General features: G+C 43.8%; 5 protein-coding genes and 1 pseudogene across 5 annotated transcripts; 5 read left to right on the forward strand and 1 right to left on the reverse strand.

Moving 5' to 3' along the window:
* Window positions 1–7,650: 7,650 nt before the first annotated feature.
* Window positions 7,651–151,104, forward strand: PTPRJ (protein tyrosine phosphatase receptor type J). The gene is made up of 18 exons (XM_059142478.1): window positions 7,651–8,121; window positions 113,728–113,746; window positions 116,162–116,398; window positions 118,702–118,950; window positions 120,026–120,250; window positions 123,084–123,350; window positions 125,771–126,028; window positions 130,469–130,726; window positions 131,651–131,929; window positions 133,934–134,224; window positions 138,351–138,482; window positions 139,959–140,169; window positions 140,282–140,406; window positions 142,692–142,779; window positions 146,315–146,898; window positions 147,003–147,090; window positions 149,045–149,135; window positions 151,030–151,104. The coding sequence occupies exons 1-15, from the start codon at window positions 7,675–7,677 to the stop codon at window positions 146,358–146,360; spliced, it is 3,132 nt and encodes a 1,043-aa protein (XP_058998461.1). The 5' UTR covers window positions 7,651–7,674; the 3' UTR covers window positions 146,361–146,898; window positions 147,003–147,090; window positions 149,045–149,135; window positions 151,030–151,104.
* Window positions 151,105–186,770: 35,666 nt separating this feature from the next.
* Window positions 186,771–187,749, reverse strand: LOC131839721 (olfactory receptor 4S2-like; annotated as a pseudogene).
* Window positions 187,750–223,379: 35,630 nt separating this feature from the next.
* LOC131822179 (olfactory receptor 4B1-like) lies at window positions 223,380–224,309 on the forward strand. The gene has a single exon (XM_059158607.1). It carries the CDS (start codon window positions 223,380–223,382, stop codon window positions 224,307–224,309), a length of 930 nt encoding a protein of 309 aa, XP_059014590.1.
* Window positions 224,310–243,056: 18,747 nt separating this feature from the next.
* Window positions 243,057–244,615, forward strand: LOC131822184 (olfactory receptor 4B1-like). Its single transcript, XM_059158622.1, has one exon. The coding sequence runs from the start codon at window positions 243,057–243,059 to the stop codon at window positions 243,966–243,968; it is 912 nt and encodes a 303-aa protein (XP_059014605.1). The 3' UTR covers window positions 243,969–244,615.
* Window positions 244,616–252,315: 7,700 nt separating this feature from the next.
* LOC131822191 (olfactory receptor 4X2-like) lies at window positions 252,316–253,245 on the forward strand. The gene has a single exon (XM_059158634.1). It carries the CDS (start codon window positions 252,316–252,318, stop codon window positions 253,243–253,245), a length of 930 nt encoding a protein of 309 aa, XP_059014617.1.
* A 12,380-nt stretch (window positions 253,246–265,625) lies between these two features.
* Window positions 265,626–266,555, forward strand: LOC131822195 (olfactory receptor 4X1-like). The gene has a single exon (XM_059158644.1). It carries the CDS (start codon window positions 265,626–265,628, stop codon window positions 266,553–266,555), a length of 930 nt encoding a protein of 309 aa, XP_059014627.1.
* The last annotated feature ends 21,803 nt before the right edge of the window (window positions 266,556–288,358 follow it).

A 288,358-nucleotide genomic window follows, 5' to 3' on the forward strand; every position in this document is an offset into this window, starting at 1 on the left:
CCTGGCATAGGGTGTTGGTAAGGATTGAAGAAGATCAAGGGTCTCAAGTAGCTTGCACAAGAGCCTCGTACATAGTTCACAGCCGATAATAGCAGTAGATATTATTACTGAAGTTTTTACCCTCTCTCTGTCTCGGCTTACAGTTTTCCAAGTAAGTGAAAGAAGACTCTGAAGGTATTCTGCTTATCGGTGATAGTCTAGGCCTTTTAAAATTCATTTTGCTTTATAGAGAAAAGAAAATCCCATCGACTCAGACCAAACTGGAGAGCAATTTCTCAAGCGTAGTAGGAGGCAGCTCACTGCCCTCAGATCACCTGTGTGCTTCCTCGTGCAGACTCCTGAGTATCCATCCTAATTAGAAGCAGAAATCTGATTCTGGGTCTCTGAGGGGGCCCAGAAAGAAACACGTCAGCCAAACCCACAGATAAAGGCTGAGAGTCAGGGAGGCGTCCTGTCCTGCCAGCCAACAGACTAGGCCAGTGCTTCTCAAACTTGAATGTCTATAGGAATCCACTGGGAATCTTGTTAAAATGCAGATTCTGTTTCAATAGGTGTATTAGGGTTCTTTAGAGAGACAGAACAGATAGGAAATATATACATTAATAATATATAGTACAAAGATATATATAGTACATGTAAGTAATATATAATATAACAATAATATTAATATTATCATATTAATATATACTATATAATAGTATATATAATATAAATATATAATAGTAATATATATTAGTATATATAATATATAATTGTAATGTATGTTAGTATATATATTAGTATATATAGTAATATATAGTATATATATTAGTAATATACAATACATATGATATGTAGTATCTATTATATATATATAAATATATACATTGAATAAAGATGACGTTTTGGTTCATGCTATTATGGAGACTGAGAAGCCCCAGATCTGCCATCTGCCATTTGGAAACCCAGGAAAGCTGGTTGTGTAGTTCAAAGTCCTGAGAGCCAGAGAGCCAGAGCTGAGGGTGTGAATTTCAGTTTGAGTCTGAAGGCTGGAGAACCAGGAGCTCCAAAGTCAGGAGAAGATTGAGGTTCCAGTTCAAACAGTCAGGCAGAGGAAGAATTCAACCATCCTCCACCTTTCTGTTCTAGTCAGGCCCTTAACAGATAAAGTCCACCCATATCGGGGAGAGCAATCTGCTTTACACCCCTCCCCACCCCCATTCACATGTGAATCTCTTCCGGAAGCACCCTCACAGATAAACCTAGAAATAATGTTTAACCAGACAGCTGGGCATCCTGTGGCTATTCAAGTTGACACACAAAATTAACCATTAACATAGAATTTCTGGGGTTGGATCAGAAACTCTGCATTTCTTTTTTTTTTTTTTTTTAAGATTTTATTTATTTATTTGTCAGAGAGAGAGCGCGAGCGAAAGTGAGCACAGGCAGACAGAGTGGAAGGCAGAGTCAGAGGGAGAAGCAGGCCCGATGTGGGACTCGATCCCAGGACGCTGGGATCATGACCTGAGCCGAAGGCAGCTGCCTAACCAACTGAGCCACCCAGGCGTCCCGAAACTCTGCATTTCTAACAAGCTCCCAGGGGTCATTCATCCTGTTGGTCAGTGGACTGCACTTTTTTTTTTTTTTTAAAGATTTCATTTATTTATCTGACAGAAACCACAAGTAGTCGAAGAGGCAGGCAGAGAGACAGAGGGAAGCAGGCTCCCCGCCAAGCAGAGAGCCCGATGTGGGACTCGATCCCAGGACCCTGAGATCATGACCTGAGCCGAAGGCAGTGGCTTAACCCACTGAGCCACCCAGGCGCCCCTGGACTGCACTTTTAATAGCAAGATTTTAGAGGCTCTGTAATTGTGCTGGTCATGAGGGCTCTTCATCAGACATTTCTAGCTCTGCTTTCTGGGCACGTGGTAGGATTCTACTTCCTGCTGCCCCTCCCCCCACCTCCCCTCCCCCCACCGTAGCTGGGTGGGACTGGATGACTAGTTCTGGCTAATGGGAGTAAAAGGTGAGTGTCACTCCCAGGGACTGCATATGTCCCTTCAGGACTCTCCAGAACTCTTTTCCCTTTGTCACAGCAGTGGGCAATGTTTTAGATGGTGTCTGCTCCAGCAGATGACTCCTTGGGTAAGGATGACGTGGAGTCCAGCCCTCAGCCAACCTGTGAGGACCTGTGGTGAGAACAAGACATAGGTGTTTGTTGTTTTCAGTCATTGACATTTAGGAAGGTGTTTGTTACTGCCACATAACTGCACCTATCCTGACTGATAACATGAATCTAATCCCCATTTTACAAAAGAAGAAACTACGTCCAAGAGGAATGACTTGTCTGTATTCTGACACTGGTTAATGAAGTCTTAGGTCTCTGACCTGACTCCCAATCTCTTTCCTCTTTCCATACTTCTAATGCCTCTACCACTTGGGTCTCCCAGACTCTCTGCCAGGCACTTCTCCCATGTCATTTCATTTCATCTGCACAACAATGATTTAAGGTCAGTGAATTATCATCCTATTCTTTGTGTGAGCAAATGGAGGCCAGGGATCCAATCTGATCCAAAGGACATATTCTTCCCATTACACCGCCCTGCTTCAGATCTGCCAAAAAGGGTATTTTAATAATGGTAAACACTTTACCCAGGCAGTGTTATCAATGTTTTAACTACGTTCATATTTTTAACCAACCAATGAGGCCAATATTATCATCAAGAACATCCTCATTTATAGATAAGGATACCGAGGCACAGATAACTTAATTTGTCCAAAGTCACACAGCTAATAAACAGCAGGATGATGATTTGAATCCAGGTAGCTGACTCCAGAGTCCCTCCTCATACACTACACTTTATTGCTGTGAGCAAAGTTCATGCATCTATCTATCTAATATGATATGTATGTACACATGTTTATCATTCATATACATACTATACCTGTATTGTCATACATGATTTTTATTTGCTTATTTAGATTGCAGAGTATTTTCTTCCCTATTAGCAAGATGGCTACACAACTGTTCCAAGTTGATTTCTTTTTTAAAAAAAGATCTATTTATTTGAGGGAGAGAGAGGGAGAGTGTACAAGTGCAGGGAGGGGCAGAGAGAGAATCCTTAAGCAGACTCTCCGCTGAGCATGGAGCCCGATGCAGGGGCTCAATCCCAGGACTCCGAGGTCATGACCTGAGCTGAAATCAAGAGCCAGCCGTTTATCCACCTGAACCACCTAGGCACCCCCCCCAAGTTGATTTCTTGTCCTAACTGCAGGGACCTGGGCATTCTATACATCTAGTGCAATGTGATTAAAAATTTTTTTCAACCTGGAAAAAAAAGGACATTTCTTTTCGGTCCTGAAAAAGAATTAATTTATTGTTAACAAGCCCGGAAGGACCCCGCTGCCAGGAAGGCCTGGGATTCTGGGCCTCCTGCTCGCTCTTCTCTTCTTGCCTTTATATCTCTCAACCCTTTCTTTGTTTGAGGGGATGTTCCTGTTTCAGGCTTGACTGGCTCCTGCCCCCTGCCTGCCACTTCTGGTATTCACGCAGGAGTCATTGTCAAGCCCTGGACAAAAGCTCCTTGTCCCCTGGGCTCCCAGTCTCCTTGGCACACACTCCTTGTGTTTCCAGGTACCTAAGACTCTGGGTCCTGGGTCTGTCCTGCCAGAATGTAAAGGTGCTGGGCTCGGTGGGACCTTGACTCAGGACCTAACAAGCTGGGAGAACAGAAGCCAGTGGGCTGATCCCTTTGGGTACCTAAACTTGGGGAAAGGATGGGGGTACTCAGGAGAAATGGCTCTGTTTCTGCATTCCCAGACCCTGAGGACCTACCATAGGCTTTCTTTCCGGCCCTGAAAATCTGTCACATGCAACTGTTTCTTTGTAAGTCAAACTTTGTTTCCTATCTCAACACCACACACACACACACACACACACAGGAGAAAAGAATTAGGAAAATGCTTAATGTTGTAAGTGCTTGAAGTCAGAAACAAGGAAGGCATTTGCCAAGGCACTTCCTGGCTTGGTGCATGCGCAGGTGATTAGGGCACTGTTTAGGGAGGAACTGAGGTCTGGTGGACAAACATGGAGTTCTAACCACAGCCCAGTTATTAGTCCACAGGAAACATCCTGTTACTATTATAAAGATGAAGTGCTACTTTTTTTTTTTTTTTTTTTTTTTTTAAGAACTTTCGAAAAGTCTTCCTTTTCATTCTGATTCAGTTCAAGTCTGCGAGACAGGAAGGTCTCAGGGCAGCCATGCCTGCAACATTAGCTAATCAGACTCCCAAGAAACATTCCATTCTGCTTAGGAGGGCTTTGGAGAATGGTTTGCTCATGGTGGCTTTTAAAATAAATCGAGGGTTGCCAGCTGAATGGGCTCCCTGAGGGGCTAGTGACCTGGTTCCAGGCTGGTGGCCAGAAGGCTTGCCTCCTGGTGGGATGGTGGCTCTGCCTGTTCCCCATCCTCTGTGGATAAAATAGGAAGTCTTGTAGCCTCTGTCCCTTCCCATTTAAAACTGGGGAAACTGAGGGCCCAGGAAAGTAATAACAAAAGTTAGTAGTAACAACCAACACCTAGAGCACTTTATATTAGCTTATCTGTAAGCGTCAAGTGGTGGGGCATGGTGGCCTAGTGGCAAGAAAGATTTGGTTTCAGATCCTGGCTTTGCCACTCTGAAGCTGTATGACCTTGTGTAAATAGCTAAACCTCTCTGAGATTCCGTTTCCTGGTTTGTAATACACTGATAATGGTACCTGTTCTGCAGGGTTATTATAAGGAGTAGAAATAATGGATGTAACCTAGAGCAGTGCCTGGAACCTAGGGGGTAACTGATCAGAGGTCTTCCTTTTTATTAGGGGTACAATGCAGGCCAGCCATATGATAAATTGTGTTTTCCAGCCCTGCTTGACAGCAAGAATGGCCCAAGGAACTGGGCCTCATCCCCTGCAGTCTCTGGAGAGGCATGGGAATCTAGAGTGTAACAAGTCACGAGGTGATTCCTATCAGATGGTTTTGGAACACGTCCAGGAACCCTCTTGGCTCCTGGAACCTTCAACCTCTTGGCTGGGGTCTTTTGTTCTCTATGCACCTGGCCCCATATTCAGTAAAGCTTTAGCTTTTGCTTGAAGGTGGGCATGATTAAAAGGTCAACTATCATTATACATTCTCAAAGAGAATGTGTCTTGAACTTTGCACAGTAGATTTATGCCTGAAAAGCTGTTTGCAAATGGAATTTGGGGTGTGTATGTGTGTGTGTGTTGGGGGGTGGGTGGGAGGGAGGGAGAGAACACGCATATCTCTAATACCTTAGTTTACTATTCAAAGGAATGCATTCAATTCAACTAAATGCATATTATTTGAGTGACCATTATATGCTGGGGAGACAATGATAAAGAACATGGAGGCTCCATCTTCACGGGCTTACTTAGGGTCCATGGGGGAAGATGGTCACATAAACAGGCCCTTACAACACTGTGGTTACATAGGGTTAGCACAGGGAGCTTGGAGAGCATGGAAGGGGAAGTGTGCCCAACTTGGGGCTGGGGCACCTGGGAAGTTCTAGGGGAAGTGACAGCTGAAGGCGAGGCCTGTACACTGGAATCTAGTCTCAAAGCCCTTTGCAAAGTGAATGATCCTTACTTAATTTATCCACGTGGAAAAATGAACTTTCCCATCACGGTCACCTGGATATATTTGTACAACGGTGCAGCGGCACAGATTCTGAGTTTCTGCTAAGGACAAGGCGCAGAATTAAGCATCAAAGGGCACCGAGGGTGACAACGGCCCACTCCAGCTGTCGGGGAGTTTATGCCACACCTCCTCAGGACTGATTTCAATTCTCATAGAGGTCATTCATCCAGTGTGATCCGTTTGTGACTGAACAGGTAGTTTATTATTTAGGTCTTAACTCCCTTTGCCGAAAAGACTGTTTATTTTCTTTCTTCATCATGTAGTAGGGAAATCCAGTTCTGCCCCACACTTAAACTTGGACATACGTTTTACCCAAGAGAAAAATCAAAGTGCACACTGAGTTCAGGGTACTGTTTGCAGATCCAAGACATGAAGCCGGGGAGGCCTGGATGGCTCTGTAGGGTCTGTAGGGTCTGTACCTGTGGCAGCTTGCAGACCTGGCAGTGCCCGTGCTAAGTCAAGCGTTCTTTCCCTCTGGGCTTCAAGGACACTAGTGCCTTTCAAACCACCTGTCTCAGCCCCAAGAAGGGAAAGAGGCAAGGGAAAAACAATTTCTTGTGAATTATAATTAGACCATGTTTGAACAAAAGATGGCAAGGTATTTAAGCCAGCAGGTGAAGTCCCCACACTGACTGAGCTTGTCTGGGTGTATGGTCTGGTAGGAGCTGCTTAGACCTTTTGAGTGAACCTATGTTCCCATCTTGCAGATGGGGAACCTGAGGCACCAGAGATGTCTGGAAGCGGTGTTGAACACCTCGTGGGGTTTCCACCCTGCTAAACTCATCTTTCAAAATCTCCCCTGGATACTACCCATCACCCTCCCTCCCCTGCTTTTCAAAAGAAAAAGTCCAAAGCATCTGCCTCCTGTTTTTTGCCAAGTTGCTCCCACTTCCTGAGACCCCGCCCCCCTCTATCTGCCCGGTGAAATTCAACCCATCCTTCAAAGCCCGGCTCAGGTGTCACCTCTCATCCTGGTTGGAATTCATCTCTCCCTCCCCGGCACTCCTTGGCTTGGCCCTTTCTCTCATTACTTCTCTTAGGGCAACGGGCTTCGCCTCCCAGATCCTCAGTTTTCTCTTTTGTGCGCTGGCATAGTAGTAACACCTACAGTCGTCTTGAAACCCTTGCAGCTCGCGGTCTTCTTCGATGACGCGATGAAAGCTGCGGGCAGAGCGAATGCTTACTGAGGCCCATTATGTGTCATGCCCCGGGTTTAAGACTTTTCTGCCGTTATTTCATGTAATTGTCAGTCGGGTCTCCCTAAAAGAGTACTAGTATTAATTTCATTCCGCAGATAAGTGGAGAGGTCCAGAGAGGTGAAATGCCGCTTCCGGAGGTCACACAGCTCGTTACTAGCAGAGAGCTAGGTTTGCCATACGCCAGAGCCGGGGTCCCAATCACCCGACCGGGTCCCATGCCCGCTCTCCGCCTCTCAGCCGGGGAGGATGGGGGCGGGGAGAGCACAGCACACAGCACGTCTCCTACAATTTAGGGGTTCATTCATCCCCACGCCCACCCCCCGGGCAGGTCTAGCAGGCCTTCGCGGGATCGTTGTCTAAACGCAGGCCTGGCTGTGCCCTCGGCAGGGATCCCGGTCAACAGCTGGTGACCCAAACCCCGGGGCACGGAGCGGAGGCTGGGACGCCTGTACCGTGGGGTACCGGCTAGCGCGGCTCGAGAGCCACCGAGCGGGTCCCGGGTCCCGAGCCCCAGGAATGTGGGAGGGCTGCGCGGAGAGGGCGGGCACGGCGGGGGCGCTTCCTCTGCCCGCCGGAGGGGAGCCGCCAGGGCGCGCGCGGGGCGCGCTACCGCCCCCTCCCCGCCGCCCGCCGCCCGGCCGGTTGGGCGGGGGCGGGGGCTGTAGCGGGAGGGCGGCGAGGGGCCGCGGTGCTCTGCAGCCGCCTGGCCTGCCGGGCGGGAGGAAGCGATGAATATTCAGAGGGGGAGGGGGAAGGGAGGGGGCTGAGCGCTTGCCGCGGCTCCCTGCAGCCGGAGCCGCATGACGCGCGGAGGAGGCAGCGGGAGCCGCCGGAGCCGCAGGAGCCGGGATCAGGGCGCCGCGCGCGGGGGGTGGGCGCCGCTTGCTCCGCCCCGCGAAGCCCCTGCGCGCCCAGGGACGCGTCCCTCCCGCGGCAGCCGCGCCAGGCTCCGCCGTGTGGCCGCCGCCGCCGCCGCCGCCGCTGCCATGTCCCCGGGGAAGCCCGGGGCGGGCGGAGCGGGGACTAGGCGGACGGGCTGGAGGAGGAGGAGGAGGAGGCGGCGGCTGGAGGCGGCGACGAGGGCGCCCGGGTTCGGGCGCACGGCGGGGCCCGACTCGCGCGTCCCGGGCACGTTTCAGGGCGCGCAGGGCATGAAGCGGGCGGCGCGGGAGGCGCGGCCGCCTCCGCGCTCGCCGGGGCTGCGCTGGGTGCTGCCGCCGCTGCTGCTGCTGTTGCGCCTGGGCCAGGTGAGCGGCCGGGTGGGCCCGGGAGCGGGGGTGGGGGGGGGCGGGCACGAAGAGTGGGGGCGGGACTGGCATCCCCTGCACCTGCCCGGGTGTGCCCTGTTGGCGGGGTTCGCGGGAGGTGGCGAGGAGCCCGAGGGCTCCGAGCACCCCTTCTTGGAGGGGGCTCGCAGGAACCCAGCCGCCTCGCGCGCCGGCGACCGAGCCCCTGCCCCGGCTGCCCAGTCCAGCGCGGCGGGATCCGGGGTCCCGGGGTGCCCGTGGCCTCCCAGGGGAAGCCCCCGCGCTGGCTCCAGGCAGTCTCTGGCCCGGCCCTTCCCGGAGCTGGTCACATCTGGCCGGCGCGGGCCCGGCTAGCCCGCCCGCGGCGGCCGGAGGGGGCGTGTTTGCGAAGGGCTCTCGTCGCGGAGCGGGGCCGGCCTGGCCGAGCGCGGCCGACCTCCGACCCGGCCTGCAGGGGCCCGAGGGGCCGGGCCGACCGGCAGCGGCGGCGGCCGGGGGAGCCGGGGCAGGGCCGGGTGCGGGCCCTCCGGGCCGAGGGGACCGCTTCTGTGGGGGGGAGTCCCCAGCTCGGTCAAAGGTGGCCCCTCGCAAGCTTTCGTCAAGGCGACGGTCCCCTTCCCGGAGAAACTGCTTGCTTCCCTGGGCGTTTATTTCGTGCTTTGTGGGCGCAGGCTCTCCCCGCACCGCCCTGTTTTCTAGCTTCGCTTTTCAGATACTGCTGTGCCTGGCATTTTGGCGACCGACCTTTCTGAAAGCGCCGTTTCCCCTTCGTAGTATTCCCATTGGGGCTGAGGCTGGGCAGCTGGGAGACGTTCCCATGTCACAGATAGGGAACTTGAGAGGGAGAAGTGAAAGAGCAGAATCACCCAGCCCTGGTCGCGGGAGCTGAGCAAGCGGGTTTGTCTTCACAGCCTTCTAGGAGCCTGCTAGGGTGCTGCACCCGCGAACGAAAGTGGCCTGGTGACACCCCTATTGTGCATTTTGTTAATGAAAATCTCGCTTGTTTTATACAAACAACAGCTCTAAGGAGACAATGTTGGAAGCCCGGGAAATGAGTTATTGGCTAAGGATGGAACCTGGTTTCAGGGAAAACTTTTCAAGCACAGATACAGGATTGTCTGAGAACAGAAACACCATCCTTGGGGCGGCAAAGAAGCCTAGCAAGGCAGGATAAGGGAACTGGGGCCTGGGGCCTGTAGGAACTCTTCACACCCAAAGAGTTGCTCTGGGTGCACACCTCCCCTCCCAGTTTTCTTCAGCAGACCTTGGAAGGCAGTATGACCTCCTCCTGCAGAAAACACTCAATTAGCTCTAGGGCCGGGCTTCAGTTTCCCACACCTTCTTTAATAGCGTTTGTAGGGTGGGCTAACACCACCTGCCCCCAAGAATTGTTTGAGGAGCGTCCACTGGCTAATGTCTGAAAGAGCTTTGTAAACATTAAAAGGTGTCCAGATGGGGTTTCGTTAAGACAGTGTGTATGGACCGCCTTCTCCCTGTCCCTGTAAGGAAATTCACATAGAGCAGTCTACGAGATTAAAAAGAAAATTGCCTCGTAATTGAAGATCTCTTGGACCAAAGTTTATACTAAAGAAGTATTTGTTCTTCATTTATTTTTAGTTTAATTTGACACACATATATTTTTTATTATATTATGTTTTTACTTTGTCCATGGGGGGTTGCTAGCTATGCTTTGAATCAGTGAAAAAATGTCTGGGGTAAATCAATTACTTGCCCAATTCTTCCTTGTATTTCAGTCTGCTTGTCCCCTATTCAGATATTTCCTTCCTCTCTAATGTGTTCTGTGGAAACTCAAGGCAACTATTTCTCATTTTGGGATACATTATAAAATAGGAAATCTAAAAGGCTCTCTGAAAAAGTGTTTTCAAAATCCACAGTTGACAGTTCATTTTGAGAGTGGCTACTTCAGGGAATTTTCGACCAGACTTTCAAGATAGCCCAAACCCTTTATTTTTTAGGTGAGAATATTGAGGCCTAGAGAAGACGGCGATCAGGCTGAGGTCACCTGGCAAGACAGTGGAGGAGCTGGGACTGAAACTTGTGTTATGTGCCTCTGCTAGTCTTTTCTTGATACTTTCTCTCTCTCTTTTTTTTTTTTCTTTCTTCTGCCATGTTTTACTTTGCTCTTACTTTTTTTTTTTTTAAGATTTTATTATTATTATTATTTTTTAAGATTTTATTTATTTATTTGACAGACAGAGATCACAAGTAGGCAGAGAGGCAGGCAGAGTGAGAGTAAGGGAAGCAGGCTCCCCACTGAGCAGAGAGCCTGATTCGGGGCTTGGTCCTAGGACCCTGGGATCATGGCTCGAGCAGAAGGCAGAGGCTTTAACCCATTGAACCACCCAGGCGCCTCCCTATTTATTTTTTTGACAGAAATAACAAGTAAGCAGAGAAGCAGGCAGAGAGAAGGAGAAGCAGGCTCCCCACTGAGCAGAGAGCCTGATGTGGGGCTCGATCCCAGGACCCTGAGTGGAAGGCAGAGGCTTAACCTCTGAGCCACCCAGATGTCCCTTTGCTGTTACTTTTAACTATAGGCATAGCCCTACCTCACTGGGTAAGCCTTATACTGTGGGTATAAATTGAATTTTTCAAAAGGAAACATGTTTGAGATTGGAAGTCATACTTGAGATTTCTGAAGTTTGTACCTTTAGGAGATGTGGGTGAAGATATCAGGCTGCCTCCCTAACATTTGATTGGTTTTCTGAAGCTTGGATGGGCTGTGTGTGTGTGTGTGTGTTACATGGAAGCAAAAAAATGGACAAGGCGTGGAAAAGACACAGCTCTGTGAGGGAATTAATAGGGATGGGTTTGGAGGCTGAAGAGAGGAGATGCTGGAAGTTCCAGTGCTTAGTACGGGACGGAAAAGCCATTTTTGACCCTGGCATCTCATTCCTCTTCTTCAAGACAGGAAGGACTGTCAGAGATGATTCCAACATGAGGACAGTGCTAGTTGAAGTGTCTGACTCCACCCATTCTTGTAGCATTTTTGCACACTAATTTTGGTTTATGTGAATGTTTTAGGCACTGTGACCGAATGGTCCTGTCCCCTGGCGCCCTCCCCTCCTTTTCTTGGGAAATAGTCCTGACAGATTCTTTAAGAAAGAGCTTGAAAGCGGGCTGCTTTAAAATGGGGGGGGGGGGGAGGGGGAAGAAAGGAAGAAAAAAAGGAAGAAAGAAAGAAAGAAGCTGGCGACTGATAGCTGTTTTGTTGGTCTTGTTTTGTTGGATTTGTTTTTTCTTTGCTTTCTTGTTTCCTGGTGAATAATAAGTGTTTGCATCTGTGATCTATAATAGCTAATTCTTAAGCCTGCTTACCTACCTGCTTCATCCGGACTACAAAAAATATGTTGACTCCTCTTAAAGTTGCTTGTTAAAATCTCATATGGGTGACTTCAAATATTTTGTTTTGCTTCAGAACAACAATGGAGAAACCAAACGATTATGTTTTGTTTGCAGACAGTTTAAGAAAACAGAGCAGGCTGGTTTATGGTTAGACTGTGACTTTGAGCTGATTTCAAGTTGAGCCCCACCATGAAGACAACCACGGATCCCCAAGCTTTCCTGAGCAGGGAGAATCCTGGCTCCTGAGTGAACAATTTTGGTCAGCAAAGAGGTTATTTAGCTCCCAAAAGTAATTTTTTGCTTGGGGTTGAGGCCGAGGTAGAGTTGCTGGATGACTTGTAGGCCTGGGTTTAGCCCACACATGGCCTGCAATTACTTCTTAGTCCATTCACTGCTTGGCCAAGGGAATTATTTTGAGTGCAGAGTAAGAGGCAATTTTCTGTATATTTCCTCTTTAACCTCACACTGCTGGTAATATTATAATTAATAGGTAACATTATACATGGCAGATACTGTGGTCAGGGTTTGAATGCATTATCTCATTTGACCATTTCAGAAATACTAAAAGGTAGGTGCTGTTCATGTTCCCATTTTATCTGAGAGAAAACTGGGATTCTGTGCTTACCCAGGATTTATAACTGGGATTCGTTAGAGCCAGGCCTATTGCCTTCACTGCTCCCGTTTACGGTCTCGTGCTGTACAAAGTCATATATTTTAGAGAAGTTCTTCAGTGTGCAAGTGAGACATGAGGACAGACTTGTGGTGAAGAACGGGCTTGTGGGTTCTGAACCCTGATGGGGCAGGGAGTCCTTTTGGCTTCTCTGCATCTTGTACTCTATAGGGTCTGCTCTGTTTGTGATACGGACAACCCAGGTACCTCCTTCCTGCTCGTCTTGCTTTGAGAGCCTGAGTCTTCGTGGATCCAGGCTCTGGAGTGGAAAGACCTGGGTTCGGGTCCTCGCTCTGCCACTTAGTTGCTGCATAAACTTGGGCAAGTCCCTTAACCTCGGTGACTCCTCATTTCCTTATCTGGAAAATGGGACTAACACTTCCTGCTTCCCGGGGCCGCTGAAGAGGAGCAAATATGATAGAAGAGGAACTGCCATATGAAATCTAAGGCATGATTCTAAGGTTGTGGCTACGGCTGTTGTTTGGGGAGAAAAAGTGGGGCTTCACAACATTAGTTCATATAACAAATCCTTATCAGGCGCTTCTCACAGAGTGACGCCTGTGGGCATGCACGGTAAACTTAGCTCAGTCACAGAACTTTTTTTTTTTTTTTTTTAAATGTTAGGAATTATTTATTTTAGGGGGTATTAATAAAAAAATAGTAAGTTGCATAACATGCCCATGATTTTATAGGTAGAGTGAGGCTAAATGTAGTATCTTGGCGTATAAATTATTTATGTTTAATAAAAAGCTGATCTGAAGAAAAATACTGGGTACCTGTTTATGAAATGATGATATGGTTATGGCAAACTTGTAAAGGTGAAAAACTGCTTCAGTTTCGGAAGTACTGGGCACACAGCAGGCAGCCTGCATTCGTGACTTACAGGCCTTGGGAGTGAGAGGTTACTCTGATCGCCCCCAGCCAGCCGCTCACAAGTGTGATACAGGCTGTGTGTGTGTGTGATGTCCTCGCTGTCCTCCACCTCCCGCACCCCTGACAGGGATGAGTGGGGGCAGAGGGTCTCTAAGTCGAGATCCCTGGAAACGGCAGTTTTCTCAGGCGAGAGAAGTCCACTGTAGTTTGTCACTGCCTTGTGTGGCTTTCCTGGTGACCCTGCAGAGGACGGGAGCTGTAGGAAATTTGTTATTACTTCCTTATTAGTGATAGCTGTAGTCATCCCATTGTCTCAGAATTTTCATGACATGTAAATGCCTGGGTGGAGGGGCTGGTGGGACTGAAACGGTGGATTAGGGGGCCTTTTGAAAGCGACGTAGTGTCAGCTCCCACAGAAGGTCTAATTTTAAACATGCAAATAATTTTCAGTTCCACTTTTCCTTCTTCCTGTTAGAGGAAAGCTGTACCCTGTTGCCATTTCTGAGTCTTGAGCAGACAATGTTGTCATTATGCTCCAAACTATCTCCTTCTCCAGGGCAGGAATGGGTGGTGGTTTTCTGGGTGCCTGAGCCGGGCCCTAGCCCAGTGTTATTTCATGGCTTCTGGGTAAATAAGTGAGTGAATATTAAAACTTAGCACCAGTGTGGAGTCCATAACACGGTGGTTCTTAATCTTTCTGGGGGGTGAGGTGGGGGTATGAGACCCTTACAGAGTATGTAAAAGAGAAGTATCTTCTCCCTGAAAGGAATGCACATATTTACAACTTTGTATCCAATTTCAAGCGTTTCGTAGGCTTTTTGAAACAGCCTAGGATTCTCAGGTTAAAAATCCTCCAATCTAAAGCTGTATAGCGTTAGAAAAATATCAGTTTTCTTCGGAGGTAATCACTGTGGGTATCCTTGGTTTCCTTCCAGGAGGAAAAATGTTTCTTTGTAATGTATACATGTATCTGCATTAATCTTTTAAAATAATTACATTGAAAACTTTATGTATATATTGGAGTCTACTTAGCCTTTTAATTTACTTTGTTATTTTAGAGATTATTTAATACCTTTACTGACAGCTTTAACTCATTCTTTTAAATGACTGCTTGGGATTCTGATGTGTGAAGTTACCATGATTTATTTGACCATGCCCTTATCAGGGGACACTTTAACTGTTTTTAGTGCCCCTTCCCCAAGCCTTTTACAAATCATGCTTTAGAGAATGTCTTTCATGCCAATTTCTTGTCACTTTCACAAGGGTATCCATAGGATAAATTTCTAATTTTAGGATTGTTGCATTAGAGGGTACATGCATTTAAAGTTTGGTAGCTGTTGTTGTTTCCTCCAGAAACATTGCTCCAGTTTGCCTGCACCCACCCATAGGTTTGAGAACTGAGGATTATTAAATTTTATTTTTTTAATCTTTTAAAGTTTTTTTTTTTTTCTTTAAGTAATCTCTGCACCCAACGTGGGGCTTGAACTTACAACCCTGAGATCAAGAGTTGCATGCTTTACTGCCTGAGCCAGCCAGGCGCCCCGAGGATTGTTAAATTTTTAAATGTGTGCCAGTCTGAGAGGTGAAAAATTGTATCTTGCTACTTTTATTTATATCTCTGAATTAGTGGAATATTTTTTCCTATGTTTTGGACATCTGCATTCCTTCCTTCCTTCCTTCTTTACTTTCTAGCTAACTCCCTGTTCGTTAAAAAGAAAGAAAAAAGATTGCCATTTTGTTATTGATTTGTACAGGGTCTTGGGAAATTAAAGAAGTTTGTCCTATGGCTCTCATTTGTGTTGGAAATATGTGTATTTTCCAACTATTTTCGATGTGGCCCTTGTTCTTCAGGGACTCAGAAATAAATAAGATCCCTGGATGGTGAAGAGACTATAGAGCTTGGAACCGGATTGCTTGGTTAGAACCCTGCCTCTCCCATCTAACTAGCTGTGATCTTGGGCAGGTGCCTGAACCTTTCTGATCCTTAGAGTTCACATTTCTAAAATGCTAATAATACTAATAGTACTTCTCACACAGGGTAGTTGGATAAGTTGAGATCTCATTATGTCAAAGTTCTTTATAAATGGGCACAGAAATAGAACAATATTTAATAGAATATTCCATTTTCTCAGAATTTAGATTTTCAAGTTAGGGCACACGGCCATAATTATGACTTGTCAAAATTGTGCCACAGAATCTTTTAAATTGGATTTAAGAGATTAAGTCCACAATAGAATGTTTACACACACACATATGCATATATATGTATTCAAATGTATAATGTGGAGCCATGTACGCTTCCCTGATAGCATAATTTAAATTAACGTATCTCAGGACACCTGGCTGGCTCAGTCAGTTAAGTGTCTGACTCTTTGTTTTGGCTCAGGTCATGATCTCAGGGTTGTGAGATCAAAACCTGTATCAGGCTCCGCACTCAGCAGGAGTCTGCTTGAGATTCTCTCTCTCTCTCCCTTGCCCTCTGTCCCTCCCCTGCTCTGTCTCTCTCTCAAATAAAGAAATAAATCTTAAAAAAGTAACAAATTATATTTCTCTTTTGACAGTGAATATAATTAATATAGGTTAAATGACCACAAGATATGAGTGAAGAGTGGCCAGGGTGGTCCTAGCCACTGAGAAGCATAGGACTACTGACTGTGGTCTTTAAAAAATAGGGTTCTGCTTGCATTAACTTGAGCATTTCTCTTTGTTTTGCGACCTGGCCAGCTCTGGCTGTGGCTGCCTCTCTGCTCTGGGTACCTTTCCTGCAGGGCCAAGAGGAGTTATTTAATACCACCAATCCAAAGTAAAGATATAAACCTTGGTTCTAATTGCAGGAGGTGGGAGAGCAGGGGAGTCTGTCCTGACTGTACCACTGGTTTCTATAGCTGCAAGGCGGTCCTGCAGCTCCTGCTCCTGGCCCAAGGACTGCCTTCTTCTCATGTCCTTGTGTCATAGGTGCTCTTCCTTACCCACTGGAAGTGGACCTTGCTGGCAGTCCTTTTCCTGAGCCCGGAGACAGAGAGCTGCAGAGAGCTCGGTGTGGGTAGAGTTTAGCATACCATCTTGGGAGTCGGACAGACCTGACACCTTCAAGAACTCTTATGCTCAGAGCTGTACTTGTTCTCATCTGGAAAATGGGGACAACAAAAATATGGATTAAATGGATCCACATAACATGTTCTTAGTGTGAAATAAACCCTCAAAAAAAGATGTTGGCTGTTGTTTTATCATCTTATTTTGCTGGGGGTACTGGCATACATTAGCTCTTAGAAAGATTTAAAAAATTATGTTTACCTTATAGGTTACAAAGCCCTTCAGCATATATGAGCTTACAGCATTCCTGTGAGTCATTCCCACTATTTATTTATTTATTTAAAAAGATTTTATAGTCTGCCTTCTGCTCAGATTATGAGCCCAGAGTCCTGGGGTTGAGTCCCACATCAGGCTCCTTGCTCAGCAGGGAGCCTGCTTCTCCCTCTACCTACTTCTCTCTCTGCCTGCCACTCCCTCTGCTTGTGCTCTCTCTCTCTGTGTCAAATAAATCTCGCACAGAGAGCGAGATTGACAGAGAGGGAGAGAGAGAAGGAGCGAGCACGAGTAGGATGAGCAGCAGCAAGCAGTGGGCAAAGCAGGCTCTCCAATGTGGGGCTCGATCCCAGGACCTTGGGATCATGACCTGAGCTGAAGGCAGACCTTTAACTGAGCCACCCAGGTGCCCCTGTCCTTCCCACTTAAGGTGTGGCTCAATCTGTCTCTAAGTGATTTGTCCAATTCAGGTGTCATCTGTCTTTTGCACATAGTGTAGCCTAGTTGTAAAGCTTAATTAAATTTAGAATCCGTGTACAAGAGGCACATACTTTTAGGTTGAACCATATGAAATATTATTTTTGGTCCTTTGACTATTGGCCCTCAAACATGGTTCCACCTAATATGATCCAGAACGTGGGCGAAGTTTGGAAAACCAAAACCTAGATCTCTCTGCGGGAAAGCAGTCTGTTTAAAACCATGGGCCGTAAAACCAATTTAGTAAGTTATGAGCAGCATTAAAGAATGATGGACTAGAGAGTTTCAGGGTTTACTGCATGTCGAAAAGGTAAGTGTTGTGTCATGAAATTTGTTTCCGTTACATATACTCTGTGCGTATGTGTGCTGAAGTGCACAGAGTATGAATTTCTTATTGTGGCTTTCGGCATTGTTCAAGAAACTGGAAACTGCTAGGATAGGCCTTCGAGTGGCAGAAGATGTGGGGGTGGGGTGGAGGTGGCTTTGGTTTCCAGAGATGGTGGGAAACCAGTATATAAAGTCCCCAGTTATGCACTGTAAATGCCCCCAAATGTAGCTGAACAGGGTCTTGCAGTGGCTGGTACAAGAGGGACCAGCTTTCAGGGTGGTCCCTAGGAAGGGAGCGGGTCCACTGGACACCGAGGGGGCCTACTCTTAAGTAGCTGCCCTTCTGGAAACTGCAGGGGGACCGCCTCTGAAGAACACCTCTGTAGCACAAGCTATTGGCTATAACTTTGTGTTTTTTGGTTAATGGGTTAGGTAGAAAGCAAACCTTTCCTGCCTACTGTGTCATGTACTCTGAGAACTTAGGAGCAGATCTTGGGGGCTCCGAAGTTCTGAGGGACCATTAGCCATCTGGTGATTAGTGGGGACTCCCACTTGGCGTTGCCTGGCCTCACAGCCCAGAATTTTAACCTCCAGGTTGTGCTGCCCTCACTGCACCTGTGCTGATCTGCACAGGACCTCATGCTGATGCTCTGGAGGCCCTTAGCCCCCACTTGACTGGAGAGGGTCCTCATCCAGAGGGGGTTGATTTAATTCCCAGGTGAGTCAGTTTAGGTTGTCATTTTTTTATATTAAAAAAATTGGAGGGGCGCCTGGGTGGCTCAGTGGGTTAAGCCGCTGCCTTCGGCTCAGGTCATGATCTCAGGGTCCTGGGATCGAGTCCCGCATCGGGCTCTCTGCTCAGCGGGGAGCCTGCTTCCCTATCTCTCTCTCTCTCTGGCTGCCTCTCCATCTACTTGTGATTTCTCTCTGTCAAATTAATAAATAAAATCTTAAAAAAAATTGGAAACGTAGATAAATAAAAGAAGAAAGCAAAATTATCTGTAATCTCCACTCCCCTAAACTATTTTGAATGGTAATTTTTTCTTTATGTTTTTATTTTCCTCCTCCCTCCCTCCCTCCCTACCCGTCCATCCATCCATCCATAAATAGGATTACCTGCAAGACATGTTTCGTAACTTATATTTGTGTGTGTGTATTACAGTGAGGGGGGCAAATGCATCCCTAGGGGGGTATCCCAGAAAGCTACAGCATAAACATGAGGCTTTTTCCTGGAGCATCACTCTTACGTAGTGGGAAATATTTTCTAATATTCTTTGGAAACAAACAAATATGGACATATTGTAGATTAGATGTGAAATTTGCATCCAGAATCTTTTCAGCAACCATAAAGAAATCTTCAGTTTCTGGGGATGTGAGTTCACTCTCCTGTCTGTACTTGGGGCAGTTTGCAAAGTAGTGACAATATATTGCAAACATTTTCCTTTGCCAGGAGATGTTCTTTTCTCTTGGTAACTTTTAGCGGTTGTATCCTATACAGAGGTTCCTTATCTCATTTCTCCTGTGATTAATCTTCCAGTTTGTTTTTGACTTTTTTTTTTTCTTTGCCGTGATCAATCCTATTCAGATGACTTTGGGATTCAATCTCTGAACACATCTCTGATGATTGTCTTTGGATAAATTGAGGTTATAGAAATAACAGTAGCAGGTGCCACAGGCTGAATATTAATTATGAATTATCATCAGCACTTTTTACGTATGAACTCATGTAATCCTATGATGTAGGTATGGAGATGGAAACTGAGGTCCCAAGAGTTATGACCTGGTCCGTGGCCATGTACCTCAGCCAGCTGGGTGTGGGCTTCTTTGGGGGCACAAGAGGGAGCCAAACAGGACTGCTTACATGCACGGACAGCTGGGTGTGAGGGCAGGTCTCAAATGTAGGAGGGCCGTCTTCTGTGGGATGGGTGGGTGCTGCCCAGAGTCATGACGTGGCAGAAGTAAATTACTTCCCAAAGCCACAAAAGATAAGATAGTCTTTGCCATGGATTTTGGATTCTGGAACCATCTGTGATAAAGACTTCCTGAAACTTTGTGGCCTTGGCCCTAATCAAATAAATGACATAATGCCATCTTGTTGGAGTCTTGGTCTTACTGTTGGGAGTGAGTCTGGGTTTCATAGAGCTTGAACTTGGGCACATATGACTTAAGAGGGTCCTGTAAGAAGAGGAGTATGGGCCTTTGGTATTAGCAGAAGGATGGGTCCAAATCCACACTCTTCTATCTGCCCAGGTGCTTAAGCTACTTGGAACCTGTTGTGTCATCTGGAAAGTGATAACGATTGCCAGTTATTAGGGTTAAGTGAGGGAAGGTGTGTAAGGCACCAAGTCCAGTTTGTGATGTTTGGCAGCTCCTTAACTTTTCACTTCCAATTACCCCTCTTCATTAACACAATATCTCCTGACTTCGGGGCTGCGGTTGTCATGTTCCCAAGGTTTGAGATCTTCTCTGAAGGTGTTCAACTTTTGTGAGCCTTGATGCCCGCGAGTATTATCTAAAATGGGCACCAAATCCCACTGCGTGAAGAGAAATTGTAGGGGATGTAAGCATGAGAGCTTTTCCTTAAGACATGTTGGCCTGTCTGAAGATGCTCTTCTAGCCTCTGAATCACAACTGTCTCTAGAAGGGAATGATTTCAGTTAAATTAGAGCAGAAGAGCATGAGAGAAGAGAGAGATCCCATACAACCAACCAAAGCTAGCCTTTCCTGGAACAGAATAATGGTCCTGGTGGCCATTTCTCCTTGCTGGTGAGACCATCCCCGCTCATTAAATTCTTCCTCCAGGAATTATTTGCTGAGCACTAGCACATCTTTGAACTCTACCACTCTCCAGCCTAGCTCATGTCTCTTCCATTGCTCTACTACCTGCTCCATACAGCTTGGTCTCATCATCAAATGCTCATCTTCTGATTTCATGCCTCAGCCTGTTTCTCAGGCTCATCTTATCCTGCAAACCATTCTCCCCCAAAACAATCTCTTTCCTTGTTCTCTGATCCTGCATTCTCATTAGAGTTTAGACTTGATACTGAAATTGTTTTCATAGCTCAGACCTGGGCTTCTGTAACATCAATGATAACCTCCAATTTGGCTTCCTGGCACCTGGCTGCTGGGAGTCTGTTCCTATGCTGGTGGACATCAGGCAGGATGATGTTACCTTTGTTGATAGTCTCACTCTGGGCTCGTTCATGGGACCAAGCCACTATAATGCAATGGTTAAAACCCAGGGCTTTAGAAACAGATGCCTGGGTGGGAATTCCTTGTTTTACTTTGACCATGTTAGTACCTCTCTGTGCCTCAATTTTCTTAACTATAAAATAGTGATAATAATAGGACTCAGCTCTCAGGTTGTTATAGGAGGTCCATAAAATAAAGTACATATTACAGAGAATTGTTCAGCACACTTGATAAATAATAAAGAGAGGATAAATGTACTGGGGTGGGACTTAGACCCTCAGCCTCTTTCTGACCACTGAGTTTGCCACCAGTCTTTTGATTTCTTTTGGAAGATATGTGTGTAGCACTGAGCCTTTGCTCTCCCCTGAAATCTGGCATTTCAGCTTTGCCCTTGAGAGTGTGGTTGGGGTGAGTGAGGCCTTCTTTTCCTTTAAACCAGGGTTTTCAACCACAGCACTATGGATGCTTGGGCCCCATTAATTTGTTGTTTTGGGGACGGTCCTGTGCGTGGTAGGATGGTTAGTGACATCCCTGCCTGCTAGATGCCGGAAGCACCCCTTCCCCCACCAACACACACTCACACTTGTAATAATGAAAAATGTCTTCAGATAGTGCCAAATGTCCCCTGAGGGGGACCGTGTCCTGGTTGAGAACCATGGCTTTGGGCAGTGCCTGTGTTGAAGCAAAGGTTTAGGTTGCTGGTACCTGGCACTCTCAGTAGTGGGGGCTGGCTGTCCCTCTATCTCCATGAGATCCTGTTGGTAACTGATCCGCCTTCCCAGTGAGATAGTAGGTACCCACGAACCAGAGTTTTATAGATGGGACAGACAGCCAGGTTGCTAGGTCTCAGAAGAGGGCTCATATTTGATTCTCTTCTTGCTCAGGGAGAATTTTTAGGGATACTGTGGGAGAGGAAGCACTGTGCAAGGAGTCTTGGCACCTGGGGGTTCATTCCTATGCATCATCACTCCGTTTGTTCTCGGCCTCAATTTCCTGCTCTGCAAGATGGGGATAACTTACATTATTCCCCTCCTCTCTCTCCAGGGTGGGGGAGAAGCCAGTGTTAATGCTGTAGGTGTGCAGCTGGGGATGTGAGGTTGAGGGAGAGGCTCAAATGTGCCAAGTTCCACACCCATGATAGACCCAGTCAAAGGGAGATCCTATTACAAAGAGAGGCACTGCCAAGTTCCCCCTCCCAGCAGCTCCCTGTAGCAATTTTCAGCTTTTAGGCCCCAGGGCATAAACCTAGAGATAATTCTGTCCGAGCTGGAGAGGAGACACCAGCAGGAATGAGGCAGGAGGAGAAACTTGGGAAACCCACTGAAACTTCCTGGTGATGCCGGCTGGCCAGTGGCAAAGACAATTGGCTTTCGGAAAACTCAGTGTGCATGCAGCTTTTCAGGAAAACAGCACTCTGTGAAGCCGCTCCAGTGCTCCCGAAGTCCGTGTGCGTCAGACCTGGTCTGGACATCCTGCTGTCTGGGGCTCCATTTTCTTTTACCCGGATCCTAGCCCGTTATTCCGCAATGTCCACTGTACTGTCTACACTGTGTATGGGGCCCTCCTTTTACCCTCGTGCTGATCGGTGGTCACGTCTGTTGTAGAGAGGAGGCAACAGAGATGAAGGGACTTGCCCAGAGCCAGGGATGTGGCTATTCCAGGATCTTCTCTGGCTTTGTGACCAATAGCAACACAATGCTTTCAAAGCCCTGAATTTTCTCATGTGCCAAATGGGGATGTAAACACCTCAGAGGCTGGGGATCTCGATTCCACAAGAAAATGCATGGGGAGGCTCCCAGTATGGTGTCTGGTGCGTGCGCGCGCGCGCGCGCGCGCGCACACACACACACACACACACACACACACACACACAGTGTCCCATTTGGGGCGACTCAGTGATATCAGCTCCCATGAGTTTTTCCAGGAATAGCCCTGGCTTGCCCTGATCTTATCTACGGTCTGTCTCAGGCCCTGTCCGGTAAATGTTTGGGGGTGCAGCTGTCTGGCTCGGGATGTCACCTGGGGAGGATAGAGAGTATGAGAGTCAGGAATGGAATGCGTGATTTCACAGTCTGGCCTCAAACCAGCTAAGCACCTTGCCTGGCAACTTGGTAGGTAATCATTCCTGGTAAGAAGATAAAAAGGTTCATTGAGAGTGAGAAAGGACTCTGAGACATTAGGCCAGGGAAGACAAATGGGTTCCAGTTTGTGTCCATCTGCAAGTGATTGATAATGGCTATGTGGGGTCCTGCATAGAAGGGAGTGTCCGATCAGTGGGGTTGGCCTGCTCAGCAGGAGATGGTGCTGGGATCAACTGGCGATGTCTGCTGTGGCCACAAGAAAGGCAAGGAGCGGTGTACTTGCTGTTTATTTGCTCTCTGGGGCTTAGGATTTGCTCACTGGTGTCACCTAGCAAGTCATAAAATCTCAAAATCTTTTTTGGAAAAAAAATTTTTTTTTGAAAGATTTTATTTATGTATTAGAGAGAGAGCATGAGCAGGGGCAGAGAAAGAGAGACAGGGAGAGAGGGAGAAGCAGACTCTTTGCTGAGCAGGGAGCCCAGCTCAGGGCTCCATCCCAGGACTTTGGAATCACAACCTGAGCAAAGGCAGACCCTTAACTGAGCCACCCAGATGCCCCCCTCTGAAGAGACCTTTGAAGGGTGTCTGATTCTTGAGTTTTATCTCTGAGAACGTGAGTTTTGCTTGCGTGTCCTCGGTGAGGAGGAACTCACGCTCCCAAAGGCAGCACGTTGTGTCTTTGGGCGCTCCTCCTGGGTAGTGCTTACGCCCCTGAGGGGGAAGAAGGCCTTAGAAGCCCCTCTAAGTGGGTCCTTCTCAACAGGCCCCCATCTGTGGAGCTTCTAGGAAATACGGATCGGTGCCCGCACTCCTGAGTCGTGGGATTTGAGTATCTGGGTGGGTGGGCACCCCATCCCCAGCCTTGCTCATTAGTGTTTTTCTTTGAACTCTTCACATGGTGTTAATGTGCAGCCTGGGCTGAGAACTACTGACCCCCCCCCCCCCCCCCCCGCTTTTTCCCCCAAAACAGAGGCCAGAATGTGCACAACTGTCCAGGGTTACAGAGGGTTAGTGGCACGAGAACAGGGAAACCTGTGGAGAAGGACCCTTTATGAAGTGCCAGCCCTATGTGAGGCTCTTTTACTCTCACGCTGAGACTCTTCCTGTCCCACAAACTCTCGTCATTCCACTGCTTGAAACGCCCTGTGGTTTCGTGTCACACTTAGTATCAGCCCAGGCAGGTGGTGGCCTGCGAGGCCCTGAAGCTCAGGTCTGGGCGCGGGCAGACCCCTCCCTCCCCTCTGACTGCGTCTCATCCACCCACCCCCTTTTAGCCTCCTCATTTCCCACTCCAGCTGCCGCCATGCTGTGGGCCCGGGAACCTGCCTGCTGTCTCTCTCAGGGGCCCTCACGGCCCCCACGTCTTCCTGGCTGCTTCTTAGGCCTTTGGCCAGAGTCCCCATCCCGCTGTCCTGCCTCACGTCCTCTGTCCTTCTCACCCCCTGAAACTGTTAGTAGTTCCTTATTCTGTTTGCCCACGCCCTGGAACCTGAGCTTCTGGAGGTAAGGTCCTTCTCTGTGTGGTGCCTGGCTCCGTCCTCACGCCTGGAGCAGAGCCTGTCACCCAAAGACGTTTGTTGAAGGGATGAGTGGAAAGAACAGCCCTGACACAAAGCTTGTATTTCCCCCAATTACAGTTGACTAGAATTTGGGTTTACTGCCTTCTGGTACTATCTTATTTCCAGTTATGATCTTTTTACCTTTTGTCATGACAGCCCTAAATGTTTTTGTGTGTGTGTGTGTGTGTGTGTGTGTGTTTGGGGAAATCATAGTAATCCTCAGGTGTGGGGTTTAGCTTGCTCTAGTGAAAAAATACAGATGTACAGATTTTTTAAAAAAGATTTTATTTATTTATTTGATAGAGAGAGAGAGATCACAAGTAGGCAGAGGCAGGCAGAGGAGCGGGGGGTGGGGGGAAGCAGCCTCCCTGCTGAGCAGGGAGCCCGATGTCGGGCTCGATCCCAGGACCCTGAGCACATGACCTGAGCCGAAGTTAGAGGCTCAACCCACTGAGCCACCCAGGCACCCTATATCTATCTATATCTATATCTATATCTATATCTATATCTATAGATAGATATAGACACTTCTTGTCTGCAAAATGGAATCACAGCACTAGTGATTAGCTGCTGCTGAATGCTTTCCACGCACCAGGCAACGTGCTAAGTGCTTTCTGTGTTTCCACTGAGTGTGTCCTCAGAACCACTTAATGATATGGTTCCTTTCTTGGCTTCGTTTTATAGGAGAGAAAAATGAGGAATGGAGAGGCTAAGCACCCAGGCTGAGGTCACACAGCTTACCAATGAAAGAACCAGGTTCAAGCTTTGGCAAGTTGGTTCTAGAATCAGGGTGTTTGGAATTTATGAAATCGTGCTCAAATGGCCTCAGAACAGAGAGAGTGCAGAGATGCTCTGTAAACACGAGTTCCCCCTCCCCCTGTGGCCTTTGCTCCCACAGTGACATTTAACTTTTCTTATCATTTTATTCTCAGGTTGGTGACAAAAGTACCCATTTCCTGTCTGCTGGAGGTGCTCACTTCCAGACACAGTTTCTGTTGACAGGCCCTAGTGTGCACACTTGGCAGGCCCCGAGGGGTGTGCATGGTGCGTTGGGCCCGGGACACTCACAGAGTGTGGGTGGACAAGTGCGTTTTCCCACGTGAAACATTTCTGCCTCAAATCCCTGTCGAGGACCTCCCTTGTGTCAAGCATCGTGACCATGATCAATAAAACAATTAAAACAGTAATTCCCAATCCCATTGCCTCAGCTTGTCAACCCTTCATTTTCTATACCAGTTTACGGGAGCCCTTTGCTAGGCTGTGACCCTTTTAATTGGAGATGTAGCTCTGTGACTGGGACAGGCCTGCGCCAGGTGTCACCTTGCTGAGACATTTTCTTCCGGCAGGATTTGCCCAGTTTGGATAAACAGAAGAGTGAATGGGCAGCCCTGCATTTCCAGTGGCTGCTTCATTCAGGCCTCGGTAGTGATGTGAGATCAAGCAGTTTCAAAATGCATTTGTTTTTATTTATTTTTGTATTTTTCCTTAATTATATAAGGGTGGCATAACAAGATGAAAAGGAAGTTAGGAGCTTGAGAAAGGGAGAAAAAAAAAAAAAAGCCATATATTCCTCCCTCATCACAGAACTGTAATTTTAAAGTAGTTACAGCTGTGATTTATGTCAGGTGGCTTGTTATCGAAATTAATTGTGATCACAGAGCAGGGACAGTTTCAGATCCTTTAACGCCAAACAGCTAAACGAAGAGAAGCGCCACCCCCCTCCATGGTGATACAAGGGTGATATGGACATAATTCTGAGTAGCCCCAGGATGCTGCCGGGTGCGGATGTGCTGTAATCCACTTATCCTTTCTTCTATTTAGATATTCAAGCAGAAACCAATTTTTCACTGTTTCGAGTCCTGCAGGGATGCATATTTTCACGCATGCAGCTTTCTTGGCGAAACGGAAATTACTTCTTTAGCTTAATAATCCTTGACACCCCTCGCCAAATGACTTTCCAAAAGGAGTGCGTTGCTTGCCTCGCCGGTAGAACGTATGAGCCTGCCTGTTTCGTTGTGCCCACACGGGCACTGGGTGTTACCAGTTTTTAAAAACAGATTTTAAAATTTAATATTTGCATTTGCAGACATGCCAACCGAGCTGTGTGGGGACTGCCTCACATTGCTTTTTGACTTTGTGTGATTCACGCAGAACCTGTTTTACGTGATCTTTGAAGAAAAATTCATTAATTTTTTTTTTTTTTTAACGCTGAGGGAAAATGTCAAGTCACTGTGCTCTGTACTGCAGTCCGCACTTGTGTACCTAGAAAAATTCTGAGTGCAGCCAGCCACCTGTATTGTGTATTCTTAGTTACTTTACTGCAAAATCAGTCAGGCGTATTTCTTTCTTTTTTTTAATTTTCTTTTTTTTTAAGTGGACTCTCTGCCCAGCATGGATTCCAGTTTGTGGGTTGAACTGAAAACACTGAGATCAAGACCTGGGCTGAGGTCAAGAGTCAGGCACTTAACTGACGGAGCCACCTAGGCACCCCTCTTTATTTCATTTTTAGAGCTCATTTTAGGGGTGCTTGCTCTCCAGTATGCAGCTTTAAACTCAAATTATGGGATGGTTGGATTGACATTTGCAGAAAGAAACACTGTAGAACACCTACTATGTATCTAGCTGCTTCCCAATTATGTCTCAAATGGGTGGGAAGACCTTTCTTCAAATCCCAGCTTTGTTTTTTTTTAAAGATTTTATTTATTTATTTGACACAGAGAGAGAGAGATTGAGAGAGACAGTGAGGGAGAGAACACAAGCAGGGGGAGTGGGAGAGGAAGAAGCAGGCTTCCCGCTGAGCAGGGAGCCCGATGCTGGGTTCAATCCCAGCTCCCCGGGATCATGACCTGAGCCAAAGGCAGCCGCTTAATGACTGAGCCACCCAGGTGCCCCAAATCCCAGCTTTTCCCCTTGCACCAAGACCTTGATGAACTTCCCTCCCTACCTCTCCTGCATTACCTGCCGCCCGTCTCCCCACCTGCCCGTCAGTCTGAGAGTGCCGGTCAAGGAGAGTGGAGGCCAGCGTCGGATCGCTCCGTTAAGGAGGGTTTAGCACACAGGCAGTCCTGAGGATTCTGCCGTTGGTATCGACACAACAGTGGCCCGAGGGCTGGGGCTCAGGGACTAGAGTACGAGGGAAACAGGTGGTCCAGAGCCTTTCCTTGAAGAGGTCCTGGTTTTGTGGGACAGATAAGGTGGGCTGGCTGGAGACTGCTGTAAGTCGCACACATTGCTGGCCTCAGGGTAACAGCCAGGACTGACACAGGAGTAGGGCCACTTGGGGCTGAATGTTGGGGGCTCAGGCCTGCAGTGTCATCCTGGGTATACTGAGGGGGGTGTGTGTGTCATGAGTGACAGATTCAGGGTTTGTGCCCTGGTGGGCTGGGGCTGGACTGGGAGATCTCGCATGACCGCGTGATTTAGACTGTCTTATAGAGAATGGGGTACCTGGGGAGGATTTTCTTTTCGGATTTTAAATAGTCATCATTTTATTGTTTTGTTATTTTTTAATGGCAATTTTAAACATAACAGCTTTATTGGGATATAATTCCCATACCATAAAATTCACTCTTCTTAAAATGTACATTTGAGTTGTTTTTCATCTATTCAGAGGCATGCAAACATCACCACTGTCTAGTTCCAGAAGATTTTCATCACCCCAAAAAGAAACCCCACACCCAGTAGGAGTCACTCTGGACACCCTCTGCCCCGCCCCCACCCCTCCAACTCCTGGCAACCACTGATTTGCTTTCTCTAAGAATTTGCCTCTTCTACATTTTTCTTCTCATTTCTTTCTTTCTTTTTTTTTTTTTTTTTGATATTTTATGTATGTATTTGACAGAGAGAGATCACAAGTAGGCAGAGAGGCAGGCGGAGAGAGAGAGAGTGGGAAGCAGGCTCCTTGATGAGCAAAAAGCCTGATGTGGGACTTGATCCCAGGACCCTGAGATCATGACCTGAGCTGAAGGCAGAGGCTTAACCCACTGAGCCACCCAGGCACCCTCTTCTACATTTTTCCTATAAGTGGACTCATACAGTATTTGTCCTCTTGTTTGTGGCTTATTTCACACAGCACAGTGTTTTCAAGGTCCATCCTTATTAGAACGTCTATCAACACTTTATATTTTTTTTTTATGGCTGAATAATACTCCACCAGAGGGATAGATCATGTTTTACTCCTCCTTTCCTGAGTGGATGGACATCTGAGTTAATTCCACTTTTTGGCTATTATAAATACGGCTTCCGTGAACATCGGTGTACAGGTTTTGTGTGGGCACAGGTTTTCAACCTGGGAGGTTGTTGAATTGGGGCGTGGTATTTGGGGCCTGCGAGCAGACAGGGCTGTGGGGAAGCCGGGATGTGTATCTGCTCTTACTAGGCCAGGCCAGGGCAAGCCTTCTGTGCTTCATGTCTTTCAAATAACCCGATGAGGCAGGGTCTATTATTATCCACCCCCACCCTTTTCTTTTTTACAGGCGAGGATACTCAGGTTCAATGAAATTAAGTAAGTTGCACAGCCAGGAAATGGGAGGTCCCAGCTCTGTCCAGCTCTTAGCAGGTCAGCATGCCACCTGCTCCCGGGAGTCCAGGTGATTGCCGTGGCCTTGCCGGGAGGGGAGGCTGGGAGGTGGCGGAGAACTGGCGTCGGTAAGCTGGACAGAAGTAAGTGTGTGTGTGTGTGTGTGTGTGTGTGCATGTACCAGTGTGAATGTGGTATGGGCATGAGGGGAGACGTTTCAGAGGCAGCATTGGTGGGCCCTGGTATGTAGATGTGGCAGGAGAAAGAACACCAACTTGGAGTGACCGGAGTGGGTTGGATTCTTGGCACCGTCTTTGTGACCTTGGGGTGATCTCATCTCTTTGGAGCATCACCTCCTTCACCTGGAACCTGGGGCTCTGTTCCCAGCCTTCTGCCTTCCTCAAGGCTGATATAAACTAGGTGGGGGAGGGAGGAGGAGAGAGAGAGGAAGTGGAGGACCAGAACCTGCTAGAAATGCAGAGCTGATGATCTGGGAGGCAGGAAGGGGTGTGTGGCAGAAGCAGGCAGGTCCAGGAGGAGGCAGCCAGCTGGTCTGGACATTCCTGTCCATGTGGGGATTCAGAACCCAGCGAAAGCACCTACCCAGAGGCTAATGAGCTGAGGCTAAGAGTGCAGAAACCGTTGATTTTTTCCTGGTATTTGAACTTGAGCCTTTGTTGCCAGGGAGGGTGTGGTGTCGGCCCACCTGTAGCATCAGCAGCCTCCCCAGCACATCCCTCCCTCCTCCTGGCTGGGCATCACCTTCAAACCAGTGAGGCTTTCCTGGGTCCTAGGGGTCACTTGGGTGGCCTCTCCTATCTGGGCCTGTCTTTGCTCAAGTGGCTGTCCCCTTTATCAGTGACTTGCAGCTTGCCAGAGTTTTGTGAAAAGCTTGTCATTGTCAGTTAGAAAACGAAGACAGAAACCTCCCCTCTAGATTCACGTTGCAATGACTTGCTCTTATTCCAACTCTGGTATTTTGCTGGGTTGTTATGAATCAGTCACTTTTTTTTTTTTTTTTTTTAAGTTTGACAAGCATATTAGTCTTACTATGAGAAGCTAGGCTTATGGGATGAAAGTCAGGTGACTTAGGCTAAGTCAGAATCCTGTCCCTTCCCCTCATCAGAGAGCAGTCTGATGCATTTTTCTTTATCCCAACTGATAAGGACATGAGGGGACGTAGTTGTGAGGTCCTTCCTCTGTGGGTTGTGTCTTGTCTCCAGCCAGCAGCCATTGCTTGGGGCTCTACTTAGCAGCTGGCATCGTGAAGGCCAGTCACTGTTCATTTATAAAGTTAGGCAGGTCCAAGGGCCTCATTCAGAGCAGATGGGACCTTAAGGATCATTTAATCTAAGCCTTTCACTTTGCAGATGTTGAACCTGAGGCCCAGAGAAGGAAAGACTCTTGCTCAAGACCACAGAGTTAGTCACAGAACGAGTCCAGCTTCCTGGCTTCCCCACCCTGATCTTCTGGACATTAAAGTTTCAATAGTGAGCGCTTAGGGGATTCAGGGAATCTATCTATCTTTGACCTGTTTTTCTTTTCTTTTCTTTTTTTTTTTTAAAGATTTTATTTATTTATTTGACAGAGAGAAATCACAAGTAGATGGAGAGGCAGGCAGAGAGAGAGGGAAGCAGGCTCTCCGCTGAGCAGAGAGCCCGATGCGGGACTCGATCCCAGGACTCCGAGATCATGACCCGAGCCGAAGGCAGCGGCCTAACCCACTGAGCCACCCAGGCGCCCGACCTGTTTTTATTTTCTTCCACAAATGATATATTTTTTCATTTTTAAAAAATTTAAATTCAATTAGCCAACATATAGTATATCATTAGTATCAGATGTAGTGTTCAGTAATTTACAGTTCAGTGTAACACCCAGGGCTCATCACATTACATAGCCTCCTTGATGCCCATCACCCAATTATCCCACCCCCCACCCACCTCCCCTCCAGCAGTTTTCAGTTTGTTTCCTGTAGTTAAGAGTCTGTGAGTCATGGTTTGTCTCCCTGATAACTTCCCATTCAGTTTTCCCTCCCTTCCCTTACCATCTCTGTGCTGTTTCTTATATTCTACACATGAATGAAACCATATGATAATTGTCTTTCTCTGGTTGACGTATTTCACTCAGCACAGTACCCTCCAGTTCCATCTGTTGATGTAAATCGTAAATGTTCATCCTTTTTGATGGCCGAGTAATACTCCATTGTAGATATATACCACATCTTCTTCATCCACTCATCTTTGACCTGTTTTAATGAAGGTGGAGTTGGTTTTCTGGCGTAGAATCCTGATGTGTGTCTGCTGGATGCTGGCCTCTCTGCTGTCTTTGGCCATCTGCGGGGAGGGCGAGCATGTTTGCCTCACCCAGAGGTGTTGGTTGTAGATGGTCCCCACCTGCCACTCCCATTTGTTGCATTTACATCAAATAGAGAAACCAACCCAGTAACCAAATGAATTTATGGTTGGCAATGCTGGAAGGCTGAGTTTGGGAGGTAGGTTGGAGAACAAGTGTAGGGTTCCTTCTGTAATAAAACTTGCTGATACAATGTTGAGAGTCATTGTCTTACTCATTCTTGTCTGAGATAAGTCACACAATGTGTGGTATCTGAGGTGCAGAGTTTCCCCCCTAGAGAACACAGAGAGATGAACTTGCCATGGGCTGGTCGTTAAAACAAGAAGCCATTGGTTGGAAACACCCAATGTGAAGCTGTGGAAGTTCGCTGAAACCATGGACTACCATACAGCCATTAAGACTTGACCATGCTTCGTGATGGGAGAAAATCTTAATCATATCAGACATTTAAGAGGTGGGCTACACAAAACAGAAAGTGTAAGCCTGATTGAATAAAACAATGAACCAGACTTCAGACTCAGAAATGTGTTTCGGATGGGTATGTGAGTACACTATTACAGTGTGGTGTTTAAAAAGCAAAGTAGGGGGCTCCTGGGTGGCTCAGTTAGTCAAGCAACTGCCTTCAGCTCAGGTCATGATCCTGGAGTCCTGAGATCAAGTCCTGCATTGGGCTCCCAGCTTCATGGGGAGTCTGCTTCTCCCTCTGACCTCCCCTCCCATGCTCTCTCTCTTTCTCTCTTAAATAAATAAAATCTTAAAAAAAAAAATAAAAAGCAAAGTAGGCAGCCTTGGGGCCAAAGCTGTATTCTGCCACATCATTGCTGTGTGCTCTTGGCCAACTCACTGGACTTTGCCAATTCAGTCTTCCTATCTGTGATATGGGAATAGTACCTTCCCCCTGTCTTTGTGGGAGTTAAAAGAGAGCAAGGGACGCTTGGGGTGGCTCAATTGGTTAAGTGTCTGCCTTCAGTTCAGGTCATGATCTCCTGGTCCTGGAATTGAGCCCCACACAGGGAACCTGCTTCTCCCTCTCCCGCTCCCCGTCCCCCTGCTTGTGGGCTCTCTTTGTCAAAAAAATAATATCTTAAATATATAAAAGATCTCAAGGACAGGGCTTGGACCACCCCAGTGGACTCATGACACTGTGGCTGAGTGATCAGACCAGATCACATTATCTGCTGCTTCAAGCACATCAAAGCTCCAGTGCCTTCTGGATTCTGGATGCACATCCCATATGTGCTTGCCACAGCTGCACTTCTTGTGGTTCCTTCAGTGGGCTGTGCCCTTTTTTGCCAGCAGGCCCTTACCCAGGATGAAGTAACTCTTGTGGTTTTCTTCCCCCCTAAATAGACTAGGTTCCCCCTAAGACACCATGTCCCAGGGCCTGGTACCCAGTGAGTGCTTCAGTAATCATGTGTTGAATGAATCGGAGAGGTGGGCTTTGACTTGGGCCTTTCAGTACAAAGTGGGGCTTGATGAGCAGGGTGGGAACCCCATTCTAGGATGTGGGCAGGGCAGACTACTGACTAGTGGTTACTACTGTGGCCAGATCTGCTGGGCATAGTGGAGACCTACATAGATAACCCCTAACTTCCTGTGTCCATTGTCCCATGGGCATCGCTGCAGTGTAAGACATTTAATCTGTGAGGCTTGGCAGGTCCTGCTAGCTTTTGTAGTTTGGGGCTGTGTGTGTGCCTCTTTCTAAGAGGGACCCCTCATGGCCACATCTGTGTGTGATAATATATGCACGTAAGGCTGCCCCCACTGTATTGACGTGAGACAAGAGCTGGACTTGGAGGCGGAAGGCAGGCTGGGTTGTTTGTGGCCTTACCAGTTTCTAGATTGGAGATCTTAAGCGGAGTGACATGAGGGAGGAAAGCAGTGCTTACCAGAGTGTTCCAAGTGCTTTTAGTTCTTAGAGCAGGCCACACCTGTGGGATTGGTGGTAACGAGGCAGTAGGGAGCAGTGGGGCTTGGGGCAGACGAAGAGAACGTGTCTTTTTGGAAGGGGCGTGCCTCCTCCCCCAGCCTTTTTAAATATGGACATTCCTTTTAAGTGTGTTAGGTGCTGCTTGCTTTTGGCTCAATAGTAGTAATACCTACATAACCTGAGATTTAGCATTTTAACCATCTCCAAGTGTACAGTTCAGTGGCATTGTGTCCCTTCTCTGTGTTGCACACCATTGTCCCTTTAGGTACTTTGTGCTTTGCAAATACCCACCCCTGAGTCCTCATCCCGGCCTGATGCGTTGTCTGCAAATGTTAGCCCTTATTTAAGAGTTGAGTTGTGTGAGGGCATCTGGCTGGCTCAGTAGGTAGAGCAGGAGACTCCTGAGCTCTGGGTTGTGAGTTTGAGTCCCACAGTGGGTGGAGAAATTCCTAAAAAATAAAATCTTTTTTTTTTTTTTAAAAAGGAGGGGAGGTATCTGACATGCAGAGGGATTAAGTAACTTGCCCAAAGTCGATACAACTAGTGTTAGATCTGGGCATCTTACCTCTGGGAACCCAGAGTTGCTGGTTATTCTGATTCTTTTCAAGAAGAGCTGGAAAGAGTTTTTAGTGTTAAATTTCCTGCTTTAAAAAATATTGACTCTAATTAACCAAACAAAACACTGTTGGGGCCAGATAACACCCATCTCTATTGTTTTCTGGGTGTAGTTCTCCCAGCACTCACCACCGACACCCACCCCGCCTGTCTCCAGGAGGGCTGGGAGGATCCAAGGAGATAACGCATGGAAAGTCTCCTGTAACCGTGAAGAGCAGCGTAACTGTCAGATACGGGGTTAACACTAGTGTCGGCTGGGGATGTTGGGTGCTTCCTCCACGCCGGCCCCATTCTGAGCCCTTTAGAGCCCTCTGCGGTGGGGGTACTGTTCCTCCCTTTTGCACGTGAGGGAACTGAGGCACGGAGGTCAGACGCCTCCTCGGAGGCCATGCAGCTGGGAATGGTGGAGTTGGGATTAGAACCCCGGCAGTCTGGCTGCAGGGTTGGACTCTGTCCACCATGCTTATTGCTTCTTTGGGCCCAGCTCCGAAGAACCACAGAGCCAAGGGGAGGGTGTTGAGCCCCAACTGGTGCCAGACCCCGTGTGGGGCTCTGGCGCACTTTCTTTCCCTCGGCCTCGGAGGTGAGGTGGCGGCAGGGTTTCCTGTGGTACAGATGTGGAAACTGAGACTCACAGAGGTCTGGAGACTTGCCAAGATCACACCGGGAGGGAGCGGCAAAGCTGGGATTTGAACTTGGATCAGAGAGGCTGCAAAGCCCACCCACCGTATTCCTTCCTTCACATGGAAAAGTAGTCATGAACTGACTTCTGGTTTTGTTTTGTTTTTGAATTACCTGTGGAAGGGAGGAGCACTGAAAAGTGCAGCAGAGAAGACAGGTCAGGTCTGTTGAATGGACAGACTACGTTGCATTTCCTGTCCTGTGCATTTAGGTGGCTTCTTGGGGGTGGGGTCCCAGGCGTCTAGGTCTAAAGCAGCTCAGGGGCACGGGGTGGGTATCCCGGGGTGAGTGCTCTGGTCTTCTCCTTTCTTCTTTGGGCCATGCTTGGCTAGTCACAGCCTTACAGCTCCACTTGTGTGGATCCATGCCTTCTCTCTAAGGAGGGCTAATTGAATTAAACTGCGGCCCCAATCCTGTGTGTTCAAGGTTGGCATCCAGGAGGCGTTGTCAGGAGGCCTAGCCAACCAAAATGTTGACTGTCTCCCCTGCTCATTCAGCAGATTCCTCTTACTGCCTGCTCTGTGCCAAGCCCTGTGCTGAGTACCAGCAGAGTAGCAGTGCAGGGTAATTTCCCTGCACCCAGGACCCTCTGGGCTATCTGGGGAAGGGATAGGAGGGGCCACTTCTCTGCCTGTTGTGATAGCACATACAACCCTTGGGGAGGGTGTTCGTGGCAACAAGAACAACACAGGCAGACAGGGGCAGCTGGGAAGGCAGAGACACCTCCAGAGGGGGGCCCTGGGAGAAGAGGGCTCTCGGGTCTCATCCATCTTCCTGGCCCCCAGCACCTAACTCGGAGCCTGCAGACAGCAGCTGCTGAGAACGCATGTTAGGGTTGTATTCAAGATATCAAGTCCCCCATGGGGCAGAAGGTGAATGACAAGGGATTTTTTAAACTCTTTTTGGGCTTGTGTTCATCTGCAGGCCACTTTCATACCTTTTGGACACATGGCATAGGCATCTAGAACTAGGAGGACCAAGAATCTGGTGTAGGCCCACTTTAGGTGTGGACAGCAGACCTGGAGTCCCTAGTGTGCAGGGGTCTGAGGTCAAGGTCAGGGTTTGAGTTAGAGGCCTGAGCCAGTACTTGGCCCTTGTCGGCTTGACAGCTGCTTCACAGATGAGTGATGTGTATGGGAGACCTGTGGGGTGAGGGGACCTGGGACCAGGAGCAGCTCTCTGCTGCCTGGAAGTGCTCAGTAAACACTTGTTAATCATTTCCTGCCTGGCAAGGCCTGTGGTGTGCCCAGGGGAGCCCTGGTTCACGTGGGGGAGGGGATGCTAGTCACTCAGATTGCCTGACCTCTCGCCCTTCTGGCTCTCTGGGAGCTGGGGTGGTGGCACCAGCCCGAGGAGGCGGGCAGCAAGGGTGTCAGCGAGGGGACCTTCCTGTTGCCAGGCGGCCTCTCGGCTTAGTGAGCTAAACAGAAGCATGTGACGTGCCCTGCAGGTGACAGACCAGGGGCCTAACTGGGACACATACCCAGGTCCCTTCTACCCAACTACCTTAAGAGGAAGTGCCGTCCTTCCTGTGGTTGGCGGTTGAGGACCCTTCCTGGTCTAGTCTCTGGGATCTCTGCTTTGACTTTTGGGTGTTTCTCTGCATACAGGTGGCCCTGAGCCAGGAGGCTCGGAGGTAGTCTTGCTGTGAAGTCCAGCTGACAAATGGGTTCTGGAATGTGTACGGGCAGCCAGAGTGTCCATGTGTCCAGACAAAGGGGGCTATTTAGGTCTGAGGGGTCCATTTGATTAAAAAAACAACCAACCAACCAAAAGTGATGTGTTCCAAAGTTAATGGCGTGGGTGGGGGGTTTGCTGTGAAGAGTGGGGATGTTCTTTGTTTCTCAGCTGTTATGGGATTTCTCTGATCTCTGGAATGGCCCCTTTTCTGTCTTAGGATCAGTTAGAGTCCGCTAGGGTTGTGAGAACACATACAGGTCTATCTTCTATTCTGTGGGGGAGAAAAAAGGGATTTGTGGTCAAGCAAATTTGGAGAACTCTGGGCTAACCCAAATCAAACGTATCTTTCTTGCAGGACTTCTAAGAAACTTTAATATACTTATGACCCTTGAAGAAGGAGAGTATATAAAAGCCTTATTTACTCCAGATTTTTAAAAAAGATTATTTATTTATTCATTTGACAGATAGAGATTGCAAGTAAGCAGAGAGGCAGGCAGAGAGAGAGAGAGAGAGAGGAGGAAGCAGGCTCCCTGCCGAGCAGAGAGCCTGGTGTGGGCTCTATCCCAGGACCCTGAGATCATGACCTGAGCAGAAGGCAGAGGCTTTAACCCACTGATGCTCTCAGGTGCCCCTTTACTCCAGATTTTTATCTTCCCTCTTGTTTCTCTTTCTCTTTGGAAGTATCTCGTGAGACTAGTATTTTCGAGAACCTGCCATAGGAAGTTCATTTGTTTGCTCAACCAATATATATTGAGTACTTACTATGTGCCAGGGACCCTTCTAGGTCCTTGGGATACATTGTGACCAATTCAGACCACGAGCCCTACCCTGGAGGAACTTATATTCTTACAGAAGCAATGAACTGATCTTTGTGGATCAGACACACACCCACTGTGTGTCAGGCACATGGGTTCTCACACATTTTCCTGTTGAACCCTCACAACAGCCTGATCAGATAGACAGACCATTTTACAGATTAGGTAATCAGCTCTAAGGAGTCCGTGACTTGCCAACTTTGGCTGAATCGCCCTTTTTAGATTGTGCCTTTGCCCTGCAGGAGGGCAGGGGCTGGTCGGTGAGGAGCTGGAAGAGATGTTCGGGTCTGTGGTTGTCACAGGCTGTGTTGCTGTGTTGCTGTTCCCTTGTGTCCCTTTACGAAGGTCCAATGGAGAGAGTCCCCTGAGGATCGGAAGTGGGCAGAGAAAGAAGAGTGGCTCCAGAACAGCTGGTTAGTTTGCCTGTTCTGCCCACTGAGACGCTCGTGGCCGATCATGTTTCCCTTTGGTTTTGGTTACTAAGCACCTGAGAGCCTGGTGTGTGGGCCATCTCGGCACTTCCGCAGAAAGAGACAAAGTAGTATGTATTTCTATGTGCTGATCTTACCGCTGGCTTCATTATTTTCCCTCCACTTATTTTCTCTTGGCCTGATTCCCTTGACTGTTTATTTTATTTGTTTGTGGTGTTTGCACTATTCTAAGCCACCGTAAATGCTTGGTGAATGGAGCTGGGTATAAAGCAGTTTTAAAAATAATGGTGAGATGACTGGTGTCAGATCCCCTAGCTAGCTTGTGGGGAGGCAGGCTCTCCCCTTGTCCCCACACTATATGCCTTTCTAGACTGGGATCTACCAGCACACGGGTCTGTTTGCTTTTGCAGCCACCGTTTTGTGGGTTCCTAAGGAAGCCGGACTGGCTGCATTGGAGGTTTTGAGTGGCTTGAATTGACCTGAACGTTACACATGTGGTTTGAGCAAAGCTGTGGGCTGTGGATTCCTTCTCTGTGTGGACTGCTCAGCTTCTTCCTGCGCATGGTGCCGAGGTTTCCCAGCCGGGATGGACAGGAGGAGTGCTGTATACCCTTTGCAGCCACTTGCCATTGATTATGCTCAAGGCAGCTCTGGGGAGAGAAGAGGATGGGGAGCAGGTGGGACCGATGAGGACCGTGAGGTCTGGGAAGGTTGAATGACTGAGGTCTCCACCAGGTGATCCTGAAGCCTGCAGCCCAGCTTCAGACCGGGCAGCCCAGCGAGTGTGAGCTCACTGCACCCACTGTGGGGTAGAAGGCAGCCTGGGGCGAGCTCAGGATTTGGGATTTGGACTATAGGAAGCTTGAGTCCTGACCACAATGGTGTGCATGTGGGTAAATCACTCCTCCGAGCCTCAGTAGTGTCATCTTTAAAATGGGCACCCTAGTTCCTGCCCTGCTGGCCTGAGAAAATGAAGGAGAAGATGGGCAGGGAAGCGCTTGTGCGGTGTTAAGCACCATGCCCGTGTGCTGTGCCCTGTCTGCATTGTGCCAGCGATGACCATGATGGTGATGATGATGATGGTGAACATTACAGGTAGTGGACTTCCGTACCAGTCACTGGGTCAGCTTTACAGACATCACCTTAATGAGTACACAGGAGAAGCAGATGAGTAGGGACTATTATAGCCTCCTTTTACAGATGGAAAAAATTAACTAATTTGCTTGAAAAAGGTGCAGTAGTTCGCTCAAAGTGGTAGAGTATGGATTTGAACCCAGGCAGCCCACCCTACGGCTGAACCCGTCACCCCATCACAAAGGAAAGGGCAGAATTCTGGGACCTTTCTGGGTAACAGCACTCCTTGTGCATCAGTGTGGAAGGGCACTCTGGGTCCTCTGGGACAGGGATTTGGCAAGGGTGGTCCCTGGAGGGGCTGTAGAATCGGGGACTTAGTGGGATAGCAGCCCTGGGTGACAGCATTCATTTCTGAGCTTCAGAATTCTCCCCTGTACGGTGGGCTTGATAATATGCCGCAGGAGGGTAAATGAACCAGGGATGCACTTGTACATTGCTACACAAGTGTCTGATACGTACATGGCATTCTGCAGACAGGGAGAAGAGATGTGAAGTTGTTGGAGTGGCCACCGCTGGGCTTTAGAATCCTATTCCTTGCAAGATGGCTTGACCGCTGCCATTGCTCTTCCAATAGGCAGCATTGTGTCACCTCCCGGGGTGGGTGGGGAGCAGCAGCCGTGTGCTAGCCACTCCTGGCAAGCCCCTGACCTTGCTGGTTCTCATCTGCGAGGGGAAGGCTACCTGCAATCCCATCCGTGTGCACCATGTCTGTGGATACGCTCTGCTGGCCCCGGAAAGCATCTTGCAGAGCCCTGCCATGCCTGGCGCAGAGTGCCTGGTCGGGGGAAATGGACGAGGGACAAGGGAGGGGACGGGTCAGCATGTCATAGTTTCTTGGAGAGCTCTGGGCAGAGGTGCCGGGAAGCAGAAAGTCCTAGGATCATCGTTGACTCCTGGGAACTTTTGTGGTTTTAAAAGTACTTTATAAAGTGTAAAGCACTTTGGAAATGTTAGTGGAAATGTTAGTTCCTGTACAACAATGGAACAAAAACAAAATATACAAGAACTGGTGGCTCTACCAGCCTGGGCTGGGGAGATGCATGTGTTTTACTTCTGATTTTAAAAAATACTTTATGTGGAACTTGGAAAATAAAGAAAAGCACAGCATTGGAAATAAACATCATCTATCATCCTACTAAGTAGCTCTATCATATAATATTTTAATCTATATCCTTCTAGTGTTTTTTTTTTTCTTTTTGTATATGTAAGGGGTTTTGTAACCCTTCACATTCTGGAACCTGTCAATGCTAACTTCTCATGTTTGTTCAGCCCATTCAGTGAGAATCCATTTTGCAAAGTCCTAGTGTTGTGCCAGGTGCAAGTTGCACACCCGGGGAGTGTTGCTGGGGTGGAGGGCTGGGGAGGGGGACCGTGAGTGGCAGGAACCCAGGGTCTGCCTTCTCGAGATGTGGGAGAGATCTTCAAAGTGATGTTCCTGGGACCGAAGGAAGGAGTGGGGTCCCAGGGCTCTGAGGTGGGAGGGAGACTTACTCCTCTTTTCATTGTTTAGACCTTTTTGTCTTACCGCCCTGTACAAGTAACGATAGTACTTTAAAAATTACGTAAAAAGCAGCTGGTTAAAAATATAAATACGGTTTCCTTGGAAACCAGAACCAGGCAGAGGAGAAACAGGTTAAGTGAGAGCAGGATCCTTGGCAAGTGCCAGGAAGGGGGGAGGGTGGCTCACAAATCCCTCACTCTGAAGGTGGGGACAGGAGCTCCCTAAAGGGAAGCTTGAGGAGGTTTAAGATTTGAATAAGTGACAGTCCTTTTACTTCCTGCTTTGTTCTCTCCCAGGTACAAACTGCCCACAGTATTCATTCATGCAAATGACAGCTGTCTGAGGGAGAGGGAGGGAGAATAGAGCAGAGATCTTCCTTTCCTCCAGCCTCTCTGGAGTCCAGTTACTCCTCTCACCAAGCTTCTTTGCTGTGTGTGTGTGTGTGTGTGTGTGTGTGTGTTGGGGTGGGAAGGCCCCCTCACTGGGGCCTGCGGGAATGCTGGGCTACGTTCTGCCCTTCCAGGCTGCTGGGAATGTACATGGCCGCCTCCCAATCTCTCTGTTCTTTTCCTGCCTATGGGACAACCTCTGTTTAGGGACCGGGCAAGGCGGGTACTTGGCCTTTACGGGAATGAGACAGAGGACTGACTCTTAGTGGAAAGGACACGTCCTGCCTGGTTCACCCTTGTCCACCTGACCCCACGGGACCTATGCGCAGGGACAAGCCTGTCCTGACTGGAGACATCTTGCTTCACTGGTCTGGAGACGCTCTCTCTCCCCCTACCAAATCCCAAAACCCACCTCCTTTCTCTGAATCTGAGAGGAGTTAATTGTGTTGTGGGGATGGAGGAGCCCTCAGGAAGAGGCCCTACTCCTCGAGTTGACTATTCAGCAAACACATTTGCCTGAGTCTTAAAGCAAAATATGTCGGTCCGGGTTAAGGTGTGACAGAATGGGGGGCACCTGGGTGGCTCAGTCGGTGAAGCGTCTGCCTTTGACTCAGGTCATGATCCCAGGGTCCTTGGCATCATGTCAGGCTTCATGCTCCACGGGGAGCCTGCTTCTCCCTCTCCCTCTGCCTGCTGCTCCCCCTGCTCATGCTCTATCTTTCTCTGTCAAAAAAAAATACTGTCTTTTAAAAAAAAGAGGGAGGGGGTGACAGAATGGTGTGCTGGACATTTTGGCAGGGTGCCAGGGGTATGTTACCTATTCTAAGGCATTATTGCCCTGAGACCTAGGATTAGGGTCTTTTTTCTCTCTTGGAAGTGTGGAATGCTGTCACCTTTCCCTTCCTAATTATTTAACCTCACACATTTTTTGAGAAGAGTTGATTTGCTTTTAAAGTGAGCATCAAGCCCTGTCGCCCTGCCCACAGTGTTGAGGTGGACGCCGTCTGTGTTGCGCACATGGCGGTTAGACTCGGGTGCTGGTCATGTGTGTGCCTGGTACCAGAGGAGGAACCATAAATTTTGCAGGAAAGAATGTGTTTTGGTGCCCTGTTCTATTTACTTTGCATCACATATTGTTTAAAAGAGGGATTTTTTTTTTTTTTTTTTTTTTTTGTTAAAGGAAAAGGAACTGTGGATTTGAGATAAGAAGTAGAATAAAGTGAAATAAATAGTTGAGTTTTGTCAAGTGGGTATCAAAATGGTCCGGTTTCTGAGATCCAGCCTGTTTCTGTGCTGTTCTACTATTGACCTGAAAATCAGGAAATGCAAAGTATGGACGGGTCCTGAGATCCCCGGTGAGACCATGGTTTATAACGGCATTCTTTTTTGTTTGTTTCACAGAGCTGAGTTTGGTGAGATTTCAGGAGTTTTCAGCCAGTGGTGATCCAAAGACAATAAATATTGCTTTGTGGGAAGGTCTCCGCCCTGTGTCTTATTTGGTGACCGTTAAATGGTAGCCACATGTCAGAACCCATTATGCAAATGTAGATGTGGCCGGATTTGAGTCAGTTAGCTTGGCTCGCAGCATGAGACACCCTCGTTTTTGGTGCTGGCGTGAAGGGTGTTGGCACGGAAAGTGGGGACGCTCGTTATTCCTTGCTGCTGTGGGAATGTCTCTTGTCTCCCCCAGCCCCTTGTTTGGTTTGGCCCCTTTCATCTGAGGCCATTAGGAATCGTCTGAGTCGTGAGGACCTTGTGCGTGTCTTTTGCCCATTAAGCTCACATTTGGGGGTCGGTAACTGATCTGACTCTGTGCAGGTGCAGAGGGAACGCAGCCGGCAGAGCTCAGGTGCCGAGACTAGTGAGCAGAGGTTTCAAAACCCTCTAAAAATCAAGCTCTGTGTCGGTTCCACTCTTGCCAGCCATTAGCTTGGCGCTTCTGGAAGAATCCTTCACTAAGTTGGGTCTCTGTGCCAGACGCCTCTACTCTTGCTCCTGCCCTTTTCTGGTGCGGACATGCCAGCGACCTATGGACAGGCTGCGGGCAAGTGAATGACACACTAAAGAAACAAGAGACTTTATTTGGAGAGGCATGTGCCAGACTTGGGTGAGGAAAGATTCCCCAGATAGAGGAAGATCCCCAAAGGACAGGCTAGCCACTGATAATTTTTTTTTTTAAATTAAAGAAAAAGCCATTTCTAGTCATGGTTGTAGAAATACCAGGGTTTAAGGCATCGGAGGTGGGAACGAAGCCAAAACAGGCCTGTGTGAAGGGCAGATAGATGCATTAAGAATAGGTAAAAAATGTGGGCCCCTGGGCGGACTGCCGTGTGATTGCCCTGCTCCCAGTCCCTCAGGCTGAGAGAGAAAGCCAGTGGACCCTTAGTGTGGGTTTTGGCACACTTGGGCTCTCTGTGCATACTCCACATTGACAACACTGGAATTTTTTTTCATTTTTGGGGCACGCCTGGGTGGCTCAGTCGATTAAGCATCTTGATTTCGGCCCAGGTCAAATGATCTCAGGGTTGAGATCCAGCCCTGCGTTGTGCTCTGCACCCAGCGAGGAACCTGCTTAAGATTCTCCCTCCCTCTGCTCCCCACTTCCTCTCTAAAATATATAATAAAAATTCCTCATTTTTACATGTCTTTTCTTTTTAAGGGAAAATCTAGGTGTATTTCATTTGTCAAGTGCTATATAACATAGCTTTCCCTTTTCTGCCTAAAGGTAGCCAGTGATTTCCTTTTGGCAAACGATGTGAGAATCATGGCTATGGAGCCGGCCTGCCTGGGTTCACCACCCCTGCCCTGCCGCTTACCAGCTCTGTGACTTTGGCCAGGTTCCTTCATCTCTTTGCCTCCATTTCCTGCTCTGTAAAATGGGGAGAATCAAGGAAGCTACATCATTAAATTGTGGGGATTACACATGTCGTCTGCGTGGGGGGTTTAGTGAAATGCTGGGCACAGGGTAAGTTTTGTGTGGGTGCGGGTTATGTAAGAGGATGGAGGTGCAGCGTGGGTTGGGGGTAGGAGCGCTGGTCTCCCGAGTTTAGAGACCTGGTTTCCGGCCTGATTCTAACAGACCGTGTGCCCTTGGGCTGGGCACTTTCTCTCTGGGGTTCTGATTTCACATCTGTTACATGAAGAAATTTGACTTGAATAGTGCTGTTTTGGGATGCGGTGGTGAGGGGGCAGAGGTTGGGGCAGCCCCAGGACGTGGTGATGGAGGCTTGTAGACGTCCATCTTTGTTTCAGCCAGAACAGCTTAGCTTCTTTCATTTATGGATTTTGGTTTAGGGGGAAGAAAGAGTTATTTAGTGTGTGTGTGTGTGTGTGTGTGTGTGTGAGAGAGAGAGAGAGAGAGAGAGAGAAAAGGACAGAGGGAGATAATGAGGTGTAGAGGGGGCCAAACCTAAGGACACTTCCTGAGGAAGATTTTGGGGGGCGGGCGGGTGACCCCTGGGGAAGTCAGTGGGGCTGGGGCTGGCAGGTGTGACGGGCCTGGGGAGGGTGATTTGAAGGCCTGAGGCCACATGGGGCAAGACAGGAGTAACGGCAGCGTGGAGCAGAGCGGTGGGGAAGTGCTGTTATCCATTTTGTCCAGGTGTATGGGCTGATACGCTCATTGGGGAGGTGCAGATGGCTGCGTGATACAAGGTGATCGGGCTTTTGAGGAGACATGAAGGGTAAGAAAACCAAGCAAAATGACTGTGAAGATCATAGGAATCCAGCTTTGTTTTAGCTTACTAGTTCTTGCTGGAGGTCCCTCCAGCTTGAACAAAACCGCTGTCGCCTTTGCCAGAATTTAAACCAGAGGGTGTCTGCCGGTGGCTCATACTCTGGCCTCCTCCTGCCTCTTTCCTTTCCTTTCCATTCTAATAATCACTAGGAATTTCCCTGATAGGAAGGCCCATTCATTCCTTTGTACTATCACTTAGGATGAGGAGCTGTGTGGCCAAGCGGAAAACCCATTCACAGGAGAAATCTGTGTCTTCTTGAGCCAGTTTTCCCTGGGATTTTGAACTTCCGCTAACGTTCCCTATCATTTTTTTCAATTGTACTTTTAGTAGATCCACAATTTTTTCCCCCTGGGGGAGGGCCTTGATGGTTGGTCAAAACCAGGAATTTGATGATTTGTGTCCTCCTAGACCCTCTCTTCGGTCAGAAAGTCCTTCAGCTGTAGCCCACCTCATCCAGCAGACCTCCCCCCTCCCCGACCCCTCCCGTAGGCATATTCCTTGCACACATGTATGAGTGACGTCATGCACCTCTGGGGTGTGGTGTTTTGATCCCAAGCTAGACTGTTTGCACCCTAAAGACAGGAACCGTACCTACCGTTCTTTTCTGTTTTTCTGCCACGACCGGCCTTCTTTCTCTCTCTCGCTCTGTCTCTAAGATCGAGGCAGTGGAGTGCATTTCCTTGCATGTGTGACACACAGCTGATGCTGGTGGGAGTAAGTGTGGGGGACTGTGCGTCCACCCTGTTCGGAAACCCTCTGCTGCCGGCCTGTTTACTCGCCAGCAAGTGCTGAGCGTTTGGTTGTAGAGCAAACGTTCGCGCATTGCTAGGTTTCACGCGCGAGCTGCGGCTTTATTCCATTCATTCGGAGTGGTGTCTGTGCCAGGGCTCCTTGGGGTTTTTCCAGGTCCACCAGACCTGGCAAAGGCAGAGATCCCATGTTCTTCAGCTGGATTTCTTGCGCCCCGCTTGGAAGGCCTGACACCCAGGACAGGTGGGGGCAAGGGTGGGGCTGGGGTCATTGGGAAGAGCTGAGTCAGTAATAGAAGGACAAGGAGAGGTGTATTGAATTTCTTCTAAGCTCATTGTCCGTTTCTCTTGAGGGGTTCTTCTGGGTTTTTTCAGCAGTGCCATCTGCCAGGGCCTGGGAGGGCTGGTAGAAGTGAGGTTGCTGGGTCTCATGGGTAGGCTGTGGGGTCTTGGTGTGGGATGAGTATTCGGGACCAGGAGGGGCAGGAGTCTAGCGGGCCCACGAATGGAGGCTGGATGTGGTGCGTGTCACAGACCCAGAGGCCTTTGGGGGTGTGGTAGCTGGCCTCGTAAAAGATAAGGGGCGCAATGGATTTTTTTTAAGTCTTTTTTTTTTTTTTTTAAGATTTTATTTATTTGTCAGAAAAAGATAGAGAGAGAGAACATGGGCGTGCACAAGCAGAAGGAGCAGCAGGCAGAGGGAGAAGCAGTCTCCCCTCTGAGCAAGCAGCCTGATGTGGGACTCAATCCCAGGATGCTGGGATCATGATCCGAGCTGAAGGTAGATGCTTAACCGACTGAACCACCCAGACACCCCATGGGCAGTGGGTGTTTATTGTCAATCTTGATGATTAACAAGAAGTGGTATCAATCTTGATGATTAACAAGAAGTGGCAGGATGGGAAACTGGAGGTGGTGTGCTCTGCCCAAGGGGACTGCTGCCAGCCCGCGTTTTTGTGGCCACGTGAAAGGGTCGTCCTAGAAAATTCCAGATTTTTGAATGGAGTGTCTCCTAATTTTTTAGCCTTGGCAACCGATTCAAGTAGAAATCATGCCAGCTGGTCTCTGCGCGGGAGGCGAGGCGGGTGAATGCTAGAGGCCACCGGGGGACACACACATGCCACGGGGTCTGATTAGGTGGGTGTTAGTCACCGTCCAGATGGTTGAACACCGGGACTGCCACGGAAGGCGGCGTGACATGCAGAGTGGGTGGAGCAGATGCCACAAGCTGGCGTCAAGGAGGCGTTGGTGACAAAGGCCAAGTTCTTTGCCCACCCAGAAAGCCTTCTGTTCCTTGTCTCCACTCCTCCCCATCCCTTCGGGGGTTGGTCCAAATTGCGTTAGTCCGAATTTTCCAGTCTGCATTCGAGGGCTTTCATTGGATGGGCTGTGATGGTGCCCTCGCTGCGGTGTGTGACCTCAGTTTAGCCCTCCCCTCCGCCCGGCCAGACTTCCCTGGCTAGCGCTGCCGGAGCCTGCCGGGGCTTCAGAGACATGCCCTCCGTTTCCTCCCTCCTGCCTCTACTCATCCGGTCCCCTCTTTCTACAAGGCTTCCCCCCCGTTTACAGGAATCCAGTTCTCCATCTTTCAAAAGGCGCAGTCTCCCTGAAGTCTGCTGCCCTGCCCGCTCTGTAAATTTGGAAGAAATCACACCCTTCTCTTAAGTGTCCACAGCAGTCTCCCTCTATGTCCACCACGGGGCTTGGGTCACACTAGTTCAGAAGCTATCTTCCGTGGTCGATGATGGGGTCCTTGTGGGACAGCTCCAGTCATAGTCATCACCGTGTCCCCTCAGCGTGTGGCTCAGGATAACAGTCAACAGGGATTATTGAATTAGGCTCTGAGACTCAGCAGAGAGCTGCTTAAGGTTCGTGGTGAGCCTGGAAGAGGGGCAGGTGGCTGGAGCACGGGGCGGGGGTGGGAGCAGGTAAGGCTGCATCTAAGTCCTCCTCGGGCTGAGGCAATCCCCTGGCAGGACCTCAGACTTAGGCGGCTGCGTCCTGAGTGTCTTCCTCACGTGGCGGTGAGATCTGCATGGGCCTGACTTGAATCCTGGGATTTTTGGTCTGTCCTTGACACCTGCAAGAAGCTAAAGGCAGGGCAGAACCGCCCAGATCCCAGTTGTCCATTCCCTGGTTTGTCATTCCTCATCTCTCTGCCCTCCAGGGGACACCGTAACTTGTCAAGTTTTGTTTTCTCTCTCTCTTTTTAATTATTTTATTTATTTATTTGAGAGAGAGAGAGAGAGAGAATACAAGCAGGGGGAGCAGCAGGCAGAGGGAGAGGGAGAAGCAGACTCCCCATTGGGCAGGGAGCCTGATGTGGGGCTCGATCCTAGGACCCTGGGATCATGACCTGAGCTGAAGGCAGACACTTAACTGACTGAGCCACCCAGGTGCCCTGCATTGTCAAGATTGTCACTTTTTCCTCCCCAAATGCTCTTCTTCAGAGTGTGCTCCAGGCCCAAGGTCACATACATCCAGGGTCCAGGCAGTAGGTGGGCACGAGAGGGGCTCCCCAAATGAAAGAAAAAGCACCCCAAGTTGATAATATTCACTGTCCCACTTGCATATTATAAAGCTAACTCTGAGTTATAGACTCTCCCACCTTTCTTGAAACTTAAGATCTTCTCAGTTTATCTTTCCATTTTGTGCTTTTGGTTGAGCCATGGCAGGAAACGCTTCTCTTGCAGTGAAGAAGTGGGTGTGAGGTTGGGCGGTGCCCTCAACAGCAGAGGTACTGGGCGCCCCGGTTCCTGTGCCACCACCTTCCCAGGGGGTCAGCCTGAGCATGCGGCCCTGCTGTTACCGTGTTACCGTAGCTTCATGGCATGCTAGAAATCAGGGCTTTTAATGGGAAATGTACTAATTGTTCAAGTTGGCTTTGGTCTGTCTCAGAACGTCATGTGGTGCCACCAGACTTTTTCAGTTCTGTCGCCCATCTGCTGGCAGAGAGGGAAGAAGTGAAAACTACAAGTTAGGACCCCTGCAGCAGGAAGCTAGTTTGAAGTGAACCTAAAGCAACAAAGAACATTTTATTTATGTATTTTTTTAAAAATATATTTTTAATTTTTTTTAAGTAATCTCTACACCCAACATGGGGGTCAGGCTCATAACTCTGAGGTCAAGAGTCACACGCTGTCCCGACAGAGCCCTCCAGGTGCCCCGAGAAAGAACATTTTAAACTGTGAGTGTGTGATTTCATACCACACTCCTCCAGGGCTGCGTGGCACAGGCTTGTCTCTGTTGTATGGTGGCTGTGGGCTCAGTGTTGGCAGGCGGGTGCTGTGTGAGGGCCCTCATCTGAGAGCTGGGGTGCTGCAGGGAACTCAGGGGACAGGGCCTGCCTCATTCCGTGTCGCTAACCACGGCTTGCCGGTGTGGGCTTGTCTTCCTGGATCAGGTGAGCCTTACAACTGGGTGCCTTTTTAGACCTTGAAGCCTCATGCATATTGGTCCAAGTACTCCTCCCTTTACAAAGTCATTAAAAATAACTATTATTTTTATAAAAGGAAAAAATATGAACTATTGCATGTACATAGTTGTATAGAATTCACATTACGTAGGAGGATATGAAGAGGAGAAGTTACTCTTTGCTCTTTCTTTCTTCACCTCCCAATTATTTGTATAAGAAGAATGTCTAACTAGTTGCATGGCTTCAGACAAGCCCTCTAACTGCTCCAAACACAAACCTAGCTCATGTGATGATTATTTCTTTGGTGTGGATTAAGTGAGGCGATACCAAGATCCCCCAGATCCTACGCACATATAGGAGGGGCTCATAGAACTCCCGCCCCTTTATGTAGTCAGGATTTCTTTGGCAACTTCTTTTGTAATTATTGCATAATTTGTGTTTGATGAACATACATGTTTAGCTGCCTAGAGAAAATAATAAAAACATTAAAGGTATACATACTGTTTTCCAACCTGAAGTCCTCTTCCGCCCTTCTTCCCTCCCTGGGGGAGCCTGACTTTGCTTTCTACACCCTCTCATCCCCTGGACCCAGGAAGACCTCTGATGAGGGCCTCACAGTGAGACTGGGGGAAATTTCTCTCTTAATTGGAAAGGAAATAGAATCTGGATTGTATGTTCTTTAGAGCCAGTGATAGGGATGATAGTATAAGAAATTCTGGACATTCAGATGTAAAACAGATTAACTTGTAGGAATGTTGGATTTTTATCTGGACAGATGTTTTGCTTTTTATGGTGCTGGTGGGGAGTAAAGATGGGACCAGGGTTTGGTTGGTATCTTACTTTTGCTTTGGGCTTCTGTTAGGATTAGCTTTGGGCTTATGTTAAGATTAGCTTTTGCTGTATACAACAACAACAACAACAGGAAACCTCAGAGGGACAGCAGTTTGACAGAGGCTTAAGTGACATCAAGAATTACTTCTCTCTCACATAAAAGTAAGTTGGAGGTAGCCGTCCAGGGCTGTGAGAGCCCCAGGGTGTCCCCTGGGACCCAGGCTCCTATGCAGGCATCTCTCTGCTGCAGTGTGGTGCAGGGTGGCTCCTGGAACTCCCATTTTTCATGTCTGCTACATGCTGGCCAGAAGGACGAAAGGCACGGACCAAAAAGGAGGCCTTTCTCTGCAGAGCTCTGCCTAAGCTCTTCCCTAGAAGTTCCACGGAACTGGTCCACTTAGGTCTCACTGCTGCTAACTTAGTCTCACGCATACCCCTAGGTGCAAGAGAGGCTGCGAAATACAGCCTTCTAGTCCCTGGTGCATTATAGAAAATTGAAACTCAGAGTCTTTGATGAAGGAGGAAGGGGAGACTGGATGTCGTGGATGTGGGTAGTATGCAGTGTTTTAAAGGATTTTAACAGATTGTAGACATTTGCAAACCTTCCTTTCTCAGTGGAAAGGCCTTCCTTTCTACTCCACTGCTTGCCTTGAGCCAAAAGAGCCTTCTGACCACTCGGCACAGTGACCATGGCCTGTTGGTTTCTCGGCGTGCAGACTTAGCCACTGTCTCTTTTTATAAATGGTAGAATGAGGATGCAGGGAGCCTGGAAAAGGGAAGGGGCTGATGCAAACGATTGCAGGAACAGATGTAGAATGAGCTCCGATCCTGGTATCGGAGACCTGGTCAGCTACAGTCCTTCTCTGGGACCCTGTCGGCTCCTAAGTCTCTGAGCTTTGCACAGCAGTGAGACAGGAGTATCCCAGGGCTGTTGACCTGGAGCTGGGGGAGTCTCTAGTGGACCCTAAAACACGATGCAGATGATTAGTACTCCACATGACTGACATGCTTCCAACAGGCATGTGGGCAGCCCCTAGAGTATGGAAGGAAGACAGAAAAGATGGCAGTCTTTTCCCATGGGGCTGGGATTATATCTCTGCGTGCTGTCCTTCGATAGATAGGCCTGTGAAGACTGGCCCGAGTCTGGCTCAAGAAGTTAGTGGGGTGGGGTCAGATTCTGGCTCTGCTTCTTCTAGCTCTGGGACAGAATGCAGGATTGGAAACACACATCTGATCTTTCTTGTTGATGTCCTGATGCCTCTTGTACGGTGCTTCTCCTGCTACGGTGAGTTCGGGTCCAGGTTCCAGTATTAAAAGACACATAACTTTAGCCCAGTGCTCCTGAAGACAAGCCTCTAGCCTGTCGCTTCACCTGTTCCCGTGCGGGAGCGCAGGGGGTTGGTATGGCCTTCGCTACGTTGGCGCACTTCAAGGGTTGTTACGCTTGTGCCTGATCTGACCTCTCCCCACTGATGTTGGAACCTTGCCCCACGTTAGAGGCAGCGCCTCTGCGACTATGTCATCGGGTAGTCATGAGGCTGAGTGCCCGGCTCAGGTTCCTGGTGCCGGATCAGGGCTCAGGGCGTGACGGCTGCCGTTACTGGGTCCGGCTGGCCAGATCAGGCCGGGCGGCAGAGAGTGACTCAGTCCACAGCATCTTCCTGCTCTGTGTTCCCCCAGGCCTGGTTCCCCCTTTTGCGTGTGTGTGTGTGTGTGTGTGTGTGTGAAATTCTCAGCCCTCGGTTCTGGACTTCCACGTGCCATCACTTTCAAAACTGAGAAGAAAGAAGCCAAGAAGCCCAACTTGTTCTACTGTTAAAACTGCTCTAGGGACACCTTGGCTTGGCGTCAAATGCTTTTCAAAACTTCCTTTTAAGTTAGGCCCCGGACGTGATTTGTTTCTGACCATCTTTTTGACTGCCTTGGTCTCTGATTAATTAACCAATTAACTGATCATTCAATACCTACTCTTTACCAAACAAAACACTGTTTTTATGTGGGGGATGTTGATGTCACCGAAACAGACCAAGTCCCCCTCTCGTGGAGCTCTCATGTGATGAGAAGATCGGGAGATCTCAGGGCTATGATAAGGGGGTAAGGGATACAACGTGATGGGGAAGGTGCTATTTTTACATATGGTGGTCAGGGACTGGGCGAGGTCACCGTCATTTTGGGTCCTTAACACTGGCCAGATGGTGGATGTCTCCAGTCCTGGCAGACATGCAAGGATCGCCTGACTACCTCGTTGGCCTTGGATTTGCTTCTGGGCAGAGTGACCAAGGACCAGCCATTGAGCTGTTCCAAACCCTCTGTGGAAATCTCTCAGAATGCCAAATGGTGGTTGAGAAGAAGATGGTCCCTGGCGAGTCTGTCCGTGAGATCTGCCCTTGATAGCTGTGTGGTGGGTGGTCCTACGGATGCTGGCCCAGCTGTGCCTGTTCAGCAGATGCAGAGCACTCGACTTATACTAGCCAGCTAGTAGTCAATACATGCTTTGCTTACTAAAAGGCTTGTCTCCAAGCTCAGTTGGGGCCCTCGTGAAGCAGGGACTTGGGACAGTTTCTCAGTCTGAGCTCCAAGGTTCTGACACTGTTGACAGTGGCTGAGAGGAGCCCTTCTCACTTGGTCAGAAAGCAACCCATAAACTTGGCCCAAGTCCTACTTTTTCTTTCCTTCAGCCCATCATGTCTGGTGCTAGGCATAGGCTTGGACCTACGCGTTGGCCTTCCCCTCAAGATGGCACGTGAGAAGGATGTGCTCAGTTGGGAAGAACTTGGCTGTACAGGCGAAGACTTGAGCTAGGAAAAGAACAAATGGTCATTCATTTGGTGCTTCCCATTAACCAACCTCCCCCCCCCCCCTTTTTCTACTTTCTTAAAGGAAATTCTAAGAAAGGAAGATTCTCAGGCCGTCGTTAGAATTTAGACCTCAACTTCACATTAGGATATTTTTTCTTGGGTTTCAGTTAAGGGCTTAAATAACGTAGTGGATATGGAAGTGTAATATAGATTTTAGTAAGTGTTGCATTAATAGAAACAACCTCTGTTCTTCAGATCCCTATTGATTCATTTTTTTTTTTTTAAAGATTTATTTATTTATTAGAGAGAGAGAGTGTGCACAAGTGGGAGGGGCAAAGGGAGAGAGAACCTCAAGCCGACTCTGCTGAGCATGGATTCCAATGCAGGGCTCGATCTCACGACTCTGAGATCATGACCTAGGCTGAAAACAAGAGTTGGACATTAACCGACTGAACCACCCAGGTGCCCCTCATCTTATTTTTATATAACAGATTGGCATATGTGCATAGTCCCTCATTTAATCCTCACAGCGGCCCTAGGACATAGGTACTACTATTTTGCTCATTTTTACAGATAAGAAAATAAGCATAGAGGTTAAACAGGGTCACCCCAGCAGCAAGTGGTGAAGCCAGAATTTGGACCGGGGGAGCCTGGCCCCAAGGTCTAGGCTCTTACATGTCGTACCCCAAGTTCTATTGGTTTTTGCACAAACCTTGACTGACGAATCACGGTGCTAATGGTCGTGCCCACAACTGTTGCTCTTTTTATGCTGTGCACCATGTCTTGTATTTCAGATGCAGAGTAAAAATCTCCATCCCTGCACAGTTTTCAAAGCCCGCTTTCCAGAGGAGGAAGGGAAGGCCCCGAGCATTTGCGTAACTGCTCACAATCTAAGGCTCGGAGCCCGGAGGCCAACTCTGGTCTGTCTGGCTTCCGAGTTCCGTTTTCTTGGCACAGCAGCTGTCCTGCAAAGGCCGTAACACTCCCCTTCCCCAGCGACTCATGGTGCCTGGTTACCTTCTCTCACACTCACATCGTGGCTTGTGGCACCAGCTGGGCCACAGAAGGCGACGGTGGCCCTTGTTTCTCCAGGCCCGAGTCCAAGGCCACGTGAGCCACTCCAGCGAGGCCAGCCACCCGAGCTCGGATGGGAAAACTGTGAATCCAGCTGGGCCCCTCTGCGTCCCTCGCTCCATTTTACGAAGCCTGGGGTTTCCCCAGAGCACCCCGATCTGCTTTTCCTGTGTGAGGAAATGAGGAGAGTGTACACACGTGGTCATGAACAAGTGTCCAGCCTCTGGTCAGCATCAGGATGAGCAGTTTCGAGTGAAGTGCCTGGGCCTGGCAAACCCTCGGGAAGGGTGGGGACCATCTGTGCTGTCCTGTCAAGGAAATTGTGGTTTCTTTCTTTCCTTTTTTCTTTCTTTCTTTTTTTTTTTCTTTTTTGGTTTATGGGAAAGGGAGACTTGTATCTCAATCGAGTCTTTGTGGCGTTGTATTACAGAGAGTCACAGAAAATGTTCTATGTAAATGACTGTGTGCCCTGATTAGAGCCTCAATAGGTACCATTGTGTCATATTGCTATTATTGGCGATGGCAAGATACTAAATGATATTCTCATCAGGCTGAAAAAGCTCAGTGTTAGCAGCGAAACTCGGGGTTAATTATACTGCTCTGAATTAGAGCATAGAATTAAGTTGTAGGCTCTTGCTTTCTCCCCCTCTGTCTTTTTCAGGGTTTGTCGCTGGGGGTTTGATCAGAGTACCTTTTAACCCATGTTCTAAATTTGTACTTACTGGCATTTGGCTCTGCCTGGGTTACTACCCCTTTTGGCGTTAGGAAACACAGGACCAATTTATAGGACAGTTGGAGAGGGGAGAAATGGTCTACTTAATAGTGCATTCTTTTTAGTCAGTAGCTGGGTAAAAATAGCGTGAAGAGTTAAGTCTTTGGGGAGTGCCAGAATCTCTGGAGGGGCCTCTTTAATTTAGCTCTTCTTGTCTCTTCTGCCTTTGAATTATCGGTCGCTGTGATCCTGACTCACCTCTTTGAAGAAATGACACACTGACCTACATCTCAGCTGAAACCGGTAGAAGAGCCTATCTCTGGTCTGCCCCTTCTTGGCATTCCTAACACAGCCTCGGCGGGAGTGTGTCTGAGGGCTGAGACAAGCCCTCTCCGGTTTCAGGCCATTGACGGCTCTCCTTGTTCTAATCACAGAGCTTTGCTCCTTTGGAGACATCCCCTATCATCGTAAACTTCCTGCGTTCCTTTCGCTCTTCTTCTGCTGGTAAATTTCACGTCCCTCACATGGGGGTCTAAAGCCACGTCTTCCCCCGTTTTAACGTTATCTGGGCTGTGACTATAATGATTATCAAAAGAAATCTCCAAGAAGTGATTTTTAGCAGTGGCCTTGTAGTTTATCACACCTACGTATCATTCCTTATTTAAACACTGCACCACTTTTGGACGTTTAGGTTGATTCCTTTTTTTTTTTTTTTTTTCCTTTTGTGATTGTAAGTCACATTATGTTGGCAGTTAGCCTAGGACAGATTCCTAGAAATGAGTTTGCTGAGAACATGATCTCAGAAGTAGAGACAGGATTTAGACCCAGATCTGTGTGCCCTCAAATTCAGAACTGCTGCTCCTGTGATGACCTGTCCTGTCTTCCACCCCGTCAGAACCGCAGAGTGCTCTGTGAGAAACCAGGCACGCACTGCCCTCCATCAGCAAACTGCTTCTCACCTGGTGGACCAGGGTAATCTAGTGCCTTCTTTTTCTCCTCCATCTTCTTTCCTTGATTTGTCAGTGGCAAACTGTTCGCTTGGCACAGCCCCGGGTGGCAGAGTCCTCTCCTTTACCTGGAGTGAGCACAGCACACGCACATAGCACATGGGAAAATGTAGCGCATGGTTAAAAAAACCTGCATTTCAAATTGCATTTAATAAGTTTGGTGACCAGAGTAAATGTAGTTGAATCCTCCTAACTCAAGCTTCTTGCAGAATGCCTCATCATTCCTGTTTGGAAACATCAGTTACCAGTCTCAGTCCAGATAGTAACATTTTTTCTATATTTGTAACATATAAAAGAGACTTTCCTAAGTGGCGCCCTGATCAACACAACTGTCTTTTCTACACTGTGCATTCTCTCCCAACCAGGACAGACTGGGGGGTCGGGGGAAGGGGAGGAGGCCCTTTGGTTCAGCAGGCTGGGAGAAGCCCCAAACTCCATTCTAAGGAGATTTCCCTAGCCCTTCGAGCTCTTGAGGGCTGGGATCCAGGCTGTGGTCAGGAAGCCTGTTTGATTCCGTGGAAGCCGGTGTGCCCTACAGCACACCTGTTGCTGTCCTGCGGAAGAAGCATGTGGAACAATGCTGAGCCTTATCCGATGGCCCCCGTACCTGCCATCCCTTTTCATTTCCCATTCTCTCTGGCCTCTCTGAGGCCTCATAAATCATCATCTCTGCCTGGAGTGCTCTTCCCTGATCTCCACGTGGCTGCACTTGACCCCTTTTGCAGACATCTTCTCTCTGTGCTTAATCATTGTGCATTCTCCGTGTAATTGGCCCTTGGCCTCCCGTATTCTTACAGCTGCTCCCTGTACCTGCCCCATGGCACGATTTCCTGTATGGCCTGACCGATATTTGTATACATGTCTTGTTGATGGATTCATCTCCTTGAAAGCAAGACCAGTCTTCCTGGCATTGCTGCAGTATTTGGGCTGCCACATGGGCTTCTGCATGGTCAGCGCCTGCAAATGCTTGCGGAATGGGTGTTCATGGTGTCAGTAAATTCTTTGGTGGGGGGAGGGCCTGGCAACAGCATCGACAGTGGCCACGTTCCCACGGCAATTTCTACACTGACCTCGAGCAGGTCACGGCATGAGACACGGACTCTGCTTCATGCTCTGTTCGGCATCTCTGGGGAGGGCAGCTTTGCTTCTGAGTTTTTCAGAGGCGTTTTCTCAAGGTTTCATCTATAAGACTGCTGGCGATGGTCTTTACTTTTTTGAGCACTTAGCACACCGTAACTGCTCTATGCACGTTTTCCCTCTAATCCTTATCTACCCGGTGAGTTAGGTTTTGCTGTTCAGGCAGTGTCAAAAACTGGGGGCCAAAGAGGTTAAAAGACTGGCTCAAGCAAGGTCATGTGGTAAATGTCACTGCTGGGAATTATACTCAGGTCTGACTCTGGAGTCATTATGTCACATCAGTGCACGGCCTCCTGCCATGGTGCGTATGCAAGGGGGTGGGGGGGCACGTGTGTCCACGTTCCTGTGTGTGGCATTTATCGATTTATTGAAACGATCCCTCCTGCTTCCCCATTCTGTTTCTCTTTCCAGATAACATCACTGGATACCATTTCCCTTTCTGTCCTGGACATGGTATTTGTGGATTTCAACGTGGCTAACTAATTTGCTCAGTTTTACAAGCTTTCTGAATCCTGCTGTTTTCCCCCACCCCTCTTATTTTTGAAGCTTTACAGAGAAGTTGGCTGATGGGAGGCTAACGGGCTCCCAGGGTCAAGTTTGACATTCAAGGCTAAGTGCCTCCCGTTGTCTGCCTTTTGCCCTGTCTTGGCATAACCGATGCATCCTGTCCCTGAGACTTTCCAAGTCTCAGATTTGTTTGGTTTGGAGACACAAAGCAGTAGGTGTTGCTTCTTACTGCGCTTCCTGGATAGCACAGGCTTTGCTGAACAACACAGCACCGGGAACTCCATCCCTGGACCCCCGAGATGCTGGGTGCGTGCGTGCGCACGCCTAGTGAGATGTAAACATTTACAGGGAATAAAAGAAACTCCTTCCCCAGAGCCAAAATTTGGATAGTCTCCTTATGTACACAGCTTTGACAGTGATTCCATATGTTTCATTCATCTTTGGTTTTTTTGCAGCTTCTAGAAGTTTATTTCCTGTACTGCTACCACTGACAGAATGCATGTCATTTCATGGCTGAAAATCCTGCTTTGGCCCTTGGAACCCTCAGGGTGATTGGCCCGTTGGCCGCTTTCCCCTCTAGCTTCTTGTTTTATGTTCTTCACCCGTCTTTGCTCCAGCCGTAGTGACCTCCACGTTGTTCCTGCACGTGTGTGGCTTTCTCTGTCTCCTCTAGGCCTTCCAGGCTGGCGGCACCCTCTGTCTGTGTCACCTTTCTCCACCACCTGGCTAATTCCCGTTGGCCGCTTCTGGAAATCTGCGTTTAATCAAATCTGTCCTGGGTCTGCCCTTCTGTTGCATCTTTTGGCTCACCGTGCTCTGTTTTGTTTCTCTGTTTCTTCCTCAACTCGACCACTCACATCTTGCCTTCTTTGTCTGTGTACCTCCCAACTCAGTGCCTGGCATACAGTAGGAGCTCAGTCACTATTGAATGAAGGATTAGTCACATGTGCTCATTTCCTGTGAAAATGCAGGGCGGTGGAAAATCTGAGCTTTTCTCGTTCCTTGTGCGTAATAACAGCAGGTTTGCATAATAACGATAATACCATTTATCCAGTGCTTTCTATAGTTCAGTGCTATCCCTGTGCTCACATGTACCTGGTGTTATCACTAATACCATATGAGGAGGAAGAAACTGGCATTCTCTTTCTCTTTGTTTCTTAGTTATGATGCCTGATGCCTTTACTCCGGAGCAGACAAGGGCTTCTGAGCATTTCTAGGTATTTACTGGATTTAAAGCTGAAAGGCATCGCCACTGAGACTCAGGGAACTGTTGTGATGGTATTTCAAGCAGAATTTTAGGTGCTTAGGCCTTGAGAAGTTGTCAGTTGCCGAACTCTTGAGTGAAAGGAGGTTTGGAGAGGTTTTCTTTCTCAAATCATTTACATTTAAGTGAAGGTCAAGTTGGACTTGGTTAGTGATCCCATAAAGATACTATGCTGTGTCCTTGAATAATTCAGAACCCAATATCCCTCTTAGAGTGAGTTCACCTTTCTGAGGGACCCTGGCTGTGGAGGCACGGGGAGGTGTGGAGCTGGGGAGTTCATAGGGGGTGCTTCAGTGTCTTCTTGGCCATATGAATTTTATTCGCCTAGTAGAACATCACTGAGGCTCTGAATAGTCAAAGAAAACATCTCTCTTATGTTTTCCTCATGAATAGAACATTCTGTGTCCTGAATTGTTGCTCTGCTGGGTCTGGCACGTGGTGTATTTTCCTGCCATTTGAACCAATAGGCTTTTTTGTTTTGGAGCAATCCAGGTAAAGATTTTCTGGTGCTCCTGGGTGGCAAGGAAGGCCTGCCTTTTCGTCTCTCTTTTTCTCCCTTTCATTTCTGTCTCTGAGTTTGAAAAAAGCATACTTTGAGTTACATGACTAATTTTAGCATATTTACTAGAAATTAATGTCCTGCCCATGATTGGAAATTCTTTCCTCTCCTTTCTCCGAAATCAAAACAGCTCTGTGGATTGGGACTAGGGTATTCAGAACCAGAGGACAACAGCTCAGCACACTTGTGGACATTTGCAAGAATAAATCTATAGCCCTGGGTGCTGACTCTCTTTTGTCTACCGGATGTGTTTGTGTGTGTGTGTGTGTGTGACACAGAGACAGACAAACACACACACACACACACACACACACACACAGACTGATTGGAGGAGGCTTTTGCAAAGAGAAGAATAGGGATTTCTGAAACAGGGGACCCAAAGAGACATCATAGATAATCATGTTTCCAGCCCTTGAATTAGGCTTGAAGTCTGATAAAAGGTTTTCTTATGATTTGTGAATCTGTTAATATGAGAAGTCTTTTAAAGCTATAAAAACGTGGCTGCTAGACTGCCTTATGAAAAAAAAAATCATGCCCTACAGAGTGGGCATTGACCTGTGAGATCTGGAAACTGGTACGTGTGCAGACAACGGTTTCCTCAGTCTTTATCAGCTCTGTTTTGGGTGGAACCTTCTCTTAGAGCCTGATACTCCTAAATGGGATCACAGTGAGTCTGAGCAGAACCACACCCACTAGACCAGAGACACCTTGGCTGAGCCCTGGGGAGACCAGCCCCGGGGGGGTTGGAGGATCGTGGGAGCTGAGGATTAGTCAAGTCCAGGAAAGCAGCCGTTTCTCGACTAGAAGCAGCTCAGTGTTCACTTGACTAGAACAAGTGCCACCTGTATGACACGGTGGAAGGTCAAAGCAGAACAGGGAAAGAAAAGGTTGAACAATTCTTTTTTTTTTCCCCCTTGCATTTTTTTCCTCCCCCTGCCCTCAACCCCCACCAAGAGGGATATTTCAGAACAGTGAAGTGGCTTTTGGGGTCCGAGGGGGTATTGGAGGGGCTCAGTCGGTTGACTGCTGGCTGCTCTTGCCCCAGCACGGCCCTAGGTCAGTGCCATGCTTAAGCCTCATAACAGCCCGCGGGCTGAGGAAGTGAAGGCTGAGAGAGGGCGAGTCCCGGGTCTGTCAGAGCTAGTCGGTGCCTTTCAGATCCACGCGGGTGGGCAGGTGACGTCTTCAGAAGGGCCATCAGGCAGCCCCTCTCCTCACCCTGTGAAGGGAAGCTGTATCCTTCCGTGTTGCTCTGCTGCCCTGGGAAGTTCCCGAGCCAGGAGATCAGGTTGCCCAGAGGGCTCCTGGCACTGGGCTCATTTCCTCCTGGGGGGTGGGGGGAGGGTGGTGGAGAGGGGAAGACTGGCCCTGTGGGAGGATTGGAGGAATCTGCTGGCCCTGGCCCACACAGCCTTCTCTGGGGTGGGGAGGTCCACACTTGGGTTTCTCACTTGTGGTTATTTTGAGGCATATCTGCTTCTTGCTTGAGTGGGGTTGAACTGATTCCTTGCCCAGCTGAATGTAGGCCTGGCTTCCTTAGGGGTCCCACCTGGGGGGTAGGAGGTGTGATCTCGAGTGAGGGCCCCAGCATGGTTGGAAGGGTTCACAGCTGTTCTGAGGTCAGGCCTGATGGCTGGTGAGGGCCTGAAGGAGTTGGATCACCCAGGAGCCAGGCAGGGGCCCAGGATGGTTGCGTGTGATTATGGCACCCCTTTGTAAGGGAGCTCCAAAACTGGTTGGCTTGCTAGTGAGGCTGGACAAAGGAATGACCAATTTGCGTATTTCCTTAATAGGCATGAACTAGACTTTGGTTCTCAGAAGACATGGGTGATGTAAATAAGTCTATCTTATTTCACATATGAGAAAAAGAAGACCTGTTTAAGATCAAACATGAAGTAGGTGGATCTCAGCTCCTTTCCCAAGTCTGTTACTCTTTCCACTACCCTGTCGAAACCCATGGTAGGCCATCTGTGGCCAAAGCTTTAGGGGAGGGAAGGGCCAACTCGACTGAGCAGTGACCAAAGACCAAGCAGATGCATGCCCTCAAGTATGGGGTATGTCTTGTTCACAGCTCTGTCTCCAGGCCCTGACAGGGCCTGGCCATAGTAGGTTCTCAATAAATGTTTGCTGAGAACATGCAAGAATTTCTTAGGTGTGGGGGATATCATGCTTACTTGCTCAACACCTTCCAGAATTTCCCCTTCTCTTTACAATGCCCTCTTCTTCCCTGGGCATTTCTTCTTACCCTGGGAGTGGGATGGTCTCTGAGACATGCATCTGGCTCTTCCTTGGCCCTACAAGAGCATTTGGGATTGCTCTGTGGGAGAAATAGGGAGCTCTTAGGTTCAGTGCGTTAACACGAGGTATGCTTTGTGTGCTTGCTTCTCATGCGGATGGGCTACTTTTGATCTGGAAGGTCTTGTGACCTCTTTATTTTTCCAGCCGAGAGAGTGGGTTCCAAAGAGGCTTGGGGAGCTGCCTGGGGCCTCCAGTGAGCAGTGACAGAGCTGGACCTAAACTGCCCCTTCCCCCTAGCGCTTTCTGTGCAGTGCTCACCACCACTCCAGATCCCAATGGGTGACCTGGCGCCTCTTTTGAGATTTCAGTCCCTCTGGTTTCTGCCACCAGGAGTGGAACAGGAGACCTTCTCTTTAGTGCCTAGTGATGGCACGGGGGCTCTGTCCAAGTGAGAACTGGGGGCTCTTTGCTCACACTCTTACAGCTCTCAAGTTAGGATCTCGCAGGGGTTTTTCCTTTGAGTTTGGCTCTCTCCCCTTCCCTCTGCCTCTCTTGTCTCTCTACCCACCTTGTATTTCGAGTCTTTCATGGCTGCCCAGATCATGGCTGCCCAGACAGAGACGAGTGGAGGGGAACTGGTAGAGTATTTGAGTGTGGAGCCGGCTTCTCAGACCCCCTTTGGGTCCGTGCAGGGGCAGAGGGTGGTGGTGGTGGGGGGGTTGTGGGCCAGGTTGCTTGGCCCTGTGGTCTGAGTTCTGCAGGCCACACCCTGCCCTGCCTCTCCCCAGGGGCAAGGGGCTGGCCACCTGGCATTTATATGCGCAGCTCTGCATCTGTTCTGTGAAGGAAGGAGAAAATACGAATGCCACCTGATGGTGTGCATAGCATTTGCCACCGTTTCAAAGCTTAGTTTTGTTTCAGAGCTTGGTTTTGTTTGTGGTCTCCTTTGAGCCAAAGAAAGGTTGGATTGGTACTGAGCAGGCATTTACAAGAAGGTCTCCGCGGGGCGCAGTCCCATGCAGCAACTCATGGAACCTTCAAGATCCTGCTAGGGGATAATCTTTGTCTCACAGATAGGACTTAGAGCCCTTTGCTCAGGGTTGCTTTATCTGTTCATTCGATAGGTAGTTACTGAGCCTGTGTTGTGTGCTGGGTCCCACCCTCAACTTAGCCTTCATGGGTGAAATTAATGAGGTCCTTGTTCTCAGAGTGCTGGGACTCTTTGGTGGTGGTGTGAGTCGGGCTGCATTGTGGGAGCCAGGATTAGGGGTGGGAGGAGAGAGTTAGGATTTTAGTCCATTTTACTTAAATGCTTTATATTGTACTGTGTTACAACCCTTGTCCTTGTGTGTCTTCCTCCTCCCCTCGATGGGGATTATTTGCCGTTTACATGTGGTTAACTGTGGGCTCTGAGAGGCTGACTGATTTGTCTAAGGTAGCATAGTAGACAATTTGAGATAAAGTCCAGGTCTCCTGTGTCTACCTGTGAAAAATGTGGTTTTTATGTTCTTCTTACTGCAGTTTTAAAAAATGGACGTATAATTGACATAGAGCATCGTATTATTTTTAGGTCTACAACAGTAATGGGTTTCTTAAAAAATAAAAAAAATCAGTTTGCCGAAGAATCATCTGTCTGTTGGCATTTTGACAAACTCTCAAACACATTAGAAAAATTCAAAGTTGCTAATACGTGAAGGGGAAGCTCTGTGTCTCATCTCGTAGCCTGGACTGCGGAGCGAGGAGCGTGGCGTCTGTGGTCTAAGGCCAGGGGCCATGTCTGTCTGGAACCCGGGGCTGGCCCTGTCATGGTTGTGTTAGGGTTTGGGGGAAGAGCTCTTAAAGCCGTTACATTTGTTGCCAGCATTAATCTGTATTAATATTTGAAGCTGCTCAAACTTTTAGAAAGCAGAAGTCTGGAAATTCCAAGTTGAACCACCAGTGGCCTCCTGCGACGCGTGAACATGAACGTGACATGGGCCTGGGGAGGGTGAGGTGGCCCTGGGGCAGATGCCTTGGTAGTTCCCTTTAAAAAGAGAAGTTCCCAGTACACACAGTCCTCCCGTTTCATGGGGCTTGTGTGGGGAGCTCTGAGCCTCCCTAGTTATTTGGTTCCAGTCATTAATGGCCTTCTTAGGGGATGACTTACAGTGACTGGGCCTTTGGGGGGGACCCTTGGGGCCCTGAATTCTGCATTCCCAGTTATTGTTGTCACATGATTTAAATGACACAGTGGAGGGGGCTGTGGTTTAGTCTTCTGCTCCTTCCTTTGGGGTCTAGAAGAACCCTGACTGATCATCTTCTTTGATAGTATTTTTTTCTCTGCCACCAAGTGCCCACCCAGGAGTGGTCTGGCACCTGGGCCCCTCCTCTCACTGCCTTTGCTTGGTAAGCCATCGCCCTCACCCAGAACATCTTTTTTTTTTTTTTTTTTTTAAAGATTTAATTAATTTATTTGACAGAGAGAGATCACAAGCAGGCAGAGAGGCAGGCAGAGAGAGAGAGAAAAGGAAGCAGGCTCCCGGCTGAGCAGAGAGCCCGATGTGGGGCTCAATCCCAGGACCTTGGGATCAGAACCTGAGCCAAAGGCAGCAGCTTAACCCACTGAGCCACCCAGGCCCCCCCACCCAGAACATCTTTGAGGGGGCACAGATGACCCCAAGAAACTCTGCTCCGTTGGTGTCTCTTCTTGAAGAACCCTGAGCTGTCCCCGACCTCAGCCTACCAAGTGGCTCTGCTCTGCTTCCAGAAGCTGCGTCTGTTTGCCCGATGCTCCCTCAGGCCGGGGGCTCCTCCGTTCATGGCAGCAACGGCTGTCACGGTCCAGAAGTTGTTTCAGTTTTGCTGATTAGTCTCTTGTGTACTTCGTGTTTGTGAAGTGCAGGCCACTGGGACTCTGGGAACCTTTTATGTTTGCAGCGTCACTGTTTTCACCAAAATCTGGGGAGGCAGGTATTTCCGTGTGCCCCTTTGAAAACTGAACCAAACAGGCTTGAAGAGAGCCCATCACCGTCTCCGCTCACACGGCTGCCTGGCAGGGCAGAGCCCTCCCCAAAGGAGCACAGTTCCGCTTTGGAATAAAGCTTCACTTCCAGTCCCGAGGCAGGAGTTTTACTCTCAGCTTCCCCTTGACTTGTGGAAGGGCCTGGGGCCAGAGAAGCCTTGGTTGTGGGAGCTGACTTGTGGCTTCTAGGATGTGGAGGGGGACCTCGGGCTTGTGCCCACTAGACCCCCCTCCCTTGCCCCATACCCTGCCTCAGCTGCCCAGGGCTGGCCACCAAAACTCTCTGGACTTTGCCAGGTACCCCCCCAGGGGACGAAGCTGCACCCGGATGAGAACCACTCAGCTCTGGTCACCATTTCAAGCTCTAAGCCCAGACAGTGTGTGGAGACAGAGAAACGTAGAATGTTTGAAATCAGGCCTGTCTTAGAAAACCCAAATCTGGTGCTTTTAGCTCCAGCCCTCTGTGTGTGGGGACAGACTGACAATGGGCTTTATGTGGGGATAATCTTTCCCAGTGGAATTTAAATCACCACTGCATGCCTTTTGGAAGTCTCATTATGGAGCCCCTTCTTCAACTATCTTGTCTTTATGCACTGGAGACTTGAGCGGGTGGGGGGGGGGGGGGAAGCAGTGTCTTATGTTTATTGAAGTTTTGTGGTGAAGACCCTTTTTGTGGAGAAGAACCAGGTGGAAATGAGACGGGCCTCTTCCGAGCCCCTTCTGAGGCGGGGGTGTGTGTATACAATGGGTGGAACATTCCTGTGCCTTCTGGAAGGCCCCGGATGAACGGGCTTTTCAGGTTTCAGAGCCATTCCCCGTCAGTCAGAGGATTTGAGACGTGTGCATTCTGTGGTGTATGTACACAAGCTTGAATAAGGTTGTCTTCACACACATGGCTGGTAAACCTGTCATGTTTTGTCAAATTCGGTTTCTTTTCCTCAATGTACAGTTTCTGTTCTTTCTCAACGTTTTCCGCTCAAGGTGCTTAGGTGCCTACGATGTGCCAGGCCGTATCTGAGGCCCCTGAGCATTTATTTGGAGAGTTAATTGAACATTAGAGCCCGTAATTTGCTGAGATGTCTTGTACTAAGAGAATCCAGCTGTAAAAATTTCAGGAGCAGCAAAATTAGGGAACTTTTAAAAAAATCTTCTGACGATAAGAGGTTATAAATCTATTTCTTGGATTCTGTGAACAGAGCTCCCTCCTGAAATGTCATAAATAGAGTTCAGTTTGCAATATCCCTTCATATGTGCTCATATATGTGCTCTTTTCCAGCAACATCTATTTGAGGCGAGGTGGAATGTGCCCCTTTCTATAGGTGGCCTTTGGGGCACATGTTTGGTACCTCCCATGAGAGTGGTTAGTTTTCAGGAGATGGTTCACTTGTCAGTCTTAGTAGCTCTAACAGATAATTTTTGCAAGAGCACCTGGTGACCATTTCTGTCTTCTTGTATCACTAGCATCACTCCTTCAGGGGTGACAGGTTATTATTATTATTTTAAAAGATTTTATTTATTTATTTAAAAGATTTTATTTATTTATTTGACAGAGATCACAAGTAGGCAGAGACGCAGGCAGAGAGAGAGAGAGAGGAGGAAGCAGGCTCCTCACTGAGCAGAAAGCCTGATGTGGGGCTCCATCCCAGGACCCTGAGACCATGACTTGAGCTGAAGGCCGAGGCTTTAAGCTACTGAACCACCCAGGTGCTCTGTTTGTTTATTTATTTGACAGACGGAGATCACAAGTGGGCAGAGAGGCAGGCAGAGAGAGAGGGGGATGCAGGCTCCCTACTGAGCAGAGAGCCCAATGCGGGGGCTCCATCCCAGAACCCTGAGACCATGACTTGAGCCGAAGGCAGAGGCTTAACCCACTGAGCCACCGAGGCACCCCAGGTGACAGATAATTAACTGATGGCCTCTTTTTATCCCATTGCACCTGTGATTTTATTTCCAGGGCTTTACTCCCTCCTCCAGTAATAAAAGTAATAATAGCTACAATTCGCAGTCGCTGGTATTATTAGCAGTGTTAGTAACTAGGAGCACTTAAATACCAGGCACAGGGTCACGTGGCATTCCAGCCTGCACTTACCCACAAGGCTTTCCTGCCTCTGAAGGTCACTGTAGGTGCAGAAGTGAAGAGAGGAAGGAAGGTATAAAGAAGAAATAGAACTCCTTTAATCTGCTATCCAGAGATCCACACTGTTAGCATTTTATTGTATCCCCTTATGGCTTTATCCCAAACGGATTGTACTGAGCATGTAGTTTTTTATATCTTGTCTGCCTCACTTGATGTCTTTTGGTGAGCATATTTCCATGGGATAATTGTTCTTTTAGAACATTGTTAACTGTGTAATATTCCAGCATCTGTTCTAACATTTTGTTCCATTCTCCTACTGCTGGGCATTTAGTTGTTTCTGGTATTTCAGTATTATAAAGTGTGTCACTGCAGTGTTGCTCTGCTAGTGACATGTGTGTGTGTGTGTGTTTATGTGTGTGCGTGCTTGTGTGCATGTGTGTGCAAAGTCACTTGCAGTATCAGGACTCTGTGATGGGCCACTGGGGCCCAGGCTTGAGCTGGAAGATTCTACTACTTGACTTGTGGACTAAGATGTTAATAGTTCTCTCCCTCCCTCCTTCTCTTCCTACCTTATTTTTTTTTTTTTAAACATCTTATTTATTTATTTATTTGACAGAGAGAGACCCAGTGAGAAGGGAACACAAGCAGGAGGAATGGGAGAGGGAGAAGCAGGCTTCCCACTGAACAGAGAGCCTGACGCAGGGTTCAATCCCAGGACCCTGGAATCATGATCTGAGCCAAAGGCAGATGCTTAATGACTGAGCCACCCAGGAGCCCAGCTTCCTTCCTTTTTCTTTCCTTCTTTCTCCTTCTCCTCCCTTCCCTTCTTTCCCCACCCCATCTCTTTCTTTTCTTTTCTTTTTTTAAAGATGTTATTTATTTATTTGACAGGCAGAGATCACAAGTAGGCAGAGAGAGAGGAGGAAGCAGGCTCCCCGCTGAGCAGAGAGCCCAATGTGGGGCTCGAACCCAGGATCCTGGGATCATGACCTGAGCCGGAGGCAGAGGCTTTAACCCACTGAGCCACCCAGGCACCCCTCCCTCCCTCCCTCCCTTCCTTCCTTCCTTCCTTCCTTCTTTCTTTCTTTCTTTCTTTCTTTCTTTCTTTCTTTCTTTCTTTTAAAAATTGATTTGGAGTAATTCACTTGATCATATTCCCCCCTCTCATGGTGCTTCTGATGAGGTGTTTATCTGTAAATATGGAAGAACCTGCTTCTGGTGTTCAGAGAGGGATTCCAGGTCGCTGCGAGGTGGGTCTGAGCGGGACATTCTACCGACAGTAACTCCAGTGGTTGAGTGCTGAACAGGCCTGCCACCGACCTAACTGCTTTGCATAACTGGTTTCATTGACTCTTTACATCAGCCCTGAGGAGCAAAGGAAGCAGATTCCTATCTCACACGGAAGGAGACGGAGGCACGTGCCAGAAGCAGGGCTGGGATTTGAAGCCAGGCTTAAAGCCGGGGCTCCCGCACCAGTTTGTGGCTCCTCTGCCCCACAGTCCTGGGCCCCGCCCTTGGGATTCCGTGTGGTTCACAGCTGGGGCTGATTTGCCACCCGTGGGACATTTGGCAATATCAGGAGACATTTAGGGTGTTCTGACTGGGGGGCAGAGCATCCTAAGGGTGCTGTTGGCCTCTAATGGGTAGAGGCCAGGAATGCTGGTAAGAGCCCCACAGTGCCCAGGACAACTTCCCACACGCCCAGATGCTGGCAGTAAGGAGGTTGAGAGGCGCTGTTAGGGCAGACAAGGAAGCAAACAAAGAAAATGCAGGATCCTCGGGAGGCAGCCAGGAAGGAGTGGAAGAAAGCAGCTTTGGGAGTGAGACCTCTCCTTAGTTTTATCATCTTGCATGATAAAAGCATGGCACTTTTGATACAATAGTGCTTCTCAGAGTCCAGGAGGCCCCAGATTCTCTCACCAGATCTCTGGGGTTAACATATACTCAACTTCTTGCTTTTCTTTCTTGGTCTCTTTGGCCAGTCCTCCCGCCCCTCCCTCTAGTGTGACAGTTATGTTTTCTCTAGAATGCTTCTGATGAATTCTGACCTTGGGAGACTCGAGGGATGGTCTTGTGATCAACATGTGAAGAACAGTCGTCCGCCCTCCACCCGCCCCCAATTCTCAATAGAGCCCCTAGGCTCCATACTTCAAGGCAGATTAGCTTCCAAGGCATGCTGACAGATGCTCCTTCTGCTGTTGTACACCCAGGCCTTGGGGGGATGACGCTTCCATTCCACTGTAGGGTCAGGGTCAGGTGACAAAGATAGGTCCCTGAAGTCAAGTCTAGAAGAGGCCACTGGGGCCAGCTTGTCTCTGGTCTGTGATGCTCATCTCAGAATCCAGCAGGATGCTGCTAGCTAGCTTGGCTCTCAGCTTCTCAGTGTTGAAGACGCAATGTACTTCAAGCCAAGGCACTCTATCCCTTTCCAGGCATTGGGGGAATGTTTTTCCAGCTCGGTTACTTGCTGGCATGCATAGGTCAACATACAAGGTGTTCTTGGAGAAACTGGAGCTGGATGTTGACTTTTGCTCCCCGGAATGTGTCCTGGGAGGAAGTGGGTTTTTAGGTTGCAGTGGGTATAGGATGTGGTCTGGGGTGATTAGTATCACACACTGTGGATGAAGTTAACAAGAAATGTGGAGCTTTTTTTTTTTTTTTTCCTTTTGTACTTTTGGGCTAAGGCTCCTTAAAAGGAGCTTGTGTATCAGGGAGGTGCTCTTGATTCTGCATGTGTTTTAAACATTTGTGTAAAACTTAGAAGCACACGATTGCCTTATTTCATGCAGTAAATATGTTTCTGGCAAGTAACTTGCTCAGTAAGACCTGAGCTCAGTTTCTGATTTTGATACTTAGTAGTTGTGTGAGTTCTGGATCATACACTTAACCTTGCTCTCCGAAGCCCAGATTTCTGAGTGTGAAATGGAGACAAACCCATGGATTGTTTTAAGGGTTCTGTGAATTAGTGCATGTAAAGCACGTTGTGTCCAGTTCTTGCGCAAAGTAAGTATTTAGTGATGGTAGTTATTACCCTAGTTACTTGAGAGGCAGCTTGGTAATCATAATAGTAATGGCAGTGATGACAGTTATCCGAGGCTTACTATTTGTCAGTTACTCTTCCAGGTACTTTCTATCAGTGAACTCATTTCGTCCTCACAATTACCCAGCAAGGTAGGTGCTTTCATCATCTCTGTTTTGTAGTTGATAAAACAGAGAGGTTAAGTGACTTAGCCGAAGTCACCCAGCTTATACATATGAAAAGAGCATGGACTGAGTGGCATGCCTGCTTGTCACCTCCTGATGGTGTGTCTGTTGGTAAATTCTTAACTCTATGAGCTGCCTTCCCCACTGTGAAAGGGTGCTGGTGACCGAGACCTCCCTCCCTCCCCCACCCTGCATTGCCCAGCGTGGTGCTTGATTGTAGGTGCTTAGGATTCAGTTGCAGACTCACTGATGATGTCAGGGGCTTATGATGAGGTCCAAATGAGCTGTAAATCTCTGGACAAAAGGTACTTGCTGTTTTGAGTGCCCTGAGGTGCTTATTGTTGGTGTTTTAACACCTTGCCTGTTTTTCAGATTTCCAACCACTTAAGAGAGAGGGACAGGCTAAGAAGACAAAGATCAAAACATCACCTTAGTGAATGATGAAGGCTTGGGGGAGGATGTGGCTTAGGTGTGGGATAGCATGGGCTTCCTGATAGGGGCTGCATGAGACAGAGGTACCCACCCACTCTAGGGCAGCTTGAGCACCCAGGGGCCTCCTTCCATGGGACTGGGAGCTGGCGGCGGCAGCCCACATGAAGCTGCTGGTGGAGGAGCAGTCCACCAGAGCAAGAGAAATCATTTCGAGGGGAAGAACTGGGTGGAGAGGCTGATGGAGACAAGGAGTTTTGAAGGAAAAAGTCCTTTTTGGAGACCAGAAATAGGGAAGAAGCATACGAGCCACAATTACTATTTAAAGAAATATTATCCCCACAATCCCCCAAAAAACCCAACGACCAAAAAAAACCACCGCTACCTTATGGCGCTACCCAGTTTCTCCCAGCACAGTTCATGGCTGTTTCATACTTCCACTTAGCTCACACCCCAAACCTTTGAGTCATCTTTGATTCTCTTCCCTCAGATCCTGTATCCGTCCATCTGCCATTCTGTGGGCTCAACCCTCAAAGCAGATCCAGAATCTTCTTAGACCTCCCGACGATGGCGCTGAGCCAAAACACCATTGCTCTTGCCTGGTTTACCGTGGGGTGGGGGATGGGGTTCTCTCTTAACTGTTACCTTGGTCTTTTCTCAATCTGTTCTCAGTGAGGCAGCCATACGGATCCTTTTTAAAAGCGAGGTGCTTTAAAAACGGAAAGACATGTTCTTCCTCTGCTCCGAACATAGCATGGGTTCTCTGTTTCGCCCAGAGGAAAAGGTGAGGTCCTCCCAAAGGACTGTCCATCCGACCCCGTGGCCCTCTGACCCCCTACCTTCTCCCTCTACCGTCCGCTCTGCTCCCACTGCACAGCCACACACTTCTGCCTCCGGGCTCTGCACTAATGTTCTTCTTCTTGGAACACCCACCCCAAGTCCTGCCCAGTATTCTCCTTCACTTCCTCTTGCTTCCAGAGTGGCCTGCCCTGACATCCCCATCTACAGCAGCACCCCAGCACTCCCGATCTTTCCTTGTCTGCTCTACCTTTTGCCCATAGCACACACTGCCTCCAGGACACTCTATGGTCTTCCCTGAGTTAGACCGTTGGCTCCCTCAGGTCTGACGAGTTTTCTTGACAGCTGCATCTTCAGCCTTTGGGGCAGCGCCTCTAGAGCAAAGAAGGTTCAGAATGTGGCCTTGGAACAAATTTTGGAGATTGTGCTGTGTGGGATCGAGCAGGAGCAAGATACACTTGCTGGCCCACGGTCATGGGGCTGAGCTCTCCTGGGTGAAATGATGGCGGACCCTGTCCATAGCACTCACTGTGTGCCAGGCACGGCGCCAAGAGCTTCCTCACAACCACCCGACAAGGCACCTCCTGTCATCATCTTCATTTCCAGATGAGAAAACAGACAAAGAAAGGATGAGTAATTGAACCAAGGGGACACATCTGGCTTTAGCAGTAGGGGTCTGCTCTAGAAGCCTGCTCTAGAAGCTCCTAACCATTGCACCTTCCTTCTAACCCCCACTTGCACAAGCCCAAATCACAGTGGGGACCATCAGTCCTGATTTTGGTGGAGCTTTGCACCTGGTTAATGGGAGCACTCTCTGGCCAAGGGGTTCTGGGAAGCCTTCTCTGTGGAAGGGGGGTTTTGTCAAGTGAAGATACCTGATAAATGGATGATTGCCCCCAAATTAGCTTGCTTTCTTGGGTTAACTAGAATACATCAGGCTTTCGAAAGTAGAGGGGTGTGTGTTTTCCTCTGTAGATCTAAGAAGTAGATTTTTGATACTAGTAAAATTCAAAATGACTGGGCGCTAAGCTTATTGAGAATTCAGGAGGTGGGTTAGTGAGACAACATTTGAGTGCAATTTTATCTTTTGAAAAACATTTTTGCGAAGTCGTGTTTCTAACCAGGAAGCTTGCTGGTTCATGAAAACTCTCTTTTCCATGAAAGTATGTATAGTGTACTGAGAACAAAGATTGAGTTCCTATGGGCTGCTTTTTCTTAACGTATAGAAGCTATTTTTTTTTTTTTTATTTTAAAAAGGATCCAAGCTCATGTTTCTACACAAACAACAAAATAAACCAGTACATTCCAAGAACAAACATTTGCTTTACCCACCCACAAACTTGGAAAGATACAGGGATGAAGGGAGAAGTCGGAAGCCAGGGAGGTAATGCGAGATTCGTTTAGCGGCTCCTATTAATTTCCATAAATCTGGAAGGAGCCCTGAAGCCTTTTCATGTTTTGATTAGAACTACCACCTCAACCAATTTGTTAGAAAAGTATATTGTAGAGATTCACTGGTCCCTTGGGCACCTGGGAGCTGCCAGCCCCTTAACAGGGAAGAGAGCTGCATCTTTTCCTCGTCTCCATGTTGGCAGAATAATGTATGGCAAGGGGGCTCTCGTGTCCTGTGTACCTAGCGGCTTCTTAGGGAGCCTCAGAAGGGGTAGGGGCTGCTCACTGCTGTCCCTGCCCCCAAGGTGCCTTCCTTGGGGGAGGTGTGTGCTGCCGCATGCCTGGGGTCCGTCCTGGCTCCACCTTTGTGTGGACACTGCTGGTTTCCTTCTCGGTTCCCTGTCTCTTGTCTTCATCCTGGTTGAAGCCTGCTTCTCCCAGTGTGACTCTGTTGTGGTAAATGGTTGCACGGCGTCATCACTGGGTGAAGGGCCATGGAAAGTCCTGTGTGGGGGGATTGACTGTTTGCTCGTAGGCTGTGCCCATCTGACCCGAGTGTGGATGCTGTGCTTTGAGGGGCACCAGGACTCCTGCCAATAATCCCAGTAGGGACTACTGTGATCCTGTATCTGTGTGTCCAGGACTTCTCTACACCCCCTGATTACCATGTTTGAGATAGATAGGAAAACAGTCTCCATTGGATGGAAGAGGAAACCAAGGCAGAGGAGGGAGAGTGGACCCTCCCAGGGCCCCAGAGAACAAGCAACAGAGCCAAGACCCGGGCACCCGAATTTGTAACCCTCACCTTTCTTTCTGTTATGCCACCTTTCCCGAAAGTCCAAGTCCTGTCCTGAAAAATGGGAGCAGGAAGGAGCCTCAAGCAGCTCTGAAGTGTCCTGGGCTGCCCACTTCTGGAGTACTTGTTATTTAAGAAAAATAAGCCCCTGGGGCACCTGGGTGGCTCAGTGGGTTAAAGCCTCTGCCTTCGGTTCAGGTCATGATCCCAGGGTTCTGGGATTGAGCCACGCATCGGGCTCTCTGCTTGGCAGGGAGTCTGCCTCCCGCTTTCTCTGTGCCTGCCTCTCTGCCTACTTGTGATCTCTGTCTGTCAAATAAATAAATAAAATCTTCAAAAAAAAAAAAAAAAAAAGAAAAGAAAAGGAAAATAAGCCTCTTACTTGTTACCAGTTTTGCTTTACAAAAGTGATGGAAATGCTCCAGGCTGTGTGACTTTGGCCATGTTCTCTTCCTTTGTTTTGGTCTTCTCACCCGACAAATGGGGATACAAATGGGCACCGACTTATAGGTTGTTTAGAAAGTACTGGCATATACTTATGCTCTGAATATCATCCTGATCAGGCACTTTGGCTGTGAATTCATCTACTGATCTCCTACTGTATACCAAGCCCAATCAATATGGAGACAGAAATAGCCGGCAAGGGATGGACAGGTATGGGAGGAACATCGAGAAGGGGATGAGTATTGAGTAGTAAGACCGCTTTGTTTTTGGACAGCTTTGTTTCTGAAGCACTTTCTCAGATATAGGCTCCCATGTGGCCCCTCCTCCCGCCAGCTTTGCCTCCAGGGATATCCCTTGGTGGAGCTGTTCCTGACCAGCTCGGGGCTGAGCTTTGTGCCTGGGCTGGTGGTCCACGTGCGCACCTGGATAGACGCAGGGGCAGGGGACTGGTTTGGGTCCTAGGGTAGGCAGAAACAGGGGGCAGGTGAGAGCAGATGCATAGACATGAGTGAGGGTGTGAGATAATGTCTTAGATGTCATTTCCTTTGTGAAAACCAGAGAACTGATGCCTTTATTTAAAACAAAAACAACAACAACAAAAAAAACCAGCTTTGGAGACATTAGCCCCAAAGGACAGAGGTTTTTGTCTGTTTTGCCCACTGCTCTAAAATTGTGACTGGCCCATAGTAGGTGCTCAGTAAATATTTGTTGATGGAATAATGAAAGGGAATCGGCCTTCCTTGCTCAGTTCTCATGGACAGCTCTGGTTGTCACATGAAGGGCGGTGTCCAGCACAGGCTGCCAGAGGGTGGCTGCTCTCCATCCCCTTACCAGTCTTTCCTGACAGAGGGAAGTACACATTTTTTAGCTACTTTTGTTCTGACTGATACACTTGGCTGCCTAACAAAAAGCCAGAGGAGAACTGAGACTTTTTAGCATCATTCAAAATGCTTGCCATTCCTCTTGCTTTGCGAAATCATGAGCTAGTTATTCGGAGTTCACGTAAAGGTCAGAGCTCGATCTGCAGGAAGGAGGTTCCCCTTGGTTTATGCTAGGGGAACTTTTTCCCCCTTCTGTTTATTTTACCCAAAGGCTTCTGTTTTTCTCCCAAGCTAAAATCTGGCATTTGTTGTAGAAAATTCTCAGCTTATGTGTGTGTGTGTGTGTCTGTTTTTTTTTTTTTTTTTTTTTAAAAAAAGAGCTCATGTTTGGCTTTGGTTGAGATTCTCAGTGATTTTTCTGCTGCCTAAGAGTGGGTGTTCTGCTCCGTGAAAGGCCAGCTCTGAAGTGGGGCCTGAAGTTCACTGTCCGTTTTGGAGGGGACTTCAAAACCATTTTCCTGGGCCTTCCAAGGGCCACCGCAGCTTGTGTTCCCTTGTTTTTGGTGGATACGTGGAGCAGGGTCTCTCAAACTACATGGGACCTTTCTCCCTGCCCCTCCTCACCCCTGTTCTGTTTTTGAGGATGTGAGATGAGGCCTCTTTCTCGTTCATGATTCTTTTGGGGGGAGGGAGAGAGGGCCCTTGGCCCCGGGGCCTTCCTGCCGTCCCTCCCCTGGGGAACTGGGGTCTCCTTCCCAAAGGGCTGGGTTCGTTTAGAAAGCGGGAAGGGTTGGGACTTAGGGAGTGGATACTGAATGCGAGGCCAAGACTGGGCTGCGGCTCAGCGCAGTGTTTCCCTACAGGATCAGCCCACCATGGATGGCCCAGACAGCTCCCCGGCTCCTTTCTGCTCCTCTGAGATGCCCAGAATGTTTTCCTGCGGAGCAAGGGGTGGGGCGGAAACCCCATCAGTGAGCCAGTGTAAGGGAGGAGCGGGGGGGGGGGGGGGCAGGGGCTATCCCCAGCCACATCTGGGTTCTTTAGCCTTTGCAGGCCTCCTAGCCCCCTCCGTGTGTGTGTCCCTCAGGGAGGAGATGTCGCTCCCAGGACCCGGTGCCCTCCTCTGCGTGCTTCTAGTCTTCATATGCCCTCCCCGTGGTACCCATCTGCTTTTCTCCATTGCAGAGATTTGCATTTGGAGTTCTGCTACATCTGCAAGTCTTTTTCCTGTTTGTAAATCATGTATCTTCTGCTCGAGTTTGAAACTTTCCAAAGCAAGCGTCTGGGATGCAGTGACCTGTTTGTAGCGTGCGTTACAGCTTACCGAGCGCTTTCATGCCTGATGTTACTTAGAAGCAGTCACAATGGCAGACAGTCCTGTAGGCTTAACTAGGACACAGCTCTGTCCCCAGAACCATAGGAGGCTAACTTAGCCTCACCCCACCCCCCTGTGCTGTTAGCACCTCTGTTACAAGGAAGGCAGAGCTGGGGCAGAGATAGCGCAGTGACACCCCTAAGGCCACGCATTTGCCTGATGGAGAGCTGGGATTTGAACCCCGGGCAGGTGAGCTCCAGAATCCTGGCGCTGAACCACTGTACCATACCGACCTTTGAGCAGAGCAGGAATAGGACTTATCGCTCTTATATCTCAAAAACAAAAGAACCCTTGTCTTAAAACAATTCAAAAGTGAATACTGCAGTGGGGGGGGGGGGAGCTTCAGTCATGCACCCCATTCCTCCCACCTCGCTCCGGGCCGTCACCCCCAGTGCTCAGAGACAGACCCAGCTGTTAACACGGGATGTCCTTGCAGACCATCCATTCAGAACCCTTATATATTTGCTACGTTAAGTATGGGAACATAGGTAATTACACTAATGGGCCCCCCCCATCGTCCTGTAGGTGGTGGGTCAGAAGTGAAGGGGTGAAGTGTACTGCTGGGTGCTCAGGGTTGCAGAGGAAGAGTATGACCTTGAACCCGGATCTCCTCTCTCACTGTGACCAGCCTCATGGGGGAACTAGTCCGGGGCTGGTGTCCCAAGGACCAGCCTGCTGTATTGTGGCCAGATGGTCTTCGTCGACACAGCCGGGGAGTGGGGGTGGGGGGGGGGGGCGGGCAGGCACCTTCCAGGGTCATCATTATAAAGGGGATGGGCTTCAGGCAAAGGCTGAATAATGCAAATCTTCAGTTTCGGTTTAGAGAATCCGAAACTTGCGGCGAGGATATAGAAAATAAGGAAGTAGTCGGACAGCGTTTTCCTCTCCCTTCTTTCCTCTTTCCAGTGAGAGAAGGCATTGGGAGGCCTGCTGGAAAAGAGTCCGGGAGAGTCCTTTCCTGTGATAAAGCCAGCCCCTTCCCCTCCCCCAGGGCAGTTAGGGAGCCTCAGGGTCTGGACCGACCTCACCAGCCTGGAGGAGACAGCATTCTGCAGACAATGGGGGGAAAGGAAAGGAAGACAATGCGTTTGCCGATGGTGCCGATGACTTCCTCAAATGCAAGGCCTGGGCTGGACTCAGAAAACCCCCGCTTGGAGGTCCCCAGGTCCGACTGGAGCATTTGCTTTCACTCTCCACATCCTATTGTCCAGGACGGAAAAGTTCAGACTGTGTGGATGGGCCCTCTGACTGTGAATTCATGTGGCAATTTGAAAGCAGAGGAAGGCTTCTAGGGAGCCTTTTTCTTTTTCTGGGTTCCACTGCTCAGGAAACAGTAATTATCCAAACCACAGGAAAAAGAAATCTGAATAAGCCGAGAAAATAGAGGCCCCCTGAAGCATGTGCATCAGTGTTTGTTTTTTTTTTTTTTTCCTCAGAGGAGAGTCTTCTTATTCACGTTTTTAAAGACCCGTCCAGTTAAGTGTGGCTCTACCGGCTTCCTCTCCTGCAGCAGAGAAGCAGTAAGAATAGACAGCTACGGGTAGAGACAAGAGAAGCTGGAGAAAGAAGCCTGTAGTCAGACACCTCTGTGGCCCCAGGGAGCCTCAGGAGCTTGTAGTCTAATGAGAATGTAGAAGGGCCCTAGCTCAGCAGGCCTGGGAAGTGCTAATTTAGCCCAGTATGTACAGCTGTTAATAATACGACCAGGCGTCCTTGAAACATTCAGGAAAGATGAGGGTAATATTATTAGATTCAGAGTACAGTTGACCTCCAAAACAAGACAGGTGCTAGGGGGCACCTACCCCCCCCCCCCCTTTAGTTGTAAATATGCCAAAACACTGAGTTACTCATCGCCTACTGTTGAGTGAAAACCTTACGGATAGCATAAAGAGTCAGTGAAGATGTATTTTGTATGTTACCTACATGTTACATACAGTATTCTTACAGCACAGTAAGCTGGAGAGAAGAAAACATTGCTAAGAACGTCACAGGGGAGAGAAGCTACATTTGCAGTGCCTTATGGTATTTGTTGAAAAACAAAACAAAACACCTGCAACCTATGTGTAAGTCGACCCGGGCAGTCCAAACCCACATGGTTCAAGGGTCAGCTGGACTCAGTTTGTGAACAGGATGGTGTGGTACACATGGGTCTCCATCACTTATTTCTCATTCAGAGAGGCAGCACTAGATTGATTGATTATTGATTGAGTAAGCGGCCTGTTACAGGCAGCAAGAACACTGAATCTACATTGATTGGTCAGCTGGTCCAGGTGGAGAAGTGTTCCGGTCCCTGAGAACAGGGTGGTACAGACCTTGTCCTCAGGGAGCTTGTACTTGGGCGGCAGTGAGCATGGTGTCATCGGTGTTGAGCTCGTGGCAGGAGCAAGGGCAGGAGAGCCCAGAGCCAGGACGAGCAATGCCTTGAAGCTGATCCTGCTGCTTGCCTTAGCAAGGGGTACTGGCTGGGTCCCTGTCTTCCCTACTCTGTACCTTGCTTATGTGGGAAACGGTGACCTTGAAAGTTCTACCCAAGAGAGGTCTCCCAGGAAGACTAAGTGAGAAGGGGCATGGAAACGGCCTTCGCACACAGCCTGGCATAGCCTGGTGGTGGCAGCTCTTCTTTTTATTCTCCTTGGCATTCCAAGTCTGCTCTGGGGAGAATTCCAGGACAGTTTCAGAGAGGAAGTGATCTTGGAACCCAGTCGTGAAGTCACCCAAGTCACTGAGGTCACCTAGTAGGTACAAAGGAGAGGCCACCAGGTGAGAAAAATTCTAAATGGCTGTGATAAATAATGTGTTGACAGTTAATTTGTTTTTATGGAATGCTCTATGGGCTAATGATGATGGTGGGAAAATGCAACTTGGCATTATACTTTGATCTGGGACCAAGATCACCCTTGATGATGCCAGGGGGAACTGCATCTCAGTTGGAGCATAGATTGGAAGAAATGCTGTTTAGTTGAAATCATGAGTGGAAATTGGTCCTGGAGTCACCCACAGATACAGTGTCCAAAAGTGGTGTTTACCTATCACGTTGGGGAATACCTCCATTTCTCAGCAAGCCTCCATCAGCTCTTGCATGGCTGAGAAGGTTGCCTTCCATGGCTGAGGATCAGATCCAATAGTATATCTAGGGGCTCCATAGAATGGAAAGTCTATATCCTGGAATGTGCTATCACTATGAGGCTGGTGAGAAATGGTGCTTGGGACTTGGAACTCACGAACCAGCAGATTCAGGTCTCCCAGCTCAGGCTCTCCCTCCCTCCCAGGTGGAATGGCAGTACTGTTCAAATTCTTTCTCTTTTCCTTCTTCCCTCCCTTTAGCAGGTAGAGTTTCATTCACTCAAGTAGTGTGCTTATATGGTGAGACCTCCACGGACTTTGTTTTTTGCTACTGCTGGTGATCTGATTTCAAATGGGAATACGTCATTGCTAAGAGTTTTGTTTTTCTGGACTATTCTCTGTGGAAAATTTCTTAATGTTTACTTCATTATTTCCCCTCCTCCTCCCGGTAATGTATCAATAGCAGCAAATCTCACTCATTATTATTGTTTGGAGGCACAAACTATTTTTATAGTTTTCAGTGAAAAGTGGCTCTGCCATTCTCAACAGCAGAGGGAAATTTGATGAGCTGGTGTCCTGTGATAGCTGGTCTGAATGTCACATGATTTTGCTAATTGCCACAGAGATACATTATAACCTGTTTTCTGAGAGGTAGGGGGACTTGGTTTCCCTGAGGTTGCATAATTATTAGTTCAGTAGGACTACAGACACATTAAAAGAAGAGTTAGAGAATATGCCTTTCACCTTCCTTCCAGTGCAGGGAACCTTCTACAAGGTTCTGAACAGGTGTACTTGGTCACAGTAATAAGGACTAGAGCTTAATTAAGCTCTTTCTACAAAACAGTGTGGAAAATACCAGTGGAGTAAATGTGCTTAGCATTGGGGTGTCTATTTCTTTCTTTCTTTAGATTTTATTTATTTATTTGCTAGAGAGAGAGAGAGAGAAAGAGAGAATGAGCCCAAGCAGGGAGAGCAGCAGGCAGAAGGAGAAGCAGACTCCCTGCTGAGTAAGTAGCCCATCCCAGGACTTACTTAGTCCCAGAACCCCAAGATCACAATCTGAGCTGAAGGCAGAAGCTTCACCAACTGAGCCACCTAGGCATCCCTGGGGTGTCTTTTAAAAAACAATCCTAAAACCAACCTAACAGAGAAAACACTAGACCATACCCATTTGCTGGCGAAGAAATGCACAGAGAGGGTTGGGAGTTCTAACCCAGAGTTGTCTAATTCAGCATCCAGTGGTCTCCTGTTTGCTTGACTTTTTCTGCTCTGGTGTTCTAAACGTGGAGTCATACGACTGCTGGTGTGCGAGATGATGACAGACGCAAGCTGGATGAGTATTTATTTTAACCATCATCTATTTTCATATATATGAGGAAAAAACCCACAGAGTGACAGGCCACCTGGTTTCTTGGAACGTATCACATAGGGTGAAGCTAAATTCATTTCAGTAAAATGTGTAAGGAAAATATTCAATAGATAAAAATGTAGAAGGTCTGTGACTATGGCCAACCTGATGGTGGTGTGCCCAAATGAAGTAATCTCAGTGATGCCTCTGTTCGCACACACCAGGCTTTTGTTAATGTGGTGCTGATCAAGGGGTTCTTTAAGAAAAAGGTGGTGCAGGAGATGTCTCCTTGCCTGGCCCTCTTGGCCAGAGTTTTGTTGGATCCTCCTGCAGTCACACCCTGAGGACCCTCCTGCATCTTGCTCATTGCCTTTTGTCTTTTCTTCGCTAGGTTAAATGCCCCAAGCCATCTCCCCCATTCCCTGTGTCCCTTGCTCCTGTCCTGCACTAGTCACTCCTTGCTGACAGTGTTTCTTCTAAGGTGAGCGTCCCACACGAGGTCAGATTTCCTCCTGGGAGCTCTGGCAGGGCTGCTTTAGCAGGTGCTCTAAGTTCTTACGACCTCCTGTCCATTGCCCCCATCTCTCAATGTTTTTCTCCTGAACCGCTCACTTTGGTTTTCCCATCGGTAAGATGGAGAGAGAACACGCAGATAAAGTAGACAACAGTGTTTCCTATGCACACATCATTGTTGCTACTGTCAAGTCCTTCTTTGCTGCTCATGGGTCATATTCTCTTAATTGTGTCTTCTTCAATATGAATGAGTCAACTGTGACTTGAAAATTTACAGATTTAGGACTTCTGGCCTCATAGCGAAAGGACCCCTTCCCAATTCCCTTTATCAGTTTTTCCTTTCAAAAAAAAAAACAAAAAAAAGGGATCTTTTATGTTTTCTCACTTTCAAGTTCAGTTTCTCTCTTCTCCTTTTTTATTTTTATATTTTTTGGGTGATGGTTAAAGTTATTATTTAAAAGCAATTATGTACATGTAATATAGAATAAGCCCATGTAGCTGAAAGTGTCCCACAGGATTTCTTTGCATTTTTAGTTGACCCGTTCACTTTAGAAATCTTTAGGATATTATAGTTAACACAGCTCGCAACATTTTATATATATTTTGCACAGCAGAATGATACTTAACAGCATATTAAATTCTTTTTAAACTATAGAGCAAACATTTCCTAAATTTTAAAAACTCAGAAGAAAGGTGCTTAAAGCACTTTGAATTTGTGAACTTTTAATTTAATTTTGTTTTATTTTATTTTATTTGACAGAGAGACACAGCAAGAGAGGGAACACAAGCAGGAGAGTGAGAGAGGGAGAAGCAGCTTTCCCAAGGAGCAGGCAACCCGATATGGGGCTCCATCTCAGGACTTTGGGATCAGGACCTGAGCTGAAGGCAGACGCTTAATGACTGAGCTACCCAGGCGCCCCTAAATTTGAGAACTTTAAGTATCTTCGTGTGTTCTGTGTTCTCAGTTTATTTTATTTTATTTTAAAGATTTTATTTATTTATTTGACAGACAGAGATCACAAGCAGGCTGAGAGGCAGGTAGAGAGAGAGGAGGAAACAGGCTCCCTGCTTGAGTAGAGAGCCCGATGTGGGGCTCAGTCCCAGGACCCTGGGATTATGACCTGAGCAGAAGGCAGAGGCTTTAACCCACTGAGCCACCCAGGCACCCCCTCAGTTTATTTTTGTAGCAGTAACGATTTCAGCTGTCTTTAGTATTAGCATGTTGGGACAGTGGACTAATTTGTGCAATATATTTATAACCTTTTATTTACTAAGAATCACGTATGTCATGCCTGGATTTGTAATTACCCAGCATGGGCCCAAATGAATATACAGTATTTAGATTCTAGGCAACAAGGCATTGTATAAATTGGCATCCTTTAGGTGGTGTTAGAGTCTCTGAATTTGGGCAAAGTATGTAACTTTTCTGAGCCATAATCTCCTTGTTTATCAACTGGAGTAGACCCTTTCTCTACCAACACACAAGGGTGTTAGTAAAGGTAACGTGGAAAGAATCGATCCTTGTACCAGTGCAATTTGGGTGAAACCATCTTCAGTGTGAATATCACCTGTCAGCCTGGAGACTTTGAACCTTAATCCTTAAATCAGTCCTTCAAAATTTTTTTGACCCTCTCATTGGGTGTTCTCTAAAGTGCAGCATGGTATAGTTCTTAGGTATTTTTGAGAATGCTGACGCACTTGCTGAAATAATTGAGAATGTGGCATTTCACCAAATTAGGCCTACCAGCCAGTGCTCTCAACACAGGAGAATCTCACATTCTCTATATTTTGTGCAGGGTTTTGCACTTTAAACAAAAAGTAAAAGTGCAGTGAGGGGAACAGCGATTGTTATGAGACCAGATTTTTCTTTGCCAGTAGGGGACCTCGTGAGAGTGTATCAGATGAGCTTACGGAGGAGAACAAAAAGAATCCTGGAGACTTCTTGACTCTCCAAGATTCTCTGGTTTTTGTTTACAACTGGCAATTCTGTTTTAGCCATTTATACCTTTTCTGGAATACTTGACTATTTTGATGTTTGATGGTGTCCCTTACCTGCTCTGAAGCCCTTGGGGGCTGCTCCTTTCTGTACATTTTACCTTGGGATCCCAACCCTGGACCGTGGCTCCTTTTCCAGCCACGCTCCCTAACACCTAGGCCAAGTTCTACTTACTCTTTCCTCTATGAGAGCCAGGTGTTGGGGCCTTCTGCATGGAATGTTCTTTCTTCCCAGAGATGTCTACTAAAGCCCTGGTCCTCTGGTTTACTCATGAAACCTCTCATGGTCTTTCCTCCATCTCAAACAGGTATGTTTTTCTTCTTCTTGGGACTACTCTTTGGGAAGAACCTGGTGGCTTGACCTGGATTCAAATTCCCATCCATGTGTTTACCTGAGGAATGATCTCAGGTGGGGCATTTGATGTCCTTAGGGCCTTAAAACACCTGACTTTCATGAGACGGATAGCTGGAGCACTTCACCTAGGGCCTGGCCTTGGAGCCTTACCCTCTTCTTTCCGTGATGGTTTTTACATTTACTCTTGTGTTAGAGTATTGTTTTTGTCATATCTTGCTTGAATAAATTATAGCCTTACGGAAGAAGATCATGTCTTGTCTTTGTTTCTGCAATAGTGCCTAGCATAGTGCATTTATAAAAGTGGATGTTTTGCTGATCTCCGTAGATTCAAGTTGGTCTGGAGTTATTCTGGTTAGGGGATGGTATTGGTGTTCAAAGGGCCTACTTACCCTTTTCATCCTTGTATTTCTGTCTTCTCTTCATCTTTTCGCTTCCATTTTTACTTCCTTTATACCAAGAAAGCACCAAGCTCACTTCAAAGAGCTGACTTCAAAGCCCCCTTAGCCGAGAATTGCTCGCCACTGAAGCCTATAGGAGTTAGCGTCAATGGAAGACCTTGTGTCGGTTGCATTTAAGAGTTTTTCGGGACTTCTATTTTTATAATCTTTTAAAGGGGAAAGGGGGGAGGGTTCCAGAAACATCTGCTTCTTAAAAGAAAAAAAAAATCAAACATAAGCCAGTGTGATTCCAAAAAAAAGTTAAGATATCTTAAAAAAATGAAAGTGATTTTTTAATTGGTGGAAATGAGTTAAGTCTTTTTTCTTAAACTGCCTTTTCTATTTTGTCCTAGTTACAAGGGCCTAGGACGGAAATATAGTCTTAACTTCTGTGCAACATTTTCCAAGATGGCTAGTGGGGTTGCAGGTTATGCAGCAGAAAACAGGGTTGGGCCTCATGAGACCTCACACTCAGCTCTCCTTTGAGCTGTGCATGTGGGTGGAAGGAGCCAGTGTTGTCCCACCATGGATACTTTGATGCTCTTGTTTGTTGACTTTTTGAGGCTTGGAGTGACTGTCTCTTTCAGGAATGAGAAGTGGAACCCTTAGTTTCTATGGTAGTCCCCAGATATATTTACTGAAGGTCCTACTGTGTGTTTCAGCACCTTGCCAGGTCTCTCTCTGGAGCCAGGCCAACAGCCTTACTGAGCATGCTCCTGAGCCAAGCTCTTCATGATCTGAATTTTGCCACCTGTCCAGTCACACCCCACCCTGCTCCAGCCCATGGCCTTTGGGCAAATCTTTCCAGCCTGCTCCCAAACCCTATGTCTTTCCGCCTTGATGAATCCTTAACTCTCCTGGCTTAGGGGTTAATCCTTTACAGAGCCTTCCCCCAATTTTCCCTCTGCTGGTTGCTTTGTTCTCCGGTATGACCTCACGAACATCAATTAGAACATTTATTTTATTCTTCCGTAAGTATCTATTTACACGTCTCTCCTTGCAAATTGCAAGCCCTCTGAGGGCTCTGTGAATGGCTTAAACAGGTGCTGTAGGAATTGAGACTTGGTGGAGGTTAGGTTAGATCTGACTCAAATCTGTAAAGATGGATCCAGTGTATTTGCAAAACGGAAGAAGATGGGCTTAGTTCAGGCTATGAGGAGACAAGTGTGGAAAAATACCTTGTAGCCCAACTAAGGCCTCAAACGGCAGCTAAGACGTTTGGCCATTTTTATAAGGGGGAAAGAGAGGATTGAAGTAGAATTTGTAGGAAGATCTGCCAGGGTTGTTGTGAACGGGGTGGATTTCAGGGTGAATAGGAGTGGCCAGGCAGGCCAGGGAGGAGAACGTGGCTCAGGTGTGGGAACAAGGGGACCAGGGTGTAGATTTGGGGTCACTGAACTATGTTGTGCCACCTGTTTCTGTACCGCCAGAGAGCCAAGACACTATGCTGTGACAGGCGGAACTTATAGGAGTTTCAAATGTCAGTGTCCATGGATAAGGTTTTGCTGGAACACAGCCATGCTTATTCATTTACATCGTGTCTGGGCTGGTCTCACACAGTCCTGTCCCCCACGAGGGATTGCAGCGGGGACCAGGTGACGGGCCAAGGTGAGAGAATTTACTACCTGGCCCTTTATAGAATACATTTGCCGACCCCAGTGGGGACTGGCCAGGATGAGAGAATGTGAACGGGGAGGAAGGTTCAGGCAGGGTCAAGGGACAGTTTAGAGGAAGAGGCAATGCAGGCGTGTTTTCCCAAGTCATTGCTCTTCCCTGTAACTCTGTGTCTTAAACATGGCGCTCTGGATGTGGCCATCCTTAGGCAGGGGACCGTGGAAGGGCAAAGGGTTTTGCTTTCGTGATGGAGGTGCCTGGGCTAGTCTCCCCCCCCCGCCCCTTAAGTATTTATTTAGGGAGGGAGAGCACAAGAGCGTGGGGGTAAGGGCAGAGGGAGAGGGAGAGAATATCAAGGAGACTTCCTGTTCAGTGTGGAGCCCGATGCCAGGCTTGATCCCATGATCTATGAGCTCATGACCTGAGCCAAAATCACGAGTTGGGCGCTTAACTGACTAAGCCACACAGGCACCCCCAAGCCTGGTCTGGTCTTAGGGTAAAGCTGGACCAGCTGGGTGGCTCCGAGTCCACCTCGTGGCCTGACCAAGGCCAGCTTCCTGTCTGCAGAGGGGCCGGACATGACGGGAGTGAGGCCAAGAGGCCCCCGCCTGACTGGGGGCTTTTGGGAGCAATTGTGTTGGGCAGAGAGGGCAGGAGTACTGGGGAGGCTGTCTGGGAGGCTACCCTCTACCCTCTGCAGCTTCCCACATATGTGTTTGTGTGTGACCTGGGCAGCTGCAGCTCTTTGTTTGTGGCTGGTGTTGACCCTTCTTTTCCCTGCCTTTGGGGATGAGAGAGGAAGCTGATGACTCCCTTTAGCCCCAGTGAGGAGGAGGCTGGGAGCCCAACTTCCCTGCTGTCCTGTGCCTGCTTGGGGGCAAGGGTCACTCACAGAGCTCTTTGAATAGGAGCACATACAAAGAAGGAGAATGGGCTGGAAAGGGAGGTTCAATGGAAAACAAAATAGCTTGAGGCATGGCCCCAGTCAGGGAAAAGGCACAACTTTCACCCAGCCATAGAAATGCCAGCTGGGGGGCGCCTGGGTGGCTCAGTGGGTTAAGCCTCTGCCTTCGGCTCAGGTCGTGATCTCGGGGTTCTGGGATCGGACCCCACATCGGGCTCTCTGCTCAGCAGGAGCCTGCTTCCCCCCATCTCTCTCTCTGCCTGCCTCTCTGCCTACTTGTGATCTCTCTCTGTGTCAAATAAATAAATAAAATCTTAACAAAAAAGAAAAAGAAAAAGAAATGCCAGCTGGGATCTCAAGCACCGTGAGCCAGAGAGAACACACCTGTTCAGGACAGATCCTGGGGACTGGACAGTCTCTCAGAAAAACGTTTGTTGCCGGAGGAGACTTCAGGGAGGGTCTGGTCTGAGCGTCTTGTTTTGCACGAGAGAACCCCGAGGCCCCGGATGGATAGATTTACCAAAGCTGGTTGGTGGCGGAACTAGGATTTCATCTCAGGCCTTTTAGGATTATTGCTAAGCAATTCCTAGCTTTTTAAAATGCATGCCGTGTAGTAGGCTCTGTGCGAGAGGCTTTTTAGGCAGGTTTAGCCTTCCTGACAACCTTGGAAAGTAGCTGTTGTCCCTGCTTTATAGATGGGGAAGGTGAAGCCTGGAAAGGCTGATCTGCCCGTGACCCAGAAATGGGAAATGGCAGTCAGACCCTCGTCAGCCCCACTCGAGGGCCTGTGGTCTTAAGCAGTAGGTGCACAGATAGTGATTCTGAGTGCCTTCCTAGCTCCGGTTCCCACAGCGTCCGGTCCGTTGTCTGTTTCTGTTCATTCCCTGAATGTGTACTGAGTACTTGCGAGCTGTCAGGAGGACACCGGGTGAGGTGAGGACAGAAGGGACACCATCTTGGTTTTGGCCAAGCCAAAGGGAATGTCAGAGCCAGCCGGGACAGGGAATGATTCTTCCAGCCTTTTGGTCTCAGGTCCAGGATCCCCTTGTCCGTGAAGCTGCCCCGGTCCCCCCAGGCAGGTTAAATGCTCCCAGGTTTGGGCTCCCATGGCGTCCCATGCTCTTTCAGCATTCACAGTGTATTGCGTCTTCCTCGGACTCTCAGGAAGGCAATTTATCTTTGTATGCCACTCACTCCATGAGCGCAGTGCTGGGCCCTGGGCAGATGTTGAGGGAATGAGTGAATGGATGAATGCATACTGGATTGCCTATGGTTCTCCAACTTTATTTTGCAAAAGACTCACTCGAGGCACTTGTTGAAGAGTCACACTCCTAGTTCTATGCCTGGTGATTGCTCCCAGGTGTGTGATAGGGCCCTAGACTCAGGATTTCCCTGCAGCAGCTGGGTGTTTCTGATGCCGGTGGTCTACAGGCCACACTTGGAGCAACTCTGGCACAGGTGCCAGGCTTTCTGGAATAAAGACAGGAACCAAACATTAAAAATAGCCCTCCATTCATCTGCTTGTGCTGGGACAGCCAAGTGCCCCCTCCTACTGGTGACAGGTCCGGATGTGGGCCAGTTCTCAGCCCAGGGAAAATGAACAGTGTCTTCTCCGTGGTGTCCAGAATGGTCTGAGTCAGTGGAATGTGCCGGCCAGCCAGCAGAAGGGAACTTCTCCTTCTTTTTTAAACCTTGGTGGGAACTGTGTTGGCAAGGCAAACGGTGGGGGGTGGGGAGAGGAAGCTTGAGGGGAGGTGGGGTTGGCTGACACCGAAGGGCTGGTTGTACTTTGGGTGGCCGCCGAGGGCCATTGCTATATATGCCCCTTTCCTCTTGAAATAGTCGTTTCCCCGGCTGGGATGTGTGTTGTTTGGCCACCACAAATGCATGGCTGTTGTTCAAGGAGGCCTCTTGGGATGTTAAAAAGAGAGAACTGGGCCGGCCAGGGCTTCTCAGGAAGACAAGGGAGCTGGCTTTGCCCCCATCACACCTCTGACTCATTGTAAGACTCAGAGGGAGTGGCTTTGGAGACTTGGTCTGGCTTTTCCATCTGTAGAATGAGGTGGGGGGTGGGGAGTGAAGGGGCAGAGTAATAAAGCTCATTTCTTTTCCTGAAAGGGTGTTCCGAGGCCAGGATTGAACACAGGGCTCTGTTGTTGGTCTGATGCTATTGATGAAGGCTTAGGAAGCTTGGGTTTTGGTGTTAACTCTTTTAGGGTCCATGAGGCAGATATTGCCAAGTGTCTCCGTTTTGTGCTGATGGCAGCCCTCTAAGAATATCAGCTCCAGGAGGCAGGGACAGGGTCATTTTTCTTCATCTCTGGGTCCCCATTGCTGAGAACTGGGCCTGGCACAGCGGTAAACCTTCACCATTTATAGAGCTTGTAGCTGCAAACACTTGGTGCTTACTAAGCATCAGCTCCCATCTGTCTTTTGTGTTCTTCACAGATTGGCTGTTTCAGGAGGGGGATATGATGAGCAGGACATTTTTTTTTTTTTTAAAGATTTTATTTATTTGAGAGAAAGAGACAGAGACAGAGATAGCAAGAGAGAGCTCAAGTGGGGAGGAGGGGGGGAAGTAGGCTCCCCGCTGAGCAGGGAGCCCGATGCGGGACTTGATCCCAGGACCCTGAAATCATGACCTGAGCTGAAGGCAGAGGCTTAACCAACTGTACCACCCAGGCATCCCTGAGCAGGACATTTTTTTTTTTTTTAAAGATTTTATTTATTTAACAGAGAGAGATAACACGTAGGCAGAGAGGCAGGCAGAGAGAGAGGAAGGGAAGCAGGCTCCCTGTTGAGCAGAGAGCCCGATGCGGGACTCGATCCCAGGACCCTGAGATCATGACCTGAGCCGAAGGCAGCGGCTTAACCCACTGAGCCACCCAGGCGCCCTGAGCAGGACATTTTTAAAGGAAGAAGCTAAACTAACACTTTTGGTTTCAACGTTTTGCCTATTCTCTCTTCCTTACGTGAAGGAATATCAGAGTGGCAGGACGTGGTAAAAATCTTCGTGGAATGAACGGTGCTGAGGAGTCAGGACACTGGGGTTTGAGTTCTGAGGTGTCGTCCCTTGGCGTGTTGCTTATGAACCGCTCCCGGGCTCAGTTTCCCCCTCTCAGAGATTCATGGGTGGCTCACACAGGACAGTGTATTGGAACGTCCTGGACATGGAAGAGGTTGGCGAAGGGATCGTGCCAAACAAGCAGGGAGGGCGGGAGCATGTGAGTGAGGTGACTTCTGAGGTTTACCCTCTCGGGGAGCAATCAGAAAGGAATCTAGCCTCAGTGGGGAGTTCTCAACTCTTCTGGGGCGGGGCACCCCCCACCCCCGCCTGTGTCCGCAAGTATTTTGGTATTAAAAAAAAAAAAGACACTCCATATTTTATTGTGCAACCCTTACATTAGTGAATCTCAGGCTGGCTGAATTAGGCTTCCCGGGGAAACCACAGGCTCGTGTGCAAATGTTGGGCACAGGGCTTCATCCAGCGTTTCGCCCGGCCTGACATGATCATGTACAAGGACCGTTTATTCCTGTGCAGTCTGCCTGCCCCAGGAGAACGGGAGCTGCACGAGGGCAGGACTTTGTTTTGTCCGTTGCGGAATTCCCAGCCCCTAGGATGGCTGCTGGCACGGAGTGGGTGCCCAGTATTTGCGGAATGAGTGACGGGAACTTTGACTTGAGTCTCAGCCAGTGTTTCTCAAAGTGTGTTCCTAGGACCTCGGGGGGTTCCTGAGACCCTTTCCACGGGTCTGCATGGTCAAAACTATTGTCATATCAATATGAGAACTTTCTTTGTCTTTTCGTGTTTATTTTCTCATGAGTGCAAATCTCAGCGAACCAGTATTGTCCAGCTAAGCAACGCACGATGGCACAAAGCCATGCAGGCTAGAAAGAGCCATCCAAGGTACGATGGATGATGAGGCCCATGGATTTTCATGTAACAGGACAGGAAAAAAAGTCTTCACCTCTGGGTTCCCCATTGCTTAGAACCGACATAGTTTGAGATTCTACAATGTGGCCCGCTTAAAAAACAACAATAACAAAATGACGTACCATTTTTCAAGTTTTGGTGTAGTATAAAAAAAAATACACAATTACTGAGAAGTCTATGAAAATACTCCCTTCTCCAGCTACATGTTCGTGTGTGGCCGAGATGTCTTCCTATACCTCAGGCTCCCCAAGCCCCCTTACCGCAGAACGAATGCAGAAGTACCTATGAGAATTGAACTCCTAATCAGCCGGACGTTAAAGAGATCGGCAAACATCTAAAATGAATGCCACTCCTCTCACTGATTCTTTTCCATATTGGCAGATAGTTCCCGGGAAGCATCCTTTTGTTAACGAATGATGGATGCATTATGAACAAAAGCTCTTTGGGGTCCTCAGTAATGTTTAAGACCATAAAGGGCCTTGAGACCAAATGGTTCAGGAGGCAGGGGTGTCGGCAGAGCCCCGCAGGCTGTGGCAGGGACTGTGTGGACCCCGATCCCGTAGCTCACACCAGGATTCCTTTCCAGGCAGGCGATTGGTGTTTGCGGAGCATCCCCTCAGTCAGGAGGTGCCTGTCTGAACAGCATGTTTGCCTTCCAGCTGCATGACTTTGGGCACATTGCTGTCTCTTCTGGGCCTTGCTCTTCTCATTTCTTAAAAATTGTGCCTGGGGACCGGGGCTAAAGAGGTAAGAGAGTGTGTGGGGTCTCTTCCCACTCTGATGTTCTTGTGTTTCATTCTTGAAACCTTCCATGTATTAGCTCTGTGCCCCGCTCTGAAAGAGATGGGTGGAAAGTGAGAGGTGACACAGTGACAGGTTCCAGGGACGTGGCGAGGCTGGAAGTGGGACAAGGGCAGCGGGTGAGGCGGTGGTGGGGACAGCTGCATCCTACAGGTGGCATTCTGAGGCTCTCTGAGGCCTGAGGCGTGTCGCCTTGCTGGAGGTTGTGACCGTGATTCTGGGTCCCAGGGTGTCTCCAGCCTCCAGCCTGGAGCTGCTTCTCCTCACTTAGTCGTCTGTGCTGACGGCACTGACTTCTCCTGGTGCCTTGCCTGGGGCTTATTGAGCAACTAAGGTCAGTGGCCTGGGGCCACCTGTCCTTCCTGACTGGCCAGGGACTCGGCAGGAAGACAGTGCGTGTGTGTTATTTTAATTGCTCCTGTATCACTTCCTGCTGCTCGTCTCAGTGCAAAAGGGCTTTAAAAAAAAAAAAAAAAAAAAAAAAGGCCCGTGTGTCCCCATGTTGAGCCATGAACCACATCGAAATCTGTTTTGTTCCAATCTGAAAACATTTCCATGTCATTGTGCCCCTGAAGAACTGGGCATTTTGATAGAAAATGAGCAGAAGGTGGCTATGGACAATTAAATGAACCAGTGTGCCCATGAAGCACTGAGCACCTCGTCTCCATGGCAACAACGGGACTACAGTTAAAGCGATAAGTTATTATTGTGATCAGTGCTGTTTCTCTTCAGCAATTTTGATAATTGATTTGTTCATCACATTGTACTGGTTAATTCTGCAACGACATTGGCTTGCATTCTTCCAGCATGCCAGGCAAAGTGATGGATTTTATGTCCTATGATGAATGTGGTTAGACATGCCTATGACACGAGTTTCCCGACGCTCTGCAGACCGATGCAGACCTTGGGAAGTTTCTAGTCATCCGTCTTAAAAAAAGAAAAATAAGACTGACCCTCTGAGATTCTCATGACGTTAACTCAGTCCAAAAGATCATCCTTTCATTAGAATATGTCCTTCCTATATTTTGATGGGGAAAGTATTTCCTTTTGTGAAGAATGACAGTAGGTGGTAAGTAGCTTTTATCTGGTAAAATAAAAAGTTGCATCTCTTGGGTCGCCCTTTAATGTTTTGTGTGTGTAATGTTTGAAACTGCATTGATCTGGGAAGTCCAAAATCCTGGTAGATAAAACCATAGGGGCGCCTGGGTGGCTCAGTGGGTTAAAGCCTCTGTCTTCAGCTTGGGTCATGATCCCAGGGTCCTGGGATCGAGCCCCACATTGGGCTCTCTGCTCGGCAGGGAGCCTGCTTCCTCCTCTCCCTCTCTGCCTGCGTCTCTGCCTACTTGTGATCTCTGTGTGTCAAATAAATAAATAAATAAAATAAAATAAAAAAACCCATAAAAATGTTAGAGCTAGAGGGACCCGAGCAATCAGTCAAGATATGTTCCCCTCATTTTACAGGTGAGGACCGGAGACTCAGAGGAAGCACGTGACTTGCCCGGTGTCACACAGCAAATCTGAGACGAGGCAGGGCTAAAACCCAGAGGATGGCGATGGGTTCCAGTTTTGAGTCAAGCATGCCTGTATTCCAATTCTGCCTCTGCCACTTATGAGCTGACCCCTTAGCTATGAAATTGGGGTACCCACTCAAGGAGTCGACAGGAGGATTTAATGAGGTGGTTTGGTTTGGGAGAGATTTTGGCTCCAGGGTAAAGGAAACTTTCTTCTCCTCGCCTCCCCCCTTATGATAGGTCAGTGAGTGACATCAGTCAGAAGGGTTGTATTTTTAGCAAGGTCCCTGCATTTCCTACTTGTGATTCTAAGTGACACCAGCTGTCCCTTGACTTCTCAGTCCTTTCTTGGTGATCCTTCTCTTCAACTGTTGAATGATTTCATAGATCCGTTTTGAGCTTCTTTGCTTCTAGTCCCAGGCACTGGTCCTAGGAGGATGCGATGGAAAGGGTTTGCCAGGGTCCAATGCTATGCACAGAGTTTGGGCACGTCCCTTTCTTGGGGTCGGGGCCGGGGGAGAACCTGCCTCCCTCTTGGAATCCAAGATGATTGAAAAGCATTTTCTTTCTCATCTAGGGGCTTGGAGGGGCAGCCCTTTAACAGACAGAGTAGCAAGCATGCAGAAATTCTCATGATATGTCAGATTTAAAGACCGAAGAACATCCCATACTTCCTCTCCAAGCCTTGTAATAACGGACATAAATTTTCTGTGGGAATGGAATGGCCCTGACCTGGGCCGAGCTGTACCATGCTCTCCTAGTGACAGTTTAGTGACTCCATATGTTCACAGATGAAGGAAGCATGGCAACTTGGCAAGTGGCCCCAGATGTCGCTGGCTGGCTGCCATCAGCTTATCCTTAGAGACTTGGGCAGAGTGATCTATGAAAAATGCCCACCTTTGTTCTTGGCCCCCAGTAGGTGCTCTGCAAGTGGCGGTCATCACCTCTGGAATTCCTCATGTTCCCAGTCTCAAAGTCTTCTCTCTCTGCATGTTGTCCGAGTGTCGTCTGAAGTCTCTTGTGTCCTGCGGAATGGATGGGTTAGAAGCGCGCCATGGGCCCATCTGTGCACAAGGGCAGGAATCACATGAGGCTTCTGTACTCATGCTGGTTGTGCGTGGCTTGGGGCGATCTCCACAAAGGCAGTTCCCACCCTGGCGTGTCGTATTAAGAAAATTTCTGTTGTATTGACTTCAGCCAAGTCAGCTGACATGCTTTGCTTTAGGAACTCTGTGTAAGGTTGTTATTTATTATTTATTCAAGTAACACACTGTATCTCTTCATGTGAGAGATGGACTGTTTGTCAGCCCTGGTCAGCGTGTTGGGCAGCCACGCTCTGCTGTGTTTGAGAACCGCTTTGAACATTTTTATTTTTTTTTTAATTTTAATTTTAATTTTTTTAAAAGATTTTTATTTATTTATTTGACAGAGAGAAATCACAAGTAGGCAGAGAGGCAGGCAGAGAGAGAGAGAGGAGGAAGCAGGCTCTCCGCTGAGCAGAGAGCCCGATGCGGGACTCGATCCCAGGACCCTGAGATCATGACCTGAGACGAAGGCAGCAGCTTAACCCACTGAGCCACCCAGGTGCCCCACTTTGAACATTTTAACGGTGGCTGCTACTCATACCCAAATGTCCTAGGAGACATTTTGTAATTGTAAAAGGAAGCCATGCGCTGCGTGGAAATTATGGCAAGTACAGGAATATATTAAAAAAAAATTATTATTATTATTTTTTTGCTTATAGTGGTACCCGAGGAGACCATTGTTAAAATTCAATGTTTTATCAGTATGGCTTTAAATGCATGAAGAAGATTTAGTTGATGTCATACTGTGTGTGACTTTCTAAATGGAGATGATGCATTGAATTCAAAGGGCTGTCGTGGGGGTTTAATGAGGAAACGAATGTGAAATGCTTTGTTTCGCACATGCTGGCACCTGGGGATGGTCAGTGAATGAAAGGAATTCTTATGGAAGGTATAGGGCAGAGGGAACTCTAGGCCTGGCCCTCTCACAGCCTAGCTCTAGGGCCCTGTACTACTGTACTAGCCATTGAAGTGTAGTGCCTTTGTTTCCCCATCTGTAAAATGGGGCCGGTTATATCCCCAGATATATCTGTATCTGTGTCTCTCTATCTGTCTATGTATCTCTGTATCTGTATCTCCGTCTCTATCTCATCTATATTTATGGGATCTTTGGAGTCATATGCTTTATAGCGGGCTCATGATAAATATTGGCTGTCATTATTCCAGAGAAACAAAGGAAAACATACCCTTAAAGCAGGTGTTCAATCTCTCCTCCCCCACCCCCCTGCCCCCAGTCTTAGCGGGTCAAGGAAACTCTTGTTATTTTGTGGCTTGTTGAGTGGCCCAGTTAATTTACAGCCTCTTGAATGGCCCCATGTCAGGTGGGAGCTGCTCTCGAGGGCTGCCCCAGCAGACACTGTCTTTGTGGCAGTGGGGGTGTGTGTGTGCACTTGCCGCCTGGTTTGTCTTCAGCTCATGAACACATGCCCAGACTACTTGGATCTTCCCCTTCCTCCTCACACACGTTTTTCTCTCCTACCTCCACTTGGTACTCAAGCTTCATGGGGAAAGGAAGGTGGTCTTCCTTCCTGGCCACTAGGCCAACGCTAGCTTCCTTTCTTGAATCTCCTAGCGCCTGATCAGATACTGGTGGCCTGGCTTTCATTTCTGCCTTGTCCTCTCAAGTCACTCATAAGGAAGAGGCTTTGGTATCCTGTCCCTGACCAGAGCCAAGCACAGCCGCCTTCCTTAGAGACAGGTCCATGCCCCAGGGCGGCCTCGTGGGCCAGCGTGGTCCTCATAGACCATGGCGTGGGTGTACCCTGACACCCAGACCCACACCCAGACTTTCCATCTGGTTTCCTCCATTGCCCCCCACCCCACCCCCACCCCCACCCCCCCCGCCGAGGGGCTGCACCCCTGCCTGCCTTGGCTGTGCCTCCTTGTGGGCATGTGGCCAGTGCTTTGTACTTCTGAATTGCTCGGGCCAGGTCTTCATCCTGCTGGTGTGTTCTCCTCAGGACTTCCAGCCTTATCGGAAACATGCCCAGCCCACCCCACTCTGGAGGATGAGTGTCGCAGGTGGTGGTGAAGTGTTCGGACCCCAAAGGCTGCTCATCAGACCACGGTCCAAAGACCGGCCCTGTGTGTCCACAGGGGGCATTTACCTGTGGCCTGGGAGGGTTTCTTCAGTCTGCAATGAAGCAATGTCCTCTCTGGTAAAAGAAGAGAAGGTACAGGCTTTGGGTAGACCAGACAGGTGGGACTGGAGAGAAGTAGCTGGGTGTCCAGACTAGCTGTCTGGTCCTGGGCAATTCGCTTCCTATGTTTGGACATCCACTTCCCCATTGTAGAGTGGAGGTAAGAGTGTCTCTTATCTCCCTGGAGAATTATTAGGATGACTTGTGTGATGGAAATGTTTCCTGGTTTATTACGAGCTCAGTAAAAGGGCTGCTGTTACCATATCATTCTTGTTATTATAAATTTGCACTTTTTATTGCTTCCTCTTAAGGAGATAAGTGTATATGAGTTTAGAAGTTTCCAGAATAGAACTGTGTACAGTCTTTAGGGCAGGATGGCTCTTATCTATTGACGTGTGGTGACTGAGCAGTACTTTACAGACCAGGCATTCTCGCCACTTCTGTCTTCTTAAAGGCAGGTCTTCACTGGTCTCCCCTAAGTGGAAAACACGTAGGTGTTTCTGTGACTCCCTTTTCCCTTTCTGCTTCAGATTTGACCTTTTGTTCCTTAGGTGATTGGAAAAATTTCTCAAAGATACCTGCTTTCTTAGGATTGCTCTCAAGGCAAGCCCAAGAGACATGGCCAAATCTAAGGAAGCTGGCTCCGAGAGCTCCTGCTCTTTGCTTGGGGCAGGAGGTTATGTCGATCAGAGGATGGTGTGCCCTCCCCGTACTGCAACAAGGATCGGAGCTTGTTTTCTGGGGCTCCGGGTGGGCAGAGCCTGCTGAGGATCCCAGTGGGGCCTGGAGCCTTTCTGCTTCATGGGGTAGCATCGAGTCTCCCCTGTGCAGCTTTTAGGTTGTAGGCTTTGGCGGTATACATTGTTATTTCTGGACTCCTCTGGGTGCTGTTCAGAAAGGCAGGTGCTTCAGGCCGCTGCGGTGGGATAGAGAGGTAGCTGCCAGACTGAGGAAGGGTGGCCACTTACTTCCGAAAAGCTGCTTCAGTGCGTGTTTTTGCAGACGGGAAAATGTTGTTAGCATAGTATTTGAAGAGTGGCAAAGAGCTGGCATGTGCCATCTTGGTGGATCTTTGGACAAGTCTGTGAAGGTAGAAGGCAGGAGTGACAAATCTCCTATCATGGACAGAAGCCTAGAGGCCCAAACAAAGTGAGGCGAGCCCAGGGATGGAACAGGTACTTGAATCCAGGACGGGGACGCAGACCCATGGAAAAGAGTCTCACTTTCCTCCTAGATCAGTTCTGGAGGCAGGCATGGCCACCGCCAGGATCTGAGACCAACAGCCCCCTGCACATCAAGCAACCTCCTCATCTAACCAACCAGCAGATGAAGCCAGCTCCTGATTTCCTAATACGCTCCCTTCCTCTCTTGTTCTCTCTCCCCACTTTCCTCTCTACCGCTCCTCTCCCTTCCTCTCTCTCTTTCTAGAATTATGATTCTCAGTACCTCCCTGCCTCTACCCTGCACTTAGACCCATGGCCCTTGCCTGGCTGTGGATCTGTCCCCTGCTTCCCCTCGTGAAGAAGACCTGTTGACTTGTGCAAGGAATGACTCCTCGGTGAGAACTTTGAAATTGCTCCACTTAGAGAAGAAGTCAACTAGCCACAGGCTTATTAGTTCCAAATTAAGGGCACTGTTTCTCACAACAAGTGGCGGTAACCTACCTTTCTGTTGCCGTCTTGTCAACTGAGAACTATTTTTCTAGAAGCTAATGATTAGCTGTGAATTGAATAAAGCATGTGGTCCTAATGTGTCTGTGAAGGGGCTCCCATGTGGCTCAGTCGGTTAAGCATCCAACTGTTGATTCTGCTCAGGTCATGATCTCAGGGCCCAGAGATGGAACCCCATGTTGGGCTCCCTGCTCAGTGGGGAGTCTGCTTCTGCCTTTCCCCCTGCTCCCTCTTTCTCTTAAATAAATAAATAAATCTTTTAAAATTTAGTTTTTTTTTTTTTGTTTTTTTTTTTTTAATGAAGTGTCCATGGAGGTACAGGAGGTCTGGGTTTGTCTTCTGGCTCTGTCCCCCCTCTTGGGGGTGCCAACTTGGGCTTCCTGAGTTTTTTCCATAACAGAAGCAGTGCCTGGCATCTCGTGATCACCTTACTGATAAGTGTTAGGCGTTGTCATGGTCATTGACGATGGTGATAGTGAATTGTGTCCGTGGCTTAAACATGTTGATCATGTATTTGATAATCAAAAGAATATAATCGAACTACATTTGCAAGAGGAAAATGTACACCTGTGAAGCTGCCACCGGTCATTTCCTCCCTCACTTGTGTTCTTTTTGAGCCCATCACTTGCCTAACCCCCAGCCAGATCACCACTCTCTTGAATTATATTTATCCTTTATCAGCATTAACAAAATCATAACCTCTCTGTGCATCTATACCTAGAGAGCCTGTTGTTGAATTTTGCTTCTAACAGAGACACTCTGACGAGAATGTCTCTCTGGGTTTTCTAGGACTTGCTTTCTCCATCTTGTTTCCTAATACTCCTCGGTTGTGTGTGTTGCTGCAGTGAATTCAGTTGTACAGGTGTGAGCGATTAATTGGTGTGTCATTCCTGCAGCGTAGCGATCCATTCTTCTGGATGATTGACATTTGGCGTGTCCCACTCTGTTTTGGTCATTGCATATGGTGCCGTGAACATTCCTGCTCGTGTCTCCTGGTTCACACCCAGGGACAGTTTCTCTCTGGCTCATTCCCAAGAGTGGGATTGCGTGATGAAGTTCAACTTCACAAGATTGTCAAACCGTTTTCCAGAGTGATTGTGCCCGATTTCCTGTCCCGTCACTACGTGTAAGACTTCCTGTCCATCTGTGGATTCTCTATCACTGGATACTGTCAGAGATCTTAAGGCTTTCATCTGAGCAGTTACTTTAATCTTCGATGGTCCCTTGTATTTCTTTGCTGAAATATTGTTTGGGTCCTTCTGTCATGTTTTTCTGTTGGATTATTTGCTTTTTCTTAATGATTTATTCAGGCTCTTTCTATTCCGAAGTTAATTCTCTGTTGGGTGTATGCATTGGATCTCCTCACAGTGTGTGGTTTGACTTCTCTTTCTTTTAAGATTTCTTCTGAGGAACTGGGGTTTTTAGTTTTGAAGGGGGCCAAATACATCAGTCTTTTTTTTTTTTTAAATGATTATGCTTTAGTGTTCAAACTATTTTCTTACCCTGAAGTTATAAAGATGCTCCCTGCTATTCTGCTTTTAAAGTTCCAGGGTACTGCCTTTCATATTTAGGGCTTTTACTTGTTTAGGATTGATTTTGGTTTATGGTTTGATGGTAGAGATCTAGTTTCACAGTTTCCCTGTGGATACATTTTCCGACACCATTTGATGAATTCTTCCTTCTTCTGCCGATGGTTGTCAGGTCCACATGAGCTCAGAGTGACATCTCTCTGGGTTCTTGATTCTGTTTCCTTGGACCCCTTTGTCTGTCCCTGCACCAGCACCACACTGTGTTAATTACAATTAGCATTATAATAAGTCTTAATTGGTGGTAGAGGAAATGACTCTACCTAATTCTTCAGGAGGAGGTCCTGGCACTTCCTTGCTTTTTGCCATTTAAATTTTAGGATCAACTTTTTGAAGAAAACTCATCTCATTTGGATTTTGGTTAGGATTGCGTTGAATCGACAACTTTTTTCCCTCCTTCTTTTCTTCCTTCTTTCCTTCCTTCCTTCTTTTCAATTTTATTTGTCAGAGAGAGAAAGAGAAAGAGCCCAAGCAGAGAGGAAGAAGCAGGCTTCTTGCTGAGCAGGGAGCCTGATGCAGGACTTGATCCCAGGACCCTGGGATCATGACCTGAGCTGAAGGCAGACACTTCTCTGACTGAGCCACCTGGGCATCTCAAACAGACATCTTTCAATATTGAGTCTTCTAGTCTAGGGACATGGTCTATTTCTTCTAAGTCTTTTAAATAAAGTCTGACAATTATCTCCATACAGAGCTTAATAGATGCATTCCTAGGTTCCTTAGGTTTTTGTTGTTATCATAAATGATAACTTAAAAAAAAACCCTCTTCTGTTAATAGCTGGTATGCAGAAATGCATTTGATTTAATAAGTGTGCCAAATGAAATTCTCTGATTATTTCTAATAAGGTGTCTGTGCACTGAAAATTTTTTCTATACAGCCAATTTTATTATCTCATTTTCTGTAAGTAGATAGAGTTTTATTTCCTTCTTTTTAATTCCTATCTATTTATTTCCTTTTCTTGTCTGCTATAAAAAGAAGTGGTGACTGAGCATCCTTCTCTTGGTCTCAGTACCCCCCGCCCCCGCTCAGTTTTATTAAGGTTTAGTTGATAAATAATGTCTTGGTTTTGATTTTATGTATTTATTTATTTATTAAAAAAAGAATTTATTTATTTTATAGAGAGAGACACAGCAAGAGAGAGAACACAAGCAGGGGGAGTGGGAGAGGGAAGAGCAGGCTTTCTGCTGAGCAGGGAGCCTGGATTTTATCCCAGGACCCTGGGATCATAACCTGAGCTGAAGGCAGATGCTTAACAACTAAGCCACCCAGGCACCCCTTGGTTTTGATTTTAAAGGGAATCCTTGCCAGTGTCACCCGGGCTCAGAAAGCTGCCTGTTCTGTTTGATAGATTGCCATTATTGGGTTAAGGAAGTTCCTTTCTAGACTGAATTTTTCATGTATGATGTTGAATATTACCACATCCTTTTTCTGCATTGAGACGACCCTGTTTTTTCTCCTTTAATCTGATACTGTAATAAATGACATACATTTTCCAACTTGAAGCCATTCTTGCATTCCCTGGGCAAATCAACTTGGTCGTGATACTGTTTTTACCTTGACTTCATCTTCACTAATATTTTATTTGGGATTTTTGCATCTTTGGTCATGTAGAGTGTTGGCCTATAACTTTTTTTGCTTATTTGTCCTTCTCTTAGGACCAAGATTATATTGGCTTCATAGAATAAAGGAATGCCCAGGGGCACTTGGGTGGCTCAGTCCATTAAGTGTCTGCCTTTGGCTCAGGTCATGATCTCAAAATCCTGGAATTGAGCCCCACATTGGACTCCTCACTCAGTGGGGAGTCTGCTTCTTCCTTTGACTCTGTTCCTCTCCTCATGTGCGCGTGCGCTCTCTCTCTCTCCCAAATAAATAAAATCTTAAAAAAAAAAAAAGAGAATAAGAGAATGTCTCTCCTCTCCTTGTTTTAATCCTTTAGTAGAATTTGTATAAAATTAGTATATAGACGAGTAGTTTAAAAGTCTCCCAAGGAAATATTATGTGAAATATTTCATGAGTTCTGTAAAGCGATTGTTTCATATTGCTAAGAGAGTAGATCTCAAATGTTCTCCTCCCCGACAAAAGTAACTGTGTGAAATCATGGGTGGTGACCATCTTGTACGTAATTCATACGTGTATCAAATCACCATGCATACACCTTAAACCCTCAATTATATTTCCATAAAGCTGGGAAAAAATAAAAAAGAAACACCTTTAACACTGGAAGCTATCCCTTTGTTCCTGTGTACTGCCAGCTTAACTTTTTAAAAAAATGATGCCCTGAGGAATAAAACCTCAGCTTTCTGTTTAATTGTGATGAATTGTTAAACTTCGACCATTTATAGCTGCACATCTTTGTGATTCAGAGTTTTATTGATTTTGTGCAACCGAATGAAACACAGAAATGGATGGGATGTAACACGTGATTTCAGATTTTCATTTGCCCAAGTCACTGTTTAAAAAAGAAAATGGATGCTCCATAATAAGTAAATATTATAAATTTGAACTTTTAAAATGATGGCTTACTAATAATTTATTATCCATTGTATCAGGCTTTATTTGGGATTCACGTAAGCAAGAGGATTTTGCTCTTCTAAAATAATACAAAGGGAAGCTGCCCAATTCTAATGGCTCCCGCAGCTCTCACGATCCTTGATGAAGTGTTCTTTGATTATGTGTCAAGATGAATGGTGCAGACCTTTGACAGACACACAACTGTGGCTGGAGAGAGCCCAGCATTCACGGCTGACCTTGCCATCCCAAGTGAGCAGGTGTTGAATGAGCCGAGTCCCCCTTAGTCCTCCTTTTTCCCTGGTGGGTCATTGGTTCCTGAGTAAGATGGATGCATGCGATAGAGGTACTGTTAATAGCATTTACTCTGTCTTAATCCTTCTTAATCCCATTCATATTTCAGTGTCTGGAACTTGGCAGGATGTCAGAAGCTACAGTACAAGCAGGGAAATTTTTCTTTGAACCGTGAGGAAGGAGTAAAATTGTTTTCCTGGGATTTAATTGATTAAAACATTTAAGAGTGGACTGTTCCCTCCGAGAGACCAAATAGAGTGCCACCAAAAGATCTGGCCAAAAGGACCTTCCTGGAGCTTCTCATTATCTTGGTTTTTTAAAAAAATGGCAATAAAGTCATTTTGTCAAGCTTACCGAGTACCCTAATAAGACATTCCTGCCATTTTAAGTTTACTGAATGGTGAAGTAACTTTGACAGAGGTTGTTGGCTGAAATCAAGTGATGTCTATCAGACGTCAAACCTGTTGGGAATTTGGACCATTCGCTGTTTATTGATATGACTTCAGCCTCTACCTGGGCTTGTTTGTTCTACCTTTTGATTAACAGGACCTGCCTATTTCTTTGCAGAGCTGATAAAAGGAATTTGGAGGATCCCAGTAAAATGCTGGGAAGACTGAGACCCTGATCTCTCTTGAGAGCTGTTAAATCTGAGATTGAGTGGTCCGATTGGTGGCATCTATAGTGATGGATGTATGGATTTGAAGTCCATACATGGCTGTTAAGGATGTTTTGGGGATGTAGAAGTTCTTGGTGGCACAGTGGCTCCCCAAATGCTAGAATATGGATCAGACTTGGGGTCAACTTCGGGGTAACAAGAGGACAGATGCCTGAGAACATGTTGTCTTCGACTTCCTGGCCTTCCTCTTTTGAGTGCCGGCCTTTATTGGGTGGAGATGGGTCTTGTCTGGAGGGGGAGTCCTTTCTGCCATTTGGGTTCTTGCCCAGCCCTGGGGTGAGGGCTGGCTGAGGGGGGTCCATACCATTGTGGAAGAGAAGCCTGGGAGCTCCTTGAGGAACATTTGGGGTTTGAATCAGTTGTGTCTTTGAAAAAATTTACCCATTTTGGACTTGTCTGTGGAAGCAATTAGGGAGATCACAGGACCGTTTCTGATTCCTGATTCTGTACAGTGTCTATTCAGAAAAATAGAAAACAGTCAACTGGAACAGGGGATTATTTGAGCACACACAGAGTCCTGTTGTCTCAGAGGCAGGCCCTCAGACAATTTGCCTTTTAGTGAAGTTTAAGCCCATGAAAGGAAATAAAAAGTGTTTTATTAGATGGCAAAGAAAGATGGACTGGACTTATGAGACTTTGAGAATTTTAGCTTTTTTCTTTGTTAATGCAAACTTAGGAAGAGAGTCACTCTTTATATAATGCAATTTATTCGTACAATGTGGTAATTATCATTAATAGTTAATAATAATCTTCAACTGGGTAAAATACCGGTATGTGTGTGTGTTGTGTGTCTTTTGTGCAAAGCCAGATATTGCTACTTCTGAAGATGAGTGTACCTTTGGGATATAGGATGTTAACATTCATTAAGCAACCACTTTGTATAAGACCTGAGGGAAACACTTGGGAGGTCAGGCAGCATTGTTTTCCCAAAGAAAATGTGAACTGGTGACTCACCTGGTATCAGACACCTACTAGGTGGTGGGGTGGAGATTCGAACCCCTGTCTGGCTTCCATGTTCATTCTGCCTCTTCTGCAGAGTGCTGATTCATTCACTGTAGGTCTCGCTGGAATCCAGCCCAGGTCACTGCAGTGTACAGAAGATGTTGACATCCATCATGTCTTCTAAGTATTGAATTTTGTTTCCTGAAAGCACATAAGTAAAAGCCAGGGATCCATGGATGTGGCAAATAATGTGTTGTGTGAACAGATGGTGCCAGTCAACGGGCAGGAAAAGGAGTTGCTACATGCTGAGTGACAGTGTTAGTCTTCCTGACCCTGGTGTGAAAACATTTCAAGTTGTTGGTGAGTGAGGAAGATCACTCTTAGTGGGAATTCCCACGTAGCTATGGGATTACTTTCTAGGATTTGTTGGATTGCTGGATTTGTTGAAGGGAGAACTGGAAGAAGCTGCCAGAAATTTGCAATACTTCTGAGGGAAACCCTCTCCCTTTGGCCCATCTTTTCCAAGTCTAGTCTGGTTTTAGATTAGCTAGAACCCACTGGGAAAATTCCACCTGGATTCTAGAAGACCAGGCCCCTCCCTCATTTAAAGACCAACAGAGATTGTCTTCAGTTTATTCTGGGTTGAGTTTTCCTCAAACCAAATCAACTCCCAACTCATTCCCCTGGAGTTGTTGAGTGCCCTCCTGGGAGCTTATAGGTTGTGGCTACTCAGACCAGAGGGGACTCTCATCTTTTCTTACTGTCCCTTTAAAATACCTTCATCCACTGGTTCTCAACACTTTGGAGGGGACTTGAGTCACTTAGAGAGCTGGCTGAAGTAGAACAAAGCTGGGCTTTTGTATTTTTACCAAGTTCCAAGATGGTTCTGAGACCTACCAAAGTATGAGAACCACTTCTGTGAGCTCGCTTGCCATTTTATTTGTTTCTTGGCTTGCCTGTTCTCTTCCACTCTTTCCTGCTATCCATAGGAAGTCCAGTTCTCATGCCTAGACCTTGTCTCCTCTCTTATCCTTTCTGCATATCATGCTGCTTACCGCCCAGCTGTCTAGTGCCCAGCCAGCTCAGGCACTGTGCTGGGCATGAGTTAGAGTCCCCTACTCCCAAGGAACTCCCAGCCAGTCCAGGACACACATACAGTCATGAGGTGCAGGAGACCAAGCTGGGGTCAGAGCACACCGACAGAGGAAGGCTCCTGCCGCACTGGGAGGTGGAGTTAGGCAAAGCTGTCCTGGTCCAATGAGCAGCAACCAACTGGGAAAGGGAGGGAGCGAGGCAGCTCTCGCTTTCTAAGAAGGTAGTAGGGACGCATGAGTCAAAGTAGGGGATGGCAGCCCAGACTATTCAGAGAATGGGAGGTATGTCAGTATGTGGAAAAATGTACATGAAACGTGAGTTCTGCCTTTATGACTCACACTTTCCTTTACTGGAGGCATTGATTACATCTGTTGTTTGAAAAAAAAAAAAAAAAGGTGTGTGTGTTGAAGAGCTCAGGAAAAGACAGAGAGAGGTAGAATGTAAGAACTCAATATCCTCACTAAATTAAGTGCTTCCACCTAAAGGAGCAACAAAAAAACCCCCTTGTTGTTTATTGCTTCATCTTCCTTGCTCGTCTTCAAGCACCGTAAGACTAGGGAACTTCTATCTCTGTGCTCTAGAAAGATCGTGGAGCCTGGCATAGAGAATCCAAGCCAGCCAACATGGGGTGAATGGATGAGCTTCAGCCCAGCTGCTTTGACAAATCACTTTACCTCACCCGGCCTCTGTTTCCTCAACTTGAAACAGAGGCAGATTGGTACAGATAATCTCTAAGATTTTATCTTACCGTATGACGGGCCACCTATATTTCAATTGCTGGCTCCCAAGGCCATGAAGTTCACCCATGTCTGCTCGGCCTTAGCCACTCACGGCCAGGCCAGCTCTGTGTCAGGCCCCAGAGGGCCAGTTACAACCCACCAGTCAGCCAGTGCTGAACGAGCCTGTATCAGGGACGGCATTGTGCTAGGCACGGATGGGTGTGAGGTGTGGGACTTCCCTGACCTGAGGAGAGAGTTTATCATCTAGCTAGAGCAATAAGGTAAATGTACGGTAAATAAATTGCCTGACGCTGAGAGAGTGAATGCAAACTTATAGGGTACAAGAGGAGCTATTCTGAGAAGCAGTCTGGGGCCAATGTGTGTTTTTTTTTTTTTTTTTAATATTTAAGATCTTTTTATTTTTATGTAATCTCTACACCCAACCTGGGGCTTGAACCCACAACCCTGAGATCAAGAGTCACATGTTCCCCTGACTGAGGCAGCCAGGCACCCCGGTGGCCAATGTGTTTTGACCTTCAGGCACCATTCTCTGCCACCAGGGGGCCCATATTGCAAGTTATATTCTCTTTTGAATACCCTGTATTCATTCGGAGAAATTTTATTCCTTCCCATGTTGTATCAGCCAAAGACTCCCAATTGGAAATTCACACTAGTGTCAGGAGATCCTGTGTTCTTAACACTGAGCTGATTGAAGTCTACCAAGAGCAAGGAAACAATGGCATTGGCATAGAGTTATCCTCTCTTGAGCATGTGCCTTGTGCCAGGCATCATTCCAGTGAATTCTCTTAAGCATTTGAGGAGGGGACTGTTGTAATCCTTATTTCCAGATGAGAAGATTAAACTTCAATTTAGTGCTCAAGGTAGTAATTTTTGGAACCCAGGACACAGAACCAGACCCAGACCACAGGTACATGTTCTGACCTGCTGTTAGCTGGTGCCTGTGGCTCTGTCAAGGGTAAATATGTCATTTAGGGCCAGTGGTCGGCAAACTACGGTCCTGTGGGCCAAACCCAGCTACGACTTAATTTCTGGGTGGCCTGTGAGCTAAGAGTGCTTTTTACATTTTTAAATGGTTGAAAGAAAATTCAAGGCAAAAATAATATTTTATGACAGGTGAAAAATTATATGAAGTGCAAATTTAATGTCGATAAATAAAGTTTTATTGGAACACAGCCATGGTCATTAGGTAACACATTGCCTGTGGCTGATGGTTACAACAGTTGTAGCCTAAAATATATATTGTCTGGCCTTTTACAGACATATTTTGCTGATCTCTGATTTAGGGCATTCATTAGGCTTTATGAGATGTTGAAAATTACCTGTCATTCCCCATCTCTGTCTTCATAATTCATGGATGGGGCTCCGTTGGGCCAGCTCTCCCATAATCCAGGATTTTAGGGCTCAGAGTTCTCTTTTCATTGCTTGGATGTCAGATTAAAGTGTCTGCTTTGTGGCATCGCTGGCCTGATAGTAGCTGCCCCGGTGGGTTGCCAAAGTGCCGTTTTATCAAAGATTAGTTTCTCACGGAGGATGATGGTATGGCTTTGCCTTGCAACTTTTTTGGGGGGAGGGGTGATGGTGAGTCTATTTAGCTGATGGGAGAACAAAACAGTTGAAATTTCCTGTGTTGTCTGGATGGGTTAGCGATGTACTTTTGAATTAGAAGGGCATACTGTAGGCCCAAAGATCTTTTATGAGGACTGATCTGTTACGATCATCTGTGAATTTTGAGGCCATCCTGAGATGGTGCTGGTGCATGGGGAGGAGTGGGCCTGAGTCCTGGGCTCTCCGCTAAACTGGGTAGACTCCATCCGTTATATGGGCAGAGGGCTCGACCATGGGTTTGCAGCGTGACTCTCCATGGCCTCTGTACAGCTCAGTCTGGGGTGGGCGGGAGGAGCCAGGGAAACAGCTTGTCTCAGAACTTTTGCTCAAGTTCCTCTCATCACACACCAAAACCCAAGATGCCGGCTTGCCCTTCCCTTCTGTTCTTGCTTCTGTGTTGGCAGAAATATGTGCTGGTTCTGCTTTTTCTCTGCAAGACAGCATGCCCCTTCCTGTGCCTCACCTCTCAGATCCTCTGGTCCCAGTTTCTGGGAATGATAATCACTGTACCGGTCAGTTACACTGACCGCACACTCACTGTGGGTGATCACGTCACTTCAGACTTGTCAGGGCAGTGCTGTAAACAGCAAATACTGTTTCTAGCATTTACTTTTTTATTTATGAAATGATCAAACGTACACAAATAAACTCCAATATACCCAGCCCTTGAGTTCAGTGCTTGTCAGTATTGTACCCACCCTTGCTTCAGGTGGGTGTGGTCGTCATTGTTGCTGGAAGGGGATGAGTAACTCACTCAGGTTCACGTCGTTGGAAGGGCTGGACTCCAGACCATGTTCTCTTCATTCCTGTGCTGTCCCACCTCTGAAGGACTGATGTTTGCTGCTGTGTATAGAGGACCTAGTGTGTGCCCTTTAACCCCCACATCAAGCCTACGGGGGAGATGGTAACTTACGGGTGAAAAGAACTCAAGGAGGGTGGCCTTCAGACTCCTTGCTAAGACGTGGTGATGCCAGGATTCACATCCAAACCTGACCCCAAGTCCTGCTGATTTTTGACCCCACCCTATTCTCTGTCCTCAATGCCACAATGCAGTGGTCATCAGAGGGGTGGTGATTTGGGTTGTGGGAACCTCTGTTTGCAAAGCCTCGGAAGAATACGGGGTTACTTCAGGATGGTTCTAAGAGGGTGTGAAAGGCATCTGAGTTTGTGGAAATCACCACTGGCCCTTTGGCCTCTGAGATAGGATCCACCCTTGGGTTTCTTGTCAAAGTGAATAGATAGTGAGAGGCCCCTTAGCTTTCTGCGGTCAGCTGAAGGCAGAGTTTGTGATCTTTGGTCCTGATCTTTGGTCCTCTTCTAGGAGGAAGCGGGAGGGATATGGGAGACTGGGGAGTCAAGAAGGCATAGATTACAGATACACCCAGCTGGGTAGGGTGTGGGAGGGGAGGATTCCATGAAGAACTGGCCTGGACATAGCAAGCATTTGGTAAGTGGTAGCTATTAGGTATTGTTGTCCATACTCAAAGGTGGATGGTAGGACTTTTGGAGTGGTTTTATTATTCAGATTTAGAAGTAGGAAATTAAATTCTTCAACTGAAGGATCACCCTGTTTTTTTCTTCTTTTGGTGGATGGTGGTGTCATTGGGGGGTAGGTTGAACAGGGGTGAGCAGAGAATTTAGAGCAGGCATACTGGTGCATTTCATCTTCACATCGTGCACATAATTCATATCTGGGATTGGCCAGAGATCTGGCCCTAAGAGAGAAACTTACAAAGTAAACAGTTCTTTGATAATTGCAACCCATGAATTTTGCAAGATGCACTTTGATCGATAGAAAGTTTTTGGGGTAGTTAGGAATGTAAGTAAATGGAATAGGCCAAATAATGAAAAATCACACTGCCTCTTGATCTTTCTTTCTTTTCTTCTTCTTTTTTTTTTTTTTTTTTTGGAGCTAAAACTTAAGATTTAAAAAAAATCTAAGCTAAGACTCCTAAAATATCGCTGAAGTTGGAAAACACAATGGGGAAAAATAGGAAGTGTTCTAGTGAAGGCGAATTAGAAAAAAAACATTGTGAATTGAGTAAAACATGTCAGTGGGCTAGATTTGGACAATGGAACTCCAATTTAGGACCTTCAGATTTATCACATAGTGTGGAAAAATGGTTTAGACAGGGGTCTGGAGCTTGCCAACTCTCACACTCCTTCTCTCTCTCTCTTTTTAAATACTTAATTTATTTGAGAGAGAGAGCACACAAGTAGGGGGAATGGCAGGCAGAGGGAGAGGAAGAAACAGGCTCCCCACTGAGCAAAGAGCTCTATGTGGGGCTTAGTCCCAGGACCCTGGGATCATGACCCAAGCTGAAGGCAGACACTTAACAGACTGAGCCACCCAGGTGCTCCAGATCACTAGTTTTCAAACTGTGCTCCTTGAGGTGTGTCGGGGGTTCCATAAGTGTTTCATTAAAAAAACCCTACCTGGTTTCCAATTTGGCTGTGCTTGAAATTATAGTCAAATTGTAATGAACACACTTGCCCAGATATGTGTTATACCATATTTTAATACATTGGAGAACACGAATTCAATGTCCTAATGTGGTTATGCATCAAAATAAATATGAGGTAGTATTATGGAGGGCACATATTGCATGGAGCCCTGGGTGTGGTGCATAAACAATGAATGCTGGAACACTGAAAAGAAGTAAAATAAAATAAAGTGGAAAAAAAATAAGAATGAGGTAACTTGAACTTTAAAAAAATATATATAACAACAAAAATATATGTCTAAGCAGACTTGTACACACATGTACATGTATATATATATAGATAGATAGATGTATAGATATAGATATGTATGAATGTGGAGCTCTGTACATGTAGTTCTCCAGAAGATTCTTTCTTGAAAAAATAATCCTGCTGCTAAAAATACCCATGGAAACTTCTGGCCTGGGATTTCCTCAGCTCTGCATCTCAAAGTTCACATAGCCTCACCAAAATAGCCCCTCTGGTTACTTTTTCCTCCGTGCATTTGGAGGAGTTCGTCATGCCTCCAACCATCCCAAGAGGGAAGAGGTGAGCCTCTGGTTTTTGTAGGCTGGTTGGCGCTCATCCTTTCTGACAAAACCTCACCTGGCTGTTTTGGGTCACAGAATTCTGGCTGATGCTGATCCTTTTCCACAAAACCCCCCCTTTTAAAAAAATTTTATTTATTTGTCAGAGAGAGAGAGACAGAGATACAGAGAGAGATAGCATGGGCTGGGGGAGGGGCAGAGGGAGAAGCAGGCCTCCTGCTGAACAAGGAGCCCATGCGGTGTTAGATCCCAGGACCCTGAGATCATGACCTGAGCTGAAGGCAGACACTTCACCAACTGAGCCACCCAGGCATCCCTCCACAATCCCTTTTGATGACAGCATCAAGTTTCGAGAGTCCCACATAGGCAGGGTGAGCCTGGCTTGGTCTGTTGTCTTGTGGTGTGGTAACACTTTGTCATGCCACCTGTTGACCTGCCTGTCCCTGGCCTTTCAGACTCTAGGGTAGAAAAGGATGCTAGGTATTCAGATCACCTCATAACAACATACTTGTCTTCTGGGGAGTGATGTTTATTGCCTGACTTCTGGGTTCAGAGGGACAGCCCACTCCGGCTACCATTTTCATGATCAATGATTTACCTTTCAGGGACTGGTTTTACAGAAGCTGTTGGGGGCTTTTCACATGGGAGATAAATGAGCATTCGGAAGAATGTACCAAATCCCATAAAATGCTATTTGATTTAAAAAATTGCTTGAAGCAGTTCACATTTTGGTTAATTACGTCAGTGGGTAAAAATAACTATTGTCATATGGTGTGTGGGCTTGGCTTTAGAAGGATAAAGAGCCTATTGTTACCCATTGTGTTCCTCAGTCACTTATTATCCATCCCTAAAAGCCAAACATGGATAATGGAAAACCCGAAGATTTGTCACTTGCTAAAATCCAGGCAGCTGTGTGAGTTTACCCTCAAACTCTGCTCTTTCTGAGAACACACAGAAGCCTTCTTAATTGAGCCCAGTTAAATGGGTCAACAGACCTGTCCCTGAGGCCCGTGTGGAAGGCAGAGGTTCATGGCCGGCAGGCCTGGAAGCCAGCCTGAGACTTGCTCAGGGACAAGCCAGCTGAGTGCTCTTGGGAGGGGTGAAGGTGTAGACCTTCAGAACCTGGGAGACCAGTGCTGGAATATTCAGCTTCCTAGCTGTGAGATGCTGGGTCAGGAGCCTCACTTTTCCAAGGCTTAGCTTCTTCATCTGGACAGTGGGGTTAAACACAGTTCCTGCCTCCTGGGGTGGCTGTAAGGCTTGACTGAGATGTTGAAGGGACCCCTGATTGCACCGTAACTGGCCAGTAGCTAAGCACTCAATCAGTATTATAATAAGTAGAGTCAGTCAGCATTAGGTCCCTGCATGGGGTCCCTCTTTGGGTGGTGATTCCACCACTCTTCCCTTACACATCACCCTCGAACCCCTTGAGCCCCTTGCTCCCTGTCCCCCACATTCACCATGTCGTTGGGCACCCCCTGCCCATGTAGCGGGGTGGTTGGGGTCATTCCTGGCTGTCTCTCCACATTGCACTGTCCTGTTCTTTCCTGCTTCTCGTGCCTCTGAGTACCTGGAAACTTGGAACCACGTGAAGTGCCCTGGGTATCTTCGGCAACTGGGCCAGAGTGGGGCACAGTGCAGGGTGTAGGGAAAGGGCTGAGTGGCAGGGACTGGAAGGGGCTCAGAGCCTGGACGCTCCTGGGGGTTGGAGCCATCGCCGAAGGTCATCAAGGCTGCTGAAGGTGGCAGCTTCAGAGGTTCAGTGAGGCAGGAAGACGGCTGTTAGACTGGGAATATGGAAACCTTATTTTGTTTGAGCCTCAGGGAGATCTCAAACGGGGCATCAGTGTTGCATATATCCTTCCACTGTTTAAGACTGATGAAACAGGTGGCTTGGAGAGACCCTCAAGCCCCAGAGCTCCCGACGTCGGGGGCAGTTGAACCTAAACCTCTTGGTCACCCTGCTAGGCCTTGCCTACCAATTCACAGGCTCTCAGCGGTGATGGGACATGAGCTCTCTGTGTACCCCTGCAGACCCCTGCCCACTCATCTCCACCCTGCCCTGCCGATAGGAGGAGGCTCACCTCCAGGTCTATACCAGTGGAGGCCCTTGACCTCTAGGAAGCCCCAGATGGAGAAGGGGGAGAGGCAGCCCCTTAGTCCATTTCCTTACCTGTCCAACTGGTACTGCCCCAGGATTCTTGCCTTCCTACTGGCCCTCCCCCACTAAGTCCACCCCCCCCCCCCAACCATCCTCAGTTCCCCTGGTTGAGTGTGCCATCTGTCCCTGCCAGGGTCCCGGTGAATATTAGCATGTTTTAGAAAGAGGAATCTAGCAGTTCTATTTATTTTTCACTGTTCATTGAAGGGAGAGGTAAAAGGAGGGGCAACCAGGTGCGTGGATGAAGGACTAGGGCCTGGCTCTCACCTTTGGTGTTCATCACAAAGGGCCTCCCTTTAGGTTTTGGCCTTTAATATTCCAAATGAAGGATTATGGATGGAGTCACAGTGATACTCTGACAAGATTAAAACACAAGTACACTGGTACACTGTAACAGATCTTACCCTGTCCTGGTGCTTTTAATTAATTTCTTTCTTTCTCTCTCTCTCTCTCTCTCTTTCTTTCTTTCTTTCTTGTGGTGAGTGTATCCTAAGCACTTCAAAAAAGAAATGTGGCCTGGGTTTTGCTCAGCCCTAGGAGGAGGCTTTCTCTGTGATTTAGGGCTTGGGGTTTAGGAGGCTTTGGTTTATGATGGCCTCAGTATGGAAGTGGGGAAGTCAAGGTGATTTGGACAAAGAAGAGTCTTTAGGACATAACCCCTGAGTGTAGCCATGGAGGGTGAAGGCAGGGAAGAGTTGGGTTCTTCTGAAGTTGGTAGAGTGGGAGACAAGTTCAATGGGGCAGTTACAGAGGGTCTTGGAGAGAGGGGAAGAGAATATTTATGAGTATGTTTTGGTATGAATGTGGGAGTGATATTTACGTGTAGAGGAGCTGGGGAGAATTTAGAAGTTTCAGGTAAATGCAGTTAGGGACCTCCTGTGACGAAGGTGTTGAGTAGGAAGAATCCAGTGTTCAGAGTGGACCACTGATGGGATGGCTGCAGCTTTGGCTGAGTTGGGGTGGCATTGAGGGTAGTCTTCATAGTTTGGTTTTCTTGGGGGCCTGGAGGAAGATGCTTGTGCCCAGAGCCACAGTTTCAAGACTAGTGGTAGTTCTCGAAGAAGAGAAGGAGAAAGAGTTTTGGCTCACTGGCGTAAGCAAAGTGAAACAGGAACACATCTCTGCAGGAGGGGAGCCATGAATAAGGCTGGAAGGCTCAATAGCCAAGGTCTGCTCCTCAGAAAAGAGGAGGGAGAAGGTTCTATAGTGTATAGGGTGTTTAGTTAGTCCCACTATCTGGTTGATCAACAGGTTTCTACTGTGCAGGCGCTCGGGACTTGCTGGTTCACTGAGTTGTCAGTGCTTTCTATTCTGCCTTCAGTTACGCCCTTATTTCCCTTACTTTCCTAAAAATGGTCTGAGAGCAGGTCCAGCGCATCCATGTTTGTGGGCAGTATTTGGGTACATGGTTGACTGAATGGATTCCAGCGTAGGATGCAACGCAGAGCTGTGTATGAAGAGATGATAACATCGCAAGGGGCTAGGACGGGCCAGTGTAGAGTAAGGAGGTTGGGTAGTTTATGTTATTCGACTGCTGGGGAGAAAAAGGGGGGGCGGTTTTCTGCCACATGCTAACTTGCTTGGCAATCTGGTCTTCGTTTTTCTCTCTCCTGTGGTCCATCAGACACAGGAGAGAAGCCTGGCATAGGCGGGTGGCAGGGGCTGGAAGCAGGAAGACGGGCTGAAGGTGTGCAGGCTTGAGGGTAGAGTTGAGGGGGTGGGAATGGAAAATGTGTGTGTGTAAGAAAGGAGGAATCAACAGGTAGGAAAGGAAGAATCAACAGGTAGGAAAGGAGAATCAACAGGACATGGGCCCTGAGACTTGTGGGGAGTGAAGAATGAGGAGGAACCCTCAGATTCCTTTGGGAACTGGTGCCTGGGCCCTTGGGAGACAGGCTGGTGAGTAGACCTTTCTGTCCGGTGGTCTAACCCCCGAGATGAGAATGAATGTTGTCTTCAGTGTCTCCATTTGGTAAGCACAGAGGATGTTTCCTTTGGATTGAGTGGGGGGTACTCAGGCTTCTGGACCTGACCAGCCTTGGCCTTGGCCTTGCTGTATAGGACCTTGGGCAAATCTTCCTCCTCTGCGCCTTAGGAATTACTTCCTTTATAAAACAAGAGGGTCATTCCTTTTTTCAGTGTCATTTTTAGAGTGCCTACTGTATGCACCGTTCTAGGGATGGATGCAGATGAGGTTTCTGTTCATGCGTTGTAGTTGAAGGAGGCTGATGACTATTGTGGTGAATGCAGAGGAGAAAAGAGCCAGAGGTGTTAGGTTTCACTGGTTGATTGGAGAAGGACTCCCCGAAGAGGTGGCCTTTTAGGCCATGACATTGGATGGTCTGGGGCAGAGTGTTTTTGGAGAAAGGAATCAATATGTAAAGGCTGTAAGAGAGAACCAGCTTCAGGAACATTTCAAAGGGCATGATGAGATCATGATTATATTCTAAGTGTGAAGGGAAGCTGGAGGACATTTTTCCCCCACTAGAATCCCTCTTGATTATTTTCCTCTTCATGAGGGCCATACTTTGAAAAATCCCGTTACCCAAAAATGTGTATTCTAGACAGTAAAATGTACAACCTCAAATTATTTTAGGTTTTTAAAGTATGGGGGAATAATTTATGGCTCACAATGAATATCTTTGAGGACCTCCAGGGATCTAAAGATGGCAGATTGAGACACTTAACTAAATAAATAATCTTTAAGGTTGTTCTGTTTTGGAAATTCACGCTTCCCAAAGTTGCATGCCATATAATTGGGGGAGGGGGGGCGGGTGGCAGGGGGAGAGAAAAAGATTACTGCCACCTACTGGTAGAAGGAAGAAGCTGGATTGTTGCACAACAAAAATCCCCAACTCCGTTGATTACCGTCGTGTGCGCACCTGGCTTTACATTCTGTACTTGCAACCTGAACATGGCTGGGGGAAAGGGTGCCATGGTCCTGCTTCCCCCACCCCTCCCCCACGCCCTAGAGAATCTTGACCTTGCTTCTGTGTCCTTCTGCCTCAATTTATGATGCGGTGGCAGGAGGGAGTGCTGCCCTGGGGAGCTGCTCCAGTGTTGGATGTATCTGTGGGGGAAGAACACTGGTTGGCTCAGCCTTCACGCAGCCGAGCTAATCCATTGTTTGTAAGCGACCTCTGGTTTCACCAAGTTCCCTTATCCAGTGTCCTGGCACCCTAATCTCTGCCAGGGGGCTTTTTTTTTTTTTTTTTTTTTTTTTTTTTAATGTACTCGTTAACACCCCAGCTCCATTATTAAATTCTCAACTGCTTTATTCCTGATTTGCATTTTCCATGGCTGAATGAATGCACTGACTTCCGTTTTCTTTTCTGTTACAGATGGTGTGCGCAGGTGACTGTAAGTACCACTTCCCTCTCTTCTCTTGTATTGTTCGCTACCGCCCCCTGATGGACACAGCAGCATTTACAGCAATGCGAAAATCACAGAAAATGCCTATTTGTTCAGTCTTAGTTTCCAGTTTTTCTTTAGAATTGGGGTGAGTGTGGCAACAGCAAGTGAAAGAAAGAATTCAATCAGTTGAGCAACTTTGACAAAAAATTTTATATTTTCTGTGATTTTTCTTTTCTGCAAGCCCACATCCGTGGGTGATTTTAAAAAAACACTTACTTTTCATAACGCAGTATGATTTATATTTACTTTGTGTGCTGCTATCCCATAAGTATTTTTTTTTGCTACGCTGCTCCATTATTCTTTTTTTAAAGTTTTTATTTATTTATTAGGCAGAAATCACAAGTAGGCAGAGAGAGAGAGGGGGAAGCAGGCTCCCCGCTGAGCAGAGAGCCCCAATAAGGGGCTCAATCCCAATACGGGGCTTTAACCCACTGAGCCACCCAGGCACCCCTGCTCCATTATTTTTAAACTGATGTACAGAGTTTGTGTAAGCTTTGGAAAATCAGAAGTAGACTCCTGTATATTTTGCTTCTATGTGGAGGACTGAGTCCCAGCTGCTAACAGTGCTGGTCCATTGAAGTGTTCCCTGGTCTAGAGTAAAATGAGTAAAATAAGGCTATGATAGGAAGTTTTAAGTGAAGCTAAGTATATTTAATTGATAGCAACATTTATTCTGGGATTATGTCCTTACTAATTTTTTAGGTCATAATTTGTTTCTATAAAAATAATAGTATTTGGTAGTTTTTTTAAATGTATCTTTTAGAATAAATAAAAATTGGTAGCTTTTATCTGTCCTCAAAATTTGGGAACTTCCCCTCCACACCCCCACTGGTAAAATCCCAAAGTCTGTGAACCATGGAGATAAAATAATTAGAATGTTCTTCCAGTGCCACACAAAGGGGGCAGATCTTGCTGAAACCTTTTAATAAAGCCAATCTCAGTTAATAATAGTGATTATGCAAAGTTTGTACAAACAATGGGAAGAGCTCTGCAGTTGCTTTTTCTTGCTTGTTAATCAGTTTGGTAGATAGGCTGGTAGGTACGTTGTAGAGGCTTGAATCTTTGGTGCCAAAGAAGAGAACTTCTGTGCATAGAGGTAGCATTTTAAAACAGAAGAAGGGGAGATGAGGGACTTATGATTCCTTTTAAATATCATAATAAAATCCTGTTCTAGCGCTAGTATATAGTGGGAGATAATGTTTTGTTAGCTTGCATGACCACTGTTTCTGGCTACTCAAATCAGTCACATTTATCACTGAAAAGTTTCCTGGTGCCTTATTAAGTAACATGCATTTCAGTGGTTGTAGATGTAACTGTTACCAGATCATAGCTAAAGCCTTGGACACAGGAAAGAAAAAGGAAACACAAGCTAAAAAGTCTGTGAACCACAGTGATGAAATAATGAGAATGTTCTCCCAGGACATTTGAGTAAAATCACATGCTGACGACCAGCAGGGTGGAACTCTGCACTCCCATTTTATAAATGTCCAAATCCAGCGACCTTGGTTACCATATCACGTGCCTTAAAAATAGTCCATGTTTAAAATAGTGTGTTAGAGCTGACAGCAGAGGAACCCGAGGATGAGGAGTTCTTAGGGACTCATTCCTGGTCACATGGCTAAGGGGCAGAGGAGGTCCTCACATCCAGGGGTGAATTCAAAGACCAGCTCCTTTCCCTTCATGCCATTCTGTCTCATGCCATCTTAGTGCCCCAAAATGGCGGAACTTCCTCCTAATATCAGGGTTTGGCCAAAGAGTTAGCTTCTGCATCTTGTAAGACCTCTCCACAGGCAGTATTTTCTAAGAATGACAAGAGAGACTCCTTTTGCCTCTTAGGTCTTTCTTTATATCAGCCTCTAGATAGATTTAATCCATACTCAAGTCACAGCCAACATTGCTGATTTCTGTCATTTTGGTCTTTGTTTTAAAGCCTTCTGCCTTACTAACATACAAGCATGCATATATGTATATGTATCTAAAATTAGTTTGCTGGAGGAAAGTCCAGGAGGCAAAGAAAGGGAAATAAACTTCTGTCATTGTACAATTCACTTCTGAAAAATAGACATACAGAGCAGTCCTGATTCTTACGTTTCTTTTTTAGTTTTAAAGATTTTATTTATTTGAGAGAGAGAGAGAGGGCAAGCATGAGTGGGACAGGGAAGAGCAAAGGGAGAGGGAAAAGCAGACTCCCCACTGAATGGGGAGCCTGATGTGGGGCTCAATCCCAGGACCCTAAGATCATGGCCTGAGCCAAAGGCAGGTTGAGCCAGCCAGGCTTACATTTCTTATTTAAATATAATTTTTTCTGTCCTTTGGGAAATGTTATTTAAGTAGAACCCATGTTTGTGTTTGACATTGAAGCTTTTTCCATCAATACAACCAGTATGACCACAGCATGGGCAAACGTGAGTGGCACTGATTCTGGGTACACGCATGTAGAAAAGAGCAAGGTAGAGAGTGAGTGGAACACCCGGGCTGAAGATCCAATACGGAATGGCACTGCAGGCTTTAATCCAACAACTTCGAACACGTCCTTTATCACTTCAGAAACAGTTGCCGGGACGTCAAGAGATTCCGTGGCCATAAATGACACACCAGGTAAGATGAGCCTCCAGGAATGATGGCGAACCGTTCCTTTTCATCCTGTGTCCTTGAGCCATGTCCATTCAGTTTGCCTGTTGGGGAGAGATTGGTTTTTGCTAACGGTGGAAGAGAAAAAAGATTCTCTATTGTTTTAAGCCCAGGAGTTCAGGTGGCTGGCTTATTTGGTATTAGGGTCCTCGGTGTTTTGGGAAGTTTTAATTAATTCCAGCTGTTCCGTTTTAAAAATCCTTTGCTGTTATTGGCAATATTTTCTGCTAAGGCTTGGGGGCAGAGACCTCATTAGCCATGTGTTGTAATGGCTCCAGTAATTAGTAGGCTTCTTCAAAAGAAGCTTAAACCTCTGCAGGAGAGTTGATGCTGTGTTTGTGTTCTCAGGAGTTTTTGCTGGGCCTGAAAGTTGGGTATACTTTATAGAGGAGTGTGCGTTTCAGATGAAATAATGGCCCCGTGACACTTGGGAAGGTTTAGAGTTTTATTTAGCTTAGATGTCAGTATCCTGAGCCACGTGTTATAGCTGCAAATTTAGCTCTCTCTCTCTTTTTAAGCTGAAAAGAACCAAAACTATAAAAAAGAGATGAGAAGCTCTTTTAAAGCTGAGAAGAACCAAAAACTTAAAAATGAGATCCTCTGTTGGTTTTCTGACCTGGAGATGTGATCTCTCTGACTGGTGAGGGCCATGGAAGCTTGACCTCGTGGAGCCCACGGCTTGAAGAGACCACCTGCTTAGCACAGTGTCTCCTTCAAATGGAACAGGCGAACAAAACCAGTGGTTTTCAGCAGGGTTTTTTTTTTTTTTAAGGTCAGGAAACAATTTCTTTAAATAATGAAATCTTGCCCAGAAGCCCAATAAATAAAAAGAACTGGGACGAGGGGGAGCTACAGGGTTGGGGTATCACAGATGCCTTCAGAAAAACTCTCGGAGCTCCTCAGAGCAGAGTTTTAGAGGCAAAAAACTGTTTAATAGAGATTTGCTATATTATAAAAGAGAGAAGAGCAGGAGGAGAGGGCAGGCAGAAGAGGAAGAGCATGGAGGAGGAGGAGGAAGATGACGGAATTCAGCAATGGTGATGGGGACAAGGGAACACAGCACCGGTGTCCCTAGGAAAGAGGAGGTCGAGAGGTGGCAAGAAAGAGCTAGCCCAGGAGCTGAGTGTCCTCACTCTGTCTGAAAGTCCCAGGAACAAGGCTTCGTTCATCAGCTACTATTTGCTGAGCATGTACTATGTGCTTAGTTGTTCTTAATACAGTATCCTGTCCTCGTAGTAACCCTGAGGGCCACAGTGACAAACTGTAATGCCGAGGCGTTATAATACTGAGGTATCATCTGAGGGCTTGGTTATTGAGCAGGAAGTGGCGGGCACGGAGGGAGCCCGGGCCCAGAGCACAATAGTGCGCAAAAGCTGGGACCCCTTACCCAGAGTCCTTCCTCTGGCTACTTGATGGCTGTTCCATTTCTTTTCAAAAGAAAAAGGACACAGGAGTGACCCCATTTAGGAATCTTTGAGCTCAAAATGTTTGGCGTGAAGGGTAGAATCACAGTGGATTAGCTCACTTCAGAGCCCACCATGGCCTCCGGTGCCGCCCCGGCAGACCTCAGGCAGGGTTTGCTGTACCCGCAGCACTCCGTGGACCTCATGGGCTCAGCGCCGGAGCCTTGGGTTCTGATTTCCCCGATTCCACCCGTGATGTGTGACCCTGAGCCAGTCACTCCTCCTCTCAGTGTGTCTACCTTGCCATTTCCAGAATGAAGGGAGTGGATGTCACGTTGACCGAAATGGCTGGTTTATGTTACAGCAAGCCAAATCAGGTGACGGACAGAACAGTGGGGCGATGGATCGGAAATCTTCCAAAGCACCTTTGGGTTGCAACACAGGAATGAGCTCCTTAGTTGAAATGTCTAGGTGCTCTGAGATGGCATTATTTTTGTTGTTATCTTGAATTGGGACCTTTAGAAATAGTAAACAATCACTTTGTTTCCTGCCTTGTTCCCATGCCCTAAACAAATATGATTAAATGCTGCTGTTTGTCAATTTTGAGGACAATTTCAGAGTGTCACACCGCTGTTGAAGTGAACTGTGGAGGGGAATACTACAGATCCTAAAAATCCTGGGCTGTGGGTGTATCCTTCATTCCCCGTCATGCTATATCTACTTTTTCCTTCTGTGAAATGACGGATTTGCCCTGGACCCTGATATCAAGAAAGTATTGTTAGTGAGAACCTCAGTGGCCCCAGTCATTCCTAATGAAAGGTGACTGCCCATTGTTCCATCAGTGTCCACTGTGTGTTTTTCAAATAGAGCCCAGTCCAGTCTCTGGTCTTCAGTATTCCATCGTGCGGGTGACAAAGGCTGCTCTTACCTGGGAGACTGGCAATGGTACTTCCACCTACCGGCTGCTCCTTGAAGATGTTGGAAGTCCTAAGGAGTTGACTCAAGACTTAGTGGCCAATATCTTGGGCCTGAAACCAGGGATTCCACACAATGTCACCCTGACACTTGCAGAACCAAATGAACAGAGAAAGCCCTCGGTCACAGGCAGTGGCTTAGGTGAGTTACCAAAGTGTGTGCTTCTCATCTGCCTTTCTGGATTTGATTTTTCATGACTGCTAAGTGTCGTTCTTACATTTCTATAGAGTTTTAGAATTTATTGAGGGCTTTCCTCCACATTTTAGTTTGACCCTTCATTTATATGAAGAAGGTAGAGAGATGTTCTTATTTTATAGGTCAGATCGCTGGGGCTCGGAATGATAATGGGGGTTGAAAGTTTTTGAGTCTGGCATCCCGGAAAGGAGCCGGCTCCACGAGCTCTTTCAGCTTTCCACCGAATGAACAACAGATGTGTTTACGTGAGCAGGGCCATCAGAGGAACTTGCCATGCCCATTGAGGACAGGGATGCTTAGCAGGCAAGTCTAGCAGACATCGTCTGCATTGCCAGTGGTGTAGTCATTTGCAGATTTTAAGCGTTTTCAGAAGTGACCCTGTGGATTGAGAACACATACTTAATCCCCATTTTACACTTAAGGAAACAGGACTGCACAGTGGGTGTTAGGATTCTTGACTGCAAGTGACAGGAGCCAGACTTCAAGTAGCTTGAGCTGGAAGAGCAACTTACTGGCTTGTGTCTGTTTTCCCACGGTGGGCAGCAAGGCCTTGAAGAAAGAGACGAGGGGACTCCCAGTTCCTCTTCCTGTTTCCTTCTTTAGCAACCTCGTTCTCAGAGTGGCTCCCGTCACACAGCTCTGGGAGACATGGTTCCCCACAGGTACCCCGTGTCACCCCCTATCAGAAGAGGAGATATTTCTAGAGTGGGCTCTGACTCTCTGGGTTTGAGTCCCGTGGCTGTCCCTGGAGGACCATGTTTAGAGCTGGGTGGGAGACGATTTCCTGAGAAAAGGGGCGAACAGTCAAGTTGGAAGGAGAAGCACAGTTGTCTGGTGGTCCCTGGGATAAAAGTAGAAAATAAAATGCCTGCCTGAGATTGGGGCCTTTGTAGGAGGATGTCTCTCTCTCAAGGGAAGGAAGGGCAGAGTTTGAGGTGTCCTCTGGTAGGGGAGGTGCTGCAAGGGGACAGGGCTGGGCTTCTGTGGCAGTGAGTGTATTTGACTTTTGTGTTTGAAACAGATGCCAGCAACACAGAGGGCGCCCTCCCGCCGCCCAGGACGCCCACTGCCCTGGTGTATGGGTACACCCTCAGTTCCACAGACCCGTCTTCTCACCATCCTCTGACCAGAAACACGGAAGTGTGGCTCTTCGGGCTGAAGCCCAACACGCAGTACAAGGCCACCGTGTATCCTCAAGCAGCCGGGGGTGAAGAAGGGCAACCCCAAAACGTAACTTTCAGGACGGGTACGTTGAATGTTGTGGAATGTCTTCAGCCAGAGTGTTCTGGCCCCAAGTTTTGTCCTCTGGGATTCTGGTTTGCAGTTCTCTCTTGCCTCACCAGCAGTTTGGTTGTCAGAGGGCGTTTTCTGGAAGAGGTTTTGGACAGAGCAGTTTCAGTGAGTTTCCTCTTCCCTCTGCAGCCAAGACGCCTCCTTCTTCCAGCTCAGGAAAGCGTGTTGGGAGCTGCTACTATGTGCAGACGCCAGGTGCCACCTCGTGTCTTTCTTTTGTGCCTTTGCACACGAACCTGGGGGACAAAGTCGTGTCCTAGTTTTCTCTTATTAATAGGTGTTCGTGTTGTCATTGTTGGCTAAAGATTTTCTCCATCGGATGAGAAAACAAGTTTTTTATTTTTCTGGCCCAGCCTTGGAATGCATACTGACCTCCCTGCTGAAGCTCGTTGACATTCACGTTGTGACGTCCTACCTAGAGTTCAGTGGTGCTTCTGCTCTGCACACTCACCAGTGTTTGGGGGTGTTTTGGTTTGGTGCTGATGGGGGAGCAAAGAAACGCGCGGTTCCTCCCTGACGGCATTTGGGTATAGACGGGGAGTTGAGGGAGATGCACGTGCACAGAGAGGCATGTGGGCCCGGGAATAAATGCTGCAAGAAGCGTCGCCCTTGGGGACCAGGCCGAGGCGACGTGAACTAACTCTGGTTACCTGATCCAAAAATATACCTGTTCTCAAAGGCTGCCAGAGACCCATAGGATGGAGGGATGGGGTGGGGACTGGGGGACACAGGGCAAAAGATAAGACTAGGATCCAGGAAACTCGGGAACGCTGGATCACACTGTACCAGGAGCAAAGTCCCACGATGGAGAGGGTATCCCATTCCTGCTTTCTGGGTGGCTGTGTTGGGGAAGGGAGCGCTGTCCCCCAGCTTTTACATGGCCAACAGTCACTTCCTCCCATCAAGGGGGGTTGGGGTGCTGTTGGGAAGAGGGCACTGGGTGCTGCAGAGGCAACACGTGGCCGCTGCCCACGGCAGCTGCCCACTGAGGGCTCTGGACATCGGAAGGTGGAACACGATTCTCACATCAAATCCCAAGGGAAGGTCTCTGCCGCAGGCAGGATCTGAACTTGCTTTGAAGAGAGAATAGCATTTGGATAAACAGAGAGAGGGAGGAAGTCATGTCCGTTGAGGCAACATCGTGTGTGAAGGTGCAGGTCGCTGATATGGAGGTATGGAGGTAGAGAGAGGCACAGGGAGCCGGTGACGGTTTGAGGCCCCGGTAATTCCGCAGGGGTTGATTTCCTTCCTAGGGAGATGTGATCAGGAGCTTAAGAGTTGGGTGTCTCTTTCAGAGACATGCTTGCAGAGTACTCAGGGGCAGTGGCTGGCCTGGCCATGTTCCTTGCACAGGCCTTGTTCCTGGCAGGATGCCTATGATGGGTGGTGTCTGTAAAGAATTCTTGCTTTTCCTGGCATCTGCCTTGAAGGAGGGTCCACTCGTGCCCTCCTTTCTTCTAGTGGGGATGCTACTGTGTGGGTGGAGAGAGGAGGATATACCTGTAGGAAAGACGGCTTGGCTTCCAGGGACCCTCAGGGACCCAGCAGGTCGGCAGGTGGCAGGGCTTGGTGTCTGGAGTGGGGGTCAGGTCGGAGGAGGGGGAGGAATGGACCCTCTGGGGGTGCCTTTGACAGTGGTGGAGCTGTCCGACACGCAAGATGCTTGTGCAAGAGGGTGAATGGGCCCCTTGCCAAGCACTGTACCCCAGAGCTGGATCCACCCAATGACCTTTCGCCTGATTTGCTGAAAGGAGTTTTGTGGATTAGTGTGGGTCTTGGGTTCCCTGCTTTTAAAGTAGTTTGAGCAGAATTAAAGTGATAGTGATTGTGCTTTAGGCTCTCGGTCATATGAATACACACATGGTTTGTGTCAAACTGTACTAGCACTTGATAAATAAGAATTATAGTAACCTTCACCCTCTCTATGTGGTATATGTGTGTGTATGTATATATGTAGACACATACATACGTACGTATAAGTACGCACATATATACATGTATCATACCAGGCATTTTTCAAGTGACTAGTTAGGTGGGATGGAGTTCAGGAAATCATCAGAGCATTGCCAAGACCCCTGAGACTAGTCATGGTAGGAAGTCATCTCTTACCAGGTTGGCAGGTGGAACCCGATCCCAGGCCGACAGGCAGGGCCTCCCCGCCCCCCCAATCCCAGGGATGCAGGGTGTAGGAGGCAGCCTCCCGGGACACAGAGCAGGCCGTAGAAGGATGGAGGATGGATTGCGAGTGTGGGGTGAGCTCTGTGTTATCTCTTCTTGAGGTTAGGAGTGTTATCCCACTTTGACAGATGAGGAAACTGAGCTCAAGTAATTTTCCCAAGATCTATCCGGCTGTTAATGCAGAACTAACCTTGGAACCTGGGCCCGCCTCCTGCTGAAGCGTGTGATCTTTAACTGATCCTGTAGAGTTCATCTGGAGGGATGCTTGAGGGGGTTTCTGGGTCAGCCCAGCACGGGCGCAGGCCTGAGTAGAGTCCGTGTTCTTGTTTGAGGGGCTGTCTTAGCTCTAAGAGTAAACTCCCAAGAAGAAATGAAGACGGACTGTGCTGTTGCAGTTGGCCATGTTGTTTTTCATTGATGATGATGATGACGCCTGACATTTGCTGGGGCCCCTGCAGTCGTTGTGTTGTGGCTGTGGGTACCTGGTGAGGGAGAGGAAGGCACAGTCGCTGCGAGCCCTTCTTACATTAGCTGGCATGCCCCGATGGGGGTTTCTCTCTCTGGCTTGGCCATTCTGGTTACTGTTAACTTCTCTTGTGTCTTCACAGAGGCCAGTCAAGTTTTTGACATTGAAGTTGTGAACATCAGTGCGACCAACATGACCCTGACCTGGAAAATCAACGATGATGAGGCGTCCTCTGTCTATACCTATGTGATCCAGGTTGCTGGGGCGATGGATTCCTTTAACCTCAACACCAGTGAGACTTGGGTCAACATCCCTTCACTCAAGTCAAGTACCTTGTACAACATCACCGTGCGCCCTTTCCTTCAAAACGGTTCTGAAGGCGTGTCAGGTTTCCTCCAAGTGTACACCCGTGAGTTCACTCATTGCTTTGCTAAACTTTCTTGCCTGCCTGCTATCTGCTTTCCTGCCCTCAAGGAGAGCAGGGCTCAGTGTGGGAGTCCACGGGGACTCTTACCTCCTTCAGGATGTGCACTGTAGTACTGGCGACTGTTGACGGACCCTTCCCATGTGCTGAGCATTCCTTGAGCTCTCAGGGGACGTTCACAAATCTTTGACATGGTTGGCATTAGCCTTATTTTACGGACAAGGAAGCCACGGCTGAGAGAGATGCTGTAGGCAGGTATCACACCTGGTAAGTGGCAGAGGTGGGATTAGACTCCAGCTGGGCTTGTCATGACTATTCTAGAGCGGTGGAGTCACATGGATGCACGGAGACAAAAAGAACCTGCATACTCACGTCCCTTTGTCTTCCGGGTACTGACATTATTGTGAAGCAGGGTACAGATATAGCTCATCCTTTTTTACTTAACTCTGCCTTAAAGATAAGATGATAAACAGCAAATAAAAAGTTTTCTGTTCTGAAGGAGGTCCAGTATTTAAAAGAAAACAATAATGGTGTACCAGCAGTATATAGTACAATAGTATCAGTATTGTACCATGTCCAGGGCTTTAGGATCCCAGTGTTAGAGATGAGAAAGCTGCAGCCCAGCACAGCTGAATGATTTGCCCAAGGCCACACAGTTAGGTAGCAAGTGCAGAGCAAAAACACGTGCCTGGCTCTGGATCCAGGGCTTGTTTCACAGAGTGTTTCACTTGGGTGTCTGTTGTTTCCTAGGAAGCATATCTTAGGAGGTTTTTTTTTTTTTTTTGGTTCTTTTTTAGAGAGGGGGTGAGGTTAGGGGAGAGCGGAAGGGAGGAGCAGAGGGAGAAGGAGAGAAAGGATCTTAAGTAGGCTCTATGCCCAGTGTGGAGTCCAAGGTGGGGTTCAAACCCACAGCCCTGAGATCAAGACCCGAGCCAAAATCAAGAGTCAGATTTATCGACTCTTAACTGGCTGAACCGTACAGGCACCCCCACACCTTAGGCATTTTTGCAAGTGTCTTCTGGACTGGCTTTTTGGGGTAAATGGGAATTTGCTTTCACTTCTCCATCTTTTACATTTTTTACTGTTTAATCCCTTTATTAGTTAGGATTATGTTTAGCTGTGAGTAATAAAAAACTCCCCGAGTTTGCATGGCTTAAACAAAATAAAAGTCTATTTCTTGGTCATCATAAAAGAAGCCCAGTGCCCAGCAGGAGGGGATGGTGGAGTGCTAGCCAGGGCCCCACTGCAGGAAACACAAGCTATGAGCCTTTTTTAAGCCAAAAGGAATTTAATCCTGGGAAATGAGGGCTAATAGAATTATTGGGAGGGTTGGTATATTATTTTTCTAGGGCTGCCATGACCAAATACCAAAGACAGGGGAGCTTCAACAAGAGAAATTTATTTTTCACAGTTCTGGAGGTAAGAAGACTGAGAACAAGGTGATGCGTGGGTGATTTTCTCTGAGGCCACTCTCCTTGGCTTGTAGATGGCTGCTTCTCCTTGTGTCTTCACATGGTTGTCTTTTGGTCCATGCATATCTGTGTCCTAATCTCCTCTTCTTATAAGGACTCCAGCTGATGACCTCATTTTACTTTAATTACCTTGTTCAAGACCCTTTCTCCAAATGTACCTCACATTCTGAGGTACAGAGGGTTGGGACTTCAACACAGGAATTTTGAGGGAGACACACAATTCAAGTCATAACAGCTGGGAGCTGGCTTTAGGCTGGGACCCACGAATGATTCCCACCCTAAGGGTCCGCTTTGTCACAGCAGCTCCAGGAATGTATGTTCTGAGCTGTAGTCTGGGATCAGCAGCCAGTGTTGGTTCTAGAGCTAAGCAGCTTGAGCTCTAGCCATTGCATCTACATTCCAGCTATAAGGAGGGGGAGGAGCAGAAGATACCGCTCCAGGCTTTCATGATACCGTCCTAGAAGTCAGACAGTATTTCCACTCACATCCCATTGGCAAAAACTTAGCCACATGGCTCATCTAACAGCAAGGGAGGCTGGGAAATGTAGTCTTTATTTCTGATGGCGATGTACAGGGCTAAAAATCTAGGGCTGTATGACTAAGGGAGAAAGCAGGGTAGGGAATTGGTTTTAGCAGTCAACAGCAGCATCTGCTGCATGTCCCTAAGCAGAGGTTCATTTATTTCCGGTGAATGACTTCGTACAATCCAAAAGCAGTTTCTGTGTTCTTGTAATCAAGTGTTTTCTCAGTGGCCAGAAATACCAGTTTCTGAGGGGCTTGTGTTGTAGATGGTAATACAAAGAAGAGAAAAAGACAGGTCAGGTGTCCCAAGTGTGCAATTTAATCTCAGTAGAAATATTTTTGTGACGTTCAGTCACTCTTGTCTTCTGGAGAAATAGGTTATTAATCTAGTTGTTTACTTTCTTCCCTCAGCCCCTGGTCCGGTTTCTGACTTTCGAGTGACGAGTGTTAGCACGACGGCAATTGGCTTAGCTTGGAGCAGCAATGACTCGGATTTCTTTAAGATAATTACCACAAAGAATGGAACTGGAGAATCTCAGGAGAACACCACCACTCACCAAAGTATTGTCATTGGTGGCTTATCCCCTGGAACTATGTATGTTTTTGACATATTTCCGATAGGACCAAATGAGACTGAAGGGGATCCCCAGAGAGTCTGCAATAGCACTGGTAAGCAAATAGACTATGTTTTCTGTAGAACAGTTCCTTAAAGGAAATCAGTGTAATTTGTAACATCCAAGTTTTCCAAATATTGCTTTTCTTTTCATCTAAGAAGAATCTTTAAAAAATGTATAATGATAGTAATGCATATTCATTGTATAAAATACACAAGCAAAAAGAAGAAAATCACATAGTAAACTATCAACCAGAAATAATCACTGGTAATTTTTGGTGTGTTTTTTGGTGTATGAAATAATTACTGATAACTTTTACGATTTTACAATTTTAAGATATATACAGGTGTGTGTTTGTGTATAGCATATTTTTTCTTTTACAAATATTGAAGTCATCCTATTTACATGGTTTTATAATCTGCCTTTTCCCACTTATCAGCTTATTATGGATATTTTTCCCTTTCAATATAAATATTTCTACAGGATAGTTTTAATACCTGCCTGGCATTCCATTGTCTAAATAAAAGGTCAACAGATAATAATGGCCTATGGGCCAAATCTGGCCCACTGCCTGTTTTTATAAATAAAGTTTTATTGGAACACAACCATGCTTATATATTTACATATTGTCTATGACTTCTTTTGTGCTAGAAACGAGTAGTTGCATCGGAAAATATCTGACCCATAAAGCTTAAAATATTTGTTCTGTGGCCCTTAAAGAAAAGCTTGGTTGATCCCTGGGATAGATCATTGGTATTCAAAGTGTGATCCAGGGATCCCTGAGAGTTCCCTAGGTTTTTTCAAGAGGTTGACAAGATATTGTTATTATCATAATGCTGCTAAGGTGATATTTGGCTCTTTTACTTTTATTCTCTCATAATGAGTGTACATTGGAGTTTTCCAGATGCTATATGACAAGGGATGACATCATCACTCTGGTGGCTAATGGAATTTAGACTTGTGTATTATGTTTTAAAAATTCCCTCATTTTAAAAATTTCTAATACTGTAAATATAAATATAGCCTATATAAATAAAAATTCTCTTTTAAAAAATTCTCTTAAGAAGATAAAGGGTCCTGAGATTGAAAAGTCTGAGAACCACTGATCTGGATATATTGTAAATTACTTAAGTATTCCTCTTTTGTTGGACAAGCAGATTATTTACAGTCTTTCATGAACAACATTGTTCTTTAAGGCTAAATGATATCGATGGAAGTATCTCATGAAAACAACTTAATGCTCATTTCTGTTGTTTTTAAAATTTGAAATTTTTTTTTTTTTGGAAGTTTGAAAAACACACTACTCTTTGATCTTTGATTGTAGGAGAATTGAAAACTTTTATGGAGAGGGGAAGAATAAAGAAATGAGACTAATTCCCTTAGCTACGCATGAAATCAGTTGGGCTTTTGAGACTTTCCTTGTGTGGGTTTCTTCAACTCTGTTGGTTGGGTTAAGACATTGCTAATTACTTGGAAGATCTGTTTCCAAAATAAGGAACTGCTACCGTACATTCCTCAGATGAAAGGTAGTAATTCCTTTTCAACTCTGAATTTTAGATTAAACTGTTGATATGGGGTCTTAATGTCTACATATATTTCTTTTCTTCTTTTGAGGATGTTGCTAGTGATGAGGATCACTATGGTGGGGGACCCTGGATATTGCTTGACTTGCCAAGAACCAGAACTTAATGGAACAATAGTTAAACATATTGGGGGTCTGCAGAGTGCTGGGCTCTCATCCTTTATTTAAAATTTTTTATCACAACTTCATGAAGTAGGTACTGTTAACCTATTTTCCAAGGTAGGGAATGGGAGTTCTGTGAGCTTGATAACTGGCCCAGAGCGACAAGGTAGGGTGCTCGCCTCTGTCTGGCTTTGAAGAGTGAGGTTTTAGTGAAGAGTGTGGACTAACACTTTGATACGGTGCAGCTGCAAAGCCATTTAGGACTGCTGGTTGAGGAGAAGGCATGTCCTGTACTGTAGCCTGTCATTGAGTCTCATGAATGGAAATCAAGAAGAGTTCTAACAAGGCGTTAGTCTCTTAGGGGATTGCCATTCTATTATTGAACAACTTATTATTAAAATCAGTATAATGGCATTATAGGCAATTTGGAGAAGGGAAACAAATACCATATGATCTAGCAATTCCAATCATATATGACTATATGGGACTGAGTTACCTGGACACCGGGGTTTGTAGTAGCATGATTCACAATAGCTAAGAGGCAGAAGCAACCACGTATCCATCAGCAGAGCAGTGGATAGACAAAATATGGTATATCCACACAATAGAATATTATTCATCCATAAAAAGGATGAAATCCTGGTACCTGCTACAATGTAGAAAAACCTCTGGAACATTATGCTACATGAAAGAAGCCAGACACAGAAGGACAAATATTATATGTTTCCATTTCCAAGAGGTTCTTGGAATAGGCAAGTTCATAGAGAGGAAACTAGATTAGAAGTTACCAGGAGAGAAGAGTTGCTGTTTAATGGGAACAGCGTGTGTGCTGGTGGTGATGGAATGTTCTGGGTATAGTGGTGATGCTGGTGACACAACACTGTGAGTGTGTTTAATGCCACTGAGTTGTATATTTACAAATGGTTAAAATAATAAATATCATGTGTATTTTACCACCATCAAAAGGAAAGGAATTAAGAATAACTCCACTCGGGGCGCCTGGGTGGCTCAGTGGGTTAAGCCGCTGCCTTCGGCTCAGGTCACGATCTCAGGGTCCTGGGATCGAGTCCCACGTCGGGCTCTCTGCTCAGCAGGGAGCCTGCTTCCTTCTCTGTTTCTGCCTGCCTCTCTGTCTACTTGTGATCTCTCTCTGTCAAATAAAGATTTTATTAAGGATTTTATTTATTTATTTGACAGAGAGAGATCACAAGTAAACAGAGAGGCAGGCAGAAACAGAGAGGAGGAAGCAGGCTCCCTGCTGAGCAGAGAGCCCGACGCGGGGCTCGATCCCAGGACCCTGAGATCGTGACCTGAGCCAAAGGCAGCGTCTTAACCCACTGAGCCACCCAGGCGCCCCAAATAAATAAAATCTTTAAAAAAAAAAAAAAAAGAATAACTCCACTCTTCTAACGCAGCTGCGTTGTTTTCACATCTGTGTCCACGGTCACATGTTTTGTTTACATGTGATTATTATATAAATCATTGTATTTTGTAGGTGAACTTTTTTTTTTTTTTTTTTTAATGGTCTTCATGTTTTTAGTGGCTGTAGAATGTTTCATTTGGTAGCCAGGCCACAGTTTATAAAGCCCTTCTCTTTTTATGGGATATTTAGATTATTTATAGATTCTTCTATCTTTATAGATAATGGTTTTCTTTTATGGTCTCCGTGTCATCCCTTTGACATCGGGGATTTGGTGGTAGGGAAAGAAGCCTCTCAAAGCTACCTCCCTTTAAGGAGAACACACTCATAAAAATAAATTTTGGGGGGGTGCCTGGATGGCTCCGTCAGTTAAGTGCCTGCCTTCAGCTCAGGTCATGGTCCCGGGATCCTGGGATCAAGCCCCATGGCAGGCTCTCTGCTCACTCGTCAGGCCTGCTTCTCCCTCTCCCTCTGCTGCTCCTCCTGCTTGTGCTCTTGCTCTTACTCTCTCTCAAATAAATAAATAAAATCTAAAAAAAAATTTTTTTTGGAAGGGAGTGCATGCAGGTGATACAAAATAATGATAACCCCCCCCACAAAATGTTTTACAGTGAAAATATTTCTTTCTCTCTTCTGTCCCTTCTGCCACTCAGTTCCTCTCATTAGAGGTGACCTCGGTTCCCGGTGAAGAGAGAAGTGTGCTGAAAGCAAGGGCAGAAGAGACGCTCTTCTTATGTCCTTATTTCTGGGCTTTGATCTGTGCATTCATATTATATCTGGTTTGGTGTGTGGAGGCGAGGTGGGCAGAGCGGGGTCCCCAGGGACACTTCTCTTCTGAGCCCAGCTCCGAGGCTGGACTGTGTGTATGTGTTTTCCCTTCACCCCGTCCTCAAATTCCCCCCAACCTAGCGAATGTCAACTCTGCATTTCAGCTGTTCTCTTACAGGAAGATGTTTTCTTTTGAGGAAATGATTAAAAAACAAAAGCCTATTTATCAAGATACAGGATACATCCTGAAAAACACACACAGCCTAAGTGCGTGGTTTGATGAATTTCCACACACTGAACCCATCTGGTGATCAGCACTCAGATCAGGAAACCGAACTTGATTTCCACTCCAGAAGACCCCTGAAGGGGGGAGCATTTTTAGGGCAAAAGCAGAAGACCAGAGAACTGGCAGATGAATTGGCACATTCATCTGTGCTATGGAAGAGCCAAAATTCCTGAAAGAAATGAGTGTGTGTGTTTCCGCCTTGTTTTGGAATTTATCTTTTGTGAACTCATTTGAGGCTTTGATGGCAAAAGAACAGTTCTCTTGACATTTTGAAATCAAGGTGGGCATTATAATAGTCCTTGACAGACTTCTTCTTCTCTTCCTTTCTTCCAACCAGACCCCAGTGTGGTCTTTGACATCCGTGTGCTCAATGTCACCACAACCGAAATGGAGTTGGAGTGGCAGAATACAGATAATGTTTCTGACTATACCTACTACCTGGACATACAGTCCAAGTACGGCTCTAACAGGACATACAGCTCTCACAAAGCGATCACTCTCAAGGACTTGGTTCCAGGCACCTTATATAACATCACGATCTTTCCAGAAGTGGACCACATCGTGGGGAATTCTGACTTCACTGCACAGTACACAAGTAAGTCTCTTAGGATGCCTGGTCAAGGACTATTCTCCCCGACTCTCTCCTGGAGGGTGGGTCGGAAGCGTTGGCTAAACAGTGGGGAAGGGACCACTGTGTTTCCGGGTTCCCGCTAGAGTAGGAAGCTGCTTAAGTGGAAAACATCAGAAAACAGCAGAGATTCTGCTGTTCTCAGTGTTGCTACTGAGCCATGTGAACCTGGGATTGTTTTTAGAAGCAGAAAGTGATCTGATAAGCATGGATGACATAAGTGTTTCATTAATTCCTTGGGAGTACAGACTAGAGGAGGGTCACCTTGTCATGCTTCCATTAGAAGATACTGCTCACATGAGGAGCAGTAAGGGAGGTGTCTTTTTAAAAATTTATTTATTTTTTTAAAGGATTTTATTTATTTATTTGACACAGAGAGGGAGATCACAAGTAGGCAGAGAGGCACGGGGGTGAGGAAGCAGGCTCCCTGCTGAGCAGAGAGCCCAATGCGGGCCTTGATCCCAGGACCCTGAGATCATAACCTGAACCAAAGGCAGAGGCTTAACCCACTGAGCCACCCAGGTACTTCAGGTGTCTTGCTCATGTTTGATCTAACTTATATGGTAGACATGGTAGTGTGTGTTATCTTTTTAGTATATTTTTCTCTTTCCTTAATCAGACTTCCAAAACAGATAGGAAATTATATTTGGAAAATATATTTCAGATAATTAAAAGCAGTAAAAAAGGATTTTTTTTCTGAGATTTAATCTGTATGATTATTTTCTGAAGGTCTTTTTGGGAAGAAGACTTCTGTTGTTTGAGTCAGCAAATGTTAGCTTTATTTATTCAGTCCCAAAGGGGTCAGCCTGTTTTTTAGAGGAAGTAAATAAAATAGTCTTGGAATTCAGGGCTAATCCATGCCTTTTTTTTGTTGTTGTTGTTGAAATGAAGGGCCCAGCATTGTATCCAACATTGAAATAAGTACCAACACCACAGCAGCAACCTTAATTTGGCAGAACTTTGATAGAGATTCCGATATGTACACCTACCACCTTTTTATTAAGAAGGATGGAAGTTCCAGCCATGCAAGAGAACTCATCACGGACATCGGTGTTACCGATGCCACCATCACTGAGTTAATACCTGGGTCGGTATACATGGTGGACATCTTCACCCAAGTTGGGAATGCAACCTGGTCCCTGTCACCGAGCCGGCAGTCATTCTGTACAGGTGAGTAGCCTTAGGTGGCACTTGGACACTTTCCTGGGTGGTGCTGACCTTGCAGGTAGGTCCTCTACAGACTTTAGTAAGTTTCACGTTGTATGGAATACACTGATCTCTTTGAGATATCCTATGAGCTTATTAGTGCTGTCTAGTTATTCTTATTGTTTGTTCCCTCAGGGATTTATTGAACAGTTACTATATGCCAAGTGCTGTTAAATGACACCCAAGTCCCTGCCTTCCTGGAATTTTTATTTTGGTGGGGAAGACAGATAATAAACAAGATAAATAAGTAAGTTATTAGATGACAGTTACTGCTGGGCAGAGGGAAAGTAGAAGGAAGGGGGAGATGAGATGTTTATCTAGGGTGCCCCAGTGAAAAGGTAACTACTGTTCAGCAAAGTCCTGAAGGAAGTGAAGGAGCCAGCCATATGACTGTCAGGACATAGAGCATGAGGCAGAGAAACAGCCAGTGCAAAGGCCCTGGGGCTGGAATATGCCCACTGGGTTGAAGGAAGATCAGGAGGCCAGAATGGTGGGAGTGGACCAATGGGAGCAAGGGGGCGATGGATGGGCAGATGGTGAGGCCTGAGAGGCAATGGGCCAGGAAATGGATACCATCCAGGCTTGTAGTTCATAGTTTGGTTTCCCCATTGAAGAAGATCGAAAGAATATTGTTAAAACAGCCTTTTCACCTGTCTTGATCCTTATCTCTCAATGTAAATAGTGCTACAAAGAGAAGGGTAGCTTATGTTTAACTGAAGGAGCTTCAGAGAGGGACCCAGGGAGTGTTTTACAGGTGGTTCTGAGTATTTCGGCTCACAGATCTGCTTGACCCTTTGTCACCTTGGCACCTGTGTACCCCCTTATTCTCCCCCCCTTTGTACCTACATCTTCTCTTCCTTAGACCAAGCTGTGCAAGTGTGTTCAGGCTGATCTGGAAGTAGAGGGTTCCCATTGGATCAGCCTCCCTGGTGGTGTGGGAGCTGGGACCTTGATGACCTCTGACCTCTCATGGGGAGCCGCTAAGAAATCCTGGCAACTCTGAGTCACTTCTGCTGACTTGGGCTCCATCTGCCTGGTCTAGACACTGACCTTTGCGGTTTGGGTTGCTTCCATGCTGACATTTATCTTAGCTATAAGAATTGCCACCGATAGCAAGAGAAAAACGTACATGAGCCTTTATGACTGGAGGGGCTGGAAGAGGAGCTGTGGCGGTAGGTGTGCACTGGGCAGGTGACTTTTTCAGGCCTCCGGTGAAGCATGTGGGAGCTGCTCCTAGTGATTTGTTAGTGCTTTTCCTCCTGCAAAATACTGCAGCATTTGAAGTAGTGATAATACTCTCCCTTAGTACGTTGGTACCCAACCCCAAGATCATGACCTGAGCCAAAATCTAGAGTTGGAAGCTTAACTGACTAACCAGCTAGGCACCCCTGACACCCCATTTTAAAGATGAAGAAACTGATCCCATTTACCATTGATTATTCAGCATGCTGTGTGTCTACAAAATACCCTGGCCTTGGGTTTGGAAGTCCTGGGGTCCAGTTCTGGCTTTGTTGCTTACCAGTCACATCATCTTTAGCAACTTAACGTAACCTCTTGAAGCCTCAGCTGACACATCGGCAGAGTTAATAGGTGTTAACCCTACCTCTTCCAGAAGGATTGTCAGGAGGGCCCCAAGATGAGATGACGCGGGTGAAGGAGTTTGCTGTTCCCATGCCTTTGTGCCACAGCTCGTTCTCACGGAGCCCTGTCATCTTCCGGCGTGGTGACTAGAGGCCACTAGTTCATGTAGTTCCGCATACAGTCCTGCAGTTGAGGCTTAGTTGGGTGACTGAGCCAAGGTCACACAGTTCAGTGATGCCTGATTCAATGTCAGCCTCTGCCTCTTCTACTGGACCGCGTGGCTCTCTACGCATTACAGATGAGCTGGGATTCTGCTGCTCTCTGAGGGCCAGTGTCTGGCAAGGCACAAGTCCCAGACTCTCACGATGTGCTGTCCTTGCTTGGCAGATCCCGCACCAGTAGCCTTCTTCCACTGCGAAGTGGTCCCCAAAGAGCCAACCTTGATTCTCAAGTGGCCCTGTCCTCCTGGCGCCAACACGGGCTTCCGGCTGGAGATCAGCAGAGGAGCTTGGGAAAATGTGACAGACCTGGAGAACTGCTCCTCAGAGAACAGCACTGAGTACAGGACAGAAATCACATGTTTGAATTTTTCTACCTCCTACAACATCAGCGTCGCTGCCTCTTCCTGCAACAAGACGGCGTCTCCCGCCCAAAACACCTGCCTCACTGGCATCACAGGTGGGCTTTGTGGTGGTGGCGGTGGAGGGGGGGCAGGTGGCATTGTGGTCACTCCTGGAGAATGCCGTCCCAGTGGGTCTGCAAGTGTGGCCTAAAAACCTGTATTTCTTTTTCAATTTCTACTAAAATACTTGTTTTTGTTGGCATAGACTGTTAATTCTATGTGAGCCAAAATCTAGAGTTGGAAGCTTCTATAGAAGCTTCTATAGAAATCTAGTCTTAAAAAGCAGAGTAAGAGGGACTCTTTTTTTTTTTTTTTGTATTCCAAAAGCTTCCTTTGTTTTATAGAATAATTCATATATACACATAGAAATATTCATATATACACAAAAGTAGAAGGAGGCATAAAGAAACCCACATATCCATCACCACCCAGTTGAACGTTTGTCAGAGTTTGACCAATCTTCTTTCATTTAGATCCTCTCTTCCCTGACTGGATTACTTTGAGATTAGTCCTGGTCATTCTATACCTTTATTTATAAATATATCAGGAAGCATTCCTCCAAGATAGAAGCTCCTTTCCCCTTTCTGACAGAACCACACTGCTTACCATCACACTTAAAAAGTGAGAAGTGCTTTTATTCCCTATGATTACATATCCAGTCAAGATTCCCATTTCCCTAGAATCCATATGGATAAGCTCCCCACCTATTTTGAGGCACAGGGATCACTTCCTGTCGAGGGGATCCCACTAGTCAAACTTTTCATGCTCATTGTTCTTATTTTTTATACTTGGAATAAAAGTTCCTTCTTACGTCTTTGTTTTGTTTTTACCTGTCTTTTCCTTGCAGTGTCTTTGCCAATATTATGTCTTAGATCAGCCTGGTGGGTTGGTCTTGTTTTGTGCTTTTGACTCCTGTATATGTTTCCTTTGGGGTATTAGAATGTTTCTGGAAATTTTCCAAAGAATCCATGAGTGTAATAATAAGAAAAAAAGGCCTCTTACTACAGGAACTCTGACTTGAAAGTGTTTGAGTGGTTCTGTGCACAGAGCCTTGGATTTGGACAGGGAGACCTGGGTTTGATTCTGAGTTCTGCCTTTTGCCAGCTATGGGATCTCAGAAGAGCTACCTAACCTCTATGAGCCTTGTTTTTCTTGGTTATAAAAAGCGGACATAATACTAGCTTTCAGGATTGTTATACAAATTAGATGAGGTCATGTGTTTGCAAGACTGCTTGAGGGTGGCCATGTATGGCTGTTCAGGTAGTGCACCACACAGTTCCAGGGGACACCATTCATATGGACTACAGTGTGCATGGGGCTCCTTGAAGTTGTGTAGTACACAACTGTATCAGATGCCCTGGGTCACACTCCTTCAGGTTTCGGCAGCAGTCTAGAACACAACAGAAATAATGAACCTTCTCTGTAGTTTCTGTTTTTTAGTGTCGTCTCTACAGCTGCTGAGAAACATAAGCCATATCTGACTCCATATCTTTAGGGCTATATGCAGTGCCTAGGGAAGAGAAGGAACTTGTCAGAAATAGTTGTTTCTGAAGCTGAACAGTATGGTAGGTTTGGATAATAGCCAGTTCTTTAGTCCAGTAATTCTCTTACTTTTCAATCTGTACCTCTCTCTTTCCCCAGATGAATTTTTCTTTAAGATTTATTTATTTGTTTGAGAGAGAGAGTGGGGTGGGGGGTGAGGAAGAGGGCCAGAGGGAGAGAATCTTCAAGCAGACTCCAGGCTGAGCATGGAGCCTGATGCAGGGCTCGAGCTCATGACCCATGAGATCATGACCTGAACCGAAACCAAGAGCTGATCTTTCAACCATCTGAGCGATGCGGGTGCCCCCCTCCCGCAGATGAACTTTTATAGACAAAATTAACATATCCTTTATTTATCATAAAGGTGGAGCTGCATTTTTTCTGAGAGGTATGGGATGGGTAATCTGGGAGAACTGTAGTGATGGTCTTTTAGTCATTGGTTAGTTGCTGACTCTATGCCTGGGGTGAGGGACACTGGTGAGTAAGGCCGACGGGGTCCCTGGAGCATAGGATTCAGATAAGGGCAGAGAGGGAAAGGATTTCCAGCCCTGCAGGTAGATGAGCTAGCATGCCGCTGACGATCTAGTCCCCTCTGGGCAGCTTACAGGCAAAGAGCTGAGGGGAATCCTCGGAGTCTGTGTTGGGAAGCCTGGCTAGGTGGTTGAGAATTAGACATGGGGATAGCGCCCCCAAGTGGTCACTGCTCTCAGTTACTTGTGAAGTTGCGGAAGCCTGGTTCAAAGCTGTGCTATCCTATAGAAAATAATAGGAGTCTCTTGCAGCATTTAACATTTCCGAGGGGCTGCATTAAAAAAAAAAAAAAAAAAAAAAAAAAAAAAAAAAAAAAAAAAGTAAAAAGGGGCACTGGGTGGCTCACTGGGTTAAGCGTCTGCCTTCGGCTCAGGTCATGATCCCAGGGTCCTGGGATGGAGCCTGGCGTCCAGCTCCCCTGCTCAGCTAGGAGTCTGCTTCTCTCTCTCCCTCCACCTCTCCCCCACCCACTCGTGCTTGCTCACTCTCTCTCTCTTTCTCAAATAAATAAATAAAATATTTATATGAAAATTGAAAAAATAAAGTAAAAAGGAAGAGCTGACATTGATTTAAATCACATTTAATATTAAAAACATCATTATAGGGGCACCTGGGTGGCTCAGTGGGTTAAGCCTCTGCCTTCAGCCCAAGTCATGATCTCAGGGTCCTGGGATCGAGCCCTGCATCGGGCTCTCTGCTCAGCGGGGAGCCTGCTTCCCCCCCCCCCTCTCTCTCTGCCTGCCTCTCTGCCTACTTGTGATTTCTCTTTCTCTGTGTCAAATAAACAAAATCTTAAAAAAAAAAACATCATTATATATTATATATTAAAAACATCATTCCAACACATAATCTACACAAAGTCAATTATTGATGAATTATTTTACATTCTTTTCTCATGCTCAGTCTTCAGCATCCAGTCTGTGATTACACACCTAGCACGCCCGAACTGGGTCTGGTCATGTTTTAGCAGCTGAGCTGCTCTGCGTGGCTGGTGTTGCCGCCCTGGGCAGCACCAAGTGTGGGAGCCCCGCTGCGGTGTTTTTGTTCAGTTTTCTCAGTCTCCCTGAATCTTGACTATAATGATGAAAACATTCGAACTGTACGTGGGAGACAGATTTAGGTAAAGAGAGAGTACGTGTGTGTGTGTGTGTGTGTGTGTGTAGAAGGATCATCTTTAATTCAGCGTTTTCTTCCTCTTGCGTTAACTCGGAGGCTGACTTCAGAAGCTCAGTTCAGAAAAGGGGAGGCACATCCTCGTGAAGGTTGTGCATGGAATGTTCCTGCATGGGCTTTTCTGGGAGGGGGATCAGTCGGGTTTCTCTAGGTGGCATTTTAAACCAACTCCAGCAAAAAAAATGACGACTTTAGTTTGAAGAATATGGACCAGGAACACAGCCAGGTCTCAGGAGAAAGCGCATCCTCTCCATGTCAGCTTTGCTTTCTTTCTTTTCTTTTTTAAAAGATTTTATTTATTTATCAGAGAGAGAGAGAGAGAGCGCGTGCGCACAAGCAGGTAGAGGTGGAGAGAGAAGTAGGCTCCCTGCCAAGCAAGGAGACGGATGTGGGACTCGATCCCAGGACCCTGGAATCATGACCCGAGCCGAAGGCAGTGGCTTAACCGACTGAGCCACCCAGAGGCATCCCTCAACTTTGCTTTCATCCAGGTCTCTCTGTTCCATCATGGTCCTCAGCCAAGCAAACTGTCCGGTGCCGTGGCCACGCGGTGGGCAGGTGACTGCGGACAGCTCCCACCTCAGAGTCCCAGCCACGCAGGCTCTCTCTCGCTCTCCATCCCCCCTGGCTCTCTGGGTCAGGATGATAAGACGATAACAAAGGCAGGTTGTTTTCAACAAACAAGGCTGCTGGGAGCCTGCCCAGGCGTGTGGCTGGGTATGCTGAAGGTGCCGTTGGGAGCTGGGGATCTGCCATCTCTGCCCCCTACTTCCCTTTCCTGTCCCTGGCTCTGGATGTGCTTTCCCCGAAGCCCCCTCCCCGCTCCCAGAGCAAGGGCAGAGCTTGAAGGCACTACAGCAAACTTCTCCTTAATAATTTTGTTCCCTCTTTGGTTTTAAATGGTGGGTGATCATGTTTTGTTTTGTTCTGTTTCAGACCCCCCTTCTCCAGATGCATCCCCGAATATTACGTCCATCAGTCACAATTCCGTAAAGGTTGAGTTCAGTGGCTTTGAAGCCAGCCACGGACCCATCAAAGCCTATGCGCTGATTCTCACCACTGGGAATGGTAAGGAGGGGTCGGTTATGGCTCCAGTAGCCCAGGAGCCATGCCGTGACAGGGGCCCATTCCTGTGCCCACTGAGGCACTCTGGAGATACAAGCACATGTCTGTTTTTACACTGTCACCCATGCTTTGGCTCTCAGAAGGCGGTGGGTGAGCTCTTTGTCCAATGATCTAGGTTAGGGTTGACAGACTTTCTGTGAAGGGCTGGATGGCAAATAGTTTCAGCTTTGCAGGCCGTGCAGTCCCTCTCACAGCTGCCCGACTCTGGCACTGTGGGGTGAGAGCGGCCGCAGAAGGGGCGTGAAGAATGAGTGTGGCTGTTCCATTAAAATATTATTTGTCAGAATGGGTGGCCGGCTGGATCTGGCCTGTGGGTTGTACTTGGCTCTGACCTCTGACCTAGGTTTTTGTTCTCTTTTACAACACAGGATCTTTCAGGTGACAGAATGTTAGTCTGTTAACCAACTCTCTTTTTCTCTCTCTCTCTTTCTCTCTCTCTCACTCACACACACATGTGCGTACATATGTGCGCACACACACACACACATGTCATACTAGAGGGTGACTTTCTCTTGAAGGAAAACAGAAAGTGACTTCTGCATTTGTGGTTAAACACTTGCAGAAAGCATCCTCACAGCTGAGAGAGGAGGGGGCTCACATGCTCCTTTTCCCCAGTGGGGCTCCATTACATTCTTTGGTGGGAAGAAGGGTGTGATTTGGGGTTGTTCTTGTTAGTGTTAGCTGTCCTTGTGCAATGCACAAGGCTGCATTTTCAAGGCCACGTTCTGTTGTTGATTCTTTAAATGGGAACAATGCAGTACTGCCTCTGCCCATTCTCTCAGCCCTGCCCAGGGTACTGTCCTCACCTCCTCGAGGACCCAGAGGTGGAGCCCCTTGTGAGGCGTGTGAAATCCTGGAAGACAAGGACTTTGCTGGTGTCATAAACCCATGGCAGGGTTTCCACAGCTGATGCTGAGATCTCTCAGTCTCTCTGTCTTTTTGTTTTGGGTCTGTTTCAAGTCATTTTGTGGTGAAGGTTTCCAGCAAAATCCAAACTTAGACGTTGCTGAATGAAGGAGGAAATATTTCATAGTGACCACAGTGACCAACGTCACCCTGTGGTAAGGAGACCACAGGCACTAAGTCGATGGTCTGGCTTGAAAATCAACCCCATTGTAAATGCAGTGTGGTCTTGGGCCCAGGTTCTTTTAGCTTTCCATGCCTTCATTTTCCCACCTGTAAGATGGGTACAGTAAACTAGTGTGATGAGACTGTTGCCAGTGTCTGTCGTTTAGTGCACAGAGATTAAGTAAAGCAGGTACAACTTAGTTTAAGTGAAGCCTGATGGAGAACACGTGAGAGATGGGAGCTATCGCCATTACCGCCCAGCATCAATGTCACTGTTTAGATACGTGGGGAATGGAAATCTCTCTCTGCAGTCACTTATCTTATGACTTTCTTTCTGTGTGCCTTTCTTAGCTGTTCAGCCATCTGCAGATGTTTTGAGATACACGTATGAGGATTTCAAAAACGGGGCCTCAGACACTTACGTGACGTACCTCATCACCACAGAAGAGAAGAGACGTTCTCAGGGCTTGGCTGAGGTCTTGAAATACGAAGTCGATGTTGGGAACGAGTCAACCACACACGGTTATTACAACGGGAAGCTGGAACCCCTGGGCTCCTATCGGTAATGCCCTAGTGGTTCTTGCCCTCTGGGGCCCATCCTCGTGAGTGCGAAGTTTGCACACCATGGACGTGGCCCTGTCTCAGCTCTCTCTTTCCTTCTTGTCATCCCATAGGGCTTGTGTGGCCGGCTTCACCAACATCACCTTTAACCCTCGCAATAATGGACTCATAGATGGGCCCGAGAGCTACGTGTCCTTCAGTCCCTATTCAGATGCAGTGTTCTTGCCCCAGGATCCAGGTAGACAAGAACAACAGCGCTCTTAACATCTCAGTGGGGTTTTGCTTCTGGTGTGGACAGAAGGCCACGAGTTTGCACGCCTCCCTCCATCCCTGGGAGGGCTGGTCTCTCCTCTCAGAAGCTGAGAGGTCTCGTGGCCACCAAGGGCCACATCTGCTTCCTGGAAGGAGACCCCCCGCCCTGCCCGCCCCCACTCTCTCTCTCCTCGGCCCATTGCCCTTCCACTCTGCAAACACATTTAGTCCTTTTTTTCAGAGTGGTTATTCGTGTGCCCACGTGCCAGGCTCCATTTGACTTTAGTGCATGGCACCTTCAAATGTTAGGGCCAAACGAGCCGCATAAATTGTCTTGTCCAGCTCCTCTCTGAGGCACGAGGCTGTGAAGGCCCAGAGAGGGGCAGTGACTTGCGTAGAGGCAGGCCTGACACTCTGGCCTCAAACTCCTTTGTCACACAGAACAAAGTGATTCTGGAGCTTCAGGGACCCAAGGGAATATATACCTTACCTTCAGGCCAGCAGCAAAGTGATCCGCTGTTTGTTAGTGTGTCCGGTTTTTACACTTGATAGTTGTTGGCTTCAGGAAAGAAGCCCCAGGAGCCAAGTTCAGGGAGCCCCCACCTTCTCCCCCAGTAATCAGATGGGTTTTCTGTCACTTAAGCACAGTGCTGTTGGTACTTCCGCTCGTTGGTGGGTATTAGTCTCACAGAGTTAGGGGTGGAGGAACCACAGGGAACATTTTTCCTAGTGGTTTTTAAACAGCGGTCATTCTACCAAATAGGACCCAGATCTGAGACCCTCCCTGCCCCCACCCTGCCTCCAAAAGAGCATTTCTGCCTGGTTTTCTACTTTATATATTGGGCTGCTGCATGCAATTTCATCTGAAGAAAGACATCAGCAGTAAGAACAACTTGAAAATCATAGACAGCCCAGTTCCCTATGTTTGCAGTGGAGGAACCCCGGGGAGGGGAGCCGTGACTTTCTCAAGACCAGCCCATTGGTGGTGGGCTGGGGCGGAGGAACCTGGATCCCAAATGCATGGACTAATTTTATGTCCAAAGATATTTAATGTGCGCGCGCACACACACACACACACACTCTCTGGTTTGAAGACTCTGGGCCAATTGTGAACATCTTTTTTTTTTTTTTAAAGCTTAATTTTGCTGAACAATTTTTTCATGTGTCTGTTAGCCATTTATATGTCTTCTGCCCCCAAACCACATTGAGATACCACCTTACACCAGTTAGAATGGCCAAAATCAACAGAACGGGAAACAACAGGTGTTGGAGAGGATGTGGAGAAAGGGGAACTCTCCTACACTGTTGGTGGGAATGCAAGCTGGTGCAGCCACCTTGGAGAACACTGTGGAGATGCCACAAGAAATTAAAAATAGAGCTTCTCTCTGACCCTGCAATTGCACTACTGGGTATTTACCCCAAACATACAGATGTTCTGAAAAGAAGGGCCATCTGCACCCCAGTGTTCATAGCAGCAATGGCCACAGTCGCCAAACTGTGGAAAGAGTCAAGATGCCCTTCAACGGACGAATGGATAAAAAAGATGTGGTCCATATATACAATGGAGTATTATGCCTCCATCAGAAAGGATGAATACCCAACTTTTGTATCCACATGGACGGGACTGGAGGAGATTATGCTGAGTGAAATAAGTCAAGCAGAGAAAGTCAATTATCATACGGTTTCACTCACTTGTGGAACATAAGGAGCGATATGGAGGACATTCGGAGAAGGAAAGGAAAAGTGAATTGGGGGACATTGGAGGGGGAGACGAAGCATGAGAGACTGTGGACTCTGAGAAACAAACTGAGGGTTCTGGAGGGGAGGAAGTGGGGGGTTGGGTGAGCCTGGTGGTGGGTATTAAGGAGGGCAAGTATTTTATTTTATTTTTTAAATTTTTGTTAACATATGATGTATTATTAGCCCCAGGGGTAGAGGTCTGTGAAGCATCAGGCTTACACATTTCACACACTCACCAATAGCACATACCCTCTCAATGTCCATAACCCAACCGCCCTCTCCCAACCCTCCTTTCCTCCGGCAACCCTCAGTTTGTTTTGTGAGATTAAGAGTCTCTTATGGTTTGTCTCTAAGGGGGGGCACGTATTTCATGGAGCACTGGGTGTGGTGCATAAACAGTGAATCTTGGAACACTGAAAAAATAAAATTAAATTAAAAATATAAAAAATTTTATTTAAATTCAATTAACATATAGTATATTATCAACTCATGAGCATCTTCTGAAGTGCCTCCTGTTTGGACTTTTCCCAGGTGTCATCTGTGGAGCAGTTTTTGGGTGCATCTTTGGTGCCTTGGTAATTGTGGCTGTGGGCGGCTTCATCTTCTGGAGAAAGAAAAGGTGATTGTTTATGTTGACTTTTTTTTTTTTTAAGATTTTACTTATTTCTTTGATAGAGACACAGCAAGAGAGGGAGCACAAGCAGAGGGAGTGGGAGACAGAGCAGCAGACTCCCTGCTGAGCAGGGAGCCTGATATGGGGCTTGATCCCAGGACCCTGGCATCATGACCTGAGCTGAAGGCAGATGCTTAATGACTGAGCCACCCAGGTGCCCCTAAGGGAGCTTTTTACTATGGAAAATTTCAGAGAGTCACATGATTGGAAGGACCAGTGTCATGGCCCACAACCCCTCCCCCCCAATCCCCGTGATTCACACTGTCCACTGCTGGCCAGTCCTGCTTCCCCTTAGCCGCCCCGGCATCAGGTCCTGGTGAACACTGCTGTGTAAGGTGCTTCCTCAGAACTGTGCCTTCTGGTTCCGGAATCAGTGGTGTGGTGTTAAGAGATTTCACTCTCGAGTTAGCTAAGTATGAACACATGTGTGGTCTGACTAGCAGTAGGGAGCTTTGCTGGGATGTCTAGGAGACTCTGTGATGTGACACTGAGTATTAAATAGATACAGCGTGTGAGGAGTAAAAATAGCAACTCTGTTTTGAGTGCTTCCTGTGTGACTGGATTTGTGTTTTCCATCAATTCTCATATTCATGGGGCTCTAGGAGGCGGGTCTTGAAAGCCCCATTGCAAGGACACACAAGCTGAGTGTAGGAAGTGTAGAAGCGAACTTGAACCCAGTGTTTGCACTTTATTGCTAGCTCTCTTGTCTGACCATGTGTGGGGCAAGTGAAGCCTGTGTATCTGCTGGCATTCATTCATTCTCAGGTGCGGCCAGCCAGGGAGTTTCCTTCTGGCTCAGAGTCCCTGAAAGCAGCCATGCCAGGTTCTTCTGCCACCATCTTGCCCTGTTGGGTTGACAGGCAGATTTTAAATGTGTGTGTGTGTGTGTGTGTGTGTGTGTGTGGAGGGGGTCAAAACAGCTTTATTGTTTCTTGTTGAAATAAGAGTTATACATGCTTGTGGTAGCAAATCAAAAAACAAAGCAGAAATGAAAAAGAAGAGCAAAGGAACTAGATAATTCATAATCACAGCTTCTGCACAAAACTACATTTCACATTGATATGGTTGTGAAACTCACAGATACGCGCGCACACACACATACACACACACGGAATCATATTATGGACATCATTTTCTAGTCTGGACAGCTTCAAATCTTCTTCATTTTAAGCAGATACAGAGTTTCAACTGTATGGAAATTATTCAATTTTCCTGATGTCTTCAGTTTATTTTATTATATTTTATTTTTTTTGGTACAGTTAGTTAACTTGTCTCTAAATCTTTGGGCACATTCATGATTATTTCCTTAGGCTAAATCCCAAAGTGGGCAGTTTGCTGACTCTTTGGGTATGGTTCCTGTTTCCAATTTTTTTTTTTTTCAAAGATTTTATTTGTTTGAGTAAGAGAGAGAAAGAGCATAAGCAGGCGGGAGGGGGACAGGGAGAGGGAGAAGCAGGCTCCCCACTGAGCAGGGAGCTCAGTGATCCCAGGACTCTGAAATGACAGCCTGAGCTGAAGGCAGATGCTTACCCCACTGAGCCCCTCAATTTTTTTTTTTAAATTTTTAAATTTTTAATTTTTTATAAACATATAATATATTTTTATCCCCAGGGGTACAGGTCTGTGAATCACCAGGTTTACACACTTCACAGCACTCACCAAAGCACATACCCTCCCCAATGTCCATAACCCCACCCCCTTTCTCCCAAACCCCCTCCCCCCAGCAACCCTCAGTTTGTTTTGCGAGATTAAGAGTCACTTATGGTTTGTCTCCCTCCCAATCCCATCTTGTTTCATTTATTCTTCTCCTACCCCCTTAAGCCCCCATGTTGCATCACCACTTCCTCATATCAGGGAGATCATATGATAGTTGTCTTTCTCCGCTTGACTTATTTTGCTAAGCATGATGCGCTCTAGTTCCATCCACGTTGTTGCAAATGGCAAGATTTCATTTCTTTTGATGGCTGCATAGTATTCCATTGTGTATATATACCACATCATCTTGATCCATTCACCTGTTGATGGACATCTAGGTTCTTTCCATAGTTTGGCTATTGTGGACATTGCTGCTATAAACATTCGGGTGCACGTGCCCCTTTGGATCACGACGTTTGTATCTTTAGGGTAAATACCCAGTAGTGCGATTGTTGGGTCATAGGGCAGTTCTATTTTCAACATTTTGAGGAACTTCCATGTTGTTTTCCAGAGAGGTTGCACCAGCTTGCATTCCCACCAACAGTGTAGGAGGGTTCCCCTTTCTCCACATCCTCGCCAGCATCTGTCATTTCCTGACTTGTTAATTTTAGCCATTCTGACTGGTGTGAGGTGATATCTCATTGTGGTTTTGATTTGTATTTCCCAGATGCCGAGTGATATGGAGCACTTTTTCATGTGTCTGTTGGCCATCTGGATGTCTTCTTTGCAGAAATGTCTGTTCATGTCCTCTGCCCATTTCTTGATTGGATTATTTGTTCTTTGGGTGTTGAGTTTGCTAAGTTCTTTAAAGATTTTGGACACTAGTCCTTTATCTGATATGTCATTTGCAAATATCTTCTCCCATTCTGTCAGTTGTCTTTTGGTTTTGTTAACTGTTTCCTTTGCTGTGCAAAAGCTTTTGATCTTGATGAAATCCCAATACTTAATTTTTTCCCTTGCTTCCCTTGCCTTTGGCTATGTTCCTAGGAAGATGTTGCTGCGGTTGAGGTCGAGGAGGTTGCTGTCTGTGTTCTCCTCAAGGATTTTGATGGATTCCTTTCTCACATTGAGCCCTTCATCCATTTTGAGTCTATTTTCGTATGTGGTGTAAGGAAATGGTCCAATTTCATTTTTCTGCATGTGGCTGTCCAATTTTCCCAACACCATTTATTGAAGAGGCTGTCTTTCCATTGGACATTCTTTCCTGCTTTATCGAAGATTAGTTGACCATGGAGTTGAGGGTCTATTTCTGGAGCCCCTCAATTTTGATACATACTGACAAATCACCTTCCAGAATTGGTGTGTGTATGTGTGTGTGTTTGTGTGTGTGTGTGTGTGTGTGTGTGTGTGTATTTTAAACACCAATATGGGGTTTAGCCAACAATGCAGGAGATTGCCAGGATCCCACCACCTATAGTGGATCCTCTACCTATAGTGGAGATATTTTCTGGTTTATTCCATTAACTTATCGGGAAGCCCTTCTCTAAGAGTATGAAGAAATGACTCTGGCTTTAAAAAGGAGTCATGCTGCGGATTCACGTTTACCCAGAGGTATTTCTAACGGTGGCCTGGGCAAGGTTCTTCCATACTTTTGGATGGTATGAAAGAGAGTTACTTTGCAGATTTGTAACCAGGGTTTGCTGCCTAGACCTCTAAGCCTAGTGTTAGGAAACAAGATTTAGTGTCATATATATATATATAAGGCATTTTGTAGATACATGAAAGTGGAAAAGCCCAGAATTACCCTTTTTTTGGTCTTAATGGGTCTTTGTTTCTTTTAAAACAGGAAAGATGCGAAGAATAATGAGGTATCCTTTTCTCAAATTAAGTAAGTCTCTGGAGTTATGAGCTTTATTTGAAGACATTTAATCCCCCAATCTGTTCAGTAACTATCTAGAGAATTTTTGGTGGAATTTGCTGTCCTTTTTTCTAACACATTTGGCCACGATCATCCTGAAGTTCTTGCTAGCTTTGTTTTTCTGCAAGGAACCTGTTTATTTGTCTCCTGAAGCTATTAGCTTCCTTGCCATGTTCTCCTAAGGCGAGTAAAACCTCACTTCCATATTCTACCAATAAATTTGTATTTTGTGATTGTTAAGGAAAAATAAATGGGTTATCAATATCTAGGAGAGGACCTTGTTGGAAGTCACAAAGCCAATCAGTTATATGAGAGGGTCTAGAAGTGAGATTTCCTGATTGACATTTCAGTGGTTTGTAAATAACATTATAGTGAGCCCTCCCTCCCCCATTTATTACTATGGTTTTTGTTCTTTTGGGAAGATGTTTACTATTATCTCTCGAGTCATAACTGAGTCGGTGTTTCTAATGGATTATTTTTTTCTTTCCCTTTCTATGATGAAGACCTAAAAAGTGAGTAGCTGCTTTAATTTTTTCTAATAACTTGTATTTTTCTGTTTTGAGCATGGACTTTATTGCATGTACAAGAGTCCTAAGCAGTTGTTCTATTTTCTTAGATCCAAGTTAATCAAAGTGGAGAATTTCGAGGCCTACTTTAAGAAACAACAAGCGGACTCCAACTGTGGGTTTGCAGAAGAATATGAAGTACGTGGTTGTAAATAATGTGTTTTTTAACTGCTTTATGTTTCTTCCAAAAGTTGGGAACCCGCCCATTTTTGTTGCAAGGAGAAGCGCTGGGTGAGAGGTGGCCCTCTTGGAGGGGGGAGGAGCTCTTCCATGTCCCCCTCGGGGGTCCCACTGTGGCTGCGTGGGCTGCGAGCCCTTAGATGTACCCTCACTGCTAGTGATTTTTGTGCTTAACTTTGTTGAGAAATGAAGAGTATGCAGAGAGAGGGAGAGAAACTGGGCATTTCTGTCCGGGGGCTGTTCACTGGAGTAGTTGGGAAGCTGTGGGGGCTGGCGTGGGGCACCGTGCGGCCCAGGTTTGATTCCTGAGCATCATGAGGAGCTGCGTGAAGAGTTCCCGTGCTTCCATCCTGTTCCGTCCTGTCCAGCGTGCTCTGACCACCCCCACCAGCCCAGAGCCCCTCCCTCAGAATGGTCACACACACTCACACACTCCCTCTCTCCCTGCCCTTCCCTGCCACCCTCCCCACCCTGCCCTGCGCTGCCTCCCTCGCCTGCCCATTTGCATCGGCTTCCTGTGGCTACCATAACAAATCACCACAAACTCGTGGCTTAAAACATTAAATTTGTATTCTCTTGTGGTTCTGGAGGCTCTACTAAGTCCAGAGTCAGGTGTCAGCAGACCGGTCCTCCCTCCATCTCTCTGGGCGGGGATCCCCTTCCTTGCTTCTTCCCAAGTGAGTGGCTCCAGGTGTTCTGTGGCTTGGGGCTGTGTCTCTGCTCTGTGGCCCCCCCCCAGCACCCCCCCGTCCCTGTGGCTCCCCTCGGGGTGTCTTGGGTGAACACACCTCTTACTAGATTTGGGGCCCCCCTGCAGATTCCGGGATGATCTCACCTCAAGATTCTCAACTTAAATCCATTCTGCAAGACTCATTTCCAAAAGCAGCTCACATCCACAGGTTGCGGGGATTAGGATGTAGGCCTGCCTTTTTTTGGGGGCTGCCGTTCAACCAACTGCACGACTCAAAGCACGGCTCAGGACGTAAATTCTGTCTTTGGGTCCCTTTCCCCTGTCGGGTGTTGCCTGTCAGCGACGTCCAGCCTTTATCTAATTCCGCCTCGTTGTAAAGTTAGTGATTTCTGCCTACACCCCGCTCCCAGGTTTTAAGCTCCTTGAAGGCAAGTATTATGCTTTTTCTTTGAGTGGGACCTCTGCATTAGTTTCTACGGGCTGCCGTAACAAAACACCACAGACTGGGTGGCTTCTGACAACAATTATTCTCTCATGGTTCTGGAAATCAGGGGTCCAAAATCAAAGTGTTGGCAATGCCTTGCTTCATTGGAAGCCTCTAGGGAAGGCTCCTGCCAAAAGCTTCGGTCACCTTCTGGAAGCCCCAAGCATTCTTGGTGTGTGGGAGTCTAACTCCTCTGCCTGCCTTCATCTCAGCACACCTGGCTCCCCTCATATGTCTGTATCTTGGTGTCTCTTCTCTTAGAAGGACATCAGTCCTGTTGGATGAAGGGCCCACCCTACTCCAGTATGACCTCATCTTCTTCTTCTTCTTCTTTTTTTTTTTCTTTTAAAGATTTTATTTATTTATTTGACAGACATAGATCACAAATAGGCAGAGAGAGAGGGGGAAGCAGGCTCCCTGCGGAGCAGAGAGCCCGATGCGGGGCTTGTTCTCAGGACCCTGAGATCGTGACCTGAGCCAAAGGCAGAAGCTTAACCCACTGAGCCACCCAGGCGCCCCCATGACCTCATATTCTTTTGATGACCATGGCAAAGACTGAAGTTCCAAATAAGGCTGCATCATTCCCAGGTCCCAGGGATTAGAACTTCAGCCTGTCTTTTTGGTGGACACAGTTTAATCCCAAACACCTCTGCACTTCCACCTTGTTCTGTCGTGCTCTGTGCTCGTTGTAACTAACATCTGGGCACTAAACCAACGGACAACTCATTTGTTTTCAGGATCTGAAGCTTGTTGGAATCAGTCTACCTAAATATGCGGCGGAGCTGGCTGAGAATAGAGGAAAAAATCGCTATAATAACGTTCTGCCCTGTAAGTTGTTGTTGTTTTGCCGCCCCATAGGCTCTTCCCTATTCTTGGTCTCTGGCTGTCAGGCCTCTAACGGTGGAGGGGAATGGGATCAGGGTGCTGGCTCGCCACGCCCACGTTCATTCATGAGTCCCCTGTGGGATGCTAAGCCCTTTATTTAGGCATATTCCACTGAATCCAGCCCTCAGGGGAACCTTATGAAGGAGGTAGTAGAATATTTGGTTTGTAGATGAGAAAATTGAGGCACAGCATAGCTAGGGGGTTTGCCCAGAGTCGCACAGAGGGCCTTGGCGGGCCAGGGCTATCGTTTCTTTCCGGAAAAGGGCCAGAGTCCCTGCTCTTATCCCCTCTCTCTTAAAGCCCTTCATTCCAGCTACTGTTGCTCTGGAAAGGAAGGGAGCAGGAGGAGGACGGGAGGAATGCTTTCTGCTTATCCAGATACATCTCTGGTGGGCTGATGAGCGCATGCCACAGCTAAATATGACTTGTATTTGAATTCACATATTGGAAAAGTAACAATGTCTGCCTAATGGATGGGGATAACATCCAACAAACCAAATGGGGTTTAAAATGAGAGTGATTTATCTCATCATCTGTGGAGATGAACTGTAAGCCCTCCTCCACGGAAAGTTCTTTGTGGTCTCTCTCTCGGGTGGGAATTAGGGCACGAAGAACTTATCAATAGATTGCAGCTGTGTTCTGATTTCGCTGTCATTTATAGACTCTGCAGATGATTTTTCCACAAGGACATTTAGAGACATTGTCTCTTTTCTTCGAAGCCGTGTTTTTCTTTTCCGGTCTAAAACATTAACTTCTGCTTAGATTCAGGATTTTTTAGCTTCTGCATTCTTTCTCTTTGTGCCTCCTGCCGTCTGTCCTTGTATTGACAGCAGGTACTGGCCCTTGTGCCAAGAAAAATGCTTTCAAAATCAGGCTGGTGGGATGTGCCTCAGAACGGCCCATGCACGGTTAACTCAGGATCGTTGGCCTGTTCCTGTGAATGTTGCAGGGATTTTCAGACCCAGAGTTTGGGAGAGTTTTGGGCTGAAACTTGTGTAGGTCACTGAATTTGGAATTGTCGTGTTATTTTGTCCAGGGGAGGGTGAGATAATATGTGGTCAGATGCAGGGACACACAGGTGATGCTACTGATTACATTTGAAATTCTAACATTACTTCATTTCTTGAGTTGGGCAAGCTTGTGTGTGCATTTATTTTTGTAGTGTTTAGACGCAACTGATAAATGGTGTGTGTATTTTTAAGATGAAAACACAAGGATTTTGTGTTTTAGATCTTCCCACCCATAGTAGTCTTCCACATTCAGCGTATGCCTGAGTTTGGTACTTTTTGTAATGACATTTTTAGGAGAATAGAGAAAGTATGGAGACCTTTCCTTTGTGGGAGGAGCACTAGATTTGAATTCTGAGTGTCTTTGACCAGACATTAGTACTTAATCTCATAGACCCTCAGTTTCCTCATTTGTAAAATGGGCACAAAAGCCAGAAGGGCAGTTTTGAGGAATAAATACAATTGCTTAGTGAATCTCTTGGCTTGTGGCACGCACACCAAGGATGCTAATAGCAGTAGGTTGGTGTTGTCTGAGAAGGAGGTCTGGCGCAATGAAGAGCTCGGACCCTCGCTGCAGGCTGCCTGGGGGTCGAATCCTGGCTCTGCCAGTGCGTAGCTCTGCTGGGCTTCTGCAGGCAATTGCCTGATTCCTCTGTGCCAGTCACTTGGGCTGACTGTAAGGATCCAGTAGGTCACCTCCATAAAATGCCATGTGTCACACCTTCAGGATGTGAGAGGAGCCCCTGTGTTGCCATTTTGTACTTTTCTCTCTTGTGTGTAACTCTCCTCAAATATTTCTAATGAGCACCTTTTTTCTCTCAATGCCACAGATGATATTTCCCGTGTCAAGCTTTCTATCCAGACACACTCAGCTGATGACTACATCAATGCCAACTACATGCCCGTAAGTGGAGAGACGAGCCCAGAGCATGGCTTGTTCGGGGGAAATCTTCAGGGCTCTTCCTTGTGTCTTTGACACTGAATTTGGGTTGCTTCCCATTTTCTAGGGCTACCATTCCAAGAAAGATTTCATTGCCACACAAGGGCCTTTGCCCAACACTTTGAAAGATTTCTGGCGTATGGTTTGGGAGAAAAATGTATATGCCATTGTTATGTTGACCAAATGTGTCGAACAGGGAAGGGTAAGTGTTTTATTTTTTACTTAAGTTATTTTAAAATTTATTTTGTTTAATTATTTTAATTTAAATTATTGAATTAAATTAATGCATTCATTTTGACTGCGGTGAAGGCATATCTTAAGAAGCATTTGTCTTTCTAAAGAAAACACTCCCCCAACCATCAGCACCTCTCTTCTTAGAAACTCATTTTCTGCCTTTTTCTCCTTTAAGAGAAAAGTTTAAAAATATCTTTTTTTTTTTTTTTAAAAAAAGCATTTTATTGTTACCTTCTTTTGTGGATGAATAGCAATATTCTCTATTCACAAGGTCGCTGCTGGAGTTATAAGTAGTGGGGGTGCAGTCAGCTCCACACAGAGCTCGTGGGACTGGAGCACAGGGTCATCTCCCTGTTGGGAGTGGGCGCCAGCCCTTTGTGTCTCTAAGCAGCCAGCATCTCATCTGTGAGATGAGGGATTTGACCAACTTGGTGATCAAATATAGCTTTTAACACTGGAACCCCTCCTCTACCCCAGATCTCAGACTCCTCCCCAGATAAATCTCAGCTCTCCCCTCTCCCCCTTTAATATTCTTCATTTCACTTTAATTTAGCAGATGTTTACCCTGCCCCAAATATGTGTAGGGTGCTGTGCTACGGGCTGGGGATGGGGGAGGGAGAGATAACAGTGAGCCCTAAGAGGTGGTTCCCATTTCACACGGCTCTGGGTATAGAAGCCCGTGTTCTGCCTCACTTCCTTGCATCCAGAGAACAGACTTTCACGCAAACAAAAGAACTTTGCTTATGAATGCAAATAAACTTTATGGTGTGGTGGAGCTCAAGGCCTGCCCTGTGGAACAGTTTCATAAATCAGTGTTAGGCAAATGAAAATGATGTAGTTGAATGAATGGAGAACACATTTGTTGTTTATCTCAAGTCAGGGGAGAAGTGGATTTACTGGCTCTGGGTGAAAAAGAAAGGGAGCCAGTCAGTTTACTCCATGTATGTTATTTCTTTCTTCTAACAGCGCTCCTTTATAATTATTGTGTAGATGGGGAAACTGAGGCTCAGAGATCTTAAGAATTGCCCACACGGTAGCAGCCGACACCCAGCTGGGAAGAGGCTGAGCTGAGAGCATCCGCTCCATCTCATTGTGTGTCTGAGTCCTGTGTTCTTTGTGGGAGCAGTGGTCTGGAAACTGGGATCTTTGTAAAAAATACAGGTCCGCAGCCAGAGTCAGAAGCCTGGAGGTGGAGTCCGGGCATCTGTTTTTTTAGAGCAAAATAGACCTCCCTGGGGCGAGTCAGATAATCGGGTTTGGACGGCACCTGCAGTAGAACACACCTCGGAAAGGCGGGGAGGGGAAAGGGAGGAGGGAGAAAGAGTGTGTGTTCGTGTGGGTGTATTAAGTCATTTGTCAAATTAGAGATTTAGATATTCTTGCAGAGCAGATGTTTCCTGATTTTTATTCTATTTACATCTGCCCACCGATTTATTTAAATCGAAGACCCGGAGTGATTTAATTTGATTCTTTTTATTCGTGTCTGTATTTTTATTCTAATTAGTGTGGGTCTGAAAGTACTGGGGAAGGTTCTCATTTCTTTTAGCTGCACGGGGTTATGGGTCAGTCTGAGTTTAGTTCGGAGGACAGTCGTGGGCTGGTGGCCGTCGGAGCCGAAGGAAGCCGGCTGGGACGGTGTCCTCAGAGAAGGGACAATGACTGTTCTGCTCTAAATCCATTTTCATGCAGAAATGGGGGCTCAGGGTGGGCCAGATCTTCTGAGTTCTCAGGAGAAGCCGGGAATCTGGAATTTTATGAGAAACGTCCCAATTGTAAAAGAGTTGGCCATAATTGTAAATTAAAAAAACAATTTTGGGAGTCTGACAGAACCCAGCTAAAGGGCCGACGCAGTCTCTGATGCAAGTTTCCAAGAGCCAGTCTTCCTTATGAAGCTGTAGTGATGGCGGACGGTGCGACCTGACTTTTTTGAATAAAAATGCAATTTTACTCTAGACCAAATGTGAGGAGTACTGGCCCTCCAAGCAGGCTCAGGATTATGGGGACATAACGGTGGCAATGACATCAGAAGTTGTTCTTCCAGAATGGACCATCAGAGACTTCACGGTGAAAAACGTAAGTAAGAGGCCAAGATGGATAGGCCTCAGAAAAGAAGACCCTATAGTAGTTTGGGGTGATAGTTTTAGGTTCATATTAACCAATATATATACTTTTTGTTATGCATCAGAAAAATACTTTTGCTCTCTTTTCACAGAATGAAAATGATCTGCATACACTCTAAAGCAACCCTTAGCTTTAACTTTCTTAAGAGAAAGTTCATGTTATTTTTTATTTTTCCCTTTTGAAGTGTAGTTGATGTAGAATATTACGTTAGTTTCAGGTGTACGGCCTAGTGACCCAGTATTTACATACTTTACGTGGTGCCCACTGGGGTAAGTGTAGTCCCCATCTGTCACCACACAACTTTATTCCGACATTATTGATTCTAGTCCCTGTGCTGTCCTCTTTGTCCCTGTGACTTACGCATTTTGTAAGTGGGAGTTTGTGGGTCTTAGTACCCTTTACCCCTTTCGCACCCCCCCCCCCCCGACCCACTTCCCCTCTGGCAGCCACCAGCTTGTTCTGTTTTTTTCTCAGTCTGGTGTTTTGTTTTGTTTTGTGTTTGTTTTTGCTACTGTATGTTATTCTGGAACGAGATGAATCTTGAGAACAAGGGTCAGCAGCAGCCACTGTTCCTTCCGCTTTCAGGTCACTTGTTTATAGAGTTTTTGTTACAGACTGAGGCCCTTTTGGATTATTTGGTTGCAAATATGACCTCAGGAGTGGCACTTTGCAGTTGGGAGTAGTTTATGAGAGCGGTTACATTAATAAGATTTCTGGGCATATAGACATGTCCTTACCACCCAGCTCCCGCCAAAAGTTAGGGAAAAAAACCCAATTACATGGTGAAGACACTGCAGGAAGTCAGATTATGTGTCCTTTTTTCTTTTATTAAAAAGATTTTATTTATGTATTTGACCAAGAGATAGAGCACAAATAGGCAGATTGGCAGGCAGAGGGAGAGGGAGAAGCAGGCTCTCCACTGAGCAGGGAGCCCGATGCAGGACTCGATCCCAGGACCCTGGGATCATGACCTGAGCTGAAGGCAGCCGCTTAAATGACTGAGCCACCCAGGCGCCCTGTGTCCTTTTTTTAATAGGGTGTCTAGAAATAGAGGCAATGAAGCCACATTGATATCTTTTGGTGAGTGTGTAAATTGGTATAGCCCTTTGTGGTTTATATCAAAAGCATCAAAATAACCATTCTCCTTTGATCTGGTGGTTTAATGTTTGAGAGTCTGTCTTAAAGTAATAATCTGAAATAGAGGACAAGGCTTATTATTCACAAAGAGGAATCTCGGCATTATTTATAATGGAGGGAAGATTTGGAGCCTGTTCAAATATCTAGCTTTCAGAGAATAGATAACTAAACTATAGGTTATCTAGTCAGTGTATCATTATTTAGCTATTAGAAATGATGGCTACGTAGACTGTGTAATTACCATGGAGAGATGCGAGATTGCAATTAAGTGAAACACACCGGGGGACAAACGTCTATGCATATTGTGAATATTGCACCAAAGAAAAGCCTGGGAGTAGAATCAGTGGAGTTAACTTTTATGGGAGGTTGGTGGGTTAGGTTCTGTTTGACAAGAATTATTCTTTTTCTTTTAAAATTTTTTATTTTTTTTATTTTTTTTTTTATACTTTTTTTATTTTTTATAAACATATATTTTTATCCCCAGGGGTACAGGTCTGTGAATCACCAGGTTTACACACTTCACAGCACTCACCAAAGCACATACCCTCCCCAATGTCCATAATCCCAACCCCTTCTCCCAAACCCCCTCCCCTCGGCAACCCTCAGTTTGTTTTGTGAGATTAAGAGTCACTTATGGTTTGTCTCCCTCCCAATCCCATCTTGACAAGAATTATTCTTGAAGATTCCAAAAGTCATGGAGACAAGGTAGTATATTAAGTATTAATTCTTCACTGAATGCTGTGTCTCAAAGGAGTTGGCTTCAATTAATATTTCAATTCCTCCCCTGGAGGTGCTGTCAAAGCTGTTCTCACACGTTGATGGAGCACATAGTGGTTGAGAAACCCTCATAATGCACTTATTCTATAGATTTTGCCCATTTTAACCAGACCAGGTTATCCTCGGTTCCTTTCGTGCTTGGGGAGGGGACTGAGGGGAATCATGGGTGGCTTTGTTCACATCATTTAAACAAAATTACCATGATGTTATCATCTTTTAACTAAACTCCGGTCTTCATTTGGATTTCACATTTTCCCCCTAAAGCCCTTTCCTGTTCCAGGATCGAATGATTCCAGGAGACCACGTAGCATTTAGTAAAATACCACTTTACCCCCTAAGACTCCTTTTTAATTACACAAAGTGCATGAATATATTTTCCTTCTTAAAAGTGGGAACACAGCAGATAGAACTAAAAGTTTCTTTGGACTGCCACCCCTAAGCTGAGCACCTGGCCACCCTCTGTAGAGAAAATGCTGAAAAGTCTGACCTCCCCCTACACCTCCCTGTCCACTTGTCTGTCACAGCTGCTTTCCTTCTTTGGATGAATACTTGTGATTCAGTTTGTGACTGTCCCCTTTGTGTGTATAAGACTTCACAGTACCCTCTCCTCCACTCTGCCTTTTTTCTCTACTCTTTTCCCATATTTTGAACAATGTGAATGCACTGCTTTTGTAATGTATATACATAAAAAAAAAAAAAAAAAAAGAAGCTTCCAAAGGTAGCTCTCATAAAGGAGATGGAAATGCCTAGAGTCCAGATGTAGGTATGAGGCTGAGCTCAGTGCCCAGTGCTGGGCATAATGAGCACAGTTGAATAGGGACAGGAGTGGTCCAGCCTGGGTGGAATTCTGATAATAACAGGTGCCTGCCTTTGTCCGTGGTAGGAAACCAGCCCGTGTCATCACTCACTCTGTTACAACAAGATCCACTTTCTATTGTCTGTCTGATGTTGAAATAGATGTGTTTTTTGGTGTGTTGGGGGCGGGGAGTTCCTTTTCTCAAACTCCTGCAATTCTAAATATTTACTTAGTGCTCACTAGCTACCTGCTATGAGACTCTCTGGAAGGCGTGCAGATTGTGAGGCAGACGTGCCCCAAAGGTTCCAAGTATCAGAGCCGTATCAGTATAATTCATTTTTGGTGTTTTGGTTGATGACATTCCCAGGTGGGTTCAGGGATGGGCTTCTGGAGGCTCCAAGGAGCTGTAGGTCTAAGACTGTGAGAGCATTACAGGCAGGCACCTGCTGTGGGAAAGGAAGGTCTGAACTCAGGGTCCTAGGAAGAGGCTGCCTCTGAGCTGAGTGTGGGGGAGTCACTTCACTTTTTGGAATCTTAACGGAAGGGTGAGAACCCCTCCTTCTGGAGCATATTGTGGGCTTTGGTGAGCACATCAGAGTGTGGGCAAGCACTTTATCCATTGTTGTAGCAATGTAAAATTGCAACTTTTACTTGTAACCACTCCTATCTAGCTGCTAGTCAGCCATCCCGTGCAGCTCGGCATCCCCAGATGGCTCCGTTTCACTAGGTCTTCTCGGATGCTTATCTCTTTCTTGGCTTTTAGATCCAGACAAGTGAGAGTCACCCTCTGCGACAGTTTCATTTCACCTCCTGGCCAGACCACGGCGTTCCCGACACCACAGACCTGCTCATTAACTTTCGGTACCTTGTTCGTGACTACATGAAGCAGAGTCCTCCTGAGTCACCCATTCTGGTCCACTGCAGGTATGCAGACGTGCTCCGTGTGTGACAGATTTCAAGTGCCATATCAGACTTTAGAAAAGCAAGGCCCAAGAGGGAACGCAGTAGGCGTTTGCAAATTCAAGAACGGTTTGTATAAAGGACCAGGAACTGGAATGGGGGTTGGCAAACTATATAACCTGTGGACCAGATCTGGTATATTGCCTCTATTTTTTTCTTTTTAAACTACAGTATACTCTTATTTCTTATTTATATAACATTTTCTTATAAAATAGTTCAATTTTACAAAATAGTTCAACCAGCAGTCTAATAAAGTATAAAATGAGGTCATTTTCTTTTTTTAATTAGTAAGATCTTACGTCATGAAGTCTCTACTTATCCGTCTCCTTCCTACACAGTTAAACATGGTCCTAACATGGATCCGAATCATTCCTTTGCATGCTTTTGTATTTTATTTGATATGTTCCTGTGGGTTTTATATAGCTTTTTACTTTTACCAGATTTTATGATACAGGCATCACTCTGCAACCTCCTTTCTTCTTTTAGCATTTTGGTTTATTACTTAACAAAGTTGGAGCACATAGTTCTAGTTCATTTTATTGATTTATTAATGAATTCTTTTGGGCATACAAAATCTGTGTGTAAATTAATGTATACGGGTCCATCACCACAATGTCTTTGGCTGCGTAGTTTTGTAAATAAAGTTTTATTGGAACAGAACCATGCTCATTTATGTATTATCTGTAATTACTTTCATGCTAAAATGGCAGAAAGAGGCCATTTTGCCTGCAAAGCCAAGGATATTTATTATCTGGTCCATTACAGAAAAAGTTTACCCCCCACCCCCTTCCTTCTTTAGAACAATAGGACTCTAGCTTTTAAGCTAAAGAAATTAATTTAGAACAGAAGAAAAGAGGGGCTTTGTGGCCCTACAGGGAATAAGTTGATGAAACTTGCCATCCTAGGTTATGGTGGTGACTTGAACGACACTAAGATTTAAGAAGGTTTAGCCAGATGTTTTATTTGTGTCATTTGCCTCCAATTGAACGTTACGGCTGGGGTCCCAGTCCCAAGCTAACGCAGTCCCACTTGCCAGGATTTCAGTAGAGCAGATGTTTAACCATCCTTGGTGTTGATAGTGGGGGAGAGCAAGATATATGTATAAAGGGGGACACTTGAGAGTTTTATGTTCAAGTAACCCATGGTGATGTGCTTATTTCTTTTTCTCTTCAGTGCTGGCGTTGGAAGGACAGGCACGTTCATTGCCATTGATCGTCTTATCTACCAGATAGAGAATGAGAACATGGTGGATGTATATGGGATTGTGTATGACCTTCGAATGCACAGGCCCTTAATGGTGCAAACAGAGGTGAGGCCAAGCTCTGTGTTTGTCAGGTTGCCTTTTCAATCTGTTTTTAGAAGGTTGCATCATATCACATTCTTGAGTTAAGACATTTCACCTTCTTCATCTTTCTGGCTCTGGGCTGTGAGGCATTCTTTAAGATCCTTAACTGATGTGTGATTGAATGATTTGATATAGTGAGATAGTGGTAACTGATATCAGCAATGGAACTGTACAAACCAAGATAACGTCAGGATTCCCTACCTTGCAGCTACTGACTCATCACATAATCTGAACTTTGGCTTCTGGGTTGTAAACTCATAAAACTGGTATTATCACACTTTGTTCCTAAGAAGGTCTGACCATCCTTAAAATGAGCTCCTGAATGGACTCATCAGATGTTAACGATGTGAATGAAATGGATGTTGCTGCATTCATACCACTGTGTATCCTCACCCAGCCAAGGAAATATTATACAATGGCAATTATCATAGCTACAGGGGGGTGGCTGGCCAGTTGAGAAGATGAATGCTTAATATCTACAATGTCAGTTGGGTAAGACCATTGGATTTGGCTTTCCCTGAGATGTTCCTGCTAAACATTGTTTTCGAGTCACATTCTCAACAACCATAATGGGAAATCACCTTCCTTGATGCTCTAGGGGTGGAACACATCTTGACTGGGATGAGAGCAGAACATTAATTTTGTATCAGGCTGTCACCCCGTACCAATTTAGAACTCCATGAATATGTGCTGTGTTTTTGATTCTAGCAGGGAATATTCTGGAGGCCTGGGTACATTGTGTGCTTTGGGGTGAGCGGCATGGTTGTGGTCCAAAGAGTGGAATTCACCTCTGTGTTGTGCAGAAGAGAGATTTTCTTTTTTCTGCTATACTTATGTAGAGTAGGACTCAGTCTTTTATCCCCTTTTGAGAAACCCAGAAATCTTACACCTGCCTACAAAGTCTTTTCTTGTTTTCTTTTATAGTTTGAAAGTAATGTAAATGTGTTTATTTTAAAAAAATTTTTATTTTATTTTTAAAAAATTTTGAGAGAGAGCACATTTGCATGAGCAGGTGTGGTGGGAGTGGGGGGAAGGGGTAGGGAGAGGTTTTGTTTTTTTTTTTTTTTTTGCAGTGTGAGGAATGTTTATTTGTTTTGTTTTTTACTTTTTTTAAAAAATTATTTTTGTTAACATATAATGTATTAGTTGCCCCAGGGGTACAAGTTTGTGAATCATCAGGCTTACACACTTCATAGCACTCACCATAGAACATACCCTCCCCAATGTCCGTAACCCAGCCACCTTCTCCACACCCCCCTACCCCTCGGCAACCCTCAGTTTGTTTTGTGAGATTAAGAGTCTCTTATGGTTTGTTTCCTTCTCGATCTCATCTTGTTTCAGTTTTTCCTTCCCTACCACCCAAATCCCCCACCCTGCTTCTCAAATTTCTCATATCAGGGAGATCATATGATAATTGTCTTTCTCTGATTGGCTTATTTCGCTCAGCATAATACCATCTAGTTCCATCCTAGTTGTTGCAAATGGCAAGACTTCATTTCTTTTGATGGCTGCATAATATTCCAGTGTGTGTGTGTGTGTGTGTGTGTGTGTGTGTGTGTGTGTGTGTGTGTGTGTGTTTATCACATCTTCTTTATCCATTCATCTGTTGATGGATATCTAGGTTCTTTCCATAGTTTGGCTATTGTAGACATTGCTGCTATAAACATTTGGGTGCACGTGCCCCTTCAGATCACTACATTTGTATCTTTAGGGTAAATACCCAGTAGTGCATTGCTGGGTCACAGGGTAGCTCTATTTTCAACTTTTTGAGGAACCTCCATGCTGTTTTCCAGAGTGACTGCACCAGCTTGCATTCTCACCAACAGTGTAGGAGGGTTCCCCTTTTTCTGCATTGGTAGAGAATCTTAACCAGGCTCTGTACCCCCAGTGTGGAGCCCCATATGGGGCTGAGATCATGACCTGAGCCGAAATCAAGAGTCAGATGCTTGACAGACTGAGGCCCCCAGGCACCCTGTAAACTTGTTATCTTAAAACATCTGACAGAACAGGATTATGTTTCTCTATTACTTTTTCTTCCCCAATCCCGCTCCCTAGAGATAGCCAATGCTTACGGTTTGTATATATCATTACAGGTTTCTTTATGTACATCTGTAGAAAAACATGTACACACACACATACACAGTATCTTTTTTTTTCTTCTGGCTATTGCTTTTTATAAACTGAGTACAGTTGACATGCAATGTTATTTAGTACATTTAGTACATTAGGGGTACAACATAGCGATTCAACGAGTCTATATGTAATGTTATTCCCACCGCGTATGTAATGTTATTCCCACCGCAAGTGTAGCTACCATCTGTTACCATACAACGTTATTACAATATCACTGATTTGATTCTCTATGCTATACCTTTTACCCTCTTGGCTTATTCATCCCGTAACTGGAAGCCTGTACCTCCCACTGCCCTTCCCCCATGTTGCCCATCCCCTGTCTCCCTCCCTTCTGGCAATCAGCAGTTCTCTGTATTTGTGGGTTGGTTTCTGTTTTTCATTTGTTTGTTTCGATTTTTAGATTCTATGTTTAAGTGAAATCTAATGATATTTGTCTTTCTCTGTCCATCTTATTTTACTTAACATAATACTCTGTAGATCTGTCCATGTTGTCACAAATGGCAAGATTTCACTCTTTTTTATGGCTGAATAATATTTCATTGTCGATCTATACCGCATCTTCTTTATCCATTCATCTATCAGTGGATGCTTAGGTTGCTTCCATATCTAGGCTACTGTGAATAATATTACAATAAACATGGGGTTGCATGGAATTATTGGGTTGTAATGGTATATCTCTTTTTAATTTTTTTGAGGAAACTCCATACTGTTTTTTCACAGAGACTGTGCCAATTTACATTCCCACCAATAGTGCAAGAGTGTTCCCTTTTCTTGGCATCCTTTTTGTTTTCTGTCCTTTTTTCCTGCCATTTTGACAGGTGAGAGGTGATACCTTATTGTGGTTTGGATTTGCATTTCCCTGATGTTGAGTGATATTGAGCATCTTTTCATGTGTCTGTTGGCCATCTGTATATCTTCTTTGGAAAAATGTCTATTCAGGTCCTCTGCCCAATTTCTAATCAGATTTTTTTTTGATGTTGAATTGTATAGGTTCTTTACATATTTTAGACATTAACACACAGAGTATTTTTAAAAAATTGAACCCTATTTTATATATAATACTACACTGTAATTTTTTTCTCTTATAGCATCATGGATCTTTCTGTCAGCATATACCCCTTCTTCCTCTTTCTTTTTAATGGCACAGATTCTGACAAGCTTGCCTGAGGTTGTCCCCACTGAACTCTACCCTGCTTATCCCCCTTTAACACATCCCCTCTGTTGAGAATCACAATTTACTTCTTACACAGTACATGCTTGCTAACCAAGTAATTCTTGCTGGACTTTTTCTTGTTTGAATGTATATGTGCCTTATTTCTTCCACATTCCTTTTTTGCTCTTCTCCAAGATTCTGGGACTCCTCCTTAGGGAGGGGAGGTGTGGGGAGCGTGTCCCTCTGGTTAAGAATGATTGATGATGAGAATCTTGCTATCTGTGGTTTCAGATTTTACCAGAATGTGGCAGCTTCTTGATAAACGTGAACTTGAAGTGTTCACTGGGTGTGTGGCGGGGTGGTTGATGGGTTTGGGGGAGTGGTGGTAATCTGAAAATAGCCTTGGTTGCTAATACTCTCTGGGACCTCTCTGCTCATTGGCTTTCTCTTTTTACTCTTCTACAGGACCAGTATGTTTTCCTCAACCAGTGTGTTCTGGATATTATCAGATCCCAGAAGGACTCAAAAGTAGATCTCATCTACCAGAACACAACCGCAATGACAATCTATGAAAACCTTGCTCCCGTGACTGCGTTTGGAAAGACAAATGGTTATATTGCCTAATCCCAAAGTCAGGCCTTTCTGGAGTTACCTGGACCGTCACACCCACAGCAAAGGAAAATGCCCCGATGTGGACATGTTTTTATATGTCTAATATCTTAATTCTTTGTTCTGTTTCGTTAGAACTAATTTGAGGGTGTGAGGCTGCACAGGACAGATGAGAAGTTGGGGCTGACAGGGGCTGTGGATGGGTGGTGAGCTAATCTACTACATTCCTGATCACCAATGGGATGAGTTCACTTTTTGTTTTTTTTTTTTTTAAATTTTTCTTAAGAATTATGGAACACCAGGAAAAGTGAGCTATGACTTTTTTTTTTCTTTTTCAAAACAGATTCTTTTTAAAAAAGACTATTTTATATGATTCACATGCTAAAGCCAGGATTGTGTTGGGTTGAATATATTTTAAGTATCAGAGGTCTATTTTTACCTACTGTATCTTGGAATCTAGCTGATGGAAAATACATAATTGTGGATGATTATCATGTAGGGAGGGGTACGTGGTGCCTCTCCTGCTTGGGTTTTCTATTTGAACATGTGCCTTTTCTGAATTATGCTTCCACAGGCAAAACTCAGTAGATATCTCTATTTTTGTATTGAATCTCCTAATTGGAATATACGGAATATTTAAACAGTAGTTTAGTATCCGAGGTTCAGCCTTCTCAGTAACATTCCTGTTCTCATTTGACTAGAGGAGGCCTCCCCTCCCCTTCACCTCCCCCCTGTTTTGTGCTCTATTCTTTCTTCCCTTTTCCCTCCCACTTTTCCCCAAAGACACTTCTGTTGGCCACATTTTCAGCCCATTGGTTGAGTGAGAGGGGAAACCAGGTATCACCTTGAGAATTTGTGGGGTGGGGTTAGGGGAGGGAAGCAAAGGAACCCTACAGTGACATGGTCTCCTTTTCTTGTCCCTCTTTTATCCTTTTTCTTGTTTCTGTATTTGGTAAGAAGGATTATTTAAAGGTGCAATATGTGATTTAGTGATTCATGATGCTCTAGGTTTTTAGTAATGTTTTACTCAGGTTGGCATTTTATGTGTGTCTGTGTGTCTGTGTATATGTGTGTGTGTGTGTTTAAAAGCGTGGCAATCTGTGAACACTTCAGTGTGAAAACAGTGTCTGACTAATCCCTCCTCCCTCAAAGTCCACTGGCTTTAGTCTATCTGCAGTGACACACATCCATATCTACTGTATATATATATACTAAACTCTTAAAACAGTCATTCCTTTGAATTGAGGTGTACAAAGTTTGAATTTGTATCAAAGATGTAATTATTTTTAAAACCTCTTTTCACTATACTGCTGCTGTAATTACTTTGATTTTTTAAAAATGTAGATTAATTTTTTTTTTTTTTTGGCTTCAGGTGTTGTATCCACCAAGAATTTCAGAATTTATGTGGATTTATTTTATTGGTACATAATCTGTAAACTTCTCAAGGCATTAACATGAAAGGATTTGTTTCTTTTTATTTTATATTGTGGCTCAGGTTATATTTGGAAGAAGTTTTGGGTTTCTCCTCCTATAGGCAATGAAGTATATAAGGTCTTATGAAGGAATTGCCAGGTTCCTGGAATCCTGTGGCTGTTTTCCACAGTAATAAATCCTGCTGTAAACTTAGGACAATTGTGTCCTAGTGAAAACAGGGGCGGGGGCTTCTCTGAGTGCCCTGGTCACCGTTGACCTGGGGGAGCCCGTCTCCTGCCCCTGCTGTGTTCCTCACTCTGCTGGTGCTTTGAGAGCTGACTGGACATGTTAGTGGGTCATGAAGGGTGAACCACAACTGAATGCCCTTGGCTCAGTTCCGAGGTTTAGTGCTTGTACGTCTTTTGTCCCCCTTTTCCCTTTGAGGTACTGAAAGGATTAAAAGGAGAGGTGGAGAAGGTGTCGTGTTTGGGGAGAACTTCCTTCCCACAGAGAAATTGCACTTTTTGCCAAATCCTTTGCTTTCTTTCATGGCAAGCAGTTCATTTAGCATCAGGCCCTTAAAGGAATGGGTGGTACGGGCCTGGATGGGCCCTCTGGACTCTGTTTCAAGGGGGCCTTCAGCTCTTGAGGTCTGCATCAGGGAAGCCATGCCGTCCCAGGCTGCTGAGTGATGTCGGGTTTGGGCAGATGGCTTCCAAACCTTCACACTGGTCTGCCCCTCGATGCACCCAGATCTTGGAGAGTTCCTTGACCCCATCGAGGGGCTCTTGCCTGGGCAGAAATTCTGTTGGCCACACCCCTCTCCACTTCAGTTGTCAGGAAGCCACTGGGATGGGTGTTTAGGTGTCAAGTCCCTTTAAAAGTCTAAAAATCCCTTTAAAAGGTTAAAGCAACAGTAACTGTAAACCTATTGTATAAAAAACACACAAAACACCCAGAAATCCTCCTCCCTTCTGCCCGATATGGGTTTGGGAAACAGGCAGCTGCCCCAGCAAGCCACTCTCAAATCCTGGGAAGAAGGCTTGTGGTCTAGAGGTCTGGATTCCACGTGGCAGGTCACATGAAGGTCACGATGCTTCTTTGCATCCTAAAGAGGACGGGGTTTGGGGCTGGCGGGGTCGTGAGGGTATTTATAGCACAGTGTTTGAAAAGGGAAGAAAATTATGTAAATATAAAGAACACATGGGCTGGAGGTTGGCCATAGGAAACAGAAGGTGCTTTTGAGCTCCTGTGCCAAAGCCTCCCAGGAATAGCGAACTAAAATCTGAGGAATCTAGTGGAATCGCGGAGAGGGTGTGATCATCCCTGCTTCAGTATTTGCCAGTTGCACACAGAAAAACAGCCAGGATGGGGTTAGTTATCAGTGAAAGATTGGTGGTCAGTTGGTTGGGGGCATTTGGGTCATTGGTACCTTCTCCCAAGAGCAAGGACATTTGCCCCCAAAGGTAAACCTAGTGACACAGGGACCAGTGGAAAATGACATTTGGGGGTCTGTTCCCCGTGGGCACGTGGCGACCTCTGGCTGGACTTCGGCACATTTAACTGCACTGGATTTGGGCTTCACGGAGTCAGAGGCTCCTGGGGGATGGGGGCCAATTATGCAGCCGATCCGTGTTTGCTTTTCACCCGAGATGATGTAAAAGCCTGGTTTTCTTTTGCAGCGCTGGGGTGTGCTTATTGAGCTAAATGAGTCTTGGTGACTGATGTTGATTTGCCTCAAAAGTCCAAGTTCTGAATTTTCAGACTGTGTAGCCGTCAAGTGTTCGACATACTGTAGCTTTTCTCTCTTGGGGGCACATATGAACAGGATGTGTTGATATGGACTCTAAAACTGTAATTTTCTTGTAACTATTTTGGAATGATGCATATTTCTAATGTTTGTTATACTTGTACAGAGTATTGCTGTTGGTTGCTTTTTTTTTTTTTTAAAGGAAAAAAATGGCCTGAAAATTTTTTTTAAAAAGACTCACAAATACCAAATATAAAAAATGTCAACACGCTGTGCCTTTGTTTCTTCCCCCCACCCCCACTTTTTTACTTTGTGTGCACACCAGTTCATTTACGAAGCAGTGTCCTAGCCAGCCTGCAACTTGAGGCATCCTTAACCACAACATGGGGTCCTTTTGGATTTTCTACCTAGTGTTTGTTTCCGGACTGCCACAACAAAGTGCCGCAGACCAGGGGTCTGAAACAGCAGAGACTCACTGTCACACTAGTCGGGGGGCCTGAAGTCCAAAGTGCTGCCAGCTGGTTTCTTTTGAGGCCTCTCTCCTTGGCTTGCAGGTGGCTACCATCTCCCTTTGTCCTCACACGATCTTCCCTCTGTGTGGGTCTGTGTCCTCACCTCTTTCTATCAGGACACCAGCCATAAAGAGTTAAGGCCCCCCAATGACTTAATATTTACTATACTCACCTCTCCTTTTTTTTTTTTAAATAAAAAATCTCATTATTTAAAAATTTTTTATTAAATTTTATTTTACAGTACATCATTAGTTTTTGATGTAGTGTTCCATGATTCATTGTTTACTTAGTACATCCAGGGCTCCCTGCAGTCCGTGCCCTCCTTAGTACCCATCACCGGGCTGACTTATTTTCCCACCCCTCTCCCCTCTGAAACCCTAGTTTGTTTCTTGGAGTCCATTGTCTCTCATGGTTTGTCTTCCTCTCCGATTTCCCCCCTTCATTGAAGACCATATCTCCAAATACATTCTGAAGTACTGGGCTTAGAAGTTTAACATATGAACTCTGGGGAGACATAACTCAGCCCAAAACACACATCTAGGGAGACTACGTGAAGAGGAGACTTGGAAGAAGTGAGTGTGCCTCTAAGATGTGGCTGAATGTGTGCTCAGAGGGTCGGACACCCTACTTCTGCCACTCAGTGGTAGCACGCATGCCATAGGCAAGTGCCCAGGAGTTTCTGAGAATGTTTCGGTGATGATCTGGAGAGTCCCAGAATTGCTGGGATATTGTAGCAATGTGGACAGTTTTTATTTCCCGGGTCTGCTACGCACCAACCACTACACCTCAGCAGCCGAGGGTTCCACTATGAACAAAAGGGGCAAAAACCTTTGCCCTCATGAAGCTTACATTCTGAGAGGGGAAACAGAACCAATAAGGTAAGTAAATAAAATCGTTAGTGTGTTAGGTGGTCAAAATAGAAAGAAAACAGCATTTCATGCTCTGATGCACCAAGTCGTGGCTTTCACACGATCATAAGCAGGTACACACCTGTGCCAAGGAGAAAGCTTGTGCGGTGGCCACGCATTGGTCACCTGCTGCAGGCACGCTGCCCATGCTCTGGCCACGCGCTGGCCACAGGCTCACCATGCGCTGGAGCTTGTGGGGAGGAGGCTAGAGCCCGCTCAGAACACCTCGGTGCTCACTGGGCAGGCCGGCCACGGGAGAAGCAGGAACGAAGGCAGCAGAGGTGGTTGGTGAGCAGGGGGCGGCGCCCTGGTGGCGCAAACACAGAAGGAACCCAGGAGATGCCCAGGAGGTTGACAGGCATCGGTAAGAGGGGTTCCAGGAGAAGGTAGGCTGGAGGTTTCTGAACCGAGTCTCCAGTGGAATTTTGGCAGGAGGAGGTGGGGGTCGTTGGGGCGTGAAAGCACCGGCGTTACTTGGGGAAGGTGTGTCCGTGTGTCCGTGTGTCCGGGAGGCCGGGAGATCGGGTGAACGCGGGAGGGTGAGCGCACCTGGCGGAGCTGAGGCAGCCTGGGGGGCAAGAGCTCCGGGACTCTGGTTGCCTGAGGCTGTCTCACTGCCAAGACACTGCTCCAGGCGTGTGTGCGTGTGTGTGTGCGTGTGTGCGCAGACGTAGACATTATACGTAAGTAACCACATGCATGGGACGCGTGACCGGCTCAGTCTGTTAAGTGTCTGCCTTCTGCTCGGGTCATGATCCTGGGGTCCTGGGATAGAGTCCCACATCCGGCTCCCTGCTCTGCAGAGCCTCTGTCTGCCCCTCCCCCTGCTTGTGCACGCTCTCTCCCTCTCTGACAAATAAAAAAGTAAAATCTTTAAAAAAAAAAGTAACCTCATTCGCACACAGGCCCGTAACTTACCTCCACTATCTTCTCTGGATGGAAACGGCGTGGTGGTCACACCGCGTCACATGGGCTAGAGGGAAGGGCCCCATCAGATACCTGGCAGATTAATGGGACTGAAGTCCTGCAAATGCGAGTCAGAGGTAGAATTTACCGCACGGAAAGGGGCACACGCAGTCCTTGCAGTGGGAGACAGAGCCCCGGAATGAATATGTGTGGAGCAGACAGAGCTGCCCCAGCCAAGCCCAGCTGGGCTCCATCTGGGAGCAGAGACACCTGGTCCAACCCTGCCTCTGTTCACTGCTCCCTAGTTGACCTACACATCCATGAGAATGATTTACTGCATTCTCTATGACTTTGGGATCATTTATTATGCGGCATTTAAAAAGAGATTTTATTTATTTATTTGAGAGAGAGAGGGCAAGAGAGAGTACGGGGAGGAGCAGAGGGAGAAGGACAAGCAGACTCCATGCTGAGCTTGGAGTCCCACGGGGGGCTCGATCCCAGGACCCTGAGATCACAACCTGAGCTGAAATCAAGAGTCAGACGCTTAACCAACTGAGTCACCCAGGTGCCCCTATTATATAGCATTTTTGTGGCAATAACAAAACAGCTAGTAATGGGTGAAGCTGGGATTTGAGTCAACTTTAAGGCTTGGTTCTTAGTCATCTCTTTCAAGAATAGATGATTTCATTTAAAATAGTCAATTTTTTAAAGTTTTCATTTTAATTCCAGTTAGTTAACATACAGTGTTATGTTAGTTTCAGGTGTACAATATAGTGACCCCCTGCATCATCCTGGGCTCATCACAACCAGAGCACTCCTTAACACCCGTCACCTTAAAACAGTCCATTTCTTAACCAGGCAATGATAAACGGAATTCGGATCTATCACACCAGAGAAAACAGAATTTGCCTATAGCTGTATCATAGAAGCCTTCACTAAAGATTATGATACAGTTAGCCCTCCCAGACTTTCTGCTTAGAGATAACACTGGGTGGGGGAACGCATACATAGTCTTCATGCCTTGGTTCAGGCCAAAGCTGTCCCAAAATATTTCTGCGTACCCTCTTGGTTTGGGTGAGGCAGGAGGAGGATGCAAGAAACCTTCATACTCTGTTTCTGACTTTTTAAGAAACCAGTCTAAAAGGCAAAAATGGTCTCACATATAAGTGTTTTCTGCTTCTAACACTTAGTTCCATAAAGATTACTCAGGTATAGCCAAGAAACCGAGGTATCACTGGAAATAAACATCAGACAATCACCTGTGCTCTTCTGACATGTAAATTTTGAGAAAAGCAGTATGTAGAACTGAAGTAGGGAATAATCCCATTTAAAAAGCAGATAAATGCATAGAAGAAAGACAACCCCAGAATATGTAATGGTGGGATTTATTATTATTATTATTAAGTGGCTTTATTTTAATTTTTACTTGTCTAAATTTTCTATTTTATTCCAGTGACTACTCAACTCATTCAAACCTAATATTGTTTTCTCCTTGATGAAAAAAATTAGCTATAACATATTTTAAAGTATACTTGTTAAGTTTTACAAAGTTCTCTAAAATGAGTGTGAGCCCAAGACTGTTTTTTGAGCATTCCAGCTGCTAGCAGTTTGTTAAAAAAGAATGTTAAGTTTTTGGAAGTTAGGTTCTGAGCTGTAAAGCTGTAGGAAAATAGGGACCTTCGGGCTCCTGGCTGAATGTTGGTCCCCGAGCGGGGAGGGCTGGTTGTCATCTAGAAGGAGGAGGCAGGTTTAGTCCCTGTTTTAAAAAGTTCTCACAGCCCATCCGTCCCTTCTGGGGGACATATTCCTTTGGGACTGGACTTGAAGATCTCTGGGGCTTCTGAGGAAAAACACGAGACTCTAGGCTTATGAGTTACATCCTATCCTATCCAAGTCACTTTCCTGAAGGCAAGGTAAATCCTTGGATCCAAAAGTTGAGAAACTTTGTCAGGGGAGCAAGTTCGAAAGTGGCCACTAGATGGAGCCAGAGGATTGGCCGAGGAAGAGACACTTGTTTAAACTGTTGGGAAGGCTACGGAGGAAAATAGGATTGGAAAAGGAACTAGAAGGCAGAGATAGGATGCCTAAAAATCAACAGGGTTGAGGAAATGCCCTTGCCAGCACTCGATAGCTTTTTTCTTTATAATCTGGTATACAGTATGTTCTTGGTAAAAAATTTAGGAAATTTAGGGATGCCCGGGTGGCTTAGTTGGTTAAGCATCTGTCTTCAGCTCAGGTAATGATCCCAGGGTTCTGGAGTCAAGTCCCACATTGGGCTCCTGACTCAGCGAGGGGCCTGCACCTCCCTCTGCCTGCTGCTTCCCATGCTTATGCTCTCTCTCCCTGACAGATAAAGAAATAAGATCTTTATTTAAAAAAATTTAGGAAATTCAGGTAAAAAAAAAGAGGGGAAAAGAAGTCCTGTGTGGTCTCCAACCAAGACAACCCCCAATGATCTTTGCTCTCTGGCACCCAGAGTGCCACACAGCCACACAGCCACACAGCCCAGAGGCACACAGCTTGACTGTGGCCTCCGGGGAGACTTTGAACCAGACTGTCCAGCTAAACCCCTCCTGGGTTCCTGATCCTCAGAAACTGCTTTAAGCTTTGGAATCCAATGAACAAGATTTGTGGCCTCGCTGACCACCTACTAGCTGTGATCCTGCAGACAAGCCACTTCCCTTCTTTGAGCATCTAGTTCTTTGTAAGAATAACAGCATTGGGGCGCCTGGGTGGCTCAGTGGGTTAAAGCCTCTAACTTCGGCTCAGGTCATGATCCCAGGGTCCTGAGATCGAGCCCCAGATCAGGCTCTCTGCCCAGCAGGGAGCCTGCTTCCTTTCCTCTCTCTCTGCCTGCCTCTCTGCCTACAGATCTCTGTCTGTCAGATAAATAAATAAAATCTTAAAAAAAAAAAGAATAACAGCATTGACTCATAATGCTGTGTGATATGATAGCATTTACTCATAGCTTTAAATGAGATACTATGTGCAAAACTCACTGCTAGCTTCTTCTCTGTATAGACAGAGGCAGGAAGTTTCCCTAGAGTAGATGTCTTTGTTCTGAGAAGTTAATTGAGTACACTGCTTAGTAATGGAGATGTAGTAAGTGTGGGGACTTATTATTATGATGTTTTTCAAGAGGTGGAGTAAAAAGTGCTTCCCCTTGGTATGAACAATTTTCATACAGAGCAAGGGGCTTTCTGGGAAGAAAGAGCCCAAACCCCCAACTTTTGGTCTGTAAGATTTACAATTAAGGAAACCTATTTAGGTGGTTCATGGTAACGTTGACTATGATCCATCAGCATAAATGAATATTAAAAGCCTCAAGAGGGAGCCCTCCATGAAGGAAAGAGGGACCAGTGTTGGTGATTATAGGTTCAGCACCAGGGTTTATGTGGGAAGCTTGATTTGGTGCAGCATGTGCCTGGAAACCCCTGTGGGTCCAACCATACTGGACTGTTGTGTTTTGGGGAACAATAGCTGAGCGTGTGAGAGTGGACAAAGAGAACTATGACCTTGGGGCTCACATGTGGACTCTAACCATGGCGTGACAGTGGTCTAGACCTGGGCAGCAGACCCATATCAATCAGATTACACTGGTCCAATTACATGGCAATGACCAAAGAGGGTGCCTAGTCAGATGTTTAATTCCTCTCTTCCTCCGTGGTCTTTGGCAGCAGGAGTCCTTTGGGCTAGGATTCCTCAGAAGTTCTTGGACAATCTTAGATGGAGATGAGGTTCAGCATTATGTGGGAGATAGTGGACTTCTGTTAATAAGGCAGGTGTGCCTTGAACCATTAGTTGGGTAAATAAAAGATGTGATTTAATTTGTGTTTTTGAGATGGTGAAATAGATGTTTTGGGTAAACTAACTGCCGTTATAACAAACAAGGCCCAGCTCTCAGTGGCTTAATAGTCATGCCACAGTTTAATGTGGTTGGCACCATTTAAGGACCCAGGCTGGTACAGGTTCCATCCCCTTTAACCCAAATCTCTTAAGGTCATTCAGAGTGTCACCTTCTAGCTGGAAGATGAGGAAGAGAAAGTGGAAGACACTGTGTGGGGGGTTTCTATGGCCAAGTGTGGAAATGACATGTATCACTTTCACCTGCATTCCACTGACAGGGAAATAGCATTTAGCTATTTACCAAGGAAGCAGAAAACTGCAGGTATCAGTGAGCACTGACGTTCTGTGCCATATTGGTCAATTCAGTGGATAAAGTGCACAGCACCGTGCCTGGTACCTAGCAGGGATTCCACAAAGGGTGGTATTGTCCACCCTTCCAGAGACACATGTCTGGGGAAGGGGGAGATGGGAAAGAAATGACCTCTGTGCTTCTGCACTGGCATGGCAACCCAGCAACTTCTCAATGTCTTGTTTTGTGGATCTAACAGAGGTGCTGGGAGGTGTTGAGTCCACGGGTGCACACTGTGGTTACGGGAGGAGCCTGGAACCGCAGGCTCTGGCTCATCAGCGTTCTCACAGCCTCCAGTCATGCCTTTAATTACTTACCTACAGCTCCTGGGGATCTCAAAGAGGTAAAAAAACACTCAGCTCTGAAAAACCCCCTGAGGGATGACATTAATTTTCTTCTTCGCAAACTTTTCCTTGCTCTTTGCCTCAGCTCCTTAGAGTATAATTATTTGCCAAAGGCATCATGTCATAAAGCTGGGCATGGGCCACAGAAAGCAGGGACTGATCATCGACTGCACAGAATGGAGAACTAATTGGCTCTTTTTCTTCCCTTGATGATGATTGTAGCAGCAGCGAACATTTTCTGCCAAATGCAGAGAGGCTGATATCTGTGTTGTAGAGAATCAATGGAAACAGCTGAGAATACATGGATTCAAACAAGTCCTTATCATTTATACATGTATACTATCATGTTTGCACACTCTTGTTTGACCTGCCTTTTTTTTAGTTCATATATTTTTTCAATATCATACACAGGCTGCTGTAACAAATACCATCCTCAGTGGCTTAAACAACATGAGTTTAGTTTTCATAGTTCCAGAGGCGAGGCCAGAAGTACAAAATCAAGGTGCTGGTGGGTCTGGTTCCCTGGTGAGGGCTCTCTTCCTGCCTTGCAGAGCTGCCTTCTGCTGTGTCCTCACATGGTGCCAAGGGTATGTGAGGGGGACACAGTGTTCTCTCTCTCCTCCTCTTCTTAGAAACCTGCTACCCTCATCAAGAGGACCTGATGGTCACACAGTGTTCTCTCTCTCCTCCTCTTCTTAGAAACCTGCTAACCCCATCAAGAGGACCTGTATTGATAACAATACAGTGTTATCAACTATAGTCACCATGTTTTCCATCAGATTCTCCGACCTTATTCATCTTGTGGCTGAACCTTTGTTCCTTTTTCTCAGCCTGTCCCTAAGTCCCCAATGCCAGCTCTTGGCAACTACTTTTCTACTCTGTTTCCATGAGTTTGACTTAACTTTTTTTCTTTTAGATTCCACATATAAGTTATACCTTGCAGTATTTATTTGACTTTATTTCGCATAATGCCTCAAGGTCTACACATGTTATTGCAAATAGCAGGATTCCTTTCCTTCTTATGACTGAGTAATATTTCATTGTGTATTTATATACCAAATTCAATTATTGATGATTATCAATCATCAATCAATTGATGATTATCTTCCTTATCCATTCAATTATTGATGGATACTTAGGTTATTTCTTTGTTGGGAGGCTTTTGATTACTGATTCAATCTCCTTACTAGTCATTAGTTTGTTCAGATTTTCTCTTTCATCATGATTCAGTCTTAGAAGGTTGTTTATTTCTAGGAATTGATCCATTACTTTTAGAGTGTCCAATTTGTTGGCATATAATTGTTCATAGTAGTCTCTGAAAACCCTTTGTATTTTTGTGGTATCATTTGTTATTTCTAATTTTTTGAGTCCTGTCTTTTTTTCTTCGTAAGTCTTGCTAAAGGTTTGTCTATTACTTATTTCAGAAAACTACATCTTAGTTTCATTGATTTTTCCTATTTTTTAAAAATTAACATAATATATTATTTGCTTTAGGGGTACAGGTCTGTGAATCATCAGTCTTCTGCAATTCACAGCACTCACCATAACACATACCCTCCCCAATGTCCATCATCCAGCAACCCTATCCCTCCCCTCCCCACCCCCCAGCAACCTTCAGTTTGTTTCCTGAGATTAAGAGTCTCTTATGTGTCTCCCTCCCTGGTCCCATCTTGTTTCATTTTTTTTTTTTTCCTCCTTACCCACCATGACCTCCCACCCTGCCTTTCAAATTCCTCATATCAGAGAGATCATATGATAATTGTCTTTCTCTGATTGACTTATTTTGCTTAACATAATATCCTCTTGGGGCGCCTGGGTGGCTCAGTGGGTTAAAGCCTCTGCCTTTGGCTCAGGTCATGATCCTGGGGTCCTGGGATCAAGCCCCACATCGGGCTCTCTGCTCAGTGGGGAGCCTGCTTCCCTTCCTCTCTCTCTCTGCCTGCCTCTCTGCCTATTTGTGATCTCTGTCAAATAAATAAATAAAATCTTTTTAAAAAACCACATAATACACTCTAGTTCCATCCACATCATTGCAAATGGGAAGATTTCATTTTTTATGGCTGCATAGTATTCCAATGTGTGTGTGTGTGTGTGTGTGTGTGTGTGTGTGTGTGTACTGCATCTAATTTATCCATTCATATGTTGATGGACATCTAGGCTCTTTCCATAATTTGGCTATTGTGGATATTGCTGCTATAAACATACTGGTGTACATATTCCTTTGGATCACTATGTTTGTATCTTTAGGGTAAATACACAGTAGTGTGATTGCTGGGTCACAGGATAGCTCTGTTTTCAACTTTTTGAGGAACTTCCATGCTGTTTTCCAGAGTGACTGCACCAGCTTGCATTCCCACCAACAGTGAAGGAGGGCTCCACTTTCTCCACATTCTTTCCAACATCTGTCATTTCCTGACTTGTTAATTTTAGCCATTTTGATTGTTGTGAGGTGATACCTTCCTGTGGTTTTGATTTGTATTTCCCTGATGCCAAGTGATGTTGAGAACTTTTTCACGTGTCTGTTGACCATTTGGATGTCTTCTTTGCAGAAATGTCTGTTCATATCTTCTGCTCATTTCTTGATTGGATTATTTGTTCTTTAGGTGGTGAGTTTGATAAGGTCTTTATAGATTTTGGATACTAGCCCTTTAACTGATATGTCATTTGCAAATATCTTCTCCCATTCTTTTGGTTGTCTTTTGGTTTTGTTTACTGTTTCCTTTGCTGTGCAAAAGCTTTTGATCTTGATGAAGTCCCAAGAGTTCATTTTTGCCCTTGCTTTCCTTGCTTTTGGCAACATATCTAGGAAGAAGTTGCTGTGACTGAGGTCAAAGAGGTTTCTGCCTGTGTTTTTCTCAAGGATTTTGATGGATTCTTTTTTAACACTGTGGTTTTTCATCCCTTTATGTGTGGTGTAAGGAAATGGTCCAGATTCATTCTTCTGCATCTGGCTGTCCAGTTTTCCCAATACCATTTGTTGAAGAGACTATCTTTTTTCCATTGGAGAGCCTTTCCTGCTTTGTCATAGATTAGTTAACCACAGTTAACCTTCAACAGTTGAAGGTCCATTTCTGGGATCTCTATTCTGTTCCATTGATCTTTGTGTCTGTTTTTGTGGCAGTACCGTACTGTCTTGATGATTACAGCATTGTAATAGAGCTTGAAGTCTGGAATTGTGATGCCACCAACTTTGGCTTTCTTTTTCAACATTCCTCTGGCTATTCGGGGTCTTTTCTGGTTCCATATAAATTTTAGGAGTATTTGTTCCATTTCTTTGAAAAAAGTAGATGGTATTTTGATAGGGATTGCATTAAATGTGTACATTGTTTTAGGTAACATGGACATTTTCACAATATTTGTTCTTCCACTCCATGAATATGAACATTTTTTCATTTCTTTGTGTCTTCCTCAGTTTCTTTCATAAGTACTTTATAGTTTTCTGAGTACAGATTATTTGCCTCTTTGACTAGGTTTATTCTCAAGGATCTTATGGTTTTGGGTACAATTGTAAATGGGATTGACTCCATAATTTATCTTTCTTCTGTTTTGCTGTTGGTGTATAGAAACGCAACTGATTTCTGTGCATTGATTTTCTATGCTGATGCTGAATTCCTGTATGAGTTCTAGTAGTTTTGGAGTTGAGTCTTTTGAGTTTTCCACATAAAGTATCATATCATCTGCAAAGAGTGAGAGTTTGACTTCTTTGCTGATTTGGATGTCTTTAATTTCATTTAGTTGTCTGATTCCTGAGGTTAGGACTTCTAGTACTATGGTGATAGTGGACATCTATGCCTTGTTCCTAACCTTAGGGGAAAAGCTCTCAGCCCCCCTCCCCCATTGAGAATGATATTCTCTGTGGGTTTTTCATAGATGGCTTTGATCATTTGATCTTGTATTTCTACACTGTGAAGAGTTTTAGTCAAGAAAGGTTGCTGTACTTTGTGAAGTGATTTTTCAGCACCTATTGAGAATATCATATGGTTCTTGTTCTTTCTTTTATTAATATATTGTATCACATTGATTGATTTGCAGATGTTGAACAAACCTTGCAGCCCAGGAATAAATCCCACTTGGTTGTGGTGAATAATCCTTTTAATGTACTGTTGGATCATATTGGCTAGCATTTTGGTGAGAATTTTTGCATCCATGTTCATCAAGGATATTTGTCTGTAATTCTCCTTTTTGATGGGGTCTTTGGCTTTGAGATCAAGGTAATGGTGACTTCATAAAATGAGTTTGGAAGTTTTCCTTCCATTTCTATTTTTTGGAACAGTTTCAGGAGAATATGTATTAATTCTTTAAATGTTTTGTAGAATTCCCCTAGGTATCCATCTGGCCCTGGGCTCTTGTTTCTTGGGGATTTTTGATGACTACTTCAATCTCTTTACTGGTTATGGGTCTGTTCAGGTTTTCTATTTCTTTCTGGCTCAGTTTGGTAGTTTATATGTCTCTAGGAAAGCACCCATATCTTCCAGATTGTTAAATTTGCAGGTGTATAGTTTTTCATAATATGTTCTTATAATTGTATTTTATTGGTGTTGGTTGTGATCTCTCCTCTTTCATTCATGATTTTATTTATTTGGTCCTTTCTCTTTTCTTTTTGATAAGTCTGGCCAGGGGTTTATCAATCTTATTAATTCTTTCAAAGAACCAGCTCCTAGTTTCATTGATTTGTCCTATTGGTTTTTTTGGTTTCTATTTCATTGATTTATGCACTGATCTTTATTATTTCTCTTCTCCTGCTAGGTGTAGGTTTTATTTGCTGTTCTTTCTCCAGTTCCTTTAGGTATAGGGTTAGGTTGTATACTTGAAACTTGTCTTATTACTTGAGAAAGGCTTATATTTCTATATACTTTCCTCCCAGTATTGCCTTTGCTGTGTCCCAAAGATTTTGAATAGTTGTGTTTTCATTTTCATCTGTTTCCATGAGTTTTTAAAAATCCTTCTTTAATTTCCTTGTTGATCCATTCATTCTTTAGTAGGATGCTCTTTGGTCTCCACAGATTTGAGTTCTTTCCAACTTTCCTCTTGTAGTTGAGTTCTAGTTTCAAAGAATTGTCGTCTGAAAATATTTAGGGAATGATCCCAATCTTTTGGTACCATTTGAGACCTGATTTGTGGCTCAGGATGTGATCTGTTCTGGAGAATGTTCCATGTGTACTCGAGAAGAATGTGTATTCTGTTGCTTTGGGATGGAGTATTCTGAATATAGCTGGAATGTCCATCTAGTCCAGTGTGTCATTTAAAGCCTTTATTTCCTTGTTGATCTTTTGTTTAGATGATATGTCCATTTCAGTGAGGAGCATGTTAAAGTCCCCTACTATTATTGTATTTTTGTTGATGTGTTTCTTTGATTTTGTTATTAATTGGTTTATATAATTGGCTGCTCCCATGTTAGGGGCATAGATATTTACAATTTTTAGATCTTCTTGTTGGATAGACCCTTTAAGTATGATATAGTGTCCTTCCTCATCTCTTATTATCGTCTTTGGCTTAAAATCTAATTTGTCTGATGTAAGGATTGCCACCCCAGCTTTCTTTTGATGTCCATTAACATGATAATTTTTTTCACCCCTTACTTTAAATCTGGAGGTGTCTTTGGGTCTGAAATGAGTTTCTTGCAGACAGCATGGTGATGGGTCTTGTTTTTTTTTGTTTTTTGTTTTTTGTTTTTTAAATCCATTCTGGTACCCTGTGTCTTTTGATTGGGGCATTTATCCCATTTACATTCAGGTTAACTATTGAAAAATATAAATTTAGTGCCATTGTACTGTCTGTAAAGTGACTGTTACTGTATATTGTCTCTGTTCCTTCTGGTCTATGTTACTTTTAGGCTGCCTCTTTGCTTAGAGGACCCCTTTCAATATTTCCTGTAGGGTTGGTTTGGTGTATTCAAATTCTTTAAGTTTTTGTCTTGGAAGCTCTTTACCTCTCTATTTTCAGTGACAGCCTAGCTGGGTATAGTATTCTTGGCTGCATACTTTCCTCATTTATTGCTCTAAATATATCATGTCAGTCCTTTCTGGCCTGCCAGGTATCTGTGGATAGGTCTGCTGCCAATCTAATATTTCTACTGTTGTATTTTACAGACCTCTTGTCCCGAGCTGTTTTCAGGATTTTCTCTTTGTCACTGAGACTTATAAGTTTAACTATTAGATGATGGGGTATTGACCTATTTTTATTGATTTTGATTTTGGATTTGATCTGGATTTTGATGCTTGTTCCCTTTGCCAAATTAGGGAAATTCTCTGTTATAATTTGCTATAACATGCCTTCTGCCCCTGTCTCTCTTTCTTTTTTCTTCTGGGATCCAAATTATTCTAATATAGTTTCATCTTATGGTATCACTTATCTCTTGAATTCTCCTTTCGTGGTCTGGTAGTTGTTTATCTCTTTTTCTCAGCTTCTTATCCTCCATCATTTGATCTCCTATATCACTAATTCTCTCTTCTTCCTCCTTTGTCCTAGCAATAAGAGCCTTCATTTTTGATGGCACCTCATTAATAGCTTTTTTAAAATTTCAACTTGATTAGATTTTAGTTCTTTTATTTCTCCAGAAAGGGATTCTCTAGTATCTTCCATGCTTTTTTCCAAGCCCATCTAGCACCTTGATAATCATCATTCTGAACTCTAGTTCTGACATCTTACTAATGTCCATATTGACTAAGTCCCTAGCTGTCAGTACTGCCTCCTCTTCTTTTTTTGAGGTTTTTCTGCCTTGTCATCTTATCCAGATAAGAATAGATGAATGAGAGAATAAAATACTAAAAAGGTAGCAGACCCCCCCAAAATATACACTAACCAAATTGGAAGAGACCCAAAACTGGGGGGAGAAGAAAGGAGAGAAAAAAAAATCTCTCTGTGTGTGTTTGAGAGTATATACATATACATATATATTAATTAGACTGGTGAATCGATCAGGGTCACACACTTGATTTTGGTGTATTTGGTCTGTTAGAAAAAACTGCCTCCCAGGAATTTAAAGAATGAAAAACATATATATACAAAAATAAGAGTAAACATGATGAAAGGATGGAATATGAATGTAAAGATGAAAATTAAAAAAGATTCTAAAAAAGGAATTGATAAGAAGTTGGTTGAAAAAAGAAAAAAAAGGAAACAATGTAATCAGGCTGGAGACTAGAACAAAGCCATGTGCTAGATTTAGGGTATATTTTGATCTGTTAGAAGAAACTGTATCCCAAAATTTTAAAGAAAGAAAAACCTATATGTATACAAAAATAAGGTTAAATACAATGAAGGGATAGAATATGACTATTACAATGAAAATTAAAAAAAGATTTTTGAAAAAGTATTGATAAGATAAAATGGTTAAAAAAGTTAAAATAGGAAAGAGGAAAAATTTAAAAAATAGAATAAGAAAAAAATAAAATTAAAAAATTTGACTTTGAAAGACTAAAGAATCATGGGAAAAAACCCATGAATTCTGTGCTGTATTCCCATAGCTCTGAAGTTTTGCAGTTCTCATTGACTGGTGAAATTGGTCTTGGCTGGATTTTCTTGTTCATCTTCTGGGGGAGGGGCCTGTTGCAGTGATTCTCAAATGTCTTTGCCCGAGGTGGAATTATACTGTCCTTGCAGGGGCCAGGCTAAATAATCTGCTCAGTTTTGCTCTCAGAAGCTTTTGTTCCCTGAATGCATTCTGTACAGCTTTGGAGGATGGGAATGAAAATGGTGGCTTCCCAATATCCAGCTCTGTAGGAGCTGAGAGCTCAGGGCCCAACTCCTCAGTGCACCCTCAGAGAAAAGCGGTCAATCACTCCTGTCACCCTGGTCTCTGGTTGTGTTCTGTGCTAACCTCGCCTGTGACCCAGTGTTTCTATCTTTGGAGCACAGCCTCATCTGGAGTCTCTAAACCCAGCAGATTCCTGCAGCACACTCCTGTGCTACTCCTCCTGGAGGAGGAAGGAGGGGGTCTTCCTGGATATGCCACTTGTGGGGTCCCCGTTTTGTGAGATTAAGAGACACTTATGGTTTGTCTCCCTCCCAATTCCATCTTGTTTCATTTATTCTTCTCCTACCCACTTAAGCCCCCATGTTGCATCACCACCTCCTCATATCAGGGAGATCATATGATAGTTGTCTTTCTCTGCTTGACTTATTTCACTAAGCATGATACGCTCTAGTTCCATCCATGTTGTCGCAAATGGCAAGATTTCATTTCTTTTGATGGCTGCATAGTATTCCATTGTGTATATATACCACATCTTCTTGATCCATTCATCTGTTGATGGACATCTAGGTTCTTTCCATAGTTTGGCTATTGTGGACATTGCTGCTATAAACATTCGGGTGCACGTGCCCCTTCGGATCACTACGTTTGTATCTTTAGGGTAAATACCCAATAGTGCAATTGCTGGGTCATAGGGCAGTTCTATTTTCAACTTTTTGAGGAACCTCCATGCTGTTTTCCAGAGTGGCTGCACCAGCTTGCATTCTCACCAACAGTGTAGGAGGGTTCCCCTTTCTCCGCATCCTCGCCAGCATCTGTCATTTCCTGACTTGTTGATTTTAGCCATTCTGACTGGTGTGAGGTGATATCTCATTGTGGTTTTGATTTGTATTTCCCTGATGCCGAGTGATATGGAGCACTTTTTCATGTGTCTGTTGGCCATCTGGATGTTTTCTTTGCAGAAATGTCTGTTCATGTCCTCTGCCCATTTCTTGATTGGATTATTTGTTCTTTGGGTGTTGAGTTTGCTAAGTTCTTTATAGATTCTGGACACTAGTCCTTTATCTGATATGTAAAAAAAAATTTACCAGAAGGCAAGAAAAAAAACAAAAAATGAAAAAGAAAAAAATTAAATTAACTGCAAGACTAAAAAAAATCACAGGGAAAAAGCCATGAGTTCTGTGCTTTGCTTTCTCCTCCTCTGGAATTCTGCTGCTCTCCTTGGTATTGAAACCGCACTCCTTGGTAGGTGAACTTGGTCTCAGCTGGATTTCTTGTTGATCTTCTGGGGGAGGGGCCTGTTGTAGTGATTCTCAAGTGTCTTTGCTCCAGGCAGAATTGCACCGCCCTTACCATGGGCCAGGGTGAGTAATCCGCTCAGGTTTGCTTTCAGACGCTTTTGTTCCCTGAGCGCTTTCCGTAGAGTTCCGGAGGACGGGAATACAAATGGCGGCCTCCTGGTCTCCGGCCTGGAGGAGCCCAGAGCCCAGGGCCCCACTCCTCAGTGCGCCCTCAGAGAACAGCGCCCAGTTACTCCCGTCTGCCTGACCTCCAGCCGCGCTCCGAGCTCACCGAGCCTGCGACCAGTTCAAGGTAACCCCAAGCTGTGAGCTTACTGTCGGCTCTGTCTCTGTAGCCGGCTTTCCCGTTCCAATACCCGCAAGCTCTGCGACACTCAGACACCCCCGATCCTTCTGTGACCGTGCGGGACCTGAGGCCATGCTGACCCCGCGTGGGCTTCGCCCCTGTTTAGCCTCTGGAGCAATGTCCCTCAGCGGAACAGACTTTTAAAAGTCCTGATTTTGTGCGCCGTTGCTCCGCCGCTTGCCGGGAGCCGGCCCCTCCCCCCCGGGGTCTATCTTCCCGTTGCTTTGGATTCACTTCTCTGCCGGTCCTACCTTTCAGAAAGTGGTTGTTTTTCTGTTTCCAGAATTGCTGTTCTTTTTCTCTTCGATCTGCCGATGGATTTTCAGGAGTTTGCAATCTTTAGATAAGCTATCTAGCTGATCTCCGGCTAGCTGAAGTAGTCTCAGCCTGCTACTTCTTCGCCATCTTGACTCCCCTTTTCCTATTATTTTTTAAAGCATCTATTTCGCTTGTTTCTGCTCTGATCTTTATTACTTCCTTCTTTCTACTAATTTTGGATGTTGTTTGTTCTTTTTCTAGTTTTCTGAGGTATAAAGTTAGGTTGTTTATTTGAGATCATTCTGTTTTCTTAAGGTAGGTATTTATCACTATGAATTCTCTTAGAAGTGCTTTTGCTACATCATATACATTTTGGTATGTTGTGTTTCTGTTTTGTAGTCTCAAAGATATTTTTAAAATTTCTCTTTTAATTTCTTCTTTGAGCCATTAGCTATTCAGTAGCATTTTGTTTAATCTCCATATATTTGTGAATTTTTCAGTTCTCATAATTGATTTCTAGTTTCATACCATTGTGGTCAAGAGAGGTGCTTGATATGATTTCAGTCTTCTCAAATATATTAAGGCTTGTTTCGTGGTCTCACATATGATCTGTCCTAGGGAATATTCCATGTTTCCATGAGAAGAATGTGTATTCTTTTGCTGTTGGGTGGAATGTTCTGCAAATGTGTTATGTCACGATGGTCTAACATGTAGTTTAACTCCAGTGTTTTCTAATTGATTTTATGTCTGGATGATCTTCCATTTATAAAAGTGGGGTATTGAAATCCCCTAGTATTATTTTATTATTATTTCTCCCTTCAGGTCTTTTAATATTTGCTTTATATATTTAGATCTTTCTACTTACAAATGTATCTTCTTTATCATTGTATAATGACCTTCTTTGTTTTTTATTATAGTCTTTGTTTTAAAGTCTATTTTATTTATGTAACTATAGCTATCCCTGCTTTCTTTTGGTTTCTGTTTGCATGGAATATTTTTTCCATCCATTCCCTTTAGGTCTGTGTAGTAACTAACATAACACACTAAATTTTTTTTTTTAAAAGCTGAAGGGAGAATTTTGTAAACAGTTTATAAAGTTGGGTCTTATTTTTTAATACATTCAGCCACTCTATGCCTTTGATTGGATAACTTAGTCCATTTATGTTTAGAGTAGTTATTTGTAGGTATGGACTAACTATTGCCATTTTGTTCATTGTTTCCTGGCTCTTTGTAATTCTTTTTTCCTTTCTTCTTGTGTTGCTCCTTTTTTGTGATGATTTTCTATAATGGTGTTCTTAGATTCCTTTCTCTTTATCTTTTGTGTATTCATTACAAGTTTTTGTTTTGTGGTTATCATGAAGTTTACATAAAACATCTTGTATTAATAATAGTCTATTTTAAGCTCATACCAACTTAAGTTCAAATATATATTAAAGCTCTACATTTTTAATCCCCACCCATTTTATATTTTTGACGTCACAATTTACGTCTTTTTATCTTGTGGATCCATTAATGAATTTTAGTAGTTATAGTTATTTTTAGTACTTTTGTCTTTTAACCTTCATATTAGAGTTATAAGAGATTTACCTATCACTGTTACAACACTGGAATATTCTGAATTTAACTGTATTTTACCTTTGCCAGTTAGATTTATACCTTCCTATGCTTTCATGTTATTAATTAGTGTTCTTTCAATTTAGCTTAAAGAGCTCCATTTAACATTTCTTTTTTTTTTTTTTTTAAGATTTTATTTATTTGTCAGAGACAGAGGGAGAGAGAGTGAGCGAGTGAGCACAGGCAGAGAGGGAGGCAGGCAGGGACAGAGGGAGAAGCAGGCTCCCTGCCAAGCAAGGAGCCTGAAGTGGGACTCGATCTCAGGACCCTGGGATCATGACCTGAGCCAAAGGCAGCTGCTTAACCAACTGAGCCACCCAAAGCGTCCCTCCCTTTAACATTTCTTGTAAGGCTGGTCTAGTGGTGAAGATTCCTTCAGTTTTTGCTTGTCCAAAAAACTCTTTCTCTCTCCTTCAATTCTGAAAGACAGCTCTGCCAAGTCAAATATTATTGGTTGGCATTTTTTTTCTTTTTCTTTTTGTTTTTTTTTTTTAAAGATTTTATTTATTTATTTCTCAGAGAGAGAGAGCGAGCAAGAGTGAGCACAGGCAGACAAAGTGGAAGGCAGAGTCAGAGGGAGAAGCAGGCTCCCCGCGGAGCAAGGAGCCCGATGTGGGCCTCGATCCCAGGATGCTGGGATCATGACCTGAGCCGAAGGCAGCTGCTCAACCAACTGAGCCACCCAGGCATCCCGGCATTTTTTTTTTTTTTTCCTTTCAGCACTTTGAATATATCATGCATTCCCTTCTGGACTGCATAGTTTCTGTGAAAAATATGCTAATCACCTAATGAGGGTTCCTTAATATGCAACATGGTATTTTTTTCTTGCTGCTTTAAAGATTCTTTAACTTATGAAAACTTAATTATAAAGTGTCTCAGTGTGGGTCTCTTTGGAGTCATCTTATTTGGAACTGTCTGAATTTCCTCAGTCTGGATGTCTATTTCCTCCCTTAGGTTAGGGAAGTTTTCATTATTTCTTTGAATAAGCACTCTGTCTCTTTATTTCTCTCTTTTTCTTCTGGGAACCCTGTAATGAGAATATTGGTCTCTTTAGTGATATCCTGTAAGTCCCTTATGCTATATTCTCTCTTTTTTATTCTTTTTTCTTTTTACTCCTGTTTGAATGAATCCCACTGCCCTATCTTTGAGTTCACTGATTCTTTGTTTTACTTGATGTGGTCTCGTATTAACCTCTATTGAATTTTTTAGTTCAGTTTCTGCATTCTTTAGCTCTGTGAGTTCTCTTTGGTACTTTTTTATATTTTTGTTGAAAATATCACTTTGTTCATGCATTGTTCTCCTAACCTTGGTGATCATATTTATGAACATTATTCTAAACTCTTTTATTTATTTATTTATTTATTTATTTTTTATATTCTGAATTCTTTATCAGATAAATAATTTAAATCCATTCATTATGACCAGTTTCGGGAGTTTTATCTTGCTTTTTTGATTGGAACACATTCCTCTATTTCTCTGTTTTTCTTGACTCTCTGTTGGTTTTTGTGCATTAGATAAAACCGTCACCTCTCCTAGACTTTTTAAAAGATTATTTATTTATTTATTTACTTAAATGTTTACTTATGTTATTATGTTCAATTAGCTCACATGTAGTATATTGTTAGTTTTTGATGTAGTCACCTCTCCTAGTCTTTTTTTTTTTTTTTTTAAAGATTTTATTTATTTGACAGAGAGAGATCACAAGTAGGCACAGAGAGAGAGAGAGAGAGAGAGAGAGAGAGAGAGAGGAGGAAGCAGGCTCCATGCCAAGCAGAGAGCCTGATAGGGGACTCAATCCCAGAACTCTGAGATTATGACCTGAGCCGAAGGCAGAGGCTCAACCCACTGAGCCACCCAGGCCCCCCACCTCTCCTAGTCTTGATGAAGTGGTGTTTTGTAGAGAATGAACCTAATCATTCAGTCTGGCCTGTGCTTTTGGTCGTTTCGCAAACCTGTGTGCAGGATGCTTTCTTTGTGTTTAGTAGCCTTCAGTAGACGAGTGTGTGCCAAGATTTATAAGTGTCCCAAAAGGGAAGATCTCATCAGCTCCAGGAAACAGATTGAAAACTATATCCTCAGGCAGCAACTTTAGAGGAAGGAAATAAGCCTCTTTCAGGGAAAGGCTGGGAAGTGGGCATTTCTTGGGGCTAGCTGGTTAAGAAGAGTTTCATTGTTTGATGTAGTCCAATGGGACCAGTGAATTCAAGCTCCACTGCCCACCAGAGTCAGGTGGTGGAAGGGCATATTCTGGGGAGCAGCCTAAAAACCTGGGTACCAGATATGTGTATAAGCTCCTGCCAGGGAGACACTGATGACTTGGAATGGGCCAGTGGGTGAAGGTGGAGATGGTGTCCAGTGACCTTCTTGGTTTCTGGGGAAGATTGCAGTCAGGCCCTACTGTGCTAAATTAGAAGCCTGATGCTTAAGCATCAGCTTTTAAAGTATACAGATAAGCCTCTTTCAGGAAAGACTTGGAGATAGACATTTCTGTCTGCTTCCTCTGGCTGAGGCTTGGGGAAATAGCCTCAATGTGTTCTCATGAGCCCATTAACTGTTTCTTTGCTATAATTTTGGGGTCTCATGGATGCAAGCCTTGTTGGCTTTCAGAGATCCTTACCATTGACAAAATGTGTTTACTTTCAATTTCACCTCATGTAATTCTCTATATAACCCTGGGAAGTGGTAGGAAATGTAGTTATCTGCATTTTAAAATAAGATTTAAAACAGACCAGACAAAGGATAGCAAGATCAATGTCAACATTTGTTTTTGGTATCATTCCTTTATGTTTTAATATCATTCCAATATTTTGATATTATTTATTTATATTACCTTATTAGAATACATATGCCTGACATTCCACATCAGTTAGAGTTATTACTCAGAGGCAACAGTACTTACTATACATTATGTAATGGACTGTGTTTAGGTGTCAGAGTTCTCTGCAGAAACATTTAATCCACTCAGGTTGATGAGTATATCTCTTTGCCTAACGTCAGACTACTAGTAACTAGTAGAATAGGCCCTTCAAGCTAGGTCTTTAGACTTCAAATGCAGAACTATGCTATATTGTATTGTTTCTCATGGGATAAGGTTTAAGGGATGATGGTTGACTTGTTCCCAGCAACTCATGTGGAAACTGGTACAACTGAGGCTATAGCAATCCCATTGAGTTTCATACCAGAGTCTCTCTTATTTCTAACCAATAAGTTTTCCATCCACAGTCTCTTCATGGCATTTTTCATTTCCATGTTTCTCAGGATGTAGATCAGGGGGTTTAACATGGGTGTAATGATGGTATAGAACACAGCCACCATCTTGTCCTCAGTAAAAGTGGTGGAAGGCCTTAGGTAGATGAAGAGGCAGGGGTCAAAAACAAGATCACCATAATGTGGGAAGCACATGTGGACAGGGCCTTGTGCCTCCGTCTGATGAATGAGTCTTAAAGGAAAGCAAGATGACAATGTAAGAGCCTACAAGAATGACAAAGTAGCTCAGGGACATCATGCCACTGTTGACTATCACAATGAGCCCTACCACATATGTGTCTGTGCAAGCTAGCTTCAGTAAAGGGTGGACATCACAGAAATAGTGGTCAATCAGGTTGGGGCCACAGAAAGGCAATTGTACAGTGAGGATGGTCTGGATAAAGGAATGCACAAGCCCTCCTAACCAGCAGGTTACCACCAGTATGGAGCAGACCTTTCGATCCATGATGGTCATATAGCATAGAGGCTTACAGATAGCCACATACCTGTTATAGGCCATCAGTGTGAGAATGAAGATCTCTGTGCAGCCAAAGACATGGCAGAAAAAAAGCTGCACCGTACAACTGACAAAAGAGATGCTCTTGACTTTGGCTTGGGAATCAACAATCAGCTTGGGGGCTGTAACAGAGGAATAGCCTTTGTCCACAAAGGATAGGAAGCTAAGGAAGAAGTACATTGGAGAGTTGAGAGTTGGACTCCTTTGAGTGGTCATTATAATGAGAAAATTTCCAGTCATGAGGATCATATAAAAGAATAATAACAAAAAGAAGCATAGTTGTTGTACTTTCTCATTTTGGGAAAGACCCATGAAGATAAATTCAGTAACATTATTTTCCATGGAACCTGGGAATTTCACGAGAGAAATACAGTTTGACTTTACCTATAGGAAAAAAAAAAAAAAAACCCAAGAAGGATAATTAGATTTGGGCACATAGTATCACAACATTATTATTTAAAAAAAATTATTCTCAAAATTTCTTTCTCACTTTAAGGTACTAGTTTGGGTAAAGTCTCTCTCTCTCTCTCTCTTTTTTTTTTTTTTTAAATTAACATATAATGTATTATTTGTTTCAGGGGTACAGGTTTGTGATTCATCAGTCTTACACAATTCACAACGCTCACCATAGCACACAACTTCCCCAATGGTCTGTTTCTTAAAATTACCAGGGATAGAGGTGCTGGCGGGAGAAGAGAGAGAGAGAGAGAGAGAGAGACACACACACACACACATACAGAGAGACAGAAAGACAGAGAGAAAGAAAGGGGGAAAAAAAAGAACTGACAGGCTTTGAACGGATTTAGGGATAGTCTTGTAGTCTTGGCTCTCTTCTTAAGTGTCAGTTGTCTGACAGAATTTATTGTTGCACCAGAATTTAAATTAAATCTCTGTGTTAAATCAAGGTTCCAAGTGGCAACCTCTAGTCTCTTCATCTGAGGATGCTTTTCATCCATTTTCCAGTTGGTGTATGGAATCTACAAAAGTAAGCACACACACATACACATTTGTGATCATATATATATAAGTCTTAAAATGTGCACTTTAAGTCAAACCCAGGATGTAATTACCTTTTTATGAGACTCCTTGGGCTCCCAAATTCCTGATAGACTGACTGGCTTTGTCATATTTTTGATTATTCCAGAACTTCACTCTTTGTCCCTTCTTATATGTCTAAAAGTTGGGAAATATGTATAGAGTCTTCAGGAAAAGGGACTACCATCTTCAAGATGCTAAGGCTTCAGATCCTAGTTGACATTAGTTGTTATAAAATATGGAAATGAATTGACTCTCAAGTAGGTTTAGATCTTTTAGATCTTAACAATGACCAACTGTGAGTTCTGGGACAAGTTACGTACATTGATAGAGACCCAGTTACTTTGGTCATTTGGTATAACTGCTACATGCATACCAGGGTCTCCTTTGCTTTGGCCTATGTCATGGACTTTGGGATGATCATTTCATTCTGATGCCATTGAATGCAGTTTCTTTGTTTCATTATCCCTGTATACCTTTGAACCAAAAGATGTGTGAAGGGGAGACAATGTGTATCTTTATCTTTGTATTGCCTGAATACAAATACTACTCTCATAAGTTTGACAATTCATTTAAACTTCAATTTCTTCATCCTTCAAATGGAAACACTACTGACTGCTTCAAGAGAGTTATTTTAAATACCAAACCTAGCCCGACATATAGTAAGCACCCAGTAATTATGCCCTCTCATTTTCTAACTAGGTTACCAGTACTTAACACATTTTATGGTGAAAATTTTCAAATGTATACACAATGGAGATAACAGTAGTATAAACTCTAATATATTGATCACTCAGATTAAAAAATGATCTATATTGTACTACATTTGCATCATCCCTCCCTCTTCTTCATCTTTTTGCCAGGGTATTTTAGTGTCATTCCCAGTCATCATGCCATTTTAACCACTACATGCTTCATTTTCTGTATTTCTGGGGAATAGTCTCATGTGACAGGTGGGGATACTCACCATTATACTAACGAGGACGGCGGTGGCCATCCCAAATATTCTCATGTGAACGAAAGGCTCAACCACATCTAACAAAATTACCAGGAGTTGCTTGATATTAACCCATTCCTGGTTTGTAGGAACCATGTTTTGCTCCTGTCTCTCCATACAGTGCTTAGGTGGGTGCTTACAATGTCTACTCCATGTGCTAGGGTAGTGCACTGTGGCTACTGTGTACTTGAACTGCGTACAGAGGGACTAAGAAACTGAAGTTTTGGTTTTATTTAAATTATTTCATTTTATTGAAATAAAAAACCTAAAGCAATGTAAAATATTATGATATAATAAAATTTGGACATATTGACATATTGGGTTAAATAATATATTATTAAATTTTATTAAAATCAATTCTACCTACTTGTTTTGATCTTTTATGTAGCTACCAAAACATTTAAAATGACAGTGTGACTTTCATCATGACCAAGTGGGATTTATCCCTGGGATGCAAGGGTGGTTCAACCTTTGCAAATCAATCAATGTGATAGAACACATAAATAAGGGAACACACAAGAATCACATGGTCTTCTCAATAGATGCAGAACAAGCATTTGACAAAATACAGCATCCTTTCCTGCTTGTATAATGTTTCTATCACACAGAGCTGTACTGGGGATTAGGCTCTAGTCTAAGTACTTAATCATATTATTTCTTGTAGTTATATAGAGTATGTAGAATTATTCCCATTCTTCACATAAGGAATAAAACCCAGAAAGTTAAAGTAGCTTTATCTATGGTCATGTAACTAGTCATTGATGAAACACAGATTCAACCTTGATACATTTTCTTAGCCTATGCTACTTTATATCATGGGCCCAGCACGCAATGCTACTTTATATCATAAATGTACAATTTCCATTGGCATTTATTTAAAAAATATCGATAATAGCTTTGGGATCTTCTTTATTATTTTAATGTTTCTGGGATATGAATTGCTCCTTTATTAACTTCAAACAAAACTTAATTCACGAAGATAGATACCAGTACTCTGATAAGTAGGTGGAGTCCTGATGTCCTGTGTTCTTGGAAGACCCATCGGCCTTGTCACCAAACAGTAGTTTCTGCTACAGGATAGGAACAATCTCAGAAAATGGAACAGACTGTGACAAAGCATATTAAAACTCTGTCATTTCTCCTTCTAGAGTCTGGGTCTCAGTAGGATTCTTTGTCTCACTGTCCTCCCTCTACTGTCACCATGGCATGTGGTTCTGGGCCTAGACATGGATTATTTCACAAACCAGAATACATTAGTACCCTTCAATCTGTGGTAGAATGAGGACAGAGGCAAAAATCTAATGATGAGAGTTTAGGCATCACCAAATGCTAAATTTCAGTGCCTTGACTAAATGCTGATTCACTGAAAAAATTTATCCACAGACATTCCTTGAGAGAGGTGGCTTTTTTTAAAAAGATTTTTTTAATTAATTAATTTATTTTCAGCATAACAGTATTCATTATTTTTCACCACACCCAGTGCTCCATGCAATCCGTGCCCTCTATAATACCAACCACCTGGTACCCTGACCTCCCACTCCACTGCCACTTCAAACCCCACAGATTGTTTTTCAGAGTCCATAGTCTCTCATGGTTCACCTTCCCTTCCAATTTACCCCAACTCCCTTCTCCTCTTTAACTCCCCATGTCCTCCATGCATTTTGTTATGCTCCACACATAAGTGAAACCATATGATAATTGACTCTCTCTGCTTGACTTATTTCACTCAGCATAATCTCTTCCAGTCCTGTCCATGTTGCTACAAAAGTTGGGTATTCGTTCTTTCTGATGGAGGCATAATACTCCATAGTGTATATGGACCACATCTTCCTTATCCATTCGTACGTTGAAGGGCATCGTGGTTCTTTCCACAGTTTGGTGACCGTGGCCATTGCTGCTATAAACATTGGGGTACAGATGGCCCTTCTTTTCACTACATCTGTATCTTTGGGGTAAATACCTAGGAGTGCAATGGCAGGGTCATAGGGATGTTCTATTTTTAATTTCTTGAGGAATCTCCACACTGTTCTCCAAAGTGGCTGCACCAACTTGCATTCCCACCAACAGTGTAAGAAGGTTTCCCTTTCTCCACATCCTCTCCAACACATGTTGTTTCCTGTCTTGTTAATTTTGGCCATTCTAACTGGTGTAAGGTGATATCTCAATGTAGTTTTAATTTGAATCCCCCTGAGGGCTAGTGATGATGAACATTTTTTCATGTGTCTGATAGCCATTTATATGTCTTTATTGGAGAAGTGTCTGTCCATATCTTCTGCCCATTTTCTGATATGATTGTTTTGTGTGTGTTGAGTTTGAGGAGTTCATTATAGATCCTGGATATCAACCTTTTGTCTATACTGTCATTTGCAAATATCTTCTCCCATTCCATGGGTTGCCTCTTTGTTTTCTTGACTGTTTCCTTGGCTGTGCAGAAGCTTTTGATTTTTTTTTAAAAAGATTTTATTTATTTATTTGACAGAGAGAGATCACAGTAGACCGAGAGGCAGGCAGAGAGAGAGAGAGGGAAGCAGGCTCCCCGCTGAGCAGAGAGCCCGATGTGGGACTTGATCCCAGGACCCTGAGATCATGACCTGAGCCGAAGACAGTGGCTTAACCCACTGAGCCACCCAGGCACCCCAGAAGCTTTTGATTTTGATGAAGACCCAAAAGTTCATCTTTGCTTTTGTTTCCTTTGCTGTGGCTGATATTGAAGAGATTACTGCCTATGTTCTCCTTTAGGATTCTGATGGATTCCTGTCACACTTTGAGGTCTTTTATCCATTTTGAGTTTATCTTTGTGTATGGTGTAAGAGAATGGTCGAGTTATATTCTTCTACATATAGCTGTCCAGTTTTCCCAGCACCATTTATTGAAGAGACTGTCTTTTTTCCACTGTTTATTTTTTCTGTTTTGTTGAAGACTATTTGACCATAGAGTTGAGTTCCATATCTGGGCTCTCTACTCTGTTTCACTGGTCTATGTGTCTGTTTTTATGCCAGTACCATGCTGTCTTGGTGATCACAGCTTTGTAGTAAATATTGAAATCAGGTAACGTGATGCTGCCAGTTTTGTTTTTGTTTTTCAACATTTCCTTAGCGATTCGGGGTCTCTTCTGATTCCATACAAATTTTAGGATTATTTGCTCCAGCTCTTTGAAGAATACCGGTGGAATTTTGATCGGAATAGCATTAAAAGTATAGATTACTCTGGGCAGTATAGACAATTTAACGATGTTTATTCTTCCGATCCAAGAGCATCTAATGGTCTTCCATCTTTTTGTGTCTTCTTCAATTTCTTTCATGAGTGTTCTGTAGTTCCTCGAGTACAGATCCTTTACCTCTTTGGTTAGGTTTATTCCCAGGTATCTTATGGTTCTTGGTGCTATAGGAATCAATTCTCTAATTTCCCTTTCTGTATTTTTATTATTAGTGTATAAGAAAGCTACTGATTTCTGTACATTGACTTTGTATCCTGCCACATTGCTGAATTGCTGTATGAGTTTTAGTAGTTTGGGGGTGAAGTCTTTTGGGTTTTCCATATAAAGAATCATGTCATCTTCAAAGAGAGAGAGTTTGACTTCTTCATTACCAGTTTGGATATCTTTTATTTCCCTTTGTTGTTGTTACACCATACACAAAGATAAACTAAAAATGGATAAAAGACTTCAATGAGTGACAGGAATCCATCAGAATCCTAGAGGAGAACATAGGCAGTAATCTCTTCGATATCAGCCACAGCAACTTCTTTCAAGATATGTCTCCAAAGGCAAAGGAAACAAAAGCAAAGATGAACTTTTGGGTCTTCATCAAAATCAAAAGCTTCTGCACAACCAAGGAAACAGTCAAGAAAACAAAGAGGCAACCCACGGAATGGGATAAGATATTTGCAAATGACAGTACAGACAAAAGGTTGATATCCAGGATCTATAATGAACTCCTCAAACTCAACACACATAAAACAGACAATCATATCAAAAAATGGGCAGAAGATATGAAGATACACTTCTCCAATAAAGACATATAAATGGCTATCAGATACATGAAAAAATGTTCATCATCACTAGCCCTCAGGGAGATTCAAATTAAAACTCATTGAGATATCACCTTACACCAGTTAGAATGGCCAAAATTAACAAGACAGGAAACAACATGTGTTGGAGAGGATGTGGAGAAAGGGAAACCTTCTTACACTGTTGGTGGGAATGCAAGTTGGTGCAGCCACTTTGGAGAACAGTGTGGAGATTCCTCAAGAAATTAAAAATAGAACATCCCTATGACCCTGCCATTGCACTCCTGGGTATTTACCCCAAAGATACAGATGTAGTGAAAAGAAGGGCCATCTGTACCCCGATGTTCACAGCAGCAATGACCATGGTCACCAAACTGTGGAAAGAACCAAGATGCCCTTCAACGTACGAATGGATAAGGAAGATGTGGTCCATATACACTATGGAGTATTATGCCTCCATCAGAAAGAACGAATACCCAACTTTTGTAGCAACATGGACAGGACTGGAAGAGATTATTCTGAGTGAAACAAGTCAGGCAGAGAGGGTCAATTATCATATGGTTTCACTTATTTGTGGAGCATAACAAATAGCATGGAGGACATGGGGAGATAGGGAGGAGAAGGGGGTTGGGGTAAATTGGAAGGGGAGGTGAACCATGAGAGACTATGGACTCTGAAAAACAATCTGAGGGTTTTGAAGGGGCGGGGGGTGGGAGGTTGGGGTTCCAGGTGGTGGGTATTATAGAGGGCATGGATTGCATGGAGCACTGGGTGTGGTGCAAAAATAATGAATACTGTTATGCTGAAAATTAAAAAAAAAAAAGAAAATGGAAATAAAAAGAAATTGAAAAATCCAGAACACAGCAACTGTCTCTACACCTTAAAGAACTGGAGAATCAACAACAAATCAAACCAACTCCACACATAAGAAGAGATGGATGAGGTAGAAACCAGAGATACAGTAGAATGTATCAATGAAAGGAGAAGCTGGTTTTTTGAAAGAATCAATAAGATCAATAAACCATTGGCGACACTAATCCAAAAGAAAAGAGAGAAAGCTCAAATACATAAAATTATGAATGAAAAGGGAGAGATCACAATGAACACCAAAGAAGTAGAAACAATCATCAGAAGTTATTATCAATAGTTATATGCCAATAAGCTAAGCAACCTAGATGAAATGGATGCATTCCTGGAAATCTATAAACTCCCAAAATTGAACCGGAAAGAAATTGACAACCTGAACAGACCAATATCTAGTAACGAGATTGAAGTGGTGATCAAAAACCTCCCAAAAAACAAGAGCCCAGGACCTGATGGATTCCCTGGGGAATTCTACCAAACTTTCAAAGAAGAAGTAACACCTATTCTCCTGAAGCTGTTTCAAAAAATTGAAGCAGAAGGAAAACTTCCTGACTCTTTCTATGAAGCCAGCATTACCCTGATCTCCAAACCAGGCAAAGACCCTACCAAAAAGGAGAATTTCAGACCAATATCACTGATGAATACGGATGCTAAGATTCTCCACAAGATCCTAGCAAACAGGATCCAACAGCACATTAAAAAGATTATCCACCATGACCAGGTGGGATTCATTCCTGGGCTACAAGGATGGTTCAACATTCGCAAATCAATCAATGTGATAGAACAAATTAATAAGAGAAGAGAGAAGAACCACATGGTCCTCTCAATTGATGCAGAAAAAGCATTTGACAAAATCCAGCATCCGTTCCTGATTAAAACGCTTCAAAGTACAGGGATAGAGGGAACATTCCTGAACTTCACCAAATCTATATATGAAAGACCCACAGCCAATATCATCATCAGTGGGAAAAAGCTTGCAGTCTTTTCGTTGAGATCAGGAACATGACAAGGATGCCCACTTTCACCACTCTTGTTCAACATAGTATTAGAAGACCTAGCAACAGCAGTCAGACAACAAAGAGAAATAAAAGGTATCCAAATTGGTAATGAAGAAGTCAAACTCTCTCTCTTTGCAGATGACATGACTCTTTATATGGAAAACCCAAAAGACTTCACCCCCAAACTACTAAAACTCATACAGCAATTCAGCAACGTGGCAGGATACAAAGTCAATGTACAGAAATCAGTGGCTTTCTTATACACAAACAATGAAAATACAGACAGGGAAATTAGAGAATCGATTCCATTTAGTATAGCACCAAGAACCATAAGATACCTGGGAATAAACCTAACCAAAGAGGTAAAGGATCTGTACTTGAGGTGGCTTTTTTTTCAATTTAATTTTTCTTTTTCTTTTTCTATTTTTAAAATTTATTTTCAGAATAACAGTATTTATTGTTTTTGCACCACACCCAGTGCTCCATGCAATCCGTGCCCTCTTTAGTACCCACCACCTGGTTCCCCAACCTCCCACCCCCCCCACCCCTTCAAAACCCTCAGATTGTTTTCCAGAGTCCATAGTCTCTCATGGTTCACCTCCCCTTCCAATTTTCCTCAACTCCCTTCTCCTCTCCATCTCCCCTTGTCCCCCTGCTATTTTTTATGCTCCACAAATAAGGGAAACGATATGATCATTGACTCTCTCTGCTTGACTTATTTCACTTGGCATAATTTCTTCCAGTCCTGTCCATGTTGATACAAAAGTTGGTTATTCATCCTTTCTGATGGAGGCAGAATACTCCATACTGTATATGGACAATATCTTCCTTAACCATTCATCTGTTGAAGGGCATCTTGGTTCTTTCCACAGTTTGGCGACCATGGCCATTGCTCCTATAAACATTGGGGTACAGATGGCTTTTCTTTTCACTACATCTGTATCTTTGGGGTAAATACCCAGGAGTGCAATTGCAGGGTCTTAGAGAAGCTCTATTTTTAATTTCTTGGGGAATCTCTACACTGCTCTCCAAAGTGGCTGCACCAACTTGCATTCCCACCACAGTGTAAACGGGTTCCCCTTTCTCCACATCCTCTCCAACACATGTTGTTTCCTGTCTTGCTAATTTGGGCCATTCTAACTGGCGTAAGGTGATATCTCAATGTGGTTTTAATTTGAATCTCCCTGAGGGCTAGTGATGATGAACATTTTTTCATGTGTCTGATAGCCATTTGTATGTCTTCATACCTTCTGCCCATTTTTTGATATGATTGTCTGTTTTGTGTGTATTGAGTTTGACGAGTTCTTTATAGATATTGGATATCAACATTTTGTGTGTACTGTCATTTGCAAATATCTTATCCCATTCCATGGGTTGCCTCTTTGTTTTGTGTATGTTTCCTTTGCTGTGCAGAGCTTTTGATCTTGATGAAGAGAGGTGGCTTTCTAAAAGTCTGCAGTAGAGGGATTTCCTGACCCCTGTAGATGTCCTCTGTTTGTTTTTATCATACTATTTAAAATCCCTTTCTTTTAGTATGTGTGTGTGTCTCCCCAATAGATTGTGTCCCTTAAATACAGAGACCATTCCTCAAGACTTGACCCAGTGCCAGGCCCATATGTTAGGTACTCAATAAATTTTGTGGGAAGGAGAGAGAGAGAAGGAGAAAGGAAATGAGATTTACTGGTTTATGAATCTCTCTAGATGGTCTGGCTTCAGACTACCTATTGTCTAGTGTAGAATACTGGTTAAAATCACCAAATCAGATAGAGCTGAATTGTCAATCCCTAGGCACACCAGTGCTGGCTGTGTGCCTTTAACCAATTAGTTTAGCTATTTAATCATTGTCTTAATCTGTAAAATAGGGATAAATAGTTCTTGGCTCACTGAGTTGGTGTGATAATTAACATAGTGAATGCATAGGGGTACTGGGTGGCTCAGTCGGTTAAGCATCTGTCTTGTGCTCAAGTCATGATCCTGGAGTCCTGGGATCCAGCCCTGCATTGGAATCCCTGCTCAGTGGGAAGCCTGCTTCTCCCTCTGCCCCTTCCCCACTTATGCACACACACACACACACACACTCTCTCTCTTGCTCTCTCTCAAATAAATAAATAAAAAATTTTTAAAAAATAGATAAAATCTTGGGGCACCTGGGTGGCTCAGTGGGTCATGATACCCAGCAGCTTCAGCTCAGGTCATGATACCGGGGTCCTGGGATTGAGACCCACATCAGGCTTTCTGCTCAGCAAGGAGCCTGCTTTCCTTCCTCTCTCTGCCTGCCGCTCTGCCTGCTTGTGATCTCTGTCTGTCAAATAAATAAATAAAATCTTAAAAAAATAAATAATTAAAATCTTTGAATATCTTTGATTTCTTTTGGTTGTCTTATTGTTGTTGCTAGGCCTTATAGTACTATGCTGAACAATAGTGGCAAGAGTGGGCATCCTTGTTGTATTCCTGATCTTAAGGGAAAGGCTCTCAGCTTTTCATCATTGAGAATGATATTCATTGTTGGTTTTTCATAGATGGATTTTATGAAATTGAGGAATGTTTCCTTTATTCCTATACTCAAAGTGTTTTAATCAGGAAAGGATGTTGTATTTTGTCAAATGCTTTTTCTGCATCAATTGAGAGCACCATGTGGTCCTTTTCTCTTCTTTTTTTATGTATTCTATCACATTGATTGATTTTGCAAATGTTGAACTACCTTGCATCACAGTGATAATCCCACCTGGTCCTGATGGATAATCCTTTTAATGTACTGTTGGATCCCATTAGCTAGGAGCTTTTTTGAGAATTTTGGCATCTATATTCATCAGGGATATTGGTCTGAAATTCTCCTTTTTGATGGGGTCCTTGCCTGGTTCAGGGACCAAGGTAATGCTGGCTTCATAAAAAGAGTCTGGAAGTTTTCCTTCTGTTTCTATTTTTTGAAACAACTTCAGGAGAGTAGGTATTATTTCTTCTTTGACTGTTTGTCAATTTCTTCCTGTTTCAGCCTTGGTAGTTTATAGGTTTCCAGGAATACATCCATTTCTTCCAGGTTGCTTAACTTATTGGTATATATCTGTTGTTAATAATTTCTGATGATTGTTTCTATTTCCTTAGTGGTAGTCATGATCTCTTCCCTTTCATTCATAATTTTCTTAATTTGGGTTCTTTCTGTTTTCTTTTGGATAAGACTGGATAGCAGTTTATTGATCTTATTAATTCTTTCAAAGAACCAGCTTCTAGTTTTGTTAATGTGTTCTACTGCATTATTTCTGGTTTGTTGCTGATTCTCTAGTTGTTTAAAGTGTAAAGATAGTTAATGCTTTTGGGGCTTTTCTGTGATTTTTTTTTTTTTTTTTTTTTTTTTTTTTGCGTGAGGTTTGGATGGCTATATACTTCCTGTTAGGACTGCCTTTGCCATATCCCATAGGAATTGGACTGATGTGTTTTCATTCTCATTGGTTTCCATGAGTTAAGCTCCTCTTTGATTTCTTGCTTGACCCAAACATTCTTGAGCAGGATGGTCTTTAGCTTCCAAGTGTTTGAATTTCTCTCCAAACTTTTTCTTGTGATTGAGTTCCAGTTTCAAAGCACTGTGGCCTGAGAATATGCAGGCCACATATGCAGAGAAAATGCAGGGAATAATCTCAGTCTTCTGGTATCAGTTGAGACCTGATTTGTGACTCAGTATGTTGTCTATCCTGGAGAAAGTTCCATGTGTGCTTGAGAAGAAAGAGCATTCTGTTGTTTTAGGGTAGAATGTTTTGTATATATCTATGAAGTCCACCTGGTTCAGTGTGTCATTCAAAGCTCTTGTTCCTTTGTTGATTTTCTGCTTAGATGGTCTGTCTACTGTTGAGAGTGGCATGTTCAGGTCTCCTACTATCTATATATTATTATAAATATGTCTTCTTATTTTGGTTAAAAATAAGAAGACATATTTATATGTCTATTTATCTATCCCCCCAACATGGCTGCTCCCATGTTGGGGGGATAGATATTTACAATTGTTAGGTCTTGTAGGATAGACCCTCTAAGAATGATACAGTGTCCTTCTGTATCTCTAACCATAGTCTTTAGCTTAAAATCTAATTTGTCTGATAAAGAATTGCTATGACAGCATTCTTTTGAGGTCTGTTGGCATGAAAGCTGGTTCTCCACCCCTTCACTTTCAGTCTGGATGTATCTTTCCAAATTAGTCTCTTGTAGACAACATATGAATGGGTCCTGTCTTTTTATCCAATCTGCAACCCATCCTGTTTTATGAGAGGATTTAGGCCATTCACATTGAGAGTGATTATTGAAAAATATGATTAATTGTCATCATGTTGCCTGCAAAGTCCTTGTTTCTATAGATTGTCTCTGTAAATTTCTGTTTTATATCACTCTTGGGGTCTTTCTCCTTTTATAGAACCCCCCTTAATATTTCTTGCCAGGACAGCTTACTGGTCGCATATTCTTTCAATTTCTGAAGGTCTTGGAAGCTCTTTATCTCTCCATCCATTCTAAATGACAGCCTTGCCAGAAAAAGTATTCTTGGCTACATATTCTTCTCATTTAGTACCCTGAATATGTCTTGTCAGCCCTTTCTGGCTTGCCTGATCTTTGTGGACAGGTCTGATGTTATTCTGATGTTTCTATCTCTTTATGTAAGGAGTCTCTTTCCCTCTACTTGCTCTTAAAATTCTTAGGATTCCTTGGTTTTAAGATTTGTGAGTTTAACTATTATATGCTTGGGCGTCAGTCTGTTCACCTTGATCTTGGGAGGGGACCTCTCTGTCTCTAGGACACGAATGTTTATTTCATATCCAGATTAGGGAAGTTCTCAGCTATGATTTGCTTAAATGTATCTTCTAGTCCTCCCCCCTCCCCTGCAGGATCCCAATAATTCTGACATTGGAACATTTCATGACATCATTTATTTCTCTGATTCTGTTTTCATGGATTTTAAGCTGTTTATTCCAGGCCTTTTCCTATTCCCTCTTTTCTATGTTTGTCTTCTAGATCACTAATTCATTCTTCTGCCTCATTAACCCAGCTATTAGACTATCTAGATTGGATTGGATCTCATTGATAGAATTTTTAAGTTCTGCCAGATCAGCTCTCATTTCTGCCCTTAGAGATCCTGTTGTCATTAATGGTTTTCTCCATCTTAGGTATTGTCTGCATAACTGTTACCCTGAAGTCTATTTCTGACATCTTGCTTTTATCCGTATCCATTAGTTCTGTGGCAGAGGTCATAGTCTCTGAATTTTTCCTGTGTTGGGAGTTCTTCCTCTTAGTCATTCTGTTGAGGGTTGGTTGAGGAAATGTACAGAGTCCAGATTATTGACGACAACTGAAGTAAGATGCACCTGTTATAAGGATCTTAGGGTTGTCAGCCTCTTGTTCTTCCAGACTGTCTTCTAGGGGAGGAGTCTGTGGTGTTGTTACTCAGGCAACCCTGTTTGGCAGGGGTGGGGGGGCTGTTCTCTGGGGACTTTCCTTGGAGCTTTACACATCTCTTTCAAGAGTCAGAGCAGGAGTGACTATATCCAAACTTCTGTCTCAGAACAGAAAGTTTGCAGTCTGTTCTCCAGAGAACCCTTCAGGCCACACTGACTCTGTTTTTGTCTGTGCTACTAAAACCCACAGTGTCCTGGGTTGTGCATCCCACAGCAGCACTCCCAGCCCAGGCACATCTCTGCCCTTTGTGCTTCTAAATTGCCAGCTGCCCCCAGTTTGAACATGTGCCCCCACAACTCCAGGTTTCAGTCTGGAGGATTACCCTAAAGTCTTATCCCCACTGCTAGCAGTCTGGGAGTCTGTGCCCAGTGTCCAGTGTGGGAGTCTTTTGAACTCAGGCAGTACAGGATCCTGGAGGCTCCCTCCCCCTTATATTTATCTTCCAAAATCTGCCCCCAGAATTATGCACCTGCCTCCCACACCCTGCCTCATGTCTTGAAACCAATTGCTGGAGATATTTTGTTTGTAGAGATATGGATATACCTTCTTACATCTCAGGCTGATTTTGTGGGTATTCAGAGTTGTCTGATAGATATCCAGCTCAATTCAGGGGACTGGTTGAAATAGGGTCCTCTACTCCTGCTATCTTTCAATATAATATGTTATTTGATTGAAAGTTGAATATATATGAATAAGTAAAGAGCTACAGAATGGTTTTAAAAAAGGGCAAATATAAAGGATTATATTTTTTTATTTTAGTTGCTCTTAAATAATTTTTTTAAAGATTTTATTATTTATCAGAGAGAGAGAGAGAGTGCGAGAGCATGTGCACAAGCAGGCAGAGTAAAAGGCAGAGGCGGAGAGAGAGAGTGCGAGAGCATGTGCAAGCAGGCAGAGTAAAAGGCAGAGGCGGAGAGAGAAGTAGGCTCCCTGTGAAGCAAGGAGTCTGATGTGGGGACTAGATCCCAGGACCCTGGAATCATGACCTGAGCCGAAGGCAGCGGCTCAACCAACTGAGGCACCCAGGCATCCCTCTTAAGTGATTTAAAAAAAAAGATTTTATTTATTTATTTGACAGAGAGATAACAAGTAGGCAGAGAAGCAGGCAGAGAGAGAGGGGGACGCAGGCTCCCTACTGAGCAGAGAGCCCAATGCGGGGCTTGATCCCAGGATCCTGAGATCATGACCTGAGCCAAAGGTAGAGACTTAACCCACAGAGCCACTGAAGTGCCCCACTCTTAAGTAATTTTTAAGGCAAAAGTAGGAGCAATGTGTTATAGGTTTGTAGTATATGCAAAAGTAAATTATATGAAAATGTCACAGGAAATGGGAAGCAGAAATTGGAAGTGTAGTGCTATATGGTTCTTAGACTGTATGAAGTTGCATAAAAGTACTTAATGGTAGATGGTAATAAATGAAAGACACAATATGTTATATAATATAGTCTCTGTAATATTGTGTATGCATACATATATTATATGTTAGCAACCACTAAAATATTTTAAAAGGAAACAAATAATATGTAGTAAGGTAAAATGGAATCATAAAAATACACTAATTCAAAATTAGGCAGAGAATGAGGAATAAGATAACAAAATACAATGGAACCTACAGAAAACAGTAACATTTAACATATAATATATATTATATTATAGATGTTTGAATTAAACCAGTCAATATGTACACTCAATGTAATAACTTAAACACTTATTAAAAATATTTAAATTGTATAAGATACCAAACCCAAACTTTTCTTGCTTGTAAGGCATTTTTTCAAATATGAAGACATACATATATTAGGAGTAAAGTTATGGAAAAAGATACAAAATAAATGCACTAATCAATAAAAGCTAGAGCAAATATATTGGTATCAGACAAAACAGACTTTAGGACAAAGAGATAGAGAGGGATATTACATAGATGATAGATGGATCAGTTCACCAAGAAGACATAATAATCTTAATAGCATATGCACCTAACAACAAAGTCTTGGAAAAACATGAAAAAGAAAGACCTGATAGAACTGACTGTCCTTTTATTGAAGTTTTCCCAATGAAACTCATTATATAGTAGATTTTTCAGAAAGGATGCTTATGTACAGTATTTTTGGGTTATTACCTGATCAAAACTTTGTTTATTGAAAGACAGCTTGGCTAAGTATAATATTCTGGCTTTTACTTTCTTAATATTCTTGAAAATGCTGCTACACAGTTGCCTTGCTTTGTATTGTTTTTGGGAAGTTGAATGCCACTACAAGTCTTTTGTTTTTGTAAGTTATGTCATAATTTTGCCTAGAGTTCCTGAGGATTTCTTTCTTTATCCTTAATGTCTAATAGTATTACTAGGATACATCTTAGGTTGATTGATCTGTTAATTTCTCCTGGTACCCAGTGGATCCTTTCAATGTGTAGCCTTAGGTGTTTTTAAATTTATAAAATATTTTTTGGATTGTAGTTCCTTTTTTAAAAATTTTTTATTTTTTATAAACATATATTTTTATCCCCAGGGGTACAGGTCTGTGAATCACCAGGTTTACACACTTCATGGCACTCACCAAAGCACATACCCTCCCCAATGTCCATAATCCCACCCCCCTTCTCCCAAACCCCCTCCCCCCAGCACCCCTCAGTTTGTTTTGTGAGATTAAGAGTCTCTTATGGTTTGTCTCCCTCCCAATTCCATCTTGTTTCATTGATTCTTCTTCTACCCACTTAAGCCCCCATGTTGCATCACCACTTCCTCATATCAGGGAGATCATATGATAGTTGTCTTTCTCTGCTTGACTTATTTCACTAAGCATGATACTCTCTAGTTCCATCCATGTTGTCGCAAATGGCAAGATTTCATTTCTTTTGGTGGCTGCATAGTATTCCATTGTGTATATATACCACATCTTCTTGATCCATTCATCTGTTGATGGACATCTAGGTTCTTTCCATAGTTTGGCTATTGTGGACATTGCTGCTATAAACATTCGGGTGCACGTGCCCCTTTGAATCACTACGTTTGTATCTTTAGGGTAAATACCCAGTAGTGCAATTGCTGGGTCATAGGGCAGTTCTATTTTCAACTTTTTGAGGAACCTCCATGCTGTTTTCCAGAGTGGCTGCACCAGCTTGCATTCCCACCAACAGTGTAGGAGGGTTCCCCTTTCTCCGCATCCTCGCCAGCATCTGTCATTTCCTGACTTGTTGGATTGTAGTTCTAAATATTTGTTCTATTTTATTGTTTTGATTTTTTTTTGAACATCAATTATATGTGTGTTAAGCCTCCTTGTTCTTTTCTTTTTTTTTTTTTTTTTTTTTTTTTTTGCATTTTTTAATTTCTTTTCAGCATAACAGTATTCATTGTTTTTGCACCACACCCAGTGCTCCATGCAATACGTGCCCTCCTTAATACCCACCACCTGGCTCCCCCAACCTCCCACCCCCCTCCCCTTCAAAACCCTCAGATTGTTTTTCAGAGTCCATAGTCTCTCATGATTCACCTCCCCTTCCAATTTCCCTCAACTCCTTTCTCCTCTCCATCTCCCCATGTCCTCCATGTTATTTGTTATGCTCCACAAATAAGTGAAACCATATGATAATTGACTCTCTGCTTGACTTATTTGACTTAGCATAATCTCTTCCAGTCCCGTCCATGTTGCTACAAAAGTTGGGCATTCATCCTTTCTGATGGAAGCATAATACTCTATAGTGTATATGGAACACATCTTCCTTATCCATTCGTCCGTTGAAGGGCATCTTGGTTCTTTCAATGGTTTGGCGACCGTGGCCATTGCTGCTATAAACATTGGGGTACAGATGGCCCTTCTTTTCACTACAGCTGTATCTTTGGGGTAAATACCCAGTAGTGCAATTGCAGGGTCATAGAGAAGCTCTATTTTTAATTTCTTGAGGAATCTCCACACTGTTCTCCAAAGTGGCTGCACCAACTTGCACTCCCACCAACAGTGTAAGAGGGTCCCCCTTTCTCCACATCCCCTCCAACACACGTTGTTTCTGGTCTTGCTAATTTTGGCCATTCTAAGTGGTGTAAGGTGGTATCTCAATGTGGTTTTAATTTGAATCTCCCTGATGGCTAGTGATGATGAACATTTCTTCATGTGTCTGACAGCCATCTGTATATCTTCATTGGATAAGTGTCTGTTCATGTCTTCTGCCCATTTTTTGACATGATTATCTGTTTTATGTGTGTTGAGTTTGAGAAGTTCTTTATAGATCCTGGATATCAACCTTTTGTCTGTACTTTCATTTGCAAATACCTTCTCTCATTCCGCGGGTTACCTCTTTGTTTTGTTGACTGTTTCCTTTGCTCTGCAGAAGCTTTTGATCTTGATGAAGTCCCAAAAGTTCATTTTCACTTTAATTTCTTAAGGAATCTCCACACTGTTTTCCAAAGTGGCTGCTCCAACTTGCATTCCCACTAACAGTGTAAAAGGGCTTCCCTGTCTCCACATCCTCACCATTTTTCCATTTCTTTCTGTCTTCTTCAAATTCTTTCATGAGTGTTCTATAGTTTTCTGAGTACAGATCCCTTGCCTATTTGGTTAGGTCTGTTTCTGGGTATTTTATGGTTTGGGGCGCTACTGTAAATGGGATTTCTCTTTCTTTTGTCTCAGTGTATAGAAATGCACCTGATATCTGTGCATTGATTTTATATCCTGCAACTCTGCTGAATTCCTGTATGAGTTCTAGCAATTTTGGGGTGGAGTCTTTTAGATTTTCCACACAGAGTATCATATCATCTGCAAAGAGCGAGAGTCTGATTTCTTCTTTGCCAATTTGGATGCCTTTTATTTCTTTTTGTTGTCTGATTGCCAAGACTAGGACTTCCAATACTATGTTGAACAGCAGTGGTGAGAGCTGACATCCCAACAATGTTCCTGACCTTAGGGGGAAAGATCTCAGTTTTTCCCCATTGTGGACTTTTTATATATGGCTTTTATTGAGGTATGTTCCCCCTATCCCTACATCATGAAGACTTTTTATCAAGAAAGGATGCTTTACTTTGTCAAATGCTTTTACTGTATCTATTGACAGGATTATATGGTTCTTGTCCTGTCTTTTAGTTATGCAGTGTATTATACTGATTGATTTGTGGATGTTGAACCACTTTTACAGCCCAGGATAAATCTCACTTGGTTGGGGCACCTGGGTGGCTCAGTGGTTTAGGCTGCTGCCTTTGGCTCGGGTCATGATCCCAGGGTCCCGGGATCGAGCCCCTCATCGGGCTCCCTGCTCCACGGGAAGCCTGCTTCCCTCTCTCTCTCTCTCTCTCTCTCTCTCTCTCTGCCTGCCTCTCTGCTTGCTTGTGATCTCTGTCTGTCAAATAAACAAATAAAATCTTTTTTAAAAAAATCTCACTTGGTCTTGGTGAATAATTCTTTTAATGTACTATTGGTTTCTATCGGCTAGGATATTGGTGAGGATTTTTCATTATGTGCATGAGGGCTATTAGTCTATAATTCTTGTTTTTGGTCGGTCTTTGTCTAGTTTTGGGATCAAGGTAATGCTGACCTCTTAGAACAAGTCTGAAAGTTTTCCTTTCATTTCTATTTTTTGAAACACCTTTAGAAGAACAGGTATTAACTCTTCTTTAAATGTTTGATGGAATTCCCCTGGGAAGCAATTCAGCCCTGGACTCTTGGTTATTGGAGATTTTTTATTGCTTCTTCAATTTCCTTGTCAGTTATGGGTCTGTTCAGGTTTTCTATTTCTTTATGTTTCTGTTCTGATTGTTCATATGTTTCTAGAAATGCATCCATTTCTTCCTGATTGCCTAATTTGTTGGTATATAGTTGCTCATAATATGTTCTTATAATTGTTTGTATTTCTTTGGTGTTGCTTGTGATCTCTCCTCTTTCATTCATGATTTTATTTATTTGGGTCCTTTCTCTTTTCTTTTTGGTAAGTCTTCCCAGGGATTTATCAATACTAATTCTTTCAAAGAATCAGCATCTAGTTTTGTTGATCTGTTCTACTGTTCTTTTGGCTTCTACCTCATTGATTTCTGCTCTCTTCTTTATTAATTCTCTTTTGCTGGGTTTAGGCTTTATTTCTGTTCTTTCTCCAGCTTCTTTAGGTATAAGGTTAGTGTGAGTATTTGAGACCTTTCTTATTTCTTGAGAAAGGCTTGGTGTTATATACTGCCCCATTAGGACCGCCTTTGTTGCATCTCAAAGGTTTTTGGTTTTGGTTTTGGTTTTAAAGATTTTATTTATTTATTTGACAGAGAGAGAAAGAGAGAATACAAACAGGGGTACAGGGAGAGGAGAAGAAGGCTTCCCACGGAGCATGGAGCCTAATGTGGGGCTCCATCCCGGGACTCTGGGATCATGACCCGAGCCAAAGGCAGATGCCCAACTTCTGAGCCACCAAAGTGTCCTGCATCTCAAAGGCTTTGAACAGTTGTGTTTTCATTTTCATTTGTTTCCATGAATTTTTAAAAACTCTTCTTTAATTTCCTAGTTGACCCATTCATTATACACTAGGATGCTCTTTACCCTCCACATTTCTGAATTCTTTCCAAATTTCCTCTTCTGAGTGTCAGCTTCAAAGCATTGTGTTCTGAAAACTCACAGGGAATGATTCCAATCTTTTGGTACCAGTTGAGAACCTGATTTGTGACCTGGTATGTGATCTATTCTAGAGAATGTTCCATGTGCAGTCAAGAAGAATGTGTATTCTCTTGCTTTAGAATGGAAGTTTCTGAATGTATCTATGAAAACCATCTGATCCAGCGGATGATCTGTCCATTACAGTGAAGGATGTGTTCAAGTTGCCCACTATTACAGTATTATTATATGTGTTTCCTTCATTTTCTTTTAATTGGTTTGTATAATTGGAGGCTCCCATGTTAGCAGCATAAATATTTACAAGGGTTAGATCTTCTTGTTGGACAGACACCTTAATTATAATATAGTGTTCTTCTTCATCTCTTATTACAGTCTTTGGTTTAAAATCTAATTTGTCAAATATAAGGATTGCCGCCCCAGCTTTCTTTTGATGTCCATTACATAAATGGTTTTCTATCCTCTTGCTTTCAATCTGGAGGGGACTTACAGTCTAAAATGAGTCTTTTGTACACAGCATATCAATGGGTCTTCCTTTTTAGGCTGGTAAGTCTTTTTTTTTTTTTTTTTTTTTTTTTTTTTTTTTTTTATAAACATATATTTTTTATATACATATATTTTTATCCCCAGGTCTGTGAATCACCAGGTTTACACACTTCACAGCACTCACCAAATCACATACCCTCCCCAATGTCCATAATCCCACCCCCTTCTCCCCAACCCCCTCCCCCCGGCAACCCTCAGTTTGTTTTGTGAGATTAAGAGTCACTTATGGTTTGTCTCCCTCCCAATCCCATCTTGTTTCATTTATTCTTCTACCCACTTAAGCCTCCATGTTGCATCACCACTTCCTCATATCAGGGAGATCATATGATAGTTGTCTTTCTCTGCTTGACTTATTTCGCTAAGCATGATACGCTCTAGTTCCATCCATGTTGTTGCAAATGGCAAGATTTCATTTCTTTTGATGGCTGCATAGTATTCCATTGTGTATATATACCACATCTTCTTGATCCATTCATCTGTTGATGGACATCTAGGTTCTTTCCATAGTTTGGCTATTGTGGACATTGCTGCTATAAACATTCGGGTGCATGTGTCCCTTTGGATCACTACATTTGTATCTTTAGGGTAAATACCCAATAGTGCAATTGCTGGGTCATAGGGCAGTTCTATTTTCAACTTTTTGAGGAACCTCCATGCTGTTTTCCAGAGTGGCTGCACCAGCTTGCATTCCCACCAACAGTGTAGGAGGGTTCCCCTTTCTCCGCATCCTCGCCAGCATCTGTCATTTCCTGACTTGTTGATTTTAGCCATTCTGACTGGTGTGAGGTGATATCTCATTGTGGTTTTGATTTGTATTTCCCTGATGCCAAGTGATATGGAGCACTTTTTCATGTGTCTGTTGGCCATCTGGATGTCTTCTTTGCAGAAATGTCTGTTCATGTCTTCTGCCCATTTCTTGATTGGATTATTTGTTCTTTGGGTGTTGAGTTTGCTAAGTTCTTTATAGATTCTGGACACTAGTCCTTTATCTGATATGTCGTTTGCAAATATCTTCTCCCATTCTGTCAGTTGTCTTTTGATTTTGTTAACTGTTTCCTTTGCTGTGCAAAAGCTTTTGATCTTGATGAAATCCCAGTAGTTCATTTTTTCCCTTGCTTCCCTTGCCTTTTGCGTTGTTCCTAGGAAGATGTTGCTGCGGCAGAGGTCGAAGAGGTTGCTGCCCGTGTTCTCCTCAAGGATTTTGATGGATTCCTTTCGTACATTGAGGTCCTTCATCCATTTTGAGTCTATTTTTGGGTGTGGTGTAAGGAAATGGTCCAATTTCATTTTTCTGCATGTGGCTGTCCAATTTTCCCAGCACCATTTATTGAAAAGGCTGTCTTTTTTCCATTGGACATTCTTTCCTGCTTTGTCGAAGATTAGTTGACCATAGAGTTGAGGGTCTATTTCTGGGCTCTCTATTCTGTTCCATTGATCTATGTGTCTGTTTTTGTGCCAGTACCATGCTGTCTTGATGATGACAGCTTTGTAATAGAGCTTGAAGTCCGGAATTGTGATGCCACCAACGTTGGCTTTCTTTTTCAATATCCCTTTGGCTATTCGAGGTCTTTTCTGGTTCCATATAAATTTTAGAATTATTTGTTCCATTTCTTTGAAAAAGATGGATGGTACTTTGATAGGAATTGCATTAAATGTGTAGATTGCTTTAGGTAGCATAGACATTTTCACAATATTTATTCTTCCAATCCAGGAGCATGGAACATTTTTCCATTTCTTTGTGTCTTCCTCAATTTCTTTCATGAGTACTTTATAGTTTTCTGAGTATAGATTCTGTGTCTCTTTGGTTAGGTTTATTCCTAGGTATCTTATGGTTTTGGATGCAATTGTAAATGGGATTGACTCCTTAATATCTCTTTCTTCTGTCTTGCTGTTGGTGTAGAGAAATGCAACTGATTTCTGTGCATTGATTTTATATCCTGACACTTTACTGAATTCCTGTATAAGTTCTAGCAGTTTTGGAGTGGAGTCTTTTGGGTTTTCCACATATAGTATCATATCATCTGCGAAGAGTGATAATTTGACTTCTTCTTTGCCGATTTGGATGCCTTTAATTTCCTTTTGTTGTCTGATTGCTGAGGCTAGGACCTCTAGTACGATGTTGAATATCAGTGGTGATAATGGACATCCCTGCCGTGTTCCTGACCTTAGCGGAAAAGCTTTCAGTTTTTCTCCATTGAGAATGATATTTGCGGTGGGTTTTTCATAGATGGCTTTGATGATATTGAGGTATGTGCCCTCTATCCCTACACTTTGAAGAGTTTTGATCAGGAAGGGATGTTGTACTTTGTCAAATGCTTTTTCAGCATCTATTGAGAGTATCATATGGTTCTTGTTCTTACTTTTATTGATGTGTTGTATCACATTGACTGATTTGCGGATGTTGAACCAACCTTGCAGCCCTGGAATAAATCCCACTTGGTCGTGGTGAATAATCTTTTTAATGTACTGTTGAATCCGATTGGCTAGTATTTTGTTGAGTATTTTCGCATCTGTGTTCATCAAGGATATCGGTCTATAGCTCTCTTTTTTGGTGGGATCCTTGTCTGGTTTTGGGATCAAGGTGATGCTGGCCTCATAAAATGAGTTTGGAAGTTTTCCTTCCATTTCTATTTTTTGGAACAGTTTCAGGAGAATAGGAATTAGTTCTTCTTTAAATGTTTGGTAGAATTCCCCCGGGAAGCCGTCTGGCCCTGGGCTTTTGTTTGTTTGGAGATTTTTAATGACTGTTTCAATCTCCTTACTGGTTATGGGTCTGTTCAGGCTTTCTATTTCTTCATGGTTCAGTTGTGGTAGTTTATATGTTTCTAGGAATGCATCCATTTCTTCCAGATTGTCAAATTTATTGCCGTAGAGTTGCTCATAGTATGTTCTTATAATAGTTTGTATTTCCTTGGTGTTAGTTGTGATCTCTCCTCTTTCATTCATTATTTTATTTATTTGGGTCCTTTCTCTTTTCTTTTTGATAAGTCGGGCCAGGGGTTTATCAATTTTATTAATTCTTTCAAAGAACCAGCTCCTAGTTTCGTTGATTTGTTCTATTGTTTTTTTGGTTTCTATTTCATTGATTTCTGCTCTGATCTTTATGATTTCTCTTCTCCTGCTGGGCTTAGGGTTTCTTTCTTGTTCCTTCTCCAGCTCCTTTAGGTGTAGGGTTAGGTTGTGTACCTGAGACCTTTCTTGTTTCTTGAGAAAGGCTTGTACCGCTATATATTTTCCTCTCAGGACTGCCTTTGTTGTGTCCCACAGATTTTGAACCGTTGTATTTTCTTTTTTTTTTTTTTTTTTTTTTTTTTTTTTTTTTTTTTTTTTTTTTTTTTTTTTATTTTTTATTTTTTATAAACATATATTTTTTATATACATATATTTTTATCCCCAGGTCTGTGAATCACCAGGTTTACACACTTCACAGCACTCACCAAATCACATACCCTCCCCAATGTCCATAATCCCACCCCCTTCTCCCCAACCCCCTCCCCCCGGCAACCCTCAGTTTGTTTTGTGAGATTAAGAGTCACTTATGGTTTGTCTCCCTCCCAATCCCATCTTGTTTCATTTATTCTTCTACCCACTTAAGCCTCCATGTTGCATCACCACTTCCTCATATCAGGGAGATCATATGATAGTTGTCTTTCTCTGCTTGACTTATTTCGCTAAGCATGATACGCTCTAGTTCCATCCATGTTGTTGCAAATGGCAAGATTTCATTTCTTTTGATGGCTGCATAGTATTCCATTGTGTATATATACCACATCTTCTTGATCCATTCATCTGTTGATGGACATCTAGGTTCTTTCCATAGTTTGGCTATTGTGGACATTGCTGCTATAAACATTCGGGTGCATGTGTCCCTTTGGATCACTACATTTGTATCTTTAGGGTAAATACCCAATAGTGCAATTGCTGGGTCATAGGGCAGTTCTATTTTCAACATTTTGAGGAACCTCCATGCTGTTTTCCAGAGTGGCTGCACCAGCTTGCATTCCCACCAACAGTGTAGGAGGGTTCCCCTTTCTCCGCATCCTCGCCAGCATCTGTCATTTCCTGACTTGTTGATTTTAGCCATTCTGACTGGTGTGAGGTGATATCTCATTGTGGTTTTGATTTGTATTTCCCTGATGCCAAGTGATATGGAGCACTTTTTCATGTGTCTGTTGGCCATCTGGATGTCTTCTTTGCAGAAATGTCTGTTCATGTCTTCTGCCCATTTCTTGATTGGATTATTTGTTCTTTGGGTGTTGAGTTTGCTAAGTTCTTTATAGATTCTGGACACTAGTCCTTTATCTGATATGTCGTTTGCAAATATCTTCTCCCATTCTGTCAGTTGTCTTTTGATTTTGTTAACTGTTTCCTTTGCTGTGCAAAAGCTTTTGATCTTGATGAAATCCCAGTAGTTCATTTTTTCCCTTGCTTCCCTTGCCTTTTGCGTTGTTCCTAGGAAGATGTTGCTGCGGCAGAGGTCGAAGAGGTTGCTGCCCGTGTTCTCCTCAAGGATTTTGATGGATTCCTTTCGTACATTGAGGTCCTTCATCCATTTTGAGTCTATTTTTGTGTGTGGTGTAAGGAAATGGTCCAATTTCATTTTTCTGCATGTGGCTGTCCAATTTTCCCAGCACCATTTATTGAAAAGGCTGTCTTTTTTCCATTGGACATTCTTTCCTGCTTTGTCGAAGATTAGTTGACCATAGAGTTGAGGGTCTATTTCTGGGCTCTCTATTCTGTTCCATTGATCTATGTGTCTGTTTTTGTGCCAGTACCATGCTGTCTTGATGATGACAGCTTTGTAATAGAGCTTGAAGTCCGGAATTGTGATGCCACCAACGTTGGCTTTCTTTTTCAATATCCCTTTGGCTATTCGAGGTCTTTTCTGGTTCCATATAAATTTTAGAATTATTTGTTCCATTTCTTTGAAAAAGATGGATGGTACTTTGATAGGAATTGCATTAAATGTGTAGATTGCTTTAGGTAGCATAGACATTTTCACAATATTTATTCTTCCAATCCAGGAGCATGGAACATTTTTCCATTTCTTTGTGTCTTCCTCAATTTCTTTCATGAGTACTTTATAGTTTTCTGAGTATAGATTCTGTGTCTCTTTGGTTAGGTTTATTCCTAGGTATCTTATGGTTTTGGATGCAATTGTAAATGGGATTGACTCCTTAATATCTCTTTCTTCTGTCTTGCTGTTGGTGTAGAGAAATGCAACTGATTTCTGTGCATTGATTTTATATCCTGACACTTTACTGAATTCCTGTATAAGTTCTAGCAGTTTTGGAGTGGAGTCTTTTGGGTTTTCCACATATAGTATCATATCATCTGCGAAGAGTGATAATTTGACTTCTTCTTTGCCGATTTGGATGCCTTTAATTTCCTTTTGTTGTCTGATTGCTGAGGCTAGGACCTCTAGTACGATGTTGAATAGCAGTGGTGATAATGGACATCCCTGCCGTGTTCCTGACCTTAGCGGAAAAGCTTTCAGTTTTTCTCCATTGAGAATGATATTTGCGGTGGGTTTTTCATAGATGGCTTTGATGATATTGAGGTATGTGCCCTCTATCCCTACACTTTGAAGAGTTTTGATCAGGAAGGGATGTTGTACTTTGTCAAATGCTTTTTCAGCATCTATTGAGAGTATCATATGGTTCTTGTTCTTACTTTTATTGATGTGTTGTATCACATTGACTGATTTGCGGATGTTGAACCAACCTTGCAGCCCTGGAATAAATCCCACTTGGTCGTGGTGAATAATCTTTTTAATGTACTGTTGAATCCGATTGGCTAGTATTTTGTTGAGTATTTTCGCATCTGTGTTCATCAAGGATATCGGTCTATAGCTCTCTTTTTTGGTGGGATCCTTGTCTGGTTTTGGGATCAAGGTGATGCTGGCCTCATAAAATGAGTTTGGAAGTTTTCCTTCCATTTCTATTTTTTGGAACAGTTTCAGGAGAATAGGAATTAGTTCTTCTTTAAATGTTTGGTAGAATTCCCCCGGGAAGCCGTCTGGCCCTGGGCTTTTGTTTGTTTGGAGATTTTTAATGACTGTTTCAATCTCCTTACTGGTTATGGGTCTGTTCAGGCTTTCTATTTCTTCATGGTTCAGTTGTGGTAGTTTATATGTTTCTAGGAATGCATCCATTTCTTCCAGATTGTCAAATTTATTGCCGTAGAGTTGCTCATAGTATGTTCTTATAATAGTTTGTATTTCCTTGGTGTTAGTTGTGATCTCTCCTCTTTCATTCATGATTTTATTTATTTGGGTCCTTTCTCTTTTCTTTTTGATAAGTCGGGCCAGGGGTTTATCAATTTTATTAATTCTTTCAAAGAACCAGCTCCTAGTTTCGTTGATTTGTTCTATTGTTTTTTTGGTTTCTATTTCATTGATTTCTGCTCTGATCTTTATGATTTCTCTTCTCCTGCTGGGCTTAGGGTTTCTTTCTTGTTCCTTCTCCAGCTCCTTTAGGTGTAGGGTTAGGTTGTGTACCTGAGACCTTTCTTGTTTCTTGAGAAAGGCTTGTACCGCTATATATTTTCCTCTCAGGACTGCCTTTGTTGTGTCCCACAGATTTTGAACCGTTGTATTTTCATTATCATTTGTTTCCATGATTTTTTTCAATTCTTCTTTAATTTCCCGGTTGACCCATTCATTCTTTAGAAGGATACTGTTTAGTCTCCATGTATTTGGGTTCTTTCCAAACTTCCTTTTGTGGTTGAGTTCTAGCTTTAGAGCATTGTGGTCTGAAAATATGCAGGGAATGATCCCAATCTTTTGATACCGGTTGAGTCCTGATTTAGGACCGAGGATGTGATCTATTCTGGAGAATGTACCATGTGCACTAGAGAAGAATGTGTATTCTGTTGCTTTGGGATGAAATATTCTGAATATATCTGTGATGTCCATCTGGTCCAGTGTGTCATTTAAGGCCTTTATTTCCTTGCTGATCTTTTGCTTGGATGACCTGTCCATTTCAGTGAGGGGAATATTAAAGTCCCCTACTATTATTGTATTGTTGTTTATGTGTTTCTTTGATTTTGTTATTAATTGGTTTATATAGTTGGCTGCTCCCACGTTGGGGGCATAGATATTTAAAATTGTTAAATCTTCTTGTTGGACAGACCCTTTGAGTATGATATAGTGTCCTTCCTCATCTCTTATTACAGTCTTTGGCTTAAAATCTAATTGATCTGATATAAGGATTGCCACTCCTGCTTTCTTCTGATGTCCATTAGCATGGTAAATTCTTTTCCACCCCCTCACTTTAAATCTGGAGGTGTCTTCGGGCTTAAAATGTGTTTCTTGGAGGCAACATATAGATGGGTTTTGTTTTTTTATCCATTCTGATACCCTGTGTCTTTTGACAGGGGCATTTAGCCCATTCACATTCAGGGTAACTATTGAGAGATATGAATTTAGTGCCATTGTATTGCCTGTAAGGTGACTGTTACTGTATATGGTCTCTGTTCCTTTCTGATCTACCACTTGTAGGCTCTCTCTTTGCTTAGAGGACCCCTTTCAATACTTCCTGTAGAGCTGGTTTGGTATTTGCAAATTCTTTCAGTTGTTGTTTGTCCTGGAAGCTTTTAATCTCTCCTTCTATTTTCAATGATAGCCTAGCTGGATATAGTATTCTTGGCTGCATGTTTTTCTCGTTTAGTGCTCTGAAAATATCATGCCAGCTCTTTCTGGCCTGCCAGGTCTCTGTGGATAAGTCAGCTGCCAATCTAATATTTTTACCATTGTATGTTACAGACTTCTTTTCCCGGGCTGCTTTCAGGATTTTCTCTTTGTCATTGAGACTTGTAAATTTTACTATTATGTGACGGGGTGTGGGCCTATTCTTATTTATTTTGAGGGGCATTCTCTGAACCTCCTGAATTTTGATGCTTGTTCCCTTTGCCATATTGGGGAAATTCTCCCCAATAATTCTCTCCAGTATACCTTCTGCTCCCCTCTCACTTTCTTCTTCTTCTGGAATCCCAATTATTCTAATGTTGTTTCGTCTTATGGTGTCACTTATTTCTCGAATTCTCCCCTCGTGGTCCAGTAGCTGTTTGTCCCTCTTTTGATCAGCTTCTTTATTCTCTGTCATTTGGTCTTCTATATCACTAATTCTTTCTTCTGCCTCATTTATCCTAGCAGTGAGAGCCTCCATTTTTGATTGCACCTCATTAATAGCTTTTTTGATTTCAACTTGGTTAGATTTTAGTTCTTTTATTTCTCCAGAAAGGGCTTTTATATCTCTCGAGAGGGTTTCTCTAATATCTTCCATGCCTTTTTCGAGCCCGGCTAGAACCTTGAGAATTGTCATTCTGAACTCTAGATCTGACATATTACCGATGTCTGTATTGATTAGGTCCCTAGCCTTCGGTACTGCCTCTTGTTCTTTTTTTTGTGGTGAATTTTTACGTCTTGTCATTTTGTCCAGATAAGAGTAAATGAAGGGGCAAGTAAAATACTAAAAGGGTGGCAACAACCCCAGGAAAATATGCTTTAGCCAAATTAGAAGAGATCCAAAATCGTGAGTGGGGAGAAAGGGGATAAAAAGAGGTTCAAAAAGGAAGAAAGAAAAAAGAAAAAAAAAAAAAAAAAAAAAGAAAAGAATTTTTTTTTTAAAAAAGAAAACACCTAAGAAAAATGTAAAAAAAAATATATATATATTAGATAAACTAGTAAAAAATCGTTAAAAAAGAAAAAGGTAACAGTTAAAAAAAAAAAATTTTACCCGAAGGCGAGAAAAAAAAAAAAAATGAAAAAGAAAAAATTAAATTAACTGCAAGACTAAAAAAAATCACAGGAAAAAAGCCATGAGTTCCGTGCTTGGCTTTCTCCTCCTCTGGAATTCTGCTGCTCTCCTTGGTATTGAAACCGCACTCCTTGGTAGGTGAGCTTGGTCTCGGCTGGATTTCTTGTTGATCTTCTGGGGGAGGGGCCTGTTGTAGTGATTTTCAAGTGTCTTTGCCCCAGGCGGAATTACACCGCCCTTACCCGGGGCCGGGGTGAGTAATCCGCTCGGGTTTGCTTTCAGGAGCTTTTGTTCCCTGAGCGCTTTCCGTAGAGTTCCAGAGGACGGGAATACAAATGGCGGCCTCCTGGTCTCCGGCCCGGAGGAGCCGAGAGCCCAGGGCCCCACTCCTCAGTGCGCCCTCAGAGAACAGCGCCCAGTTACTCCCGTCTGCCTGACCTCCGGCCGCGCTCCGAGCTCACCGAGCCTGCGACCGGTTCAAGGTAACACGGAGCTGCGAGCTTACTGTCGGCTCTGTCTCTGTAGCCGGCTTTCCCGTTCCAATACCCGCAAGCTCTGCGACACTCAGACACCCCCGATCCTTCTGTGACCCTGCGGGACCTGAGGCCACGCTGACCCCGCGTGGGCTTCGCCCCGGTTTAGCCTCTGGAGCGATGTCCCTCCGCGGAGCAGACTTTTAAAAGTCCTGATTTTGTGCGCGGTTGCTCCGCCGCTTGCCGGGAGCCGGCCCCTCCCCCCGGGGTCTATCTTCCCGTCGCTTTGGATTCACTTCTCCGCCGGTCCTACCTTTCAGAAAGTGGTTGTTTTTCTGTTTCCAGAATTGCTGTTCTTCTTCTCTTCGATCTGCCGATGGATTTTCAGGTGTTTGCAATCTTTAGATAAGCTATCTAGCTGATCTCCGGCTAGCTGAAGCAGTCTCAGCTTGCTACTTCTCCGCCATCTTGACTCCTCCAAGCCTCCTTGTTCTAACTACCATTTCCACCCCTCTTTTATGGCCCTTTTAACTTTTTATTTATTTATTTATTTATTTTTAAAGATTTTATTTATTTATTTGACAGATCACAAGTAGGCAGAGAAGCAGGCAGAGAGAGGAAGGGAAGCAGGCTCCCTGCTGAGCAGAGAGCCCAATGCGGGGCTCGATCCCAGGACCCTGGGACCATGACCTGAGCCGAAAGCAGAGGCTTTAACCCACTGAGCTACCCATGTGTCCCTTAACTTTTTATTTTTAAAGAATTTACTTATTTATTTATTTATAGAGAATGAGGTCGGGGAAGGGAGTGAGAGAATCTCAAGCAGACTCTGTGTTGAGCAAGGAGCCTGATGTGGGCCTTGATCTCATGACCCTGAGATCATGACCTGAGATAAGATCAAGAGTTGGGTGCTTAACTGACTGGCCACCCAGGTTCCCCTAACTTCTTTAAAGTGTCATTTTATTTCCTTTGATTATCTGATTTACTTTCATGCTCTTTATTATATTTTAATTAGACTCTTCTCCTTTTGGTAATTTAATTTTCATTTCTGACATGATTTTTTTGTCTTTTTATTTTATTTTTTCCTGACCTGAGTTTAATCAACTCTCACTTAACTCCCTTATGATTTAAAAATTTTTTTTGTTTGTTTTTGGGTTTTGTATTTCTTTTCTTTCTTTTAAAAAAAATTTTTTTTTTATTTTTTCAGTGTAACAGTATTCATTATTTTTGCACCACACCCAGTGCTCCATGCCATACGTGCCCTCTCCAATACCCACCACCTGGTTCCTCCAACCTCCTACACCCTGCCCCTTCAAAGCCCTCAGATTGTTTTTCAGAGTCCATAGTCTCTCATGGTTCACCTCCCCTTCCAATTTTCCTCAACTCCCTTCTCCTCTCCATCTCCCCTTGTCCTCCATGCTATTTGTTATGCTCCACAAATAAGTGAAACCATATGATAATTAACTCTCTCTGCTTGACTTATTTCACTCAGCATAATCTCTTCCAGTCCTGTCCACGTTGCTACAAAAGTTGGGTATTCATCCTTTCTGATGGAGGCATAATGCAACATCTTATTTTCGTATCCATGAATATATTTGCCATGTCTTTAGCTTTCCTCTCTCAGAGCATAATAATTAGGTGTTTGTAACTTCTTAAAGTTCTCCAGCTGAAATAATGAAAAACATCTTAAACCTTTTCCTAACTCACAATTTTTTGGTAGAGTTTTACACTAGAGACAACAAATTCCATGGGGAATGTGGCTCTTCATCACTCTGTGAGACTCAATTTATTTTAAATAGTTTAAGCATCTCAGTATTGAAAAACAATCCTTGGTCTTCCAGTGAATGAATGGGTTTTCTAAACCAAAAAACAGGACCTTAAACTCACTGGCTATCTGTCTGTACCTATTTTTATGTTTCTAAATAGATGACCTAAAGACTGGCCATGAGGATGATTTCCTGAATCCATCTCTTTGTGATTTATCTGCATCCCTATAGGCTATTCATTTTCTAAATTATCATAGAACAGATGGAACTTTGTTGTATGGAAGCAAGACTGGCACTGTTAACTGGCAATAACAATCACAAAATCAAAATCACTAGAAAGGAATCGCAGTGTTATGGAAACAGTGCATTGGCAACTTGACTAGTAACTAGCTGTGTGACTCAGAAGTCACTTAAACTCTCTCTTAGCTGCTTCATCTGTAAACTAAGAAGATTGTATTAATAGTCTTCAAAATTGCCTTTCAGCTCTAAAGTTTATTCTGTTTCATCTGGTGCCTTGGCTGAGATGAAGCAGCTTAGCCCACTGGGGGTCTTCTGTGCGGAGGAAGAAGCCCGGTGAAAGAGTTTTGCTGTCAGTAGAGCCTCCTGTGTTCCAGGGCACACTCCTTCAGTCTCTTCAGCCCCAGACATTCCCGTGAGTGATGAGCTCATGCAACAGAGGGAGAAATTGTTCCTAATTCTAAGGAGAAGAATCTTTATGTTAAAATCTTTGCTGTAAATCTGAGCATTACTCAAACAAGGTAGGTAATGACATACCCAGAAGGATGTCTTAGGTTGATTGAATGTGGATATAAGGTTCCAAATCATTGTATGATCTAGAGTGAATCACTTTTCCTCCATGAGCCTCAGTTTCTGCCTCTGTAAAAAAGAGGGGACTGAGCAGAATGTGCCCTCAATTTTCCTTGGTATTCACATTCTGGGATTCCATAAAGTGTCACTTGGGGTCTAGCATCAGTTGTGGGAAAGAGGCCCTTGTGATGTGACTTTAAGTTCATAGCAATAGGTCTTTTAGGCTTTCTATCACTTATTATTTTGTCCTTGTCATATTTCTCTCATTGTGGCTTTATTTTAGAGGATAAAATTCTATCTAGTTAGGATCTAGAACATCATTTATCTACCTAGGCTTACATGTAATCCATGGATGATTACCTTGTTATCTGTGATTTTAGGATGAGGGTTTTATTTGGGAAGTGCTGAGGGGAAGAGGAGATAATTTATTACTAATTGTCTTTCTTTTGGACAAGGGGGGAAGAGAGAGGAGAGAAAAATGTAACTAAGTACCAGGAAATCTGAACTAATAATAGCTACTACTTACTGAGGGCTTCCTATTTGCCAGCCAACCCTCTTGAATGTTTTATATATTTTATCTTAGGCCTACTTCTTGCAACAACCATGCCAGATATGAATTTTTACCCTATTCCAATAAAATAATAATAAAAAAAAGAATCTTACAGGGGCATATGATACGTAGGTGACAGAGCTAAGAATGGGCTGCCAATGCAGTGCTTGTTCCCATAGACCCCATTGTAGATCAGTCCCTGAGGAGAGAGAAAAGCAGCTCAGCAGGTGTTCTTGTTTTGTTTTCTCCAGCCCTTTAGAGGTCCATGAACCTGAAACTATTCCTTCCACTCAAAGTTGGGTCACCTCTGACCTTCAGCAATTCATCACCTGTGTGTCTCACAATGATCCCATGCACTCATCTGATGCAACTGTCTTACATTTCCCTAATGAGTTTTTTGTTTGTATTTTAAAATATATACCATGTGATCCAAATGGTAATCTCAACATACAAACTCAGATATGATATATACATGAGTGTGTAAGAGATTTGGTCTTTTAATGAGAATTAGATAATTCGTGTCCTTGCAACACTGGACAAAACAAAGAACAACAAATATCTTCTATGGAACATAATGATTTAGCCACCCAGCTCACAGTGAACTGAACTGCAAAGTTGTAACACGTGTGGCTTTGACCCTGTGCAGTAAAATGTCTGTTTCTGAAATAGAAATGATCTACATTATTCACAACCTTAAATATTTGGTGAAAGAGTTGTCAGTAAAGTTGGTCTGAAGGAACACGAGAAAGTATGTTAGAGCTTGGAGGAACTGAGGGCTGATTTCCAGGCACCTGGGAGACATTGGTCGTTTCTGAGTGATCTGAGCAGAGAGACTCAGGAAGAATTCTGACTTCAGTGTACAGAACACATTGAGGGGTTAAAGACCTGGGACTTCTGGAGACAGTTGGAGCATGGGGGAATTGTGGTAATCCTCACATGAACTTATATCCTGCAGGAAGATGGAGGCTGCAGGATGAGGTGGAGGAAAAACCTAGTGAAATCAACAGGTGTGGGGATTTGTAAACATGGGAAATGCAGAAGAGGATGAGTTAGGGTAGCTCCAAAGAATCAAGCCTGAGGACCAGGCAGAATGAGTGCTGCTGTAAGACCCAGCTGAGAAGAGCAGTCTGTCAGGGCCCCCCTGCTGGGGGATACTGAGTCCACAACTCAGCACCATTAGCTGCAGCTCTAACCCCTGGTCAAATCCATGCCATGGGGGGATAGGAAGAAGGGGCATCTCCAGTCTCACACTCTCCTCAGTATCCCACACAGCTTCTTGGTTTCTTTTGTTCCAGAGGTGGTGGCATGGAAATGTTCCCAGCAACTTGGAGTTCACTGGAATGCTCCTGCTATTCACAAGGAAGGCATAATTGGACAAGTTTTGTATTAATGATAGGTCTTGATGTTATTTGTCAAAGGTGCTGGAGTGGCTAACCCCTTTCTTCTCTGGCTGAGGAGTGGTAGCTCTCCCTCCCTTTCCAGAAAGCCCTGCATTCCAGCCTTGGCTCAATCACTCACAAATGTATTTGGACAGGTTACTTAACCTCTCTGAGTCAGAGTTTACTCACCTATCAATTAGCTACCTCAAAGTGGTACAGGAAGAATTAACTGAGGGGACAATGATAAAGTGCTTACCACAGTCCAGCACACAGTAGATACTAACTAAATGTCAAGTGTCTGCCTTTGTGGCTGTTGGGATGACAATAACAATGACAATGGTGAATATCAGGTTGACACATACTTTAGTTTCCCTTAGACCACCAGACTGTTTTACATCCTCTGTGGTGGTTTTTGATGCTTTCATTTTTTCCCCTATACATCAGTAAAGGGACCTCCTCTTGCTTTCCTTCTCCTGTTCAGTTGTTCTTCTTGGGTACCCTTTTTCATGCCATGCAACACCCCCATTTCTTCCTCCAGTGCTAGCCAGGTAACTTGCTGAGGATTCTCTCAGCATATTGTCACCTTGTGTATATCTTCTAATTTTTACTATGAGAGAAATTGGTGATGGAGGAGGTACTTAAACTTTTTCAGTTTAGAAGCACAAGTGGAAGAAGGAAAAATAAGAGGAATAAGAAATACTTCAAAGTAATTGTACTTGTTCTTTTAGCTGAACTATAACTGACACAAAATGTTACATTAGTTTCAGGCATACAACATTATGACTGACAACTTCAGAGTAATTTCAAAAGCAGAGAAAATCTCAAGAGTTTCCCTCTGCCTCATTTCATAAATGTGCCACTGAATTGCATGAAGCAAAAAGCTTCCTGAGGGTGAGAGCCATTTTTCTTTCTTCCCTCATATGTCCTGAATTGCCTGGGCACATGGTAGATGCTTAATAAAACATTTGGTCAAAGAACTGGCTTGAAATAAATCCTCACCTCCTGCTGACAAAGATGAGAATACTGGAAGACAGAAGCAACTGAACAGGTGAATCCCCATATATTATATGTGAATTATTGTTTGATACTGACCTATATTCTCAACAGCTTCCAGATGTCCACTTTGGCCCCAGGCATCACAATTTTCTCAAAATGTTTGTTACATTTCATGAAGATGTGGGGTTGGGCAAAGCCATAGGGCCTGAAAAATTTAGAAACTTTGATAATATCATGTAAGGAAACCACTGAAGACACACGTTAGAGAGGGAGAACTATTCATGAGATTGGCATTTCTGAGGAGTAAATGGAGGAAAAAGGGATTCAGGAGAAGAAGTTCACTTGAGAATTTCTCTTGCTAAGGCATGATAAGAATTGTTGGTAATAGGGATACCTATTATTGCTGAAAATGTTGATTATTATTTCCAATGTGGGTATACTTGAGATAACATACTAGTTGGAATAAAATGATGTGGTTCTTGTTCTGGGTCCACTTCTTACTGGGAGGCTTTGCTAATTCACAACCTCTCTGAGCCTTGGTTTTCTCACTTATGAATTGGGGATTGTGGAGTTTTTGTGAGATAGATTGCATAGTGTTTTGTATTGAGTGGGGTATTGGGTATTGAATGGATAAATATTGGTTATGTTAACAAATAAGTAAGTAAAATAAACCAGTACGATGTTATGTACAAAAGGGTTCTATTAACAGCAAGTACTAAATAAGCATGCATGATTGGTATTATGATATGTTTGTTTTGCCACAGGACTCTTCTCTGAGATTCATCTTCTCCACATGGAGTCCAGTACAAATAATGTGACTGAGTTAATTTTCACTGGCCTTTTCCAGGATCCAGAGGTGCAGAGAGTGTGTTTTGTGGTGTTTCTTCTTGTGTACCTAGCCACAGTGGTGGGCAATGGTCTTATTGTCCTGACAGTCAATGTCAGTAAGAGTCTGCATTCCCCCATGTTCTTTTTCCTTAGCTACCTGTCCCTGGTGGAGATCACTTACTCCTCCACTGTAGTCCCTAAATTCATCACAGACTTACTTTCCAAGATTAAGACCATTTCCCTGAAGGGCTGTGTGGCTCAGATATTCTTCTTCCACTTCTTTGGGGTCACTGAGATCTTTCTGCTTGTGGTGATGGCATATGACCGCTATGTGGCCATCTGTAAGCCTCTTCATTATATGAACATTATGAGCCGTCCACTGTGTCATGTACTGGTGACTGGCTCCTGGCTTGGTGGCTTTTTTCACTCCATTATACAGATTATCATCACCATCCAGTTGCCCTTCTGTGGTCCCAATGTGATTGACCACTACTTCTGTGATCTTCAGCCATTATTCAAACTTGCTTGTACGGACACTTCTGTGGAGGGGGTTATTGTGTTGGCCAACAGTGGCTTAATTGCTCTGTGCTCCTTCCTCATCTTGGTGTCCTCCTATATTGTCATCCTGTTCAACCTGAGGAATCATTCTGCAGAGGGGAGGCGCAAAGCTCTCTCCACCTGTGCCTCTCACATCACAGTGGTCCTTTTGTTCTTTGGACCTGCTATCTTCCTCTACATGCGACCTTCCTCCACCTTTACTGAGGATAAACTGGTGGCCGTGTTCTACACAGTTGTCACTCCCATGCTAAACCCCATCATATACACACTCAGAAATGCAGAGGTGAAAATTGCCATGAGGAGGTTGTGGGGCAAAAAGAACTCAGGGATGGAGTAAAAATGGGAAAGTGATAAAGAAAAACATGTATCTGATTATTCTCTGTTCTTGAAATAGATTTCGATTTCAGTGAGACATTCAGAAAACAAATGTAAGGACTTAATATTGCTGCTTCTGTGATTATTCCTAGAACCAAAGACTTGGCTGGTATCCTGGTATAATGTTCCAGGACAGAGATCAGATTGGCTCCATGATATCCAACCATGTCATAGGGTTGGGTAGTACTGAGACTCAAATTAAATGCAAATGGAAAGGAGAATATTTTGACAGGTTAATGTACTTCTATTATACACTTTCACCTTCTCTCCCTCCTTTCTCCCTCCCTCCTTTTTCCCTCTCTCCCTCTCTTCTCCCTTCCTTTTTCAACCTCCTAATAATGACCTATGTTGCATTAAGAAGGAAAATCAAAGAGAGGAATTATCGTGGGCTATTTGAAGAGGGTACCAATGTGATCTTATCTTCCAATATGAAGAAGTGTATCTTCGAAAATCGTATCCAAGAATTTTTCTGTTCTGATTGGTTCTTGGCATCTTTTAAAATAGACCATCTGATTACAAGTATCGAAATAATCTCGGGGGCAATTTCAGTTCTTGTGACATGTCTTACAAAAGATAGTTCTACAATCTTCACAAGCCCTTTCACAATGTCCAGCATCCAAAACTTAAAAAAAAAAAAAAATTAAAATGGCATAGGTTCTAGCTGTCAGTGGGGAAAGATCAAGTCAATGTTTTAATGGAAAGATTACTTTTAGACTTATCCAAATATAAATAAACACAGAATGTAGAAAATTCTTATTAGGCTTAACTTGAAGAATGAAGGGGAGGAAAATACTGTCCATGCATGTTTCTACTCCAGACTTCTGTCCTTTATTCTAAATGACATGTCCACTTCTTTTCATGCTTATTGGTGTTTCTCGGTGAAGTTCTCATTCTGACAGTCTGTGCCTCTGTTATTGTGATCCCAGTGTGACTGACCATTATTTCTGTGATCTTCAGCCATTATTCAAGCTTGCATGCACTGACACCTTTGTGGAGGGGGTTATTGTATTGGCCAACAGTGGTTTAATTGCCCCATCCTCATCTTGGTGACCTCATATATCCTTCCACCTCTCTGAAATTCTGCTTCACCCAACTGACTCATATCACTGTGGACAATTTAGAAAATATAATGAAATTTGCCTCTTTGGCTTTGGAATGACAAGGACTGGAGTTGTATTTGCACTCCATCCTTTCCCCTCTCCTTGAGGATCAGGTGAAAGAATACAAGCTTCCTTGTAGAGGGATGGAGCATCACAGGTAGTGTTATAGGCCATAGGGACTTGTCTCTTGCTCCATAAGAGCTGACTGAACATATAGGTGAATAGTGGCTTTAAAGGCACCAGGAAATCTTCACTTCCATAATAATCATGGCCAGGGATGACATCATCATTAAACCCTGAGGAAATACTGCCCAGAATAACTTTACCACCTCTTTCCATATGGCAAAATCCTATACATCCTTTAAGATGGTTAAAGTCATCTCCCTTATGAGGTCGTCTCTGACTTCCTTCCTCCTTGTGTTGAATTTGTGTCTCCTGTCCATGATTATATTTGTAACCCTTTATCATTGCCTTATCACTTTGATTATAGTTATTTTACATGTGTTTTTTTTCAAGGGCAAGACTATTCACTGTCCCCTCTGTGGATCTAAATATGTATGTAATTGGTGCTCCATAAGTGCTTGCTGAAAAAAAATAAGTGCTTGTTGAATTAACCCTTTATGCCCATGCATTGTCCTCTCTTTATTATTTCTTATTGATTCACTCTGAATCCTTTCATGGTGAAGAGCACATCTCTTCCTGTTAAAATTTTAAGAGCTCAAGCTCTGAAATTTAGTAGGATGTTCCAATTGCCTATAGCCACAATCCAAGATCCAAGCTATTTCACTTCTCTGAACATTGGTTTGCACAATTAAAATAAGATTAATAATAGCATGTATCCCCAAGATGATTCTGAACATTAAATACAATGATATATGTAAAGCTTTTAGAAGATAGCAGGGTAGAGTTTTACCATAGGCTCAATAAATATTAGTCACCATCTCATTATTATTGCTGCTGGTATTGATTTTATTTTACAAAATGACTACATGTCTGTCCACACATATGTCTTCTTTTAGTTCTTTTGAGCTACTGAGAATAGGCCCTGATTCCATACCAAAAAGTTTTCAAGCATTTAAAGACAGTTTAATTCTTTTGTTTTGAGGCTGCTTTGGACTCAACATTCTCTGTCTCTTAGTTGCCTTTGAGGGCCTAGCACAGTTCCTGGCATGCTGAAGGCACTTAATAAATGTTTATTAATAAATAAATGTTTATAAATAGATGCTGACTGTATTGTATGTCAACTGTATTTCAATTAAAAAAAGATTATGACATAGGCTCTACATTGTCTTTTATGCCAAATGTGCTTATACTTTGTTAGTACATATTTTAAAGCATGTGGTCCAGAACCAAGCTCGGTGGAGTTCCCCTCTCTATCTCTCAATACCTTGCTTGTATTGTGGAAGACTGGAACATTAGCCTGTGGGCTGTGATGGGAGCCACTTAGTCATGTGGGCTGTGATGGGAGCCACTTAGTCATGTACATGTCTGTGTTCTTTGCTGAGAGCTTGGAAAAGAACATCATCAATCAATTGAGTCATTGGATACTGCAAGAGCAGATAACAGCCACACTAACAGAATAGTCAAAATTCTCAGGGATTACCTCACCTACTGAGGGTTGAGACTTGGTGGGTCTATTGAGAGCTAATTACTTGCTTTGTTCTGGTCTCACTGGAAAAACATAGGAATCAAAGGAAAGCATTTTCTCTCATTGTTTAAGAGCCAGAGAATATTGTGAAACATTAAAAACAACTTCTCAATTCACAGAAGTGTAACAGTCTAATTATACCACTTAGCAATGAAGACATGTAGTTAGTTCTCAACTGTTGATTCTGTCTGAGAATTAAAAAAAGTATTAAACATAAAATAAGGAAAAGTTTAGATTAAAGATTAAAAGTTAGGAGAATGTTGCAAGCTTCTCTGCATATAGAATTTTGTATTATTCTCATTTATTATTTAATCTTTTAAGGTATAGTTTTCACTACACGTGGCAGAAAAAGAATGGCAACTTAATGAGACAGAAGTACAAATGTATTGAGGTAGAAAGTCCAGCATGGTTGTGGAGGTCTAACGACAATATCAGAAATCCAGACTCTACCATCTTCAGCACGCAGCTTGAACCTCATGACCTCACTCTTTCTAGTGTTCCATACCACTGCTATCCAGTCAAACTTTATGTCATGCTGGAGATGGTCTGTGTCTGTGCTGAACAAATTTGTAGTGGCTGTTGAGCAGTGAAATGAACTAGTGAGTCCAAGGAACTAAATTTTAAATTTTATTTTATTTAATTTTAAGAAGTTCATATTTTAAAAGCTACATGCAGTGGGAGACCTGGGTGGCTCAGACATTTAAGCCTCTGACTCTTGATTTTTGGCTCAGGTCATGATATCAGGGTTGTGAGATTGAGTCCCACATAGGACCCCACACTGGGCCTGGAGCCTGCTTGGGATTCTCTCTCTCTCCTTCTGCCCCTCCTGTCCCTCAAAAAATAAAAAAATCTACAATGTGGCTAATAGATGCCATGTTAGACAACATCACTCTTAGCATTTAATCTATATCCCAGGAGACAGGAAAGGGAAGAAGGGGAGGAAAAAAAGATCACTTTCTCTCTTTTAAAAGATTTTATTTATTTATTGAGCTAGAGAGAGGAAGTACAAGCATGATGAGGGGCAGAGGTAGAAGCAGACCCCTGCTGAGCAGAGCCCAATGTGGGCTTGATCCTGGGGCTCTGAGATCATGACCTGAGGCAGAGAGAGACATCATAGACTGAGCCACCCGAGAGCCCCTGAATACTTCCTCTTTTTTGAGATTATGCAAAAGTGTTATATAGCAATTTTGCTCTCATCTTATTTGATTGAAATTAATCACATGGTTACCCTTAATTTCAAGGGAGACCAGAAAGTATAATCTTTTATTTTAAGTGGGATTATGTTTAACTAAGATCAGGGTGTTTTGTTCCTAAAAAGAAAGGAGTTTGGAAATAGCCCAAGTGTTCGTGAACTGATGAATGATTAAGGAAGATGTGATATATATATAGATACATATATCTATAATATATATATATATTATTCAGCCATAAAAAAGAATGAAATCTTGTCATTTACAACAACATGGATGGAGTTAGAGAATATTATGCCAAACAAAATAAGTCAGTCAGAGAAGGACAAATAACAAATTATTTCACCCATATATGGAATTTAAGAAAGAAAACAAGTGAGCAAAGGGGGAAAAGAGAGAGAGAGAGAGAGAGAGCGTGCAAACCAAGAAAGAGACTCTTAATTATAGAGAACGATCTGATAGGTACCAGAATGGAGGTGGATGGAAGGATGGGCTAAATAGGTGATGGGGATTAAGGCAGGCGCTTCTTGGGATGAGCACTGGGTGTTGTATTGAAGTGTTGAATCACTACATTGTACGCCTGAAACTAGTATTACACTGCATGTTAACTAACTGGAACTTGATTAAAACTTAAAAAATAGAGAAGGGGGAGTGGGTGTAAGTATTGGCATATATTCTCAGGCTATTACATACCAGTTTCCTGAGCAATTAAAAATTTTTATAAAAAGTTATTTATCATGGCTTGATAATATCAACAGCCTAATTGTAGCATAGTTTACTTAATCATTCACCTATTTTCAGGGCTATTAGGTTTACTTAATAATTTATTCAATAAGTCTTTTTTTAAAAAAGATTTTTATTTATTTATTTGACAGAGACCACAAGTAGGCATGGAGGCAGGCAGAGAGAGAGGGGAAAGAAGACTCCCTGCTGAGCAGAGAGCCCAATGCAGGGCTCAATCCCAGGACCCTGAGATCAGGACCTGAGCTGAAGGCAGAGGCTTTAACCCACTGAGCCACCCAGGCATCTCTATTCAATAAGTCTTAATGAGCATGTACTATGTGCTCTGCATTGCTCTAAATGCCAGGGATATACAGTGACATATAGGATGGAGGAAGTTCCTGCCTACATGGATGTAAACATTCTGTTTTCTGAAGCTGCTGTGGTCTAGATCAGCATTGTCAATGTGATGTGATGAACACTGGGTGTTAGACACAACTAATGAATCACTGAACACTACATCAGAAACTAAAGATGTACTATAATGTTGGCTAATTGAACTTAATAAAAAAATAACTTTCTGTGATGATGGAAATATTCTATATCTATTCTAATACATGGTAGTGCCTCCATGTGGCTAATTGGTATTTTGAATATGCCTAGCAAGAATTGAAAAATTGAATCTTTAATTTTTTAAATTTTAAATTTAAATTTATTTAAAATTACATGTGGTGAGTGGCTACCACATTGGATAGCATGGGTCCACACACTTCAGTTTTTGCTTCTGCTGCAAACTTGTAGCTATTTCTTCAAATCAGGAGTAAGATTGTTTCTGTACCCTGGGATCCTGACTGGTCTGTGGCTGATTCTTTTAAATCTTATCTCTTATGAGCCAGCTTTTTAAACTGTATCACAGTTATGGTTGTTTTTATACATTTTTTAAACTTTTTTTTTTTTTTTTAAGATTTTACTTTTAAGTACTCTCTACACACAACATGGGGCTCGAACTTACGGCCCTGAGATCAAGAGTCATAGGCTCTACTGACTGAGCCAGTCAGGTGCCTGTAAAAAATGTTTTTAAATTTAATTTTATCTTCTCAGTGTTCCAAAATTCATTGTTTATGCCCCACATCCAGTGCTGCTCCATGCAATACGTGCCCTCCTCAATACCCACCACCAGGCTCACCCATCCCCCAACCCCTCCTCCCCTCCAAAACATTCAGTTTGTTTCTCAGAGTCCACAGTCTCTCATGCTTCATCTCTTCCTCCAATATCCCCCAATTCCCTTCTCCACTTCTTCTCCCAATGTCCTCCATGTTACTCCTTATGCTCCACAAGTAAGTGAAACCATATGATAATTGACTCTCTCTGCTTGACTTACTTCATTCAGCATAATCTCTTCCAGTCCTGTCCATGTTGATACAAAAGTTGGGTATTCATCCTTTCTGATGGCTGTGTAATATTCCACTGTATTTTTTACTTTTAAACTGGACTTGTAATCGAGTTATGAAACACAATCACAATATTCAAGAATCTGACTTTGACTTTATTTACCTTTAGCAGTGAGCTTTACACAGTCATATGTTTTTTACCATGTTAATTAGCATCCTTTTCATTTTAGCTTGTAGAATGTCCTTTAGCATTTCTTGTGAGATGTCTCTAGTAATGGTGAACTCCTTCAATTCTTTTCATTTGGGAAAGCCTTTCTTCTGTATTTTTGAAGGACAGCTTAGCAGAGGATGGTATTCTTGGTTGGCAGTTTTGTTCTTTCAACATTTGGAATATACCACCCAATAGCTCCTGGTCAGATGTGGCTTCAGGCTGGAAAGAGCCACTGACTGCTCTGTTGTTTAGGTTAGGCAGCAGGCTGTTCTCTGAAGTTGGGTAGGGCTGGAGACTGTGCTCCAGGGTCATGTGAGGTTGCTGTCTAGTTAGGTGGGGTGCAGGCTATGATCTGTGATTGTGCTGGATCCCTGCCTGGTTAAGGACGCAGGCTGTGTTTAGCAATCAGGTAGGCCTTTATGCTAGACTCTGCTGCTGGGTAGGATTTTAACCTGGGCTGTATGGTTAGATGGTGCTATAGGCTGGGCTCCAAGGCTGTTCATTGTTACTATTCAGGTCCCTAGTTATTCAGGGTCAGAGGGTATACTCAGTAACTGGACAGGGCTGCTGGGTTGGCTCCCTGCCTGGTCAGGCCATAAGAAGTGTTCATGGCTCCCAAGTGTCTGTGTTCATGCTTCCCTGAGTGGTGGGACTGGAGGCTATCCTTAGTATTGGGGCACAACTATGAATTTGTTCCTTTGCCCTGGTGAGCCAGAGTATGTGCTCCACCACTGCTAGGTATCTGTGGCCTTGCATCCCAGAAGGGACATTGGAGACTATGCTGTGCAATTGGGTGGGACTGGGAATTTGCTCAGCTGCCCAGGCAGGGTCATAGTATGGGCTCTATAGTTGTTTTGGCCATTGGCTAGGGATGTGAATTAAGCAGAACTTCCAACTGAACTTCCTGGCCAGGCAGGGGCCACTGTGAGCAGGAACTTGGTCATCCAAGATCTGATGCTGGTTGCTGTAAGCCCCATCCCCTTCCCTGTCTCTATATCATCTCCAGTGTTTGAGTTCTGTAGGTTCACACAGTGTTCCCCATGAGCTGAGCAAGTGGGGCTCCTGAAAAGTGTCTCAGAACACTTCAGAAGCTGCATTCCACCTCAGGTTTTCTTTTTCCTGCAGGAGAAGCTGTGGGCCCAGGGGAGGCCTCTTGGGGTAGCTGTGCTGGCTTGGGAGGGAGGCAGTGCAGTCAAGGTTAAACTGCTCATCTTATCTTGTAACAGATAAGGCCTCCGTTTTTCCTGGCCTCTGTTGTTGTTGGTATTTCAGCTTCACCTCTGGGTTCTGGGATTTACACAATGATGTTTTGTCTATGGATAGTTGCTAATTGGCCTTCCTGTGAGGGGGACTGAGGTTGGGAATAAACTATGTCACTCTCTTAATGCAATCTAGTGGGGATTTTGGAAAGGCAATGGTTGGAGGAGGTCATTGAGAGGATGTGACTGCTGGTTGGTCAGACAGAGAGCTGGACCCCAGCAATTGCAAGATGCTCCCCCATTCCTGTCTTGGGAGTGTGTCTTCCACATGCCTTCCCTGAGCTAGAAGCTGCCAAAGGACACAGCTTTGACAAAGCAATATGGTGTTGAGGCCACCTGGACAGTATATGTGACTGAAGCTAGTTAAAGTCTTAAAACTTTTAAGATTTGGCAGGTGGTTGTAAATTGTATTGTAACTGGCTAAAACAAGCCATGTATTTAAATTCCCTTGTGGATTAAATCTTCCACCTACCAATACAGAGTGGTCTGCCTCTTTCTTAGGTCTCCCCCAACCTCTGTGTACAAGGGCTGTTCTCAGATTTCACCTGGGAGCCTCCTGAGTTTGTGTACCAACAGCAACTTTATTTAAAATGTCCCAAACAGAATTCTTATTACTCCCTGCTGTTCTGGTTCTCCAGCAGCCATTCCCATCTCAGTAAATGGTAAGTCTGACCTGATACCTTGGAGATAACCTTGATTTCTCTCCTTCTTTATTATCTTAATCAAAACATCAGTACATCTCATTATTCTACCTTTAAAAAATTTATCCAAAATCTGAACACTTCCTAAAACCTTCACTGCTACTGTCCTGGCCCAAGACACAAGCATCTCTTGACTATTATTGCGATGTTCTCCTAACTAGTTTTCTTACATTTCTCACTCCCTTTCTTTCTTCTCAAGGCAGCAGACAGAGATCTTGGCAAAATATGGCCTTTGCTTACTACTGTAATAATGTAATGCCCACTAGCATTCCCTATCATCCTTAGCCTGTTCTATTTTCTTCATAGGACTTATTACTATGTGCCTTGCAGATCAAATTTTATTTATTTATTGTCTGCCTCCACTTCCATTATGTCTGTTGGGGATATGAAGGATGTAATCTTTGTGAGACTAAGAACCATTTTTTTTTAATTTTTTATTTTTTATAAACATGTATTTTTATCCCCAGGGGTACAGGTCTGTGAATCACCAGGTTTACACACTTCATGGCACTCACCAAAGCACATACCCCCCCAATGTCCATAATCCCACCCCCTTCTCCCAAACCCCCTACCCCCAGCACCCCTCAGTTTGTTTTGTGAGATTAAGAGTCACTTATGGTTTGTCTCCCTCCCAATCCCATCTTGTTTCATTGATTCTTCTCCTACCCATTTAGCCCCCATGTTGCATCAACACTTCCTCATATCAGGGAGATCATATGATAGTTGTCTTTCTCTGCTTGACTTATTTCACTAAGCATGATACGCTCTAGTTCCATCCATGTTGTCGCAAATGGCAAGATTTCATTTCTTTTGGTGGCTGCATAGTATTCCATTGTGTATATATACCACATCTTCTTGATCCATTCATCTGTTGATGGACATCTAGGTTCTTTCCATAGTTTGGCTATTGTGGACATTGCTGCTATAAACATTCGAGTACACGTGCCCCTTTGAATCACTACGTTTGTATCTTTAGGGTAAATACCCAATAGTGCAATTGCTGGGTCATAGGGCAGTTCTATTTTCAACTTTTTGAGGAACCTCCATGCTGTTTTCCAGAGTGGCTGCACCAGCTTGCATTCCCACCAACAGTGTAGGAGGGTTCCCCTTTCTCCGCATCCTCGCCAGCATCTGTCATTTCCTGACTTGTTGATTTTAGCCATTCTGACTGGTGTGAGGTGATATCTCATTGTGGTTTTGATTTGTATTTCCCTGATGCCGAGTGATATGGAGCACTTTTTCATGTGTCTGTTGGCCATCTGGATGTCTTCTTTGCAGAAATGTCTGTTCATGTCCTCTGCCCATTTCTTGATTGGATTATTTGTTCTTTGGGTGTTGAGTTTGCTAAGTTCTTTATAGATTCTGGACACTAGTCCTTTATCTGATATGTCGTTTGCAAATATCTTCTCCCATTCTGTCAGTTGTCTTTTGATTTTGTTAACTGTTTCCTTTGCTGTGCAAAAGCTTTTGATCTTGATGAAATCCCAATAGTTCATTTTTGCCCTTGCTTCCCTTGCCTTTGGTGTTGTTCCTAGGAAGATGTTGCTGCGGCTGAGGTCAAAGAGGTTGCTGCCTGTGTTCTCCTCAAGGATTTTGATGGATTCCTTTCGCACATTGAGGTCCTTCATCCATTTTGAGTCTATTTTTGTGTGTGGTGTAAGAAAATGGTCCAATTTCATTTTTCTGCATGTGGTTGTCCAATTTTCCCAGCATCCTTTATTGTGTAATTTCCAAATCTCTTGCACCTCGAATAGTGCTTGGCTACATTCTACAGGCTAAGGACCCAGTACTATTTGTTGAATGAAGGCATGAATGGATGGATGAATGGGTGGATGAACAGATGATGACATCTTTTTCTCAGGGAATTCCTGTAGATTACATTGTTATCACCACTATTATTGAACGAGAGGGTGAGGCACTGGAGACTGTCAGTGAGTCGTACATGAATTCATGAATGTGAGAATTGGAAGATACAATGGAGATGATTGAGCTCTGCTCTGTCTTTTTATATAGAAGCAGAGCCAGGGTGAGTGAGAAGTGGAGAGGTGAATGACGTTCCTAAGTTAGTAGGTTATCATTTATGACAGGAGCCAGTGCCCAGCTGTCCTGGCCCCTGTCCAGTCCTTGCTCTCCTCTCTCTTCATTCTCCTTTCCATTCTCAGAAGTTCAGCAAGGGAAAAAATTCCTTGTATGTCTTTCTTTATACTTTCTTGTATTACTACCTCATAACTGGGTGTCAAACCTCGACGGACATCTCACTAAACTAATTGAAGCAGATTTGGAAACTTTCTTAAGTTATACTTAAATTGAGAGTTACCCTCAAGAGAAAAAAAAAATTCCATGGGGAAGTTGTTCCCTTGATTGTAGTGTGTGGCTTAATTTATTTTAAATAATAAAAGGATCTGAGTATTTACTCAGAACTCTTGGACTCTCAGTGGGTGGGTACATTTTCTACATCTAAACCAGGATCTTAAGGTCTTTGAATTGGCTAACTTCCTGTGACATTTGTTTATTTTTTGGATATTATAAATCCAAATATCCACCCAGATCCAGGTCCTCTGAATTTTCATCTTTTGTGATTCATCTTAGATGCCATCTATTTGTTTTTTAGAAGCCCCCAGGAACATGGTGTTTCGTTTTTGTGGACAAGGTCTGATCCTTGATCGACAATCACCCACTGCCTTCAGAAGGTAGCTGAGTGTTGTTGAAAGAACATAGATTTCTGTGTTAGTAGCCTGGCAAAAACCTAGTGTATGGCTTTGGGAAACAATGAACCTCTTTCAGCCTCTGCTATCTCATCTATAAATAGAGGAATTTAGAGTAAAAGGTCTCTGAATATTTTCAGCACCACCATCAGAGGGGCTTAGCTTAGTGTGACCTGGACTTTGCTCATTGCTCCTGTCAGTGAAAAATCAGCTGGGTGGGGAACATTAGCCAGAGCACCTTACTTGTCCAGGGACCAGTATTCCCAGAGAGGAATCCAGTGCTCCATACCATCCTAGTTTCTTCAACCATATCATCACCTTGAAAATGATCTATTCCAACAGAGTGACTACTTTCATGCTGAATTGGAGGCACCTGAGAATATTTGAGATCCATCTGACCCAATTTCTTGTTCCAAGGCAGAATGAAGCCACACCAGGTTTTCTGACTTCAAGGTAGGTGACATGGCTGGAAAGGAGGTGCAAAGTCTCTAAGCAGCCACTGGACATTGGGCAAGTCAGCTCCTCTCTTTAAGCCACAAGTGTTCATTTGTAAATGAGGCGGTTTGCTTTGAATATGTATTTTTTGGGGGTAATGAATTCCATTTACTTATTTATTTTTATTGTGGAGAGATTATATAAAATACAAAATTTGGTAAATTTTTTTGAAAGATTATTTATTTGACAGACAGAGATCTCAGGTTGGGGGAGAGGCAGGCAGAGAGAGAGGAGGAAGCAGGTTCCTCACCAAGCAGAGAGCCTGATGTGGGGCTCGATCTCAGGACCCTGGGATCATGACCTGAGCTGAAGGCAGAGGCTTTAACCCACTGAGCCATCCAGGTGCCCCCAAATTTGGTAGTTTCAAACTCCTTTATAATTTTAGGATTCTGTGAGGTACTGTTTGGGAATGATGAAGTGGGAGTTGTGTGATTAGGTCATCTGAGATCAGCCACATTGGTACATCTAGCTCTCTCTTACATTTACCTCTGGGTGTTGTCTGCATTCTGTCATTCTCCTCTTTTCCAGAGTCCAGCGAGTCACCTGATGGGCAGTCTGCATGTTCATGTACTGATTTAGGCTTTGACATGCTCATCACATTTTCTTTCCCTGCCCCTTGGTGAGGCAGCATTGTAGGGGAGAGAGGAGGTATTTTTTTTTTTTTTTAATGTTTGTTTGTTTGTAGTCTACTTAATTTTATTTTGTTTTTACTATGTCATGTTAGTCACCATACTGTACTTCATAGTTATTGATGTAGTGTTCCATGATTCATTATTTGCATTTAACACACAGTGCTCATTGCAATACATATGGGAGGAGGTATTTCTTACTAGCTCTGTGGGAGAGATGGTGGTAATGGCTGGTTGTAGATAGCAGAGAGAGGAATAAATGCAGAAAAGACAGAGATGATAGGAAAGGAACATGTGGTTTTCACAGAGGAAGGTTATCAGTTACTCCTCTTAGGGTTGAAGGCTGGAAAAACTGGATCCTCCTCTAAGATTCCTTTCTTATCTCTGAGTGACCTCTCATATTGGTACTAGGATATTTTGCTTAATTTCTCTAGTGGGTCATAAAAGGATCAAGTTCATACTCTCATAACAAATATTTCTAATCAGACTCACAGATACAGAGAATGATCTGGTGGTTTTCAGAGGGGAAGGCATTGAGGAACTGAGTGAAAATAGGTTAAGGAGATAAAAAGATAAACACTTCCAGTTAAAAAATAAATACAAATGGCTATCAGACACATGAAAAAATGTTCATCATCACTAGCCATCAGGGAGATTCAAATTAAAACCACAATGAGATACCACCTTACACCAGTTAGAATGGCCAAAATTAGCAAGACAGGAAACAACGTGTGTTGGAGAGGATGTGGAGAAAGGGGAGCCCTCTTACACTGTTGGTGGGAATGCAAGTTGGTGCAGCCACTTTGGAGAACAGTGTGGAGATTCCTTAAGAAATTAAAAATAGAGCTTCCCTATGACCCCGCAATGCACTACTGGGTATTTACCCCAAAGATAAGAAGTAGTGAAAAGAAGGGCCATGTGTACCTCATTGTTTATAGCAGCAATGGCCACAGTTGCCAAACTGTGAAAAGAACCAAGATGCCCTTCAACGGACAAATGGATTAGGAAGATTTGGTCCATATACACTATGGAGTATTATGCCTCCATCAGAAAAGATGAATACCCAACTTTTGTAGCAACATGGATGGGAGAGTAAGAGATTATGCTGAGTGAAATAAGTCAATCAGAGAGTGTAAATTATATGGTTTCACTTATTTGTGGAGCATAACAAATAACATGGAGGACAAGGGGAGATGGAGAGGAGAAGGGAGTTGAGGGAAATTGGGAGGGGAGGTGAACCATTAGAGACTGTGGACTCTGAAAAGCAATCTGAGGGTTTTGAAGGGGCAGAGGGTGGGAAGTTGGGAGAACCAGGTGGTGGGTATTATGGAGGGCACGTATGGCATGGAGCACTGGGTGTAGTGCTTAAACAATGAATTCTGTTACATGAAAAGAAATTAAAAAAATAAATAAATTATGGGGATACAATATGTAGCACAGGGAATATAGTTAATAGTGTATGTATGGTGACAGATGGTAGCTAAATTTATCATGGTGATCCCTTTATAATATGCACAAATGGTAAATCACTGTGTTATACACCTGAAACTAATATTGTATGTCAACCATGCTTCAATAAGAAAGAAATATTTGTCAGCAAATAAATAAAAATTGGACCTCGAGCAGAAGGACATATTTAATTTTAACTATCATTTATCTATTATGTACTTAGAGAGCATATTGGGCAGTGGTCAAAAAGCACAGGATCTGAGGTTGTTCAGGTTGAAATCCTGACTCTGCTACTGTGATGTAAGGACAGTTAATTCACTTAATAACTGTGCTTCTTTTTCCTCATATGTCAAAAGATGACAATAATAAAGCCCACATCACAGGTTTGTTCTGAGAACTGAATAAATTAATGTATATGGAGTTCTTATAAAGTGCATGGCACTTGGTACTATTGAAATATTATCCATGATTATCAACCAAAATGTAACTAGTTATACAAATTTAAGAAATGTAGTAAGTAATAATTTTGAATACTGTATTTCTTAGTAGAAGATGTAGTTACAGGACAACAGTTAAAAAGAATCTATTAATTGGGAGCACCTGGGTGGCTCAGTAGGTTAAGCCTCTGCCTTTGGCTCAGGTCATGATCCCAGGGTCCTGGGATGGAGCCCTGCATTGGGTTCTCTGCTCAGCAGGGAGCCTGCTTCCCCTCTCTCTCTCTGTCTGCCTCTCCGTCTACTTGTGATTTCTCTCTATCAAATAAATAAATAAAATCTTTAAAAAAAAAGAATCTGTTAATGTTAAAAAAGAAGTATGACAGATTACTAGAAGAGCACAGAGCAAGGGATACATTATTCTTATTATAGTAAGGTTGTTCCTGCAATTAGAAAGAATGAATACTAAACCCAGAAGGCAGAAAGGAAGTCTTTGGTTTGGAAGTAGCTATAAACAGTCATTTGGGAATGATAATAAGGGTGCAAAGGTAGGCAATGGCCAGTTCAAGAAGGACCTGGTATCCATGCCAAGAATATTGGAATTTATGCTATGGGTAATCGGGAGGTGTTGGTAGATTTTAGGGTAGAGGTATGATTTGATAGGCATTTAAGGAGAATCACCAACTTATTTTCCAATGCTTAGGGAAGAGAAGATTCAGATGGGTGCAGTATTAAAGGCAAGCTTCACTGAACATGCAAGACTGGCACTGGGTTGGAAAGTAGGTAGTTTTGGAAGGACAGGGAGAGAGTATTTCTGGCTAAGTGAGGGTTTGTGGTAGGAAAGAACAGATTGGGCTGTGGGATGGAGAGAGGATGTGAACAGAGGTGAGTCAAAGCTTGGCGGGTGAGTGTGATTGCTGAGGTGGCTCAGTCTGTGAAAATCTTTAAATGTGAGTCTGAGGGGTCAGGACCCACTTCCCCACTCCCTGGCTAATCCCATGTAGGGAAGGATCCAGGAAAGAAGGATCTAGGACACAATTTTCTGACTGCAGTACATGGGATGGTTGGGCAGGAGCATCTGGAGATGAAGAGAAATTATTGGAAATTTAGACATCTGCTGATGGTACGTGAGAAGGGGTGGTGGAAGAAGGGAGAGAAGGGACACATGGGGGCAGGTTGTTTAATGAGAAATTCACGAGGTATGGTGATAACTGATGTGGACATGATGGGAGGCATGGATCAAAGGTGATATCAGAGCTACAACCTGGGCAGCCTGGAGGGTAGGATGTCATCAGAATGTCTTCCAAGTCACACTTGCCTATAGGTCTCCTTTTCCCCCATAGCTTAGTGTCATTAGCTGCAACCCTAATCTGTCTCCAGATGCTTTCCTTGGGCTCATGAGTGAGGATGCGATGAAGAGTGATTCTTGAGGAGTCTCACAGTCTTGTCTTCTAACCATTCATTCATTTCATGTTCTAGGCTGAGATGGTGTTAGATATTCCCAATGATTCTGGGTGCTTGGTACCCACAGCACTACTCCTATTGGCAAGAGCCCAGCACTGGTGAATTTAGCACTACTGATTGTGCCTAGCATGGGTATCAGTGTAATTTCTTTGCTTTACCTCCATTCCTGGAAACTAGCTCTTGGATGGGCAGTTTCTTTTTGCTTTGGTAGATGGCTGATCTCCCCCCACCCTACAGATGACCTTTAGAATAATTATATAAATTATAAGGAAAAATTCTGTTGGATTTGATTGAAGTTGCATAAATTTGTAGATAAATTTAGGGAGAGTCAAAATCTTTATGTGGGCTTTTTAAAAAAATTCATCTTTTTGCATTTTTAAAAAAATTTGTAAAGTAGGATTTTTTAAAATTTATTTTCAGCGTAACAGTATTCATTATTTTTGCACCACACCCAGCGCTCCATGCAATCCATGCTCTTATAATACCCACCACCTGGTACCCCGACCTCCCACCCCCCACTCCTTCAAAACCCTTAGGCCACGGTTGCCAAACTATGGAAAGAACCAAGTTGCCCTTCAATGGACGAATGGATAAGGAAGATGTGGTCCATATACACTATGGAGTCTTATGCCTCCATCAGAAAGGACGAATACCAAACTTTTGTAGCAACATGGACGGGACTGGAAGAGATTATGCTGAGGGTTTTATGTGGGCTTTTATTGCTTAAACATGGGTTTATAAAAATTGCTTTTGGTGGATATGTTTTTTCTTTTATACATGAATTTTTTTGTGTTCCCATAGCAGTTTTATGCATAGTTCCCTGCATAACAAAAGTATGGCAATTTTATGCATAGTTCTCTGCATAACTATATGACAATAGTAAAGGGAGTATTTTTTCAGATGTGTTTTCTAACTAGTAATTGTATTTTTTAAAAGGTTTTTATTTATTTATTTGAGAGAGAGACATTGAGAGAGAGCATGAGTGAGGAGATGGACAGAGAGAGAAGCAGAATCCCTGTGGAGCTGGGAGCCCAATGCAGGACTCGATCCGGGGACTGTGGGACCATGACCTGAGCTGAAGGCAGTTGTCCAACCAACTGAGCCACCCAGGCGTCCCAAACTAGTAATTGTATTTTGAGCTTTCTTACTATTGCTATGGTTTTCAGTTTTTTAAATTTTCCTCCCCTAGGTTTATATCTTAGGAGGTTTTGCTTTCAAAAACAGAAATCCATCAAACTAGTTAAAGAAAGAGGAGAATTGGGGTGCCTGGGTGGTTCAGTGGGTTGGGCCGCTGCCTTTGGCTCAGGTCATGATCTCAGGGTCCTGGGATCGAGTCCCGCATCGGGCTCTGTGCTCAGCAGGGAGCCTGCTTCCTCCTCTCTCTCTCTCTGCCTGCCTCTCTGCCTACTTGTGATCTCTCTCTGTCGAATAAATAATATCTTTAAAAAAAAAAAAAGAAAGAGGAGAATTTATTCAAGGAATAAGGGGCAGTCTCTAGTATCCAAGTATAGAATAGACTGAATCAGAGATCGAAAGTTAAGCATCAAGGATATTCTCTGCATCTCTGAAATGCCATGGTCTTATTTTCTACTGTTTTCTTGCTCTGAATACTAGTTTCTCAGTGTTTTCAGGTCAATGACTTTATTTAATCTTAAAAATTTTTTCTTTGCTAAAAATTATACCTATTTACTATTTACAAATTGACTTTCTGATAAACATAATGAAATGATTGCTACAGTTAAGTTAATTAACATATTTATCTCCTCATATAGTTATTTATTTATTTTTTTTTATTTGGATGAGAACTCCTGTATCTGCTCTCAGGATATTTCATGCTTCAGCCTGTGCCCTCACCTGATGATGTCTGACATATACTGTTTTCTTTCCATCTGTTTATCCCCCCTTTTTTTCTCCTTTTTTTTTTAAATTTAAAGATTTTATTTATTTATTTAGAGAGAGAGAACATGAGTGGAGTGGAGGGGCAGAGGAGAGAGAGAAGCAGACTCCCCACTGAGCAAGGAGCCTGATGTAGGACTCCATCCTAGGACCCAGGGATCATGCCTGAGCTAAAGGCAGACACTTAACTGACTGAGGCACCCAGGTGCTCCCCTCCCCAAGTTTTTTAAAATAGGTTTTATTTATTTGAGAGGGAGAAGGAGAGAGAGAGAGAGAAGGAGAGAGAGAGAGAGACATTCATTTTTTCTGTTGATTGAGTTCCTTGCTGCTCAGGTACACTTACTTTTTCAAAAGAACATTTCTTGAAAATCTCAGAGATAAAGGGAAATGCAATGAGGATAGATTTTGTAGCAGAGAATCAAGATGTTCATATTATTTCTTTCTTATTTCTCATGGCTGATATGTGGTAGAAAAAAATTCTGAAGACAACACTTTAGAGAATAACGTTTTGCATCATAGGACATTGTTAGCATGAGTATATGTTATGTTCTGTGCATCTTCTGTATCGTCTGTAGTGTGTGTAGATGTAGAAGAGTAATGATCTGTTCCTGGGGATAACTCTTGTTACAATATTTGGCTACTGATTACCAACCTAGAACCAGAGCAGCCAGACTGTCTGGCCATACAATGCTCTCAGAGGACAAGCTCCGAGTTTGGGATCTCCAGTAGTTTGGTTAGTGGGGCAAGAGATGGGAAAGTAGTAGTGAATGATGGAGACAAACTAATAAGTTGAATTCTCTCCAGAGGATTTGAGCACTTGTCATTCAGACATGGCCATTGATGCTGAAGTCCGGTGAAAGAATCTGACCTGGGTTGAAGACTGGTATAACTAAGTGAAAAAAACCATACTCAGGACCTTTTGGAAAGGGAAGAATTATCAGTGGGGAGATGTTTCCTGAGGCAGAGACAAAGGGAAACAAGGAGGTTAGGAGTACAGGTGTGTCATGGCGATTCCCCAATAGAAGAGAATTGCAGTGAAGAGGGTAAAAGTGTAGGTTAGAAACCAGAATGGCTCCTCAAATTCAGATCATCTGATGAATTAGAAAGAATCCTGGCTGAAGTCAAAAAGCCTGGTTTGGAGGCCCAGAATTCACCAGATGTGTGATCCTGGTGCATAGCCATCTCCCTGAGCCTTACTTTTCTAATATACAAACTCATTAGATTGCTAATATTTAATCCTGAATGAGTATTCAGGATTAGCATACATATGGGCCAACCGAATGAGTTGGTGATTAGTATATTGTAACGTGGGTTGCACTGTGTAATGTGTTATAAATGAGGTGAATCGGTTATAATCAATGTTTGTTTTATTGCAGGTCTCACATGATCTTGTGTCCAGAACACCTAATTGGATTCCATGGCGAATACAAATAATGTGACTGAGTTAATTATCCTTGGTCTTTTCCAGGATCCAGAGGTGCAGAGAGTATGTTTTGTGGTGTTTCTTCTTGTGTACCTGGCCACAGTGGTGGGCAATGGTCTCATTGTCCTGACAGTCAATGTCAGTAAGAGTCTGCATTCCCCCATGTACTTCTTCCTTAGCTACCTGTCCCTGGTGGAGATCACTTACTCCTCTACTGTTGTCCCTAAATTCATCACAGACTTACTTGCCAAGATTAAGACCATTTCCCTGAAGGGCTGTGTGGCTCAGATATTCTTCTTCCACTTCTTTGGGGTCACTGAGATCTTCCTGCTCACAGTAATGGCGTATGACCGCTATGTGGCCATCTGCAAACCCCTTCACTATACAACCATCATGAATCGATCTATGTGTCGCCTTCTGGTGGCTGGCTCCTGGCTCGGTGGCTTTTTTCACTCCATGGTTCAGATTATTATCACTCTCCAATTATCTTTCTGTGGTCCCAATGTGATTGACCACTACTTCTGTGACCTCCATCCCTTATTCAAGCTTGCCTGCACTGATACTTCTGTGGAAGGGGTTATTGTATTGGCCAACAGTGGATTATTTTCTATCTTCTCCTTCCTCCTCCTGGTGTCCTCCTATATTGTCATCCTGTTCAACTTGAGGAATCATTCTGCGGAGGGGAGGCGCAAAGCTCTTTCCACCTGTGCCTCTCACATCATGGTGGTCCTCTTGTTCTTTGGACCTGCCATCTTCCTCTACATGCGACCTCCCTCCACCTTCACTGAGGACAAACTGGTGGCTGTGTTCTACACGGTTGTCACCCCCATGCTGAACCCCATCATCTACACACTCAGAAACGCAGAGGTGAAAAATGCAATGAAGAAGCTGTGGGGGAAAAAGTGAACTCAGGGATGGAATAAATATGAAAACATAAAAAAATTGTCATGTATAGGGAGGCCAAATATGCATTCTGATTTTAGTCAACTATGAGGAATTGAGGAAAAATTAACCTATTCATATTTTTCTGTTGTATTTAGATGAGCCCCTCATATTCCATTGTACTAATCATAAGTGCACTAATTCACTGATGTCTGTATTTTGGAGAACATTTTGGAGAAGATCACCTAGACTGGAATTCCCACCTTATCATCTTCTACCTGTGCAACCTTGGGTTTATTCATTTTGCCTCTTGGTGTTAGCATGCCACTGTGTGTGGAAAGTCTGTGGCACTTGGAGACAGAAGTTTATGTTTTGCTTTGTCCTTGTCTTCTGATGTTGTGAGGTCTTGTGGGAGTCCCAGGAAGGCTTGAATACTTCATTAGGGACCCTACTTATTAACCTGATTCTAATGCCTGGAATTCCATAGTAGGAACTTTATGGAATATGGCAAAGTAGGAACTTTCATAGGCATAGGATTTTGTTAGAATAGAAATGTCTCGGGCCACTTGGATGGCTCAGTGGGTTAAGCCTCTGCCTTTGGCTCAGGTCATGATCTCAGGGTCTTGGAATCAAGCCCCGCATCAGGCTCTCTGCTCAGCAGGGAGCCTGCTTCCCCCCCTCTCTCTTGCCTGCCTCTCTGCCTACTTGTGATCTGTTTGTCAAATAAATAAATAAAATCTTTTAAAAAAAAGAATGGGAATGTCTCTTGGATGTGAAATACAATGAAGCTATTATTAACCATTAATCTGGACAATTTTAGAAGATGCTTTTCTTTTTAGCTAGTTGCTATCTGGGCACCGAGGTATTGCTTAAGCCAAAACTAGCTCATTGCCTGTTTCTGTATGTTTTGTATGGCCTACAAACCAACATGGTTTTTACACTTAAAAGAATCAAAATAGAGATGAGCACTGGGTGTTATATGAAACTGAAAAATTATTGAAAACTACATCTGAAACTAATGATATACTCTAAGTTGGCTAATTGAATTTAAATAAAAAATCAAAGTAGAATAATATTTGTTGATATATCAAAGTTATATGAATGTAAAACTTTAGTGTCCATAAATAGGTATTGGACTACAATTGTACCACCTATTTTACTTTTTCTCCATGGTAGCTTTTGTGTATAGTGGAATGGTTGAGTTCGGAGAGTGTATGGTCTGCAAAGCCGAAAATATTTACTAGTCACTGTTTTCCAAAACAGTTTGGTAACCCTGGCTTAAGTCATATAGCATTTATTCCCGACTCCACAGAACGTTTGGAGACCAGCATTTCTAGGGTTGCTTTGTTAATTCTGTGATGCCAAAGCACCTGGTCTGTGCATCCTCAGTTCTCTTTGCTGTCCCTTCATGGCTGCAGGATGGCTACAACATTTCTAGGTATTATATGGTCACGTGAGGGGAAGGAGGGGCTCTCATTTTATTTGGAAAATATCTCCTAGAAACTTCTCAGAACGTTTTTAATTTTTTTTCTTATTGACCAGAACAGAAATTTTTCGTATTTTTTACTGCATGTCTTTGTCTAGATGCAAAAGAGGCTGGGATGGATAGTGAACAGTGGTAAAGAGGAATGGGATTATGTTATCGGTTTAGATTAGGCACTGTGGTTCTCCTGGGCTGGGCATATTGGTATGTAAAAGAATTCATCGTTATTAGGAAGAAATATCTGCCATAGAGAGTGTTGGTAGATGGGTATCTTGGAGGATGGTGCACTTGGACACAATAGCGGGGATTTGAATTGGTGCCAGAGTGACTGAAATCTGGCTCAACCTCAGGCAAGTGAGTGGTCATTCTCTGTGATCCAGTTTCCTTGGCATGGACACTCGGGCCAAGTTCCATCATGTCCCAGTTTTCCTGTAAGTGCATCTGTTTTCATTTGTCTCTAGAGAATGAGGGCCTAAAGCCCTGGCATGAGAGTGCCTGAGGGTTGTTAATAGGAACCACACCATTCTGTAGTTCGTCAAGGTCTTGCACCCAGAGTTCTGGGCCAATTTACTGCAAATAAAGTCACCAAGCAGCAACTTGCTAATTTTCAGTAAATTTGCTAATTTACTAATTAGCAATTTGCTAATTCCCCAGCCAGAAATTTGCTAACACCAAATCTTTGATTTTTTCAGAAACGTATTTCTATTAAGCCTTTATAAATTTCATTGCACTTATGTTTTACTGAAGCCTGAGATGAGTAATAGGAATTTTTGGATATTTTACATTTCAGCATTTTGGAAATAATAAATATTAAGCATTTTATGTATGTTGGTTTCTCTCTTTCAAACGAGTTTTCAGCCCAGTCAATCGACTTTGCCATATCTTTTCGTTTTTAGATTTACCTTCTTGAGCAACGGATTTAGGTATGGGGAACAGTTGAGGAACTGTGTCTGGGCATGTTTTCATTCACTGAGGATTTGTGCTTATTTGGTTCCAGCACAAACTCACTAGAGGTGAATAGCAAATAGACATGTCAAAGAAGAGCAGAAAAGTTGTGCTTACCCCACACTCTTTATTTTGTTGAGCATGGGCATTGACATGTCCTTCCCTGCTACCTTGAAGGTCTTACACTTGATTAAAACTATCCGGAAATAGTGTCTGAAAATATTTCCGGTTTGGCATATCTCAGTTTCTCTTTTCTGTTTTATGGGTTTACAGATCTGGATTCATTGAAATTTAATTTTCTGTGTGTTTTATAATTTAGATTTTCCAAGGCTTTTTATTTAATAATAAAAGCAGTAGAATAGATCAGAAGTGGAAGCATATCATTGATAAATTAGTAGTTCGGTGAATTGGTCATTTGCCTAATACCTAAATCCTTGAGTTGGTTAATTCTCTGAATTTACTTTCTTATTCAGTTACTGGCAAACTTCTAGTTGGTGAAAAGGTTTTAGGAGGATTACTCTGCCTTAGTACTTAGTATGATGAGTGACAGAGGATAGGTACTCAACAATTACTGAATGGATAAAAGATATCAAAGTGGTGTCAACATTATCTATTTTTATCATTTGGAAAGGCTTGAGCTAGATGTGAGATAATTTGGAGCCAGAGAGGCTCTTTCTTATAAAATTTAGTTGCAACGTAGAAGTGATATTAATCTATTAGTTGCACTGAAAATAGAACAGCTTTTCAAATGCATGATAATTCCCCAAAGCCATACTTAGGGTTATGAATAGAGGAAGCATTATATTTTATATTTGCATAACATCTTGTAAATATTTCACAGCCTTCCACACCCTTTCACATCAGTTACTTCATTGGAGTCTCACAGCAATCCTGATAGGTCCGTGAAATCTAAATCATTCCCAGTGGACATTTTTGGAGCTTGAAACATCATTTAGAATAGGATTTACCTGTAAGGAACAGAGTCTAAAACAAGCTAGAAGTCAAGAACTAGACAGTTCAGGATGGAAATGGTCTCTCTTGCTTTTTCATCCTTTATAGCTTTCACTGCCATCTCGTGGCCCAAGATGGTGCTGCAGAGGCAAGAAGAGTGGCAGCATTCCTGGCTTCAGTGAAGACAAAGGGACAAAATAAATACATGTCCCCTTTCTTAGAGTTGCAAGGGAGGCTGGGTAATGTAATTTTTATTCCAGGTGGGTTTGTGCCCAGATAAAAATTCAGAGTTCCTAAAATTATAGAAGGAATGAAGGAGAAAACAAATGCTGAGAAACCTACCAGCAATCTCTGCTTCTGAATAAATTAGGCACAAGAGTTGAGCACAAACTTGGGTATTCTGACACCAGGATCAGAGGTTCCTTCCTTTGTGGTTCCCCATCCCAGCTGTTCTTTTTTTTTTTTTTAATTGAGATCTAATTTATATTAGGTGAAATGTTCAGATCTTAAGTGTACAACCCAATAAGTTTTGACAAATTTAGTGTCGGGAATATTTCCAGTTTGTCCCAACCAAGATGTAGAATATTTCCATCACCCCAGAAACTTCTCTCGTGATGCCTCCCAGGCAATCTCCACTCCCCATATGCAACTATTGATCTAATTTTTATCATCATGGAAGTTTTGCTCCTTCAAAAACTCATAAAACAGAATCATAAATCATGTATGCTATTGTGCCTGACTTCTTTCACCCAACATAATATTTTTAAAGATTCGTTGTGTCGTATGGGTGTGTGCATAAAGAATGAATTTTGGAACACTGAAAAAAAAATAAAAAAAAAAAGATTCATTGCATTGTGGGTTACAATAGTTTGTTCTTTTTGTTTGGTTAATAGTATTCCATTGTATACATATACCACAACAGAAGAAAATGTATTCTCCTGCTGGTGGACATCCAGTTTGATTTCAGTTTTTGTTTGTTTCATAACATATCTAAATCTAAATCATTCCCAGTGGACATTTTTTTCATAACAAACAAATGTCCATTCCCAGTGGACATTTGTTTCATAACAAACAAAATAAAACAAATAAAAGCTACTATACATATTTGTTGACATTCCCATAAATATATGTATATAAAAAATATATGTTTATAAAAAATTAAAAAAAAAAATGCCAATGCCCTCATGCCAAACTGAGGGACGTGAAAAAAAAAAAAAAAAAAAAAACACATAAATAGAACTTCCCTATGACCCTGCAATTGCACTCCTGGGTATTTACCCCAAAGATACAGATGTAGTGAAAAGAAGGGCCATCTGTACCCCAATGTTCATAACAGCAATGGCCATGGTCGCCAAACTGTGGAAAGAACTAAGATGCCCTTCAATGGATGAATGGATAACGAAGATGTCGTCCATATACACTATGGAGTATTATGCCTCCATCAGAAAGGATGAATACCCAACTTTTGTGCAACATGGACGGGACTGGAAGAGATTCTGCTGAGTGAAATAAGTCAAGCAGAGAGAGTCAATTATATGGTTTCACTTATTTGTGGAGCATAACAAATAACATGGAGGACATGGGGAAATAGGAGAAGGGAGTTGGGGGAAATTGGAAGGGGAGGTGAACCACGATAGACTATGGACTCTGAAAAACAATCTGAGGGTTTTGAAGGGGCCGGAGGTGGGAGCTCGGGGTACCAGCTGGTGGGTATTATAGAGGGCACGGATTGCATGGAGCACTGGGTGTGGTGCAAAAATAATGAATACTGTTATGCTGAAAATAAAAAATAAATTAAAACAAAACAAAACAAAAAAGCATAAACCAAATGAACTATTTATTTATTTATTTATTCTGCAAAATACCTTCTTGGAAGATCTATGTATAGATATATTCCTAATTCTGAACGAATCTGTGCATCATTTATAATGGTGGGGTTTGATTAGAACTGGAGAAGGGAGGGATTAACCCATAGCCAATGGGCTAATCTTTACCAGGTTAGGAAATGAAACCAACCTCTTTTTTTTTTTTTAAGATTTTATTTATTTATTTGACAGAGAGAGATCACAAGCAGGCAGAGAGGCAGGCAGAGAGAGAGGAGGAAGCAGGCTCCCTGCTGAGCAGAGAGCCCGATGTGGGGCTCGATCGTAGGACTCTGAGATCATGACCTGAGCTGAAGGCAGCGGCTTAACCCACTGAGCCACCCAGGCGCCACCTGAAACCAACCTCTTATAACAAATGAAACTTAGGTGAACGGACAGTTTTATACCACAAACATTTTTAACAAATGTGTTTCCTATAACAAATATTTATAGACTCACATTAAAAAATTATCTCCCTTAGATTTTTAAACTGTGTATTTCAATATAGAATATATTTTGGCAGATTTTCACAGAATCTCAACCTCATGATGACCTGTTAGAGAATAAATACATGTTTTACTTCAAGATTTGGAGCTTTCTTGTAATTGCGTCCTATTAGAGTCCTATATAGAGTAAGTGCAAACTCTAGGTGAATTTATTCTTTTACATTTTTTATTGATTCTGAAGTTACCTACACGGATGTACGAGATTTTATCATCCAGGTCTTGCTTCCCCTGGGGTTGTCTTCTGGATTAGGAAGGGGAAAGGTATGGCTGGCTCTCTGGGAGCAATCTTTTCTTACTTGATCATGGAGGCGTCCCCCTGGTATTTCTCAAGCAGTGCAAACTCAAGGCTTAGCTGCCAGAATTCAGGAATACCTGGGAGGCAAGTCTACTTAACTCTTATTTTAAATCAGATGGAACTGAGACTCAGTGGCTTGGTCTCAGCATTTCAAAGTCTGAGGCTACAGGGTGGGCAGATCCTCCATCCGGAAACTCCTGCAATATATGAGCTCTGGTTGGTAGCCAGGTCTTAATATTTTCCAATTGGCTACCTGAGGAACTTGCAAAAGCTGTCTATTATTCTCTGGGGATAATTTAAATCTCTGAATTCAATGCGCAAGAAAGGGAATGTTGCCATCAAGTGCATGGCATTTTACAAAGTGCTCTCACATAGTTCTGGTCTTTGCCCGAGACAAGCTAGACAAAGTAGAAGGTACTGGGATTCAGTGATGGAGAAGCTATGGTCTTGGTTCTTGGGGATCTTTGTTTTTTCAATATTTACTGACCACCTATAATGTACCAAATACTGGGCTAAAAAAGCTAGGGAATGTCTATGCCCTCCGTATCCACTGTTCATTCTATTTTTTTTTTTTAAAGTAATTTCTACATCAACGTGAGGCTAGAACTCACAACCCCAAGATCGAAAGTTGCATGCTGTACTGACTGAGCCAGCCAGGTGCCTCTCCCTACAGTCACTGAATGTTCATTCTTTCTACATTCATACTATCTATCACTGAATGCTAATGTTGGTGGTGCTTCAATTAGCACTGGAGATGGAGTATAAGCCAGCTATAATCCCTAGAAAATTCACAGTTTATTGGCGGGGGGGTTGACGGCCACAAAGCAATTACAACTTAGTGTAGAAAGTGCTGTGATTTGAAAATGTCCTGTGAAAAGAGGGCCACTGACTTTAAGGGTTTCTGGTTTCTGGGAAGAATTAAAGGCAGCACAGAGGAAGGGAACTTAAGTTCTGGGATGGGCTGGGGAATGGGAATCTACCAGTGAGGCAGGTAGTCTCTTCATGTTGCAGTTGGACATTGAATCTGTGAGAGGTTAAAGAACTTTTTAGCTATCACATAGATACCACCCCAAGAAACCTGATGTCAACATGGGAGTCTGGACTGCTAGCAGTGCTTTCTTCCTTGAATGGCCTCTTGTTAAAATTCCGCAGCTGAGCTGAGAGTTTGGTGCTGGTCTCTACTGTCTTTGTCTCTGAAGACAGAAACTCTATTGGTGATCCCCTTTTGGTGATTCCCTTCTGGTCATGGTGATCCTTGACCTGCTGAGCCTGCCCCAGTTGCTAGAGGAAGAAAGATTTGTGGTAGGAGTGGATGTCATGTCACTCTTAGTCTCAGAACCCAGGAACCTCACTGTAGGAGGGACTGTTTTGATACATACAGACCTCAGCCACCTTGGGTTAAGTCCAGCATGACTGAGGACAGTGTGCAAATCAGTCAGTGCACAATATTGGTGATGCCACAAGGTGTTGGAAGGCTGGATGTGGAGAAGATTGTGTCAGAGAATATGTGTGCCGTCTGGCCAGAGGGTGTTTTGTGTTTCTTTTGCCACTAGGGGACATATGATAGGAGGTATTAGTGAAGAGAAGAACGGTGTATGGATGGAACTAGATCCTTGGAAAGGGATGAGGTCACCAAGTGACCAAGTAGAAGGAGGGAATTAGAAGGAGGAAAAATAAGAATGAATGCTGAGAGTCAAGAGACATTTTTTCTGGTCTGAAGGGTAAGTGGAGAGGTTAGAATGATATTCTGCAAACCAAGAATGGACAGAGAACAAAAGGAAGTGGGAGGGAGAGAAGCTGCTGGCAAAAGACAGCTAAAAGCATTTAAAAGCCATACAGAGACCTGTAACATGGAAATAGCACCACTGTCCTTGCTGCCACCATCATCCAAGGAGGCATTCGTCTCCTAATAGGTGCCCCTTCTGCTGGTCTGCTCACACTAGTCCAACTTCTACATACAAAGTGACTTTACTTCCCAGTTGACTAATATTCCTGATGAGTCTCCATGGTCTGCAGGATAAACCCCCAAGTGCATAACCATCCCTCAGGAAGTGGTAATAAACTCTGCCTCTAGTTTTATCTTTGCTCTTCTGCCCTTTACCTCAGCTACAGTTGGGTGGATTTTCGTGGCTTTGTACACTCTTCTTACTTTTTGGAATGATCTTCCCTTCTTCTATACTTAAACTAACTTCTACTTATCTTTTAATATCCAGCTCACAAACTTTTCAGATTTGCAAGGGATTATTATGTAATTCATGCACTTGATGAAGCAGTCTTTTGTTTCATTTCAGATCACCCTACCCTAATCATTGCCTCCTCTGGTGACTTCATGGCTAATACACACAATGTGACTGAATTCATTTTCCTGGGACTTTCTCCCAATCAGAAGGTGCAGAAACTTTTCTTTGGGCTATTTCTGCTTTTGTACTTAGCAGTTGTGCTGGGGAATTTCCTCATTGTGCTCACGGTCATGACCAGCAGAAGTCTTGGTTCCCCTATGTACTTCTTCCTCAGCTACCTGTCCTTTGTGGAGATCTCCTACTCCTCAACTATAGCTCCCAAACTCATCAAGGATTTGCTGGCTAAAAGGAAAGCAATTTCTCTGTGGGGCTGCATGACACAGCTTTTCTTTATGCACTTCTTTGGTGGCACTGAGATCTTCCTGCTCACTGTGATGGCCTATGACCGCTATGTGGCCATTTGTAGGCCCCTCAACTATACCACTATCATGAACCGGCAGGTATGTGCTGTCCTGGTGGGAATGGCATGGGCTGGGGGCTTTGTGCATTCCTTTGCCCAAATCCTTTTAATCTTTCACTTGCCCTTCTGTGGTCCCAATGTGATTGACCACTATTTCTGCGACCTCCTTCCCCTGCTCAAACTTGCCTGCTCTGACACCTTCCTAATTGGTCTGCTGATTGTTGCCAATGGAGGGACTTTGTCTGTGATCAGCTTTGTGATCATCTTAGCCTCCTATATGGTCATTTTGCTCCATCTGAGGACTCGAAGCTCTGAGGGGCGGAGCAAGGCCCTCTCCACCTGTGGGTCACATATCACTGTGGTTACCTTGTTCTTTGGGCCATGCATCTTCATCTATCTAAGGCCTTCTACCACCTTGTCTATAGACAAGACAGTGGCTGTATTCTACACAGTGATCACCCCACTCCTCAACCCTGTCATCTACTCCTTGAGAAATGCCGAAGTGAAGAAGGCCATGAAGAAGCTGTGGATCAGGACAATGAAGCTAGATAAGAAATAGAGGCCAAGTCTTGGCATTGATCGTGTGTGTGGAGGGGTGCTGAGTCCAAACTGAAGGGGCAGAATGAGATGAAGGAAAGTTCCCAGGGCTTTTATCTCTAGAGTAATTGTTGTTTCTAGAGTAATTCTAAGAGTCTCATCTTCAGAAACTCTTCTAATCACTTTTAAGATAATTCCTCTTATGGATGTTCTGTAACTTGATTAGGCATTTTATGTTAGATGTTTAGGTTGTTTCTAATCTTTTTCTGCTATAAATAACACTATGGGAGTATTTTTTTTTTAAAGATTTATTTATTTGGGAAAGAGTAAGGGTGAGGGGGAAGAGCGTAGAAAGGAGAGAGAGAGAATTCTTGAAGGAGATCCTGCTCTGAGCGTGGAGCCCAATGCAGAGCTTAATCCCAGGACCCTGAGAACATGACCTGAGCCAAAATCAGGAGTCGGATCCTTAACGGACTGAGTCACCCAGCAGCCCCACTGTGGAAGTATTCTTTTTTTTTTCTAATTTATTTATTTATTATTATTTTTTTAATAAACATATAATGTATTTTTAAAAATTTTTTATTTCTTTTCAGCATAACAGTATTCATTGTTTTTGCACCACACCCAGTGCTCCGTGCAATCCGTGCCCTCTCTAATACCCACCACCTGGTTCCTTCACATATAATGTATTTTTATCCCCAGGGGTATAGGTTTGTGAATCACCAGGTTTACACACTTCACAGCACTCACCATAGCACATACCCTCCCCAATGTCCATAACCCCACCCCCCTCTCCCAACCCCCCTCCCCCCAGCAACCCTCAGTTTGTTTTGTGAGATTGAGTCACTTATGGTTTGTCTCCCTCCTGATCCATCTTGTTTCATTTATTCTTCTTCTACCCCCCAAACCCCCCAAACTCCCTATGTTGCATCTCCACTTCCTCATATCAGGGAGATCATGTGAGAGTTGTCTTTCTCTGATTGACTTATTTCACTAAGCATGATACCCTCTAGTTCCATCCACATCGTTGCAAATGGCAAGATTTCATTTTTTTGATGGCTGCATAGTATTCTGTTATGTATATATACCACATCTTATTTATCCTTTCATCTGTTGATGGACATCTAGGTTCTTTCCATAGTTGGGCTATTGTAGACATTGCTGTTAGAAACATTCAGGTGCACGTGCCCCTTTGGATCACTGCATTTGTATCTTTGGGGTAAATGCCCAGTAGTGTGATTGCTGGGTCATAGGGTAATTCTATCTTCAACTTTTTGAGGAACCTCCCATGCTGTTTTCCAGAGTGGCTGCATCAGCTTGCATTCCCACCAACAGTGTAGGAGGGTTCCCCTTTCTCCGCATCCTCACCAGCATCTGTCATTTCCTGACTTGTTAATTTTAGCCATTTTGACTGGTGTGAGGTGGTATCTCATTGTGATTTTGATTTGTATTTTGTGGAAGTATTCTTGAACAGAATTCTGAAATTCTATTAGACTCACCTGTTATAGTAAATTTTCTGTGCTAAGAGGTATAATGATTTTTTATGTAGAGTGTTAAATTGATTCTATGAAAGATTGTAATAACCTTCCTTGTGAAAGTGCTCTTGACAACTTGAAAGTTGTCATTAAACACTTTCTTGATGGGAAACAAGATTTTACATAGTTTCAAAGTATCCCTCCACAAGATACTTACTAATTGCAAAAGGCAAAATATAACCCTATAGTAGAGAAAACTGGAAGAACGTCCTTTAAATAATTACTCAAGTAAACATCACTAGTATTGAGACTGGAGAGGCACATAATATAAATACTGTGGTTTTCTTACCCAAAATATATCATCCGAGTCTAACCATGACAAAGGCAAACCCCAATTGAAAAACATTCTGCAAAATTAATAGCCTGCATTCTTCAAAAGTATGAACAAGAGATTGAAGACTTAAAGATTCTGAATACAGCTATAGATAATTTAATGAGACCTGTGATCCTTGATTGGATTCTGTACTAAATGAAGGTCATTAGGGAGCACAAGTTGTGAAGATGAGATGATGGACTTGTATCAGAGTTAGTTCCTGATTCTGATCACTGTAGTGCATGTATGTCAGAGAATGTCCTCAGATTGGAAATGGGCATTATTATGTCATCAACTTTGAAACATTTCAGAAAAATTCTGTTTGCCTACCTATCTATGGAGAGAATGAATGATAAAGAAAATTCGGCAAAATATTAATATTTGGGGAATTTGGTTATAGGTATACAATAATTCTTTGTGTTATTGGAACTTCTTTTATGTTATATAAATGTTATGTTATGTAAATCAGAAATTATTTAAAAATTTTTAAAATTTATTTTTGGCATAACAGTATTCATTATTTTTTCACCACACCCAGTGCTCCATGCAATCTGTGCCCTCTATAATGCCCACCACTTGGTACCCCAACCTCCCACCTACCTGTCAATTCAAACCCCTCAGATTGTTTTTTAGAGTCCATAGTCTCTCATGGTTCACCTCCCCTTCCAACTTCCTCCAACTCCCTTCTCCTCTCTAACTCCCCATGTCCTCCATGCGATTTGTTACACTCCACAAATAAGTGAAACCTTATAATTGACTCTCTCTGTTTGACTTATTTCACTCAGAATAATCTCTTCCAGTCCCGTCCATGTTGCTACAAAAGTTGGGTATTCATCCTTTCTGATGGAGGCAGAATACTCCATAGTGGATATGGACCACATCTTCCTTATCCATTCATCCGTTGAAGGGCATCTTGGTTCTTTCCACAGTTTGGTGACCGTGGCCATTGCTGCTATAAACATTGGGGTACAGATGGCCCTTCTTTTCACTACATCTGTATCTTTGGGGTAAATACCCAGGAGTACAATTGCAGGGTCATAGGGAAGTTCTGCTTTTAATTTCTTGAGGAATATCCACACTCTTCTCCAAAGTGGCTGCACCAACTTGCATTCCCACCAACAGTGTAAGAGGGTTCCCCTTTCTCCACATCCCCTCCAACACATGCTGTTTCCTGTTTTGTTAATTTTGGCCATTCTAACTGGTGTAAGGTGATATCTCAATGTGGTTTTAATTTGAATCTCCCTGATGGCTAGTGATAATGAACTTTTTTCATGTGTCTGATAGCCATTTGTCTGCACAGCAAAGGAAACAGTCAAAAAAACAAAGAGGCAACCCACGGAATGGGAGAAGATACTTGCAAATGACAGTACAGACAAAAGGTTGATATCCAGGATCTATAATGAACTCCTCAAACTCAACACACACAAAACAGACAAGCATATCAAAAAATGGGCAGAAGATATGAACAGACAGTTCTCCAATGAAAACATACAAATGGCTATCAGAAATTATTTAAAAATTTAAAATTAAAATATTTTGCAAGTTAGATAGCTTATTGTTTAGTTTATTCTGTGTGAGTGTGTGTGTGTGTGTGTGTGTGTGTGTGTGTGTAGGAATATTTTATATTTAGTTGGCTTTGAGTCTTATTTATAAAGTTTGTGGTAATCACCAAATGGCTGCACCATCATTTATGAAAGTTGTCTACTGATAAGTATTTGGACTGTTTTTAAATAATGTTACAGTAACTAACCTTGATTTAAGTTTGTGCAACCAAACTAGGATTTATTTCCAGAAATGAAACTGCTTGTTCAAATGTGGGAATTTATAAAGGGATAGATAATATCAGATTGCCCTTCATAAAATGTGTACTCATTTGTACTCTCAACAATTTTGTCCTTCCCATGAAATATTTTGTTAAATTTGTTAATGTAATAGTTGAAAAAATGGTAGATCCAAAAATTTTAATTTACACTTCTATTATTTCTGAGGTTGGGTGTATTTTTATATATTTAAAAGCCATGTATTTTCTGTAAACTGCTTCTATCATTTTCCTATATTTAGATTGTAGTCCATTTTATTATGTTCCAAGGACAGGTTATATATAAAGATTTGCCCTTTCTGATATGAATTGTAGATTCCCTCCACATGTCATTTTTTTTTTTTACTTTGTTTATTGTGTTTGTGTTCTGATATATAAAAGTCTGTTTTTTTGTGTAGTTAATTATCATTATATCCCTTTGTTGTTTCTAGAATAGCCAGGACTGCACTGTTTCTTGTATTGGAGCTTTAAAAATGCTTTCATATCTTAAAGGCTAGTTCCTTCTTGTTGTTCTTCTTTTTCAAAATTCTGCTGGATACTGTTTCTTCACATGAACTTTAGATTTAGTTTTACTTCTCTTCCTATTCTATATCCTCATGAGAATTTAGGATTGACATCATATTATATTCATAATAAGTATTTAGAAGGAATCATAATCTTAATGATGTGAGTCTTCCCATCCAAAACCATGGTTTGTCTTTCTGTTTGTGGATGTCTTCTTTTGTGTTCTCCAGTAGAGTTTTAAAGTTAAAAAATATTTAAAACTGTGTTATTTTAATTTCTAGCTATCTGAGATATAATTGGTATAACACTGAATATAACATATTCAGATAATATAACACTGAATAAGTTTAAGGTATACAATGTGATGATATAATACACACATATATTGCAAAATGATTGCTAGAATAAGATTAGCTTACACTTTTATCACCTCACATAATTGCCTTTTAAATGGAGAGAACATTTAAGGTCTATGTTCCTAGAAACTTTTAAGTATATAATAAACAGCATTATTAACTGTAATCATCATGCTATACATGATTTTACCACAGCTTATTCATCTTATACTGAAGTTTGTACCCATTGACTAACATCTCCCCATTTTCCCCAACTCTGGCCCCTGACAACCACCACTTTACTCTGTTTTTATGAGTTTGGCATTTTAGCTTCTCTATATAAGTGAGGTATACAATATTTGTCTTTCTCTGATTTTTTTCACTCAGCGTAATACCCATAAGTCCATCTGTGAAGTTGTAAAAGGCAATATTTCCTTCTTCTTCATGGCCAATAATTTAATATTTCATTGTATATATTTCATTTCAGCTTGAAGATCTCCTTTTAGAATTCCTTCTAAGCCCAGTTTAGTGGTGAGGAACCCTACCAGCATCTGTTTGTTGAGAAGGTCTGTATTTTGTCTTCATTTTGAAGGACGACTTTGCTGGATAAAGTATTTTTGGTTGGCAGTTTTTTTCCTTTAGCACTTTGAATATACCATTCTACTCTCATTTGGTCTGGAAAGTCTCTGCTGAGAGAGCCAATGATAGCCTTAGAGGTCTCTTGTTTGTGAGAATTTTTTTTTCTCTTATTGCTTTTAAAATTCTCTCTGTCTTTGCTTTTATTTTATTTTATTTTTTAAATTTTTAAATTTTCTATTAACATATAGTGTCTTTGCTTTTAAATAGTTGTATTATAACAGTCTTGGAGAAGATAATTTCATGCTGAAATTTTGGGTGACCTATTAGCTTTATGGACTTGGATGTCCAAATATCTCCCCATATTTGGTAAACATGAAACCATTCTTTCTTTAAATAGGCTCCCCCCCCACACTTCCTTCTCTTCTCCTTCTGCAATAGTTCTAGACTGTTTCTTTTAATGATATCCTGTTGTTCACACAGGATTTCTACACCCTTTTCTTCCCCCTCCCCGTGTTCTCCTTTGACTGCATAAATTCAAAAGTCCTGTCTTCTACTCCTAGATTCTTTCTTCTGATTGGTCAACTAGGATGATCATTCACAACATATACACATATCAGAAAATCGTGTTGTACACCTTGAATGCATACAATTTTTACTTGTCAACCACAACTGAATAAAGCTGGAAAAATTAAAATAAACCCAATATGATTTTTATTACCTTTCTAAGCAAATGGTGTGTATGTGTGTGTGTGTGTTTGCATGTGCACATGAATGTGTAGGTGTGTGACAGGAAGATATGATGTAAGGCAGGAATGAAGTGCACTCTCTCTATGTCCTTCAGGTCAGCAGAAATGCATGCATGGGTCACTATTTGTGTTTCTCCATTCCAGTCTTCCAACCTTTGCTATCCTTAGAAGTCCTTCCTAGGTTCAGACTGTAAGCCAGCTGTCAGTGCTATTGAGAATCTTCAACAATATTTTCTTCTCCAGAGTTTCCTTAGTGAGAAATTGAGAAAGACTGAGTTTATGACAGTAGCCAGTGTCATTTAGTATGAAATAGTAGGAAGTTACTGATGTATATGCAGAAGGAATTAACATAAGTTTCTTAAAGTAGTGATAATTCCTGGAGCTTTAAAAAAGTTTGAGTTTTTTTTGCAGTGTTTCAGATGGGTCATGGTTAGGAGGAAGAGACCACATGTATACCATAGATTCATAATTTGTTTGCTCCAAGATATAGAACTTTGGTGAAGCAGCAATACTACACAGAGCAGAAGCAGATGGGGGTGATTCCTACTTTGATTTCCCACTGGCCTCTTTGTTTCCTAATGGGGCACCTGTTTGGGCAGGAAATGTTATACCCAGACATTTAACCCAGATGGACAGTTTATTAGCTGCATAGGTTTGAACCATTCTCCTAATCTTTCTGAGCCTCTTTTATTGAATCTGTTGAATGGCAATAGTAGGGTATGGTAGTAGACTGTTACTCTGACCATCTGTGAGATGTTAGAAAGGTTGAAAGACATAATACTGCCCAACACAAGTGTGATTTCTAGGAGACTATGCTGACCAGTTAGGGAGCTCTAATCTTCCTGAAGCCTTTGCACGTGAGAACTGTGTGCTGAAAATTTGTGGTAAAACACCTAGAACTTTAAGAATGAGCAGCTGGAAGACCCTTGTGCTAGGATTCAGGAAGGAGCTGTTTTTTTTTTTTTTTTTTCCTTTTCAACTGTTTTCCCAAGTGAATAATATGGACAAGATGACCCTGGAAGGTCTTTCCATGTCTAGCATTCTCTGATCAGGAGACCTGTTGGAGTATGTGTGTGAAGTGGTCCAGGTCCACTGGGCTCAAGTCTCCCTGGAACTCACTGGCATCATTGCTCCAGTGCGGGGGCAAGGTCAAAATAGGACACCAAGAGCCTTTTGCAGAAGTCTGTGGTGGGGACAGAGGGATGTTGTGATACTGAGTTCTCTCTGCCACTTGCTTGAGAATGCAGAGGGAAACCTCTAGGGACCAAGACAAGAGGGTGGTTAATCATGTGGGACAAGTAGAAGTACCAACTTTGTAATTGGATTAATTACAGATATATCCCTTAGCCTCTTGGAAGGAAGTCCTTGGCAAGTTGACTTTTGCTATTCTCAGAAATTCCCCAGACAGGAGATGCTAAAAAGTTTAGGGAATTAAATTCTACCATCTCCTACACCTTAAATGCTGAAGTTTACCATCTCCTACACCTTAAATGCTCCCAGCTTCACAGTGCAACAGATAATTTCCTCAAACCTTATTTTGATGGATTTTAGAGTAGAATGGCCTTGTACTGTTCCCCTGTAACTTTCTAGTGAGAAGGTTATGAAGTGTTGGAGGCATATAGAGGTGGTAGCATTGATGGTACTTGGTGAGTCCACAGAAGAAGATCAGAATTTAATGGCACCTTTATGTGTGGAAGAGATCCTGAGTCTGTTCATTCACTGAGCCCTTACCATGGGCGGGCAGAGCCTCCAGCAGAGTCTTTCACACACAAGGGCACCCTTTTTGGTGTTACTCTGGCTTCCACACACTTCCATGTATAAGAAGTCTTTCTTAGATTTGGTCACTCTTTCAGCCAATGGGGCAGACCTTCGACATCACCCTGTTAGTCTTTCCTGCCTACTTAAATGACAGGGTGAGGAAGTAACTCTGCATCTCAGCTGACAGCAGATGTTACAGTGATTCTCACCAGAGCTACTAGTAACATGGCCAGTGTGGAGCCATTTGCAAGGCTATTTATTTATTTATTTATTTATATTTCTTTTTTCTTTTCGGCATAACAATATTCATTGTTTTTGCACCACACCCAGTGCTCCATGCAATCCATGCCCTCTCTAATACCCACCACCTGGGCAAGGCTAGTTTTTAATTAACTACTAACTTATACATTTTTCTTGATTTTTTTAAATTTATTTTTTATTTATTTTCAGCATAACAGTATTCATTGTTTTTGCACCACACCCAGTGCTCCATGCAATCCGTGCCTTCTCTAATACCCACCACCTGGTTTCCCCAACCTCCCACCCCCCCCACCACTTAAAACCCCTCAGATTGTTTTTCAGAGCCCATAGTCTCTCATGGTTCACCTCCCCTTCCAATTTCCACCAACTCCCTACTCCTAACTCTCCATGTCCACCATGCTATTTGTTATGCTCCACAAATAAGTCAAACTATATGATAATTGACTCTCTCTGCTTGACTTACTTATTTCATTCAGCGACTCATACATTTTTGAGATATTTTGAAAAATTCAAGGGGCCCAGGATATTCTCACAACTGGCCTTCTCTTGTAGAAATGAGGGCTTTCGTCCCACTTGAGCCTGGATGGAGATTAAACTATTCAAAAGCCTACATTTTACCAAGGACCACCTTGAATCAAGATTTCCAAGATTTAGATCAATGAACGTTAACATACGCCTTTTATTTCTCTGATCAGTTTATCTATAGAGGTTGGTAGTGAAGCAAATATGTTTTCCTGGGGTGACTTGTGGAAGTGATTCAGTCTTCCGACTACAAAAGATTCAGAAGATAAAGGTAAGAATCATGGCAATAAACAACATTTAAGGTGGGTTCATTCACTTGATCTCTATGAAGCATGCTTTGGAATTATTTTCACAAAGAGACTTTTTTTTTATACCTGATATCCCTACATATCTGTTAGCCTCTGTGCTGTTTACAAGACACGCACAGTGATACCTTGGTTTTGACATGGGTTTAGTCACAGATGGAGGATGCAAGGATCACATAAAAACTCATTTACATCTGAGTTCCCAGCTCTGAGGAAGGTATGACACAGGTCATAAGAGACACTTCAGAAACCTTCAAAGCTTACAATCTCTATTATGTTGGAGAGATGTGACAGGGGCATGTGAAATTGCTAGAGAATAATATAATCCTTGGTGACAAAGTGCTGGAGCTAAGATCTTCTGTCACCAAGGCATGTCTGCCATGCACAGGCTTCTTTCCCTCGCAGCTCACTTTGGCTGACTCTGGAAATATCCTCTCCCGGCTGGTATCTCTGAGTTCTGCTCAGGCTTTCTGCACAGAAATTATACCTCAGGAAGGTGGAGAACTGAGCAGAACAGATTATTGTTCATTTTCTTGCTGGCATATATTTTTAGATCCTGTTCTAGCTTTGCTTTGCTGGTGTTACAAGTAGTAATCTCTCTCTTTGACCACTACTTCTGTTCTGGAAGCTGGTCATGGGTGGGCAGCAGGGGAGGAGCCAGTGGGTGAGAGGAAACTGAAGTGGGTCTAGTCTAGCTTCTGCCTGAGAAGCCACATGGTGCTGGGTCCAGATGCCCCTTCTGTGGGAGGAGGAATCCATGAGCTTCCTTCCAAATCTAGCAGCTTGTGATGACCCAGTGAGGGAACTAGCAGGAGAGACCCTGCTTGACTCCTCTGGTATGGGATATCATTGGAGGACAACTTGCAAAGGATTCTGGACAAGGCTGGTCAGAGCAGTTTTATTTGTCAGAATCCACAGAACGAGGAGTTCTGTGACAGGAAATGTATAGTGAGAAAACATAAGATAGGGCGGATTTGAAAGATTTGAAAAATGCTCACAGAAGTCATGTATCGAGGCCACTCTGTTTTAGGCTTCTAAGTGCATCCCAGTTTAGGTTTTCTTAACCACAAAACCTGGAAGCATGCAGTTACTTGCTGGTTGAGAAGAATACATACTTAACTTTCAGGGTCTCTTCCTTGGCTCTGCCAGTTAAAGTCAGAATTAAAGTCACTGCACAGGTGACATGTCTCTGCACTGTTGGTGGTTTACCACTCTGATGTTCTCATTATGAAATCTCTCTTGAATGTTCGCCATTTCTACTCAGAGTTTTGAAAATGTTAATTTCCTTTTCTTTCTTCCATTGTAAAGACTTAACAACTGTAACCTTTTAGAGAAAAATTTGTTGGTTACAGGGTGCATACATATAGATATATACATTGTATAATCATCTTGCCATTTCATTTTCAATAATTTTGGAAAGACAAATGCAACTTTTTTTTGAAAATCTGAAATCTAAAGTTGTCCTTACCAGTTCTCTGAGAGGAATTCTCTGATACCAAAAGGAATTTTAGAAACAGACAGCATTTACCTTCAAATCTAATTTCACAGGGTATTTGCCTAGTAATAGAGCCATTTTTCTCATTAGGGTGAAGTATGCCATATGTTGATTGCCTAACAAGGACGTCATATCTGACTTGCCTTAGCCCATATTGTGGAATGGATTTTCTACAGTAAGTATCAGAGTTTCTCAGACTCAGTTATTCTGCATCCTCTGAAACTAAACAGGCTTCCTAATGCGGGTAAGACAGAAGCTAAGGTGGGTGGGAAACAAAGTTGCCAAGCTTCAACCATTGTCCTTGGAGGTGGGAATGGAGAAGGGCGAATGTGAGTTATATGAATTTGTTTAATTGATTACTAATGGTAAAACAGACATAACATAAAAATTTACCACCTAAACCGTTCTGAAGAGTACAGTTCGTGGTGTTCAGGTACATTCGTGTTGTGCATCCATGGCTTTCCTCCATCTCAAGAACTTTCATTGTCCCAAGATCTGAACCCATTAACTCTACATCCCCTCCCCCAACCCCTGACAACCACCATTCTACCCTCTGTGTCTTTGAGCTTATACCCTAGGGACCCGTGTAAGTGGACTCCTGCAGTATTTCTCTTTTGGGGACAGGCTTGACGTGTTGTTTAGCATATTCAGTCCCATTTCATTAGGTAGCCCTTTGTTTTGTATGCTTGTTGTAAGATGCTTAACTCAGAACCCAAATGCTGCAAGACTATCCAAGCAAAGGTGGGTGGCAAGCCAGCCTTGTGGAGTGGGGGTCCTTACTATGTCCCCATCACACACTGCACTGACAGGGTGACAAGCAGAGTTAAAGCATAATCAATTACATTCTGACACTCTTATCAGTTGTACCCCTACAGAGTTATAATTTGTTTTTAAACTCAGCTTTCAAAACAGCACCATGGAAAGATATTATTTGTTCTGTTTGTCAGATGAAAATTCCAGGCTTTCTAGGGTTTCTGTACTGTTCAGTGTCACACGGCCAGGAAACAGCTGTGCTATGATTGTAGCCAGGACCTCTGATTCCAAACTCAGGGTTCTGAGGCCAGGTCACAGTGCCACAGCTGCTCTCCCGTTCATGGAGGACTGGTCTGGATGGCAAGCTGGCTGTCAAGTGCAGGAATATCCACTTTGGATACCTTCCTGTTTGCTGACTGGCTTGTTTCACTCTGTGGGAATCACCACTTCGGAGGCTGTGATGGTGGATTATCTGTGTCTGATCACCCTCTGTCAGTCCTTGGAGGCCACTGCAGTGCATGTTAGGGTTTCTCTAGCATGCCTTTGCTTTAGGAGGCAGTCCTGACACCCACTTCAGGCTCTTTCCCTTTGTGGAATTGCTGTGCTCTGAGGCCCTGAGTGCACATGAGGGGATGTCTGCTGGGCCATCCCCGTGGAGTGGTAGGCTGTTATGGAATGAATTATTTGAATTATTTCTTAGACATTGGTCAGAACTATTGAAGCAGTCTGCTACTGACTCACATCTCCCTCTGCCATCTCTCCCTTTATGGACGATGGCTGAAGTTGGTGACTGTCCTTCCCCCCCTCCAGCTTTTTAAAAACAACTGCAGGGGAGCCTGGTTAGTTCCACAGGTTGTGGGATAATTGAGGTTGAGAAGGTCTATAGAAGGCCTAATACTGATGATTCACAGACCTGTACCCCTGAAACAAATAATACATTATATGTTAATAAAAAATAAAAATAAAAAAATAAAAGGTCTATAAAAGTTCTGTAAAAAATTGGTTCCACATGAAGAACTTGAAATCTAAATTATACAACCAGTATGAGACCCACTTCAGGAGCATAAGATTAGTGGAAGCATTTAAGTCTTGAAGAATTCAGACCTCAGTTCAGGTATGAACTGTGAGGACTCGATTGAATCTCTGAGGCTCAATTTTCTCATGTAGAAAATATCCTCTCATTTTTGTTGTAAGAATTATTTAGCTAATGTAGGTGTGTCTGCATTAGAGAAAACCCTTTGAGGCAGCATTATTACAAACTCAGTCCTATGTTGGGACTGATATCAAACACTTGATGATTGTTTTTTTGTCTACTTGTCTCAAGGAGAACATGTTTTGGAGGAGCCCAAGGCTGAGAGGGGACTCAAGAAGGGAAGAATGAAAATTGTCTTCAACACCTGAGAAGGATTTTTCTAAGTATTGGAGGAGAGTTCTTTGATTTCTTGATTCTAGTCCACTAGCCCCTGTGCTTTAAAACATGACAACTGTAAACAATGTGACTGAAATAATTCTCTTGGGGTTTTCCCCCAAACAGGATGTGCAGAAGATCATTTCTGTGATGTTTCTCCTCATGTACACAGCCATTGTGCTGGGTAATGGCCTCATTGTGGTGACAGTCATAGCCAGCAAAGGGCTCACCTCCCCCATGTATTTCTTCCTCAGTTATTTGTCCTTTGTGGAGATTTGTTACTGCTCTGTCACAGCCCCCAAGCTCATTATTGACTCTTTCATTGAAAGGAAAACCATTTCCCTCAAGGGATGCATCACTCAGATATTTTTCCTCCATTTCTTTGGTGGCACTGAGATCTTTCTCCTGACAGTCATGGCCTATGACCGCTACGTGGCCATCTGTAAACCCCTGCACTACACTGCCATCATGAACCGGCGTGTGTGTGGCCTCCTGGTGGGTGCAGCATGGGGTGGAGGCTTGCTGCATTCTGTTGGGCAAACGTTCCTCATTTTCCAGCTACCCTTCTGTGGCCTCAATGTCCTTGACCACTACTTCTGTGATGTCCACCCTGTGCTGAAGCTGGCCTGCTCAGACACCTTCCTTATTGGTGTGCTCATCATCATAAATGGTGGCACCATTTCAGTGGTCAGCTTCATGGTACTACTTGCTTCCTACGTAGTCATCTTGAACTCACTGAGGACACGGACCTCAGACGGTCGGCGTAAGGCGCTGTCCACCTGTGCCTCTCACATTGCCGTTGTGGGTTTGTTCTTCATTCCCTGTTCCTTCGTCTACTTGAGGCCTTGTGTCACCCTCCCTGCAGATAAGATAGTTGCTGTGTTTTACACAGTGATCACACCTCTCTTAAACCCCCTCATTTACTCCTTCAGGAATGCTGAAGTGAAAAATGCCATGAAGAGACTGATGAGGAGGACAGTGATTTGGGAAGAGAAGTAGATGATTTTGTTGGGGGAAATAGGAGGAACAAGGGTTGGAAGTTGGGGCAGTGAGATCTCACTCTGTCTCTACCTTTAGTTGATGGGCTGGCCTTTCTTGGTCAGTCACCTTTTATTTTTTTCTTTAAATTTCGGTTTTCTCATCTTTATGCGATTGGACAGGCTGAAGGAGCCTCTAGAATGAGGTCTAGAGGTCTTCTACTGATGCATTTTCATATTTGATGGTGACCTTGAGGCAGGTTGGCTGTTTTTGAAAGAATGAACTCTTCTAGAAAACCAGGTTCTTTCTGGGAATAATAAAGAGGTTAGTAGAAGAGGAGGAGGGCTGCCTTGGGGTCATTGTCCATGTGTCTTTTGTGTTGGAAGAGCCTGAACCTTTGGATTTGGGGAGGAGGAAGGTAGGGAGAGATACAGAAGTCACTCAAATGCTTAGACATTTTATTAACTTGATATACTGAAGGTTTGCCCAGTGAATTCTGGGCAGCCCAACTGACCTAGAAGGGTTTAGCGCACAGAGCAGAAGTCATTAGAACTTCAGACGTAAAAGTGGTTGTTATCTTTCTCTTTTCTTCTCAATTATCTAATTGAGATAGCAATATTACATCACTGAACACAAACACTCACTCTTGATATTGTTTCTGAGAATAATATTTATAAATAAACAAGGAACGTGTATGTTTATGTATATTTTCCTATTAACCAAGATATTTTATATATTTTATCTCATTTAATCCTAAAACACTATGGTGACCCTGATATGAGGAAGTGGAGATGCAACATGGGGGGTTAACGGGGTAGGAGAAGAATAAATGAAACAAGATGGGATTGGGAGGGAGACAAAACATAAGTAACTCTTAATCTCACAAAACAAACCGAGGGTTCCTGGGGGGAGGGGAGTTGGGAGAAGGGGTTGGGGTTATGGACATTGGGGAGAGTATGTGCTATGGTGAGTGCTGTGAAGTGTGTAAACCTGGCGATTCACAGACCTGTACCCCTGGGGATAAAAATATATATTTATAAAAAATTAAAAAAAATAAAATAAAAATTAAAAAAAAAAAAAAAAAAAAACAACCACTATGGTGAGGTGGGTACGACTCTCCTCTTTTATAGATGAAGAGACTGAATCCTGGGGAGATCAATATTTTGATCAAGGTCACACAGCCTAAGTTCAAACCTAGTTCTGCCTGATTTCTAAGCCTTTGTTCTCTGTGTACATTCCTCTGCTTCTCCTTAGAGATCACTGAGCATAAATACTTCTAAATCTCTGAATTCCAAATCTGAGGGCTAATATTCTCCTTATTGTTGGGTATTTCCCTCCAGAATCATTTCAGAGCAAATAAAAAGTGTTTTTAAAAACTATGTAGCATGAACTGCCTTATGAGTGTTCACAGGGATTTCTGGGTCTGTAGAAAACTAGTGTCTGAGATGCCAGATCTGGAAGTAGAGGGTAGGAAATTAGGAAGATATGAAGCTTCTTTCAGCTCAAGGTCCTCTTCTAGTGCAGGCAAAACACGGGCATTGAACTGCAAGAATTACCTAATTCATGGGATTAAAACTCAATATGCTGGCCAAAGAGAGATTTTTTTTCCTAATGACATAATGTTGAAAACAGAATCATTCTTGAGAATACCATACAGATTGGAAAATGGGTAACAGGAGTCAAAAACTATGGGGTGCCTGGGTGGCTCAATGGGTTAAGCCTCAGTGCAGTGCAGACAAATAAATTTCCTAAAATTAAATCTCAAGAAAGTGCTGCCCCACAGGTGCTACAATGTTCACTTTGCAGTGCAGGAAAATGCAGCTCAAAGATTCTTCCAAAGCCTTTGATATTTTGTCTACATGAGCTGTTTGTCAACTATATTTCAGAGTCCAGAATTCTTCACAGGTGAGTTCAGGATCTTCCTGTGTTGCTGTCTTGAACACCCCCTCTGAAGAGAGAGAGAGCGTGCACATGTAAGAAGAAGGAAAGGAAGAGAGAAAATCTCAAGCAGGCTTCACCCCCAGTGCAGACCCCAATGTGGGGTTCTACCTTATGACTTGGCATGACCTAAGCTTAAATCAAGAATCAGATGTTTCACTGACGGAGCCACCTAGGTGCCCTATCACCTCTCTGATTTTCAAGTGTTGAAACAGCCTTGCTTTCTTGAGATAAACGCCACAAGGTCTATTATCCCTTGTATACATTCCTGCATTTTATTTAAATGTATTTTATTCAGAATTTTTTGCATCTATGTTCATGAGTGATGTTTGTGATTTTCTTTTTAAAACATTTTTTGTTAGGTTTTGGTGGTAGAGTTATGCTGTTCGGATGAATTACTTGGGAAGTTTTCTCTTCTATTTTAGAAAACATTTGGTAAATTTGGTGTTATTTCTCCTTTAAGTGGTCTTGGCTTGGAATTCTTTTGGTGTGTGTGTTTGTAAACAGTGAATTCAATTTATTTAACAAGATACAGGGCTATTCAGGTTTTCTGTCTCATTTGGGTCAGTTATGTAAGTTGCTTTTTTGGGGGGGGAGGAATTTATACTTTAACCTGAGCTGTAGAATTTGATGAGCTTAAATCAACAAATGACATTAATATTAAAACTTAAGGTTATTCATAATATTCTCTCATTATCCTTTATTTTCTGAAGAAGGTGTAGTGCTAATCTTTTCCTTCCTCAAATTAAAAATTTGTGTTTTCTCATTTTTATTTTTGTCTTTTTTTTTTTTTTTAAACTTCAAAGCCTATTTAGGGATTTCTTAGTTCTCTTCATATCTTCACAGAATCACTGTCTGGCTTTTAGAAAAACCATTTTCTATTTTTGTTTTCTATGTGATTAATACCTATCTTCTTTTTTTCCTTCTACTTTGATTGTATTTACATTTTCTCTTATTTCTTTTCTCTCTCAAGGTATAGACTTAGTTCATAGATTTTACACTTTCTTCATTTTTAATATAAGAATTTAAAATTGTAAAATATCTTTTTTTTAAGGTTTTATTTATTCATTTGGGGAAGAGAGAGAGAGAGAGAGAGAGAGAGGGAGAGAGAGAATGAGACGGGAAAAGGTCAGAGGGAGAGGCAGATTCCCTGTACAGCCGGGAGCCCGATGTGGGACCCAGTCCCTTGACTCAGTGATCATGACCTGAGCCGAAGGCAGTTGCCCAACCAACTGAGCCACCGAGGTGCCCCAAAACTGTAAAATATCTTTACACAATGCTTTAGCTGCCTCCTCCAAAATTTCTCATGTATTTTCATTATTATTCAGTTGAAATGTCTTCTAATTTTTAAATGACTTCTTTGACCATGGGATTATTAACAAGTACAGAGTTTATTTTCCAAATAGTTGTTTTCTTTCCTTGATATCTTCTTTTACTGATTTCTAGTTTATCTTTTTCCTTTCTTTTTTCTTTTTTGTTTAAATTCTATTAGCTAACATAGAGTACATCATTAGTCTCAGATATAGTGTTCAACAATTTATCAATTGTGTGTAAAATCCAGGGCTCATCACATCACATGCCATTCTTGATGCCCATCACCCAATTATCTCATCCCCCCCACCTCTTCTCCAGAAAACCTTGGTTTGTTTCCTGTTGTTAAGAGTCTCTCATGTTTCTTCTCCCTCAACAAAGACTTCCCATTCAGTTTTTCCTCCCTTCCCTTACAATTTTCTGTGCTGTTTCCTATGTTCTCACATATGAGTGAAACCATATGAAAATTGTCTTTCTCTGATTGACTTATATCACCCAGCATAACACCCTCCAGTCCCGTCTGTGTTGATACAAATGGTAATATTCATCCTTTCTGATAGCTGCATAATAATCCATTACACACACACATACACACACACACACACACACACACACACACACCCCACATCTTCTTAATCCATTTAGCTGTTGATAGACATCTTGACTCTTTCCACATTTTGGCTATTGTGGACACTGCGGTTATGAATTTTAGGGTGCAGGTGCCCTCTAATTTCTAGTTTAATTCCACTGTGAATGATGTAATTTTTTTTTACATTTATTTGAAACTTGTTTCATGGCCTGTCGTAATGTCTATCTTGGTGAGCGTACCACATATGCTTGAAAGAGTAGGTATTCAGTTTTAGGGTGCTATGCTCTACAAATATCAGGTAGGTTAAGGTGGTTCATATGATGTTGTTTGGATCTATGTTTTTAGTGATTTTTAAAACTGAATCCTCTTTCTTTCTTTCTTTCTTTTTTTTTTTTTAAGATTTTATTTATTTATTTGACAGAGATCACAAGTAGGCAGAGAAGCAGGCAGAAAGAGAGGAAGGGAAGCAGGCTCCCTGCTGAGCAGAGAGCCCGACGCGGGGCTCGATCCCAGGACCCTGGGATCATGACCTGAGTCGAAGGCAAAGGCTTAACCAACTGAGCCACCCAGGTGCCCCCTGAATCCTATTTCTGCTTGCTGGGGTGTGTCATAATCTCTAGCTATTATTGTGGAATTGTATACAGATTTCTTTCAGCCCAAGAAAGAAAACACTGCAGATGAGAGAATGGCATATCAGAGATCTTAAGCCACTTGTTAAAGGTTATGTATCTCCAGGTGGCAAAGTCAGCATTTAAACAAGGCAACTTGACTCCTTAGTTCATACTTTAAAGCACCCGATTATGCTGCCCACCCGCCCCGTCTGTCTTATGTTCCTCACAAGGAAGAAATGCTTTTCAACATGTTATGGTAACATAAGACAAGAGTCAAAGGTCAAGTTTAATTTAAACTTGTCTTTGTTACTTAAAAAAAAACACCAATAAAAAATCCATTCCTATTTAATACCAGCTACTAATATTTCTGTATTTCCATATAATATATATTTAATACCTCCTCAAATAGGTAGCATAAAACCATGTTTGTATAGTAATTGCTTAATAACTACTGCTGAATGAATGAATTTGGGATGATTCAGCACAGAGATCAAAAGTCAGGATAAAAACAGTGGCTCCCTTGGCCTGTCAAAATTGAACCACTAAGTTAATGTGACAAGGGGGAATGGCTGTCCCTATGGCCCACTCTTCTAACTGGGATGCAATGCCCCTGGGGTCTCATTAGCAAGCCTCAAGGCACTCTTGCGAACCATGAATGTGCTCTTGCTTCCAAAGAGGAACTCACTTCTGGCAATGGCTTTGGCTGGCATGACTCTACATATGCTTCCTTGAACCTTCTGTGTTTAAAAATTTACTGCAGCCTTTCACTTCTCTGACTTCTTGACTTCTTGACGTCCGTGGCTCCACTGAAGAGAGGGGAGCTCACTCAGGTCTGTTCTCACGGAGTCTTGGTGTTCTGGGGACTCTCTGGCTGGAATAAGCCTGAACTGCCCAAGGATCCTTACAGAAAACAGGTGTCCTCCCTGGCGTTTCTCTCTCTGTTTTATTCTCAGTGTCCAGATATCAGCCCCGCTGCACAGTATCTTAGTATTTCTTAGGTTCCTGCCTTTGAATGCATCAAGTGTGAGTTGATTGATTTTTTTTTTTTTTCTTGTATCTATGGAATCCTTCTCCATCAGTCATTTTCTTGTTCATCCTTTAGCTGCTGAGGATACGTCCTCTCTGGGCGATCAGATGCTCCTACTTCCCAAGTCAGGAGTGTTGTCTAGTGATTAAGAAGGAGCTTTTGAACCCTGGTTTGCATTACTGGCTCTGGCCTTTACTAGTGCAAGAACGTGGCCAAGTCACTCATTCACTCTGACCCTCATTTTTCTCATTTGAAAACATAGGAGCAATCACAGTAGTGCCTCAGAGTGATGTTGTGTTGATTAAATGAGATGATGCCTTTAAATCACATTGTGTAGGTCCTGAATTTATATAATTTTTTATTTTTTATAAACATATATTTTTATCCCCAGGGGTACAGGTCTGTGGTGGTCCTGGCATACAGATCTCCTCGATCGAGGCAAGCAGACCGTATACCATTATGGTTACTATTCCCTCTGCCCAGAGGGTGCCTCCACACAAATCTTATTCTTTAGAGGCTTGCCATATGACTGCCCAGACCATGGTGGGGTTATTGCTCATGGCCCGGGAGAGTGGAGGGGTCAGAGTTCACAGAGCCGGCTGGCTTCCCCAGCCTTTCAAACAGGCTGTCCTGGTATGTGGTCTCTGACACCACTTGGAGATGGAGGAATTCAGGGTGTGTTTCACTGAGGTGCAGTCTTGGCTCCCTTTTCCTGTAGCTCAGGCCCACCCTGCAAGGTGTTCTTTCCTGTAAATGAATCTTCTGATACCTGAAGCTTGAAGGACTGTTAGAAGATTTATTTATGGGACACCTGGGGGGCTAAGCATCTACCTTTAGTGGGTTAAGCATCTGCCTTCGGCTCAGGTCATGATACCAGGGTCCTGGGATCGAGTCCCCCATCAGGCTCCTTATTCAGTAGGAGGCCTGCTTCTCCCTCTCCCTCTGCCTGCTGCTCCCCCTGTTTGTGCTTGCTCTCTCTCTCTCTGTCAAATACATAAATACAATCTTTAAAAAAGATTTATTTACATTTTAATCTTTTAAAGTAGGAATGTTTCTAGATTGCATTATAAACTTCCTTTCTCTTTCAAGACAAACAATGTATCTGAAAACTGGTAAGGGATCCCATACAGTGTAAGGCATTGCAAACATGTAACATGGACCTGTAACTCCCAACCAACCCCAGACAAAGCAGTGAAAAGAATTAGTAATGACAAAAAGCTATCTACTTGCTTTTTCTATTTTTTAAAAAATATTTTATTTATTTATTTCGAGAGAGAGAAGGAGTGCAAACACGAGTAAGCATGAGCAGGGGGAGGGGCAGGAGTAGAGGGAGAGAGGAAATCTTGTTTTTTTTTTTTTTTTAGATTTTTTTTTTTTTTTTAAGATTTTATTTATTTGTCAGAGAGAGCGAGCGAGAGCGAGCACAGGCAGACAGAGTGGAAGGCAGAGTCAGACGGAGAAGCAGGCTCCCTGCGGAGCAAGGAGCCCGATATGGGACTCGATCCCAGGACGCTGGGATCATGACCTGAGCTGAAGGCAGCTGCTTAACCAACTGAGCCACCCAGGCGTCCCTTTTTTTTTAGATTTTATTTATTTATTTGACTGAGAGAGAGAGAGGGAGAGAGATCACAAGTAGGCAGAGAGGCAGGCAGAGACAAAGAGGGAAGCAGGCTCCCTGCTGAGCAGAGAGCCCGATGCAGGGCTCAATCCCAGGACCCTGAGATCATGACCCGAGCTGAAGGCAGAGGCTTAACCCACTGAGCCCCACAGGTGCCCCAAGAGAGGGAATCTTTTTAAAAAATTTTTTTAAATTTTTTAATCTTTAAATTTTTTAAATAATCTTTTTATTTTTTTAAATTTATTTTTAATTTATTTTTGGCATAACAATATTCATTATTTTTTCACCACACCCAGTGCTCCATGCAATCCGTGCCCTCTATAATACCCACCACCTGGTACCCCAACCTACCACCCACCCGCCAATTCAAACCCCTCAGATTGTTTTTTAGAGTCCATAGTCTCTCATGGTTCACCTCCCCTTCCAATTTCCCCCAACTCCCTTCTCCTCTCTGTCTTTTATTTTTTTTTACTAACATATAATGTATTATTAGCCCCAAGGGTACAAGTCTGTGAATCGCCAGGTTTACACACTTCATAGCACTCACCATAGTACATACCTTCCCCAGTGTCCATAACCCCACCACCCTCTCCCTAGCCCCCTCCCCCGGCAAGCCTCTGTTTTGTGAGATTAAGAATCTCTTATGGTTTGTCTCCCTCCCGATCCCATCTTGTTTCATTGATTCTTTTTCTACCCCCCAACCCCCCCACGTTGCATATCTACTTCCTCATATCAGGGAGATCATATGATAGTTGTCTTTCTCTGATTGACTTATTTCGCTAAGCATAATACCCTCTAGTTCCATCCACGTCGTCGCAAATGGCAAGATTTCATTTCTTTTGATGGCTGCAGAGTATTCCATTGTATATATATACCACCTCTTCTTTATCCATTTGTCTGTTGATGGACATCTAGGTTATTTTATAGTTTGGCTATTGTGGACATTGCTGCTCTAAACATTCAGGTGCATGTGCCCCTTCGGATCACTACATTTGTATCTTTAGGGTAAATACCCAGTAGTGCAATTGCTGGGTTGTAGGGTAGCTCTATTTTCAACTTTTTGAGGAACTTCCATGCTGTTTTCCAGAGTGGTTGCACCAGCTTGCATTCCCACCAGCAGTGTAGGAGGGTTCCCCTTCTGAGAGAGGAAATCTTAAACAGACTCCATGCTGAGCAGGAAGCCTGAGGTGGAGCTTGATTTCAAGACCCCAAGATCATGACCTGAGACAAAATCAAGTGTGGATGCCCAACCAACTGAGCCACCTGGGAGCTGCTATTTTTTTTAACTCATTAAATATTGATTATCATTGTCAGTGAAATTAATTTATTTGGTGTATTTCTATTTTTCCAGCTTAGAATCACAGCACTTAATCCAGTTGTTCTATGTATAGAGAGGGAGTTGTTCGAGGTCACTCAGCTACCAGTGAGAAAGTTGGGACTAAAACTGAGGTCTTTTGGCTTCCAGACCAGTGTCTTTTTCATGGTGACATGCTACCTCCTTTGGGCAATGTACACTGTGAATCTCTGAAGTTTTTCAGTAGTAGAAGGTCAAGGAAGGAAGGAAGGAAGGTGTACACACCAGCATTGCAAGAGGGAGGGGACTGGAAGAGAGCCCTGCAGGAGGGATAGGGAGAGCTCTCTGATCAGATGATCTACAGTGTCTCCCAGACTGCATTGTAGTTCCACTTGTTGGTGGAACTCGCAAGTACTTAAACACTAATATTTTGAGCTTCCTTTTCCTCATCTCTAAAATGAGCATATTATAATAGTTATCTTAAAGGTTGTGGTGATCATGAACTAGGAGAAGGTGTGAAGCTCATGGACGGAGTCTGGCCTCCAGAAGCTCTGCCATGGTGATGGAGATGTGATAGCAGGAGGGGGGATCACTTACATTCTTTGCCATCCTGATTCATATCCTCACCAAGTAAGAGGGCCAAGGGTATATTGATGGTTTAAGGATGGCATGAGGGTATGAGAGAGGAGTAATTTAGTAAGTATGTAAGTAAATAAGATAAGTATAAGAGAGGAGGAAACAAGGACAGAAATGAGTATAAACTTGGGCAAATTACTTAATCTCTCTAAGCCTCACTTTCCTTATTTGTAAAATGGGGCTAAGTATGGTAAATACATAAGAATGTTTTGAGGATGAAATAACATAAGCCATGTATTATTTTATTATTGTATTATACAATACAATGGTCTATCCCAGCTGGGGTAGACATTTACATGGAACCTCAAAGTTTCTATATAACTAAATGCTTTCTATAGACAGTATTTTAACTATGGCATAAAGAGGTGTTATGGGTATTGGTTATGACAATGTGTGACCTTGAGAAAATAACCATGAGTTTTAGATCCTGCCTATGTAAGATGAAGGAATAAATAAAATGCATTTTAAAGATAATTGTTCAGACCTGTACCCCTGGGGATAAAAATATATGTTTATAAAAAATAAAAAATTAAAAAAAAAGATAATTGTGTTGATTTAAAATAATATATGCAAGGAGCCAAGTCTGTCTGGCACATGTTAGTGTCAGTTAACACGAGCTCAATGAAATAAGATTACTTGCAGTTGTGAAGTCCTGTATATGTATAGGTTGTTACCCTTATTTTTGACTTCTATTATTTATTTTGACTTCTATTAAATATTCATTCATTTAATGAAAAAATATGAATTTAGAGCTATTATGTGCCAGGCATATTCTAAACACTTGAGATATATTAGATAGACAGTAAGCCCTGCTTCATACAACTCATGTTCTAGTAGAGGATGCAGACAATAAAATAAATATAATAAATAAATTGATTATATAATATGTGCAATGAAAGTAATATGTGCAATGGAAGGAAGAAAAAGTGGAACAGAGTAAGGAAGATTGGGAGTGCTGAGATGTTGCCATTTTGAACAGGGTGATCAAATAGTTGTCTTGAGAAAGTGTGTTTGCAAAAAGACTTCAGGGACATGAGAGAGTTAGCCAATACATATTTAAGGGAAGAATGTTCTGGGTAGAAGGAACAACCAGAGCAAAGATTCCAAGGTGACAGCATGCCTGGTGTGTTTGATGAATATTATGGAGGCCAGTGTGCTTGAAACAAGGGAGCGGAGGGGAGAGCTGGAGGAGATGAGGTCAGAGAGGCAGTGGGGGTGGGCCCATGTAGGGCACTGTGCATCATGGCAGAGGTCCTGGGTTTTACTCTGAATGGAAGGGCACCCATGGAAGGGCTTGGAGGGAGTGCTTCAGCTGTCATGAGGAGAGCAGACTCGGGGAGCAGAATGTGGTAGAGGACAATTAAGGGAACCACTAGGAAGGAAGGGAGAGGTGGCTGTGGCTCAGAGCAGGGAGGAAGCTGTGGACATGGTAGAAGTAGATTCTCATTACATTGTGAAGGCAAAGACAGAATAAGTCTTAACTGAATAGGTGTGAGATGTGAGAAAAGAGGAAACAAGGAGGACTCCCAGATTTTAGGCTGGCTATTCAGAAAGGCATGGTCACATCATTGGAGATAGAAGTCTGTCCGGAGAATATAGGAAGGTGTTCCTTTTGGACATGTTGAGGTACACAGGGCAGATATTTATTCATTAGTTTATTTTACAAACACACCCTGAACTCACTATGTGAGTGTGCATATTGTGCATATTGTGTGCAGACATTGAACATTATCTATATACAAGTGGTCAGAAGCCTTGCTATCAAGCAACTGAGAGTCTAGTGGGGGCATATAAATGAACAATTAGAAGAAAACATCATTATGACAGTGTGCCCCAGAAGCAATGGAACATAGAGGAATTGATGGGTATCCTTATCTTTTTTTTTTTTTTTTTTTTTTTTTTTTTTTTTTTTAAAAGATTTTATTTATTTATTTGACGGAGAGAAATCACAAGTAGATGGAGAGGCAGGCAGAGAGAGAGAGAGGGAAACAGGCTCCCTGCTGAGCAGAGAGCCCGATGTGGGACTCGATCCCAGGACCCTGAGATCATGACCTGAGCCGAAGGCAGCGGCTTAACCCACTGAGCCACCCAGGCGCCCTATCCTTATCTTTTTAAACCTTTTTTTTTCTTTCTGGAAATTTCACCACATTTATTTCTTTAAATTTGAACCATCTTTCATGCATTCTGTTCTTCCTTCTGGGACTTCTTTTTTATTGAAGAATAGTGGACAGACATACAGTATTACATTAGTTTTAGGTGTATGACTCAGTAAATCAAGAATTCTGTATATTACACAATGCACACCATAAGTAAAGTCACCAGATTGTACCATACAACATTGTTACACTATCAACTAATTAACTAATTTTTATTTGAGTATAGTTGACACATGATGTTACATTAGTTTCTGGTGTACAATTAGTGATTTGACAAGTTTATACATGAAGCTATGTTTGCTACAAGTACAGCTAACCATCTATCCCATTATATCACTATTACAGTGTCATTGACTGTATTCTTTATTCTCTGCGTTTTATTCCTGTGACTTACTCTTTCCATAACTGAGACCTGTGTCTCCTCTCCTCTTCATGCATTTTGCCCAAATCGCTATCACCTTCCTCTTTGACAATGATCAGTTTGTTCTCTGTATTTATATTTCTGATTCTGCTTTTTGTTTAATTATTTTGTTTTAGATTCCATATATGAGTGTAGTCTTATGGTTTTTGTCATTCTCAGTCTAACTTTACTTAGCATAATATCCTCTAGGTCCAACCATGTTGTCTCAAATGGAATGATCTCATCCGTTTAAATGGTTGTGTAACAGTCCGTGTGTGTGTGTGTATGTGTGTGTGTGTGTGTATCACATTTTCTTTATCCATTCATCTTCTGATGGGCACTTAAGTATCCTCTGTGTTTTGGCATTTGTAAATAATGTGAAATAAACACAGGGGTGCATTTTTTTTTTTTTTTTTAGTTAGAGTTTTCATTTTCCCTGGGTAAATATCCAATAGTGAAATTTTTAGATCATATGGTATTTCTATTTTTAATTTTTTGAGGACCCTCCATACTGTTTTTCAGTGGTTGTACTATTTTACATTTTCACCAAGAGTGCATGAATGTTCCTTTTTCTCCACATCCTTGCCAACACTTGCTGTTTCTTATCTTTCTTGATGTTAGCCATTCTAACAGGAGTGAGGTGATATCTCATTGTTGTGATTTGCATTTCCCTTATGATTAGTGATATTGAGCATCTTTTCATGTGTTTATTGGCCATCTTTCATGTCTTCTTTGGAAAAATGTCTGTTCAGGTTCTCTGCCCACTTTTTATTTATTTATTTATTTATTTTTGGTGTTGAGTTGTAGAAGTTCTTTATATATTTTGCACATTAACTCTTTATTAGATATATCATTTGCAAATACCTTATCTATTCAGTAGGTTGTCTTTTTGTTTTGTTGATGCTTTCTTTCACTGCTCAAATGGCTTTTGTTTTCAGTGTAGTCCCACTAGGTTACTTTTACTTCTTTTTCCCTTCCCTTAGGAGATGTAGCTAGAAAAATGTCACTCTGGTCAATGTCAGAGAAATTATTGCCTGTGTTCTCTTTTAGGATTTATATGATTTTGGGTCTCACATTTAGGTCTTTAATCCATTTAGACTTTACTTTTTGTGTATGGTGTTAGAAAGTAGTCCAATTTTATTCTTTTACGTGTAGCTGTCCAGTTTTCCCAGCACCATTTTTTGAAAAGTCTGTCTTTACTCTATTGTATATTTGTCTCTTCTTTGTCATAGATTAATTGGCCACAAATGTGGGTTTACTTCTGAACTCTCTGCTCTGTTCCATTGATCTATGGGTCTATATTTGTATCAGTACCATACTGTTTTGATTACTACAACTTTGTGGTACTTTTTGAAATCTGGAATTGTGATACCTCCAGCTTCTTTCTCAGGATTGTTTTGGCTATTTGGGGTCTTTTGTGGTTCCGTACAAATTTTAGTTTTATTTGTTCTAGCTTTGTGAAAAATGCTGTTGTTATTTTGATAAGGGTTGCATTGAATCTGTAGATTGCCTTGGGTACTTTGGGCATTTTACCAATGTTAATTCTTCCAACCCATGAGCATGGAATATCTTTCCATTTGTTTGTGTCATCTTCAATTTATTTCATCAGTGTTTTATGGTTTTTGGAATACAGGTCTTTCTCCTCTTTATTTCCAGTATTTTATCCTTTTTGGTGTAATTGTAAATGGTATTTTAAAAATTTCTCTTTCAGGGCACCTGGGTGGCTCAGTGGTTAAGGCCTCTGCCTTTGGCTCAGGTCATGATCCTAGGGTCCTGGGATCGAGCCTCACAGCGGGCTCTCTGCTCAGCAGGGAGCCTGCTTCCTCCTCCTCTCTCTCTCTGCCTGCCTCTCTGCCTACTTGTGATCTGTCAAATAAATAAAAATCTTAAAAAAAAAATTTCTCTTTCTGCAACTTCATTGCTAGTGTACAGAAATGCTATTGGTTTCTGGGTATTAATTTTTTATCTTGCCACCTTGCTGAATTTATTTATTACTCGGAGTAGTTTTTTGGTGGTGTCTTTATAATTTTCTATGTAGAGTGTCATGTTATATACAGATAGTGACAATTTAACTTTTTTTTTTTTTTTTTTTTTTACTGATACGGATGTCCCTTCCTCTCTCCTTCCCCGCCATTCTTTTTCTTCCTTCTTCTTCCCTCCCCCTCTCTTTCTTTCTTCCTCTCTCCTTTCCTTCCTTCCTTCCTTCCCTCCTTCACCTGATTGCTGTGGCTAGGACTTCCAGTACTGTATTCAGTAAAAGTGGTAAGAGTGGACGTCCTTGTTCTTGTTCCTGACCTTAGAGGGAAAACTCTGTTTTTCACCATTGAGTATGATGTTAATTGAAGTTTTTCATATTTGCCCTTTATTATGTTGAGGTGTGTGGTATGTTCTCTTTCTTCCTATTTTGTTTAGAGGTATTTGTTTTGGTTATTATCATGAATGGATGTTGAATATCGTCAAATGCTTTATCTGTGTCTTTTGGGATGATCATATGATTTTTATCCTTTGTTTTATTGAAGCAGTGTATGATGTTGACAGCTTTGTGAATATTAAACCATCCTTGTATCCTGGGAATAAATCCCATCTGATTGTGGCAAATGATCTTTCTTTATACTGTATTGTCAGATTTGGTTTGCTAGTATTTTGCATCTATATTCATCAGTGATATTGGCCTATAGTTTTCTTTTTTGATGATGTCTTTGGTTTTGTTATCAGGGTAATCCTGGCCTCATAGCATGTATTTGGAAGCTTTCTTTCCTCTTCTATTTTTTGAAATAGTTTTAGGAGAATAGTGATTAACTCTTCTTTATTTTTATTTACTTATTTATTTTTTGAGAGAGAGAGAGAGAGAGAGAGAGAGAGAAAGTGAGTGCAGAGGGAGAGAGAAAATCCCAAATCCCAAATCCCAAATCCAAAATCCATGCTGGGCAAAATCCATGCAGGGCTTGATCTCACAACCCTGAGTCAAAATCAAGGGTCAGACACTTTAACCAACTCAGCCATCCAGGTGCCCCTAAATCTTCTTTAAATGTTTGGCAGAAATTCACTGTGAACTCATCTTATCCTGCACTTTTATTTATTTTATTTTTTTTTTAGTAGTTTTTTGATTACCAATTCAATTTTATTACTTATAATTGGTCTATTCAGATTTTCTATTTCTTTCTGGTTCAGTTTTGGAAGATTGTGTATTTTTAGGAATTTATCCATTTCTTCTAGGTTGTCCAGTTTTTTTGGCATATAATTTTTCATAGTATTCTCTTATAATCATTTGTATTTCTGCTGTGTCATTTTTACTTCTCTCTCATTTCTGATTTTATTTATTTGGGTCCTTTCCCTTTTTTCTTGATGAGTCTGGTTAAGGTCTTGTCAATTTTGATTATCTTTTTAAAGAACCAGTTCTTGGTTTCTTTTTTCTTTTTTTTATTTTGTCTCTATATTACTTATTTCTGCTCTAATCTTTATTATTTCCTTTGTTCTACTCACTTTGGGTTTTGTTTGTTCTTTTTCTGGTTCCTTTAGGTATAAGATTAGATTGTTCATTTTTTTCTTGTTTCTTGAGGTAGACCTTGTATTGCTATATATTTCCCTCTTAGAACTGCTTTCACTGTGTCCTAGAGATTTTGGACTCTTGTGTTTTCATCTTCATTTCTCTCCATGTTTTTTTTTTTTTAATTTCTTCTTTTTTGTAAAGATTTATTTATTTATTTATTTGACAGATCACAAGTAGACAAAGAGGCAGGCAGAGAGAGAGAGAAAGAGAGAGAGAAAGAGAGAAGCAGGCTCCCTGCTGAGCAGAGAGCCCGATGCGGGACTCGATCCCAGGACCTGAGATCATGACCTGAGCCGAAGGCAGCGGCTTAACCCACTGAGCCACCCAGGCGCCCCTTTAATTTCTTCTTTGACACCTTCAGTGACCCACTGGTTGCTTAGTATCATTTTGTTTAGTCTCCAGGGTTTTTTTTGTGTTTTTTTTTTTCCAGTTTTTCTTTTCCTTGTGATTTTTTCTAGTTTCATAGTGTTATGGTCATAAAAGATGCATGGTATGATTTAGTCTTCTTAAATTTATTGAGGCTTGTTTTGTGGCCTAATATGTGATCTATTTTGGAGAATGTTCCCTGTGCACTTCAAAGTAGTGTGTATTCCATGCATCTGGATGTTTATAGAAGCAACGTCCACAATAGCCAAACTATGGAAAGAACCTAGATGTCCATCAACAGATGAATGGATAAAGAAGATGGGGTATATACATACAATGGAATACTATGCAGCCATCAAAAGAAATGAAATCTTGCCATTTGCGACGACATGGATGGAACTAGACGTTATTAAGCTTAGTGAAATAAGTCAATCAGAGAAAGACAATTATCATATGATCTCCCTGATATGAGGAAGTTGAGATGCAAGGTGGGGAGTTTGGGGCTAGGAAAGGAATAAATGAAACAAGATGGGATCAGGAGGGAGACAAACCACAAGAGACTCTTAATCTCACAAAACAAACTGAGTTGCCAGGGAGAGGGGAGTAGGGAGAGGGTGGTTAGGTTATGGACATTGGGGAGGGTACGTGCTATGGTGAGTGCCGTGAAGTGTGTAAACCTGGTGATTCACAGACCTGTACCCCTGGGGCTAATAATACATTATATGTTAATTAAAAAATAATAGTGTGTATGCTATTGTTTTGGGATGAAATGTTCTGTATGTATCTGTTAAGTACATCTGGTCCAATGTATCACTCGAAGACATTGTTATTGTATTATTGTATCATTGTATTACCATCATTTTCTCTCCTTATGTCCATTAATATTTGCTTCATGTGCTTAGCTGCTCCAGTGATGGGTGTGTATATATTTACAATTGTTGTATCCTTCTGTTGGATTGATCCCTTTATCATGATGTAATGCTTTTCTTTATCTTTTGTTATCACCTTTGTTTTAATGTATTTTGACTGATATAAGTATTGCCTCATGGCTTTTTTTTTTTCACTTCCATTTGCATGATGAAAATTTTCCCATCCCTTCATTTTCGGTTTGTATGTGTCTTTAGGTCTGAGGTGAGTTTCTTGTTGGTAGCATATAGATGTATCTTGTTTTTTAAATCCACCCCACCACTCTATGTCTTTTGATTGGTGCATTTAGGACGTTTACTTTCAAAGTAATTATTGATAGCTATGTAATTATTGCTATTTTAAAAATTTGTTTTCATAGTTCTTCTTTGTTCCTTTTTTTTCTTTTAAAGATTTTCTTTTATTTTTTTGACAGGCAGAGATCATAAGTAGGTAGAGAGGCAGGCAGAGAGAGAGAGAGGGAGGAAGCAGGCTCCCTGCTGAGCAGAGAGCCTGATTCGGGACTGGATCCCAGGATCCTGGGATCATGACCTGAGCCGAGGGCAGAGGCTTTAACCCACTGAGCCACCCTGGCACCCCTTCTTTGTTCCTTTCATTTTCTCTTGCTTTTTCTTTGTGATTGATGAATAGCCATTAGTGTTTTGTTTGGCTTTCTTTTTATGTTTTGTGTATGTATCATAGGTTTGTGTTTGTGGTTATCATGAGATTCCTATATAGCATCCTAAGTAAATAGCAGTGCATATTAATTTGATGGTCATTTAAATTCAACACATTTTATATTTATTTTATTTATTTTAATTTATTTTATTTTTTAAATTTAAATTCAATTAGCTAACATAGAGTACATCATTCATTTCAGATGTACAGTTCAGGAATTCATCAGTTCACATTCTATATTTTTAAAAAACTCAGAAAAAGGATAAATCTTTTTCTTTTTCCTCTTTCTTCCCTTTTTAATTCATTCTCCACATTTTAAAAAAGAGATCTTATTTATGTATTTGACAGAGAGAGACACAGCAAGAAAGGGAACACAAGCAGGGGGAGTGGGGGAGGGAGAAGCACAGGGAAGGCAGGGGCGGCTGATGTGGGACTCTGTCCCAGGATCCTGGGATCATGACCTGAGCAAGAAGCAGACACTTAATGACTGAGCCACCCAGGTGACCCCTTCTTCACATTTTATACAGAGCTGTCATATGTTACATCTTTTTATTCATAGTCTTTAAATATCTAATTATGGCCATTTTTACTTCCCACCTAAAGAAGCCCCTTAAAAAAAAAAAGAAACCCCTTTAACATTTCTTGTAAGGCTACTTTAGTGATGATTAACTCCTTTATCTTTTGTTCTTAGAGAAAGTTTTGGGTCAATCTGGTTTGATCTGGCTTGTGGCTTTGTTTTGGAATGCTGCCAGGACTGGCCTCTGACTTTCCCAGTACCTGGCAATGGTTTCTTTACTGGCCTCTAGGTGTTTTGTTAGAACCTAATTAACTGCCTCTAACATTAAATGTTCTTTTATTTATTTATTTTACTTACTATTATTTTTTATTATGTTCTGTTAGTCACCATACAGTACATCATTAGTTTTTTAAAACTACGGGATTTTTTTCTGTGCCCAAGGACAGAAGGATCTGTTCCAAGGCCCTTAGAACTATTCCTCCCCTCTCCTGCTTATAGCACCAGGGGTGGGATTCTCTTTGTAACCAACGTCTCTGTCTCTCTTGCTGTTCTTTTGCCATTCTATCTTCGGTTGTTTAGTAGCTGTTCAGTCAGCCCCCAGCTCTTCTGGAATAGTTCTATTAATAGGTACAATTTGTTGCGTTCTGTGGAGAATGTGAGTTCAGTCTTCTTCTTTTTTCTTTTTTTTTAGGGCCTCCTTCTGCCTTTTTTTTTTTTTTTTTAATTTATTTTCAGCGTAACAGTATTCATTGTTTTTGCACCACACCCAGTGCTCCATGCAATACCCGCCCTCCTTAATACCCTCCACCTGGCTCCCCAACCTCCCACCCCCCGCCTCTTCAAACCCCTCAGATTGTTTTTCAGAGTCCATAGTCTCTCATGGTTCACCTCCCCTTCCAATTTCCCTCAACTCCTTCTCCTCTCCATCTCCCCATGTCCTCCATGCTATTTGTTATGCTCCACAAATAAGTGAAACCATATGATAATTGACTCTCTCTGCTTGACTTATTTCACTCAGCATAATCTCTTCCAGTCCTGTCCATGTTGCTACAAAAGTTGGGTATTCGTCCTTTCTGATGGAGGCATCATACTCCATAGTGTATATGGACCACATCTTCCTTATCCATTCGTCCGTTGAAGGGCATCTTGGTTCTTTCCACAGTTTGGTGACCATGGCCATTGCTGCTATAAACATTGGCATACAGATGGCCCTTCTTTTCTCTACATCTGTATCTTTGGGGTAAATACCCAGTAGTGCAATTCCAGGGTCATTGGGAAGCTCTATTTTTAATTTCTTGAGGAATCTCCACACTGTTCTCCAAAGTGGCTGTACCAACTTGCATTCCCACCAACAGTGTAAGAGGGTTCCCCTTTCTCCACATCCTCTCCAACACGTGTTGTTTCCTGTCTTGCTAATTTTGGCCATTCTAACTGGTGTAAGGTGATATCTCAATGTGGTTTTAATTTGAATCTCCCTGATGGCTACTGATGAACATTTTTTCATGTGTCTGATAGCCATTTGTATCACAATTGAGGTTTGTATATTTTTTTTATCTTGCAACTTTACTGAATTCATTGATCCGTTTTAACAGTTGGCTGTTATTTATTTCCATACAAATTTTGGGACTTTTTAAATACTTCTGTGCAAAATGCCATTGGAATTTTGATAGGGAGTGCATTGAATCAGTAGATTGCTTTGGGTAGTATGGACAAAGTCAGCAAGACTTAATGAGCATGTATTATATGCCAGACATTGATAGATGGTGAGGCACTAGGATCTGAGTGACTTATACATAAATCTGTTAGAATTGGAAGGTATGTTGGGAATAGTCCAGCTGAATTCTGTCATTTTATATAGAAGCAGAACCAGTTAAGAGTGAGAAGTGGAGAGATGAATAATGCACTCAAGTTAGGTTATCAGTTAGTTAATCAGTTATGACTAGAGCTAGTGCCCAGCTGTCCTGGCCCCGTCAAGTCCTTGCTTTCCTTTCTATTCATTCTCCTTTCCATTCTTAGTAGTTCAGTCTGGAAAAAAGTTCCCTTCATGTCCTTCCTTCAACTTTCTTCTCATTATTATATATATTCTCTTTTATGCCCAATTATTTGGTACAAAAACTTTACAGAAATCTCACTAAACTAATTGAAACAGATTTTGAAACTTTCCTAATCATAGTTTGTTTGGTAGTGTTTCACCCAAGAGAAAAGAAATTCCATGGGGGGAGTTTTTCCCTTGAATATTGTGTGTGGCTTAATTTATTTTCAATAGTTCAAGGATCTAAACATTTAACAGAACCTTGGATTCTCAGTGGGTAGCTTTGTTTTCTACATGAAAAACAGCATCTTAAATTCTCTGAGCTTGCTGATTTATGTGGCTTTTATTTACTTCTTCAATATTATCCAAATATCAGCCCAGACCCAGATCTTCTAAACTTTCCTCTTTTGTGATTTATCTTAGATGCCATCTATTTATTTTCTAAAAGCTCCCTGGAACATGGTGTTTTCTTACTGGGAACAAGATCTGATTCTTGAATCACAGTAACAGCCACCTGGAATGTTCTAATGGTAGCTTAGAGTTATTAAAAGAGCACTGATTTCTGATTTAGTAGCTTGGGAAATATGTAGTGTGTGGCTTTGGGAAGCAATGAACCTCTCAGCCTCAGTCACTTCACTATGAATAACGGAAGTTAGAGTAAAAGGCCTCAAAATATTTTCAGCACCACTCTCAGGGGGCTTAGTTGAGTGTGACCTGGACTTTGCTCATTGGACCTATCAGTGAAAAATCAGCTGGGTGGGGACTATTAGCCAAAGCACCTTACTTGTCCAGGGACCAGGATTCCCAGAGAGCAATCCAATGCTCCAACCTATTTTAGTTTTCCCAACCAGATCATCACCTTGAGAATGAGCTATTCCAATGGAGTGACTTCTTTCATACTTGCACTTGAGTATTTTGAGATCCATCTTCTGATCTCATTCCCTGTTCTAAGGTGGAACAAAACCACACCAGATGTTCTGATCTAAAGGTAGGTGATATGGCTGGAAAGAAGGTACAAAGTCAGCTGTAGGATGTTGGGGGAGGACAGTTCCTTTTTTTAAGCCACGAGTTTTCATTTGTAAATGAGGTAGTTTGGTTAGAAGAAATTTTGGGGAATGTGAGCAGAGGATGCAGCTAAGAATCACATTTATTCATTTTTTAAATTTAAATTCAATTAGCCAACATACATTACATCATTAGTTTTTGATGCAGTGTTCAGTGATTCATTAGTTGCATATGACACCCAGTGCTTATGACATCATATGTCTTCCTTAATGCCCATAACCCAGTTACCCCATCCCCTCACCTACCTCCCTTCCCACAACCCTCAGTTTGTTTCCTGGAGCCAAGAGTCTCTCATAGTTTGTCTCCCTCTCTGATTTCTTCCCATTCAGTTTTCCCTCCCTTCCCCTGTAAGCTTCTGCTCCATTTCTTATATTCCACATATAAATGAAACCATGTAATTGTCTTTCTCTGATAGACTTATTTCATATGGTATAATACTCCCCAGTTCCATCCATGCTGATGTGAGTGGTAGGTATTCATCCTTTCTGATGGCTGAGTAATATTCCATTATATATATGAACTACGTCTTCTTTATCCATTCATCTGTTGAAGGGCATCTCTGCTCCTTCCACCATTTGGCTATTGTGGATATTGCTGCTATGAACTTTGGGGTACAGGTGCCCCTTCTTTTCACTACACCTGTATCTTTGGGGGTATTCATTCATTTTTATTATTAAATATATGTAACATAAAATTTGATGATTTTAAAGTCCTTTACAGTTTTGTGATTCTGTGAGGTACCATTTTGGAATGATGAAGTGGGAAGTGGGAGTGTGTGATTGGGAAGGAGGTTTCATTAAATCATCTGAGATCAGTCACATTGGGTACCTCAAGCTCTCTCTTACATTTATTTGTGAGGGTTGTCTACATTCTGTCATTCTACTCTAGTCTGGGGTCCAGTAGGTTGCCTGATGTGGATTCTAGGTGCTCACCTGCTGATTTAGGCTTTCACATGCTTATCACATTTTTTTTCCATGCCTCTCAGTGAGGCAGCATTGTGGGGAGAGAGAAAGTACTTCTCACCAGCTCTGTAGGAGAGGTGGTGGAAATGGCTGGTGGCACATAGCAGAAAGAGGAATAAATGCAGAAAAGACAGAGATGATAGGAAAAGGTAGTTTTCAAAAAAAAAAAAA

The sequence above is a fragment of the Mustela lutreola genome, chromosome 1 (assembly GCF_030435805.1).
Source record: "Mustela lutreola isolate mMusLut2 chromosome 1, mMusLut2.pri, whole genome shotgun sequence".
In the NCBI taxonomy this organism is placed as follows: Eukaryota; Metazoa; Chordata; class Mammalia; order Carnivora; family Mustelidae; genus Mustela; species Mustela lutreola.

Bases quoted from the DNA above. Each gene is read 5' to 3' on its own strand.
- PTPRJ (XM_059142478.1), top strand. From the start codon at position 7,675: ATGACGCGCGGAGGAGGCAGCGGGAGCCGCCGGAGCCGCAGGAGCCGG. The intron at 130,727-131,650 runs GTAAGTCTCTTA...GTTGAAATGAAG, and splicing joins CTTCACTGCACAGTACACAA to GGCCCAGCATTGTATCCAAC. The intron at 140,170-140,281 runs GTAATGCCCTAG...GTCATCCCATAG, and splicing joins GAACCCCTGGGCTCCTATCG to GGCTTGTGTGGCCGGCTTCA.
- LOC131822179 (XM_059158607.1), top strand. From the start codon at position 223,380: ATGGAGTCCAGTACAAATAATGTGACTGAGTTAATTTTCACTGGCCTT.
- LOC131822184 (XM_059158622.1), top strand. From the start codon at position 243,057: ATGGCGAATACAAATAATGTGACTGAGTTAATTATCCTTGGTCTTTTC.
- LOC131822191 (XM_059158634.1), top strand. From the start codon at position 252,316: ATGGCTAATACACACAATGTGACTGAATTCATTTTCCTGGGACTTTCT.
- LOC131822195 (XM_059158644.1), top strand. From the start codon at position 265,626: ATGACAACTGTAAACAATGTGACTGAAATAATTCTCTTGGGGTTTTCC.